This window comes from Hemiscyllium ocellatum, chromosome 2, assembly GCF_020745735.1.
Source record: "Hemiscyllium ocellatum isolate sHemOce1 chromosome 2, sHemOce1.pat.X.cur, whole genome shotgun sequence".
Lineage (NCBI taxonomy): Eukaryota > Metazoa > Chordata > Chondrichthyes > Orectolobiformes > Hemiscylliidae > Hemiscyllium > Hemiscyllium ocellatum.
Window position 1 is genome coordinate 10,408,730 of NC_083402.1, and position 268,228 is coordinate 10,676,957.

A 268,228-nucleotide genomic window follows, 5' to 3' on the forward strand; every position below is an offset into this window, starting at 1 on the left:
AAGAAGAGCAGAAGGGGGTACCTCAACAAATAGCCGGAAAATAGATTTGCCTTGTTGGTAACTCATTGCTGTTTGTGGGAGCTGACTGTGTGCAAACTGACAGCCACATTCCCCAGAATTGCAACAGTAACTGCAAAGAGGGTAAACAACTTTGTAAAGTCCCCCTATCGTAGGAGCTGTACAAATGAGAGTTCTTTCTGTATTTAATGAACATGGCAACAACTGTCAGAATTGAGAGAGTCTGTTAGTTGAGACTATTGTGTCTGTTTGTAGCTGCCTCTCCAACCTTCAGTCACCTTACAATCATTCTCCCACCATCAACAGGGACTGTCGTTCCCATTTCTACCACAAGAACCAGGAACAGGAGGAGGCCATTTTGTCAAATCGCTGCCTGTGCACCATACAATACCGGCTGACCACATACTTCAACTCCACTTGTCCCATTCCTTAAATAATTTCAACGATAGAGCACCCACAACCAGAGCAGGTAGCCAATTATATAGATGCGGAACCCTCTGAGGGAAGAAGTGCTTCTTCATCTCAGTCCTCACCCTCAGACCGCATGTCTGTCTTCTAGACTCGCCATCCAGGGGAGTAAGTTCTGTGGCTGCCCTGTCAAATCCATTAATGTACCGAGTGGGAATTGTCACAAAACTGTTCCTTTTCTCAAGGATACTGTGTCCTTGTTTTTTTTTTACAGCAGGTTGTAAACAACTCCCAGCTCCAAGGTGACTAGTTTGGTTATGAGATCAAGGGGTATTTATTTATACATAAACGGATGAAACTTCAGGCCAAAGTGGTCATGTTTTATAAGTGACCTGTATAATGAAAGGGGAGTGGTCAGCTCGCTAGCTGAGCAGTTCAGTCCAGAACTAGCTAGAAGTTCAGCAGTGGACTGTGTGAACAGGCTGCAAAAACTCTCTCTCCTTCTGCCCTTATAACTTCAACCTGTGAGCCTTTGTTCCATTTTTGCTGATTTTAAGAGGGTCTGCTTATTGTTGTGTATATTCAGAACAGCATAATTAAGTCTAGTTTGGGTAGATGGAGTTCTGTAGGAGCTCTTTATTCTGTTCTTTGTGTTTCATTGTGTAATTTTGTTAATAAATATTTGTCTGTTTTAAAACCTGGTAGTCAACCTAACTAATGTACTCTGGGTAATTTTCATTGCAATTTGTTTCAGTAAACGTACAAAGTTATGGTCAGGGTTGCCTGCTTATGAACGTTTTGAGTAGTCCATAACAGAACGCAGATCTATAAAGTAGCAACTAATCCTTTCATGCATAAACATGAACAACTGCCCCTCAACCCAACTGGATGGCACCAGCTAAGAAGAAATTTCTCCAATCTTTGAATCAATATCAGAGATTGAGCAGAGTGGCACTTTTGGACAGCTGGGATTAAGATTGATGCCAACAGTGTGGGTTCAATTCCCACTCCAGCTGAGGTCATCATGATAAATCCAGCCTTCATCACACCTTGGCATTGTGATGACCCTCAGGTTAAATTCAACAACAGTGATCTCTCTTGCCAGGCTGTGGGTGGAGGAGTAGGTCACCACTCCAGCTGTGTTGTTAAGGAGGTATTTAACCATCAATAAAACACCAGATTTTGCATGTGCAGGTATACATTTGGGGTAAAACAGTAGGAAAAGCAAACCGAAATATTGAAAATCTAGTGGTTCCCACTAAACTTGCCTCAAAGAGCAGTGAATGTAGCTTGGACTTCTAAACAAGCCATTGCAGAAAAAGCATTGGCTTAATGTTGACGGGAGATATCTCCAACACATTGCACTTAGAATTCAGGGGTTTTCTTATCCCATTCTGCTTGACTATGTTTTACACTAAACTGAATGCCTGCGCTGTAACTGTAATATGTTTGTGTACTGTAATCAGGATAGGTTTTTGCACTGTAATTTGTTGACAGTGTTAGGTGTGACGGGGCGCTGTGTCTGAGTCTAGACCTATAGTTTATTTTCTTAGTCAATGGGATTTGAGAAATGAGGATGATGGTGCAATTTAATCTTTTTTTCTGGGCTGGGAGTGAATGTATGTGGATGTGGTGCCAATAGAGTGTTGGCTTAGAGCTGGGTGCTTCAGAGTGTTGTTGGAGCTGCACTCATCCAGGCAAGGAACCAGGTGAGTTTTTACAGCAATAGACATTGGCAGACATGGTCGGTCTTAAATTACTTCATATTACAGAAATTAAATTCCATCAATAAAAATCTACCAGTGTTCTCCTGGGCCTTGAGATAATTTGCCCAGCAGCATTACCAATATGCCACCATCTCCCCCAACAAAATTCAGGAGTAACAGTGTGTACCATCTATAAAATGTACTGCAAAGTTCCAAGCCAACAACTTCCAAACCCACCAAGGAGGGAATGGGCATCAGAACATAGGAACATCAGTCGCTGCACGTACCTCTCACACAAACACTAAAGGAGTGCACTTCCTCAGCCTCAGTCATAATAACACACAAACAGTGAGCATCTCCAGAATGACTGGCATTCACAGAATTGTATCCTGACAAGGGGGATGAGAAGATTGGTTTTAAAAAAACAAATCATCTTAACAGGTTAAGAGAGCTAGCACCATCAGGCAAGGCCTAAAGGTTGAACAAGCGCAGCAGGTCAGGCAGCATCCAAGGAACAGGAAATTCGACGTTTCGGGCATAAGCCCTTCATCAGGAATGAAGGGCTTATGCCCGAAACGTCGAATTTCCTGTTCCTTGGATGCTGCCTGACCTGCTGCGCTTTTCCAGCAACACATTTTCAGCTCTGACCTCCAGCATCTGCAGACCTCACTTTTCCCTAAAGGTTGAACAGTATACATCCAGGTTCTCTTCCATCTCTAGAGTTTGCTCTGAGACAAACAATAAATGAAGTGGGTAGCTTATCCAACAGAAGCAATATGACACATCTGTGAACAATCCAAGGGTAACAGCTCCTGCTACAGTCAGCTCCTGATGGCACCCGGTCTCCCACCAACCCCTGGATAACGACAGAGGTGAGGGTGGACATCCTATAATAGCTTAAGACAGGTTAGAGGGAGCAGCAGGACTCAGTCTGTGGTTCCATTAAATTCCTGTGAACATGACCCTGAGGACAGTGTGGGGTGGAGTGAGGTGGGGTTGGGGACATGAATTCAAGATTACAGGTAAGCTACAATATCTTTACAAAAATGAAGTACAACAATCCATATAATGGAAGCTGCAGAACCAGATTCAATTATGTTAATGGCTACACTTTAGAGAGAAAAAAAAATACTGAAGGAGAGGCAAAATATGGGAAAAAGGCAGGAAAGTGGAATTAAAGACGCAGATCAGCCATGATGTCACTGAATGGTGAAGCAGATTCGATGGGTTGAATGGCCAACTCCTAAAGCTTTTGGCCTTGTGTTCAGGGTAGCAAACAGCCCCGACCGAACTTGATTCCCAATTTATTCTCGTTCATTCCGTCTGACAGCAACAATGTTTGAAGAGTACTGAATACAGACTGGCTCTATATAAACGCAAGTTCTTTAAGCTGGATTGCTTTCATATGAAAATGTTAGTGATTTGCATTTAAGCACAGGACTATTCATCCTCTCATCCATTATTAATCCTCACTGAAAGAAAATCCAAACAGACAGGAACAGGACATCTCAGATACCCCTGCCCTCAGACAAGAATCCCCTGTTGCACCAGGTGACAGTTCCTTTTCGCTTTGGCAAGCTTTCTAATTGAAGCTATAATCGCACCATGAACTGATGCTCGCTGGGGACCATGTTTAGATTATATGGATGGCTTTCCTTTTCCATCAACAGCCATTTCAGAGATGTGACCTTTTATTCACTACTTCCAGAGCAGAGTTCGAACACAGGTCATAGAGCACGGAAACAGACCCTTTGGTCCAACTCGTCCATGCCAACCAGATATCCTAACCTAATATCGTCCCATTTGCCAGCACTCAGCCCATACCTCTTTATACCCTTCCTATTCATATACCCATCCAGATGCCTTTTAAATGTTGTAATTGTACCAGATTCCATCACTTCCTCTGGCAACTCATTCCATACACGCACCACCCTCTGTGTGAGAAGGTTGTCCCTTAGATCTCTTTTATATGTTTCCCCTCTAGCCCAAAATCTATGCCCTCTAGTTCTGGACTCCCCACTCTAGGGAAAATATTTTGTCTATTTACCCTATCAATACCCCTCCCCCATGATTTTATAAACCTCTGTAAGGTCACATCTCAGCCTATGACACTACAGGGAAAACAGCCCCAGCCTGTTCAGCCTCTCCCTATAAGATTAAATTCTCCAACCCTGGCAACATCCTTGTAAATCTTTTCTGAACCCGTTCAAGTTTCACAACATCCTTTCGATAGAAAGGAGACCAGAATTGCATGTAATATTCCAACAGTGGCCTAACCAATATCCTGTACAGCCGCAACACGACTTCCCAACTCCCCTGCTCAATGCTCTGACCAATAAAGGAAAACATACCAAAACGCCTTGTTCACTATCCTATCTACCTGTGACTCCACTTTCAAGGAACTACGAACCTGCACTCCAAGGTCTCTTTGTTCTGCAACACTCCCCTGGACCTTATCATTAAGCGTATAAGTTCTGCCCTGATCTGCTTTTCCAAAATGCAGCACCTCGCATTTATCTAAATTAAACTCCATCTGCCACTCCTCAGCCCATTGGCCCATCTGGTCAAGATCCTGTTGTGCTCAGAGGTAACCTTCGTTGCTAGAAGCTTCTCTTCTGCCTCCTTGATACATGCTTGTTTGAACTCAGATCTGTGTCATTGTGTAGATGTGTCGTGCAATTTCATCAGCCCTTTCAATTCAAAAGCAGCCAGGAGTCCACTTCACTTCACTTGTTGAAAAGGGCTCAATGAGGATCTTGAACGTCTCAATCCCACCTGAAATCTACATGCATTTGAAATTATCCATATAAAATATCAACCATTTTATTTGAACACTGAAGGTAAAGTCAGTAAGTGTAGCTCTTACAATCCATTAAACAGCAATAATTCATTAAAACTGTACAATTTATTGTGCTTTTCATCAAAGTCCTTTAGATTTTATTAATTTATATCATATATGAAACTACTGTATTTAAGATCTCAGTTAAGTGTCATACAGCATTATAATTAAGTGAATTTCGGTATTAGCATTTACAAAATAAGATCAGAGAAAGCTTTGAATAAATAGTTTACAATCCATTAAATACAATTCAAGTTATACAGAGAAAAATCAAACTTTGTGCATTTTATAATCAAAGTTATTGTACTCTTTTAAAAAAGCTTGTTTCAGTTTTTTTTCTCTAAAAGTAAAAATGCATTGCAATGTATTCAAGTGAAGCCTGAGATTTGAAGCTCAATTCACATAACATCACTGTGTGGTCAGTGGCTTTTCTGAAGCATTCAATAAGCCATTAGCCTGAACTGCAGCTGACCCATCTAATCCGCCATTGTCTATATAACAGGTAGATGAGCATTGCTGGTCATTAAGCAAGAATGGTTCATATAGCATTCAAGAGAGTGGACAGCTTGCTAAATGTTCACTGCTTGCTTCATTCTGTTTGGAGACAGGGAAGATGCACAACAAAAAATCCCGAGCACTCAATCTGCCCACAACATATTTGAACCATATCTCTAAAAATTGAGATATCTTTTATTTCATTATCTGGCAGCACATATTGCTTGCTGCAACATTATTAAGAGTCTAAACAATGACCATGAAACTGTTGCTGATTGTCAGAAAAAACAATCTTGTTCACTAATGTTCTTTAGGGAAAGAGAAACTACTGTCATTACCTGGAAGGCCTACGTGTGACTGCAGACCCACAGAAATAAGGTTGGCTTATGGGCAATTAGGGATGGCCAATAAATGCTGGCCTAGTCACCAGTGCCTACATCCTTTAAATGAGAATAAATATAAAAATATTTTTCAAAAGCCCTTGCTACTATGAAGGTCTTTCAACGGGAATTAGAATGTTTGCAACAGACTGTAGTTAGGGAGAACAACTATGCTTGGTAGATAACTCCTGGATGACATTGGCAAGTATTCCATCCAAGTTGCAACAGAAAGCAGTACACATCCCAGTGGATAGCCAACTCAGAAAAAGGGACAGAATTGATTCATTCACACACATCCAAATCCTCTGGTACTTTTTACAATAAGGTCGGTTAAGTGTGTTTGTCACAAACCTTTCTAGTCTGTTGTTAGCATACAGTTTCTTTTAGTGACATTTAGAATGAGCATTTAGTCAATTAGACTCTGCAGTATTATCGAATTTGGGATCGAGAACTCTGTGTGTGTAACTTCAAGCCTTTTACTCTGCAGCAAATAATTATGGCAAAGCCGACATGTTTTTGATCTCTCCAAGTTGGAAGAAATTGAGGTGACATAATACCTTTTCATTGCAGAAGGGTACTAGAGTGATGGAAAGGGATACAGCACAGGCTTACTGGGTTCATACCAGCAGTGAGAAGCCATTAAGCAGAAAACCTTGGAAACCTGCTACCTTTCACAGTGGGAGAGGTGGTGGTCAATGAAAGGTTTTACAGCTTACCAAAATATTGTTAAGAGGCTCAAGAGTGGGAACAGTTCCATTGCTGGCAAACTAGTGGCACCACTTGAGGATTATCACCGAAAGTTAACAGAATGGGGCAATCAGAATATAGAATGTTTTTTCTCTCTTAAACCAGAAGACTCACCCTTAAGGGAATCAAGTCAATCAACAACATGATAGACTGGAGGTACATCTCCCATTTCAGTTATAATATCTCTACTGGTCAATACAGAGAAACTTAAAAAGATAACAGCAGTAGAATTAATGGTTCAAACGAGGACTGTTTTGGAGAATTATTTTTCAGAAAACTCAATGCAAACAAAACAGGTGATAGCTTACCAAGAGGATCACAAGCGAGGCCTTCCTGCTTCCCTCGTCCCACTATGGAAAAGCTTTCAAATAAAACCTTCCAACACCAATAATAAGAGCGTATTTGAGTAAGTTCAATTAGCCAGCAGACACAGAAACTAAACTACTAATGAGGCCAAGACAAAGAAGTTCAAAATGTTGGTTAAACGTTTGGAAATAGAGTGAACTGTACTTTGACTTTGGTTTGAAATACAAGCTTGAGTTGTTCCCAAAACACAGATAAACTGTAGTATGGCAGATATTCAACTTGAACTCAGTTTGGAAAACTTTTAACAGGGAATAACAACAAAAAGATACAAGATACATTTTTCTGCTCTCAAGAGGATTTTTTAAAAAATTGAAGGTTTTAAGACAATTGGAATGTGAGTGAAAATCAGAGAAAGCACAATCAATTTTAATAAGGTCAGTTTGAAAGTCAGGAAATTTCAGTTTCTTAAAAACAAAATAAAACCATATGACATTACCTGGTGCCTTGGGCTACTCCTCTTCCTCAGGTAACTTTCTTTTAATTTCACCATACACCTTCCATATTGCTACGTGTGGGGTTTTGGAATTTAGCGATATCCAATTGAGATTAAAGACTTTGCCTTCTAGAGATTTGGCCTTGACCAGTCAGACCACGTTACTTTCTGAAACAAAGTGCTCAAGATTGGGAGAATCCTCGCTGACTCCGATCACTGGCATTTCTGATTTAAAAAGAACTGTATAAGACAACCATGCCTGGACATAATTGTGTCTCAAGTGGTGACTGATAAAGAATTTGGTAGAAACTGCGATTCCAAACACTCAAAACATTTCAACATCAAACGAGCAGCCAAAAGCAAAGATGATTACACAGACTAGTTGTTTCTTGGGAAGCATCAAGTCCTTAAGAAACTAAATACGAATGGGAACTGGTCAGTTTCAATCTGGAATATTTTGAGACATGCAATATCTAACGGAATTTAGTAAGTTGTTTTTGAAAACCTGAGATACCTAATTGTAGAACATGAACACGAGAAAACTTTTAATGCCTGGAATCTGAGAGGAATGATTGATTTTGGTTAACAATGTTCTGAAGAAGATAGAAACAGTGAATGTGGTTTGTTTCATCATTATTAGGAATGTTAAGAAATAACGAGAAATATTGGATACTGGTTACAGTTTAAGGAAAAAAGAGCGATAGAATCTATTGAGGCTATGTTGGGGAGGATGGACAAATACTGGCAGTGATTGCAAAGAGATGCCACTAAACATCAGCAACGTCTGATAATGTGCACAGTACAATCCAGGAAGACCTATTAAAATCTGTATGTCATACCAACCTCAACTGAAGGGACCACAGGAGCAGACACATTCCGTGAAATGGCGGGGAGGGAAAAGAGTAATGTTGTCTGGTCATTACAGATCAATTTACAAGGTGGGTGGAAGAATCCAAACTTTTGTTGTCTGGTGGTAAAGTTTGTTCAGAAATCCATTTATTTGTATTGATGATAAAGATATATCTTACTAAAATTAACTAACTTCTAAAATAGAATTTTGGCAGAGTCAGAAAAGCTCTATGGACCTTTTAAAATGGCAGGGGGGACGTGGATATGGAAGTCCCTCTCCAATTTCCAAAAGATTCAATTTTTACCAGTACAAGGAAAGTGAGATTCACACGAACAGGAAACCCAAACTTAGCGAACACATTTCAGCCAAGTGTTGAGCTCAAACACATCCTAATTTGGCTGCTGCTGGGTCAGAGTCAAGGCATGGGTGACAAATTGATGTAAATCAAAACGTTTTAAGGGAACTTAACATTTGCACATCTATTGCAGCATGAAGATTTTTAAAAATACCCTGATACTTAATCTTTAAAAAAATAAGCAACCAGCTATAGCTTTGAGAGTTATAAAAGCCCTCTGCTAGACTGTTTTGATCAACAGACAAATTAGAAACAAGCACCAAATCTGCTCCTGCTCTAATTTGATTTTGCTCCACAAGGGGTTTGAGCCACAGGGAGAGCCATTTTCCTGGAAGCCGAGGGGTGACTGCAGAGGTTTAGAAGATCATGAGAGGCGTGGATAGGCAAGGTTTTTTTTTCCCCAAGGTTAGGGGAGTCCAAACTAGGAGGTTGGTTTAAGATGAGAGGAGAAAGTTTTAAAAGAGACCTAAGGGGCAACCTTTTCACACAGAGGGTAGTGTGTGTATGGAATGAGCTGCCAGAACACGTGGTGGAGGCTGGTACAATTACTACATTTAAAAGGCATTTGGATGAGTATATGAATAGGAAGGGTTTACAGGTATTCGGGCCAAATGCTGGCAAATAGGACTAGATTTTAGGGTATCTGATTGGCATGGACAAGTTGACCAAAATAGTGCGTTTCCCTGTTGTACAACTCTTATGATTCTTATGAATATCACGGTGTCTCTGCGTATGCTTGGCTGAGCTTCAAAAGTTAAAATTGCATAAACTTGGTTCGGAGTTCATGGTTTAAATTACAGTTTACAGAGTCTTTTAATAGATTAGGTAACTTTGATGTGGATTCTGAATATACTGTTTCCAAAAGAAATTCAAAACTTGAGTGGTTTAAAAACTTCAAACAGATTTTATGAGTGGGAACTCACGAGCGGAGGGCTGTGTGCCCGTGTCTCTGTGCATGAGTTGCTAAGTGGAAGACACGAGGTGGAATAAAGTGTATGATGTGGGTTGATGATTTAACATCAAGGACATGGGGGTGAGTGAGTGGAAAATGGGAGGAACAAAGGTGGACCTTCTTACCAAGTGGCTTGGGTACATATCTGGCCTTTTGGGAAACTCCGCTTTGCTTCTCAGGGCCCCAACCCTATCCCAAGCTCACTTCCCTGGATTTGGGGAATTTTTTTAAATCAAGAAAGCTCTGTAAAGAAGTTCCTGGCTCAAGCTACTTGCTTCAGTAGTGAATATATAGCTCGATGTTTCTACAGGGTCAGCTTGTCAGTGAGTAATCAGAAAATAACTGAAGAGCTAGGATGATGCAATAATTGAGAATCAATCTAACTGTTTACAGAAAATAAAAAATGTTTACAACAGATGAATTTCGTCTGAAAAATCAAAATGCTATACTGTTTCCTCTGAATTTGTGTCACTTAGAATCATATATAAAATAGGAAAAAACAAGCAACATCAGATTAGGAGCAAATGTACTCTGGAAATTTTATAAACTGCATCGAGGTACTAATACATGAGCTGGAGCTGCATGAAATATTTTACATGAATGGTCAAGAATGCCGTCCCTTTTTTAAAAGAAACAAATTACTGGATTCAAAGATCCAGATTCAGAATGCTCAGACTCAGACACAACAAACTAACATCTCCTTCTATTCAAATTTGCTTAATTAGCAAATGATGCAATGTCTTTGCTCAACAACTTGGCCCTAGCCAGATTTCTTTTTGTTCTTCATGTATTTGAATATGGATGAAATAGAGTGCAGCGGTTTTGAAAATGGCTTTTAACTCTGTCTGTCATTGTCACTAATTAATCCAATGATAGCCTCTTGGATGCTTTGGTTGAGGGGGTGGGGGTGGGGAAATGACTTTTCTGAAAATATCTTTGTTGTCTTGAAGAACCAAGTAATAAGATTATCACTCAAGAGTTAATACTGAAACAACTAATATTGCAACTGGGATGTAACACTAAATATAGGGAGAAGACAACTGGTCCAGCTGAAACCCATGCCCAAAGTCTGCATATGGGGAAGCAGGGGTGGACAAGGATCATCTGCACAATATGCGAGAGCACTAAAAGCTGTCCTAAGTGCAATAAACAGAGCACAAGTAGTCATCAGGTCGCAGCTTCCATTATGACTGTTACCATAATCACTGTGGGACATCCTATTTCTTTGACAACTACTTGTTCAGCTCTGCTCCCAGAGAAACTTCTCCTTATAAAGAAACCCAACTTGCCGAACCTAACAGTAACGTTTGAACAGAATGGCAAGACTCGCAGAAAATGGGCTTACAAATATAATTTTCAATGGGATACGCTTTCAAAATTCAGAAACTGAGCAGTAGTCAGTGATTCTGCTGGGTTGCTGAATATCTTGAATGTGACCATGCTAATGGCATGTTCCACAACTTGCTTTCAGTATTTAACATTTCTTCACTGCCAAAATTCATTTATTCGTCTCTCAAAAGCCAGAAAACAGTTGCAATTACCTGAATACAAAGATTTAAAAGGGATCTGAGGGGCAGCTTTTTCACACAGAGGGTGTGCATGTATAGAATGAGCAGTCAAAGGAAGCAGAGGAGGCTGGTACAATGAAAACATTTAAAAGGCAACAGGATGGGTATATGAATAGGAAGGATTTAGTGTTGGCAAGTGGGACTAGATTAGTTTAGGATATCTGGTCGGCATGGACAAGTTGGGCCGAAGAGTCTCGTTTGACTATGACCGTAAATAGCTGCAGATACTGGAAATCTGAAACAAAAGCAGAGATTTAAAATTTTGAATCCAATTATCCAATCATCAGAACTAAAAAGTGATATTTATGTTGATGATAGGACTTGGGAGGGTTGTTGTGGTGGTGATGATGGTTGAGCAAATTAAAGGGGAGTGAATAAAGAGACAGTGCCTGGATCTGTTCTGTATTGGTTGTCCCCAACACAAAAAGCCTATTTTCATTTGTTCACATTTCCCATCACCATCCAGTCAGCATTTATCTTCATCCCAGCTTACCATGAGCAATCCTGTGTCTCTCCTCTTCTTTCCCCCTCTCTCCAGGCACCACCTCAAATATTCAACTCTCTCCTCTATACCACCACAATATCCAACACTCCCCTCATTAGCACAAGTATTATTTTCCAGCTGCTGAACGGTCGCTTAATCCAAAACATTAACTTTGCTTTTTTTCTCTCTACAGATGCTGCCAGACCTGCTGAGTTTCTTCAGTACTTCGTTTCTGTTTCAGACCTCCAGCATTGGCTGTTGGTTGATTTATAATACGATTATACATTCTTGCACAGTATTTGCCCCTTATCCCTAAGTCACTCAACAGCAGTGACAAGTTGCGACCCCCTCAGACTGTTAGTTTATGTTCATGGTTACCCCATACCCAGTCACAGGACTGGAGAAAGGTGACAGCAACAATAATATGGAATCCTAAGTGTGGCAATGAAGAATGGGTCATAGAGATGTACAGCATGGAAACAGATCCTCCAGTCCAACTCGTCCATGCCAACCAGATATCCCAACCTAATCTAGTCCCACTCACCAGCATCCGGCCCATATCCCTCCAAGCCTTTCCAGATATACCCAACTAGATGTCTCTTAAATGTTGCAATTGTACTAGCCTCCATCACTTCCTCTGAACCAAATTCAGCTAAAGGTTTGGTAGCAACAAAAAGATAACACTTATGAAAAAGTTAGTGTCACACCAAGCTGATACTCTTCAAAACCATATGGAGCGCTTGGTTCATAAAGTTCTCCCAACATGGGACTTCCTCGCCTGATATCTGGATTTGCTGTGGATTAATTGACGAGATTGACTGCTACGATCAGTGGGAGGATGGTGTTCGTTGAACTTTTAACTTACTTACTGCAATGGCTTGGTCTGTTTCTCATGTGGCGTGAGGAAGAAGAAGAGAGAATAAAAAGGTGGGTGTCAATCAAACTCCCGTTGCTAAACAACACAATATTATGCCAGAATATCATTGCCTGTAATCAACAAGTAAATGTAGGTGCTGAATTGGAAATGCATTAAGTTACTTCGGGAGAATGTGTGCCAGGTTTTTGGTTTAAAGGGGAGGGAGGAAGGATTCTAGATTCACTTTCCTCCCAAGGTGATCAGATTGAAACGCAACCAACAATTCTGAAGAAAACAGGTCAGAAAATTCTCCTGCCAACGGCATACTTGCTTCAAACTCAGCCAAATATTTGAGAAGAGAGTAAGGTAATAGTTAGAAATTAAAATCCTCTAATGGATGAGGATTTCTGGATGTACTGACCATATTGTACAAAAAATACAGGTCATTTTCTAGTAGTACCCTGTAACAAAGTCTTTACTTTCCAATGTCACTACAGCCATTGGTCTCCCACTGAAATTATTTTATCCTGCAGATGCTGGATTCCTGTAGTGATTTCCATTACAGCCGAAATTGATCATTGCTTTGCTGTATTACAAAATCAATTTCTGCTAGATTCTTGGGTTTTTCTGAGGCCAAAGCCCATGTTCTGTCAAGCACTTTACTCGTTTGATGGTAGCCTGCCAAAGGTGGTAATTTTTTTACATGTTTTTATCGACCACGTTGCTGGTTGTGCCTCCTTGCTGGCTTTGTTGCAAACAGGGGCAATGATTTTCAACCAAAGAGGAAAAAAACATGAGACATCCATTGATCCACAGGGATCACAATACCAAACAGTGTTAGATGGCAATGCAAAGAGAATTTCAAATGGTGTTTCTGAATACCACTTCAGACCAGTTGGGATAGGTCCTGAGAAAGAAAAAGCCTCCTGCAGTGTTGTTTGTGGCTGTGATCTGTGGAAAAAATACCAACCCCACACAATAAGACCACCAATATCCGTGCAGACTGGGAAGATGGAATCAAAACCCCTGAGACTTTGTGCTGGCTCCTACGTGGATATGAATCTAGGAGTCAGGCCCTGAGGACTCATCTTCTGGTAAGTGTAAACTTTAATGTGATGGAAGGGCACATTGGGGAGGACCAACAAACAGAGCATGAGGCCATATTTGAAGGGTGAACCTTCTAAAAACAACACCTACAAATGTGAGGGCGTGAATAACATAGATGTTGGTGAAGAAACAACAGAGATGGTTTATGGAACCGACATACAACCATACAGATGTGAGGGAGGTTGTAATCCAATACCCCCTTGATGGGTTATTTCATTTGCAATGTGAGTCACTCTTCATCACAATCTTGTGAAAAAACATCAGATTAAGAATATTAGAATTCTATGTGCTTCATGCAGAAAAAGTGGTGATGACCACACAAAGCATGTCATTACACCAAACGTGATGGCAAAGTTCAGTTGTACAGAATGCCCTACAGATGCTCTGGTACTTAAATTTACATACAAGATTGGCCTTGGTAACATGAATGTCACAGACACTCCCAACTACATAGCCAGAAGTGCTTGGAGTCAGCTAAAACCGAATCTGCCAAGCTTATCTCTCCACGCTTCAGTCTCTCTGCCTTTATTCCTGATGAAGGGCTTTTGCCCGAAATGTCGATTTCGCTGTTCGTTGGATGCTGCCTGAACTGCTGTGCTCTTCTAGCACCACAGATCCAGAACTGGGAGAAGAGGTTACCTGTGGATGAAGGAGATCATCCAACTAGTCTAGTTAGAGCGACAATTTGTGGGATGGAAATTTATCAATAAGATCTCAGGCATCCTTACTAGTAAAACACAGATAAAAGCAGGCTGGTACAGAAACCCCACATGACAGCCCAACCACAATAGTTTGACAAAACTTGGAATTTGGAAATGGATCTATATGAGGTTACCATGACCCAGGAAGGGTAGGCCCAAGCTCAGGAAAGTCCACCAGCCAGTATCTTCAAGTGTCAGGACAGAATAAAGGCCAAACTTCTCAGGCTGAGGAACTGCTGAGTAAAAGAGGTGACCCTGAGGTCAGAGTGCTGGGACTAGGGTTTGTAGACTGCATCTCTAACCTGTTATTTATTGGATAAGACTTGAACAGAATGGTTAAAGAATCATGATTTAAAAAGATTGAAGAATGGAGGGAAGGAAGTCAAGAAACGATGATGGACTAAGAAATTAACATAATTCAGAGAAAATCAAACACTCTAGATAAAAAAAAGACTCCAGTTAACCCGTCAAAGTATGGGGACTCCGGCCATTTCTTTGGCACTCTCTCAAAAATAGGAGCTTGAAACCAATCTTTACACTAAAGTTGTCAGTGTCAAATAATAAGGCAAGTATCAATTGATTTTTAAAATATTCAAGGCAGAGAGTGAGGAGGGTGAATTAGTGCACTCCTTAAATGAGGAAGAAGTCAACATGAAATTGGAGGATCCCAAGACATTCACTTGGAAGATGCTACACGCTTGCCTTGTCTTTACTCATTCCTGAGATCATGCAAAATTCCAGACTCTGAAAAAGATAAACGATCTTGATCCCTAAATCTGAAGATCAGGAATGTCTTAAAAATATTGACAATTTGAGGCCCATTTCTAATAGGCCCCATTTTCCTTTGTTTATTTACTAAAATCATGAAGCAGCTTAGTGCTGTCATTAAAATACAGCCTTGACAGAAAGAGTTTCTGTCAGTAGTTCTAGTTTCAAATGAGAACATAGCAATCCTAGACATCATCATCCAGGGAGCACAACGAAATAGGAGGAACCTCACAATTGTCTTTATCAATTTGGCAAAGGCATCTGACAAAATAGTTCATCAATGTTTAAAAATAGCACTTCAATGGATGAATCTATCTAAACCATTTATACAGTTAGTCAATGATCTTTATACTAATAATTCAACTGGAATCACTCGAAAACTAATCTGATTAAAATTAAGAGAATAAAACAAGACACTCACTCTCCTGTATTGTTCTAGCTTTGAATGTGCTATTACGTATCCTGGAAGAAGCTAGGTCAGGAGCGACTTTGCCATTACATGAGGAAAGAATAAATTGCTCTGCCCTAATTTTTGCAGGTGGCATTGCCCTGCTAAGCAATTCACATACCATGATGTGTAAAAACTTTGAAATTATCTAAGACTTCTGAGAGCACACTGGGTTAACTATCAACATCCATTTTGTTCACAAAGGTAAGACTTTTCCACACAACTTTGAAGGTGGCTGGAATTTGAGCCATGAGAAAATCAAATTTATCTCCTTGGACGGTTTGGAGAAATTTCTTAGCGCATGTATTTATCTGTGGAAGGATGTTGCAGAAAGTGATTTGGAAAAGTTGAAAACTGGATCACCAATTTAGAATTGGTTGCTCTCTGCCCAAATTAAGAAACCAAGCTTCAGAGAATGTGTTGCCACCAGATTATATGACAACCTTATTCTCACAGAAGCTTCTCAGAATATCTTACATAATCTTGACTTAGTTATCTTACTACTAAGTAATTTCTCCACCTTCCACCTTAGATAACAGATGGTGGTTTATATGCCTGCAATAGGGTTGGAGGATTTGGTTTCCTGAAGCTAGAAGTACAAATCCCAATTGCTATTAAATGGAAGATGGAATCACTTGAGGCTTCTTGAGATCTGGTAACAAGGGCTTCTTTCCAGTGTTCGAAAAAGATAACTTGCACATCGTTATGAGTTTAAGAGAGCTCAAGATCCTGAAAAATGTTGAGATCTTTACCCTTAAACAGAACACCAGTCCCCCAAGAGTGATCGCCAAACTCCTTAGTGTGGAAATAGGCTTACTGAGTCCACACCTATCCTCCAAACAGCATCCCATTCAAACCCACCCCACTACCCTATAACCCTGCATTTCCCATGGCTCTTCCACTTAGATAGCACATCGCTGGACACTATGGGCAATTTAGCATGGCCAATCCACCTAACCTGCACAGCTCTGGACATTGGGAGATGGCTAAATGAATTGAATTGAAAAGCTAAGGGACAGGGATAAATTATTTTAAAAATGATCCAGTCTCAAGCTCTTAGATGCGACCAGCACATAAGATCAAATCATTGAGACTGATCAATGGATTGATGTTAAGCTGTAATTTGTACCCAAGAAAGACTACATTATTCCAAGGCAGCCCACATGCCCGGGAAAAGTGCAGGAGATGAGACCCTAGTTAGAAACATGAGCACACATTTCAGGTCTTTGCCCATTTGTCAAGTATGCATGTTGTAATTGTTGCCAAATTACAACACAGTATACAGGGGAATATATTTGGACAACTTAAGGACAACAAAGGCCAACTCTGCAAACTGGATTTTATTTTAATGAAGAAACAACAGCTTGCAGTGGTCAATGTGATAGTGACTTTTGAGAATGACGGTAAATATTTGGAGTCAAGAGTATGGTGCTGGAAAAGTACAGCAGGTCTGGCAACATCGGAGGAGCAGGAAAATCGATACTTGACCCTCATTCCTGATGAAGGGCTTTTGCTCCTCAGATGCTGCCTGACCTGCTATGCTTTTCCAGCACCACACCCTCGACTCTAATCTTCAGCATCTGCAGTCCTCACTTGTGCTGAATAAATATTTGGAAACAGCATGAACAGAATAGGTGTTGAAATACCGCAATTTAAAATCGAGAAATCAAGGAACTTACAGGAGGAGTGTAATGTTTTGTTTTCATAAGTAGAATACCAGAGAATCCCTATAGTGTGGAAACAGGCCATTTGGCCTAACAAGTCCACACCAACCCTCCGAAGAGTATCCCACCCAGATCCTATCCCTATAACTCTATCATAAGAGCGAGAGGAAAATGGCTTGAACAGAACAACAGTTTTCTGGAATTTTTAGGGATTAAATAGTTCAAGTCGTCTGCACAAGGTCTCTTGCTTGATCATAGACATGATGCTGGAGATTCCTCAGATCTTCAACGACAGGCGAGATAGTAAATCTTCATTTTCATTGATAAATCTTTAGCAGAGAGCTTTAACTTGTAAAAGTAGAGAACCTATATATAGGTAATGGGTGGTTATACCTGATTAGATTAGACTTACAGTGTGGAAACAGGCCCTTCGGCCCAACAAGTCCACACCGACCCGCCGAAGCGCAACCCACCCATACCCCTACATTTACCCCTTACCTAACACTACGGGCAATTTAGCTTGGCCAATTCACCTGACCCGCACATCTTTGTGACTGTGGGAGGAAACCGGAGCACCCGGAGGAAACCCACGCAGACACGGGGAGAATGTGCAAACTCCACACAGTCAGTCGCCTGAGTCGGGAATTGAAACCGGGTCTACAGGCGCTGTGAGGCAGCAGTGCTAACCACTGTGCCACCGTGCCGCCCATTATGGTGGAATTATATTTTGTATAAATATAGAACATAGTTGTAGGAGCATTTAATTGGTGAAGGGTTTTGTTTTACAACATATCAAATATCTTTATGGTATTTTAATCAAACTGGCTTCCATCCGGTCTTCGTTTCCGATGGGTTATCCCTTTGCTTGGTGAGGTAGTTCCCTAGCCCCTGGCATGTCCATAATCCTGTTCTTTTGAACATCAGTGGTTTTCCCACTGGCGATACTTGTACGTTGATGGACAATGACAAAATCTGGACCAGATAGTTATCGGAGAATCCTTCAAATAGTTAGGAGTTAAGGAGCTTAATTTGTTGTTGATTATGTGGAACAGAATTGAATGAACACCCAGATTATGGACACCTGAAATACTTACTAGGCAAGGGCACTGGCTAGTGTACTCCTGAGACAAGGAGGCAGGAATTCCAGGGATTATATACTAACATAGCTGTAGGAGCTAATGTAGGGACATAACAATTGTTCTCTCACTCTAGAGCTTGGGACGAGGAGGAGTGAACAGTTGGCATCTCTTTACAAAGGAAGAGTGAATACTTGGGTGAGAGTTACTGAAACAACCACCACAGACTGTATCTGGTTGAGAAAAAAAAACACTTTCAGGGTGAAATGTGAAGCTTACTCTGGGTATTTGAGAAGGAATTTGAACCTCAGCATGTTCTCATGTGGTCACCACAGATTTGATTATTAAGTTTATCAGCTGTTTGGTTCAGTTCAATGTGTGTCTCATAAATAGTCTTGTTACCTTAAAGAAAGAATATATTAGGGAAGAAGTCTGCCCAAGGCTTCCCATAACAGCCACACCACCTTATTTAGGTACAATTTCAAACTCTGGAATGCTTCTCTCCTTTTCTAAATGTGCATGCAGCAGCATCGAACAAATTATCCAAGATCCAGATGCCCTCTGATCCCTCCACAAGTATGTTGGTGTCATTTTGCCTAATATTAACCACAACAGCACAGCTGGGATTAAGAAATTTGCAGTATGGACATCTGTTCGTCACCATGCCACCTCAATGTACCACATCAATACATTGGAGGCAACATCGTCACTTGCTCCTCAACAATAAGAGATCTAAATGGACTGTAAGAACATAAGATAAATGTCAAAAGAAAATTGTGCAAATCTTTTGTCACAATGTACAAAGCGGGTGACGTCTGCTCAAAACAATTTTAACAGTAGCGTTGATGTTGCATGACAGACAATGACTGACTTTGATTAACCAATACATTAGAATTTCAAAAGAATTTTTCCATCTCAAATAAATATCTGAAAAATTTCTTTTTCTGATCAGATGAACTTTAGCCAACATTTAAACCATAAGGAGTGTATGGCACAGGAACAGAAGGTCATCAAGTATTGCAAACCCTTCAGACAGCGCTCCTCTGCCAACCCTCACCGTCCCTGCAGTGCCTTCCTTCAGTTTAGGATAGTTTTATAATTTCAATATAAATTTGTGGAAGACCATACTACAGTGGAACAACAATAGAAGCTCAGCGCTTCCTTTTAGCAGCTCATTATCAAAATGCATTTAAAAAGGTCAGTACAAAAATTTCTACTTGGAGTTGCAGCTTCTCTCAGAACTACCTCTAAGGAAAGCTTATCCAAATTTCCATTCTAAACTAAAAATAAACAATGCCAAAATAAACATCCCACTGCTGGCATCCAGCATCAGTTGCAACCTTATTGAGCTAGTTCATCCATGCCAGAACCAGGCAGTCCACTCAGCAGTTATCAGATGCTTGGTTTGTCACTGTAGAAGGGCGTCACATGGAATATGTAGCAGTGTGTGCAGACCCGGACTGGTTTCATCTGGCCGTATCGAGGTAAGGGAGCAGAATGAGAAGAGCAACGTGAGCAGAAGATCTGTTAAATGAAAAGGCATTTAAACTTCATGTAGGGATAGGAAATTGGTTAACAGTCAAGTTTTGGAGACTCCCACAACAATTTTGACTTGAAACAGACATATATGAATGGCTCACATAGAACTTACAGTACAGAATCGAGCAGTTCATTCTAAGTGATCTGTAGCAATTTGTGAGCAAAAAGCAGGAACAATGTATAGATTTAGATGATTAGCCATTTACCAACATTGATATTCTATGAGTCATCCATAGTCCACCCAACACATTCTTGTAGTCTCTGCTAAAATATTAACTATTTCTCTTTGATTAAATTCTCTTTGATTAGCTCATAACTGTCAAAATCATTTGGCCCATCTTAGATCAGATTAACTTTCTCAAAGTTGAAATTAAACTTAAACGTTTGTAGTTTTCTGTTATATCATCCTTTTGCAATTTCCTAATCCAAAAAGCTACAATTCTATAAAGCTTATGATGAACGCACTGCAATTTCTTGATCTGTTCCCTTTAGCATGCAGGTATGGAAACCAGCAGCTCCTATGGATTTGCCTAGTTTACCAGATTATTTTCTGTATTGTCATTTGATTTTAATGTCTGAAGTTGACTAAATTCATCACGCCATATTTAAAATGTTTATACTGACCAGAGTAGTTAGACTCCCTACTTCTATAACATCTAAACTACACAATCTCTTCTGATTTATAACTAATAATTAGAATGCAGGTGTCAGTTGCGAAGCTATATTTATGGCCAAATTTGATTACTTTGAGGACATCAAGAACCAACCAGTGAGAGACTGGAGTTAAATGGAGACTAGACAGGGCAGCATTGCTGGAAACCTTGCTTGAAGGGCACCAGTTGAGCTTTTACAACAACTGGGGATTGCTAATGGTCTAATGTCTGGTGATTAGCCCAGAATTTACCAGATTGATTGAATTCAATTTTGCACCATATATTACAATTAAAATTTAACTCAAGACCTCGGAGTTGCAAGTCAAGTATCATAGTCTATAGTACTCTTGTGCTTTGTAATTTGTCGACACAAAGGTAAATAGGGAAATTAGTTGAAGAGGACAGAAGAGAGTTACAATTCATATTTCACAGATTATAAGAATAGGCAAAGATGTGGCAAGCAGAATATAATGTGCAAAAACAGAAAATGTCTATTTGGGCAGGAGGAATATAAAGAGAGTATACTGTCTAAGTGGTCAGAGATTGCAGAGCTTTGAAATGCAGAGATATCTTGGAGTCCTCATGCATGAGTTACAAAAGGATTGTATGTAGGTACAGCAAGTAATTAGGAAAACTAGCAAAGCATTTTCATTTATCTAGAGGGGATTCAAATACAAAGGGTATGATTATGCTGCAGATACAGAGTGCTGGTGAGACTGCATGTGGAGTGCTGTGCAGTGCAGTCACCTTATTTACAGAGGGATATAGATCCATTTGAGGCAGTTCAGTTCAGGTTTATTGGATTAATACCTGGAATGAGAGGGTTGCCTCTGAGAAAAGACTGAACAGGCTGGTCTTGTACCCTCTGGAGTTTTATGAGTGTAAAAATAACTTGACTGAAGTATATAGAAAGCTAATAGACTTTGACAGGTTGAGGATGTTGACTGTTAGGGGAGAAGGTAGAAGAAGGGCTCTGTGTTTTAAAATCCCATTTAAAACAGTGATCAGTCAGATTTGCTTCCTCCATGGGTCATGTCTCTTTTAAACTGTCCCTGAAAAGGTGGGTGGAGTCCAGTCCTTGAATATTAAGACAAAAGTAAACAATGAGGTGAAAGGATATCAGGGGAAGATGGGAATGTAGATTTGAGGTTACAGTTACATCAGCCGTTATCATACTGATTAGAGCAGCTCAAGAGGCTGAATGGCTCTCCTGCTGCTGATTCATACATTCTTCAGTCATGACACACAAAGTTAACATCTTCCTCTCAATTCCAATCAGCGCACCAGCCAGGGAGAAAAACTCAAACATTAGTCAAGTGAAACTGGTTGTTTTTTTTTATGAACTCCATAACAAAGGCATTGAGGCTGGAAACCCATTTCGTTCAAAATTCTCCATCAAGCCCAGTGCTTGACCAATTACCTTTCCACAGCTTCTGCAATGATGCTTCCTTCGAATCACAGTGAATGGTGCCTTGCATGCAGTACAGTAACTGCAGACTTCATCTGGTACCCATTCTGGAGGATCTGTCAGAAACAGGAAAAGAAACTCCATCAGTAACTGGAAATCACGCAGCAAATCATTTCACCAAAGTCTGTAATTTCCACCACCCCACCCCATTCATAATACTATTCAATGATTTTAAAAAATATATAAATATGGCACATTTTCATTTCACACTATTTTAGAATTCAGAAATAGATGTTTCCCCTGGAGATTTGGAGATTGAGGGGTGACCGTATAGAGGTTTATAAAATTATGAGGGGCACGGATAGGGTAAATAGACAAAGGCTTTTCCCTGGGGTAGGGGACTCCAGAACTAGAGGGCATAGGCTTAAGGAGAGAGGGGAAAGATATAAAAGGGACCTGAGGGGCAACTTTTTCATGCAGAGGGTGTGTGTATATGGAATGAGCTGCCAGAGAAAGTGGAGGCAACTGGTACAATTACAACATTTAAAAGGCATCTGGATGGGTATATGAATAGGAAGGTGTTAGAGGGATATGGGCTAAGTGCTGGCAGATGCGACTAATTAATTTAGGATAGCTGGTTGGCATTGACGAGTTGGACTGAAGGGTCTGTTTCCGTGCTGGACATCTCTATGGCTCTAATATAAAAATTTCAGGTGAAATAACTCCGTATTCAAAATTTACATGATGGTGCACTCATAATTAGAGTAGGAATGCACAGAGCAAACTTTCATGAAGCTCTGATTTGATCAGTGATAGCATTGTGCCCAATTTTGGTTGACACCATTTAGAAAATATGGAAGAGGGTGCAGAAAAGATTCATCAGAATGGTTCAGGGATGGTGATTCATCTACAAAGGTTAGGCTGGAAAAGCTGGGTTTGTTCTCCTTGGAACGAAGAAGATGGAGGTGATATCTGATGGAGGTGTAAATTTGTGATAGTTTTAAATCTAAGGTAGACGAGGACAAACTGTTTCTATTAGCTGGTACAAGGACTCAGACACCGATGATATATATTTTTGATGACGAGATGTCAAGAGAAGTCTATTAAGTGGAATATGCACCCACAACAGTGTTTGAAGCAGGGATTATGAATTATTTTAAAGGAAATTAGATTATCACTTGAGGGAGATAAACTGAGATCTTGGGAGATAAACTGAGATCTTGGGAGATACCATGGGAAATGAGACTGACTGGTTTCCACAACACAGGCCTGAATAGACTCAGTCAGCAGAATGGCTTCCTTCCTTGCGATAGACGATAATGAGCGTGCGTACTAAATGGACGTGTGTGAGGGAGGTGAAGAAAAGTTTCAACTGAGCAAGATCCTTCCTGTACTTTCTCTCTCATTTGACAGTCACTTTACTGCCGCTTCCTCAATAGAAACCTGCAAAGTTTGAAAAGAAAACCAGTTATCAAGAACTGGGTCAACTCTTAATGGCACCCGTGACTATCTGTGGTGAGATTATTCTCTTTTAAAAAAAACTATGCCCGGTGTACTTGGAATGCAATTACCTCACAACCTCAACTGCATTCATTTCAATTCCTTTTAAGATACTTATTATGTATTCTTCACTTTGAGAAGGTCTTGATCAACACTTGATTTCGATTTGAAATAATTTCAAATGGTAATATTCCAGTTTTCTCAGTGAAAAGGAGAGCTAGCAGACAAAGGAGCTGCTGAACAGAAGCATTAAACCACAAAAAAAATCCACATTCACAAAAACAGGTTAGTGCACACGCTTTCTGCCAGGAACAGCCTGTGCTGTGCACATATTTTTCCAGTTACAGTGAACAAAGCCAAATTATTTGAGGAAGCTGCTGCCAAGCATAAAGAAAGTGCTACAGTGGCATATTTTAGATAAAATCTGCAGATCAAAATAAACAAACAAACAGTCTCACAGTACCACAAGTGTAACATGCACAACTTTAACAAACAAAAGTAGTTTGAAATTAAAATTAACTTTGAGTCCTTGGATAGATTATGGAGTTGGTATCGGTGACCACTGGTTTGAGGCTGGATACAGTCACAAGTAGAACACCAACATTTTTTTTGTCTGATGGGAAGGTGGATATCACTGAAAATGTGTTGCTGGTTAAAGCACAGCAGGTCAGGCAGCATCCAAGGAACAGGAAATTCGACGTTTCGGGCCAGAGCCCTTCATCAGGATGAAGGGCCCTGGCCCGAAACGTCGAATTTCCTGTTCCTTGGATGCTGCCTGACCTGCTGTGCTTTAACCAGCAACGCATTTTCAGCTGTGATCTCCAGCATCTACAGACCTCACTTTTCACCAGGTGGATATCACTGGCAATATACACAGCCATTTCAGCTGACAGTTAATTGTCAACCTGATTCTATGGACCTCGAGTCACAGGTAGGCCAGACCAGGCAGGGAGGGCAGATATTCTTGCCTAAAAACAATATATAAAAAAAATCAACCAGGAATATATGTGGCCTATTGACTGGAGAACAACCATTAAATTCAAACTCCACAAGAATCCTTTAAAAGAACTTTAAGACAAAAGCAACGTGTGGACACAAATCAATACATGGCTTTTTAGTTTGGACAAGTGTCAAAATGAATAATGGTATGTGGAAAACAATTTCAGGAGACTTCAGCCAATATTACAAATTGGTAGCTGTCAAGTGAAATACAGCAATACATGAAAATTGTGCACTCAGGAGGAAAATGCACACTTTTGGAAGAGCAGTTACATTTAAGTTTGCCTGAATGATTATTGAGGACACGATGGGAAAAGGACCTCCACACAATCAGAATCTCTACAACGTGAAGGAGGCCATTCAGCCCATTGAATCCACACCGATCCTCCGAAGAGCATTCCACCCAGGCCCATCTCCCACCCTATCCCCGTAACCCTCATTCCCCATGGTTAATCCGCCTACTCTGCACATCCCTGGACAGTGGGTAATTTGGCATGACCAATCCACCTACCCTGCACATCTTTGGACTGTCGGAGGAAACCAGAGCATTTGGAGGGAATCCACGCAGACACGGGGAGAATGTGCAAACAAAGGTGGAATCTAATCCAGGTCCCTGGCACTGTGAGGCAGCAGGGTTAACCAATGAACCACTGTGTCACCCCAAATATTGAGCATATTTGCACAAGTTTTAAAAATTATACTGCCCAGATTTATCTGGATAAAAGGTTTTATATTTGTCAAACTCTTTACTGAGAGTTCTAAACTGCTTAGTATTCTAGTTATCAAATACTTTTTCAATAACTAAAGCAAATGCTGAATCTTTGATATCTTGCTGTAACAGCAAGTTGGCTTCCTGTCTTTTGGCATGATCCTAATTAAATTTGGGTTAAATAATTTGAATGTTAATCATTAAAGCAATAAGGTCACAGTAGCGTTTGAAGATTTTGCTGCCTCTATCAAATGAGAGTGTAATAAATAATTGGACTAATTATTTATGCTGGTCATGTTAGTTTTAATAGGTATTGAACTTGCACATGAAACCAAAGATGGGATGCACAGGCCTTGCAGCAAGTATAGCAGCCATTCACCACAATAGCTGGCACAAAGGGAATTGATTACAGGCAGAGACAGGATGAGATCCGCTGGATTTGAGCGGAGGAAATAAAGATCTGACTGTTCTGAAGAAGGGTCACTGGACTCGAAACATGAACTGCTTCTTTTTTCCCCACAGATGCTGCCAGACCTCTTTTCCTCCAGTAATTGCTGCTTTTGTGCATCAGAGATTTCATTCAATTGTACGCAGTTGTGAAAATTTCCCTGCAGGAAGCAATCCTTTCCGTCATGTTTGACATGGAGGTGAACTTTCAACACCATTTTATACCATCACTAAGACCAGCTATTTCCACCTCTGTAACACTGCCTGATTCAACTGTCTAATTTCACCTCTTCCATTCACCAATAAATTTGTAAGGCTACTAATCTGCCCAAGCATTTGCCCATCCTAGAAGTTACCTCCAGACTGGACTACTTGAACAGATTGCTGAACAGGCTGGTCATCCTTGAACATTTTACTCTTTGCAAACCAAGGTTATTTCAAAGTCTGTTGTCTGATCCCCAAGTCACACCAAATGCCAGTCACCCACTATCCATGTTCACTGACTCCATAAGATCCTGGCTATATGATGCTTCAATTTAAAAAGTCTTTATATCCCTCCATGTCTGACCCCTCCTTATTTCCTATTTTCTGTAGCTGTACAAGTTTTCAAAGTATTGTAATTCTGAATTGGGTGCCTTTAGCTGCTTAGATTTTGATCTCTGAATGCCCTTCCTGCTTCTCATTTTCTTCCTTTAAGGCATGGTCCAAAACCCATCTTTTTGACTAAGCTTTTGATCACTGCACCAAAATATTTGTGTCAAATTTCACTTGACATTACTTCTGTCAAGTGCCTTGGGATGCTTTATTACGTTAAATAGTGATAAATACAAATAGTTGTTATTGAAATCTAAAACAAAACAGATAATTTTAAAATTGAAATTAAGTTCATTAAAAAGGAAATCAATAAGAAGGACCTTACATAGATCTGAGAAAACCTGCAATGCACAGTCCCAGGAAACCAAACATATAGAATTAATTGGCATCATTATGGATGGTGCATTTGGCAGGCAGCTCTTTAATAAGTGCCACTTGATCATGATTTATACCTGGCAATTTTTATTCAGTTGAAGAGCCAAAAAGGAATTGACGCATAGAAGCACATACAAACAGGAAACAACAATGAGGACCTTAGGAGAGCACTCAAAAGAAAAATGATACACAATCGTAGACATAAAGGAAGCAAGAGATGAGAGGGAAAGAGCATCTTTACAAGAAAAAAAATGAATGCATAAGGAGAGCTGCGTCAGACAGAGTGCATACATCAAGAGGCAAAGCCCCCACCCCCCCCACCATCCCTCCCCACACACACACACACACACACGATGGTCAAAGGCTAACAGTTTTAGCTTGTCTTTCTACCTTATGTGAGTTATGTGAGAAAACAACAAAAAACAAGTGCGTTTGCTTGTATCACCTGCATGGAAATTCTCTTACGTAATTTTTATCAGTTGAGCTGTTTGTCAATTTAAGTACAATCTTCCTCTTTTATTCATTTATCCAAGCACAGGAGATTAAGGACACATCATCAGCTAGGCATAAGAGACACACCACACTCTCAATAATTTTCTCCAGCTCTTGTAACTTTCCAAGAACCTGGCTACAACTACCAACCCAACAGCACAATGTGCCAGCTAGCTTCTCAAAGCTTGCTAAGCTGAAGTCATCGGCTTACCTGGAGCTACAATTTAAATAAGAGTTCTACCGCTCCATATTCAATGAATAAGTCAGATTGCTGCTTAATCATCAAAACAACCTTGAAAAACAGCAGGGATTTGTGGCAGACCAACAAGTTAGATACTTGAGCAGAGATTTGACTTTTCTACGAATGTCAACTATGAACTTAAATTCCCAAGCAGTTCCTGACTGATTCTGCAAAGGTTTCAGGTTGAAGATACCCTTCTATAGCAAATTCTGAATTTAGGTTGTTACGACATGGTGGTGAACCCTTCTGCTAATTAAACCAAACACCCAGAAAAGCACACCTCACCTCGTAATCTGTTAAAGTATGAGTGACAGAACTCCCAAATTCCACTATTTAAAGGAAAAATATGAATTTATTCTTTAACTCTAAAGTGAACATTAAAAACAACTATTTACAAGTCTAAGCCTCCTTTCTCTGAACTGCTTGTTACCTGCCTTCAACTCTATAACAATATATTGTTCCAAAAAACACCCCTATTAAAATTACATCAATTTAATTTTCAAAATCCTACAGCAGCTGCCATCTCCGGTGTCTGCCTTCCTCTGGCTGTAGATCTCCCTGGATTGTCTTTGGTCTTTTGTTGCAAAGATGTACCATATGAAAAGGTACCTTTGATAGGGAGTGTTTTGCTCGCAGTTGGTCGTTCTCTCTCTGGCTAACTCTCACAATGCCTGCTTCTTTATACCCCAAACATCGAATTGTCTCATTGGTTCAATGTTTTCAAAACATTAAATTCATATTTGATTGGCTTTGAGTATCTTGTGGCATAATTAAAATTGATTGGTTAAATCCGAACTATTGTGAAAACACAGCAACCAAAACTCAGGTATTTGCTTCACAGCCAAATGTTACATATTTTCAATTTTCCAGTACACACTGAGACTGCTAGTCAGACACATGACAGGTGCCTGCAAGCTCTCAGTGCAAAACAGCTTTCACTCTCTCTTAAAAGGTACAGCACACGCCTTCAACTCCATAACAAGATACAAACTGACATGATATAGAGTCAACAGGTTAATTTGCTTTTATAAACATAATGAGCCATTTCTCACAGCCCAGGAAATCCAGGAGTGCTCTTCAGAGAAGCTGAAGAGTTGTAATAAAAACAAAGTCAGCTTCACATCAGCTCTGATGAACACCTAGACCCAAAACGTTAGCTTGCTTTCTCTCCATGGATATGGCCTGACCCCGTGATGTCCAACATTTTTGGTTTTCAATACAGATTCCAGTACCTGTAGTAATTTGCTCTTGCAACAGTAAAATGCCACTGCGTGCTCTGCTGCGAAGTCCTCAGATAAGATGTGATACACAGACACAAACAATACTGCATAGTGTCCCAGCTACAGACTAAATGGCAGGATAATCACTTCAAACTCAGCAAATGAGGTTATCCCTTATTCATGGGGATTTGCAGTGACTAAACAAACAAAAAAAAATTGGAGGATACAAAGCCAGAAGCTATTCTTCGGGTAAAACTGGGCAGTCCAATTAGTTCTCGAATACTTTATACATAGCTGTTCAAGGTGTCCCATATAGTGAGGAAGGACCAAGATCAATTTCCTGTGAGGAATCTTCTGAAGCTAACTGAGCAGAAGTCACTCATCCTGCTCAAGGGAGTTTATACATTTCAAATACTGAATTTTACATAGGGCGTAAACTGAAAAAGGAAATAAATTAGTCAAAGTCAGTAAAAATTAAAGTTTCAGTAAATATTATGAAGACCTTGGTTCAATGAGATGATTTGCTTTATATTGTCAAAGGTGCTATTGAATAGTGCCAAGTCAACATAAACCCCTCCCTCAACAACACTTGCAATTTTATTTCAAAACACTGAAACACAGTCAAGCAAATCAACAGAAAATCAATTCACACAACATTTAATGTTTTAAGGCAGCTATCTATCCACTTCCAAATGTTATTACTATATTAAGAAGTGCTCAATACATCACCTTCAAGGTCCTCATCTCTTGCCTTGTCAGCAAGTTCAGAGGCAGACCCACTTTCTCGACATAAAGCACAGTCTTCAAGTGCAGGACTTCTCAATGTCTGGTCACCTGAAACAAAGAAGCCGACGGTATTGGAGCAAACTCAGTCAAACTTGTAAACTCAACGAATAGTTTTTATATTTATATACTCAGTTATAAAACAGGGCTTCACTGTTGCCCTTATTTGGTTAGCTCTTAGATGGATGGTTGGTCTGCGATATAGAGTGATGCCAACAGCATGGATTCAACTCCCGCACTGGCTGAGGTTATCACGAAGGACTCTCCTTTTCAACCTTGTCTCTCACTTGAGGCATGGTGACCTTGAGGTGAAACCATCACCAGTCATCTCTTTCTAGTGAGACAGACTAGTAAGACAATGATGAGTTAACTGTCACCACTTTTACCTAGCAACTCAGGTTTTCCTATAGGTAAGCCTGCAAGCTTTTCACACTGTAGTGTCAGCTGTAGCTCAGTTGAACTCTTGCCCTCGACTCTGAAGGGTCTGGGTTCAGGTCCTACTTCAGGACTTGAGCAGAGACATTCAGGCAGACAGTCAAATGCAACTGGAGTGCTGCTCTGTCTGAGATTTCATCTTTCTGGTGAAATGTCAAACTGAGGCCCAGTCTTCGATGGATGCAAAAGATACTATTTCAAAAAAAAAGTCAAGAGCACTCTTCCTACTGTCTTGTCAAATATTTATTACTCAGACATCACAGAAACAGATTTTCTGGCTATCTCATAGGAGGCAATGGACAAGTGGTATTAATGCTGGACGATTAATCCAGTGACCTAGGTAGTGTTATGTAGGCCTGAATTAAAATTCAACTATGATAAATTAATTTGAATTCAATAAATATCTGGAATAAGAGTCCAATAAGAGTCTAATCATGAAAACAATGTCGGTTGTCAGAAAAATCTATCTATCTGGTTCACTAATGTTCTTTAGGAAAGGAAACTGCCACCTTTACCTGGTCTAGCATACACGTGTGATTCCAGACCCACAGCAATGTAGTTGACTCATAACTGTCTTCTGATCAATTAGGGTTGGGCAATAAATGTTCGCCAAGCCAGCAAAGCTCACATCCCATGAATGAATTTTTTAAGAAAGTTCTTCCATGCTTCCAATATTCCAATAATGACGACACATAAGAATCAGCTCATTGTGTTCGAAGTGCTTTAGCACATTCCCCAGTTACAACAGAAATATAGCAATTCCTATTTCTTCTTTTTGGTAAAAGAAACTTTATGCAATTAATCACCATCACATTTTTTTGTTTGTAGTTACCTATTTAATTATAGTTTGTGTTTGGAGATCAGAAAGAGCCAAAAAGAGCACTCTCCACTCTTTTGTTTTCTTGCAATTGCTGTCCATTACCTGGATCACATGTGGGAAACTAGATGAAGTTCTCAAGAATAAAAACTTCTAGGCAATCTCCTTACAGTGACTGAAGTAACTCAATAATGTGCATTCAGCAATGGTGAAGTCTTTTACTATCGAGATTTGCAGAAAAAAATGAACGCCATTGTATCGTGCTCAAACTTTCCTCAGCATCCTCTGGGCCATTGGAAAAGAGAGGTTTCTCACATTGCAACACCCTAACTATAACAAAATGCTTTTTTTCTGCAGGAATTCAAATCATTATTAGTGCTCTCTCTCACATGGACTCCACTGGCTTAATGAACCTAGCCACACAAATGGGTTTTTTTTCCAGACTGAAACCATAGGACTTTTGCAATAATCCACCATCTGCTGTTGGAGTGCTCGACCCCAATCACTTATGACTCTAACAGAAACCTTTGTGCAGATTAGAAAAGATATTTTAATTGAAATTTAAAATTTGTTTTAGGATGTAGATTGCTTACAATCCAAAAATAAAGTCGATTAGAGATTTAAAAAATCTCTTCCTATAATAGTCACAAATGGATTACAAAGAAAATAGATTTAATAACATACTATGCAGGTAAACATCTGAACTGACGAACATTTTGTGGTTTAATAAGCTCCTATGTAAGAAGAGATGAGTTAATGTTACAGCCATAAATCTGTTCCCAAAGTTACCTGATTACCTTTTTTCTCTGTCCTGCTGCCCTCATATTGTAACTTAGTCGCCATGACTTCAAACAGGGTTTTAAGAATGCTTCGCAGGTCACTTGCATAGTTAGTCTGTAGTTGATCAGCAACACCTATAATGTTGACAGAGAGATTTTGTTTTTAAAATCTAAGCATACATAATTTTCTACTCACGGACTTGTAAACGATGAAGTCACTGGATTTGGTTGTGATGATGACAAAGACACCGCATGGGGTTATAGAGAAGTAGTGATTAAAATCTGGCTGATGGCCATTAATGTTGAATTGTAAGGTCATGCATTTTGGCAGGAAGATTCAAAAGGCAGATTAGTATTTCAATAGAAAGAGACTCCAGAACAGTGCAGCATAGAGGGATCTGGGTGGCTTCTGCATAAAACGTAACAAATATTAGCAATGCAGGTACAGCAAATAATTAAGGCGGCAAATAGAACTTATTTCTTCATTACTCAGGGCTTTTAAAACAGGGAAGTCTTGTTAGAGTTCTACATGTGATTTAGACCCCATAATTTTCAAAATGATATCAATGGAGGCACTTCAAAAGAGGTTAGATTAGTTGGAGCACAGGGATGAAGGAGTTAACTTATCAAGACTGGATAAACAGGAATTAGAATATAGAAGAACGAGGGGTGATCTGATTAAAACATTGATGATTCTGAAGGCTCTTGACAGGTTGTGTGTTGAGTAAACATTTCCATTAGCTGGCAAGTTTTGAATTAGGGAGATATAGGCATAGAATAAGGGTATACTCATTTAAAAATCAGAAGTCACACAACACCAGGTTATAGCCCAACAGGTTAATTTGAAATCACAAGCTTTCAGAGCGCAGTCCCTTCGTCAGGTGACTTCAAGAAACTTGACTAATGAGTTAAAAACTGAAAATGTGTTGCTGGTTAAAGCACAGCAGGTTAGGCAGCATCCAAGGAATAGGAAATTCGACATTTCGGGCATTTTCAGCTCTGATCTCCAGCATCTGCAGACCTCATTTTTTACCCTAATGAGTTAAAAAAAAATCACACAACACCAGGTTATAGCCCAACAGGTTTAATTGGAAGCACTAGCTTTCGGAGCGCTGCTCCTTCATCAGGTGGTTGTGAAGTACACAATCGTAAGACACAGAATTTATAGCAAAAGTTTAGAGTGTGATGTAACTGAAATTATGCATTGAAAAATACCTTGATTATTTGTTAAGTCTCTCATCTGTTAGGATGACAATGTTAGTGTCACTTCTTTCATATGTAAATCACAAAACCTTTCTTAAAAGTTACATTCTCAGGTTAACTTTAACAATTGGTGTCAGCCCAGATAATATGTTAAAGGTGTTAAGCCCCCTGTGTCCTGTTGTCTGTGCCATAATGTTTAGATGGATTCTAATCTAAAAAAAAATGAGTTAACAGTCTTACGTGGATTCATGCAGTTTTTGAGCAAAGTACAATGTAAGTCTGCAAGTACAAATTGTGCGCGCGCGTGTCTGGGGTGAGGGTACCCATAACAAGGGGGGCCTCAACCGGGACCCTGTGTTCATGTCACACAAAGGTGACCACCATTGCACTATACACACATAGACACTCACACTCCCACACTCACATGCACCCTCTCTCAGACTTAGACCCCTTCACACACACATTCACAGACACTCAACCCTGCTCCCCCCCAGACACACAAACAAATGCACATGTAAGTTTGTGGGGTGAATTTGTACTTGCAGAGTTACATTATACTTTGCTCAAGATCTGCATGAATCCATGTAAGATTCTGTTAACTCATTTTTTAAAGATTAGAATCAGTCTAAACATTATGGCACAGACAACAGGACACAGGGGGCTAACACCTTCAACATATTATCTGGGCTGACACCAATTGTTAAAGTTAACCTGAGAATATCACTTTTAAAAAAAGAGTGCTGTGATTTACATATGAAAGAATTGAAACTAACATTGTCATCCTAACAGAGGCGAGATTTAAACAATTGAGATATTTTTCAATGTATAATTTCAGTTACATCACACTCAAACTTCTGCCATAAATTCTGTGTCTTACGATTGTGTACTTCACAACCACCTGATGAAGCAGCAGTGCTTCGAAAGCTAGTGCTTCCAATTAAACCTGTTGTGTGACTTTAAACTTTGTACACCCCAGTCCAACACCGGCATCTTCAAATCACTTCCAGAGACCCTGGATAAAATCATGGTACTATCCCTCGTGGACTGATCAATAGACTACCCATAGATTTGCAGTGCAGTGCTGATATATGCAATTATAGGAATTGCTGAAAATTATTTCCAACTTTCTGTCAGCATTCTGATTGTTAAGAGTACCATTGTCGTCAATCCATTTCATTTAACAAACAGTTTGCTCAATCACATGCTGCTTGATTTCCTTCCATTTCAGCACAATTCCTTTAAATCTCTGCTCCTTCAACTTTGGCAAAGATTTAAATTGCATCCCAAGAATCTCCAAAAGTTTTGGGGCGGCACGGTGGCACAGTGGTTAGCACTGCTGCCTCACAGCGCCTGAGACCCGGGTTCAATTCCCGACTCAGGCGACTGACTATGTGGAGTTTGCACGTTCTCCCCGTGTCTGCGTGGGTTTCCTCCGGGTGCTCCAGTTTCCTCCCACAGTCCAAAGATGTGCAGGTCAGGTGAATTGGCCATGCTAAATTGCCCGTAGTGTTAGGTAAGGGGTAAATGTAGGGGTATGGGTGGGTAGCGCTTCGGCGGGTCGGTGTGGACTTGTTGGGCCGAAGGGCCTGTTTCCACATTGCAAGTAATCTAATCTAAAGTTCTGACCTCTTATTGTGACACCAATCTTTAATTGCCCTGAGCCTTTTGTATTCAACTTGCAAGGACCGCTACGCTGTTATCTACCTGCTCTGCACATCTGTCCAAACTTGAAATTACACTAATACGTGGACTTAGGAAAAAGGGTGTAAATAGCCCACTTTCATCTAAAGCTCTATAAAATCCTTGAATTACCATTTTTGCAGTAGCTGCAGTCACAAAGGAAAGTCTAGGGTATAAGACTCAATTTTGGTAAAACGCGGGTAATTCATGGAGAAATGAGAAAATTGAATAACGTATTATCTATTTTATTTAACAGTCCAATTAAAGCACACAACACAAATACATTTAGGTAGGAAGAGGAGGGCTACAAAGACAGGGTAGGTAGGTCTGACCCTCAGTTCCTTGGATGCTGCATGACCTGCTGCGCTTTAACCAGCAACACATTTTCACCGCAGTAAATTAGGCCTCTATCTCAAAATTCAGATGATCTAGTTAAAAAGGTAAATGAATGGGCTTTACAAGCTAGATGTTAAGTGGATTCTGCTGGGTGGGGAGTCAAAAATTGGGATTGAACCACTTTGGATAGAGATGAGAAAAACTGCTTGACTTAAAAGGATAGTGAATTTTTGCAATTCACCATCCCCAGAAAGCTGTACAAACTCATTGAACATATTCAAAGATAAAAATTTACAAACAGCAGTTTTGCACACCAAGGGAATCAAGGGTATGTGGACAGAGCAGGAAAGTGACATTGAGATAAAAGATCAATGATTCTACTAAATGGTGGTGCAGACACAAAGGATGAATAGTTGACTTTGGCTCCTATTTCTCATTTAATTATAATCAGGTCATATCAACGTTTTCAAGATATTCTTTGCATATTTTCAAAATCTACTGCTCTGGCATAACATGAATGCAAATATAAAAGCACGAAAACAAGTCTGAAAGAAGACCTCTCCAGCTACAGTATGAATTGTAGGGCAGATCAATAAAGTACATTTCCTCTGGAGGTTACTGAACAGCTGTGTTAAGTGCGTCACGTTGGATAATTTTATGAACCCATTTGATTCAATGATGTAGAGAAGGTAAGCACAAGTAAATACAACTGGTATAAAAAGAAGAATGGGACAATGGACTTCAACAAAATAAATACCAAGAAGGAAATATTTCAAACGGATAATATAAAGGTAGTCTGTCAGCACAAAACAGAGATTTGTGAGAAGTTATAAAGAACAAAGAAAATTTACAACCTGGGAACAGACCCTTCAGCCCTCCAAGCCTGAGCCGATCCAAATAAACCTATCGCCCAATTCCTAAACATATGTATCCCTCTACTCCCCACCTACTCATGCATCTGTCCAGATGCACCTTAATGAATCTACCATGCCTGCATCTACTACTTCTGCTGGCAACACGTTCCAGGCACCTATTACCCTGTGTGTGAAGTACTTGCCGTGTGTATCCCTCTTAAATTTTTCACTTCTCACCTTGAAAGCATGACCTCTTGTTATTGAATCCCTCACCCTGGGAAAAAGCTTATCTCTATCTACCCAGTCTACACCCTTCACGATTTTGCAGACCTCAAACAGGTCCCCCCTCGATCTCCTTTTTTCTAATGAAAACAAACCTAACCTACTCAACCTCTCTTCATAGCTAGCAGATTCCCTTCCAGGCAACATCCTCGTAAACCTTCTCTGCACCCTCTCCATAGCATCCACATCCTTTTGGTAATGTGGTGACCAGAATTGTACACAGTATTCTAAACACGGCTGATCCAAAGTCTTGTACAATTTTAACACGACCTGCCAGCTCTTACACTCAATAGTCCGCCCAATGAAGATATACATACCATATGCCTTCTTGACCACTCTATCCACTTGTACCTTCAGGGTACAATGGACCTGAACTCCTAGATCTCTCTGCTCATCAACTTTTCCCAAGGCTCTTCCATTTATAGTTTGCTCTAGAATTAGACCTACCAAAATGCATCACCTCACATTTGCCTGAATTGAATTCCATCTGCCACTTCTCAGCCCAACTCTCGAGTCTATCTATACTCTCTTATATTCTTTGACCGTCCCCTATGCTTTCTGCTACTTCACCAATCTTCATGCCATCTGCAAACTTACTGATCAGACCAACAATGCCCTCTTCCAGATCATTTACGTATATTACAAACACCAGTGGCCCCAGCACTGATGCCTGTGGGACACACTGGTCACCTTTCTCCATTTTGAGAAACTCCCTTCAACTACTACTCTCTGTCTCCTATTGCTCAATGAGTTAACTGTGCATCAGCAACACACCAGAGTGAGAGGGAAATTCCATCAGCAAAGCCCAAGTATCATTCTTGAGATTCAGTGGAGGAACTAATCAACAATCATTCATGCCCTTGAAACGAGTTCTGGAGATATTCAGGCAAAGCTCTTTTAAAATCAACTATAATGGACTGGATCTCTGAATGGCTGAGAAGGGTTTGTCCCTACTGGATCCTGTTTTCTAAACTCTCAAATGGTCAACATTCCAGGAGAGGACAAATAAAAATTAAAGACATTCTGGACCTGAACCCCTGAGGTATGATAGCACTGACATTAATGTGTGGAAGGAGCTTGCTGCTGATCGTTAATACTGGGGCAACTTATCTATGAAGCTGTACAGCAGAGTGGTGATAGAAGAGGAATAAAAAAAGGAAGCTAATCCTGCAATCCAGATCCTTTTACCTCAGAGATATCCTTCCGCCAGTGCCGAAGGTCTCTGTGTCAAAAAGGAAATGGCCACTAGAATCATGAGCATCCACAACAGGAACGTATAACCCAGACAAGACATCACCCTTGAAATCAGGGACTGTCAATGACAACAACATCGCTGAATATTTACCAGTTTAAACAGCTACTTGTTGTTCCTTAGGCCACTCACACTAAAATATTAGAAATTTGACAGACTGTTCCACCAAAGCAATTAAACAACAATAATACGACCACAAGAGATTACAGCAAAGAAGGAGGCAAAGCAGGCAATTTTTGCAACTTGAACTATAAAAATAAAGATACCTGCAATACACACAAAAAGCCTGTGAATAAGATCATTGCTGTTATGGAAACGGGCTCGGATCTTTTCTCTCGTAGCAACTTTGGCAGCCAGAAGTGCGAGTTGGATTTCCTCTTGATCTACATCCTCGGAAGTGTACGAGCTTGAGAGACTGCCAACAGGGCTGTAAAAACACAGCATTTGTTAACACTGGCTGAGCTGAAAAGACCAGATATTAAAAACTGCAACGCAAATTATTAGCTTATGTCTGCAACAAAAAGAAATGTTGACCATGTCTCCTGGTCCATTCACTTTTGGAAATGTTTCAAACCTGTGACCAAAAGGCAGGAGACCAAAACAGCTTGAAGAAAAAGGACATCAAATAAAAATTTAAGTAATACATTTATTCCAAAGAACATTCAAATCAAACTGAATAGCTGGCTTTCTTCACCAATTCCTGTTCACTCATCACAACAATGCTCACCAACTTGCAATCCAGCAACACCACAATGTTTAACAATTCTCAATGGTGCTTTCAAGTTTAAAGCCTCTCTCTGTTTCATCTGTGACCTTCCCAAAGCCAAAAAATGTTCCTAGATCTCTGCACTCCAATGTGGCCTTTGGGATGCAGATGTCACTCATTAGGCCAATATTTATTTCCCATCCCTAACTGCCTTCAAAATCGCAGTTCATGTAATGCAAAGATACCCACTGTCCTTTTTGTTTACAAGGACGGAACTCCAGAATTTTGACCTAGCTACACGGTAATGGTAACAAGTAAGGATGGTGTACAGCTAGGAGGGGAGCTGGTAGGTGGAGGTATTCTCATGTGTCTGCTGTCCTAGCCTATGTAGGAGGCAGGGTTTGTGGGTTTGGAAGGCATTGTTGAAACAGCCTTGCAGAGTTGCTGCAGTGCATGTTGTAGATGGTACATGGTACTGTCACTGTGCTTTAGTGTTGGAGAGAGAGAATATTAAAAGGTGTTAAATGGAGTCTAAAGAGACAGGGGAATTGAAGAAAATCAGTATTACTAAAATACAACGCCGCGAGAGAAATAAATGGAGTCAACTATTAACTCAGACACAGGTTCAAATCTCACGTCGGATGGTGAAAGGACCTGCATTATCAGCTTCACTTTGCATTCCTAACCAGATCTCCAGTTAATAAATGCTGGGTTAGTTAGCAGCATGATGAATAAAAAAAAATCCCCAGGGACTGATGATGTGCATCCCATACTAAGTGAAGTGAGTTGGAAATACTGGATGCATTGGTGGTCATCTTCCAAAATTCTACAGACTCTGGAACAGTTTGCCAGATTGGAAAGTAGTAAATGTAACCCCACTATTTAAAAATGGTGGGGGAAAGAAAAGGGAAAAAAAAAAGAGGATTACAGGCCAGTTAGCCTAAATCAGTAGAGGAGGATATGTTAGCATCTGTTATAACAGATGTGATAACAGAACACTTGGAAAGCAGCAACAGAATTTGATAAAATCAGCATGGATTCATGAACAGCAAATCATGCAAACATATAGAACATAGAACAGTACAGCACAGAACAGGCCCTTCAGCCCACGATGTTTTGCCGACCACATATAGATGTAGAAATTACAGAAAAGATCAGGCCCATTTCCATTACAGCATATGGTACACTGGCCTTCAATGCAAGGGGATTTGGGTTCAGAAGAAATAATACCTTACTGCACTTACACAGGAAACCTGGAATATTCTGTGAAATTTTGCACTCCCTGATTCCAAGGAGAGATTGATTGAATTGGGCTTGCATTCATGGAAGTCTAGAAGAATGAGAAAGGAACTGATTGAAACATATAAAATTCTAACAGGGCTGGACAGATTAGATTCAGGGAGATGTGTTTTGCCTTACTTGGGGAGCCTTGAATGAAGGGTCACTGTCTCAGCACATGGAGTAAGCTATTTAGGATGAGATGGGGAAACATTTCTTCATTCAGAGGGTAGCCAACTTCTGAACACAGAGGTTCTGGAAGTCAGGTCACAGTTTATTCACAAAAGAAACTGATAAATCTTTAGATCCTAAAGGCATCAATGTGTATGGAGAGAAAAAGTGGGAATACGGTGTTGAGATAGAGGATTAGCCATAGAGTCATCCAGCACAGAAACAAACCCTTCGGTTCAACCAATCATATTGAATAGCGCAGCAAGCTCAAAGGGCCAAATGCCCTAATTTGCTCCTAGTTTATATGAGAAGAGGTCAAACCATGTTGCCCAGCATGGTGTTCAGCCTCTTTAGGGGCTGTTCCTCGGTGCGAACTTTGTCTGATTAAGCTGTTATGAGTTTTGGGTATTTAATTACATGAAAAGCACTTGAATGCAAATGGCCCTTCTTGGGGGCATCAGGTAAAAGTAATCCAACAGCTAACTTAGAGTCACAGAGATGTACAGCATGGAAACAGGCCCTTTGGTCCAACTTGTCCGTGCCGACCAGATATCCCAACCCAATCTAGTCCCACCTGCCAGCACCCGGCCCATATCCCTCCAAACCCTTCCTATTCATTGACCCATCCAGATGACTTTTAAATATTACAATTGTACCAGCCTCCACCACTTCCTCTGGCAGCTCATTCCATACATGTATCACTCTCTGAGTGAAAAAGGTCTCTTTTATATCTTTCCCCGCTCACCCTAAACCTATGCCCACAAGTTCTGGACTCCCGCATCCCAGGGAAAAGACTTTGTCTATTTATCCTATCCATGTCCCTCATGATTTTATAAACCTCTAGAAGGTCACCCCTCAGCCTCTGACGCTCCAGGGAAAACAGCTTTGGCCTTTTCAACCTCTCCCTATAGCTCAAATCCTCCAACCCTGGCAAAATCCTTGTAAACCTCACTTAAATTTATCATCCGCCAGGTAAGGTGGACAGAACCTTAACTAAACATTCACAGCTTGAAGAGCTCTGGAGCTGAGTAGATGAGCTGGACTCCAATCCTCAGATACTGCAGTGCAAAGAGAAGGGGAAGATACATTGACACTTTCCTTTGAGAGGCAGTCACACCCATTAGATGAGGTGAAAACTTCCCAATCAATGGGTCATGTCCCCACTAGGGTCTGAGACACAAAACTTTGGTTTTCCTATTGTGATGATTCATTATATGAATGGAAGGAAAATGGGTTTTAGTCTTAGTTCTCCAAAGATTTGAGTTTTTTTAAAAACAATAAAGATCAAAGTCATTTTGAACACTGAATTAAAAACAGCAAGTTACAATAAGTCTCGTAGTTTCAGCTAATTGAACAACAAGCCACCTGGGTAGCTCTGTGCTAAGTTTTTTGCTAACGTGAGTTTATAACCAGAGTAGAGAGACAGAAAATTCCTGCAGACCGAAAGAGGTCCATTACAGGAATATTGCTGTTATTAATAGACTACAAGTTACCCCCTACACCAACTGCTTTCCTTTCACACCCACCACTTGAATAATTTATATTGTGGTCAAATTATACTTGCTCATACTTATGGTAGTCCCTATCAAATCTGCTGGACAAGTGAAAGGGATGAAAATCTTCCCGGTGACCTCCTGAATCCCCATACCTGCCTGACAGTCGCACCCTTCTGTTCCTGACCACAGCCCTAATGTAACACTTGAGAAGAGGTCTTAGAATGCTGAGGCATCAGTGAGAAGTCAGCTTCAGAAGTAGCCGTGGAGTGGTCAGAAACAAAGTCATCCTACAAGGCTGTTGAAGACATGAGTTTAGTGAAACTATGATAGGGCCAATCAAAGACAGTAGTGGAAAGTTGCGTGTGAAATCTGAGGACATAGGGGAAGTGCTTAATGAATACTTAGCGTCAGTATTTACATTTGAAAAGACAATGTCAGTGAGAACACGGAGATACAGGCTACAAGATTAGATGGGATTGAGATTGACAAAGAAGAGGTTTTAGCAATTTTGGAAGGTGTGAAAATAGATAAGACGCTGGGGCCAGATGGCATTTATCCTCGGATTCTCTGGGAAGCCAGGGAGGAGACTGCAAAGCCTTTAGCTTTGATCTTTATGTCATCATTGTCGACAGGAGTAGTGCCAGAAGACTGGAGAATAGCAAAGGACAACCCTGGTAATTATAGGCCAGTGAGCCTTACTTCTGTTGTGGGTAAAATATTAGAAAGGGTTATAAGAGATAGGATTTATAATCATCTGGAAAAGAATAATTTGATTAGGGATAGTCAACACTGTTTTGTGAAGAGTACGTCATGCCTCACTAACCTTTTTGAGTTCTTTGAGAAGTGACAAAACAGGTGGATGAAGGTAAGGCAACTGATGTGGTATATATGGATTTCAGGTGATTTAGTGGTTTGGATCAGAAATTGGTTGGCTGAAAGAAGACAGAGGGTGGTGGTTGATGGGCAATGTTCATCCTGGAGCTCAGTTACCAGTTGTGTGCCACAAGGATCTGTTTTGGGGCCATTGCTGTTTGTCATTTTTATAAACGATCTGGAGGTAGGCATAGAAGGATGGGTTAGTAAATTTGCAGATGACACTAAGATTGGCACTATCCACAACTCTGCCTAACGAGGTTGTGGATTACAGATGGACATAGATAAAATGCAGAGCTGGGCTGAGAAGTGGCAAATGGAGTTTAATGAGGAAAAGTGTGAGGTAACAGGAATGCAGAGTACTGGGCTAATGGTAAAATTCTTGGCAGTGTAGATGAACAGAGAGATCTCTGTGTCCAGGTGCATAAGTCACAACCCAGGGAGGAATTATTTTTAAATCCCTACCAGTACCTACACTGTAGGACAAAGTATAACTCAAGAAATAATGGGCTCGTAATAAATGCACTGGAATAATAGTGAACAATTGCAATCTTCATATAGACTGATGAATTAAATTGGCAAACAGCCTGGAGGATGAGTTCGGAGTGCATTCAGCAGTTTCTTTGAACAAAATGTTGTGGAGAAAACCAAGGAGCAGGCTATTTCAGACTTGGCAATGCAAAAATCAATGATGCAGGATTAATTGATGACCTTACAGTAAAGAATCCTCCAGGTTGTGACTAGGGTTGTGAAGAAGGCATATGGTGTACTGGTGTTTATTAGTAAGGGGATTGAGTTTCGGAGCCACGAGGTCACGCTTCAGCTGTACAAGACGACTGGTAAGGCAGCACCTGGAGTATTGTGCACAGTTCAGGTTATTACATGATAGGAAGGATGTGGAAGCTTTGGAAATGGTTCAGAGGAGATTTACTAGGATGTTGCCTGGTATGGAAGGAAGGTCTTACGAGGAAAGGCTGAGGGAATTGAGGCTGTTTTCATTGGAGAGAAGGAGGTTGAGAGGTGACTTAATTGAGATGTATAAGATAATCAGAGGGTTAGATAGGGTGGACAGTGAGAGCCTCTTTCCTCAGGTGGTGAAGACTAACACAAGGGGATATGGCTTTAAATTGAGGGGTGATAGATTTAGGACAGATATTGGGGTAGTTTCTTTACTCAGAGGGTAGTAGGGGCATGGAGTGGCTTGCCTGAAACAGTAGTAGACGCACCAATGTTAAGGGCATTTAAATGGTCATTGGACATAAATATGGATAATAATAGAACGGTACAGGTTCGATGGGCATCAGATTAATTTTGCAAGTTTGCGCAACATCGATGGCTGAAGGGCCTGTACTGTGCTATAACGTTCTATGTTAAGTAGTAGTGAGCTCAGTTAACTTGCTTGCAAGTATTAGGGAGACACATGAGCTGAAGAAACAGCATCTTGCAAATGTGCAGAGATTCACCCAAAGGAAACCGATTGCAGTTATGTAGCTGAGCAAGAAATCTCAGCCAGAAGGTAGGAATGACGCTTCACTGAGGTTTCAATGCTGTTTTCCCATTTGTATTGCTAGGATAAAAGTGATTGATCTTTCTTTTCAATGTCTGTAATGTGTTTGTTTCAAAGTGAAGGGCTTATGCCTGAAATGTTGATTCTCCTGCTCCTCAGATGCTGCCTGACCTGCTGTGCTTTTCCAGCACCACACTCTTGTTTTGTCTCAAAATGTGCCTTGTTTAATATTGTTTGTTTTCTCTTTGGTGTAATAAACATTGATGTTCTTTTGTTAAAAGTGCATTGGCAAACTCTTTTGAATACATTCAGGAATTGACCTCCACAGTAAACAAAAAGCAAAAACTTTTTGGTCTATTAAGTCAGGTTTCACTCTTAGGATGAGAATTGTCCATTAACTGCAATCATAACAGTAACAAGCTCTGAGGCAGCAATGGACCCGTGAATCCTCACATGAAGGATACGGTGGGCATGGTCTAAGACTTCTGCAATCCAATTCCTGTGCAAAAGTACAAAGCGTGGCTCTGTTAATAAAGGATGAGATCAGCATGGTAGTGAGGAATGGTTTTGGTTGGTGGATCAAAATGTGGAAATCAGTGGGGATGAGATAAGAAGGAGCAAATGAAGCAGGGAGGAATTATTTTTAAATCCCTACCAGTACCTACACTGTAGGACAAAGTATAACTCAAGAAATAATGGGCTCGTAATAAATGCACTGGAATAATAGTGAACAATTGCAATCTTCACATAGACTGATGAATTAAATTGGCAAACAGCCTGGAGGATGAGTTCGGAGTGCATTCAGCAGTTTCTTTGAACAAAATGTTGTGGAGAAAACCAAGGAGCAGGCTATTTCAGACTTGGCAATGCAAAAATCAATGATGCAGGATTAATTGATGACCTTACAGTAAAGTATCCTCTAGGTAGGACTTGGCAAAATTTCACATCCAGCTGGACAATGAAAGATGCATCAAAACTAGTGTCTCAAACATAAGAATACATAACAGTTGGTTTGAAAAAATATTAAAAGGTAAGACAGTAACGTCGATTCTCCTGCTCCTCGGATGCTGCCTGACCTGTTGTGCTTTTCCAGCGCCACTCTTTTCGACACAGTTGCAAATCAATGACAGACGTTTAATGAGATATTTCATAAGTCAAAGATAGGAATATAAATTGAGAATAAAGACTCTACAAGGGCTAGGGTTAGAAAATATCAAGGGAGAAATTTGAGTATAAGAGAAAACAACCAAGAAACATAAAATGACAGTAAAAGTTTCTATAAGTATATAAAAACAAAGTGAAAATATCTTTGCGTGCAGCACTCTTGAACCACTGCAGTCCTTGGGATACACTCCGTGCTGTTAGGAAGGAAGTTCATAGATTTTGATCAAGCGACACTGAGGAAGTGCAACACATTTCCAAATGAGGATGGTGTGGGGCTTGGAACAGAAACTGCAGGTTCCCATACATCTGCTGCTCTTGTTTTTCTAAGCAGAAGAAATTGAAGTTTTTTTGGGAATGAGCAAAGAATGTTTAACAACTAAAAAAGGAGAAAGTAAACTACATGAGAGAAAGCTAGCTAGTAATTAAATAGAACAGGAAGAGTTTTGGAGGCATTTGAACAGAATAAGTGTTGGTCCTCCAGAAAGCATGCCTGGGAATTGTTTGTGGAGAATAATGAAATTGCATAGGCTTTAAACAGGTATTTTGCATCTGTCTTCACTGTGGAAGATTTGGGAAGATTCCAGAGGATATTCAAAATCAATAAGGTGAAAAAGAAATGGAAGAACTTAAAACCACCACTAACGTAAGGGACAAGGTATTGGGAAAACTGACTCCCCTAATAAACAGGAATTGCTGAAAAACTCAGCAAGTCTGACATCTGCAGAGAGAAAGCAGAGTTAATGTTCTGTGTCCAGTGACCCTTCTTCACTTAAAAAACTGACGTCTCTCAGACCAGAGAGCCTATATCAGAGGGTCTTAGGAAAGCATCAGGAAGTGGTGCAGGAGTTGGTAATTTTGCCTGCTTTTTCATTTAATGTGATCATGATTGATCTTATCTCAGCCTCATCTACTTTTCTGCCTGCTCTCAATAACCCTTTAATCTGTTGTGAATTAAAATTCTGTCCATCTTCTCCTTACTCAGTGTCCCAGTATTCACCACAGTCTAGGATAGTAAACTTTAGAGGCTCCTTTTGACAAAAGTAATCTGCCATTCCTTCGCCTAAAACTATGATGTCACGTTCTAAATTGCTCTACAGAGGGAAATACCCACTCTACATCTGCTTTGTCAATCTAGCATGTCTAGCAGGGGCAGTCAAAGACAGAAGTGGGAAGTTGAGTGTGGACCCTGTAGAGATTGGAGAGATGCTAAATGAACATATCTCATCGGTGTTCACTCAGGAAAAGGAGAATAATGTAGAGCAGAGGAATGAGATATGAGATATTAGAATAGAAAGGATCGAGGTTAGTTATGCACAGGTGTTATCAATTCAAGAAGGAGTGAAAGTAGACAAGTCCCCTGGGCCAGATGGGATTTATCCAAGGATTCTCTGGGAAGCTAGGGAAGAGATAATAGAGCCTTTGGCTTTGATATTTGAGTTGTCATTGTCTACAGGTTTAGTACCTGAGGACTGGAGGATTGTAAATGTTGTGCCCTTGTTCCAGAAGGGCAGCAGAGAAGACCCAGGTAATTATAGACCAGTGAGCCATACTTCTATTGTAGGAAAGGTTCTGGAAAGAATTATAAGAGATAAGATCTATAATCATCTAGCAATCAACAATTCGATTTCAGATAGTCAACATGATTTCATCAAGGGCAGGTCGTGTCTTACAAAACTCATTGAGTTTTTTGAGAAGGTGACCAAGCACGTAGATGAGGGTAGGGCAGTTGACATGGTATACATGGACTTCAGTATAGCCTTTGATAAGATTCCACATGGTAGGCTGTTAGTGAAAATGCAGAGGCATGGAATTGAGGGTGATTTAGCAGTTTGGATTAGAAACTGGCAGCAGTGAGTGGTGGTTGATGGAAGATATTCAGTCTGGAGTCCAGTTACTAGTGGTGTGGCACAAGGATCTGTTTTGGGAGCACTGCTGTTTGTCATTTTTATAAATGACTTAGACGTAGGCACAGCTGGATGGATTAGTAAATTTGCAGACGACACTAAAGTCGGTGGAGTTGTCAACAGTTTGGAAGAATGTTACAGGTTGCAGAGGGACTTGGATAAACTGCAGAATTGGGCTGAGAGGTGGCAAATGGAGTTCAATGCAGCTAAATGTGAGGTGATGCACTTTTGGAAGAATAACAGGAAGGCAGAGTACTGGGTCAATGGAAAGAGTCTTGGTAGTGTGGATGTGCAGAGGGATCTTGGAGTCCATGTACATAGATCCCTGAAAGTTGCCACCCAGGTGGATATCGAGCATAAGCCCTGATGAAGGGCTTATGCTCGAAACGTCGAATTCTCTATTCCTGAGATGCTGCCTAACCTGCTGTGCTTTGACCAGCAACACATTTGCAGCTGTGATCTCCAGCATCTGCAGACCTCATTTTTTACCCAGGTGGATAGTACTATTAAGGCGGCATATGGTGTGTTAGGTTTCATTGGTAGAGGGATTGAGTTCCGGAACCACACTATCATGCTGCAACGATACAAAATGCTGCTGTGGCTACATTTGGAATATTGTGTACAGTTCTGGTCACCACATTACAGGAAGGATGTGGAATCATTAGAAAAGGTGCAGAGGAGATTTACCAGGATGTTGCCTGGTCTGGAGGGAAGGTCTTACGAGGAAAGGCTGAGACACTTGGGAGTGTTCTCATTGGAGAGAAGGCGGCTAAGGGGGGGATTTGATAGATATACAAGATGATCAGAGGATTAGATAGGGTAGACAGTGCAAGACTTTTTCCTAGGATGCTGACGTCAGCTTGTACGAGAGGGTATAACTACAAATTGAGGGGTGATAGATTTAAGACAGATGTCAGAGACAGGTTCTTTACGCAGAGAGTGGTAAGGGAGTGGAATGCCCTACCTGCTAAATGTAGTCAATTCAGCCACATTAGGGAGGTTTAAACAATCCTTCGATAAGCACATGGATGATTTTAGGATAGTGTAGGGGGACGAGCTGAGAATAGTTCACAGGTCGGTGCAACATCGAGGGCCGAAGGGCCTGTCCTGCTCTTGTATTGTTCTATGTTCTATATGTCAATTACATCGCCTCTCATGTTTCTAACCTTCTAACTAGTGAGAACAGGGTTAAACTGCTCATTCTTTCTTCATAAGACTTAATCTGGTGAACCTTCTCTGAACTGCTTCCAATGTCATTTATCTATTTTCCTTATGTGTCAGTCTGATTATATGTGCACATGCATGCACAGGCACAAAGGGGAGGATTTTAAAAAAGGATTAGAGTTCTTGTTCATAGCTCCATATGCCAATAATTTCCACAAGTCTGTCTGTAGCTTTAGTCTAATCACAAATAATGATTTTTTTTAAAGTACAGAAACCTGGTCCATGACTTCAATCAATCTTGGTTTGAAAGGTATACACTGCATACCTTTAAAAAAAAAAATTAACATTTGGTAAGACTTCAGGGATAGCAGGGTTTAACTTAAAACTCTCTGACCCAGTGGGTCGTAATGTAGTACAGAAGACCCTGAGTGGACATGATAGGGCAGATCCAGCAGGAACATTCACCTAATGGGGGAAGACAAGAACTGGACAGTACATATTAAGAAAGTAACAAAAATAAGGGACACTTGTTTCTCTTGGAAGGTGATTAGTGTGAGGAGTTCTCATCCCCAGAAAGTTGTGGATTGTTTGACAATTGAATTGATTCAAGGTAAAGTTAAATAGAGCTTTGAGAGACAGGGGAGCCCAGAATTATGGAGAACAGACAAGAATGTGGAGTTGAAACTACAACCGGATCAGATGTTATCCGGTTGAATGGTAAAACAAGACAGAGTGATCTTTTCCTAAATCTAATTTTATTAACAATGTACATTGACTTAATCAAAGAGTTCTGTATTTTTTACACTTCTTCATTAGTCAGTTAAAATATTTGGGCAGCCAAATTAAATATTGTATATTTGATATCAATCATTTTGCAGACATGTGTAAATGGGCAAATGACACATTACAGTACAATGGCAACTGACCCCTTCACCCCATTTTCTCTGGTCACTATAATAGGAATCTAATGCCCAAAGTGCTTTATCAAGATGGTTACATTTATGGATCACATTCATTAAACTAATGGAAGAATTCATTTGGAAGGTGATACACCAGTATTGCATGAAAGGTTTCATCTTTAGCTTGCTGTTTTACTTTTACACCAGATAGCTGCCACAAATTCAATACCATTGAAATCACGTTTGCTCTGACTGGTATTAAATCTTTTTGACTCTCATTACAACAATCCAGTCAAGAACTACGTTAACTAAATTCCAAATCACTGGAAGTTTTAAAAATTTAATGTATTATGACAAGTGGCTAAGTGTACAAAAATAGCCTAGAGACTTAGAAAATTATAATACAACAAATTGCAAGTAAATTTATTCTGCAGATTGGACACATTTCAATGAATGAAAATTAAATGTTTGGTTGCAGAAGGAAATAATTAATGAAAGCTCAGTGTGACAGAATTCTGAGTTGGCAATATAGTGAAAATTGGCTGAATATACTGTTCCAAAAAATTGCAGATGTGCATATTTATTTTAAAACTGCACAGGGTTTTGTAATTAAACGGTGCATAGGTTTAGACAAAAATTATAATATACAATTGGGGAAGATCCAGAAGTAAAAGCAACAAAAACAGAATGATGGAGAAACTCACCAAGTCTGACAGCATCTGTGGAGAGAGAAGGTGTTATCATTTTGCGTACAGTATGACTCTTCTACATAACAGAAAGAGATTGGAGTATGCATTTGTGACAGAAGAGGTGTGTGCATGCCTGCATGTGTGTCTAAGACAATAGACAGCGTAGCAACCCACTGCAAAACACATAGGGGCTGTTAATGGCAGTGAGGAGAAACAAGATGTAAAATAGATGTAAATTAAGGTGTGAAAGAAGAGAATGAGTTCTTTTAAGTGTTATAACTGTGACTGTTTTTTAAATGTTATAACTGTGACTGCTTCTTTCACTTCATTCCACAGACAAACCACCCTCTGTGTAAAAAAACATTGCCCCTCTAGTCCCTTTCAAATCTTTCTCGTCTCAACTCAAAAATATGCCTCTCCGACATTTTAACTCACCCACTCTAGGGAAAAGATCTTTTGCTATTCACCTTATCTATGGCCCTCATGATTTTATGAATGTCCATAAGGTCAGCCCTCAACTTCCCATGTTCCAGTGAAAAACTCCCAGCCTTTTCTTACAGCTCAAACCATCCAGTCCAGAAGGTAGTGCCTCAGACTAAGAGCAGATAAGAAGCCATTGCCTGACTTATTAAATGAACTGTAAAATTTAACACTCCCCCAGTTTTCATCAGATAACAATAGTCAGAAAAAAACATGAAAAATTATTCATCAACTTGCAGTGGTCTATATTCCTTAGAGAGCACTGTTTGTAGGATTGGGGAAAATTAATTGCTTTCCCTGCCAAAGTTAATATAATGAAATAATTGCTGAAAACTTACTGTCAAGACAAATGGGAAGAAGAAAAAAGATTACACTAGGAACTCCAGATCAGCTGGCAATATTAATTTGAGGGATCAAGTAAGGGGACAGAATATCTATTTAGGCACAAAGTTAGTTTTCCCACAGATTAAAACTTCCTTTGTGTGATTCAGTGCTAGTTAATTTTGATTCTTCCATGTATGGATCTTTCCCATTGCCTTCACCACTTAACATCATGCCTTAGGATCTTTTGGATAATCTGTGCTGATTCCGAGACAACTTGTAAAAGGAATTATCGGTAGTTATATGCTATATACCATGAACTGGGAACCAAACTAAAAATTAATTTGTAGGGCCCTTGAATTATTCACCAAGTCTGAGCCTTACTCTTAACACTAAACACTGGAGCCCCCCAGGGGTGCGTACTCAGCCCTCTACTGTACTCGCTGTATACCCATGACTGCATCGCCAAATACCATTCTAATGCCATTTACAAGTTCGCTGATGACACCACCATAGTCAGTGGAATCACAGATGGTGATGAAACAGACTACAGATGGGAGGTGGAAGACCTGTAAAATGGTGCACTGAGAACAACCTAGCTCTCAATGCTGGCAAAACCAAGGAATTCATTATTGACTTTCGGTGGAATGCTACTCATGCTCCCCTACATGTTAACAGCACAAAGGTGGAAAGAGTGGAGTGTGTCAAGCTCCTGGGAATGGTCATCCACAACAAGCTTTCTTGGACTCTTCATGTGGACACACTGGTTACAAAGACCCAGCAACGTCTCTTCTTCCTCAGGCAGCTGAGAAAGTTTTGCATGACGGCAAAAGTCCTTGCCAATTTTTATAGGTGTGCCATCGAGAGCATTCTGTCTGGATGTATCACTACCTGGTATAGCAACTGTACCATTCAAGATCAGAGACGGTTACAGAGAGTGGTGAACTCGGCCCTGACAATCATAAAGGCCAACCGCCCAACAACAAATTCATCTACCAGGCCCGCTGTCAAGGAAAGGCTGCCAGCATTCTCAAAGATCCATCCCACCCTGGCAATGCTTTTCTACAAACCCTACCACTGGGGAGAAGATACAGAAGCCTGAACATATGCACCAGCCGGTTTTGAAACAGTTTCTATCCTACTGTTGTTAGAATACTGAATGGACTCTAAAACTCCTAACATTTGCCAGTACTTGGGTTTTTGTTCTTGCCGCTGTTTACCTATTATTTACTTATCTATGCTATTTAACTCTATGCTATCTGCCTGTATTGCTCACAAGACAAAAGCTTTTCACTGTGCCTCGGTACACGTGACAGTAAATTCAATTCAAGTGATTGGCACAGCTGCCATAACACTGCCATATAATAATACAAGTATAAGGAGGCCAGGTGCAAATAGCAGAATGAGCTTGCAAAACTTCAAGCATCCCACCACCAACCTCAATGAATCACACCTGTGGCAGTAACATGCAGATCTCGAACTGCAGGGTTTAGTTACCCACTACTCCAGGTGGAATAACATCTTCACTCAGATTAGGCACTTAAAGAAGCAGTTAAATCACTTCATTGGAGACAGAAGGATCAACAACTCTATATCTAAAGTTACATTGAAATATGGAGCATTTAATAATAATATCAAAACCCAAGCATAGAAATAATGATCCAAAATCTTACCAAGATTGGGTAAAAAATTCAATGGTTAGAAGAAAAAGAATGCATAAAATCATTTCTGGGAATTGCCATGATATTAATTCTTTGATATCTAGTGTCAAGAAAACAGAAAAAACTGACAAAGGCAAAAAAAATCATAGTTTTAATCAATGGTCTTAGTTGGCATCAGATTCACAGCAAATCAATTATGTTCACTCAATTCCAAAGAAAAGTGAAACTGAAATGAATAAATCATTTTCCCCTTTCCTGATTGATTAGTCTATTTTATGCACTGTAGATAGAAAAATCCAAAATGCATGATCAGACAAAACTTAAAGAATGTACGCTTATCGGAAGTATTATCATCTCAAAGTAGGTTTAAGTGCAAAAAACTTTGTATAGTCAACGCAAAAATAATTCTAGCAGAGTAAGCAATCTTACTGAACAATGCCAAAAAGTATTTCTGAAGCTCAATAGTGCCATTTAAATAAAATTAGGAAATATTCTAGTCAAAGCAAAGTACTGCAGCTTTTGGAATTCTGAAATGAAAATAAATTAGTGGAAAACTTCAGCAAGTCTGACAGGATCTATGAGGAGAGAAAATGCCAGATCTACTGAGTTTCTCCAGCACTTTGTTTTTAATACAGGAAATGCTCTTTGTTGCCATTGTCTCTCATTTTATGGAAGATCATGGAAGAGGTGGCAGGTTCCATCTGGGGAAATACGGTGAATTTCAGAATTAAAATTGATTTTTGACTATACTCAATACAAAACAAAATTTAAAAAGGACGGCACGAACAATGTAACAGATAAATTGAACAAAATAATATAATAATATTAATAGTTTGTCTTAAAGAAAGAAAACCAGCCCAAATTTGATTAAAGACTTAGAGGTAATTGTGAAACTGCAAACTGGTATCAATTACACATATTACAGACGTAAACGCATGCATGAAAATACTGAATCAAGAAGGATTCCAATGGAAGAAATATACAGATCAATGTGCAAGCCCAAATGTACCGAAGATTTTTCTAGTAGTATCTAATTAAGACGAGAAGGCAAATATACAGATTTCAACCTACTTATAGCCACATAGATTTTTCGCAAATTTTATTACCTCGGAGTATACGTGCTGGAAAGACTACAAGTTGTGACAGAAACACTTTCACAATCACTGCTGGATACGGAGCTGATGGGTGAATCTGGGATGGGATCTTGAGAACTGGAATCACATTAATGAAAACACAAGTAGTAAATTTAGGGAGCAACATTTTAAAACCTCAGCAAGACCTGAACTAAAAAACTAACACATGCATTGTGCAAGCAACACATTTAAAAAATCTCAAGTTAAGAAATAAAATAGAACCTCAAACTATAAGATGAACAGTACAAGTGCAAAGAAGGACAATTTCACTGGTCTGCTGCAGTGGGAGTAAATGGTACAAAATCTATTTTCCAGAAGGCAAGTAGTAGAAAACCATTAACTCTATAATGGAGGGACTGTGCCCCAAATTAGAAGTCTATGAGCACAACAAAAAGTTCTTAAAGTTTTCTTGCCTCCTTTGTGTAGGGTAGAGCATTTCACTAAGTAAGCTTTCCTCAAGTATCCATAATTGCACATGACACCTACTGAAGAAACATTATGGTTAAAAAATCATATCTTTTTGCAAGCCAAAAGTGGGAGTTTATAAACAATGGTAAAAGTCAAACAAAAACATCTTGGCAAGGAAATGCTGTTTCCATCAAATCTTTCCCATGTCATGGCAATCAGAAATGCACGTTTGAACATTTTCTCCATCCATTCCTGCAGCCGCCCACACCCCGCCCCCCCCACCCCACCCCACCCCCTCCCAAACCCGCAATGAACATGCAATCTCCTGGATTAACAAAGGAGAAGTACTCTGGGGAGAAAAAAGATCCACTCTGAGCCCCTCCGTGCTCAAAACAACATTTATCTCACAAATGGTAATGCATTCACATATTTAGTGCATACAAAGCAAATAATTCATCACTAGTCCCCCTCTGAAATCGCACTGACATGTGAAATCATGTTAATTATTAATTCAATTCCAAAGCCCCACTGACAATTTATCCAAACCAGGGAATAACCCTTAGATACGTTCAGTCTGCAAAAACTAAAATCGCATCATTATGCAATAAATGACTCACTGGAAGAGCCCGAGAATGCAGATGTTTCGATACCATATCAGATATTCACAGCTTCCCAACGGGTCCATAGCACATCACTGATTTGGTTCACCATACAGCAGGAAAATCAGTTTTTTCGAAGGGATGTGGCAAGATAATTGGCAAAAGTCACAGAGGTGAGGAGAACTACTTAAATACAGTAAATTGCTGGGCTTTGCAATGCACTGCCTGAAATAGTAACAAACCAGGTTCAATAGTAACTTTCAAAAAGGAATTACATAAATATTTGAAAGCGTAAAATTGACTGCCCTGCACTGTTACATTCTCAACTTATAAAAATAAAATAAAATTCAATGATAACAGAAAGTTTAATATTGGCATTAAATCTTACTCAGAACTTCAAAGACTGGCTATTCTGGTGTGCAGTTCAGTAACATGAAGAGCGTCAACCATTTCTCTCTCCATGGATTCTGTGTTTCCAGTATTTTCTGTTTTCATTTTAAATTCTCAGCAAGCATGTGATCTAATCTAATTCTAGGCTATTGCAACATATCTCCTGGCAAGTAGTTACGAGTTGCAATTGGTAGATGTCTGGAATTACTCAGCAGTAAGGCAAATATAGGGATAACAGAGCTAGACGTCACAGGTCTATGACTGCACTGTGGAGTGCTGCTTGGGTAAATGAGTGCATTCTGGAGTTGGGTGAAAACAGGGCGTTAGGTGGGACAGGGAGCAGGTAAGGCTCAAAGACTGAGTGTGGTGCTCCTTTTAGTCCAGGGAGTCCAGAAAGAGAGAGTCTCACCCGAAGCAGCCAATTAGTTAAACGATATCTGCAAAATAAATTCTTACAGTAGAATATATTAGCTTAAATAAAGATGAGGATAATAGAAGTGTTTGAAACGAGGAAGGTCCTAGTTTAATTAAGTTTTCTGGAAAGGGGAATAGATAGCTTAATTTAGAGAGAGAAGTTAGACCTGAAGTGTGCTCCTCTTGTGCAATGTGGGAAATCAAGCATGTTTCCATTGAGTTTGACGACTATGTGTACAAGAACGGTGTCCAGCTGTAGCTGTGGCTCACTGCTTTTAGGAGCTGGAGCTGCAGGTGGACTCACTGTGGAGCATGTGTGATGCTGAGAATGCTGTGGATAGCACATTTAGCAAGGTGGTTACACTGCAAGTGAGGATTACACAGACAGAAAGGGAATAGTGAACATCAGATAAAGTAAAACACTTAGGAAGGAAAGGCAAGAGTCCCCTGTGGTCAGCCTCCTCTCAAACAGGCATATCATTTGGATAAGATTTCAGGTGATGGCCTCTCAGGGTAAAGCAGTATCAGCCAGGTTTATTGAAAATATGGTTCCGTTGTTTAAAAGGTACAAAAGAAATGCCCAAGAATTGTAGGCCAGTTAGTCTCACTTCAACGTGGGTTAGAATCAATCCTGAGTGAGTGGAACAACTGTTACTTAGAAAGGCATGGGTTAGTCAGCATGGCTTTGTTGAACATAAGAAAAATAAGAAATTGGAGGAGTAGACCATCCGACCCATCTAGCCTACTCCTCCATTTAATAAGATCATGGCTATCCTTTCGTGGATTCAGCTCCACTTACCTGCCTAGTTACAATCACCCTTAATTCCTTTTCTGTTCAAAAATCCATCTATCTTTGCCTTTAAAAACATTCAACAAGCCTCAACTGCTTCACTGGGCAGGGAGTTCCACAGATTCACAATTCTTTGGGTGTAGAAATTCTTCCTCAACTTAGTCCTGAAGCTGGCTCCCCCTTATTTTAGGGCTTTGCCCCCTAGTCCTAGTTTTACCTGCTGTGGATAACTCTCTGCTTCTATCTTGCAATTTCAAATAAACTTGTTGGACTATGACCTGGTGTCATTTCATTTTTGACCCTGTTCAGCCCAGTCCAACTATATCATCTCCACATCGCTTCTATCTTATCTATTCCCTTCAAGATTATATATGCTTCTATGAGATTCTCCCATCATTCTTAGAAATTCCAATGAGGATCACCCAAATCTACTCAATCTCTCCTTAAACCAATTGTCTCAATTCTGGAATCAACATAATGAACCTCCTCTGTACCACCTCCAATGCAAGTATCTGCCTTCTCAAGTAGGGAGACTGAGTGCACGCAATACTCCAGGCGTGGCTTCACCGACACCCTGTGCAGTTGCAAAATCATGTCAGTTTTAAAAAATTCCATCCCTCTAAGCAATGAAGGGCAATATGCCATTTACCTTCTTAATTACCTGCTGCATCTACAAACCAACTTTGTGATTCATGTACAATCACTCTCGGGTCCCTCTGCCCATCAGCATGCTGTAATTGTTCAACATTTAATAGCCCATTTTGCTGTTATTCCTAACAGAGTGGATGACCTCACATCTATTGTACTTCATGCACCAGACCCTCACTCACTCGCTCACCCTATCTACATTCCTCTGTGGACTTGCAGTGTCCTCTAAACACTTTGCTCTATCATTCAACTTGGTGTCATCTGCAAACATTGACACACTACAGTTGGTCCCCAACTCCAAATCATCAATGTAAATTGTAAATAATTGCAGTCCAAACACAGATTTCTGAGGCACCTCACTCGCTACTGATCCCCAACCAGAAAAACACTGATTTACCCTCAATCTTTGCTTTCTGTTTGGTTAACCAATCTTCTATCCATGTTAATAAATTACCCGTGATACTGTGCACCATGACCTTACACAGAGGCCTTTTGTGTAGCACCTGTCGAATGCCTTCTGGAAATTGACATACACCAACCACCGGTTCCCCGTTGTCCACTGCACTCCATATCCTCAAAGAATTTCAGTAAGTTAGGCAAACATGACTTTCATGAACCCATGCTGCATCTACCCCATCAGACAATTTCTACCCAAATGTCTCGCTGTTTCTTCCTCAAATGATAAATTCAAGCATTTTCCCCACTACAAATGTGAAGCTAATGGGTCTATAGTTACCTGCTTTTAGTTTACCTCCTCTTTTAAACAGTGACATCACATTTGCTATTTTCTAATCTGTCAGAACTACCCGAGTCCACTGAAGTTTGGTACATTACCACGAGAGCTAGGGAAGGGTCATGCCTTCCTAATCTGATTGAATTCTCTGAGGAAGTGACAAGGAGGATTGATGAGGGCATTGCAGTAGATGTTGTTGACATGAATTGAATAAGGTATTTGAGGAGGTTCCACATGACAGACTGGTCAAGAAAAAAGCCCATGGGATTCAGGAGAGACAGGAAACAGTGTAACAGACGATGGCTGCCCTTGTGAATGGAAAGCTATTTCAATTGGTGTTCTACAGGGCTGGGTGTTGGGCCCCCTGATATTTGTTTTGTACATTAATGATTTGAACTTGAACGTGGGGGGTGGGGGGGGGATCCAATTGGGAACTTTGCAGATGACAAAAATTAGCCCTACAGTGCATAGTGTACAAAATAGCTGTTGGCTCAAAAATGGTAGAGATGGGTTGGTAGAGTGGGCAAAGTGACAGATGGAGTTCAACTCTGAGGTGATGCATTTGGGAGGAAGTAACAAAACAAGAGAGTCCTCAATGAATGACAGAACACTAGAAAGTTCAGAAGAGCAAAGGGATCTTGGGATGCTGTCCACACATCCTTGAATAGCAGCAGAATAAGTTAATTGGTTAGTAAAGGCAGCATACAGCACACTTGCCTTCATCAGTCAAGGCACAAATTCTCAGAGCTGGAAGGTTGTGTGTGGCTTACAAAATTGCAACCGTAGGAAGGATGTGATTGCACTGAAGGAGGTTCAGAGGAGATTCATTAGGTGTTGCCTGCGATGAAGCACTTTAGCCGTAAAGAGAGGTTAGATAAGCTCAGATTGTTTTCTTTAGAGCAGAGAAGGTTGACACAGACTTGACTGAGATACAAGACTATGAGGGGCATGGACGGGTTAGATAGAAAACTGTTGTTTCCCTTAGTTAAGGGTATATTGCAAGGGGGCATAATTTTATGGTGAAAGGGAGAGAGAGAATTTGGAGAAATACTTTTTCACCCAGACTATGATGGATATCTGAAATGCACTGCCGTTATGTTACAATCATACAACTACTACAATAAGCATTATGGGGGGTACAGTTTGCAGACTACATTATCCTTTGTAACACATAACTGGATATATGCTGATTGAGATTTTTTGTGGCACTCCAGCATTAATGATTTATTTGCAACTACACTTGTTGAGAGTTATCCACCCTGAGGCATAACAGGAAAATAAATTTCACTGCTCCTATATGATCGGATTACTATATTGTACAAGTTATTTATTAGTGAATATGCATTGTTTCCATCCACTCTATCACAAACTTATTAAATGAGTCACATTAGTTGCTAATTGACCTCCTTACAACATAATTTGCATATAAAGGCAAATCTAAAGTTGCAAACACCATGCAATTTCACATTAAATAAACCACCTATTGAGACAGTGCTCATGACAACAACTCTAGGCGGCAGAAAGGAGAAGGCAATTCAGAGATTCAGTATAATCTTGAAGGTCAATTTAAAAAGACAGGAAACCTCTGATATGCAGCAAACCTGATTGTGAAGTTACCCATACAAAGTGTGAAGTGTCAAGGTTTCATAGATAGACAATTTTGATTATTATTTTGAATACACAAGAAACAGCCCCTCAATTCTGCTCTACCATTCAGTTAGATCATGGCTAACTCTCCATTTCAATGTCAGAACGTCCTATCTGCTTATCCCTTGAGGTCATTAGTTCTCAGAAATGTATTGATCTCGGTCTTAAGTTCACAGCCCACTGGGGTAGGCAATTCTAAAGACTCAGATCATAAGTTTGCTCGCTGAGCTGGTAGGTTTGTTCTCAGACATTTTCAACCTCGGAGAAAGAACAGGAAATGGTATCTCCCACCGCAACAGACCAAGACACACAAACAGAAAGCAGGACAGAACAGCAGTGCTTCGCCAGAGGCTTAGTGATGATGTTATCTTGCATGGTAACAAAATGTCTGAGAATAAACTTTCCAGCTCAGCAAACAAACTTACAACCTGAATCTCAACCTGAACTACAAATCTCAAAAAAAAAACAAATTCAAAAGATTCATTACCCTCAGTGAAGAAATTCCTCATCTCTCTCCTAAATGGCTTGCCTTTCATTCTGAAATGGTATCATCTAACAATTCTAAACAAACAGCAGGGGGAAACATACTTCCTTCATCTGGTGATTTCGTCCATTCTTGGACCAAGTGAATACTTCATACCAGAGAAAATATGCTACTAATACATTTTTCATCAGCTTCATTCGAAGCTAAATAATTGGCTTGAGAACCAGACAGAGCCAACAGAAAAAGTGATGCATTTCCTACTGAGTAGCAACTGTGGTATAATACACAAATATAACGAATAACACCTAAGTTTCAGCTGTCAAATTGGGTCTCTGTTCAGGACATTCTGTACTTTCACATACGTGTGTATTACCAATCCTGCTGTGCTTTCTCACAAGGCTCTCAGAGTAAGCTAGAATCAACCCATTCCACAAGAAAAAGCCGAAATGATCTGAGAATTGCCAAGTATGAAGTTTTAACCCTGACAGAGAGATAGGTCCATGCTACAAGAGCAATATTAGGTGCCAACTATAAAAATCTAGGTGCCATTCATTGCTCAGTTCATAGCACACAATTTTAAATAGAATGTTGTTGCTCAAGTGCTATTGAGCATAATCTAGACAAAACTCAAATGCAGTGGCACAATACAATCAACTACATTTCAGGTGAGGCATTCAAAAGTGGTTCCACCTGTTCTGATGAAAACTGGGATCTTCAAAGAAAAGCAGGGGGCAGTTGGCCAATATTTCCTTTTCCACTAATATTATTAAGAATTAGATTACACGATAATATTGCTTTGCTCAGGTCTTGTTGCATTCTAACTGGGCATTATTTTTCAACGTGCCTTTGCTTAACTGACTGTAAAGCTTGGGATGCACCAAGGTAATAAAAACAACTACATGAACTAATATTTCAACTTCTTTTGAATGATTTAGCAGCAAACAACATACCATGGCAGAGCTAACAGAGTCTGAGTTCCAAACGTCTGAATCAGATTGCCATTGGTTATCCCAATGGCTTACTGCTCAAAGTTAGATTACTCTCAGGAAATCGTTTTGGGCAAATAGGGAGACTACTTCACAATCAGCTTTATTAACATTTGAGTAGTCACTAAGTGTCAAGCATAAATGGAGTAAAAGTGTGTATAGGCCATGCTGGATATATATTTTTAATCATTCTGCTTAGACATGTTACATCACACACAGGCGTCAACTGGAACTTGAACCCAGATCTTCTACCCCAAAAGATAGGGACACCACCACTGCAGCACAGAGCACTCATTGTGCTGGAAAGTTAATCAGTTAATCGGTGGCGTTTAACAGGCAATATGGCAACTCTGTACGTATTCAATTTCTAATCCAGTACACAAGGCAATCAGTATACAGTTGGCTGTTTGAAATGTCCTTGCTGTAATCAGAAAAAGCAGAGCTGCTAGAACAATCTGATTGTGTTTGTCTAATAAAAACTATTATTGATGAGTACTTTCTGTAGATACTTTATTAATTTATTTACAACCTCCCAATTAACATGAAATTTTAGGCAAGTTTTCTCATGGTGGACCTTATCATGTTCCAAAAAAAAATCAAAAAAAAATTATAGGAACCAAGTTATTGAGTATGCAACACAAGTAATACAACAAATGCAGAAGATACCATACTCTATCGTCATCCCCGAGAATCATGGTCTTTCCTCTCAGATAACATGTCAAAGTCTTCTAAGAATAGAGGGTGAACTTTGACATGTATAAAAGGATAAGCTCCAGAAAATAACATAATTAATAAGCGTGTATATAATCATAAATTTCACCTACGTTTGTATCTGGCCCAGTGACAAGATCTTAAGAACAAGGAGCAGGAGAATTCAGCCACTTGAACCTGCTCCACCATTCAATACTACCATAGCTGATCTCATTTCTGCTTCAGCCCCACTTTCTGCCTCCTCTCCATAATCCTTCAGTCAATTACTAATTAAATATCTGTCTTATTCCATGCCTCGGGTATTGCACCATTGCACTTGGGTAGCAAATTCCACACTTATGACCCTTGAGAAGTAATTTCTCCTTATGTTACCCCTTGCCCTAAAACTATGACCTCTTGTTCTACATTGTCCTACAAGAGGAAAGATCCTGTCCACATATACTTTGTCAATCCCTTTTAGCATTGATAGATCTCAATTAGATCTCCTCTCATTTTTTCTAAATTCCAGAGAGTAAAGAACTAAACTCCTCACTCAATCTCTCTTCAGAAGACAAATCCCTAGTCAGAACTGCCTTCAATGTCTCAAATCAAGGGACAAGAACAGTATGCAACACTCCAGCCACAATCTCACTAATGCCTTATTTAGCTGAAGCAATACTTTCCTATAAATTCCATTTGCCTTCCTTATTACCTGTTCTACCTGCATATCAGTTTTCAGGACAACCAGACCTTTCTGCATCAAAGCATTTTGAAGTTTCTCTATATTTAAGTAATAAGTTGCCTTTTATTCTTTTGACCAAAATGGATAACCTCATTCATTCACGTCAAACTCTATATGCCATATTTTAGCTGACTTATAACCTATCCATATCTATTTATAACTTTCTTGATTCTTTATTGCAACTTATTCTTCCAACTATTTTAGGTGTAGTCTACAAATTTGCAGTAGTACTTTCTATCCTTGAATCCAAGTCATTAGTATAGATTGTAAATAGTTTGGGGTCCCAACGACTCAACCCTGTGTCACCCCACTGTTACATCTTGCCAACCAGAAGAGACTCATTTATCTCAACTCTCTGCTTTCTGTTGATTATCCACTCCTCTGTCCAATCTAAAGATTGCCCCTAATTTCTTGTGATTTTACCATGTATATTAATCCTTCGTGTGGTCCCACATCAAATATCTTCTGGAAGTCCAGATGGACTACATCTACAGGACACCCATAATCCACTTGACTTGTTACATCCTCAAAGAACTGAAGCAAATTAGTCAAACACAATTTACTTTTCATAAAACCATAACAAAGCTGATGGACTGGATTTTGATTTTCTACACATCCTGTTATTACTTCCTTAAAGTGGATTCTAACAATTTCCTACCAATAGATGCTAAAATAACTAGTGTGATTTCCTATTTCCTGCCTCCCTCCTTTTTGAATAAGAAGCATGTCAGCATTTTTTCCATCCACTGGAACATTTCTAGAATCCAGGAAATTTGGAATATTACAATCAACGTACCCACGATCTCTGCTGCCACTTCCATTAAGATCTGAGGACGGAGACCATCAGGTCAATCCTGATGGAGTGTTCAGTACTTTTTTGCTAATGATGATGTTCCAAGTTCCTCCCTTTTGATAACCTTTGCATAACTGGTTAGTATTGGGACGGCCCTAATGTCCTCCACCCTTGCTATGAAAACTGATGCAAAATATTGAATTTAGTGCTCCAGCCATTTTAGTTCCATATTATTAACTCCTGACTTTCATCTCTCAAGGGACCAACATTCACTTGTGCCACTCTTGCGCCTTTTATTGAAGCTTTGCTATCCATTTTTATATTAGTTTTTTTTTCATAATTTATTTTTGCTCATTATTTTTTCCTAGAATAATCCTTTCTTATAGAGTCTCAGAGTCATATAGCATGGAAATAGATGGTTCAGTCTAACCAGTCCACGCTGACCAGTTCCTAACCTAAACACTTCCCACCTGCCTGTGTTTGGCCTACATCCCTCCAACTTTCTATTCATGCACTTAACCATGTGTCTTTTAAACATTGTAACTATACCTGCATCCACCACTTCCTCGACTGTTCACTCCACACACAAACCACAGTCAAGAATGTGTTGCTGGAAAAACACAGCAGGTCAGGCAGCATCCGAGGAGGAGAATTGACGTTTTGGGTATAAGTCCTTTATCATCACATAAGCCATTCGCTGTGTGAACAAATTACCCCTCAAGTCTTTTTTTTTAATTTTCTCCTCTCACCTTAAAGATATGCGCCCTAATCTTGAACTCACCCACCTCAGGGAAAAGACCCTTGCTATTCACCTTATCTGTGCCCAAGGTGGTATAAAATTCTATCAAGTCACCCCTCAACCTCCTATGCTCCTGTGAAAAAGTCCCAGCCAAATTTTTATAACTGAATTCTCCCATTCCCAGCAACATTCTAGCAATTCTTTTTTTCTGAATCCTTTCTACTTTAATAATATAAAATATTCATTTAATAATATAATAATTATAATACAAGATGACCAGAATTGGACACAGTATACCAAAGAGACCTTACCAATGTAGTGTACAACCCTGAGCAAGACATACTAACTCCTATACTCGAAGGACTGAGCAATGGTGGTAACCGTGCTTAACACCTTCTTAACCTCTAGTACATAATTCTTTGAAATTTGCACAGGAACCTCTGTTCCACAACACTACCCAAGACCTTGCTTTTAATTAGAATTAGAATTCCTACAGTATGGAAACAGGCCCTTTGGCCCTACAAGTACAAACTGACCCTCCGAACAGTAGCCAACCCAGACCCATTCCCCTACATTTAACCCCTGACCAATGCACCCAACCTACACCTCCCTGAACACTGTGGACAATTTAGCATGGCCAATCCACCTAATCTGCACATTTTTGGATTGTTGGAGTAATCCCACACAGATATTGGGAGAATGTGCAAACTCTACACAGTCGCCTGAGGCTGGAATTGAACCCAGGTTCCTGGTGCTGTGAGGCAGCAGGGCCAATCACTGGGCCACCATGCCATCCCGAATTGTAGGATTGTAGAGGTTGGACAGAATTCTACAGAATTGTATAAGTCCCAATTGTAGAAGTCTCGCCCATGTTTGTTTTACCAAAATCCACAACTCACATTTATCTTAAGTCCATCTGTCACTCTTCAGCTCATTGCCCGAATTGATCAAGATATCTTTGTAATCTTAGATAACCTTCTTCACTGTCCATTATACCACCAATTTTGGTGACATGCAAAACTGACTAACTATGCCTCCTATATTATCATCCAAAATCATTAAATAAATGACAGAACCTCAATGCTTATTCATCAATTGTTCCCTAATCTTACCAGCCACGACCTTCACTCTCATAGGAAGAGAATTAGTCTGAACTCTAAGCGTTATCACACTTCTGACAGCACCTCACATATCAATCGCCCCTTTACCTGCAAACAATATACTCCAATCAACTTTTAAAAGTTCTTGTCTCATATCATTAGTATTTGCCTGAGCCCCATTTTTTAAATGGAAGGTTTTATTCTTTTCCATAACTATTTAAAAACTAATAGAATAATGAGCACTTGTCCCACGTGTTTCCCTACTAACACTTCAAGTCACTTGCCCTGCCTTATTATCCAAGGGAGGGTCAACTTTTGCTCCATCTCTGGTAGAAGCATCCACATATTGACATAGAAAATTTTCTTGAAAACAGTTAACAAATTCCTCATCAAACCTTTAACACTTTGGCAGACCTGGTCAACTTATTGAAAATCAAAATCAGTATTACTATCCGATTATTCTTACATATTCTGACATCTAGTCTGCTCCGTCATTCAATCATGGCTGATAAGTTTCTCAACTCTCAAACCCAATTTGCTCCTCAACTTCCCTCTGACTATTGGGGGTACCTATAGTACAATCCCATCAAAGTGATCATCCCTTTCTGGCTTCGAATTTCAACCTGTGAATTTTCCTGAAAAGTTTCCTTATCTTCCAATCCGCCACTGGCATTTATAATCTGGTACACCTAGTTTTTGTTTTCATGTTATCTTTAACTTTCTTACTTATCCATGGATGTTTTTCCACTTGCACACCTGCCCCGCCCTTAACAATCTTTGTCTTCTGGAATGTATTTTAGTTGGAATTCAAATCACTTTTTAAATATCTGCCACTATTCATCAACTATCTTACCACTTAGGCTTCCTGCCCAACTCACAAGTGCCAAATCTGTTCTCATTCCTATGTAATTACTTACGTTCAACTCCAAAAATCCACGCAGGAGTTTAAGTTTTCACCCTCCAACTGTATTTGAACTTCTAGTATCCTATGATCACTCTTTCCTGCAGGATCCTCTTCTAGGAGATCATTAATGGTCACTAAATTACACCACATTAAATCCAGAATGAGATGCAACTTGGTTAGTTCCCCAACAATGCTCCAAAACAAAAGTAACACTACCCTGCACTATCTCCACTATCCGGCTGCAAGGATGCCCTGAGGCATTGTACATTGGTGAGACCAAACAGAGGCTACGGCAATGGATAAATGAACATCACAGAACAATCAACAGACGAGTGTTCTCTCCCTGGATAGCTAAAAAGGCAATTTTTTAAAAAGGCAATACTTGGAGTAAAAAAAATAAGGTATGAAGGCAAACTGGCCAAAAATATAAAAGGAGGATAGTAAAAATGTTTTTTTTTAGGTATGTGGAAAGAAATAAAAAGGTTAAGACTAAAATTGGGCCCTTGAACACAGAAATGGGTGAATTTATTATGGGGAACAAGGAAATGGCAGAAGAGTTGAATAGGTACTTTGGATCTGTCTTCACTGGGGAAGACACGAGCAATCTCCCAGATATAACAGTGGCTGAATGACCGAATGTAATGGATGAACTGAAGGGAATTCATATTAGGCAGGAAATGGTGTTGGATAGACTGTTAGGTCTGAAGGCTGATAAAGTCCCCAGGACCTGATAGTCTGCATCCCAGGGTACTTAAGGAGGTGGCTCTTGAAATCTTGAACGCATTGGTAATCACTTTCCAATGTTCTATCGATTCAGGATCAGTTCCTGCGGATTGGAGGGTGGCTAATGTTGTCCTACTTTTGAAGAAGTGAGGGAGAGAGAAAACAGGGAATTATAGATTGGTTAGCCTAACGTCAGTGGTGGGAATGATGCTGGAGTCAATTATAAAAGATGAAATTACGACTCATTTGAATAGCAGTAACAGGATAGGTCAGAGTAAGCACGGATTTATGAAGGGGAAATCGTGCTTGACTAATCTTCCGGAATTTTTTTGAGGATGTAACTATGAAGATGGACAAGGGAGAGCTAGTGGATATAGTGTATCTAGACTTTCAGAAAACCTTTGATAAGGTCCCACATAGGAGATTAGAGAGCAAAATTAGGGCACATGGTATTGGGGGCAAAATACTGACTTGGATTGATAATGGGCTGATTGACAAGAAGCAAACAGTAGTGATAAATGGGTGCTTTTCGGAATGACAGGCGGTGACCAGTGGGAACCACAAGGTTCGGTGCTGACCCACAGCTGATTACAATATACATCAATGACAGATGAAGGCATTAAAAGTAAGATTGGCAAATTTGCTGATGACACAAAGCTAGGTGGCAGGGTGAAATGTGAGGAGGATGCTATGAGAATACAGGGTGACTTGGACAGGATAGGTGAGTGGACGGATGCATGGCAGATGCAGTTTAATGTGGATAATGTGTAGTGGTGGCAAGAACAGGAAGGCAGATTACTATCTAAATGGAGTCAAGTTGGGTAAATGAGAAGTACAATGAGATCTAGGTGTTCTTGTACATCAGTCAATGAAAGCAAGCATGCAGGTACAGCAGGCAGGGAAGAAAGCTAAAGGCATGCTGGCCTTCATAACACGAGGAATTGAGCATAGGAGCAAAGAGGTCCTTCTGCAACTGTACAGGGCCCTGGTAAGACCGTACCTGGATTACTGTGTGCAGTTTTGGTCTCCACATTTGAGGAAGCACATTCTGGCTATTGAGGGAGTGCAGGGTAGGTTCACGAGGTCAATTTCCAGAATGCGGGATTATCATATGTTAAAGATTAAAGCAATAGGGCTTGTATACACTTGAGTTTAGAAGGATGAGATGGATCTGATTGAGACATATAAAATTATTAATGGATTGGACACTCTGGAGGCAGGAAGCATGTTTCTGCTGATGGGTGAATCCAGAACCAGAGGACACAGTTTAAAAATAAATGGGTAGGCCATTTACAACTGAGTTGAGCAGAAACTTCTTCACCCAGAGAGTGGTGGATATATGGAATGCTCTGCCCCAGAAGGCAGTGGAGGCCAAGTCTCTGGATACTTTCAAGAAAGAGATGGATAGAGCTCTTATAGATAGTGGAATCAAGGGTTATGGGGATAATGCAGGAACAGGATACTAGGTAAAAACAATGACTGCAGATGCTGGAAACCAGATTCTGGATCAGTGGTGTTGGAAGAGCACAGCAGTTCAGGCAGCAACCAAAGTGCAGGAAAATCGATGTTTCGGGCAAAAGCCCTTCATCAGGAATAAAGGCAGAGAGCCTGAAGCGTGGAGAGATAAGCGAGAGGAGGGTGGGGGTGGGGAGAAAGTAGCAAAGAGTAAATGGGTGAGTGGGGGAGGGGATGAAGGTGTTAGGTCAGGGAGGAGAGGGTGGAGTGGATAGGTGGAAAAGGAGGTAGGCAGGTAGGACAAGTCCGGACAAGTCATGGGGACAATGCTGAGCTGGAAGTTTGGGATTACGGTGAGGTGGGAGAAGGGGAAATGAGGAAACTGTTGAAGTCCACATTGATGCCCTGAGGTTGAAGTGTTCCGAGGCTGAAGATGTGGCGTTCTTCCTCCAGGTGTCTGGTGGTGAGGGAGTGGCGGTGAAGGAGACACAGGACCTCCATGTCCTCGGCAGAGTGGGAGGGGCACTTGAAATGTTGGGCCACGGGGCGATGTGGTTGATTGGTGCGGGTGTCTCGGAGATGTTCCCTAAAAGTGATCTGTGAGAAGGCGCCCAGTCTCCCCAATTTGAAGGAGACCGCATCGGGAACAACGGATACAATAAATGATATTGGTGGATGTGCAGGTAAAACTTTGATGGATGTGGAAGGCTCCTTTAGGGCCTTGGATAGAGGTGAGGGAGGAGGTGTGGGCACAGGCTTTACAGTTCCTGCTATGGCAGGGGAAAGTGCCAGGATGGGAGGGTGGGTTGTAGGGGGGCGTGGACCTGACCAGGTAGTCACGGAGGGAACGGTCTTTGTGGAAGGCGGAAAGGGGTGGGGAAGGAAATATATCCCTGGTGGTGGGGTCTTTTTGGAGGTGGCGGAAATGTTGGCGGATGATTTGGTTTATGCGAAGGTTTGTATGGTGGAAGGTGAGCACCAGGGGCGTTCTGTCCTTGTTACGGTTGGAGGGGTGGGGTCTGAGGGCAGAGGTGAGGGATGTGGACGAGATGCGTTGGAGGGCATCCTTAACCACGTGGAAAGGGAAATTGCGGTCTCTAAAGAAGGAGGCCTTCTGGTGTGTTCTGTGGTTGAACTGGTCCTCCTGGGAGCAGATACAGCGGAGGCGGAGGAATTGGGAATATGGGATGGCATTTTTGCAAGAGTTAGGGTGGGAAGAGGTGTAATCCAGTTACCTGTGGGAGTCGGTGGGTTTGTAAAAAATGTCAGTGTCAAGTCGGTCGTCATTAATGGAGATGGACAGGTCCAGGAAGGGGAAGGAAGTGTCAGAGATGGTCCAGGTAAATTTAAGGTCAGGATGGAATGTGTTGGTGAAGTTGATGAATTGCTCAACCTCCTCGTGGGAGCACAAGGTGGCGCCAATGCAGTCATCAATGTAGCGGAGGAAGAGGTGGGGAGTGGTGCCGGTGTAATTACGGAAGATCAACTGATCTACGTAGACAACAAAGAGACAGGCATAGCAGAGGCCCATATATGTGCCCATGGCTACCCCTTTGGTCTGGAGGAAGTGGGAGGATTCAAAGGAGAAATTGTTAAGGGTGAGGACCAGTTCGGCCAAATGAATGAGTGTGTCGGTGGAAGGGTACAGTTGGGGACGTCTGGAGAGGAAAAAACGGAGGGCTTGGAGGCCCTGGTCATGGCGGATGGAGGTGTAGAGGGATTGGATGTCCATGGTGAAGATGAGGCGTTGGGGGCCGGGGAAACGGAAATCTTGGAGGAGGTGGAGGGAGTGGGTGGTGTCTCGAACATATGTGGGGAGTTCCTGGACTGGGGGGCAGGGCAATGTCGAGGTAGGTAGAGAGGAATTCAGTGGGGCAGGAGCATGCTGAGACAATGGGTCGGCCAGGGTGGTCAGGCTTGTGGATCTTGGGAAGGAGGTAGAACCGGGCAGTGCGGGGTTCCCGGACTCAGAGGTTGGAAGCTGTGGGTGGGAGATTTCCTGAGGTGATGAGGTACTGTATGGTCTGGGAGATGATGGTTTGGTGATGGGGGGTGGGGTCATGGTCGAGGGGGCAGTAGGAAGAGGTGTCCTTGAGTTGGCGTTTGGCTTCAGCGGTGTAGAGGTCAGTGCGCCAGACTACCACTGCACCCCCTTTATCCACTGGCTTAATGGTGAGGTTGGGATTGGAGCAGAGGGATTGGAGGGCTGCGCGTTGTGAGGGTGAGAGGTTGGAGTGGGGGAGGGGGGTAGACAGGTTGAGGTGGTTAATGTCCCGGCAGCAGTTGGAAATGAAGAGGTTGAGGGCAGGTAATAGGCCAGCGCGGGGTGTCGAAGTGGATGCAGTGTGTTGGTGGTGGGCGGGAATCCTGATTGTGAAAGTAAGCTCGGAGGCGGAGGCGACGGAACAGGATACTGTTTGTGGATGATCAGCCATGATCACAATGAATGGTGGTGCTAGCTCGAAGGCCCGAATGGCCTAACAGAGTTTGGTTATCACGGGGATGGCCTCAACTGGGACCTTGCGTTCATGTCACACTACAGGTGACCCCATACACCCTCTTACTGACACTTATAACCCCCCTCCCCACCACCTCCAAACACACACACCCATATGCACATACTCATATATAAGTCTGTGGGATGAATTTGTACTGCAGAATTACATTTTACTTTGCTCAAAAACTGCATGAATCCACGTAAGATTCTGCAAATCTGTTTTTCAGACAGCCTCACAGGGAGTTAACACCTTCAATCTCTTATCTGGGCCAACAGGACACCAATTGTTAAATTCACTCGAGAATGTAACTTTTAAAAAAAGCTTTGCGATTTACATAAGAAAGAACTGATACCAATATGGTCATTCTAAAAGATGAGAGACTTAACAAACAATCCGGGTCTTTTTCAATATATAATTTCAGTTCCATCACACTGTAAACTTTTGCTATAAATTTTGTTTTTACAATCTTATTCTCCACAATCACCTGATGAAGGAGCAGCGCTCCGAAAGCTAGTGCTTCCAAATAAACCTGTTGGACTATAACCTGGTATCGTGTGATTTTTAACTTTTGTTGGGATCCATTATTAAGGTTAGGTAGTGTAAGAAACTTTATTTAAGTGTAAAACATGAGGTCTGCAGATGCTGGAGATCACAGCTGAAAATGTGTTGCTGGTCAAAGCACAGCAGGCCAGGCAGCATCTCAGGAATAGAGAATTCGACGTTTCGAGCAGAAGCCCTTCATCAGGAATGAGAGAGAGTAGCCAAGCAGGCTAAGATAAAAAGGTAGGGAGGAGGGACTTGGGGGAGGGGCGATGGAGGTGGGATAGGTGGAAGGAGGTCAAGGTGAGGGTGATAGGCCGGAGTGGGGTGGGGGCGGAGAGGTCAGGAAGAAGATTGCAGGTTAGGAGGGCGGTGCTGAGTTGTGGGAACCGACTGAGACAAGGTGGGGGGAGGGGAAATGAGGAAACTGGAGAAATCTGAATTCATACCTTGTGGTTGGAGGCTTCCCAGGCGGAAGACGAGGCGCTCCTCCTCCAGCCGTCGTGTTGTTATGTTCTGCCGGTGGAGGAGTCCAAGGACCTGCATGTCCTCGGTGGAGTGGCAGGGAGAGTTAAAGTGTTGAGCCACGGGGTGGTTGGGTTGGTTGGTCCGGGCGTCCCTGAGGTGTTCTCTGAAGCGTTCCGCAAGTAAGCTGCGGAACGCTTCAATATAGAGGAGGCCACATCGGGTGCAGCGGATGCAATAGATGATGTGTGTGGACGTGCAGGTGAACTTGTGGCGGATATGGAAGGATCCCTTGGGGCCTTGGAGGGAAGTGAGTGTGGAGGTGTGGGCGCAAGTTTTACATTTCCTGCGGTTGCAGGGGAAGGTGCCGGGGGTGGAGGTTGGGTTGGTGGGGGGTGTGGATCTGACGAGGGAGTCACGAAGGGAGTGGTCCTTGCGGAACGCTGATAGGGGAGGGGAGGAAAATATATCCCTGGTGGTGGGGTCCGTTTGGAGGTGGCGGAAATGACGGCGGATGATACGTTGTATGCGGAGGTTGGTGGGGTGGTAGGTAAGAACCAGTGGGGTTCTGTCTTGGTGGCGGTTGGAGGAGCGGGGCTCAAGGGCGGAGGAGCGGGAAGTGGAGGAGATGCGGTGGAGGGCATCGTCGATCACGTCTGGGGGGAATCTGCGGTACTTGAAGAAGGAGGCCATCTGGGCTGTGCGGTGTTGGAACTGGTCCTCCTGGGAGCAGATGCGGCGGAGACGAAGAAATTGGGAATATGGGATGGCGTTTTTGCAGGGGGCAGGGTGGGAGGAGGTGTAGTCCAGGTAGCTGTGGGAGTCAGTCGGTTTATAATAGATGTCTGTGTTGAGTCGGTCGCCCGAGATAGAGATGGAAAGGTCTAGGAAGGGGAGGGAGGAGTCTGAGACAGTCCAGGTGAATTTCAGGTCGGGATGGAAGGTGTTAGTAAAGTTGATGAACTGTTCAACCTCCTCGTGGGAGCACGAGGCAGCGCCGATACAGTCATCGATGTAGCGGAGGAAAAGGTGGGGGGTGGTGCCAGTGTAGTTGCGGAAGATGGACTGTTCCACATATCCTACGAAGAGGCAGGCATAGCTGGGGCCCATGCGGGTGCCCATGGCAACTCCTTTAGTTTAGAGGAAGTGGGAGGATTGAAAAGAGAAGTTATTCAGGGTGAGGACCAGTTCAGTCAGTCGAAGGAGGGTATCAGTGGAAGGGTACTGGTTGGTGCGGCGGGAAAGGAAGAAGCGGAGGGCTTTGAGTCCTTCGTGATGGGGGATGGAGGTGTACAGGGACTGGATGTCCATAGTGAAAATAAGGCGTTGGGGACCAGGGAAGCGAAAATCCTGGAGGAGGTGGAGGGCGTGGGTGGTGTCCCGAACGTAGGTGGGGAGTTCTTGGACTAAAGGGGACAGGACCGTGTCGAGGTATTGGGAGATGAGTTCGGTGGGGCAGGAGCAGGCTGAGACAATGGGTCGGCCGGGGCAGGCAGGTTTGTGGATTTTGGGCAGGAGGTAGAAACGGGCGGTGCGGGGTTGTGGGTCTATGAGGTTGGAGGCGGTGGATCGGAGATCCCCTGAGGTGATGAGGTCATGGATGGTCTGGGAGATGATGGTTTGGTGGTGGGAGGTGGGGTCGTGGTCAAGGGGGCGATAAGAGGAGGCTTCCGCGAGCTGGCGTTTGGCTTAAGCTGTATAAATGTCAGTGCGCCAAACTACCACCGCGCCTCCCTTGTCTGCCGGTTTGATGGTGAGTTGGGATTGGAGCGGAGGGAGTGGAGGGCTGCACGTTCTGAGGGAGAGAGGTTGGAGTGGGTGAGAGGGGTGGACAGGTTGAGTCGGTTAATGTCACGGCGGCAGTTGGCTATCAAGAGGTCGAGGGCGGGTAGGAGGCCAGCACGGGGTGTCCAGGTGGATGGGGTGTGTTGGAGGCGGGAGAAGGGGTCGTCAGAGGGTGGGCGGGAGTCTTGGTTGTGAAAGTAGGCACGGAGGCGAAGGCGGCGGAAGAATTGTTCAATATCTCGGTGCGTGTTGAACTCATTAATCCGAGGGCGTAGGGGAATGAAGGTGAGGCCCCTGCTGAGGACTGATCTTTCATCCTCAGAGAGGGGGAGATCTGGAGGGATGGTGAAAATCCGGCATGGTTGGGAGCTCGGACCTGGTGTGGGGGCTGGGGGCGGGGTTAGGGGCGGGGACAGAGATCGAAGTAGGGGCGGAGTTAGACGTGGTGACGTTGCTCGATGTGGGGGCGGGGTCAAGCGTGGGGGCGTGGTCATGCGTGGTGACGAAGGTTTGCGTGGGGGCGGGGTTATGTGAAGTGACGAAAGACGGCGTGGGGGCGGGGAAACCTGAGGATTTGTGCTCCTGCAGGTTAGTGATGTCAGTGGGGGCGGAAGTGGCTGCGCCGATGGCAACCGGAGGGGCGGAAATGGTTGCGGCGACGGAGGAATGGTGGTCATTCCCGGTGGCCGCGTGGGTCGCGTGTCCGTCGGCGATCGTGGAAGCGGTTGTGTGCGCGGTGGTCACCGGGGCAGTTGTTGGGGCGGCGATCGCGGGGGCTCCAAGGTCGGTGGGGGCGGAAGTGACGTCACGGTCGGCGGCGGCCTTTGGTGCCGCGGGCGCTGTGGAGGCCACATGTGTAATGGCGTCCGACAGGCCTGTGGAAGGTTCTGGAATAGTTGAGGGGCCACAAGTGTGGGGGTAAGTACATGAAAGTTTTTGGTACTTACTGTCTTTAATCTCTGATATGGCTAGGAAGAACTGTTTGTTTAGTTTGTGGAATTGTTAGGTAGTGCTCACGTAAGGTAGTATTAGCAAGTCTGGAACTTGTTAGCTTCACTAGACAACAGTAAGCCATTATGTTACACTAAGAACAGACTGAAAAGCTGATGGCATAGCCTGAAGAGGCCCCAGGGAGGGTGAGAGATAACAGGACATTGGAGCCGTGTCTAAATGCACGTAGCTCAAACTGAGGTAATAGAATGTTATCAGGCGAGAACCAATGACATACCAAAATTCTGCATTTTACCAAATAAGGATGTAACTCTGGAATGTGAGAGAACAAAAGGATAGACAAATTAAAAATATAGTCAGAACGCGTCTTCTCCAGTGAGCTAGACACCTCACTGTACTGTGTACGATTCTCTCTCATTAAACCTATTTATACTTTTAATCAGACCCGGTGTCTCTCTCCTCCAAACGAACACGGGGACAGAAGTCCTGTCCCAACAGAGATGGTGACCCCGCCGCGGGAGGGAGTAGAGACACGCCTGTTGGCAGGGATTGAGAGCTCGCCGGACGGCCGGCCACTCCTAATCGGGCTCGGAGACGCCCTTTATACAAAAGATCTCCAGTAGGGGTTTGAATACACTAAATTCTTATTTTGTTTGGCGTCTCACAACTCTTTGCCAACCGAAATTCTGGGCTTGTCAGCCCGAGAGAGAATCGAACCATTTTGTTTTATAGTAACGAAAGTCTCTGGGTCAAGGATTGAAAGTCCTAGAGATGAGTAAGTAGAGTGAACCGGTGATCAAGAGTGGGGAGTCATTTTTGGATGCAGCGCTGCGAAGTTTTGGTGAAGAGATAGTTTCGGGGTAAAGCGGATACTTCCCCTGCGCTTTGGACTGGGTTGGGGTAAAGCGGATACTTCCCCTGTGCTGACAAGTTTGGGTAAAGCGTATGCTTCCCCTTGCGCTGACGAATTTGGGTAAAGCGTATACTTCCCCCTGCGCTGACGAATTTGGGTAAAGCGTATACTTCCCCTGACCAGAGGACAGTGTTGACTGGAACAGGCTTGGTCAGGAGTCGAATTACAAGGATTTGAGAACCCGATTCCTGGACCGTATTTCAGTAGCCGGCCCGTCCCGCAATATAATGGAAGTATTTAATAGGGGCTCATGAACCCCGACGCACATAAGTTGAATTCCTAGAGTAGGGGGGCCTTGGGCAAGGAGAGAGAGACAAAGACAGAGGACAGGGGACAGAGACAGACACAGAGTTACGGACAGAGCGACTGTGTGTGTGTGTGTGTGTGTGTGTGTGTGTGTGTGTGTGTGTGTGTGTGCGCGCGTGAGAGAGGGAGTCTGTTTATGAGAAAGATAGAGTCTCTGTGTGTGTAAAAATCTGTGTGTGTATAAGTATTTCTGTGTTTGTAAAAGTCTGTGTGAGAAAGAGACTTTCTGTGTGTGGAAATCTGTGTGTGAGTCTGTAAAAAAAAGTCTGTATTGTTGCCCAAAGAGAGAGAGAAAGCTATTGCTGTGTGCGTCAGCGGTGTGTCTGTGTAAAAGAGAGAGACTGGCTGAAAGCTTCTCTGCTAACACACAGTTTAACACTTTGTGCTCTGGCTTGAATTCATCTGTTTGATAGTGATTGAATGTTTAAGTCTTGTCACCTAGGGCGTAAGTCCCGGGACTGTTTTGGATGTGATTGTTATGGTTGTTTAACATGATTTAGATGCATCTGTTTGTTTGGTGATTGAATTCTTGTTTTTGTTTCTAGAGCTTGAGTTCCGGGACTGCTGTTTCAAGTGATTTCTTTTTAGGTGAACTTAACATGATTTTTTAAGGCTAATAACTCCTGTTCTTTTATGAGTCATGACTCCCTAACTACTTTTCTTACTAACCTCTTTTATTTTTACATAAAAGCAATATATGAAGGACAGTCGAAGTTTCGTTCGACAGTGGGTAGTTGTAAAAACGAAAATTTCCATGGTTATTATCTGTGACCTTGGATTCGACCATTGTGCATGCGTTAGAAGTTTTTAACTTGAATTGACAAATTGTTGTAAGACAGCTCTGATTATTTTTACGACCTAAAGTATTGTAATTGAGAAATGATTGGTCAGGAGTACATAAGAAAACTAATTTTGGATCTAAATTAGGGTACTAAATCTGGACGATTACAGTGGATTTCAAAATTGGGAACTGTATGCATTTTACATTTTAAATATTAAACACTGAATAAATGGACGTAAATATATAAATATGTTTACAAGTTAGGAACAGGCCTTAAAGTTAGTCAAGCATGAATTGATAAATTGGTGTTTGAGCATATGGGAAGATAGGAACATTGGAAAATTTCTTAAAAGAAAGAAACAGGGAAGAACATAACGACTTGTCCCCTTTGGAAGTGTTGATAGGGGACAAGGAGATTGGGTTTGTGTGTGACCCCCTCACCAGTGGGGAGGTCGGAACATTTAAAAGGAAATGACGGTCCTGGTTGAGAGTCCGATAGGATTGTCAGAACAAGTTAATTTATTTTTGAGGCCCAGTCTGTATTTGTGGGCTGAGTTAATGTCTATTTTGAAAATACTATTTACTGTGGGAGAAAGGAGACTTATATGGGGATGTTGGATAGGGAAAGATACGGAAGATAGAAGGGTGAAGTGGGATAAAACCATTAAATGAATTGTTAGGAGGGGCACAGAAAGTGTTTGTAAAGAGAGAAAGGACGAGTGACAGGAGCAGAACGCGTAAATGATGGTAGCTGCGGTTGATGAGGTAATTAGGAGAAGTATGCAACCAAAAGTGAGCAACCGGAGCAGCGAGTGATAGCATGTAGGGCAGAGAAGAAAGGGGATAGGGAGAGACAAGGAGGAGCATTTGATAGAGAGATTGAGCGACAGGGGCAGAGACAAAGGTCTCCACAGGCAGGATGCCATTATTGTGGAAGGACATTTGATACTGAAACAAGATTGGTGGCTCAGGATTTTGAAGGGAGGCGCACACAGGGAGACAGTGTTAGAGGGGCCACGAAAGAAGGGATAACGGATGGACAGGGGACACCACATGGGAATGAACGCGATGTGGGCAACTCGGTCAACCGGGAGGATGCCATTATGCATCTTATTGAGTTACAGGACCGCGCAAGTGCGGCCGAGAAAGGTGAGTGGGAGAGCAAGGGGGCGGTGGCCCAGACGATTTGTGTGGGGACGTCGCAGCATCGACTATGGAGGTCGGCAGGCGGAGAGGTAGTGGCGCCCCGGTCCCTGCTCCCTACACTATTTGCTGAACTCCATGGGCCGACGCATGTGGCACTGTCTAAGGTCCTCCTGGCAGTGTGGGTTCATTGGTGGGCTCCCAAGCTACGGGAACAATTGGAAAATCTGAGAGCAAAGTGTAAGATTTGCAATGAGCATAACGCTCGCAAAGCTCTCCCTCACCCACTACTTACTTTCCCAACGCCCCCTCGGCCCGTGGCAGGAAATCTGCATGGACTTCACTGACATGGGGGCCAAGTGGCGCACGCCAGACCACTACAGGTTCCTCCCGGTGATTGTGGACCGTTTTTTCCCAGGGGGTGGAGGCGACGCCAACAAAGGAGGAGGATGGGGAGGTAGTGGCCAACTGGCTGCGAAATGAGTTGATCCCCAGACATGGGGTGCCCGGGCTCGTTTGTACCGATAACGGCACCCACTTTAAGAACGAACACCTAGCCTGTGTGGAGGCGGCGCTGGGAATAAGCCATAGATTTGGCAGTGTATGCCATCCAGAAAGCCAGGGGTTAGTTGAGCGGGCGAATAGGACCCTGAAGGACAAGATAGCGAAGGTCCTGGCGGGTACCTCCATGACTTGGGTACAAGCACTGCCCCTGGCTCTTATGTCCATGTGCCAGGAGAAGTGCGGAGACACCTTCCTTTCCCCTCATGAGATTCTGACCGGTAGACCCATGTCCGGACCTCGCTTATCACCCCGGTGGGAGGACACCTGGGACTTCATGAACCAGGGCATGACCCAGTACATGCAGGTCTTGCGCGAGATGGTTAGGCTAGTCAGGCAACAGGTGATCGATGCTCGGGAAAAGGAGACTGGTTCGACGGCACCGCTCTCGGTGGGGGAGGAAGTTTACCTCCAACACCCAGGCAGGACGTCCTGGAGTGAGCAGAGGTGACAAGGGCCATTCCGAGTCACCGAAGTGGCTAACAACACCCTGAGGGTGGACACTGAGGGGGACAATAACTGGCACCACTTTTCACACTGTTCCAGATCTCCAAAAGGACAATCACTGGCGGAGGGCGCTCCCGGAGGGGAGACGGAGAGTGGTGGTGATGATGTCTGAACCAAGGCGGACTGGTCATCTTCTCATAGGGCTGGGTCTGTGCTTTGCGGTACGACTCTCCGTGCAGGACCCTTGTAACTCGAACTATCGACCGAGCCCTTACAGGCAAGGATGACCACCTTTCTTCGCCCCCACCTTATCAAGCTGTACAGCAGGAGTGCGCAGGCGCTCCCTGTGCAACAGTTGGCATGACCGAATTTGAGATGGAGGGGGACCTCCCACCCCCATGTTACGACTTTTGAGTGCTTATGTCTGTTATGTATTATTTCACTGCTTCTCGTGCCTTAACGATTGTATGCGAACTGGAGAGGCGCCTAGAGTAGGGATTTTTTGCGACGCGGATTGCTTTGTGAAGTTGTATGCTGCTTAGGGACTCCTATCCCCTATAACTATGTCTCCCTAGAGTCAGACAAGCCGGGTTAAGTTAATTGGTCGGTCTTGCAAAGGAGCGAACAAGGGGCGCTCACCGACCATCCGGGTCCTGACTGCTGCGCGCGAACTGCTGTATTTTGTGTGGCCTCTTTCGAGGGAGGGAGTGTTGGGATCCATTATTAAGGTTAGGTAGTGTAAGAAACTTTATTGTTGGGTAGTGCTCACGTAAGGTAGTATTAGCAAGTCTGGAACTTGTTAGCTTCACTAGACAACAGTAAGCCATTATGTTACACTAAGAACAGACTTAAAAGCTGATGGCATAGCCTGAAGAGGCCCCAGGGAGGGTGAGAGATAACAGGACATTGGAGCCGTGTCTAAATGCACGTAGCTCAAACTGAGGTAATAGAATGTTATCAGGCAAGAACCAATGACATATCAAAATTCTGCATTTTACCAAATAAGGATGTAACTCTGGAATGTGAGAGAACAAAAGGATAGACAAATTAAAAATATAGTCAGAACGCGTCTTCTCCAGTGAGCTAGACACCTCACTGTACTGTGTACGATTCTCTCTCATTAAACCTGTTTATACTTTTAATCAGACCCGGTGTCTCTCTCCTCCAAACGAACACGGGGACAGAAGTCCTGTCCCAACACTTTGTACACCTCAAGCCAACACATGCATCTCCAAACCAAAACAAAAACACTCATACATTCAACTGAACACTAAGGCTACCCTTAGCAATTTGATTAATCCAATTTATATGCATATTAAAATCACTCATGATTATTGCTGCACTTTTCTTATAAGCCCCACTGCGGAACTAGTTTGGGGACCAACAGATTACTGACACTTTTTTCTCAACCAAAACTGATTCTACACCTTCAGTCCCAATGCTTCATCATTTCCCACTGTCATAGATGCTACTCAGAGGTCTAGTATTATCGCAGTTGCTTCATTCAGAATGACTTGCAAAACCTAAAAGCAGGAAGACTAAGACCATAAGAAACAGGAGCAGAAATTAGGCCATTCAGCCCACTGAGTCTCCTCCATCATTCAATCATGGCTGATAAGTTTCTCAGCCCCATTTTCTGGCTTACCCAAGAACCTATCTCTGTCTTCAATACACTCATGACCTGGCGTCCACAGCTTTCTGTGGAAATGAATTCCACAGATTCATCACTCTCTGGCTGAAGAAGTTTCTCCTTATTTCCATTCTAAAAGGCCTTCCCTTTACTCTAAGGCTATGCCCTAGTCTCTCCTACCAATGGAAACATCTTCCTAACATCTACTCTCTCCAAGCCATTCAGTATTTTGTAAGTTTAAATTAGATCCCCCCTCATCCTTCTAAACTCAATCAAGTATAGACTCAAACTCTTCAAATGTTCCTCATATGGGTGGCACGGTGGCACAGTGGTTAGCACTGCTGCCTCACAGCGCCTGTAGACCCGGGTTCAATTCCCGACTCAGGCGACTGACTGTGTGGAGTTTGCACGTTCTCCCAGTGTCTGCGTGGGTTTCCTCCGGGTGCTCCGGTTTCCTCCCACAGTCCAAAGATGTGCGGGTCAGGTGAATTGGCCAAGCTAAATTGCCCGTAGTGTTAGGTAAAGGGTAAATGTATGGGTGGGTTGCACTTCGGCGGGTCGGTGTGGACTTGTTGGGCCGAAGGGCCTGTTTCCACACTATAAGTCTAATCTAATATGTAAAGCTTTTCCTTCTTGGGACAATTCTTGTGAACCTCCTCTAAACACGCTCCAGGGCCAGTACATCCTTTGAGATATTTGGCCCAAAACTCGGCACAATACTTCAAATGGGGTCTGACCAGAACATTATAGAGCCTCAGACATACATCCCTCCTTTTATATTCACGTGCTCTGAAGATAAATGCCATCATTGCATTTGGCTTCCTCACTACTGACTCAACCTTGACAGAATCCTGGACTGGAACTCTCAAGTCTCTTTGTACTTCAGACTTCTGAAATTTCTCCCCATTGAGAAAATAGTCCATACCTCTATTCTTCTTACTAAATTGCATGACCTCACATTTTTGCACATTGTACTCCATCTGCCACTTTCTTTGCCTACTCTCCTCAACTGTCCAAACCCTTCTGCAGCCTTCCCATTTCCTCAATGCTACCTGCCCTCCTACATATCTTTGTATAGTCTGCAAACATTGCCAGAATGCCCTCAGTTCCTTCATCTAGATTGCTAATATATAAGTGTAAAGAAAGTTGTGGCCCCAACACTGTGCCTTGTGGAACATCACTTGTCACCAACTGCCATCCTGAGAAGGAAGCACCAATCAGCCATTTGCTTCCAAAGGATATCTGACAGAGGAATTAAAGCCAAATACATGGAATTTATTTTGGCAAATGCCACACAGATCAACAGTTCAAGTATAATCTAATTCAATTAGATGTTTCTTTTCCATATTGTACAGTCCAATTTGTTTTCACCATTTCTTTGGACACTTCACAAATGTGTTGGTTTCAAATGAGGGGAGCAGCCCCAGTGTAAACACAGACAAACTTACCTACAGACAGAACACAATGAAAAACTATTTAGCAATTTGCTATAAACATCAAATGTTTTGTCCAACTCTTTTCTGAAGAAAACAGAAAGGAGAAATATCTCACACTTCAGAGTTAACAAGCAATCATCTTGTTGGGGTACTAATTCTGTTACTAGCATCTCAAATGTAGGAATTTTCCAAAAACAAAAGCATGAAGCACAAATGTACAAGAAAAGAAAAAGGTTGCACTAATATTGCAGCTTGTCTCACCAAACTTCCATATACTGTACACTGCAAACAGATTACCGTGAAGCAATAACTATTGTACTTCAATCAGAGACTCTCGCAACACAGGTCAGGACTTCCTAAGATGGGGGTCAGGACTGTAATTGGAACCCAAAGTTAGGTTTTGAGGCAGTGAGCTCCAAGACAGCAAAGAACACGACAGAGCTCAGTTCCTTCACTATTGGAGTCGGGTCTTTTCTTGCCAATCCTCTGCTCTCAAAGACCTTCTCTCCTTTCCTTCAATTTAAATAGTTTAAGTGAATGGTGACACAGTGGCTGGCACTGCTGCCTCACAGTGCCAGGGACCCAGGTTAGATCCCAGCCTCGGGCAACTGTTTGCGTGGAATTTGCACATTTTCTCCGTGTCTGCATGGGTTTCCTCCAGGTGTTCTGGTTTCCTCCCACAATCCAAAAATATGCACGTTAGGTGAACTGGCCATGCTAAATTGCCCATAGTGTTCAGGGATGTGTAAGTTAGGTGCATGAGGTGAATGTAGAGTCATAGGATAGAGCAATGGGTCTGGTTGGGTTACTCTTTGGAGGATCGGTGTGGACTCGTTGAGCCTAATGGCCTGTTTCCACACTGTTGGGATTCTATGGTTGGGTCACAGAAATTTCAAACATTGAAATTGGATCATCTTGGAAAATGTTGAGAATGCAGTGATATAGGTCACCAAGCCTTGGCTTAATATTTTGAAAAGATTACCCACTTCATTCCATGCACCTGATCTTTCCAAAATGATCTGCATAATTTCCCTCCGGTTTTTAGATAGTCTATTCTATATTATAAAAACTCAACATGTATAAGAAATTCTCATTTTTTTTAATCCTTTACCTCACTTGAATCTGCCCCCATCCTGGCTAACCACTCATCTTCAATGTAAATACTTAGTTTGGCTGAACATCTTGTGCACAATGAGATATACACAAAAATCAGGTTTTTTTTTTTGGGGGGGGGGTCATTGAGGAAGAAATGATGACAAAAACACTGGAAAAATTCCCACTCTTCATTCACTAAAATCCTTAACTACAAAATCTAACAATATGCCTCCCTCCCCTTATTACAAGTGGACAGTCTGGATTACGTGCTCAAAACTTCTGCATTTATTAAAATTGCTCTAATTCCTCTGCCCTCTTTCAAGAAGGGTTCTATCATAAACTTTTGACAACTAAGGATGGATTGCATGGCACCTGAATAAATCAAATGTAGATATCAAGAATTCCTGGTTGAAGCTTGGGGATATTGACAAAATGAGACACTTTGGGCGGCACGGTGGCACAGTGTTTAGCACTGCTGCCTCACAGCACCAGACACCTGGGTTCAATTCCCACCTCAGGCGACTGACTGTGTGGAGTTTGCACGTTCTCCCCGTGTCTGCGTGGGTTTCCTCCGGGTGCTCCAGTTTCCTCCCACAGTCCAAAGATGTGCGGGTCAGGTGAATTAGCCATGCTAAATTGCCCGTAGTGTTAGGTAAGGGGTAAATGTAGGGGTATGGGTGGGTTGCGCTTCGGTGGGTCAGTGTGGACTTGTTGGGCCGAAGGGCCTGTTTCCACACTGTAAGTAATCTAATCTAATCTTTTCAATGCAGGAGGATGACACTTCACACATTCTCAGCTCAACCAAACTTAAGGTTTATCTAAAACTATATTATGTACCAGGCCAGACCTCTCCAAAATATTTTAAGATAGCCCAGACACTAACTTTACCTCATTTTAAGGAATGATGCAGCTGGTCAATCCACTCAGCTTTAAGCAAACACAGTTTATTTAAACACTAACAAAAGAAAACAGGCATGATTTGGAGATGTTGGTGTTGGACTGGGACGTACAAAGTTAAAAATCATGCAACACCAGATTAAAGTCCAACAGGTTTAATTGGAAGCGCTAGCTTTTGGAGCGCTGCTCCTTCATCAGTTAGTTGCCACCTGCCTGATGAAGGAGCAGCGGTCCAAAAGTTCGTGCTTCCAATTAAACCTGTTGGACTATAACTTGGTGTTGTGTGATTTTTAACAAAAGAAAATAGAATTTAGAATAACTTAACTATTTGAAAACACAACCAACTTGATACATCAACTTAACGAAGGAGCTGTTCCCATTCCCGTAAAATCCCATAAAACAGATCCCCTTGGCAAAAAGTAAATTTAAACACAGGTCTGACAGGCAGGAGAGATTTCAGAGAGAAAAGTCAGCCAGGGATCATCGGCTGAAGCATGGAAACATTTCGGATTGCAGTAGTTTTTCACTGCTTGCTAAAAATAAACCAAAATAGGAAAAACAACCTAACTGGGAGAACTGGTCACTCCACAGCCATTGTTAAAGTAGACATTTCCAGACATTTTGGCACCTCTGCATTTATGACCTCTCTTGATAAAAACCAAGGACAAAACAATCTTTTTGAAGTGACAGCATCATCACAAGCTTCAAATGAGAGGTGAGAGTTCCAGCATGTATGGCAAATGCCACAAGAACAAATTGACTGGGCTAATATTCTTCACTGTCACAGTATTGCTTCTGGAAGTTTAATACAAATAAGGTACAACTTTAAATTTTGAGCACATAGATCACAGCCCACTTGACAGCTTGGAACTTCAATGCAGATTCTTTTTTTCTTCAAAAAGTGGGTTAACTTTGTAGCAATTTCTATTTTAGCCTGACACATAAAAATTACTGTTACTGCAATGCCTTTAGAACCTGTAATGTGCACATCCTGGATTGGTGACGTGACTTTTTATTAAATCATACTTGACTCATACTGAGTTTCTCACATCAGTCAGAAGGTAGCACACCCCAAATATCAGATCACAACACCTATGGACTGGACAGATGTTTAAAAGCATAAAATACTTAAGATATTTTTTAAAATCTTCTTATCTTCAAGGGATAGAGCTTGATGGATGGTCTCACATAAAAGAGACCAGTAGGTGGAGAACATATGTCAAACAATTTATTGAGCATTTCTCAAAGAAGAGGGGCATACTATTGAAGCTTTTCATCTTTCATTCATCAGGACAGATGCAAGAATACAAGTTCTAAAGGGAACAGTAATTTCTACAACATGAAAAATGGGTGCTAATAAGTTCGTGAGTAGGCGGAGGCGTGGCATGGGAAATGCACAAGTGCTCCCTAAATTTTGTTTATTTTGAAAGTCACAATGCCTACAGAGAATGAAGAAGATTTTAAATAGCTGTCCAGTCCATAAGTGTTGCAAGCATAGGTAAACTACGTTGCAAGCCTGACACAATTTTAGGTTAAGCAGGAAGTTTAAGAGGACATTTGAAGCAGGAACCATTGAGACATTTAAGCAGTAGTACTCAGTTGTTAGCTATCATTTTTCAAAAGCACAGGTCTTTAGGCTGTGTTGGAAAACGGGATGAGAATAGATAGGTGCAATAATTGGATGACATAGTCATATTATGATTTGGAGATGCCGGTGTTGGACTGGGGTGTATGAAGTTAAAAATCACAACATCAGGTTATAGTCCAACAGGTTTACATAGAACATAGAACATAGAAGGATACAGCGCAGTACAGGCCCTTCGGCCCTCGATGTTGCGCCGACCGAATCCTACCTAACCTATACTAGCCCAATAACTTCCAAATGCCTATCCAATGCCCGCTTAAATGACCATAAAGAAGGAGAGTTCACCACTGATACGGGCAGGGCATTCCATGAACTCACAACCCGCTGTGTGAAGAATCTACCCCTAACATCTGTCCTATACCTACCACCCCTTAATTTAAAGCTATGTCCCCTAGTAACACCTGACTCCATTAGCGGTAAAAGGTTCTTAGTATCTACCCTATCTAAACCCCTAATCATCTTATACACTTCTATCAGATCTCCCCTAAACCTTCTCTTCTCCAATGAGAACAGCCCCAAGTGCCTCAGCCGTTCCTCATAAGATTTTCCTACCATTCCAGGCAACATCCTGGTAAACCTCCTCTGCACTCGTTCTAAAGCTTCCACATCCTTCCTATAGTATGGCGACCAAAACTGCACACAATACTCCAGATGAGGCCGCACCAGAGTCTTATACAACTGCAACATGACCTCAGGACTCCGGAACTCAATTCCTCTGCCAATAAAGCCCAGTACACCATATGCCTTCCTCACAGCACTATTTACCTGGGTGGCAACTTTCAGAGATCTGTGTACATGGACACCAAGATCCCTCTGCTCATCCACACTACCAAGTAGCCTACCATTAGCCCAGTAATCCATCATCTTGTTATTCCTACCAAAGTGAACGACTTCGCACTTAGCTACATTGAATTCCATTTGCCACATTTCCGCCCAGCTCTGCAACTTATCTATATCCCGCTGTAACCTACCACTTCCTTCCTCACTATCCACAACTCCACCGACTTTTGTGTCATCCGCAAACTTGCTTACCCAGCTTTCAAGTCCTTCCTCTAGATCATTTATAAAGATAACAAAAAGCAATGGTCCCAAAACAGATCCTTGTGGTACACCGCTAGTAACTGCGCTCCAAGATGAACATAATCCATCAACTACTACCCTCTGTCTCCTTCCAGCCAGCCAATTCCTAATCCAAACCTCTAATGTATCCTCAATGCCATACCTCCGAAGTTTTAGCATTAGCCTACCATGGGGAACCTTATCGAACGCCTTACTAAAATCCATATACACAACATCTACTGCTTTACCCTCATCCACTTCCTTGGTCACCTTCTCAAAGAACTCAATAAGGTTTGTGAGGCACGACCTGCCCTTCACAAAACCATGCTGGCTATCCCTGATCACGTTATTCCTACCCAGATGTTCATAAATCTTATCCCTTACCATTCTCTCTAAGACTTTGCCCACCACTGAAGTCAGACTCACTGGCCTATAGTTGCTAGGGCTATCCCTACTCCCTTTCTTGAACAATGGGACCACATTCGCTATCCTCCAGTCCTCTGGTACTATTCCTGTTGACAACGACTAATTGGTTTAATTGGATGCACTAGCTTTTGGAGCGCCGCTCCTTCATCATCTTCGAAAACTAGTGCTTCCAATTAAACTTGTTGGACAATAACCTGGTGTAATGTGATTTTTAACTTTGTATAGCCATATTAAGGGGCTTTTTCCCTGCTGTAAAAACTCTATGACTGATAACTTTAAACTGGTGTTTGGCATCATTTTGGCACATTTGGGATTGTTACCAAATGCTGTATAATTTCGAACCACATTTGTTACACAGAATATAGGGTTAAGGAGCAAGTGCAGGCCACTCATCCTTATGACCTTGCTCTGTCATGATATTTCATGCTCCTTGGATGCTGCCTGACCTGCTGTGCTTTTCCAGCAATACATTTTTCAGCTCTGATCTCCAGCATCTGCAGTCCTCACTTTCTCCTACATGATATTTCATGGTTAATCTTATTGCAGTCTCAACTCTACTTTTCCTATCTGCCCACACATAACACATGATTTCCTTACCTATCAAAAATATGTCTAACTCAGTGCTGAATAAATTCAATGACTTACTTTCTGGAGAAAATAATTCTACAAAACAATCCCCAAAAAAATCTTAGTCCCAATTTTTTTAAAAAAGGGGGCTGATTAGTTAGGCAGCACTTACCTTTTAGGCTGCTTCAGAACATTATATAGGTTTCAAAACCATCACTCATTCATAAAGATTCGAATTAACATAGGCCTAACTTTTAATCTTTCCTGACAAGACAACTCTTCATCCCAGGAATTACCCAGTAAACTTTCCCCGAATTGGCTCCCACGTGTATTTGCCTCCTTAAGTAGGTCGTAACTATACGCAGTAATTTAGATGCATTCCAATGCTGTGCACAGTTGCAGCAATGCTTGTATATCAATTGATGACCTGATGGTGAAGGATGCATAAAGACAATAAGCCACTGCACTTAGCTGGTGATATTTTGACCTTGCATTGACAAAGAAACCATTATGGGCAATATCAAAAATTCTAGATTTCAGCCTGCCACCAACAGCTAATAATCATGATTCAAGAGGTCAAAATCTGATGAAAGGATGATATATAAAACATGTACAGAACACACTTTTGAACACCATGTCCTGAGTTTTGCAAACAAGGAGTGGTTGAGGATTGTCAGTACTCTGCCTAGCTGGAAGTACTTGCTGCTTGGGTTGATCCACCAGGCGTTGAGACCTACATGTCTGACACCTCACCACTACACCGATACTCACAGTCATAGTCATAGAGATATACAGCATGGAAACACTTTTTCACTCAAAGCGTGGCATGTGTATGGAATGAGGTGCCAGAGGAAGTGGTGGAGGCTGGTACAATTGCAACACTTAAAAGGCATCTGGATGGGTACATGGATAGGAAGGGTTTGGAGGGATATGGGCCAGGTGCTGGAAGGTGGGACTAGATTGGGTGGGGATATCTGGTCAGCATGGACAGGTTGGACTGTAGGGTCTGTTTCCATGCTGTATATCTCTATGACTATGACTGTGAATTCATATATCACATCATTTGTTTGTGTGGTAAAGAGAATGTGTTTTGGGCTAGTTTTAGCATCCTGTTAGTGGAGAACAGTACTTGTGCATTTTTCTCAAATTTGCTGATGCAAGTTTACCTTCAATGATCAGAATATATATTGGGATTTCATATGCTGATCAGCAATTAATCCCACAAATTAATCAGCAACCTTATAAATAGGACCCAAACCATTTGCTAATTGCGTAAGCTTAATGCTGTACATGAAAGCTATCCTGCTGGATAATGGCTACCGTATATGTAATGCAAATTCACAAATGAATCGAAAGAACTTCTTTCAGACCTGAAAAGTGAGTAGTCTTCTTTGAATTATCCTACAGTTAGTTGTCCCAAACATTTGAGTAATAGATGTTGAACAGCTATTTGATGCTGCTATTATACAGTAGCAATATGAGTAGACTTCTCTAAATGGTTGCTGCTGTGAAGCCAAGTTTTGCCGATCACACAAACAAGTCCTATAATGTGTTAGCTGAGTCTCAGGGCCACATGATGCCAGGTACATTGGATTCATGCCCAATTAGTGATGCATTGTCTCAAACAGCACTTCACCATTTGCAATAAGCACGCTACTGAACACAGTAGCCTATGTTTATAAAATGCAAAACAGAGTATCCCCACATCAGACATGATTCCATGATTAGGAAGCTCTTTCCAGACAATCCTAAAGCTGACATGATTACACAAACGACTAATTTAAGATAGCAGCTGCATGTATTTATAACCAAGGCCTGGACCTCTGCAGACGAGAGGAATTTGTACATAAGTTGGTAATTTTTAATTAAACAAAAGCTTGGGACATGGTACCCTGGGCACTCACATGGCATATCGCTACCATGTGTTTTAGTTTTTAAAAATTTGAGGACAACTATTCCCCGGTGTATGCTCCATGATTATGTCATGACCAATGGACATTTGCCAATCAATCTGTATCCTGTTCCTCACTTAATATAAATTGTTGCAGGAGTTCCGTTGCGGCTGTACAGGACATCGATGAGGCCACTTTTAGAAAACTCCATACAATTCTGGCTGCCTTTCTCTAGGGATGATGTTGTTAAACTTGAGAGGGTGCATAAGAGATTTACCAAAATATTACTAGGACTGAAAAGTTTGAATTATAGGGAGAGACCGAATAGGCTGTGTTTTTTTTAACCTCTGGAGAGTCAGAGGCTGAGGGGGGACCTTAGAGAGATTTATAAAATCATGGGGGGCATGGATAAGATCAATAGACAATACCTTTCTTTACCAGGATTGGGGCGGGGGGGGGGGGGTCCAAAACTAGACAGCATAAGTTTAAGGTGAGACAGGAAAGATTTAAAAAGGAACAGGAGGGGTAACATTTTCATGCAGAAGGTGGTTTGTGTATGGAACTAACTGCCAGAGGAAGTAGTGGAGGTGGATACAATTACAACATTTAACAGGCATCTGAATGAGTACATGAATAGCAAGGATTTAGAAGGATATGGGCCAAGTGCTGGCAAATGGGACTAGGTCAGATTGGGATGCTTGGTCAGCGCAGATGAGTTGGACTGAAGACTGCATGACTTCATGCTGTATGACTCTGTGATCCACCCCCTTTATCTACTTCATCAATACCTTTCCCTCCACCATACAAGATCAGAAGTGGAGATATTTGCTGATGAAAGCACAATGTTCAGCACCGTTCACAAATCCACACATAATGATGCAGTCCATGCCTATATAAAGCAAGATGTGGACATCCTGCATGCTTGGGCTGACAAGTGGTAACATTCATGCCACGAGTGGCAAGAGAAGTGGCAAGTCACCTCCAATGACTGAGAATCTAAATCAACACCACTTGCAATATCCTTGCTAAATCGCTTGCTATTAACATTCCAGAGATTATTGTTAACCAGAAACTCAACTAGACTAGCCATATCAAACTGTGGCCACAGCAGCAGGTCAGAGGTTAGGAATTCTGCTGTGAATAACTCATCAATTGACTCTCCAAAACCTGTCTGCTATTTGCAAACCACATTCTGGAGTGTGATGGAAAACTGCACTTGCTCACCATCTTCTCCAGGAAATTAGGAATGGGCAATTAATGTTGGCCTAGCCAGCAAAACCCATATCCCATGAATGAGCTAAAGCAAATGACAGATGAAAGTAAATGATGACTTGTCCCTTTTTGATAGTGCTGAAGTCATGTTCTACAAAATAAAGATGACTGAGTTTGTGTAAAATAAACCTTACATTTTATCACCAGAAACATTTCTACACCATACAGCATTTCAACCTTTTTAAACGTTTGTTTACCTTGATGCCTGCAAATGACTGACTTGAGCAAGTTTGCACATCCCCTCCACCTCGCCCTATTGGTATGACCACATTATAAAATATGGTTTCAAAGACTTCCAACTGTGCACAAATAATCAACCATAAAACATTTATGGGAGAGGTCACAGTCTGCTGAATGGAATTTCAATTGTTTTTAATTACTTGAGATTATGACATTAGACACATTGCAAATGATGATTATTCATGAGGCTTAACGGGAAAAAATGGGAGAATACAACAAGTAAAGCTAACAGAAAGGGACGCAAACCTGGGCTACGAGATAATGAAATGATAGAACATTTAATTCAAGAAAATTACGTGAGAAATCCATTGTGCAACTTGGGCAGGTGAGGGTTGTCTTTTCCAATTGTTGATAAATAGATACAATCGATAGACAAAAAAGTTTGTGTCACAATAATAGATTATTTCCTTAAACAAAATTTAGAGAGGTGTGACAAAGGGAATGTCATACGTTATTTGTGTGGATTTTAAAGTAGTGTTTAACAAAAAAGGATCACTGTCAGCTTGGATTAGCTTCAGAGCCGAAGCAGTGAGTTGTGAAGAATGGTCGTTTTTCCAGAGGGGAGGATGATAGATGGCGGTTTCACCCCGAGTCATTGCTGGAAACATTGCTTTTCTCCTTCTATATATAAATACCTTGGATGGTGATGTAACATTTAATCTAGCAACTAGCAGTGGCTGAGTTGCTCTGAGACAAAAATAAATTTGAATTTGGCCAATCAATCAGTTTAAATTACACCTCAAAATACCAACTTTCAATCAAGTTTGAATTTAGTATATTGACAACATTAAAACCAATCTGCTGCTTTGGGGTCTAAGATCAGGAAAAATTGAACAGTTGAGGGGGAGAACTGCCAAGCCACCAGCACGTACAGACTGCCCGAAACACAGCTCTCTAAAAGGTACCATTATCTATCAATGACCAGTGAAACAGAAAACCTTAAGAGGAAGATACAAAGGGAAATTCAGCAGCTGCCTGGTTTTAAAATTTGAATTTTTGGTAAATCTTACTCAGGGGTTTTATTAGACAAGTATTATAGAAGGGAAAGTAAAAGATAGGTTAGAGGAAGGAGTTATAGAGTCATAGATGTACAACATGGAAACAGACCCTTCAGTCCAACCCACCCATGCCGACCAGATATCCCAACCCAAACTAGTCCCAAAGTTGTTAATTTATAAATAGTTCTTGGCCTCTTGAATTCTCACAGATTACTGCACAGGATAAATCTTTTCTGTGTTGCTGATGTAAATTCAGCAGGGGTGTTTACCCATGTGGTAACACAAGAAAGGCAATAGAATTATCTGATGCATATAAAAGCAAAGGTAATGGGAAGCCTCTCAAACTTCAAGGTCTCTGAGTACTGAGTGCAACACTGGATTCCACATTCAGATAACTCAATTTTGACATTTCACTTCTTATGAAGTGTCAAAGGACTCAAAACTTTAAGTCTGTTTTTCTGTCTACAAATGACACCAGACCTGCTGAATTTCTCCAGCATCCAGCATTTTGTTTCAGATTTCCAGAATCCATAATCTTTGTTTATTTTCATTAGGATGTGGACTAAGAAAACGCATACCTTAAGAAAATTTTGAAAGTTTTTTTAATGCTAGAATAGAATACAGGCAATATAGTAGAAGTATTTAGGATTATCAAAGGATGTACGTAAACAGACTAAATTTCCACTGGGTGCGCAACGCATTAGAAACCATATACACATGGTTAAAAGGCAAAGTATCCAATATAGAGATGCGAAACTCCCCATCAATGGTTGACACAGAAAACATGTCAATAGTTAAGCTTAAATTGGATTGGTGAATGAAGTAAAGAGGATAAAGGGATATGGAAACAGTGGATAAGTATGATTAGGACAAGGCTTAGGATTAATGTCAACATAGACTGTGAGCTAAATTACTTGGTTGCATTATAACGTCCAATGTTTTAAACGGATAACGCAAACTAGGAACAGGAGTAGGCCATTCATACGATCATTTATCTCTCCACTCTGCAGGCACCCTGCCGCTACTCCTGATGAAGGGCTTTTGCCCGAAACATCGATTTTCCTGCTCCTCGGATGCTGCCTGGCCTGCTGTGCTTTTCCAGCACCACTCTAATCTAGACTCTGGTTTCTAGCATCTGCAGTCCTTGTTTTTACCATTCATACGTTCATGGCTGTTCCTCTATTTCAACATCACATTCCCTTTACCTCCATAGTTGATGCCTTTAAAATCAAAATAATATATCCACCTTTCTTAAAGACATTCAATTTTTTGGCCTCCACAGTATTCATCAGGTTTATTATCCTTAGGAGAAACGTTTTCCTCATCTCAGTCCTAAATGGCCTACCCCATTATCAGAGACTGTGGTCCCTCGTTCTAGACTTCCCAAACAGAATAAACATTGTTTCTGTAGTCTGTCCAGCCCTGCTAGAATTTTATTCATTTCAATCAGATCCCTTTTTATCCTTCTAAACTCTATTGAATATAGTCAAACTAATTTTTCTTCACAGGATAGTCTTTCCATCCCAGTTTCAGCCTTAGTAAACCTTTGCTGCACTCCCTCTATGGCAAGTATACCCTCTCTTAGGCAGGGAGACCAAAACTGCATACAAGACATGCTTGAGTCACCTGCACAGACATCTTCCAAATTTCTCACCCACTCTGAAGACAACTTTCATTCGTTATGTCTCGAAGTGTTTTTAGCTGAGGTAATGGTAACAGATAAGAAATCATGCAGACAAAAACTAAAATGAACATTCTACTGAGGCTAGAGATTCTTAAAACAGTAATATTTCTTGTTCATTTTCTGCCCTGACCTTGAGTTAGAGTCATAGAGTTGTACAGCACAGAAAGAGATGTTTTGGTCTAACCTGTCCATGCTGACTAGATATCCTCAATTAATTTAGCTCCATTTACCAGTATTTACCCCATATTCCTTTAATCCCTCCTATTCACATAACCATCCAGATCCCTATCAAATGTTATTGTTCCAGCCTGCACCACTTCCTCTGACAACTCACTCCATAAATGCATCACCCTCTACATGAAAATGTTGCTCGTTAAGTCTCTTTTCAATCTTTCCCCCTCACCTTAAACCTATGCCGTTTTTTTAGACTCTCCTACCCTAGGGAAAAGACCTTGTCTATTTCCCTATCCATGCCCCTCATGATTTTTACAAACCTCTACAAGGTCACCCCTCATCCTCTGATGTTCCAAGGAAAATAGTCCCAGCCTGTTCAACCTCTCCCTATAGCTCAAACTCTGCAACATCCTTGTAAATCGAACTTTTTCTGAAACCATTCAAGTTTAAACAACATTCTTCAGCTATCAGGGAGAACAGAATTGAATGCAGTGTTCCAAAAAATGGCCCAACCAATGTCCTGTACAGCCACAGATACCTCCCAACTTCTACACCCAATGCATTGACCAATTAAGGCAAGCATGCCAAACGCTTTCTTCACTATCTATCTAGTTGCAACTCCATTTTCAAGGTACTATGAACCTTCACCCCAGGTCTCTGTTTGGTAACACTCCCCAGGATGCTGTCATTAAGTGTGTAAGTCCTAAACCAAATTTACTTTATCAAAATGCAACACCTCACATTTATCTAAAACTCCATTTACCACTCCTCGGTCCAATTCTGGGCCAAGTCTGCATATGTCTGGATTGAATAAGCAAATCCAGTTAACGATTTTGGTGGCTGTAACTATTCTCCCACCAATTAAAGTCTTCATAATTAACACCACAAATTAATCAAGATAAAAGCTTCAAAGTTGAGTTCTGTTTTCATTGATCATATCAGTGACCATCGTCAATTTAAGAAGTTAGACAGTCAATCTGCTTCCTCAATTTTTTCCAGCAATCATTCACGGGTAGCTCATAAATAAACAAGAACATTTGAATGACAGCAGAAAAAAAATATTATCACAAATCCAATCTAAAAGAAAAGGAATGATTGCCAATTAACGATTCATATATAAAAAAGCATAGGTATTTAAAGTAGCTGATAGACATTGTGCGCGCTGCACATAACAAGGTTAGAGGCTTTAGTTTTCAATGCTAATTGCCAATTATCAAATCTTGAACAAGCATATGATTTCACAGTTTCCAATGTTGAATTGCAGGTTTGCGTACTCCATCTGCTGTACTGCATGCTAAACATCAATCCTCAGTCATGCTAAGCAAAAATATAATTAGCACCTGTATGGTCACCGATAAAGAAGCCAACTGAAGTAACATTAGCACCACAATGAAAAGGAATTTTCGATCCTGCGGAAAGACTTTTGATCCTCAGCAGGTGTGCTTTACAAGTCAATAATATTCCATAACATTATTTTTAAAGAACCATATGGAGAAGCAATATTCATTAATTTTAAAAATAGAAAATGCTTTGTTCAACATTATAAACTTTATCAGAACATGCAGTCTTAGAGATAATATAACAATGACTACAACAAATTCTGCTGAAAATTACATATAATTCATAGCAACTGTATTTGTAATTTTTCCAAAAATCATGAAAATATCTAACAAATTCTTTTCCACCTCATCCCAAACAAACAAAAATGCAACCTATCAATGGAGGTCTTTTAGGCAGCAATTTAAAATTACCTCTGCTTAGTACTGTGGTTCTCCGACAGGTGAGAAACAGTCTGTACTTTCCCATCTTCCTCGGATTCGTCTTTTACCATACCGCCTTTAACTTGTGGTTCTTCTCTACTTGCCTTCACTCCAATTGGCAGCTTCCTCTTTTCCATCTTTCGTTGCTGGCAACATACTTCTATTTTTGTTTGTTGCCCTCCTCCTTCTGTCTGTTTTCCAGAGGACTGTGCCAGGCACTTGCATTTGGAGGTTTTGTGCTCCCGTCTGCTGATAGCTCTTTCTGTCCATGATTCACCTGGACTCTCACTTTCTATCCTCTCCTGTGAAGGTGATCCACAGTTATTTTTACATGGCTGATCCTCTCCTTTACGAAAACTAGAATCTGCAATGTCTACAGTATCGTCCAATGAACTGATCCCCACTGGCTCAGAGATGTTGTCAACTCTATCGTCCGGAGTCACAGCAAGGTGGACACAATGATTTACACCATTTTTCATTTCAGCAGGGCACAGCTTTGGGGAATCATCTGGAGAAACATGACTACAGACTGAATCACAATTTATTATACTCTCCGCTTCAGAGGAGCAAGTGATGGACTGAGATTTGGGGTTAAAGATAACAGTTGCAGAAATTTTCATTCCACCAGTCCTATGTGCTATTTTTTCTGCAGTTTCACTAGGTTGTACATCATCAGTACCTACAGTCCAACCATTGAGGTAAGAACCGGATTCTGATATATCCAAACAGTTACAATAGATTTCTGCGGTGTTATTTTTCTTTTGATTGGCTTGTCCTTGCAGAGGTAGTGAATCATTATTGCTTGGTTTGTGTAGTACTTCTTTTGTTTCTAAATTTTGCTCATTGCAACTATCCCTCCCCATGTTTTCATCATCATGTGAAAGAGGCAACATATCGGCTTGATCAGGTGGACAAGAATCAGGAGCCAAAGTGAGCGATTCCTTCAAAGTGTCCATTCCCACAAAAGCCTCACCTGCACCATCCAAATCATCCATGAAAAATACCCGTTCCTCTTCTTCAGCTTCATGCCTCACACCAGAGAGCTCGGGGTTTGTAGAGGCCTCTGGGTTACAATTATTATTCAACACAGTCTTATGAGCTGGTGACTGGCATGCACTTGGAGGAGAGAGCAGGCAGGACATTTCATCCCCCACCCTGTGTACCATTAAGTTGAGCTGCTCCAGCTCCTCCTCATCATACTGCATTGAACATGCAAGTTCAGCGTCTGTATTTTCAGCTTTTACACACAATTTATCTTGAACGAGTTTATCAGGAACTACAGGTGGAGGAATGGGAGAGGGTACCTCTGGATCAACAGCAAATTCACCATCCTGAGATATACACAGGTTACGTTCAAGTGTGTGCAACTCATCTTCTGTCAATGTCTGTAGTAGGTCCCTAATTAGAGAGGTGAGAGAAAACAAGACTGAGGAAGAGTGGGATGCCATTAAATAAAACAGAGCAATTTCCAAGTTTTTGCTCCAATACTTTGTTAATTATAAGCAAAAATAAATCATCATCTGATATTGTGGAACTTGAACTTTGCTGAAAAATAAAGACATTTTGTTGAAGCTTTTCATCTTGTACCCATCACTATGATTCCCATTACCATCAATGCAATGGGAAAAAAAACAACAGTTGTATTGTCTGAAGGAGACAATGGATTGGCAAGTGGACTCCTGGCCAACACTTCTGCCTCAGGCTTGCTGTAGTGCTCCAGTGAAGCTCAGTACAAGCTGAAAGAACAGCATCTTATTTTCCGCTTGTGAACTCTGCAACCTTCTGGACTTAGTATCACATTTTAGGGCTGGAGGCACTTTCTCCCATGTCCTGATCCAAACTCCTACACACGAAGCCTTGTCATCATCATCGGCTGCTATTACATACAACCCATTGACAGCTACTCATAGTCCCCATTCGTAACTATTCATTCCTCCAGACTGGCCTTTATCCATTCCTTCGTCTGGCAAAGTATTTTTCTCTCTCTTTTTGTGCTTTATTTCCACCTATCATTTGCATAAATACTAACCTTTTCCTAGGTACCATCAGTTCTGAAGGGTCTGAACTTCAAGTCTGAGACTTGAAGCTTTAACTCTATTTTCTCTCCAAATGTTGCCGGACCCGCTGAGTTTTTCCAACAATTTCAGTTTTTGTTTTTGATTTCAAACATCCACAGTTCTTTGTTGAAATAACTTTTTGAACTGTGATGATAACTATGTCTACATGTTCACTTGGTCCTCTGTATTAACAAGCAGTTGCCTAAAATGGGCTCAAGTGACTATCCTAAATTGGCTGTCAGTGCAATCCTTCACATACTCAAAGAGGATCACAGTAATTCTTCATTGTACATGCTTGATACTCAAATAAGATGCATTAAAGCTATCCTGTAGTGTAATAGACACCATGGTCAGACAATTTCTTGCTATGGATCATGCAAACTCAATGAGACTACTGTCATCACTTTGGTCCTGAACATTTGTGCCAGATCATGAACATCTCCAACAAGTGAGAATCTAAACATCATTCCTTCACATTCTATGGCATTACCATTATTATATTCCATACTACCAAATCCCAAGATCTTGACAATTATTAGAACTAATCACATACGCACCATAGCAGGTCAGAAGCTACGAATCTTGCAGTAATTAACTCACCTCATGATACCCCATGCCTGTCCACCACCTACAAGGCACAAATTAGGAGTGTGATGGAATACCCCCCACTTGCCTGGATAGGTCAGCTACACCAATACTCAAGAAGCTTGACATGATCCAGAACAAAGCAGCTCACTTGATTGGCAGAACATCCACAAACATCCACTTCCTCCACCATTGATGCTCAGTACATACACTACTGCTATGTACAAGATGCACTGCAGAAATTCTCCAAAGATCATGAAACAGCATCGTCCAAACTCTCAATCACTACCATCTAGAAGGACAGGACAGTAGTTATAAGGGAGCACCAACACCTGCAAGTTCTCCTCCAAGTTACTCACCATTCAGACTCAAATATCTCTAGAGCATTGGAGGCTGAGGGATGACCATATAGAGGGGCATGGATAGGATAAATAAACAAGATCTTTTCCAGGAGTTGGGGGAATCCAGAACTAGAAAGCTTAGTTTAGGGTGAGAGGGAAAGGATTTGAAATGGATCTAAGGGGCAAATTTTTTCATGCAAAGGATGGTGCGTGTATGGAATGAGCTGACAGAGGAAGTGGTGAAGGCTGATTCAATGACAACATTCAAAAGGCACCTGGGTGGGTATATGAATAGGAAGAGTTTGGAGGGATATGGGTCAAGTGCTAGCAAATGGGACTAGATTAATTTCAGCTATCTGACTGGTATGGATGAGTTGGACTGAAGGGTCTGTTTCCGTGCTGTACCTCTCTACGACTCTAGACCATTCCTTCAATGCCAAAATTTTGGGTCTACCTACAGCAAATAGACTGCTTGGTTGAAGGACAACTAAAGACAGGCAGTAAATCCTGGCTCAGCCAGCAAAACACACATCTAATGATTGAATAAATTTGTTAAATATCCCGGTTGACCTCAGACTGCTCTCGAAGCAGAAGCTATCTCAAACATTTGAACAACATATGAAGCTAGTTGTTTCATGTTCCAGGTGCTGGCAGGTGGGACTAGATTGGGTTGGGATATCTGGTCGGCATGGACAGGTTGGATCGAAGGGTCTGTTTCCATGCTGTACATCTCTATGACACTATGTAGTATCAATACAAATGCATGTTGCCATCACATCAAAAAACTGCTAACCTATCCTACAAATGAGTAACTTTTAGTATGAGAGAGATACAAGGTTGTTTGCACGAAGCCTGCCACTGACTGACTGAAGCCAAACAGCTTGCACTTGCAAAGCTCAATACTCATAACATTAGATTTGATTATCCAAGTGGACATCATATGCTAAATAATCCTGGGTGTGCAAATAATTATGCAATCAACTAATACAAGATCTCAGTCAAGCTTGCAATATGGTGTATTTGGACGTACTAGAAACTACATACATTATTAATACATAGATGCTGGTCTTTGTAGATTAAAAAAAAATCATATACACACTCTACACATTCTCAGTACAACTAAATGGGTGGCAGTCACTTTCTACTTCATTTATGGTGGCAATTCTTTGAACAGAGTTAGGCTGCCTGCAGAATAAAGCTTGACAGTTTAATTTCAGTCATTATTTAATCAGTGTATTCTCCACTGCAACATTTCAATCAGAGTCTACTTGCAACCAATCAGTACTCTCCTCTCATACATATTTCTTCCCCACTTTGGTACAATTCACAAGAAATACCAATGAAAATATTCAACAAAATGTCTTTCTTTCCTGCAATGCAAAAAAGAAATCAGAGGTTAAACAGTTTTAATGTGCTTAGCCTATTTTTAATGGAGTTCTGCCTCAGAATATATTTCCGATCTGTCGATGAAAGATGTTGCATCATCTGAGGCCATGCCATACTGAGCAATAAACATTATACATTCGGGATACATTCACTGGGACATGGGACAAAAGATAAAACATCATCTTTTGCACTAGGAAGTAGCTACACAAGGCAATTACGAATATAATGGGAGAAAGTGAGGACTGCAGATGCTGGAGTACCAGAGTTGAAAAACGTGGTGCTGGAAAACACAGCAGGCCAGGCAGCATCCGAGGAGCAGGAGAATCAAAGGGCTTATGCCCGAAACATCGATTCTCCTGCTCCTCGGATGCTGCCTGGCCTGCTGTGTTTTTCCAGCACCACATTTATCAATTACAAACGTAATGCCCACTCCATACAGCAACACCAGGCTCTGCAAAGTGATGTTTTACCATTGTACCATCAATTCAACAATAGGAACGAATTTGCATGTGGCAAACATCCATTAGCATCTTCCAGTAACATTTGTTAACATTTGTGTATCTGAAGTATAAACCATGCAACAAATCAAACATATGGTCTGTTACAATAATTGTTGTCATTATTCAAGTGTTGCAGATACCTGAAAACACTGCAGCTCCAAAATTAGTTTTCTGACAGAATTATCAGCAAAACGTCAAGATGCAATGAATTAAAATGTCCAGCAAGTATAAATTTGCAGAATTTTGGACAAGGAATGAGAAAACTACTATGATGTGAAACTTGGGGTGGGGCGTGCAAAATCAAGTAATTGCACTTCACTGTCACTTAAACATACCACCCAGTGGGAAATGAAGGATTGGATATAATTCATGATAGAGTTTTAGATTGGAGGTGTGGGAGGTAGTTAAATAGACTCAATCATAATCTTTTGATCGAGTTAAAATTATAGAAAATCTACCACCTCCATGTACAGTTCACTTGTGTTATAAAATTCCGAAGCACTATAGTTTTCATTACCAAGTAAACCTTACCAGTTCAATCTGTTCCTCTCGGCTTCTTAATTTCTGAAAATTACTTTCTATTTTTACAGCATCTGTTAGTTTAAAGAAATCTCAAAGCATTTCCTGGGGCAGTGGAGAACAAATTAGGACTCAAAAAAAGAGCAGAATGGGTTGAAAAAAAGGTTTTAAAAGACAGACAGGGAGATGGTGTTACAACAAAGGAATAGCAAGCCAAACCGAATCAGCCATACTATCACTGGTTTGCAATGCAGTGAAACCAGAATAATGAGCCTCAAAATTGTGCAATTGTTCCTAACTCAACATTACAAACCATAGAGCCTAGGCACCCAAGTTAATAACAAACAAAATGTAACAATTTATTATTAATAATGTAACTTCAGCAAAACACAGGGCAATTTAATTAATATCTAAGCCTAATCTTCTTTGATCATAAACCCCACTATCACATCGATTAGACAGTTGGACACAATTAAGGAATATTAAAAAATGAAGTAGTGCAATTTGCTACTTTGATAGCCATTTTAACAATGAATACCAGGCCTTCTTGAAATTCTTAGAAGATGGATTGATTTATAGACATAAAGAACTGTGTATTTTGCTTCAATTCTGACTTCTAATGGTCAGTACAAACAATTGCTGCAAACGTCTGGAGACTCTTACATATTTGTTACAGACTGGGATTCTTTTGTCAGAATTTTCAATTTTCATCAAGTCAATAACAAGAGAGTAATCAAACAGCAAAAACCAAAAATATCCCCAGTGTGGAAGTTTCCAAAGCAAAACTGCCTCCTGCCTAAACCTAGTCAAAATTAATTCACTTTAGTTTCTCGTTTCCTTTCAACATTCTCTGTGCTTGGCTAGCCAGCATTGGTTCTTCCTCGATTGACCTATCCCAAAGTGTAGCAACATTGTGGAGCCAAAATTAATCTGTATTATCTTTCCAAGCCAGATCCCAACAGCAAACATCTACCTTTTGTCTTTTTCTTTTAAAATAAACAGGCTGTGACTCAAATGCAATTCTCAGTTTTAACTCGCAGTTCAAAGTCAACAGTGAGAAAAACAAGGGGAAGCTGAAACAACTAAGTGTGGATGAAAAAAAAGCAGAAAATGACTTTAAACTAACAAAGAGAGAGTCTGGGCTCAATTAGAAATACTTATTTGACTCACATTTATTGACTAATCCCAGTTCTCCTTGAAAAGGTCCAGTGAACCACCTTCTTGAATTGTTACTGCATAGAGTTGATAAAATGTGGGGCTGGAGAAAGTACAAGGAGAAATGAGGTGTGCAGATGCTGGAGTATCAGAACAGAAAATGCGTTGCTGGAAAAGCGCAGGTCAGGCAGCATCCAAGGAACAGGAAATTCGTTGTTTTGGGCATAAGCCCTTCATCAGGAATGAGGAAAGTGTGTCCAGCAGGCTAAGATAAAAGGTAGGGAGGAGGGATGGAGATGTGATAGGTGGAAGGAGGTCAAGGTGAGGGTGATAGGCCGGAGTGAGGTGGGGATGGAGAAGTCAGGAAGAAGATTGCAGGTTAGGAAGGCGGTGCTGAGTTCGATTCAGCAGCTAAGATAAAAGATAGGGAGGAGGGACTTGGGGGAGGGGCGATTCAGCAGGCTAAGATAAAAGGTAGGGAGGAGGGACTTCCTAACCTGCAATCCTCTTCCTGACCTCTCCGCCCCCACCCCACTTCGGCCTATCACCCTCACCTTGACCGTCTTCCACCTATCACACCTCCATTGCCCCTCCCCCAAGTCCCACCTCCCTACCTTTTATCTTAGCCTGCTGGACACACTTTCCTCATTCCTGATGAAGGGCTTATGCCCGAAACGTCGAATTTCCTGTTCTTTGGATGCTGCCTGACCTACTGCACTTTTCCAGCAACACATTTTCAGCTCTGGAGAAAGTACAGTCAAGCAACATCAGAGAAGCACGAAAGCCGACGTTTAGAGCAGGACCCTTTATCAAGGCTTCTCCTGCCCAAAACATTGACTCTCCTACTTGACCTGCTGTGCTTTTTCCAGCTCCACATTTGAATCAACTCTGACTTTGCAGCATCTGCAGTCCTCACTATCTCCACTTCCACTGTTCAGAAGGGAGTTCCAGGATATTAATCCAGTGACAGTGAAGGAAGTGATAAGGTTTCAAAATAGGGTGGTCAATGTCTTGTAAGTGGACTTCCATGTGGTGGTATTCCCATACATTTGCTTCCCTTGTCGTTCTCATTGGCATGCAGTCACAGGATTGCAAGGTAATGTTAAAGGAGCCTTGGTAAGTTACTGCAGTGCATCCTGTAGATTGTATCCATTGTTGCCTTGTAGATGGACAGGAGGAATCAGATGGTGAGTTACTTGCCGCAGAATTCCCAGCTTCTGATCTCTGTGTTGCAGAACACTATTTACATACCAGTCCCAGTTCTAGTCAATGGTGAACCTTAAAATGTTGAAAAATAGAAGATTTAACAATGGTAGTACCATTGAATGCTTTGGGAAAAATGGCTTGATCTTCTTATTGGTGATAGTCATTGCTTGGCACTTGAGGCTGGAATGTGACTTAAGATAAAAGTGCAAAGACATCAAACTTGAAAAACATGCACAAACATGTAAAGAGATAGACACTATCAAAAGGAAAACAAACAGAGCATCAAAATTAATATGAGAAAATAACATGAGGAAATTATACGAAGAATGAATTAGAATCTCCGCAGATGGACAAGAAAAACCTAAATATTGCCCAATTTATTTTAAACTTGTGTTACATCAGATTTTGGGGAGGTAATGGCCTAGCGGTATTATCACTGGACTATTAATCCAGAAACTCAGTTAATGTTCTAGGGTCGTGGTTTCAAATCCTGCCATGGCTGATAGTGGAATTTGAATTCAATAAAAATCTGGAATTAAGAGTTTAACGATGACTATAAAAATCATTGTCAATTGTCAGGAAAAAATAATCTGCTTCACTGATATCCTTAAAGGAAGGAAATTGCCACCCTTCCCTGGTCTGGCCAACATGTGACTCCAAATTTACACCAATATGGCTGACTCTTAGCTGCCCTCTGTGCAATCAGGGACGGGCAATAATGTTGACCCAGACAGTGACACCGTCATCCCATGAATGAATTTAAAAAAATCAACTTTATAGTTACGTTACTGACAAAGTACATCAGAAAAGTCCATGTGACCACTCCACAAATTTCTGCCTACTAATCATACCTGGTGATTTCCTGATGGGTGCTTCCAGGAGGTGGAGGAATGCACTGATAGCCAAGTGTCCTTTCATACAAAGGAAAGCTATCAGTACACTCAAAACTGACAAGAACCAAGACCAGCAAAAGTACCTGTTTTGACTTGGCCTACTCCTTAAAAAGAGTTGAAAAACTGATACAGTCAAATGTCAATATTACATTAAACTGGGAAATGAGTGTGTAATGGAAATGGAACTCAGCATGAGAATAAAGCATTTAGCAAGTTAATGTTAAAAGCTCATTTTGATTGACAGCATGGAAACTGACTAAAGGCAAATCATAAAGTCATTTAAATTGTTCATGCAAGTATAGCTATCCAATTTACAGGAAAGGACGCTGATTGGTGAAGATTACATATGCAGCTGTTTGGAATACTAATGTAGAAATAATTTACTTTGAAGAACAGTGTGCACTCTTTTGGTGCAACATTTAGATTAGATCTCTATATTAAACTGCTGCCAAGATTCTGCCTTCAGTTGACACTCAAAACGTCGATTAAACTACCAGTGGCACAATGGCTCAGTGGACAGCATTGCTGCCTCACAGCAGTGGGGACCTGGGTCTGATTCCACTCTTGGGCAACTGTCAGGGTGAAGTTTGCATATTCTTCCAGTATCTGCATGTGTTTCCGCTGGGTGCTCCAGTTTCCGGATTAGTGGTGCTGGAAGAGCACAGCAGTTCAGGCAGCATCCGAGGAGCAGTAAAATTGACGTTTCGGGCAAAAGGACCCATAGTCCAAAGATGAGCAGGTTAGGCGGATTAGCCATGGGAAATGCAGAATTACAAGGACAGGATAGGGGGTTGGTCTGGGTGGATCCTCTTTGGATGGTCATTATGGACTCAAGGGGCAGAATGGCCTGCTTCCACATTGTAGGGATTCTATGATTAGACAAGCAAATGCCCCATAATGGCGCAGCAATTAGGCAGTTGATAAGTGCAGGAAGGTTGTAGATCAGATTCAACTATGCACTTGGTTAGTTGAGTGCAACATATGGCAAATGATAGAGTACAGGTATTATCAAATCTGTATTCCCAGCCCTCGCCTGTAATGCACCCACCAAACTGCAGATTTCAAGCACTGGAGAAAGTGAGGACTGCAGATGCTGGAGATCAGAGTCAAAAAGCATGGCACTGGAAAAGCACAGCAGGTCAGGCAGGATCCGAGGAGTGGGTGGGGTGGGGGAGGTGGAGCCAAGGAAGCTGAGAGATAAATGGGAGTGGGTGAGGCTGGGGGGGAAGGTAGCTGGAAATGAGACAGGAAGATGAAGGTGGGGCTGATGGTGATAGGTCAAAAAGGAGGGTGGAGCATAGAGGCAAGTGCCCATGGCCTCCCCTTTTGTCTGATGTAAGTGGGAGGGTTCGAAGGAGAAATTGTTGTGGGTGAGGACCAGTTCAGCCAATCAAATGAGTTTTTGATGGTGAGAATGGTGTTAGAGCGGAGGGCTGTGCATTGCAAGGGTGAGAGGATAGAGTGGGTGAGGGAAGAGGACAGGCTGAGGTGGTCAGTGTTGCTGCAGCAGTTGGAGATGAAGAGATAGAGGGTGGGTGACAGACCAGCACTGGATAGAGTATGTTGGAGGGAGGATACGGGGTCCTCGGAGGATTGGTGGGAGTCCTGATGTAAAAAGTAAGTATGGAGGCGCAGGAAGAAAAATTCAATGTTGTGATGTCTTGAATTCGTTGCTCTAGGAGTGTAGCAGAATGAAGGACTGATCGTTCATCCTCAGTGAGGGGGAGGTCTCAGGGGGATGGCAAATATACAGCAGGACTAGGGGCAAGGACCTGTGTAGAGTTGGAGTTGGGAGTGGGGGTAGAGACGGGGGGGTGGGTATGATCATGGTCTAGTGGGTGATGTCACCAAAGGAAGTGATGCACACAGTGGAGGGTCAAGGGGATTGGAAGCGCTACATTCAGTGGCGGAAGCGACGTTCCATGTGATATCTTCGGAGGTGGCTGAGTGTGCAGTGACTGTGGTCTGGTGAATGACGTCGATGGGGGCAGAAGTGCTGAGGCAGCAGCAACGTCAGGGGTGGAAAGAACGTGACGGGTAGTCTTTGCGATGGTTTCTGCAGCGATTGTACTTGTGGTGATTGTGGAGGCGGCAGTCCTGGCAGCGATTGCAGAGGCGATATATTCAACTTCTGAAGGACAGTTTGGGGGGTGGGGGGGTGCAGAAGTGACGTCACCATTTGCTTAGGTGGTGGCGGCTGTAGGGGCTGCGTGATTAATGGCATCTGACCAGTTCTGGAAGCTGGGAGAAGGTTCTGGAATGATCAAGGAACCACGAGTTTGGAGGTACGTACGTGAGAGCTGTGTGTACAGGGCAACCACTGTATCCGTGGGTCCGGTTACCGTGATTTCTGTTACCTGTGGTTTACCGCGGTCCAAACATATTGCATGGAACATTTCAGAACCATGGACCGGGGGCTGCTGGGGAGGGTAAATTTCCCATTTAAATAAATGGGTTTGCTACTATTCGTGGTTTTGAGCATCCGCAGTAAGTCTTGGAACATATCCCCAACAGGTATGGGGGTCTACCGTACCTATGTTCCTTGATATGCCGTAAGCTGGAGAAAAATCATTTGTTGAGTGTGTGGACTCCTCTTAGAGTGTAAAGCAGCAGAAGTCCTTCGCAGGTCTGGGAGTGTGTGGACCGCAGCTGGGGAAGGGCTGACTGCAGGGAGAGTAGGGGGCGGTGCATGGCTATGGGCGTGGAGGAGAGGATGTGGACGGAGAACAGTTTTTGGAGGCTTTTGATTTGGGAAGTCAGGGTGCCAACTTGTGGAACGTTTCAAGAACAATTCTGGGACACACGCACCCATCAACCCCAACGCCCTGTGTTAAATACTTCAACTCCCCGCTCCCACTCCCACTCCACCAAGGACATGCAAGCCCTGGCCACTTCCCACTGCCAAACAGGAGGAGGAACACCTCATCTGCCGCCTTGGGACCCTCTAACCACATGGAATCAATGCTGATTTCACCAGTTTCCTCATTTCCTCTCTTCCCACCTTATTCCAGATCCAAACTTCCAACTTGGCACCAACCTCGAACTGTCCTACCTGTCCATCCTTCTTCCCAACTATCCGCTCCACCCTCCTCTCCAACCACCATCAGCCCTACCTTCACCTACATATCGCATTCCCAGCTGCCCCCACCACCCCCCACACCCCCCTTCCCATTTATCTGTCAGCCCCCTTGCAACCACCTCCAACACCCCTCCCCCCAAACAGTTGTAGAAGAAAAAGGAGAGAGAAAAGTGGGAGAAAATACTAAAGTGAAAATAACTGTCAATCATCTAAGACCTACTTTGTTGCTACAAAACGTACAATCCATGTTTCTTCAAAATTGTTAGTTTACAAAGGTCCATTATTTTTACATTCTGATGTGTCAGAAAAAATGAAGAAATATTTTTCAAGGAAGCACTTGACCACTTTAAAAACCAACTTTGAAAGTTGCCTATTGTATTATGAATGTAAAATTTACAAACATAAGAGGATAGAGGAAAACAGCACAGAAAATAAGTACAGCAGAGCATCTGGTTAAGCAATTTAAAATATCCTGCCTGCTTTCTGCTACATTAAAAAGAGAAAGAATTTTTCTATTGTCTTGTTGTCAATGTCAAGCCACTAGTTTGAGAGATGCTGAGGGACTGATGATCTACACTTTTGATCAAGGACAAAAATTCATAACAGGGGCAAAAAAAAGTAGAAAGTTAATCTTCAAGTAATTTTTTAAAAACAAAAGTTGATTCAGACTACATACAATGCAAAACAGATCACTGTTACAATCTGAAACATGATGCAAACAAAGACTTTTGTTAATCTTACCTGATTTTTCGCAACAGTGTGCGAAATGGTCTAAACAGGTCAGACATATCTTCTAGCTTGCGTTCCAAGTTCAATGGCCCCTCAGGGAAGACCAATAAACCACTTTATAAAAGATTTTGGGAGAAACTCGATTAGAAATTATCAAAAGTATGCTTCAAAAATGTTAGATGACACTTAAACATGCAACTTGTGAGAACTCTTCTAAAGCTAAATATCCAGCACAACTTTCATGCGATGTCTCAGGGCAACAGACAGACATGAAGGCAGATTAAATTGTGAGTAATTGGTAGCGAGTTTTGAGAAGATTTGTAGCTCAGGTTGAGGTTCTAGATGTAGGTTTGCTCACTGAGCGAGAAGGTTGGGTTTCAGATATTTCGTCACCAAAAAGGTAACATCATCAGTGAGCCTCTGTGTGAAGTACTGGTGGTATGGCCCACTTTTTATTTAGGAGTTTAGGTGTCCTTGCATTGGTGACATCCTTTCCTGTGATGTCATTTCATGTTCTTTTTCCTCAGGGTGGGTAAAAGGGATCCAAGTCAATGTGTTTGTTGATAGAGTTCCAGTTGAAATGCCATGCTTTTAGGAATTCTCGTACATGTCTGCTTGGCTTGTCAGAGGATGGATGTGTTGTCCCAATCGAAGTGGTGTCCTTCCTCATCTATATGTATGGATACCAGTGAGAGAGGGTCATGTCTTTTTGTGGCTTGTTGATGTTGGACAAACAGGCAGAAAACTAGCCACCAGGATACATGAACATCAACTAGCCACGAAAAGACATGACCCACTCTCACTAGTATCCTTACGCACAGATAAGGAAGGATACCACTCCGACTGGGGCAACACATCCATCCTAGGACAAGCCAAACAGAGACACGCATGAGAATTCCAAGAAGCATGGCATTCTAACTGGAACTCTATCAACAAACACATTGACTTGGATCCCATACCACTCCCTGGAAAAAAAAAGAACAGGAAGTGACATCACTGCATGAAATGACATCACCAACCCAAGGAAACCTAAACACATAAAAAGCGGGCTATACCACGAGTGCTTTGTCCAGAGGTTCACTGATGTTACCTAGTATGGTGATGAAACGTCTGAAACTAAATCTTCCAGCTCAGCAAGCAAACCTACATGCTGAGTAATTGGTGTATAATTTGGTGGCAATAAATGCTGGCCTAGCCAGCGATGCCCACATCCTAAGACTAAAATAATTTGGTTAAGTCGGAGATTTTAAACAGAAAAAAATGCCGGAGTTGGTTATCAGGTGTTCACACGGTAGGAAAATTTCAAATAGTATTTCAAAAAGAGCACTAACACAATTTTGCTCTGATTTATCAGGCATGCTGACTTAAAATACTAAGACCATATTTCATCTTTTTTTCATTAATATAATTATACTCCTAAGCAGCATTTGTCTCACCTTAAACAATATTACAAACATGCATTTACAGGTCAGATTCAAACAGCTTACATCATCTGTCTTTGGTGTGTGGATACCTTTACAATTTTACACGGAGGTAAGTTAGCAACGCTCCAGTGAATTGGGCATCTAACATCTTAAGCATCCTCCCCACATTGCTCTTTCTTCACCCCCAAAAACCTTGAAACCAGTTCTCTAAGTCTCAAGGCTGGGATATAGTGTTGTACTGATCCATTTATGATGCTATTATCTAATTGTATCACATGGGAAATCCTTTAACCCTTCTGCAACAGTTTTCTTTATATCATAGCACATGAATTCAGCTGATTATTAAGATACTGGACCAGACTACCTAACTCTTTTTGTTCTGACTGGAATCAATCAGTTTTATCTTTGAAGTCAGGCAAGTGTAGAATCCAGGGGACTTACTAACAGAATAAAGTCATAACGGTTTTCAGCAAATATTAGAACAGTCATGCAGTCTATAATTTCCAACATCCAAACCAACACCTGACAAATACGGATGAACAGTGGTTGAACAAGCTACAGCATGACAAGTAGCAAATGCAATTAAGACTGATCCCACAGATTTCTCAACAATTCCCCAAAGACATTAATGCCACAGTGGGTCATCTAATCTCAGAGTTATTACGGAGTAGATGGTAGCCATTCAGCCTATCATGCCTGCATCAGCTCTGTGCAGTTTGACTTATTGCCAAACTGCTGCCATTTCCCCATAAAGATACATGGGACAGAATGCCATCAAGAAAACCAGTGTTGGCAGATTTAGCCTAGCTAAGCCTTCTTCTGCTTAATGGCCACAAAAATATACTCCCAGCAGGGGTTAATAAATATCCACTAGAAGCGGACATTCTCTCAAAATTTAAATGATCACACTGAAGCAGCAGGGTTTCTTCTATAATGCATATCAGTCAGAATATCAACCTGTGCCATCAATCAAAAACATTGACCCTATTTTGATGTCATCACATATTCTACCTGACCAGTAAGCTATTTTAATTTTCTATTGATCGCAAAGCATCAACATCTCACATTTTGCTATTCTGTGTGTGTCTTGTTGCACCCAACTCAAGAATGCTTCATGCTAATGCCAGAGACCCAGAATGGCCAGCAATATTCCATGTTCAGCACCAACATCCTTGATGAGTTTATTAGGAGGACATGTGGAAGGCTAGATAGAGGTCATAACATGCGTAAGTTGAACCATGGCAGCCTTGGGCTGGTCTCAATAGACTAAATGTAAAAAATGAGGTCTGCAGATGCTGGAGATCACAGCTGCAAATGTGTTGCTGGTCAAAGCACAGCAGGTTAGGCAGCATCTCAGGAATAGAGAATTCTCTATTCCTGAGATGCTGCCTAACCTGCTGTGCTTTGACCAGCAACACATCAATAGACTAAATGGCCTACTTTCATGCATCATTTTCATATGCTCAATAACGGCTGCACAAGCTGGTTTCACAAGCATGAAACTGAAGATAAACCAATTAATTTGATCGATTTTCATCTCGTTTTGGTTTTGTTGCCAAATAAGTTGAATTCTGATCCTTCAAGCATAGGCTCTTACTTTTCTTGCATTCTTTTAAGCTCGACAGCGTGAAGCAAAGTGTACATTTTGTTCTCGCTCTCCTCTTATGCTCAGTTTGTTCGCTGGTGCCAAAACTCTCATGGATTTCTTTGAGCAAGTATTATGTAGTTCTAAACCAGTTATGTTTCCCAAAACACATGGTAAATATCAGGAATAGTAGCAATCTATTTACAGCAAACTTAAATTTAAAGAACCCCAAAATTAAACTGCAGAATAATAGGGTGAACACAGCTTGCTTGCATAAAATTCCGTTGGCTATCACAATAGAATAGATTGAACTGTTTTGGTCCCATTATCTCAGGAAAAATAAATGGTATTGGAGGCAGACCTTGATTAAATTCCAACTTTAGAGAGACCTTGTGACAAGGAGTGGTTGAGTAGGTTAGACCCGTAGTCATTGGAGTTTAGAAAAATGAGAGAACACCTTACTCAAACATGACAGATTCTGAAGGGCAAAAACAGAAATTACTGCTGAAACTCATCAGGTCTGAAAGCATCTGTGGGAAGAACATAGTGTTAATGTTTCGAGTCCTGTGACTCTTCATCAGAACCCTGAGAATTTTAGGGGGTTTGACAGATGTAGGGAGGCTGTTGCTCCTTGTGGGAGAGTATATAACTAGAGGGCTTAATCTCAAAGTGACAACACACCTATAAGTCATGATGAGAAGATGTTCTGCTGTCAAAAGGAAAGTGAATCAGAGGGTTGCAGAGGCTGAGTTATTAAACAGATTCAAGGCCAAGATAGACATATTTGAATCAGTAAAAGAATCAAGGGGTATAGGGAAAAGGCAAGAAAGTGGAGTGAGGATGATTAGATCAATCATGATCCCACTGGATGACAGAGAAGATTTAATGGGCTGAATGGTCTACTTCTGCTCCTACATATTATGGTCTAAAGTAAGCATCTCTGTAACAAGAATAAAATTTCAGATCACAACACTGGTATTGCAATATCCCATATAATTTCCAGGCCTAAGTAACCTTGCTACACTTATTGGTCACTAAATTTTGTCCTACACTTGCTGTCTCTATCTACCACAAGGTGTACTCAACATACACTGCTCTTCAAACCAAGAGGCATGCAAGCAACCAGATTCAAATTTGCCTCTTCTTGTCTCGCATCTAAGTGGTGCACTGGAACAACAAAAGGCACTTGACTTCAGATTTTTCTCATCTGCAAGAGCACAGTCTGACTGTTGGTTGGCTGGTTGACCCACAGGACTTGACAGGAAGGTGCTAGATAAAGTAAAATTGTTTTTGCTGAATGAGAAGATCAAGGAAAGCCTGATCTCAATATAATCAAATGCAGATGGTAGCTTGACTATTTTGTGAGCCCACTAAATTAGAACTTCACACATAGATTTGGATTATGTAATTGTAATACACTTGAAAAAATGTCTTTATACATACCAGACAATTGCCAGTCTAGGAATTGTAAACATTAATGCTGGCTCGTAGTCATCAATCAAATCTTGTGTGAGATATCCAAGCTTTAAGGCCCTAAAGATAATTGAAGAATTAGATTTTTGTAATAAATTATCAGCTTCTAAAACAAATGGAACAATTTCCCTCTAACGTACAACAGAAACATCAACTCGAAACTTATTCTTCACACAAAGATTTAAATTAAATGCTGTTATTTGACCATCCCTTAGTCCTTAACTGAATCTCAATCCATGGCAATGCTTGTAAACCAATTCTGGGAAATCTTCAAAAGCCCATGATAGGACCCATGTGGAGTCTTGATCAACATTTATCCATAATCCTCAAATTACGATCAGCACAATTACTACACTCCTCAAGTTATGATGAATGGTGGTGGCTCAAGTCAGCAGCTCATCTGCACTTTCTCAAAGTTAATTAGGAAGGACAAGAAATGCTGCTCAAGCCAGTGATGAAAATGTGTTGCTGGAAAAGCACAGCAGGTCAGGCAGCATCCAAGGAGCAGAAGAATCGACATTTCGGGCATGAGCCCTTCTTCAGGAATTCTTCATCCCTTCTTAAAGCCAGTGATACCTAGTTGAAATGGTGTCTGTCTCTTATAGTAAAAAATGAGGTCTGCAGATGCTGGAGATCACAGCTGCAAATGTGTTGCTGGTCAAAGCACAGCAGGTTAGGCAGCATCTCAGGAATACTCCACTCCAAGGTTTAGAAAAATGTTTAAATTATTTGATCATGGCTCTAAAATGAAAATAATACTTTCTTAAGATGGAAATCAACTTTGTTACACAGCACCAACTCACCACCAAACATCTCAATTTCACCTGCAAATAAAAGTCATCAGTAGCTTTAAAAAAAACCCAAATTCAGTTAACTTTGGATTTTTACAAATCGTTATTAAATACAAATACAGTTTATAATCTGGATAAAACATTTATTTTGCTGAACAGCTGTACACTAACAAGTCATTATCTTGCTCCATTCCAATGCCTCGAAAATATCTTTTGAGGTTCATCATATACCAAAGGATTTAGAAAAGAGTATTGTAAACACCTATTTAATACCATCATTATCAGATGGTCTGCTTTCATGTCTCAGTGCATTCCTGGATCCAACTGGTCATTGCTTAAAAACAATTTTCTTCACATAACCTCTGGCTTTCAAAAGGAAATGAAATAATTATCCGCTGACAAAGAATTAGCAGGACTCTGGATAAAGGAATGGAGTGGGATGAGTTGACTTGTTGAAGACAGCAGACAGGTGACAGGCTGAATAGCTTCCTCTGCTTTATTGCTATTCTATGATTCTATACAGTGCAAACTCCACATTCCACTCTGACTGGCAGCGTTCCCAAATGAACAAAGGAATTCCTTTCTACAGTCTGGTGCACGCAATCTGAAAAATCAGGGTGATCACTTGAACTCAAGTTCACTTATTTCAAAAAGTAAACAGATGGTGATGAGTCATTTTAACTTATTAAAAAAGGGGCGTGACATTCTGGTCAACCTCCTCTCGTCAACCCATTTCGTCAAAAACAAGACAAACAGTCATTCATTTAATTCTCTATTATTGGCACTGTGCTTGATACAAAGATGCAGCTTGCTGGTAACTGTGTCACTTGTGTCTACTGCCTTTACACTTTCCCCAACAAGAGCAGATACTCCCTTTTCCCTGTATGTCTTTCCTAAAACATTACACCACGCAATGTTTAATTTCCACGCCCAATTTTGTTGTAGTCATGTCTCTATTTCTTGCATGTCTGGTTCTTCAACACATTATTGTTTCTAGTTCTCCTAGTTCATTATGGATACTGCATTGCTATGCAGTGAATTCAACGTCTATAGCAGCCCTTCTTACTTGACTTTTCACTGTTAAGAGTGGTGCAGCTAGACTAAATTTTCTGATGACTACTGTGAGCATCATTTAGACATCAGCTAGCTGAAGTTTTGGTTGTTGTAAGGTACACTTGCTGCCTCCATTTTTTTTGTTAAGGTTAGGCTTTTGGCAATATGGCAGAGGAAAACCACTAGGGAGTCTAAAAGTTTCTTGTCTTACACAAGATGCAATATATTTCATAATAGCAATCAGGTACAAGTTACATTAGCATAACAGATATTGTTACGGATACTGCGAGGATACCTAGACAGTTAGTTTGTCACTCCGCAATCAAGAGGTCCCTAACCCTCTACCCAATACGATCAAGTCCCAATGTGTTATCTGCAACCCTACATTATCTGCCAGTGCCCTGAAGTCTGGGTTACGGTTTCAGACCATGAATTATATACAGTCCATTGAAACTGTATCTCCGGAGGTGGGTGTGATACTTGGACAGATTACCTTTATTTGGGTGAACACTATCTTATTGAAGTATCTGGAGTCAAAGCAATCTTTTACTTTATAAAAACGCAGGATGAGAGGAGTGAGTATTTTTCTCTATTAACCAAAGTCTCAAGCCTCAAAGACTGCTATTCCTTAATCAGACTTTCAGTTCAATATCATTTTGCATAACAATTAGCTCCATTTCAACTCCAATGCTTTGTAAACCAAAAACCTGATGAAATTTGGTAGCAAACTCACAAATGCTTACTTGAAAGAATGGGTTTAAGTCAAACACAGTTTGCACCATCATATCTAATTCCTGAAAAACCACCTCAACCCTCTCTCCAACACCCCCACCCAGACTTGGGAAGTGTTGCATCGTTATTTTTCTTTAAAATTGGAAGGACTACAGATCCAGTTTCAATTTGAATGCAACCACAGCATTGACCATGTATGTTAAGTCTCTTTCCCAGCAGTTCTTGGTTCAGCCGATTCTGTCTTGATATTACGTCTGCAAGAAGTCCGAACTCAAGCAACCATGCATTGTCTGACAGGTCATTGTACAATTTATTCCTTGATAGCTGAAACGCAATGGTTTCAGGCATTATATCTAAAAGTCGTCTTTAAAGGACCAATCTGACTGAATAACTTCACACCAGAATGGAGGTTTAATTCACCAGAGAAAGCATAGACTTTGTCAACTACCGAATTAAACAAGTGGTGCTGAAGTTCTCTGGCTGAATCAGGTTTACAATCTTACTTTATAACTTACACACACACTTGGTGGGTAACAGCAATAATTGACAGAAGGGGAATCAAGATAATTTCTGCACCATAAGTTCACATTTGCACCAAAGGTAAGGACTTTTCCATTTTGCTTTCTTAAAAAAGCTGATAACTGAAATGAGAAAGAGTGATTTAAAATTAGTATTTGAAAGGGTGGCTGCATGTTTTAAAAGGCAGTTAGGTGAAACTCTGCCAAGCACTGTGTGAACAACTGAAAATGGAGTAACTGAAAGCTGAGTTGCAGACAATTTGGAACCAAAGGGTGTAGACATGCAGCTCATCTTGGCAACAAGTAGTTGACTGATAACTAGTCTATAGACCAATGAGACCTTTTGTCTGCCAACAACTGAGATTGGTTGGCAGGTAACTGAGACAGAAAGAGATAGAGACAGAGACACAGAGAGATAAGTGAAAAATGTATTCAGTTCTTCCCCAGCTCAGGAGTAGTCTGTGTTTGCTGCAGTGAAAACCAACTTTACACCTCGAGTAATCCCATTTATCTTTCCTGCCTCAGTTGTTGTAAATTGGGACTTTTAGCTGATATGTCAGTCTTTTTAAATAAGTAGGCCACTTTGTGTCTCTTAACATGTTTTATCATAACGATCATCTTCATCTGCCAGTTTCTCCCCACTGTCCAATAACCTGCTTTGTGTTCTGTAAGTAATTAAAAAGGGAGGGGCTTAAGGGTATTAGAATTTTTATTAGTAGCGTCATTGGCCAACACTTTTCAAACTAATTATCTGTAGCTGGAGCACTTCTGTGCAGAAACCTTATGTTAGCAGGGCTATTTTTCCAGCACACCACTCCACTGAGAGTTGTAACACAAACAAACATTCTTATTGGAAATGTTTTTCTCAAACACGTTCCATTTGAATATGTTGGAGGTATTCTCAGCCCATTGTTTGTTTCTTTAAGGAGCAAAATGCTGAGGAGATTCTCCTTGTTTTTGCATGAACAATTTAAGGACTTAATTAACTTCGTGAGAAACATTCACAGTCATGGAAACATAGAATCTCTATAATGCAGATAGAGGCCATTCGGTGCATTGGATCTCTGAAGAGCATCTAACTCCGACCAGTCTCACCTCTGTAACCCCACATTTATCTTGGCTAACCTACCTAACCTGCACACTATGGGACAACCTAGCATAGCCAACTCATCTAACCTGCACATTTATGGTCCTTCAGGTCCTTTGGACACATATTCCATGCAGGCTTCTAATCAGGGAGCACCAAGCGACAAGGTGTGGCTTGCTGTTTTTTTTTCTTTTTTGCTCTTAAATTCTTTGAATAAAGAGTCAGTGACCACTTCATCACCTGAAACGATATATGGCATGAAATGATGTTTCAGTAAGAGCTTTACATTCTGGTGCGGCTCGAGAGAAAACAGAACTACTGAGATTTCGAACAGCTTTCAGCTGGTCAACTATCTTCATGTGGAGTGAGTGTTTAAGGAAGAATGATCCTTGAATTTACTGTCCACTACTACATATTTTTCCAAATTCCCTTTTATGATTTACTCTGATGATATTTTATATTTATGAACTGAAATAAATTTTCCAATGGAGTCATATTTTTGGTTTCTTATTGTCACCTATACCAAGATACAACAAAAAATAATTTGTATATTATTCAGACAAATCATAGCTTACATAAGTGTATCAGGGAAATAGAACAGTGTTACAGCTACAGAGAGAGAGAGAGAGAGAGAGAGAGAGAGAGAGAGAGAGAGAGAGAGAGAGAGACACATCAACTTGAAGATTGAGAGGTCTGTTTATGAGTCTGATAACAGTGGGGAAGTAGCTGTTCTTGAATGTTGGTAAGGACTTTCAAACTTTTGTATCTTCTGCTTGATGGGAAAATGTACAACTGGGGTGGGAAGGGTCTTTGATTATAGTGGCTACTTTCCCAAGACAGTGGGAAGAAAGTGGAGTGAATGGAAGGAAAGACTGCTTTTGTGATGGACTGGGCAGTGTTGACAACTCTACATTCTTACAGTCTTGGGCAAAATGGTTGCCTTACCAAACTGTGATGCACCTGGATAAAATACTTTCAATGATGCATCTATAAAAATTGATAAGACATACCAAATTTCCTCAGCCTTCTGAGGGGGTAAAGGGATTATTATGCTTTCTTGATTGTAGCATCAATGTGGATGGACTGGGATAGATTGTTGGTAATATCTACTCTTTAGGAGCTTAAAGCTCTTGGCCACCTCCACCCCAGCACCTTTGATACAGACAGGGATGTGTTCTCCATGCCACTTCTGGAAGTCGATGACCAGCTCATTTGTTGTGCTGACATTGAGGGAGAGACTGTGTCTTTACACAATACCACAAACTACCTCTGTCAGGTAGCTGTTTGAGATCCAACCCACTACAGCAGTGTCATGAGCAAATTTGTAAATGGACTTGGAGCTGAATTTGGCCAGACTTGTGAGTGCATGAGGAAGAGTACAGTAAGAGTCTGGTCATGCTGCAGGTAAGCTCTGGAATACCCAGAAGCTGCCGGCGATGACTTCCACAACAGGATAAGACCTCCATGTGGGACAAGCATGCCTGTCCAGGCCAAGATCACCCCACTATAAGACCACCATGCCAGGCCTATACTTCATGCTGGGCGATCGGAAACCACCTCCTCTCTGGGTCTGGACCTGGAGACAACGTCTTTTGCTGAAGTTGTTAGAAGAAGGTGTGGTACCATTAATAAATAGAAACATTTTTTTAAAAAAAACAGTAAATTGGATGGAGTAGACTAACTCTGGACTCCTGAGCTGAGGAGCCTGCACATTGGACTACTACTCCACCACCATCTTGAAAATAAAAAGACTATGGCCTCCACTTTGTGTGTTATATCATGAGATTAGCTAGTAAGATTCTCAATGCTTTTGTTGATTTTAGATCTTGTCACTTCAAGCGAGTGTGGTTTTTCTCCTGGTATTCACCATCTAAAACCACATTTTAATTCCTAATTGAAATGTATTTAACTTGAGGCTTGCATATCTCACTCTCAGCTTGATATTCACACTTTCCCAGGTATGAATCTGACCTAAGCTTATAATTCTGATTAAAATGAACAAGCTTCCTATCTTGCACACCTGAAGTTTTAGTTATTTGAGTTACACTATGAACCTAATTAGAATACAGCCAGCATTTCCTCAGGAGCACACTTTCTTTGTATTTCAGGTTATTGTAGATATGTCTTCACCTGCAGCCGTTTAAATGTGTTATCAAAACAATTTGAGAGCCACCTTTTCATGGGAAAATGTTTGGTTGGGTACTCTGAATGTTTCCCATTCTAATGGGGTATCGTGATTCTTAGTTTTATTTTTTTGCTGCCTGACGTCACATGAATAATTGACACCAGTTACTGTATATATCATGCTTATATTTGTGGAATGTTACATTTTCACTCTCTCCACTTTGTCACTTTGATTACACATAAGCACGCTTCCATCTGTGCAGTGTCTTGATGTCAAAATGCGTTATTTTTAGAATTCATTCTGGCATGAAATAGAATGCTTGTTGACTCTTAATCTCAACAGTTCTTTTCTAACTTAGATGGTAGAACTTATCAAGTTTCACCAAACATGAAGTAAGTTTTTTTATATATATAAAAAAAATCTACAGGTTTAGATTGGGTCTGCATTTTGATCATTTTTGTTCTTATGATTAGTTTTCCAAAATGAATTACCACTAGATGTTTTATTTCTAGTGGCTGCATAAATAAATCTAACAGTTTTCATCCTTTTGAGTTCTGATTGTTATTTCAGTTGTTAAAAATAATCTAATGTAGATGGACAGTGCTGATCTGTTTCTATGCCAGTCACATAGAGGGCTGGTATGGAAACGACCTCTCTTTGACAGGTCACTGACACTAGTGCTGAGACAAGTACTGAACCTAGGGAACAACTTCCATCTGTCAGGACTCGACCTGTGTCCTGATAAAAAGTTGGGATGTAACGAGGCTTTAAACTAGTATGAGAGTGAGAGGATGTACAGGAGATTAATCAGCCTAAATACAAACAAAACAGGAAAGGTTAAAATGAAAGAATATGCAGAATACGTGGATAGCTCAGGGCTCAACAGAATTATGAAATATGAAGTGTAAAATAGTTAATTTTGTATAAAGTAGTGGTCTCCAACATATGGATTGTGATTAACTGATCAATCATAGCCTTTACCGCTTGAACTCACGCGGCTAGCAGTTGTCTTTTCTTTAGCTGCATATCTGTTCAGTCTGTGCAGGGCAAAGAAAAGTGATTGGTAATGCTGCTATGCCCCACATTCAGTGTTCAAACTGGAGTCCCGGAAAACCAATCACTGCTGTAGAAGCAACCTCCTGGGTCTTCTATTTTATAACATTATCCAGGACCTTACGATTCATTACACAAACACTGCCGTACTTATTAGCAAAAAGCAATACCTCACATTTATCCAAATTAAATTGCATCTTCACTCCTCAGCCCATTGACCCAACTGATCAAGATCTCTTTGGAACCTTAAATAACCTTCACTGTCCACTATATCACCAATTTTAGTGTCACCTGCAATCCTACTAACCCATGCCTTCTGCAATCTCATCCAAATCATTTATGTAAATGACAAAAGGGTACCCAGGACTAATCCCTGAGCAGCACTGGTCATCGGCTTCCAGTCCGAAAAACAACCTTCCACCACCACCCAGGCTCTTCCCACAAAGACAATTTTGTATCGAATTGGCAAGCTCACCCGGACTCACACGTGATCTAACCTTTGACAAGGCTTTAATCCTATTTCCTATGGTCTCATGAGTCAGAGACAGATACCATTGAATGTTAAAAAGGGTGGTGGTTTGATTCACTCTTGCTAGAAATAGTAACTGCCAGGTGCAAATATTACTGGCAACATATCAGTCCAAACCTGGATCTTGTCCATCTACATTTGAATATTGACTACTTCAGTATGTGAAAAGTATGAATGGTGCTGAGCATTACAAAATCCTAAGTGAACAGCCCCACGTCTGACTCCATATAGAGGGGTCGTAGACCAAGTAGCCCAAGATGCTATGGTTATGATACTACCCTGACAAACTGCTGCAGAGATAGCCCGGAGTTGAAGTGACTGATCAACCACAACCATATTCCTAGGTGCCAGGTATGATTCCAACCAGTGGAAGGTTTCTGAATCCCATTGACTCCATTTTTGCTAGATGTCACACTTAGTCAAAGGAGACATGATGCCAAGGCAATCACTATTACTTTTGGAATGGAACTCTTTTGTCCATGTTTGATCCAAGGGTGTAATGAGGTCAGAGGGTGATAGGCACTGGCTGATCCCAAACAGAGTCAGTGAGCAGGTTACTGCTAAGCAACTGTTGTTTGGTAGCACTGTTGCTGACACCTTTCTGATGATGCTGATGATCAGGAGTGGACTGATGGGCAGCAATTGATCTTGTTGGATTTATCCTGCTTTTTGCGTGCAGGATATACCTGGGCAACTTTCCTCATTGTCATGTGTTTGCCAGTCTTGTAGCTGGACTGGAACAGCTTGGGTAGGGTTGTGGTAAACTCTGGATCACATCTTCATCTATTGCTGTAAGATTGTCAGGGCTCACAGCCTTGGCAGCACTGTGCAATTTCTTGATATCACATGGTGAATCAATTTGGCTGAAAACTGGTATCTTTGGTGGAGACCTCTAAAAGGAGTTCACTCGGCACTTAGGCCTGAAGACTGTTGGAAATGGTTCAGTTTAGGGATGTGGATATTTGTCAAGCCTCATGTCCACATGAGCACTTTAAATTGATACTTCCCGAAAATGCAGAAGGGCATGCATAAAGGGAGATTCTAACTGGATAAATCTGATGTTGGACTTGACTGTTAAAGGCTGGAAAGCAACAATTTCAGTTCAAAAACATTTACTCAACAGCCTTTTGAACAGCCTAGTGGAAAAGGAAGAAATTTTAGGATGACAGGGAGAAGATCAGAAAATGGAACTGCTCGAGACAAACACTCAGTTCTGAGGAAGGGTCACTTGATCAGAAACGTTAATTGATTTCTCTCCACAAGACCGATTGAGCTTTTCCAGCAATTTCTTTTTTTGTTTGATTAACAGCATCCGCCGCAGCTCTTTTGGGTTTTAAGAGAATTGCTCATTTGGAGAGTCACTGCAGATTTGACGGGCTGAATACTTCTGCAATGTAATTCAGATTCTGGTGTGGGGCTCAAGTTGTATATACAGGTCGTCTGATACAAAGGGCAATTCATCTACTTGAGTTGGCTATAACGCAGTTGATGAATTGTGGACACTGGATAACATGAACTTTCTACCGAATGGGTATAGCAATTTTCTATAGTAGTTTTCCATTTGTATGGTCTTCTAGAGTGAGGTTGCAGAGGAACATAACTGTCGCATTATAACAGAATGACCTGTAGTTCAGAGTTGGAAATTTCAGAAGCTTTTTCTAAAAAGGCAGTTTCACAGTCACTTCACGGTCCTGGACCTAAAACATGATCGCACTTGCTCACTCCAGGTGCTATCAGGCTTGTTTAAAATTTTGACATTTTATGTTTTTACTTTCACTTCATGGTCACCACTTACTCCAACCTGTTATTTCCAGAATTCTTTTAAAAATTGAATTTGAATCGTCTCATTGGGATTATAACTTATTCTTTGCATTACTGGTTCAGTAATATAACCAGTATTGTAATCATACTTTGCACCAAAACAAAATGTGCAACTGGGCATATACAGTATTGTTTTTAACCAGATTTAATGAACATAACCATAGCTGAGTCACTGCCACCACTGACGTTCTATGTGCCACTGCACAAGAACATTACTAAGGCTATTGGTCTTCAACTCTCACTATCAGATGGTGTATCCCCAAGCATGTGGGAATGCTACATGCTCCACATCCAGCTAGCTCAGTAAATTTCATTGTGCTATGCTGCGCAACTCTCCAACCAACACCATGAACATAAACATCTACTCCTATTGTACACTGGTCAAAAGTCCCAGATTTCTGACAAACAAAGCAGGTAACTACTTAGGGTCAGGCTGCAGATAGTCCCAAGATATTTTTGGACACTGGATAACATGAACTTTCTACCGAATGGGTATAGCAATTTTCTATAGTAGTTTTCCATTTGTATGGTCTTCTAGAGTGAGGTTGCAGAGGAACATAACTGTCGCATTATAACAGAATGACCTGTAGTTCAGAGTTGGACTACAGGTCATTCTGTATAGTGCTGACAATGGGGCTGAGAATATCAAATTGTGTCATCAGGTAACAACATTGGCTTTCATGTCCACAACTGGTACCATCTGGGTTTTTGGCAAAAGAATGGGGAGCTGCACAGAAATTTGCTACTGATGAAATACAAGTGAATGGAAGTAAGGCCATCACCTCTCATTAGCAAGATTCAGAACTCATTCCCTAAACATTTATGAGGGGGAAAAAAAAAATCAGGAAATTCTCTTAGATCCAGGAATCTGACCTTTTCATTCCCCTATTTTGTTCAGCATTTGCCCACTGCTCATAATCTAGGAAAATGCCCTCCTGTATTCTCTGAAAACTTAAACATTCAGAACGATTGGGTTCTGAAAGTCACCATAGAAATTTAGTGTTATTTTTATTCATTCTGCAGAGTCTTTCCAGCAAAGCCTGAACTTATGACCCAACCTCCTTGAGCTGCTGCAGTCTATTTGGTGAAGATACACTTACAATTGAAGTATAATGAGGGAAAATATAAAGCTGTTCATTTTGGAAAGGGGAACAAAGGAACAGAGTTATTTAAATGGAGGAAAGCTGCAACACAAAGAGACCTAGGGGTTACTTAGTGCATTAAACACTAAAAGCTAGTACATTGAGGCAGCAAGTAATCAGGTAGGTTAATGGAACATTGGCCTTTATTTCAAGGGAGTTGGAGGAAAAGGATTGGGAAGTCTTAATGCAACTGTACAAGTTGTTGGTGAGACCACATCTGGGAGTACTGAGAGCAATCTTGGTGCATTATTTAAGCAGAGATAATTTAATTGGAGGCAGTTCAGAGAAGGTTTGTTAAGATGGAGGGATTATCTTATGAACAGGGGCTAACTTGGTTGGTTCTCTACTTAACGGAATTTCGAAGAATGAGCTACCTTATTAAGAATGAACAGCCTGACAGGGTAAATACTGAGAGGATGTTTCTCACAGGAAAGTCTAGGACCAGAGCGTACAGTCTCAGAATAAAGGAAAGCCAATTTAAAACTGACATGAGGAAGAATTTCTTGTCAGAGGGTTGAGTGGAACTCCTTGCCATAGCTCTCTGTTGGGGCAGAGTCCTTGTATATATTTAAGGCGGAGACAGATAGATTCTTGATCAGTTGGGTAGAAACAATGACTGCAGATGCTGGAAACCAGATTCTGGATTAGAGGTGCTGGAAAAGGACAGCAGTTCAGGCAGCATCTGAGGAGCAGTACAATCGATATTTCGGGCAAAAGCCCTTCATCAGGAATACAGGCAGAGAGCCTGAAGGGTGGAGAGATAAGCTAAAGGAGTGTGGGGGTGGGCAAAAGTAGCATAGAGTACAATAGGTGAGTGGGGGAGGGGATGAAGGTGATAGATCAGGGAGGAGGGTGGAGTGGATAGGTGGAAAAGGAGATAGGCAGGTAGGACAAGTCATGGGGACAGTGCTGAGCTGGAAGTTTGGAACTGGGATGAGGTGGGGGAAGGGGAAAGGAGGAAACTGTTGAAGTCCACATTGATGCCCTGGGGTTGAAGTGTTCCGAGGCAGAAGATGAGGCGTTCTTCCTCCAGACATCGGGTGGTGAGGGAGCAGCGGTGAAGGAGGCCCAGGACCTTCATGTCCTCGACAGAGTGGGAGGGGGAGTTGAAATGTTGGGCTGGGAGTTGAAATGGTGGGCCACAGGGTGGTATGGCTATCCCAGAGATGTTCCCTAAAGCGCTCTGCGAGGAGGCGTTCAGACTCCCCAACGTAGAGGAAACCGCATCGGGAGCAACTGATACAATAAATGATATTGGTGGATGTGCAGGTAAAACTTTGATGGATGTGGAAGGCTCCTTTTCAGCCTTGGATAGAGATGAAGGTGGTGGTGTGGGCACAGGTTTTGCAACTCCTGCGGTGGCAGAGGAAGGTGCCAGCCCGGGAGGGTGGGTTGTGGGGGGGGGGGGGGGGGGGGCGTGGTCCTGACCAGGTAGTCACAGAGGGATCGGTCTTTGTGGAAGGCAGAAAGGGGTGGGGAGGGAAATATATCCCTGGTGGTGGGGTCTTTTTGGAGGTGGCGGAAATGTCGGCGGATGATTTGGTTTATGCGAAAGTTGGTAGGGTGGAAGGTGAGCACCAGGGGCGTTCTGTCCTTGTTACGGTTGGAGGGGTGGGGTCTGAGGGCGGAGGTGCAGGATGTGGACAAGATGCGTTGGAGGGCATCTTTTACCATGTGGGAAGGGAAATTGCGTCTCTAAAGAAGGAGGCCAGCTGGTGTGTTCTGTGGTGGAACTGGGTCTCCTGGGAGCAGATATAGTGGAGGAATTGGGAATATGGGATGGCATTTTTTGCAAGAGTTAGGTTGGGAAGAGGTGTAATCCAGGTAGCTGTGGGAGTCGGTGGGTTTGTAAAAAATGTCAGTGTCAAGTCAGTCGTCATTAATGGAGATGGAGGGGTCCAGGAAGGGGAAGGAGGTGTCAGAGATGGTTCAGGTAAATTTAAGGTGAGGGTGGAATGTGTTGGTGCAGTTGATGAATTGCTCAAACGCCTCGTGGGAGCACGAGGTGGCGCCAATGCAGTCATCAATGTAGCGGAGGAAGAGGTGGGGAGTGGTGCCGGTGTAATTACGGAAGATGGACGGTTCTACATAACCAACAAAAGAGACATGCATAGCTGGGGCCCATACGTGTGCCCATGGCTACCCCTTTGGTCTGGAGAAAGTGGGAGGATTCGAAGGAGAAATTGTTAAGGGCGAGGACCAGTTCGGCCAAACGAATGAGAGTGTCGGTGGAAGGGTAGTTGGGGACATCGGGAGAGGAAGGAACAGAGGGTTTGGAGGCTCTGGTCATGGCGGTTGGAGGTGTAGAGGGATTGGATATCCATGGTGAAGATGAGGCGTTGGGGGCCGGGGAAACGGAAGTCTTGGAGGAGGTGGAGGGTGTGAGTGATGTCTTGAACCTATGTGGGGAGTTCCTGAACTAGGGGAGATAGGACAGTGTCGAGGTAGGTAGAGATGAGTTCAGTGGAGCAGGAGCATGCTGAGATAATGGGTCAGCCAGGGTTGGTCAGGCATGTGGATCTTGGGAAGGAGGTAGAACCGGGCAGTGCGGGTTCCCGGACTCAGAGGTTGGAAGATGTGGTCGGGAGATCTCCTGAGGTAATGAGGTTCTGTATTGTCTGGAAGATGATGGTTTGGTGAGGAGGGGGTAGGGTCATGGTCGAGGGGGCGGTAGGAAGAGGTGTCCTTGAGTTGGTGTCTGGCTTCAGCAGTATAGAGGTCAGTGCGCCAGACTACCACAGCACCCCCTTTATCTGTTGGTTTGTTGATGAGGTCGGGATTGGAGCAGAGGGATTGGAGGGCTGCACATTGGGAGAGTGAGAGGTTGGAGTGGGGGAGGGGAGTAGACAGGTTGAGGTGGTTGATGTCCCGGTGGCAGTGAAGAGATAGAGGGCGGGTAATAAGCCAACACGGGGTGTCCAGGTGCAGGCAGTGTGTTGGAGACGGGCGAAAGGGTCCTCGGAAGGTGGGTGAACTGCTGTGCTTTTCCAGCACCTCTAATCCAGAATCTTGATCAGTTGGGAAATCAAGGAAGTAAAGGCAAGAAAGTGGATGTGAAGAATGTTGGAACAGCCATGATACGATTGAATGGCAGAGCAGGCTCGAGGGTTCCAACCGCCTACTCCTTTTCTTATTTCTTATGGTCTTATGCTGTTAGTGAGGAAGTTTCAGAGTGCTGACTGAACAACACTAAAGCAATGGCAATAGTCAAGATGGTGTGAGACCTGGAGATGAGGTGTGGAGGATCCTTGCAGGTGGTGTACCATGCAACTGCTGCCTTTGTCTCCTGAAGGCAGTGGATGCCTGGATGATATTATACAAGGAGCCGAGATCTGTTGCTGCTGTACATCTTGTTGATGGCAAACACAGTAAATGGAGAATGGAGTGTGGTGGAAGGAGTGAATGTTGAAAGTGGTAGGTGAAGTATCATGCTTTGCCTTGAATTAAAGAGCTTCATCAGTGTTGTTGGAGCTGAGTCTTTTAGACGTCAGGTAAGTTGCATACTTCAGAATTCCCACCCTCTGATCTGTATTCCTTTAGCAGCTTTCCATCTCATGAAACAATGATTTACATCTTGATGGTTGACTCTGCATTAGAGATCACCTGACAGCTCAGGAATTGCTCTGCTGCATTTGCAGCAAATGGAAGGGTGTGTGATGAGAAGTCACAGGATTTGCTGGACAGGTATTTATGTGCCAGTGTCTTGAACTTTCTGATGAATGGAAATTCATAGCTCATGGGAGATGCAGCAATGGTGCAGTGTCACATCTGCAGTCAATTGACCATAAAACCAGCATAAACACAAGTTGCCCAAAAGTCTATGTTTCATTAAGGTCACCTCTTGTTCTTTTCAACTCCAATGAGTACAGACTCAGTCAACTCAGCCGCTTCTCTTAAAGTTCTGGGATCAACTTTATAAAGCGTTTCTGGACTGTCTTCAATGCCAGGACATCCTTCCTTAGACAAAGGGACCAAAACTTTGTGGTATTCACTGTGGCCACACCTTCAAATATTATCAATAATCATAAAAACAACCAAATAGTTTGGTTCACTAATTTACCAACCTTGCTAGTCTGCTTAAAATAGCCATTCAGCAATGTAGTTGACTCAATTATGTACTGAAGTGGAACACTGAAACACAGCCAAGTTCAAGGATAACAAATGCTGACCTTCCCAGCAATACCCACATCCCAAAAAAGGAAAGAAAACAACCTCTCAATGTTGTTGAGCTTGCACAGAGAGCAAAGCAAGCTTAGGGACAAAGCTGAAAAACGTGTTGCGGGAAAAGCACAGCAGGTCAGGCAGCATCCAAGGAGCAGAAGAAGGGCTTATGCCCGAAACCATCGATTCTCCTGCTTCTTGGATGCTGCCTAGCCTGCTGCGCTTTTCCAGCAACACATTTTTCAGCTCTGATCTCCAGCATCTGCAGTCCTCACTTTCTCCAAGCTTAGGGACAAAGCAAAGGAGTTCAGTTCCAAAGAGTCATGTTGAACTTGAAACATGAACTCAGTTTATCTTTCTCCACAGGTACCACCAGATCTGCTGAGTTTCTCCAGCGCCATCTAAATGTTGCCTTCGAAGGCATACAATGTTGTGGCTTGGAACTGGACTGCTATACATTCACGGTCATTGGATCAAAATTCTGTAGCTTTCTTCCTATCATCACCACCACTTTGACTTGCGGTTCACCGCCAGAACTTCAAGGATAATATGGAGGGGAAAAGAAACAATCAATACCCAGCAAAAAGAATTGAATAACCAACTGACATTATTAGTTACACTTACTTTCTTTGGCAAAATAGTATCCCCATGACACTTCGAAAAAGGTCAGCGTAAAAGACATGAAGCTACATTAACTACACAAAAAAACTTCCAGCTGGTAACATTTATGAACATTTATTTAAAAACAAAACTCATCTTCAAAAAGGCATTAAGTCAGGTCATTCTGAACTTGGCAGCAGTTTTTGCTGGGAACCTGTTCCATACGTTGCCGTATGATCACAGATATAGGCCCTGTGACCCACCATGTCTATACCGATCAACAAACACCAAACTATACTAATCCCATTTACTTGGCCCACAGCCTATGGCTTTTTGAGTACATATCCAGATGCATCTTAAAAAGGCTGCGAGATTGCCTGCCTCCATCGCCTCCTCAAGCAGCACATTCCACCACCACTCTCTGGGGGCGGGGAAGAAAATTTCTTCAGATCTTCTCTGAACCAATTACACCTCACCTTAAACAGATGTCCTCTAGTCTTTGTCATGGGGAATAGATTCTACCGTATGCCTCAATTTTGTATACCTTAATCAGATCTCTACTCAGTCTCTGCTCCAAGAAAACAAATGCAGCCAATCCACACACTCCTTATAATTTAGACTTCTCATTCCAGCAACATCCTGGTGAATCTCCTCTCCCCACAGTCTCCAGTGGGTTATGCCCTTCTGATACAGTGATAACCAGAACTACATAACAGCATTGCATTTATGGCGAACCAACATCTTATAAAAGTTACAAGACTTCCTTCCTCCTGTGTTCCATGTATTATCCATATGCCTTCTTCATCATCCTGTCGGCCTGGGTTGATATCTTCAGAAAGGTCCTTTAGTTCCTAACTTCCTAGGGATCCATCATTAATTGTGGAACCTGTTTTTAGTCCTCTCAAAATGCATCACTTTGCACTTAGCGAGATTAAATTCCATTCGTCACTGCCCTGCCCAATTTATCAGCTCATCAATATCAGAGTGTAGCCTGACATCACACTCTCAACTCCAATTTTCATATCATCTGCAATGTATGATACCTTCTACATTCACACCAAAGTTGCTAATATACACAACAGACAACAAGTGCCCCAGAACTGATCCCTGTGGTACATTGTTGGTCATAGGTTTCCAGTCACAAGAACAACCCTCCCCCATTATTCTTTGGCTCCTACTTGTAAGCCAACTTTAGATTCAGTTCGTCAACTTGCCTTGAATCCCATAGCCTGGTTTCCTTTTAGATTTCCAAATCTTTCACATGGGACCTTGTCAAAGGCCTCACTGACATCTGTTAAAACCACATCAACTGCACTGCTTTCATCAGTATATTTAGCCACCTTTTCAAAAAAGGCCTCAATTAGAGTCATACACAACTTTCCCACATCGACCAAACATCCCAATGTGACCTACTCCTATTTGTCAACATTTGGTCTATATTCTCTCAACACTTCCTATACCAATCCCGATGTTTTCTAAAATGTTGTAATTATACCTACTTTCACTACTTCCTATGGCAGCTCGTTCCACATAAGCACCACACTGCATGAAAAAGTTACCCCTCTGGTACTTCCTAAATCTTTCCCCTTTCTCGCCTTAAACCTATGCCCTCTAATTTTGGACACCCCCACCCTAGGAAAAAGACGATGGCTATTCACCATATCCATACCCCTCATGATTCTATAAACCTCCAGAAAGGTCACCACCTTGGCCTCCAATCCTCCAGCCTATTCAGCCTCTTCCTCTAACTCAAACCAATCCCTGCAACATCCTTACAAATCTTTTCTGTATCCTCTCAGGTTTAACAACATCATTCCGAGAGAAGGGCATCCACAATTGTATACAGCATTCTGAAAGTGGTTTACCAACGTCCTGTACAGCTGCAAAGTGGCTCATATACTCCATGCACTGACCAATAAAGGCCAGGGTACCAAACACATTCTTCACTAGCTGAAAATGTTGCTGGAAAAGCGCAGCAGGTCAGGCAGCATAGAAGGAGCAGGAGAATCGACGTTTCGGGCATGAGCCCTTCTTCAGACTACATTCTTCACTACCCTGTCTATCTGTGACTTACCTTCAAGAAACTATGCACCTGCACCCAAAGGTCTCTTTGTTTGAGAACACTCTCCACAGGCCTGCCAATAACTGTGTAAATCCTGCCCTGATTGGTCTTCAAAATCCTTTCCCACACAATTATCCAAATTAAACATCATCTGCCAGTCCTTGACCCATTGGCCTTTCTGATCTGGGTCCTGTTATACTCTGAGATAACCTTATTCACGGTCTACTACACCACCTGTTTTGGGGTCACCTACAAACTTATTAACCATCCCTCCAATCTTCACATGCAAATCATTTATATAAAATGACAAAATGTGGACCCAGAACTGATTCTAATTTGTCAGACTGGATGTCCCTCTTACACATCTGTGTTGACTAATCCTGATCAATCCTTGCCTTTTCAAGTTTTCATTATTCCTGTCCATCAGAACCTTTTCCAGTAATTTCCCCACCACTGACATCAGACTGACTGGTTTGTAATTTCCTGTCTTTCCCCGCTCCCCTTCTTGAGCAAAGAAACCATATTAGCTCTCCTCCAGTCAAAGATGAGTTGCTGGAACACTGGAGGTTAAAAGGTAAGGAAAAGCCAGGAACTATAGACCAGTGGGACTGACAGGTGGTGGGCAAGTAATTGGAGGGGATTCTGAGGGACAGGATTTCCACGTATTTAGAAAGGCAAGAACTGATTAGGGATAGTCAACATGGCTGTGCGTGTGGAAAATTAGTGTCACACAAACTTAATTGAGTTTTTTAAGTAGTAACAAAGAAGCTAGATGTGGGCAGAGTGGTGGATGTGATCTACATGGACTGCAGCAAGGCATTCGACAAGGTTCCTCATGATAGACTGGTTAGATCATATCGAATACAGGGAGCATGAGCCATTTGGATACAGCACTGGCGTGAATGTAGAAATGAGGGGATAGTGGTGGAGGGCTGCTTTTCAGACTGGTGGCTATGAGTAGCAGTGTGCCACAGGACTGGTGCTCGGTCCACTACTTTTTGTCATTTATATAGATGATTTGCAAGTGAACATAGGAGGCATGGTTAGTAAGTTTGCAGATGACACCAAAATTGGAGGTGTAGTGGACAGCAAAGGTGGTTACCTCAGAGTACAATGGGATCGTGATCAGATGGGCCAGTGGGCTGAGGAGTGGAAGCTGGAGGTGCAGCATTTTGGGAAGGCAAATCACTACAGGACTTATACACTTAATGGTAAGATCCTGGAGGATGTTTCTGAACAAAGAAACCTTGGAGTGCTTGTTCATTGCTCCTTGAAATTGGAGTTCCAGTTGGACAGGACAGTGAGGGCGGCGTTTGGTATGCTTTCCTTTATTGGTCAGAGTATTGAGTACAGGAGTTGGGAGGTCATGTTGCAGATGTACAGGACATTGGTTGGGCCAAATTCGGAGTACTGTGCTCAATTGTGGTCTCCCTGCTACAGGAAGGATGTTGTGAAACTTGAAAGGGTTTCAAAAAAGATTTACAACAATGTTGCCAGGATTGGACGCTTTGAGCAGTAGGGAGAGGGTGAATAGGTTGGGGCTGTTTTCCCTGGAGCCTTGGAGACAGAGGGAAAATCTTGTGGAGGTTTTACAATCATGAGAAGCTTGGATAGGGTGAATAGCAAAGGTATTTTCCCCAAGATGGGGAGTCCCAAACTAGAAGGCATAGTTTGAAGGGAGAGAGGAAAGATTTAAAAGGGACCTAAGGGGCAACATTTCCACTCAGAGTGGTATGTGAATGTTGCCAGAGGAAATGGTGGAGGCTGGTACAATGACAACATTTAAAACACATTTGAATGGGTATATGAATAGGAAGGGTTTAAGAGGGATATGGGCCAAGTGCTGGCAAATAGGACTAGATTAATTCAGGGTATCTGGTTGGCATGGATGAGTTGGACTAAAGGATCCGTTTCCATGCTGTACATCTCTAATGACTCTATGACTCATTATGGCCAAAGTTTTAAATATCTCCGCCAGACTTCCAGTAGCCTCTTCCCTCGCCTCCTCTTGCAGCTTGGGAGCTATCTTATCAGGCCCTGGGGCTTAATACACTTGTGTGCCTTTTAAAACATCTAACACAACCTCCTTCTTACTAATCTTAAGGTGTTCTAGAGCCTCACCAGCCCAAATGAAATCAGCTAAACAGCTTTCTCCTCAATATAGATGAGAAATAAAGGCCTCATCCATATTCACTGACTCTTTGCACAGGTTGTCCCTTTGGTCTCTAATAAACCTCACTATTTCCCTAGTAATCCTCTTACTCTTGATATGCTTAAAAAACAAGAAGATTTTCCTTGCTCACATCTGCCAGATTTTTGTGGTTCTTCTTTGCCCTCAATTTCATTTTTAAGTAACCCCTACACACAGTATACTTTTTAAAAGTCTGCCTTGCTTTTAAAAGCACTCTGTATGATGTATATTTGTTTCTTTTGATCAAAGTCTTGATATTCCTTGACAGCCAAGGTTCCCTGGACTTGCTGCCTTTCCCCTTCACTTTAGGAACATGTCAGCCCTGAATTATCACTGTACTACTTATAAAAGTTTCCCACTTTCCAAGTGTAGACTTACGAGCAAGTAGCTGCTTCAAATCCGGAAGCCAGGTTTGCCTGATCCTGTTGAATGATATCGAAAATCGGCCTTGCTCCAATTTAGACATTTAGCTCCTGCACTATCCTTATCCCTTTGCAAATGATTTTGAAACTTAGAATAACGGTCAAGATCCCTGAAATGCTCGCCACCGACACTTCAACCACTTGAGCAGCTTCATTCCCTCAGATTAGGTCCAGCATTGTCCTACCTCTAGTAGGACTGTCTACATACTGGCACAAAAAGCTCTCCTGGATGCACTTCCACAATTCCACCATATCTAATTCTTTCACACCAAGTGATTCCAGTTAATCTTAGCCAAGTTGAGGACAGCAAGAACAATGAAAAATAATCTACTGCATTCATTTGATATTCTGATACTCATTTATACTTACACTTTCTAGTTTTTGATATGTTAAGTAACTCGCTTATCTATTATCTAGTCCTTTATGCCGAAGCTCAAATCATGATCCCGCAAATGGTTTCAACAAGAAACCCAATAACCATTATTTCAAACACAATGAATTCACCAGAACGTCCTGTTATTTTACCAACAGCTAAAGTTCAAAATAACACCAGTTAAGTGCTCCTTTTAAATACCTGACAAGGAAATTTCAGAATGGTGTGTTAAATTATTGAACACAATTGTCATACACAAGTCCACAGTTGGTCAAGTATCCACTTAATCTCGAGCAACAAGAATCGTGAACATGCCTGCAAAGTATTTGAACCTTTGCTAATGCACTTTTTTTAAAAAAAGGTAGTATGTCTAAAAATACACACTGCAGCTCTTCAATGCAGTTTTAAAAGTCAATTGTTTTAATGTAGCCTAATTGCAGGGATACAGCAACATAGTAGTAATGTCACTCAGCTAACAAACCAGACACTTGGCTAATGCTCTGGGGACACAAATTCAGGTCCCACCACAGCAGTTGGCAGAACATGAGAAATATGTGCAGGAGTAGGCCATTCGGCCCATCAAACCTGCCATGATCATGACTGACCTGCCCCAGGCCTCGAATGCTCTTTTGTGACTGCTTAGCATAGCCATCAACTCCCTGATATTTCACAAAATCTACTTACCTCCTCTAAATTCTTTCAACAGGCAAGCTTTCACAAGTCTCTGGGACACAGAATTCCAGACATTCAATACCCTCAAAGAATCAATCCCTTCACATTATAGTTTAAGTGCCCCCATATTCTTGTAACTACATCCTCTAGTTAGATTCCACCATTTGTGGGAACATCTTCAATTGGCGAACTCATCAAGCTCCTTCAGAATCTTGTATACTCCAATAAGATCATCCCTCATTCTTCTAAACACTTATGAATAAAAGCCTAATCTCTTCAGCTGTTTTTGATACAGAATCAGCCCAGTGAATCCAGTTTAAATTGAATTGCAGTTGGGAATTGAAAGTTTAGTGAATATAAAATGATCAATTGTCAATCTTCAGTAATGACTTTTAGGGAAGAAAATCTGCCATTCTCACCAACCTTTTCCTACAACGGACTCCAAACCCACTGCAGTGTTGTTGGCTCTGACATGATCGCTACAACGGCTTATGCAGTTCAAGGGCAATTACAATGGGTAACAAATGCTGGCCCTTGCCAGAGACACTCACATCCCATGGAAAAAAAAATGAAGAGAAAATTAAATTCTTTATCAGGTTTAAGCTGAATTCTTTTAACAAGTAATAAATCTCATTCCATTTTTAACCTCAAGTGTGATTATATCAGGTAAAAAAATAAAGTGAAAACTTGAAAGGACTAATTTTCAAATCTCACCTTTCGACAGTTTCACAGAAGAGAACAATGACTTCTTGCTGTACGTAATATTCTTTAGGAGATTTCACAGGTACCATCGCAGAGACATAACTGAAAGACAAGTTAAAATTGGCACAACAGGCTTCATATGAAACAGCTCTGGACAAAAATCAGAAATCATATGGAATATAGGTTATGATATTGCTTTTTCCTCTTATGTGCAGTGGTGATAGGCAAGTGAATTAAAAATCAACTTTGAATCAAAACTAACACCAAAAGTGAGGCAATTTATTGTTGCAGATGCATCAGAAAGAATTAATTGCAAGGATAAGATTTAGGTCAGTGGGCAGTTGAAGGAGCTTTCATAAAACAAAGAAGTGATTTCATGTTGGGTGATTCGTGCACTAGCTTTTCCCCGACAAAGATGAATGGGAAGACACTATGCCAACCATCAATGCTTAGTTTCAACTGGGTTAATGATTTCTGAATAGCTATTTCTATAACATCATTTGGAAGTCACAGACACTAGAAGTATTTGTGTCAGGTATCCATATTTGCAGTGTCTTAACTTTTGAAAGGATTGCATTAAAACATGTCCAGTAGCATTGACATCATAATTTGGGCATGTTTTAATGCAATCCCTTGAAAATTTAAAACACTGCAAATATGGATACCTGACACAAATACTTCTCCGGGACACTCGGCGCCAGAGACCCGGGTTCAATTCCTGACTCAGGCGACTGACTGTGTGGAGTTTGCACATTCTCCCCGTGTCTGGGTTTCTTCCGGGTGCTCCAGTTTCCTCCCACAGTCCAAAGATGTGCAGGCCAGGTGAATTGGCCATGCTAAATTGCCCGTAGTTTTAGGTAAAAGGGGTAAATGTAGGGGAATGGGTGGGTTGCGCTTCGGCAGGCCAGTATGGACTTGTTGGGCCGAAGGGCCTGTTTCCACACTGAGTAATCTAATCTAACCAATATTCCTTTGTAACTGGCAGTTTACAGTTTTTGTGTGATCGAGACATATTACCAGAATCTATGGGAGCAGAGAAATCTCACTAAAGCTGTGAGTGCCGTGAAGTCATTTAATCTCATATTTCCTTCCGGCTGTAGATGCTGGGCTAGTCAATTTTTGTTTAAACCCACTATTATTTAACACTTATCTGCATGGTGTTTTAACAACTTGAAAGCTGCCTACAGGTGGCAATTTGCGTACACTTTGGTTTCAAAGGGTAGTATGCATCTGTTTAAAATGGAAGTTACTGGTGCTGGTCAGTTACACGTGTGTTATTAAGGGATCCATTGTTTAAGCATGTTCAGTTATACTGGTTTCACTCCACTTCTATATACATTTGGTTCAATTTCAAATGACTAGATTGCTGTAAAATCTGACACCATTGAGGATTAAATCCCACGACAAAGTTAAGTAAAGGATCATTTCAATTCTGCCTCTACTAATCCATACTCATGTAACTCAAAACAGGAAAAAAAGAAAAACCACTGCAAATTTATAAATACTGTGTACAGAATATCACCAAAACCAGCCAAGCACGTGAATGAAACTTTGCTGACAAATCAAATTAAACCACAGGTTCTCGACCTTCAAATTTAAGTTGACCTTTTATAAATTATTCGTGGCACTGTAGTTGATTTGGTTAACTTACAAATTAACTGCTGGAATCAAACAACTTATTTCCCCAATAAACTTAAACAGAAATCATTATACCCTTTTTTTGAGGGGGGAGGGGAAAGCAAGGAGTGGAGGAAGAGAAAGGTATAAAGAAACAAAGCAGAGTTTTTGCTTCTGATTCCTTGCAATCTCTCCAATAACAACTCATTCACGTTGTGGCATCAGGCACGTTATACTCATTTATTTTCCAGCATGTCAACATTCATGACAAAAGGTTTGCAAATGGATAACTGTCCTTCCAGGAGTTAGACATTTACAACAGAACAGAAAGCAATTCATCTCAACATGTTTGTGACAGGAAAAGGATAAAACAATATCCCTGCTCAGTTTACTCCCCATTGCCCTTGATCTTTCTCTGCTTCAAATATTCCTGTTTTTCAAATAAAAAAATCTCTTGATGAAGCATTTTAGACTACTCCATTTTATAAACGTTATTCTCTTTTTCATTTTTTTCACTGGATGCAGGTTTACTGGCAAGCCCAATATTTGTCAGCCCCCACAATTGCCATTGAACTGAATGTCACTCTCAGCCACTTCAAAGAGTATTTTAAAGCGAGGACATTGGTGTGGTTCTGGAGTCAAAATGTAAGCCAAGCCAGGTCAGGAAGGCAGTTCAATAAAACCTTCAATAAAAGACACCAGTGAACCAAATAGGTTTTCATAATTGAGGCAGCTTCTGATCTAATTAATAACCTATTTTCATCTTCCATTCACTGTGCTAATTTAAAATTGGTGACCCTAAGTGAGGAAATAGCTTTTTCTCCTGCCCCATAAAATCTTAAAAAACGCAACAATTATCATTTGCTATTCCAACAGAATACCTCCGTTATGACAACTCTCCCATTACAAATATACATTTTCCAAGCACTAGAATTATCCTGATGAATCTAGGCTGCATTTACTCTACGCCTTTGAAGCTCTATCTATAATAGGCTCAAATGCTTCTATAATTTCATCTCTTCGCCATTCTACCTTATGTCTTTCAGATCACAATGTTCTAGCTTTCATGTAACTCCGCTTTAGAGAATTATGCATTTAAACACACAACATTCAATGACAAAAACAGAAATTGCTGGAGAAACTCAGGAGGTCTGGCAACATCTGTGGGGAGAAAGGAGAGCTAATGTTTCGTCTCCACTGACTAGTATTCTGATGAAGAATTACTAGGCTCAAAATGTTAACTCTACTTTCTCCTCAGGAATGCTGCCAAAGCTGAGCTTTCCCAGTAATTTCCGTTTGTTTTTATACTCCATTCCCTTTGAAAGAAAGGTGAAACTTTCATTTGATTTCTATATTACCTGTCTAACTTGGATACCAGCTTTCTCTAAATCATGGACGTGCACTTCCAAATCTTTGTTCCGAAGCTTTCTGCAGTTTTTAACCCATCAGCCAAGTTCCTGGTCATTCTGTTACATTTAGTTTTATTAACAACTCACTTGAAATTTTGTTAATGGACCTTGAGGAACACCTTCTAAAAAACTATATACACAAATACAGCATTCGCTGAACGTCTCAATTCCCTCAAATTGTTCAACCCAAATATAACTTACTTTACATCTTACACTAAAGTTGAATAAAACTTAGAATGAGGGTATGGGAAAACAAATTTCATCAAAAAAATACAGCAGCATACACAGAAACTAGTACATGGAAATTGATAAGGGTGTGTTTATGAAGATTTGTTACCATAGTTCAAATTCTGCAAACAAGCCATCAAATTGTTTGAGGGACTCCTTCATTTTGTCAGTGTAGACACTCAAGTCTCTCAGGCACTGGTCACGGAAAACATTTCGCACTTCTTCTAAACTGCGAGTTAAGTCCTTGGCCAAAGGTCGCATTGCCATGCTCTCTATTTCTCGGTTCATGATAATTGAACCAGCAGCTAAACACTGAAATTAAAAGAAGTCAACAGATTATTTATCATGATAAGCACAAATATTGCACTGATCTTAAAATGAATGTTTACTCCTGTTTCTGTCATTGCCTACTGTGGAAATCCAGAAGTACGTAATGCAAAGTCTAGTTCTCTACTGGACGGAAACCGGAAATATCAGTGCATAATCACATGTCGAGCAAATTAGTCACACTAAAATACATCATCAACTTAATTGTGAAAATGTCATGCAACACATGTTCTGTATTCTAAAACTGGAATCAACTAATTCAAGGCAACATAGTTAGAAGAGTTGAGGGGCGAAGGAGGAGGAGAACTGGAAGGGAAATTTACACCTATCAACTCCATTAAAATCAAATAGTTATTGCCCATCTAGAAACACACTTGGGAACAATATGAAATTCTAGGTCACCAGAGTACAACGTGTTATTTGATTCGTGAGGTTACAACCATATATTCCATTACTGTTAAACCCCAAATTTAGCAATATCTGAGCTTCCATTATATTTAGGTCCTAGTGGCTAAGGGACCCTGCACTCTGACGGTTCATGAATTACATTAAGAGCCAGTTATTTTCGATGGTTATTACTCTAGTTAGACAATGTTTTAATTAAGTGTACTCAGCATTCATTCAGCAGGGTGCAGTATGGGTGGAGAGGTGGTGCTCTTTCCAGGTTATAAAAACTCTGACTCTCTACAAGTCTAAAACGCATCACCTTACATTTCTTTGCTTGAATTTCATCGGGTCGATGACTGCTCCACCAACTTGCCTGCAACTTTTGATGTTCAAGTGGTCTTCCTCACTGTTTACAATACTTCCAAGTTTTGTATCACCTGCAAACCTGGAAAGTAACCTCAGGGATATCAGACACACCAGGGTCCATTTATTTAGTATGCATCAGGAAAAGCAAGGGTGTAAACACTGATCCCTGAGGAACTCCACTACAAACTTCCCTCCAGTCCAAAAAAATTCATGAACTATTGACTCCTATCCCTGAGCCTATTTGCTTTTTTTTTTAAAATCAGGGTTGTTACTGTCTCTTTGTTCCATAGCCAAAAACGTCCCTCAAGTCTGTTGTGTGGCACTGCATCCAGACACCTTTTGGAACAGCATTATCCTGATCAGCGTAATTCTGTTATCACCTTAAAAATATTCCAGCCATTTAGTTAAACACTAGCTTTCTGCCAGAAATGTGTACCATGCTTTCTGAATCATATAACTGGGGCTATGAATCGGCCCTTAAAACAGAGGAGTGTGGAAGTAGCACTCAAATGGAGAGAATTAAAAATCCAAATAGTAAAGTTGAAGCACAGGTCAGTGTAGCAATAGGGGATTAAGTGAACTGACTGTGACAGGAAGAGACAGATTTTTAATAATAATATTTTTTTCATTGTTTTAAAAGCAACAACGAAAAAAATCAATGATAGGCTGTCAATGGGTCATCATTAAGGAGACTAACTTTCAATTCTAGTTTTTTTGGATTAACTTTATATTCCACCAGCTGCTATGGTGGAATTTAAACCCATGATCCAGAGTACTGGCCTAGTCCAGTCATTTTAACGTTATACCACCATCTTCCCACAGTGAAATAGGGTACAAGAAAAGGCAGTTAAAAATGAAAATAATGACAGTTTATCTGAACGCATTAAGCGCCGACAATAAGATAGATAGTGGTGCAAATATAGATAAACAGTTTAGATTGAATTGCCATTCAATGAGTCACTTGGTGATCAATACTTGTAAGTATTCCACGTGGCACAAAATTTTAAAAAATACATAAGGACAAAAGTTGGACAGGTGGGTCTGAGTGGAGTGTGATTAAAGAGGAAAGCAAGTAGGCTTTGATGAGGAAGGATCTTGGCTTAGAAGATCAGGGAGAAGTGTGAACACAGATTTGGAACAGTGAGGGTCAGAAAATGCTGGTGGTAATAAAATTATAGGTAATTTTATTACCTATAATAGTAGTTTCATAGTTGACACAGAATTAGTCAAAAAGTTATTGGAGCGTCCAAAGACAACCTAATAACAGCAAGGGACCTGAACCTTCATGGAGACTGCACCAAATTAGCAAGGGCAGTCTGGCAGTTCAGGTTGTACAATGTCATTGTGACAATTTCCACCAGAGCAATACATTGTGGGGCTGACGAGGGATGAAAACTGCAGATCTAATACTGCACAATGAAACAGTTAGTAAGTAGTTTTATTGATGATTCACTGGTCACTAATGGGCAGCACGGTGGCACAGTGGTTAGCACTGCTGCCTCACAGCGCCTGAGACCCGGGTTCAATTCCTGACTCAGGCGACTGACTGTGTGGAGTTTGCACGTTCTCCCAGTGTCTGCGTGGGTTTCCTCCGGGTGCTCCGGTTTCCTCCCACAGTCCAAAGATGTGCGGGTCAGGTGAATTGGCCATGCTAAATTGCCTGTAGTGTTAGGTAATGGGTAAATGTAGGGGTATGGGTGGGTTGCGCTTCGGAGGGTTGGTGTGGACTTGTTGGGCCGAAGGGCCTGTTTCCACACGAAGTAATCTAATCTAATCTAATCTAATGATCACGATATAACTGAAGTCCATATAAAGTTTGAAATCAACATATTCTAATCACAAAAAGTCTCAAAATAAAATGAAGCCAATTGCACAAATACAAGGCTGTATGACACAGGAGCAGAATACCTTGTGTTTATCCAAATTAAACTCCATCTACCACTCAGCCCATTGACCCAATTGATCAAGATTACAAAGTGACGTTGATCAATTGGGTCAATGGGCTGAGGAGTGGTAGATGGAGTTTAATTTGGATAATTGCAAGATATTGCATTTTGGTAAAACAAACAAGGGCAAGACTTCAATTAATGGTAGGACCGTGGAGAGCATTGTAGAACAGAGTCCTAGGGGTTTAGATTCATAATTCTTTGAAATTTGCATCACAAGTGGACAGGGTGGTTAAAAAAGGCATTTAACATGCTTGCCTTCACTGCTCAGAGCACAGAGTATAGGAGTTGGGTTATCACGTTGAGATTGTGCAGGACTTTGGCGAGGCCAATTCTGGAATACTGTGTCCAGTTCTGGTCGCCCTACTAGAGGAAGGATATTATTGAATTGGAAATGGTTTAGAAAAGATTTACTGTTGCTGAGACTGGAAGGTTTGAGTTATAACATTTTGACTGGAGCGTGGGAGATCGAAGAGTGGCTATAGAGTTTTATAAAATCATAAGGGGCATAGATAAGGTGAATGACAAGTGTTGTTTCCCTAAGGTGGGATAGTACAAAATTATGGCGCACGTTTTTAAAGTGAGAGGAGAAAGTTTTACAAAAGGACACGAGGGACACCATTTTTACAGTGGAATGAACTGCTGGAGGAAGTGGTGGATACAGGTACAGTTACAACATTTAAAAGACATTTGGATATATGCAGGAACAGGAAAGGTTGAGGGATATGTGCTTAACACAGGCAGGTGGGACTAATTTCGGTTGGGAACATGGTCGGCATAGTCTAGTCGGACCAAAGGGTCTGTTTCCATGCTGTATGACTTTGACTAAGCCGTTCAATCTATTAAGTCTGCTCTGCCAATGAATCATGGCTGATATCATAGTCAATGTTCCTGCCTTTTCCCCATAGCGCTCAATTCCCTTCCAAATTAAAAATCTATCTTAGCCTTGAATATACTTAATAACAGCCTCAACAGCCCTATGGTCAAGAAATTCCATGAGAAGAAATTCCTCCTCTGTCTTAAATATGGGTCCCCTTATTGTGAGATTGTATCCAATTGTCCTAGGTTCTGTCGGGATGGTGGACTAAGGTTGAATAGGTAAGTAGACTGAAAAGCACCACCACAAAAATCAATGGGAACCATTTAAAGACAACTGAAAAAGATTCATTAAAAAATCCACCACAAAAAACAACACTCAGGAGAAAAGCCCATCTGTGGCTCACTTCAATAAAAACTGATTTATTACTGCAATGAAACACTGAACGTTTTAGGATTGCTTTTTTTTCAAAACCAACATCAGTGGAGGAATGAGTACTGAAGTAACTCAAGGACTAAAATTGGACAAATGCCTAGGGTATGATGTCTTAATCCTAAGCTTCTACAAAGAAAAGCTGCAGATATAACAAATGTGTGACGACTTTCAACAATGCCTTAGATTCTGACATGCTCCTAAGTAGATTGAAAGTTGGCAAATGTAATACCATTTTTGAGGATGTAACTAGTATGATAGAAAGATACAAACGGGAACTATTAAATGTGGCTTATCTGGGCATCAGAATCATTTGATAAGGTATTACACAACAGTTGGTTAGAAGATTGGCCAATGGATAGGAAACAAATAGTATTGTCTGGAGTTTACAGGGCAGAATAATACAGTGAAAAATACAGATTCTGAAGGGGCTGGATGGGATGATGGTAAGGTTGGCTTCATTGAATCTGTGAAATCTATTATAAGACGCTACCTGAGCTTTAAAGGACCCATCATGCTGGGCTGAAATAAGAAATTTCTTCACTTGAAGGGTTGCAAATCTTGGGAATACTCTACCCCTTCACCGACTAAATTTAAGACTGGGTCAGACAGATTTTTGTCTCAGAAAATTGGCAGCTATCAGAAAACTGTATGTGAAGCCCGAGGCCAGCCATGGTCACAGAATGGTAGACTCAACAAGTTGCATGGTCTATTCCTGCTCCTAGCTCGTGCCTGGACTCCTGTGGTTGGCAGCTGTTGGGTTAGCCATCAAATACTGAACATGTGTATTTTCTAGACAAACTACATTGTTTTGTTTCTGTATATACAAGCCAAACTGTCAGCAAGTGTTTAATTGACTTTTAATGACGAAGAGATAAACTTCTGGAAACAGCTTACCTCAGCTCCAAACCAAAGTTGTCCTCCCAAATTATCATGCCGTATTTCCTCTGGAAATTTGACACAGAAATCTCGATTTGCCCGTTCATTTGGGATGCATTCCTGCATGATCTGGTTGATTATGTTTAACACATTATCCTAATTTTTTGAAAAAGAGAGGGAGAGAGAGCATTCCAAGGTATATTATCTTGCTTTGAAGTTACTCAAATATTAGCTTCCAAAATGGAATAGCATGACATCAAATTTTAATAATCCACATGACACATTTCTATTAATTGTGCCCTTCTGATTTATGTACTACTTGGTGGCATGCAATTCACTGAAGAATGATTTGATCCTAGTGGTAAGAATAATGGGCCAGCCAAATAGGTATTTATAACTTCACTGGTAGACCACAGTAATTTTGAAGAATATGATGCAGAAAAAAAGGGTAAGGGGAAGACAGGATTAAACTGAACAGCAAAAAGAATCTTTATTCAGCAAACATTAACAAAACAAATAAAGGCAATCACAAATAAAAAGACAGACTGAACAAGGAAGAAAGTGATTCTATACAACATAAATTTCTACCCAAGGATATTGGGGCACAGTGGCAATGTCCCTGCCTCGGGACCAGGGCTCATAGTTCAAGTCCCTCTGCTCCAGCGGTGTGTCACAACAGTGTTCCCATTTTCTCCCTATATCCTTTGATCCCTTTAGCCCTTTGGTCTACCGCCAATGTCATTGCAGGTGCAAAGTACTGCAGCAATTATTCAGTAACATTTTGAACAGGTAGAGTCCAATCTTTACATTGCCATATAATGCAAGTGTAAGTAGGGGATTAACTGGATTAATGCTGTTCTTCAAAAAAAAAGGGAGAAAAAAAAAAGGTGGGGCAACAGCGAAAGGGGATGGATTTCTATAGTACCTAATTAGATGTCTCATTTTATGAAGTGTGTATTTGCTAAACTGCAGCAATCTTAGGAGGTGATAAACATCTGGAAAATTGCACATTGTGTACTCAGTAATTGATGTTTTTGTCTGAAATGTAAAGCAGGGAGGTAGTTAATTTTGTCTCAATAAGGTATTCTTAGAAAACACTCCAAAGACAAGTATACAGCATTATTGAAACAGGCTCGGAGTTGTAATATTTTGATTTAAACCTTTAAAAATAAACAAAGATGATTTGTTGAGAAGAGAATGTGTGAGATAACTGATATATTGTGTGCAAAATCATGGTTCATTTATCCAAACATGTAGAGATCACCTTAAAAGTAAGGGGCAAATCAACATGTGGTATGGAAAGAAGATCTTGATATAAATCTCAGGCTCCAGCTGCAATGAACTTAATGAGATGGAAGGGATTTCTTCTGAAACTTATCAGGAGAAAATATGGAAAAACTAGCTTGTGAATGATCAATTTGGTGGATGGGATCAGTATTCCATGCAGCTTACATACTGTACAAATTCTTGGAAGCAAAGGCCATGTACGCAAAATACAACTACAAAAATTGTCTCTAAATATCAGCTCAAATACAAAGTTAATTCCTTTTTCAAAGTTGCCAGGGAGCATGCTTAGACATTACTTTCTGACATTGCAATCTAGATAGCAAAAGATTCCAGCCTTCCAGTACCAGAACAATTTAAAATCACAAATGACATCAAGTAACTGAGAACAACATTAGGTATCCCTCGATAACCATTTCAACCTGTCTTCAGCCTTTGACATGTTATCCACACTATGCTTCTCTCCATCGTAAGCCAGCTGAATAAGGCTGCTCTCAACCAGTTCTAATTTTGTCTCAATTCTAGTCATTACCTTTTCTTCCTCCTTTCATACCATTAGTCTAGCTCTCCTCCCCATCCATCTTGCTGCCAACAGTCTGGGACTGAATTCGCAATCTGGTCTTACATTATCCCCCAGAATGAGCTCCTGGTCTTATCTGTTCCATCACAGATTATCTCCTCCATAATACTACCTGATTTAGGCCATGCAATGACTCAGTTTCTCCTGAAGCTCTCAGTTTTGTCTTTGGTACCTTAAGACACGACTACTCCAACTCAATCCTGGCTTGGTTCTCATACTGAACCTTTTGTAAACTTAAAGCATCTAAAATTCCGCTGCCTTGATCTTAACCTAGGCCAAGTCCTATTTCCCAATTTAATTTGCCTCAGCTCCACAGCAGTTCTTGATCAATATAATTGAACTGGTTTCTAAAATTCTTATTATGGCTTTAAATCCCTCAATGGTATTGCAACTCTGAACCTTTTCCAACTCCTCCAGTCCCACCACCTTGCTAGATGTTTGTGCTCCTCCAATTTTGACTTCGAGCATGCCCAATCTTAATTGCTCTACCACAGGCAGCAGTATCTTTAGTTGCTTTGGACCCAAGTTCTGGTGCACAATCTCTTACATCACTCCACCTCTTGATCTTGCTTTCCTTAACACCAGCCTTTTTTGAGGATGCCCTTACTGTGTGGTTCAACGTCATTTTGCTTTCTAGTGTTATGAAGCACCTTCCATTACAAAGCAGCTATATAAATCCCAACTGTTCTTGTGGATTTAAAAACTCAAAATTCCCTTTTTGACAGCAACCTTAGATCAGAATTCTCCTGTTACTGCTCTTCTTGCCAGTAGAGGCAGTTTTTCTTTAACACTCTACGAAAACCTCCTTAATTATATCAACGTAAAATGCAAACTTGCGGAATTTCTGCTATGTGTGATTAGAAAGTGAATCAGGAAAAGCAGCTGAGACTGTATTTTCATTCTTTGATTCCAGGATGTTACAGCAGCTCAGTGATTAGCACTGCTGCCTCACAGTGCCAGAGACCTGGATGTGATTTCAGCCTTGGGGGTGGAGTTTGCACATTCTCTCTGCAATTATGTGAGTTTTCACCAGGTTATTCCCACAATCCAAAGATGTGCAGGTGAGAAAAGTGGCCATTCCAAATGTTCAGCTGTGTTCAAGGATGAGCAGGTTAATTGGATTAACCATGGTAAATATGGGTATTTGGGGTTACGGGATAGGGATTTTGGCAGGGGGGGGGGGGGGGGGGGAGAAAAAGAGAGAATGCCCTAAGGAGGGCCAGTGTAGACTCTTTGGGCAAAATGGTGTTTTTTCGCACTATAGGAATTCTATGATTCCATGATGAAGTGTAAGTAGAAAAAAATACAGTGCAAATACAACACTTGCATGAAGGTTCTGAGTTGTTCAAATCATTGCTAGAGCCTTGGAGATAGGAACTGTGCAAAATCCGTCAGCACAACGGTTGGAATCCTTCAACAGTTCCACTTGGTTTATAATTTTCCAATTTTCACATCACAGAAAGTTAACTATCCAAAATGCATTTGTTTAGGGTGAGGAGAGATTTCACGAAATATGAAGAAAGGTATTTGAGGGATCAAAACAATGTTCAAAATACACTGGGGCAATGGGTGGATTCACCCTGAAAGTCTCCAAATGACCTACAAAACTCCTTTCATGGGGGTGACAAATTTGAGGTGGTAGGCAGACTTCCCTCAATCAGACTGGGAAACAGAAGTGGCAAAATTTGAGACCAGGGTCAAGATCTGCCATTCAATGTGATCATGGCTGATCATTCATCTCAGTATCCTATTCCCACTTTTTCCCCATACCCATTGATCTATTTAGACCCAAGAACTATATCCAACTCCTTCTGGAAAACGTTTAATACTTTGGCCTCAACAACTGTGTGGCAGAGAATTTCACAGGCTCACCGGTGTCTGGGTGAAGAAATTACTCCTTATCTCCGTCCTAAATGGTGTACACTAGATCCTTAGATTGTGACCCCCTGGCCATTGGAAACATCCTTCCTACACCTACTCTGTTGAGGCCTGTTGGAATGTTATAGGTTTCAATGATAGTCTCCTTGCCATCCCCAACACCACACACCCCCACCCCACCTCATGCCAATTCTTTTAAACTCAAATGAATGTGGTCCTAACTGATGCAGTCTCTTCACAAGTCAGTTCTATCATTCCAGCTATCAGTCTGGTAGCCTTTGCCATGGACCTTTCACTTGTGTCCAATACTCTACCTTCACCTAGACCCCTTCCTATGGTCTCTTACCTGCCTTTGATCTCTTCTTGAAATTGTGGTCACCCTTCGAAAGGGAGGATGTTGTTAAACTTGAGAAGGTACGGGAGCTATAGACAGCGGCTGAACAGACTGGGGGATTTTCCCCTGGAGCATCGAAGGCTGAGGGGTGACCTTCTAGAGGTGTATAAAATCCTGAGGGGCATGGATAGGGTGAAAAGCCAAGATCTTTTTCTACAGTATGGGAGTCTAAAAAGTAAGAGTGGAAAGATTTTAAAAGGAGCTGAGGGGCGGTGCCTGTATAGCAAGAACTGCCAAAGGAAGTGGTGGAGGCAAGTACAGTTACAACATTTAAAAAGGCATCTAGATGGTGATATGAATAGGAAGGGTCGAGGGGGATATGGGCAAGACGTTGGCAAATGGGACTAGGTAAGATTGGGATGTCTCAGAGGTACAGATGAGTTGGACTGAGGCAACTACTCTCAAAAAGCTACAGTGCATTATAAAAAAAGAGTTAATAGCAGAGTATTTGGAAAACTGAGAATTAGATAGATTCAGCATTGGATTCCCTCCACAGCCAAACTATACTTCAGATTGGAGAACAATACTGCACACAATCTACCAGGCCCTGTACAATTTCAGCAACATAGTCCTGTTTCTGTATTCAATCTTGTCACTTTGAAGGCCAACATACCACTTGCCTTCTTTGCCACCTGCTGTAATTGCATGTTATCGCTCATCTGATAATAACCTGCCTTCCCGTTTTTACTACCAAAGTAGATAACTTCAGATTTATTCACATCACACTTGATTTGCTATGCATTTGTCTCGCACTCTCTCCATCTATCAAAGTACACTGAAAGGTCTGTGCAACCTCCACACAGTTCACCCTTCCACCCAGCTTGGGGTGAATACATGGGGTCTAAGCACTGATTCCTGCATTACTCTACTGGCTACTGGTTGCCACTCAGAAAAGGAGATCAAGGACAGATAAGAGAGCAGAGAGAAGAGTCCAGATGAAAGCAGAAGATTGGAGACTGTGAAATGTTTGTGAAAAAAGGAGTGGACTCCTGACCAAAGAGGTAAAGGTAAAAAGAACATTACCATAGTCCTACCAGATTACAGTGCAGCTCTCTCCTTGAAGGGGGAGAGCGCGAGAGGGACAGCACCAGAGTGAGAGGCTGGTGCTAAATTTAACTCGAGAGTCACCATGCTTCTGATGAAGGGAGGTGTTGAAAAGACAGGACCTTCACACTAATGTCAGAAGTGAGCCTATGCTGTCAAAATTAATGTATTGTTCCTACTTGCGGGATTGCTATTACCATGGATAGTACTAATATCAGTATGCCCAAGCTTCAAGAAAATCAAAAGTCACAAACAATTGAAATCAAATCACCATATAATTCTGTAAAAGCAAGACATATTCAAATTGTAAAATAAATTATGCATAGGTTTTTAAGCTAGATCCTAGTTAGCATTCAACAGCATCAGAGCCCACTGTGCAAACATCCAAGTGTCAATGTACAGTTAAAAAAAAATTAATGGCTCACTTCAAAAACAAATTCACACATTGATCGATGAAAAGAAATGGTAATTGCATTAAAGTTTACTGCTCGAGTTGCAGAAACTTGGCAGAAATCCAAACCATGACTTATTAACCAGTTAGCTATGATGGATGTTGGGCTGGTGGAATTTCAAACCATATGGCATTTAAATTAGTTCCCCACCTAGTCTACTTGAGGTTTGTACAGGACAGTCTAAAATAGTGTGGTATTCCTGCACCAATAGGCATAGAACAGAAGCTTTCATCCATGTCAAAGCTGAGCCACACAAATTAATTAAAAAATATATTCATGGGATATGAACATCATATAAGTATTTATGATCCATCTCTATGCAATTCTTTATGAGGCAATTTCAGAGGGGAGTTTAAGTCATTCACAGAGTTATGGGCCTGAATCACATTAGACTTGCTCAGGCAGATATCTTCCAAAAAAAAAATGATCCAAATGGGCTTTTCCAACTACCAATTCATTTTAATTACAGATTTAATTTGATTAATTGTATTTAAATTCTCCAGCTGTCCCAGTTAGATAATTTGAACCCATGTTTCTGCATCATTAATCCTGCTAGATTACTAATCCACTAAATCACTACACCATCATATTTAATGCCAAAAAGAAAGAGTTTTCATTTATGTTGAATAAAAAGACAACACCTTATCTTGAAGCTGACTGGAAGCAGTGTGAAGTATGTCAGCGTCACTGTGAAGTGGACAGGGTGTGCAGACCCAAGTGGGACTCAGGAAAAAAATACGGATAAGATTTTTCAAGTCTACAGATTAGTCGGAGCTGAAGATAACCAGTCTGACCAGCAAACTGAAATTAATGTAAAACAGTGAGGCAATTGGAAGGCAGATTGCTTTTGTTTACTTTAAAGTGAAATAAGGAAAGGGAAAAGTCCCAGCTTCTTTGTAGAAGAAAACTTGAACTTTCTATTCATCTTATTTTTTGGGCTCCAGCTTATTTTTATCTGCAAGTGAGCATGGGAGTTCAGTCTCTTTTGTTGCACAGCCTGCAGTATATACAAAACCTGGATGCCCCTGGCAGTTTCAGTGATGACATCTGCAGGAGGTGCTACAGTATGACTAGTTTGTGGACCAGGTTTTGGCCTTGGAATGTGAGCTGGAGGCAGTGCAGTGCAACTGCAACATTGGGAGTTATCTGGATAGCACATTTTTAGATGTGGTTACCACCCAGTGTAAGCAAAGGCAGTCAGGGAGAGAATGAGTAACCATCAGGTGGAAGAGGGAGAAAGGCAGACAAACCTTGGAATTCATTTCACTTCAAAAGTTTTTGTATTGGAAAATGGTAAGAGCGACAGTCCTTATAGTGAATGCAGTCAAAACACACCTGAACGAGGGAGGGAGGGGGTGGGGGTACAGCAGACAAAGTAGAGGAACTATAATGGTACGGTTTCAATAGTGAGGGATACAAGCATGATTTTCTGTGCATGCAGATGTTATTTCCAGAATGTGTGTTTCCCTCTCGTAGGTCCAGTGTCAACTACGTCACTGAATAGCTACACAGAATTCTGGGGGGGGGGGCGCTGGCGCTGGTGGTAAAGAGTAAACAAGTAGTCATGATTCACATTGGGACCAATGAAACACGTTGAAAGATCACAGTATCCCAACAGTGTGGAAACAGGCCCTTTGGTCAAACAAGCCCACACCGACCCTCTGAGAAGGGTCCCGCCCAAATCCATTCCCCTACGACTCTACATTTACCCCTAACGAACATACCCCTGAACACTATGGGCAATTTAGCTTTGGCCTGCTCGCAGCGAGCTCCGCACCTTCCAACTCCGCCCCTACTTCGATCTGTCCCCGCCCCCAGCCGCAGCTCCAGTCCCACACCAGGTCCTAGCTCCCAGCCTTGCCGGATTTTCACCATCCCTCCAGATCTCCCCCTCTCGGAGGATGAAAGATCAGTCCTCAGCAGGGGCCTCACCTTCATTCCCCTACGCCCTCGGATTAATGAGTTCAACACGCGGCAAGATATTGAACAATTCTTCCGCCGCCTTCGCCTCCGTGCCTACTTTCACAACCAAGACTCCCGCCCACCCTCTGACGACCCCTTCTCCTGCCTCCAACACACCCCATCCACCTGGACACCCCGTGCTGGCCTCCTACCCGCCCTCGACCTCTTTATAGCCAACTGCCGCCGTGACATTAACCGACTCAACCTGTCCACCCCTCTCACCCACTCCAACCTCTCACCCTCGGAACGTGCAGCCCTCCACTCCCTCCGCTCCAATCCCAACCTCACCATCAAACCCGCAGACAAGGGAGGCACGGTGGTAGTTTGGCGCACTGACCTGTATACCGCTGAAGCCAAACGCCAGCTCGCGGACGCCTCCTCTTATCGCCCCCTTGACCACGACCCCACCTCCCACCACCAAACCATCATCTCCCAGACCATCCAGGACCTCATCACCTCAGGGGACATCCCATCCACCGCCTCCAACCTCATAGTCCCACAACCCCGCACCGCCAGTTTCTACCTCCTGCCCAAAATCCACAAACCTGCCTGCCCCGGCCGACCCATTGTCTCAGCCTGCTCCTGCCCCACCGAACTCATCTCCCAATACCTCGACACGGTCCTGTCCCCTTTAGTCCAAGAACTCCCCACCTACGTTCGGGACACCACCCACGCCCTCCACCTCCTCCAGGATTTTTGCTTCGCCGGTCCCCAACGCCTTATTTTCACTGTGGACATCCAGTCCCTGTACACCTCCATCCCCCATCACGAAGGACTCAAAGCCCTCCGCTTCTTCCTTTCCCGCCGCACCAACCAGTACCCTTCCACTGACACCCTCCTTCGACTGACTGAACTGGTCCTCACCCTGAATAACTTCTCTTTTCAATCCTCCCACTTCCTCCAAACTAAAGGAGTTGCCATGGGCACCCGCATGGGCCCCAGCTATGCCTGTCTCTTCGTAGGATATGTGGAACAATCCATCTTCCGCAACTACACTGGCACCACCCCCCACCTTTTCCTCCGCTACATCGATGACTGTATCGGCGCTGCCTCGTGCTCCCACGAGGAGGTTGAACAGTTCATCAACTTTACTAACACCTTCCATCCCGACCTGAAATTCACCTGGACTGTCTCAGACTCCTCCTGCCCCTTCCTAGACTTTTCCATTTCTATCTCGGGCGACCGACTCAACACAGACATCTATTATAAACCGACTGACTCCCACAGCTACCTGGACTACACCTCCTCCCACCCTGCCCCCTGTAAAAACGCCACCCCATATTCCCAATTCCTTCGTCTCCGCCGCATCTGCTCCCAGGAGGACCAATTCCAACACCGCACAGCCCAGATGGCGTCCTTCTTCAAGGACCGCAGATTCCCCCCAGACGTGATCGACGATGCCCTCCACCGCATCTCCTTCACTTCCCGCTCCTCCGCCCTTGAGCCCCGCTCCTCCAACCGCCACCAAGACAGAACCCCACTGGTTCTCACCTACCACCCCGCCAACCTCCGCATACAACGTATCATCCGCCGCCATTTCCGCCACCTCCAAACGGACCCCACCACCAAGGATATATTTCCCTCCCCTCCCCTATCAGCGTTCCGCAAGGACCACTCCCTTCGTGACTCCCTCGTCAGATCCACACCCCCCACCAACCCAACCTCCATCCCCGGCACCTTCCCCTGCAACCGCAGGAAATGTAAAACTTGCGCCCACACCTCCACACTCACTTCCCTCCAAGGCCCCAAGGGATCCTTCCATATCCGCCACAAGTTCACCTGTACCGCCACACACACCATCTATTGCATCCGCTGCACCCGATGTGGCCTCCTCTATATTGGTGAGACAGGCCGCTTACTTGCGGAACGCTTCAGAGAACACCTCCGGGCCGCCCGAACCAACCAACCCAATCACCCCGTGGCTCAACACTTTAACTCTCCCTCCCACTCCACCGAGGACATGCAGGTCCTTGGACTCCTCCACCAGCAGAACATAACACGACGGCTGGAGGAGGAGCGCCTCATCTTCTGCCTGGGAACCCTCCAACCACAAGGGATGAATTCAGATTTCTCCAGTTTCCTCATTTCCCCTCCCCCCACCTTGTCTCAGTCGGTTCCCTCAACTCAGCACCGCCCTCCTAACCTGCAATCCTCTTCCTGACCTCTCCGCCCCCACCCCACTCCGGCCTATCACCCTCACCTTGACCTCCTTCCACCTATCCCACCTCCATCGCCCCTCCCCCAGTCCCTCCTCCCTACCTTTTATCTTAGCCTGCTTGGCTACTCTCTCTTATTCCTGATGAAGGGCTTATGCTCGAAACGTCGAATTCTCTATTCCTGAGACGCTGCCTGGCCTGCTGTGCTTTGACCAGCAACACATTTGCAGCAATCCATCTCACCTACACATCTTTGGACTGTGGGAGGAAACCAGACCGCCTGGAGGAAACCCATGCAGACATGGGAGAATGTGCAAACTCCACACAGACAGTTGTCCAAAGCTGGAATTGAACCCAGGTCACTCGTACTGTGAGGTAGCAGTGTTAACTACTGGGCCACCACGCCACTATCAGAGAAAGTGGAATATTTGGAATCTAATAGGTTGTACCTAATCTACAACGGATGTGGGGGAAATTGTTGAACTCCGATTCTAAGACAGAACTTGTACAATGCCAAGTATAATGAACCGAACTATTTATATTTATCAAATTATACATTTAACATTTAGGAATCTGGGGCTATCAAGTGAACACAGTTAGTTTTCATGATATTTCCACAAATAGTTGCTGTAATGTTTTAGTTTGTACAATTTCAAGCCACTAAACTGTTAAAACTGGACTGTTTGAGAACTCTTTAGAAAAAGCATTACATTTGAAGGCATCACATTAAAGGCTAGCATTTGATGCCATCAATTTTTGTCCTCGAGAAGATAGTGAGATGCCTGACGGATATATGAAGAAATTCCCACAATGCTGCTGGGTGTGCCAGGATTTGATTCAGCACCCAAGTAACCCGATGGGTTTTCAGGTCATGATGGACTGCTGTTTTCAAGTTGCATTTCAACTTATAGGATTATGACTAAACATGGATAATCCCATTAGCAACATACTTTAATGCAAATGCTGGTGCAATTGCCACAGTTACCTGGCAGGAACGAAACTGGTTGACCAGCAGTGTACATCTTTGTGGGTCTTTACGTCCATCTAAGTTATCCAATTCAGCTGCAACCTGATTTAGCTCTTCATCTGCATAGTAGAACTGGGCAAGAAGTTGTGGGTCTGATCTCTAAAATTTCAAAGAAAATTCACAATTAACTGATTTACAATATAGATCCTAATTCCCAAAACCTCATGGCTTCAACTATAACACCATCCAACTGTTGAACATACTTTAATCTGAACAAAGGTGTCATGGTTCACCATATTGTACCTTATGATGCAGAATTCTATGATTACTTTAAAAACTTCTCAGAAAGGATTCTGGGTAATCCAAGATAGAGGACGGGAAAAATTTCTAGCTGCAAGAGCTGCTCCTTTGAGGTATTTTAGGTGTTGGAGGTGATTTCCTCAAATTCCAGGAGCAGCAATTACTGTTTTATATGTTGTTGCATTGTTTTAGAACTTTGGAAAACAAAAAAATCAAAACAACAGCCGTTTAAAAGGGAGAAGAGCAGACAAAGGAAGCTCATGGTGAGGAAAGTGCAGAGCGAGAAAGAGCGAGAAAGAGCGGAAGAGACTGCACACCTTTGCTGTTTGAATTGGTGTATCGCTGGACATCGGAATGCATCTGGGAAAATTAACAAACAGTGAAATTCACAACTAATCTTGGAGGAACTGTTAGGTGAAGTTCACAGCACAGAATCAGATAAGTTAATTGTTGTTTTAAGTCTGTCCAAGAGAAAGGCTGCAGTAGTGAGTATAGTGGATTCTTTCTTGATTATGTTTTTGGAGACAAGTCTCTTGATTAAACTTAAAATATAAGACATAGCTATTAATTTAACCTGGGGCAGTGTTTGTAGAGAAATAAGACGGTGTTATTTTCTGGGTCTGTAGATTGTGAAGGAGCAAAAATGCCCTTTGCAGTGATATGTACTTCTTGTCAGATGTGGGAGTTGAAAGAGTTTAAGGGTTACTGCAGATTATATCTGCCATAAATGCTGTTGGATCTTACCAGATCGAGTGAATCAGTTGGAGAGACAGATAGAAGCGATGAGGAATTTGTAACAGCAACAGTATGTGATAGATGGCAGTCATAGGAAGGGGAAAGTCTCAGACACAGTAACATAGATGGGTTAACTCCAGGAAGGGTGAGAGAGGTCGGCAGCTAGGGCAGGAGTCTTTTGTGGATACACCTATTTCAAACAGGTATGCTGTTCTGGAAAATGTAGGGGGTGATGAATTCTCAGGGGAACGTAGCACGAACAGCCAAGTTTCTGGTGTTGCGACTGGCTCGAATGCAACGAGGGGTAGGTTGGCTTCCAAGAGATCAATTGTGTTCGGGGATTCTGTAGTCCGAGGTACAGACAGACGTTTCTGCGGCCAGCAGAGAAAAAGCAGAATGGTGTGTTGTTTCCCTGGTGCCAGGATCAAGGATGTCTCAGAGAGGGTGCAGAATGTTCTCATGGGGGAGAGGAGCCAGCAGGAGATCATTGTCCACATTGGAAGGGAAAAGGTTGAGACTCTGAAGGGAGACTACAGAGAGTTAGGTAGAAATTTAAAAAGGAGGTACTCAAGGGTAGTAATATCTGGATTACTCCCAGTGCTACGAGCTAGTGAGGGCAGGAATAGGAGGATAGAGCAGATGAATGCATGGCTGAGGAGCTGGGAGAAGGATTCACATTTTTGGATCATTGGAATCTCTTTTGGGGTAGAAGTGACCTGAACAAGAAGGACGGATTGCACCTAAATTGGAAGGGGACTAACATACTGGCAGGGAAATTTGCTAGAACTGCTTGGGAGGATTTAAACTAGTAAGGTGGAGGGGTGGGACCCAGGGAGATAGTGAGGAAAGAGATCGATCTGAGACAGGTACAGCTAAGAACAGAAGTGAGTCAAACAGTCAGGGCAGGCAGACACAAGGTAGGACTAATAAATTGAACTGCATTTATTTCAATGCAAGGGGCCTAACAGGGAAGGCAAATGAACTCAGGGCATAGTTAGGAACATGGGACTGGGATGGGCAGGACTGGCAGCTTAATGTTTCAGGATACAAATGCTACAGGAAGGATAGAAAGGGAGGCAAGAAAGGAGAGGGAGCGGCATTTTTGATAAGGGATAGCATTACAGCTGTGCTGAGGGAGGATATTCCTGGAAGTACATCCAGGGAAGTTATTTGGGTGGAACTGAGAAATAAGACACGGATGATCACCTTATTGGGATTGTATTTATAGACCCCCAAAAGAGTCGGAAGGAAATTGAGAAACAAACATGTAAGGAGATCTCAGCTATCTGTAAGAATAATAGGGTAGTTATGGGTAGGGGATTTTAACTTTCCAAACATCGACTGGGACTGCCATAGTGTTAAAGGTTTAGATGGAGAGGAATTTCAGAAGTGTGTACAAGACAATTTTCTGATTGTACCTACTAGAGAAGGTGCAAAACTTGACCTACTCTTGGGAAATAAGGCAGGGCAGGTGACTGCAGTGTCATTGGGGGAGCACTTTGGGGCCAGTGACCATAATTCTATTAGATTTAAAATAGTGATGGAAAAGGATAGACCAGATCTAAAAGTTGAAGTTCTAAAATTGGAGAAAGGCCAATTTTATGGTATTAGGCAGGCGGCACGGTGGCACAGTGGTTAGCACTGCTGCCTCACAGCGCCTGAGACCTGGGTTCAATTCCCGACTCAGGCGACTGTGTGGAGTTTGCACGTTCTCCCTGTGTCTGCGTGGGTTTCCTCCGGGTGCTCCGGTTTCCTCCCACAGTCCAAAAATGTGCAGGTTAGGTGAATTGGCCATGCTAAATTGCCCATAGTGTTAGGTAGGGGTAAAATGTAGGGGTATGGGTGGGTTGCGCTTCGGCGGGTCGGTGTGGACTTGTTGGGCCGAAGGGCCTGTTTCCACACTAAGTCTAATCTAATCTAAAAAAAAACTTTCGAAAGCTGATTGGAGGCAGTTGTTCGCTGGTAAAGGGACGGCTGGAAAATGGGAAGCCTTCGGAAATGAGATAACAAGAATCCAGAGAAAGTATATTCCGTTCAGGGTGAAAGGGAAGGCTGGTAGGTATAGGGAATGCTGGATGACTAAAGAAATTGAGGGTTCGGTTAAGAAAAAGAAGGAAGCATGTGTCAGGTATAGACAGGATAGATTGAGTGAATTCTTAGAAGAATATAAAGAAAGTAAGAGTATACTTAAGAGGAAAATCAGGAGGGCAAAAAAAGGGACATGAGATAGCTTTGGCAAATAGAATTAAGGGGAATCCAAAGGGTTTTTACAAATATATTAAGGACAAAAGGGTAACTAGGGAGAAAATAGGGCCTCTCAAAGATCAGCAAGGCGGCCTTTGTGTGGAGACACAGAAAATGGGGGAGATACTAAATGAATATTTTGCATCAGTATTTACTGTAGAAAAGGAGATGGAAGATATAGACTGTAGGGAAGTAGATGGTGAGATCTTGCAAAGTGTCCAGATTACAGAGGAGGAAGTGCTGGATATCTTGACACGGGTAAAGGTGGATAAATCCCCAGGACCTAATCAGGTGTATTCTAGAACTTTGAGTAGCTAGAGAAGTGATTGCTGGGCCTCTTGCTGAGATATTTGTATCATCTATACTCACAAGTGAGATGTCGGAAGACTGGAGGTTGGCAAACGTAGTGTCACTGTTTAAGGAGGGTGGTAACGACAAGCCAGGGAACTATAGACTGGTGAGCCTGACCTCGGTGGTGGGCAAGTTGTTGGAGGGAATCCTGAGGGACAGGATGTACATGTATTTGGAAAGGCAAGACTGATTCAGGATAGTCAACATGGCTTTGTGCGTGGGAAATCATGTCTCACAAACTTGATTGAGTTTTTTGAAGAAGTAACAAAAGAAGGTTGATGAGGGCAGAGCAGTAGATGTGATTTACTTGGACTTCAGAAAAGGCATTCAACAAGGTTCCCCATGGGAGACTGATTAGCAAGGTTAGATCTCATGGGATACAGGGAGAACTAGCCATTTGGATACAGAACTGGCTTAAAAGGTAGAGACAGAGGGTGGTGGTGGAGGGTTTTTTTGAGACTGGAGACCTGTGAACAGTGGAGTGCCACAAGGATCAGTGTTGGGCACTCTACTTTTTGTCATTTACATAAATGATTTGGATGCGAGCATAAAGAGGTACAGTTAGTAAGTTTGCAGATGACCCCAAAATTAGCAGTGGACAGCGAAGAGGGTTACCTCAGATTACAACAGGATCTGGACCAGATGGGCCAATGGGCTGAGAAGAGGCAGATGGATAAATGCAAGGTGCTGCGTTTTGAAAAAGCAAATCTTAGCAGGACTTATACACTTAATGGTAAGGTCCTAGGGAGTGTTGCTGAACAAAAAGACCTTGGAGTGAAGGTTCATAGCTCCTTGAAAGTGGAGTCGCAGGTAGATAGCATAATGAAGGCGGCGTTGGTATGCTTTCTTTTATGGATTAGAGTATTGAGTACAGGGAGTTGGGAGGTCAGGTTGCGGCTGTACAGGACATTGGTTAGGCCACTGTTGGAATATTGCATGCAATTCTAGTCTCTTTCCTGTCAGAAAGATGTTGTGAAACTTGAAAGGGTTCAGAAAAGATTTACAAGGATGTTGCCAGGTTTGGAGGACCTGAGCTCCAGGGAGAGGCCGATCAGGCTGGGGCTGTTTTCCCTGGAGCGTTGGAGGCTGAGGGGTGACCTTATAGAGGTTTACAAAATTATGAGGGGCATGGATAGGATAAAAAAATGCAAAGTCTTTTCCCTGGAGATGGGGAGTCCAGAACTAGAGGGCATAGATTTAGGGTGAGAGGGGAAAGATATAAAAGTGACCTAAGGGGCAACTTTTTCACAGAGGGTGGTACGTGTATGGAATGAGCTGCCAGAGGATGTGGTGGAGGCTGGTACAATTGCAACATTTAAGAGGCATTTGGATGGGTATATGAATAGGAAGGGTTTGGAGGGATATGGGCTGTGTGCTGGCAAGTGGACTAGATTGGGTTAGTCTGGTCGTATTGGGTAGGTTGGACCAAAGGGTCTGTTTCCATGCTGTACATCTCTATGACTCTAATATCTTGAATCACTTCAATCAAATCCTAGTTGAAATGCAAGCACTGCTATAATGCAAGTAGCTGAAAATGTGTTGCTGGTTAAAGCACAGCAGGTCAGGCAGCATCCAAGGAACAGGAAATTCGACGTTTCGGGCCAGAGCCCTTCATCAGGAATGAGGCAAGTATCACAGCAGCCAATTTGAACACAGGAAGTTTCCAAAGTATTTTTCATAAAGCAGAGTATTCGTATGTGGAATTAACTTCCTGAGGAAGCAATGGATCCAGATACAGTTACAATGTCTGAATCACATTTGGATGAGTCATAGAGTCATAGACACGTACAGCACAGAATGAATAAGAAATGTTAGGGGGAGGAGGAGATATGGGCCAAGTGCAAGTCGGTGAGACTCGTTTAGTTTGGGATTATCATCAGCATGAATTGGTTGGCCAATGGGTCTGTTTCTGTGTTGAATGACTCTGCGACTTTAGAATGTGATAATGCCCACACCTAATCGGTTTTTGAAATATCAATTAAGCACCAGAGAAGTGGTGTCACAGAATATTTTATATCCACTTCTGTTTAAGATGTACCTGAAAGAACAACCAGACTGTTAGTGAGTCATGCAACTGCAAACCTTTAAACATTCTAATTTTCACGCTGCATTGATAGTCAAAGAAACTATTATGAAATGTAAAATTAATATTTGTCATAAATCAAGCTTCTTGCAGCATGACAGTATGCATTTTCAGCATTTCCTTGGTTATTCTTAACATTTATTTCAAGTCAAAATTAAGTTTAGTTCAGTGAACATAATGATGACAACATGTTCAAAAGAATATTTGTCACTGATCTGTGACAAAAAAAAGCATGACACCTGTTGATTTCCTGAGTAGTAATGATAACTTGAGATTGGTTTTACTTCGCAGGGTGCTGAGCAACTTGGCATACAGCATTCAATCATTAATACACTCAAAAATAAGCATGCTTTGTGCAAAGTTTGAACATGGTTAATTTCAAAGTGACATGTATTCCATTTCACAAAGCAATTGCTAGGCTTTTGATTGTTAGATTAGCTAATTCATTGATGGAACATTACGGACTACTCACACAACTGCCCTAATTTCTCATCCCTGAAGGCTCTTCTAACACCCATAATCTGTTCATTCAAAACCCTACTGCCTGCATCTCGACTCTCATGAAGTCCTGTTCACTTGCCATGCCTATAATCAATGATCTGATTCAAGGAAGCAGCTCACCATCCTTTTCAAGGGTACTTAGGAATGCACAAATTCTGATCTTGCCAGCTATGTTCACATTGCAGAATATAAAACCTCCCACGGCACCTCAAATTTGGAATGGTCATGCTTAAATTGTTCCACGGACTCACTTCTATCTCAATAACTTTGTTCAAACGAACGTTCATCCAACTTTCACTGCTTAACATCCCCCATTTTCCTTCTCCCCTCCCGACAGCCACACTTTCATCTGTCCAGGAGTTCAGTTCAGCAATTCCCTCTTGTATTTCCACCTTTTCCTCCACCTAAGACTTCCTGATGACCAAGATTTTAGACCAATATCTGTTTTAATAGGTCCTCACTAAAAAGTCAATTTTCTGAAATAAAGCGCCAGTGAAATGACTTCAAGTGTTTCGCTACTTTACAGGTAACATATAAATGTAAATTATAGTAGAGTGCTCTTTCTCTTTGCCCAACAACTAGCATTTCTTCCTCTGCATTTGTGACAGTAAAATCACAATCTTCAAATAGCTTTAACAACACTCTAATGTTTCTAAACCAGACTTTTGAATAACTAGACATTGCAAATAATTACTTCTCAACATCAGTTTTGTATCATAAAACATGAAACTTAAAATGTATTAAATATACGATAACTTTAGCAAAGGAAAAATTAAACATGAATCTCATTAATGTCTATGCTTTAAACCCAAAGCGTTTGTTTACAGTCCCCATTCACACAAGACAGACAGACTGAGAAACACACAGTAAAGAGATAAATGTAAGTAACAAACAAAACTAGTCAGATTACTTAAAATGCTTTTCACAGTGCATTGCTCCACAAGACTCCTTGATTACTTTTCCGAAGATACCGATCAGGGTCACCTTTTCAGTTCACTCAGGTAAAAAATAGCAATATTTCCAACTCAGCTTTTTATTCTGGTCTTCCAAAAGCTGTTGAGGGAGGTTAGGCACGGACGGAACTTTCAAAAATTTCTATATTGCGTCATCAGCAGCCAAAACCATTCAAACCAATTCCAACCCTGGTCTCTCACTGACAGACTGACCATTTTTCCAGGGACCTCAATTAGCATTCAACATCTGTAATCTGCTTGAATACGGGGTCTCTCCCAGACTTGCTAAAAACCAATTCCCAGGTTCTGACCTCATTAATAGCCAACCTCTGCTGTTTAAACAAAATGCTTTTCTCAGGGTACTGCCTTTTTAACCAAGAATCAGCCTGCAGCTAATCTCACAAACAAAAGCTCAGTTGGCCGCTTAGTTTTCTTCTACTACAAATTGCTTCCCAAAGTCCAAAGGTCATCTTCAGTTTACAATTCCCCGTTCACAGATCCAAACCAAAAATGATCAAATAAAAATTGTCTTGTATAACCTCACTTATTTTTTCATGTTTTTGTAGAATTCACAGAGTCCCTTCAGTGTGGAAACAGCCACTTTGGCCCAACTAACCACAGTGGCTCAGTGGTTAGCATTGTTGCCTCTCAGCGCCATGGACCCAGATTCAATTCCAGCCTCAGGCAACTGTGTGCAGTTTTCACATTCGCCCTCTGCCTGTTAGAGTTTCCTCTGGGTACTCCAGTTTCCTCCTCACAGTCTGAAGTTGTGCAGGTTACGTGAAACAACTATGTTAAATTGCCCACAGTCTTCAGGGATGTGTAGTTAGGTGTAGTTAGGTGTATTGGGGGAAATGTAAATAATTGATTCAGGGAAAGGGTCTGAGTGAGAGACTCTTTGCATGGCTAGTGTGGTGTTTTCATCATTAAGACAGAAAAATAAAACCAATTAGGTTGCAGTTTGACTGTAAATTAGCAGTTTTAAAAAGAAAAAAATTAAATAACCATGTGAATACTGATATACAAATTAGTTTAGATAAACCAATAAAAGCTCCCCACAATCAAAAATGAATAGTTTCATTTAATTTGACCTCAACTCATAACATACAAGATGTTGAGGAATCTGGACAGGTTTTCTGCCAAGAGCATTTCATCCTGCAGTACAATCTAGAACAAGGAATCACAGTTCAAGAAAACAACTTAACATATGGATGAAGGAAACAATTTTCTCAGTGGGCTGACAATTGTTGAAACTGAATATCTTCAAGGCAGAGGTAGAACTTTTATATTTGAGAGTGTCGATAGGCAGGAATGTCAATTTGACATTACAACTGAACGCTTAAAAATTTCCAAAAACTGATGTGAAGCCGATAGATTTATAGTTACCAGTTCTTTTTGGTCTCCTTCCCTTTTCATGAAAAGGTGCTGCATTAACAATTTTCCCAATCTTCTGGGACTTTCCCAAAATCCAAAAGATCCTTGGAAGGTTACTACCAGGGCATCAATCTTCTCTGTAGCTACTCCTTTTAACATCGTTGGATGCATCCCTTCAGATCCAGAAAACTTATCAGTCTTCGGCCACATTCATAAGACTCATGATAGTTATTACTTTTATTTCCTGTTGTGATTCTGTTCGCCGAGCTGGGAGTTTTTGTTGCAAACGTTTCTTCCCCTTTCTAGGTGACATCCTCAGTGCTTGGGAGCCTCCTGTGAAGCGCTTCTGTGCTGATTCCTCCGACATTTATACTGGTTTGAATCTGCCGCTTCTGGTTGTCAGTTGCTGTCCGCTGCAGTGGCCGGTATATAGGGTCTAGGTCGATGTGTCTGTTGATAGAATTTGTGGATGAGTGCCATGCCTCTAGGAATTCCCTGGCTGTTCTCTGTTTGGCCTGCCCTATAATAGTGGTGTTGTCCCAATCGAATCCGTGTTGTTTGTCATCTGAGTGTATGGCTACTAGGGATAGCTGGTCGTGTCATTTCGTGACTAGTTGGTGTTCATGGATGCAGGTTGTTAGCTGTCTTCCTGTTTGTCCTATGTAGTGTTTTGTGCAGTCCTTGCATGGGATTTTGTACACTACGTTGAGGGTGGGTATCGGGTCCTTTGTCCTGGTGAGTTGTTGTCGGAGGGTGGCTGTTGGTTTGTGTGCTGTTATGAGTCCTAGTGGTCGCAGCAGTCTGGCTGTCAGTTCAGAAATGCTCCTGATGTATGGGAGTGTGGCCAGTCCTTTGGGTTGTGGCATGTCCTCATTTCGTTGTCTTTCCCTAAGGCATCTGTTGATGAAATTGCACGGGTATCCGTTCTTGGTGAATACCTTGTATAGGTGCTCTTCTTCCTCTTTTTGTAGTTCAGGTGTGCTGCAGTGTGTTGTGGCCCTTTTGAATAATGTCCTGATGCAACTTCGTTTGTGTGTGTTGGGGTGGTTGCTTTCATAGTTCAGGACTTGGTCTGTGTGTGTGGCTTTCCTGTATACCTTCGTTGTGAATTCTCCGTTCGGTATTCTTTGTACCATCATGTCTAGGAATGGGAGCTGGTTGCCCTTTTCTTCCTCTCTCGTGCATCGAATTCCTGTGAGTGTGGCATTGATGATCCGGTGTGTGTTCTCTATTTCTGTGTTTTTAATGATTACAAAGGTGTCGTCCACATATCTGACCCAGAGTTTGGGTTGTAATTGCGTTAGAACTGTTTTTTCTAACCTTGGCATTACTGCTTCTGCTAGGAGTCCGGAGATCGGTGAGCCCATGGGTGTTCCGTTGATTTGTTCATATATCTGGTTGTTGAATGTGAAGTGTGTTGTGAGGCATAGGTCCAGTAGTTTAAGTGTGCCGTCTTTGGTAGCTCTGCACTCAGACGACAAACAACACGAATTCGATTGGGACAACACCACTATTATAGGGCAGGCCAAACAGAGAACAGCCAGGGAATTCCTAGAGGCATGGCACTCATCCACAAATTCTATCAACAGTCACATCGACCTAGACCCTATATACCGGCCACTGCAGCGGACAGCAACTGACAACCGGAAGCGGCAGATTCAAACCAGTATAAATGCCGGAGGAATCAGCACAGAAGCGCTTCACAGGAGGCTCCCAAGCACTGAAGATGTCACCTAGAAAGGGGACGAAACGTTTGCAACAAAAACTCCCAGCTCGGCGAACAGAATCACAACAACGAGCACCCGAGCTACAAATCTTCTCACAAACTTTGAACTTTTATTTCCTCTCTTCCTTTTACTCATTTATTACTTTGTAATGTTGCAAGGTTTTGGTATCTTCTCCAATGAAAATTAATGCAAAGTATTTATTCATCTCCGATTCCATTTTCTGGACTCGTTATTCCCCAGCCTTGTTCTCCAAGAGGTTCATGTTCACTTTGGCTTCTCTTTTCATCATTATATATTTAAAGAAGCTCTTACTGTCTGTCTTGATATTACTTGCAAAATTATCTCAAAGTTCAGCTTCTCCTCATTTCTTCTGTCATTTAAAAAAAAACACTTGCCCAATCCTCTGGCTTAGCACTAGTTTTTGCCACGTCGTACATGTTCACTTTCAATCTAATGCTCTCCTTAACTTCCCTGGTTAACCATGACTTGCTTATTCCCTTTCTCGAATCCTTATTTCTCACCGAGCCTTGAACTATTTTCCTTAACATCTGCTAATTGTCCTTAGCCATCCTTGCTGTTAAACTCATTTCCCAGTCCACTCCAACAAGCTCTGCCCTCATTTCTTCGTAATTACCCTTATTTACCCTTAGCACATTTGATTCTGGCCTAAGATCCTCCTTCTCAAACTGAATACTGCATTCGACCATGTCGTGGTCACTATTTCCTAGGTGATCTTCTACTCAAGTTTAATCAATTATGCCATTCTCATGACTCATCACCAGATCAAACATAGCCTGATCCCTGGTTGGTCCGCAATATGTTGTTCTAGGAAACTGTCCCAAATCCAGCATGAATTCTCTCTCGTGGCTACGGTGTGCAAAATTGACAATTACACTTGACACAAAGATTCACCCATGATCAACGTACTGCATTTTTATCATGCCCTCATTATCTCCAAACTTATTCTGTCCCATAGTATAGCCCTTACATGGCCTATAGACTACTCATGCAAGTACCATTTGATTGGAGTAGTAATACAAAGAAAGTGGCTACAGGAGCATTTCAGAAGCAAGGAATCTTGCAGCAGGCAACATCTCCTGACTTGCTAAAGTCCATCCACCATCTACAAGGCCAGCATGGTGACTCAATGGTTAGCATTGCTGCCTCACGGTGCCAGGGACCCGGGCTTGATTCCAACCTCAGGTGACTGTCTGAGTGGAGCTTACAAATTCTCCCAGTGTCTGCGTGGGTTATCTCCGGTTTCTTCCCACAGTCCAAAGATGTGCAGATCAGGTGAACACACCATGGTAAATTGCCCATAGTATTAGGTGCATTAGTCAAGGATAAATGTAGGACAATAGGGTAGGGGAATGGGTCTGCGTGAGAGTTACTCTTCGGAGGGTCAGTGTGGACTTGTTGGGCAAAATGGCCTGTTTCCACACGGTGGGGACTCTATTCTATTCTAAAAAGGCACAAATCAGGAGTGTGACAACATACTTTGGTCTGGCCTAGATAACTGCAACTCCAATAACACAAGCGAGTTGACACCATCCGGGACAAAGCACCCCATCCGATCGGCAACGTATGCACAAACATACAGTCCCTCCAAATCTGATGCTCAGTGTTAACAGTGTGTACTATCTACAAAATGCACTGCAGAACTGCATCAAGGCTTCTGAGACAGCATCTTCCAAATCCATGACTATTACCAAGCAGAAGGACAACAGCAGCAGATACAGCGAGCCCAACTGCTATCAACTACATCTCCATGGCACTCTGTGGCAATGAGTTCTACAGAGTCACCACACACTGGCTAAAGAAATTCCTCATCTCAGATCTAAAGGGGCATCCCTCAAATCAAAGGCTGTGCCCTCGGGCCATTGTCTTTTATTCGTGGAAACATTTTCTCCACGTCTATCCAGACCTCTCAGTACTCTGCAAGTTTCAATCAGATCCTTCTAAACTCCATCAAGTACAAACTCCGTCCTCAACACTCCTCATATATAGGCTTTTCATCCCTGGGATCATTCTTGTAAACCTTCTTTGGACCCTTCCAAGGCCAGCCCATCTTTCCTTAGATACAGGGCCCAAGATTGCTCACAATATTCCAAATGCAATCTGACCAGAGTCTCTTATAGCCCCATCAGTACACCTCTGCTCTTATATTCCAACCCTCAAAATGAATGCTAACATTGCATTTGCCATCCTAACAGTCAACAAACCTGCTTGTTAACCTTCAGAGAATCCTGAACTAGGACTCAAGTCCCTTTGTGCTTCAGATTTCTGAAGCTTTTACCCACTGAGGAAATAGTCGATATCTCTATTCTTCCTACCAAAGTGCTTTACTTCACACCTCCCACATTGTATTCCATCTGCCATCTTTGTCCAGTCTTCTAGCCTGTCCAAGTCCTTCTAGAGTCTCCCTGCTTCAACATCAAACTTAGCAACAGTACCCTTAATTTCTTTGTTCAGATGGTTATACATTAATGTGAATATCTATGGTCGCAATGACCCTGCAGAACACCACACTGCCATCCTGAAAGAGACACCTTTAACCCATCTCTCTGCCTTCTGCCAATCAGTTAATCCTATTTATGCTGGTACCTTGCTCCTAACACCATTGCTCAATAAAGCTAAGGGCCAGTCTCCTGTGCAGCAACTTATCAAAGGCCTAGGAAATCCAAAGATAACACATCCACTGGCTCTACTTAGTCTAAATTTCTCATTACCCAGTCAAAGAATTCCTAGCAGATTTGTCAGATATGACCCCTCTTGATGAAGTTATGCTGACTCAATTCTATTTCACCATGTACTTCCAAGTACTCTGCAATGCCATCCTTAATAAAGGACAGTAAAATCTTACCAACGACAGAGGTCAGGCTAACCAGCCAACAGTTTCCCATCCTCTGTCTCCCTCCTCTGTTATATTAGCTATTTTCCAGTCTGCTGGGACGCTCCCTGACTCTTGATTCTTGAAAGATCACCAATACCTCTACAAATCTTCTCAGCGATTTCCTTCAGAACTCTGGGATGCAATCCATCTCACCTGGGTCAATCATCTATATTCAGACCTTTCAACTTTCCAGAGACCTCTCCTTAGTGATGGCCAATACACTCACCTCCGCCCTGACTCTCAAAATTCTGGTTTACTAAGGTGTCTTCCACCATGAAGACAGAGGCAAAGCACCTATTTAGTTCCTCTGCCATTTCTTTGTTCCCTATTTACTACTTCTCCAGTCTCAAAACCTGTGAAAATCACTCACATTCTTGAGTACACTTTGAAACAATAAATGTGCAAGATAGTTTTCCTCTCCATGCTTTTTTCCCCCAAGATCGTTGTGACTAATCAAATTCTCTCTCGACTCCTTACTCAGATTCACAGCAAAATACAGTTTACATTGACTTTCTACATGTCCTCAGCAGCACAATTGAAACTGCATCATAAATGGAATGAACTTACCAAAGCATTAACAATGATTCTGATTATTAGGTTACAACACAGTTGTATGAATGCTTACCATGCACTCCAGACCTTTACAATTCTGCTAATCCACGCAGTTTGTTTACCTTCCTTTCCCTCAATTACTTCAGGATGTGAATGTCATGTGAAAACCAACATTTACTAACTAACTATCTCTTGATGTACTGAGAAGTTGTTAGATCTAGTCTTGAACCTAGTCTTCTTAAATAGAAGGTAAAGTTGCCATAGTCCTACAAAAGGACACAAAGATAGATGGAGGGACAGGTAGTACCGAGGAAACAGGGAGGTGGCAGAAAGACTTGGTAGAGAGCTCTGACTGGTGGTAGTTTAACTAGTTTTGAGGGTCAACCTCTCTCCTGCTTAAGGCATGGTAAAGAGGGGAGTCCATCAAGGTACCTCAGCTGACGTGGGATTTGAATCTATATTGTTTACATCATCATAAACTAGTTGTCCAGCCAAATGGGCTAACCCCCTGAAATGAAGTACACAGTCATTTGACAATTTACTGCCTTCAGAAATGGCTGGGCAAGTCAGTCATGCATCAGTATGAAATAAGGCTGATTTTCTTTTAACTATGAAGGTGACAAAACTTTACACCTTCCAATTTTTAAATAAAGCCAAAATCGAAAACACAAGATGGCAAGATAATTTTATCAAAAACAAAAAGGAACCAATAATTAAGTTTTCAAAACTTCATATTTACCATATTTTTCTAAAATAAAATCAGCATATTATAATTATATTTGTAAAACATTCATTCCATTTCCATCTGTCAAAGAGATATATAAATTTCCCTGTATACAAGTAAGCATTAAATATGAAAGCAAAATACTGCAATTGCTTTCAATCCAAGACAGCATTCTGCCTGTTACACAAATCAAACAGCACCTCAGAAATATCAGTGCCAATGCAATACCAGGTACATACGTCATATATCTCAAATGATTGACTGACTGAATGAAATAGCATGCTCCTACGGTTTTTATTATAGACTTGGTACAGACTGTTCTCAAGCAGCCTGCACTTAAATTTCACCTTTGATCAGTAGGTTTGCAGACGATACAAAAATTGGTGGGTGGTAAATAATGGAGGAGGTTAGACTACAAGAAGATTTAGACGGGCTTGTCAGATGGGCTGATAAATTTTAAATGGACTTCAACATGGATAAAAGTGAGGCGACGTACTTGAGCAGCACAAACAAGGTAGCGAAATACATGAACAACAGTCTGACTGTGGGAAAGAGTCGAGGATCAGAGTCTACATGTCCCTTAAGGTAGCTGAACAGTTGGACTTAAGGGTCTTAATACAGCACATGGCACACGTGCTTTTATTAGTCATGGCTTTGGGTTTGACAGCATGGGTGTTATGGCACAACTGCACAAAATGTTGATTGGGCCACAGGTAGAGAATTGTGTGTAGTTCTAGAATCCATGTTATAGGAGGAATGAGACTGTAGTGGAGGACGTAAAGGAGATTCATCAGGATGTTACCTGGGTGAGAGAGTTTTAGTGAAGAAGTGATATTGTTCATCTTGAGTTGGTTTCCCTCGGAGCAGAGAAGATGGAGAGGAGACAAGTTCGAGATGTATGAGGGACAGAGATAGGGCAGCAAGGAAGAAAGTTTCCCCTGATGAAAGGATCAATGACTGGAGGCATAGATTTAAGAGATAAATCAGGAGGTTTAGAGGAGATGGGAGAATTTTTTTTCACCCAGATGATAGCGAGACCATGGAACTCAATGCCTGTAAGGGTGCTAAGACAGAAACCTTCAATAACATTTTAGTAGTATCAAGATGTATGCCTTGGCATTGCAATTGGAATAGTTAGGTGGTTGTATTTGACCAGTGTGGATACAATATTGCAAAGGACATTTTCTCTGGGCTGTAGATCGGAGACTCTAAAACCTGTATGGTTTGATGGATTCTGCAATTAGAAAGCACTCCCCAAACAATCCAGAATGTGCTTTGTAGTTACACTAAACAACTAATTTAATATAAACAGTTCAGCTCCTCAAATAACTCATTTACACTTGCTGGAAGCAATAGAAATTCAAATGCAGGGACGAACACTGAAGAGAATAAAAGGAATACTTTTGGACCTTGTACTTTTATTAATAGCGGAATTTGTAGAGCCTATGGTGTCTCAATATTTTCTCAACGGCAATGCCTTGGTCAGAGTTAACTTGCTAGTCGGCACTCTCAAGTGCCATGAGATGACAAGACCAAATAAATGCATAACTGCTCGAAAAGGGCTCACACTAATCATCTGTTCTAACAAGTTAAACTCCTTAACCCTGGAGAGTAATTTGGCCCCATTAAAAACAAAATGCAGGACCAATATTCAACAATTGTCAAGGCCAGGTATTTTAAAACAGCATGCTAAGCTCAAAACCACAGGCAATCTATTATAGCCAAAATGCAAAGCTGCTTAGGAACATCAAATCCATACAGATTTCGGTGTTAACCCTTAACTAAATTAGTCTTCAGGTCTTGTAACAATGAAACAGAATTCAATGGATTTTTTATTTTAAAAAGTTTAATGTATTGCCTGTAGTTGATGAATGACCAAATCATTAATAAAACCAGTTCAATCTTAGTTAATTACATAATGCATTTCAAAGAGAATAAAATGCATTCATGCTTTCAGTCAACAATAAGTCTGTTTCACTTGTGTCCATTCATGCTGCCTTACACAACTTCAACTGGAATGGTTTCTTTGCCACCACCTATGTAACTCATTAGATACAAAAGCATGCATCTAATTTGAGTTGTCAAACCTACAGCTCATAATACAGGGTTGAAGGATAATGGCACTGTATATCACTAAGATGCTGTATTTTATATTATACTATGCTTTTCATTCCGCTCAATTATACACACCCATTGTTTCAGCTGCTCCCAAAACCATGCATTCAGGGTTGCACAGGCAATGTTTTGCTCAGCTTTTGTAAAAACTACAACCCAACATGCATGACCAGCCTTTGCTCTGCTGTTTATTTCGCATCCCGCTTTCCTTCTCCCAGTCCTGATGAAAGGCTCCGACGTGAAACGTTGATTCTCCTTCTGGTCAGATGCTGGCTGAACTGCTGTGAGCTTTCCAGCTCCCATCTTTACCCACTGACTCGCCAGCATCTGTGGTTCTCGCTCTCAGCATTTAGGTCAAGCAAACAAGAAATCTGGACAAATCTACAGATTGACAGGTAGGACCGAATGAGATGTTTCCTCTCAAAAAGGTGATTAAATACATTCCAAAAGATTTGGGGGACACCTCAAAATCTTCACTATTATCTTAAATCCCACAATGTACTAATCTTACCCAAACAGCCCAACTTACTCATGAATACTAAATTTACTATGCAAGCTGTTGACTAGTTCTGCAGATGGAAAACATCTATGTTGCTGGTGCGTGAAGAAGGGCTCATGCCCGAAACGTCGACTCTCCTGCTCCTTGGATGCTGCCTGACCTGCTGCGCTTTTCCAGCAACACATTTTCAGCTCTGATCTCCAACATCTGCAGTCCTCACTTTCTCCTAAGTTGTTGGTGTGCCTTATATTCAAGCTCTTGGCCCTGCCTAATTTGTCTCTAATTCTAAACGTCAATTCCAAGTAAATGTACTCATTAAAATCTCAAATCATATACACACTGAAATAAAAAGTGGTTCACAAAGCGCATCACAGCCATCAAGAATCATTAGCTTAAGGGTCAACCTAGGGGCACACTATTACTTTTAGGCCTCAGTATAGCCCACTAAAATGGAGAACCCAACTGATGACACAAAACTGAAGATACTAACAAAAGTATATTATTTGTATTTTATGCTATTAATCCTGCCATTACATCAGAAATACCCATTGTCTTAATTATAAACTGGTGCTTAATTCTCCTTGCATTGCAAACATTAATTAAAGATCACTCATACACAATTACTATGCTGTAATTGTGGATATTGGGTTGAAGCTACATGATTTGACATGTGTACCTCTGCAAAACAAGCTTTAAGTGTAATGAGACAGCTCCAACATTTTGCCCTTTACTCCCTGAGTTATAACAGTAACCTCAAAGCAAAGGTAGCGAACTAGTCAACATGTATATAGATCTTTCGCTCACCAGCTGCCAAGCTCACTACTCTGCAGAACTGGCTGGTACTCATGCATATGATGTGTACATTAGATGAACCTGTCAGACACACATTCATTATGCCATCACCTGTAAATTCATGTTTCTTCAAATTCAAAACAACTGCATATACAAGGTAAAATTCAAATTTGCAAGTAATATCAGAGTCCCTTATCTACATCACGAAACAACAAATCTGACACTTGTAATAACTGTTATCCTGTTCCTCCCTCTGTCAAAGCAAATCGCTCAGAGACACGGTACAGTTTCAACTCCTTCGTCTTTATTTCAGGCCCTGGAGGGAGAGAGAACAATCGTCCAGATGCACAGAGACATGAGCTGTCGGTCTTCTCTGCCAGTTTCTTAAGAAATTATATCGTCATTTTGCAGGGAGGAGCATCCAGATAAGGCGACATACATATTGATTGGGTGACCGCTACAATCAGTGAGCGTCAATAGCAAAGTCATCTGGTGTTACACAATGAATGTTCTTAACCTTAGTAACTGGCTTCACATAATGAATACTTTTCACTTTGTGAAACTGACCTTAAATACTGAATCTTCCAATATTGCTAAATGGCTCTACATAATGACAGCTCCTCCTTGTTAACCCGTTACAGTTAACAATGTTGAAGGCAAGAGTAAGTTCTTTCCCTGCCTGCTTATACCCTAAACACATTCTCATAACCAGATATGATGCAAAGCTACTGCCATTAACAGTATGACAAGTTGAATAAAGACAGGATAAAAATCACCAAAAACCAGCAGTGTCTCATAAAAGGAGTGTCCAGATGGTATGAACATGGTTAAATGAAGCTCGGTTTTCCTTTATACAGTTGACTTGCAAATACATATTACATTACATTATATTTAGGGCATATTAAATGGTGATTTTCATCTGAAGGGTTAGTTTAGTACTATTTGATTAAAGTAACTTCAATTCTACCCTCGTAATGTATCATTGCCTAAGAAGTCTTCCTACAATAGCAATTTGATCGAAGAAATTGAAAGCAATTAATGTAATAGTATTAGTGACTATGGGTTATTGCACTGAAACTGCTTTTCCCACAATATTTTCACACTATGACCATAGGAGATTAACAATCTGGAACAAAACTAGGCGAGAACTGAATCGCTGATTTTACTACAATCGTGACATTGCCTGGAATAAAATTTTGGCCACAACCTCATAGGGCGGCACGGTGGCACAGTGGTTAGCACTGCTGCCTCACAGCGCCAGAGATCCGGGTTCAATTCCCGCCTCAGGCGACTGACTGTGTGGAGTTTGCACGTTCTCCCCGTGTCTGCGTGGGTTTCCTCCGGGTGCTCCGGTTTCCTCCCACATTCCAAAGATGTGCGGGTCAGGTGAATTGGCCATGCTAAATTGTCCGTAGTGTTAGGCAGGGGTAAATGTAGGGGTATGGGTGGGTTACGCTTCGGCGGGTCGGTGTGGACTTGTTGGGCCGAAGGGCCTGTTTCCACACTAAGTAATCTAAAAAAAAAATGACACCCATTACCAGACCACTAACATTTTTATGCTTATAATAATCTTAAAATTCACAAATAATGTTACAGGCAAAAGTGCACCGAAGGAAATTTGTTAACAATTCCTCAACAAATTTCATTGGCGTGCTTTTGCTAAAAACACTGCCACAAGAATGGGTGGAGAAAAGTAGATAGGGGATTCAAACTTGCAGGGTAGCAGGGACATAGCAACAGAACAGGACTGACTGAATTACTCCCTGGAGAGCCAGCACAAACTCAACAGGCTGAATTAGCTATGTGCTATAAACAACTAAATGCTGCCAGACAGATGAGACTTCCATTTCATCACTGTGGACTGGATGTTTTAAAACTGAGCTCTTCATACTATAGCTGCAAATGTGTTGCTGGTCAAAGCACAGCAGGCCAGGCAGCATCTCAGGAATAGAGAATTCGACGTTTCGAGCATAAGCCCTTCATCAGGAATAAGAGAGAGAGCCAAGCAGGCTAAGATAAAAGGTAGGGAGGAGGGACTAGGGGGAGGGGCGATGGAGGTGGGATTGGTGGAAGGAGGTCAAGGTGAGGGTGATAGGCCGGTGTGGGGTGGGGGCGGAGAGGTCAGGAAGAGGATTGCAGGTTAGGAGGGCGGTGCTGAGTTGAGGGAACCGACTGAGACAAGGTGGGGGGAGGGGAAATGAGGAAACTGGAGAAATCTGAATTCATACCTTGTGGTTGGAGGGTTCCCAGGCGGAAGATGAGGCGCTCCTCCTCCAGCCGTCGTGTTGTTATGTTCTGCCGGTGGAGGAGTCCAAGGACCTGCATGTCCTCGGTGGAGTGGGAGGGAGAGTTAAAGTGTTGAGCCACGGGGTGGTTGGGTTGGTTGGTTCGGGCGGCCCAGAGGTGTTCTCTGAAGCGTTCCGCAAGTAAGCGGCCTGTCTCACCAATATAGAGGAGGCCACATCGGGTGCAGCGGATGCAATAGATGATGTGTGTGGAGGTACAGGTGAACTTGTGGCGGATATCATACTATATGCCAATCACTTTAGTCCCATACAATATCTAACATCAAATGGGATATAATCAGACTTTTGTGTGACACAGCCCATGAGCTAAGCTACTGACAACATTCAGGCTGACACCAAGTTAGTGGAATGGATTGCTGGCAAAATCACAAGTGACATCAGCTAACAAAGATTGGTGTTATAGGATAAAATATTAGGGTTACATAATTTCAATACTATTAAGCAGCACAAATGAAGAACCTAATTAGAAACTAGCACAATCTTTTTTTAGTGGCCTGAACCCCAGCCCTATTATTTCTGAAAGTACTGGAATTTTGCTTCATTAAGCACAACTACAGACTCAAGATGATGGAGTAGTAGTGCTGCGTTCGAACTGATGAGCTCATTCACTGGTCTTGAATGTCTTTTTCTCCTTCCTTTTTGCTTTCGCTTTTTCCACCCTCCCCACCTTTTGTTTGAAATCTTTTGATTTACTGAGATAATGGTGACAGGGCCTACCCAAGCACGTTCTGGGATCCAGCAATTAGAGGCTGGGAGTGGGCCCTGCCCAAGCACGTCCTGGGACCTGATTGCAGCACTGGTAGTTACAGAATTGGAGGCGGTAGCAAGTGACCTGAAGCCACAGTTCCAGCAAGCACACAGCTACTCGACTCTAAGTTGTGGCTTGGCCTGGGTGCCTGCACAGAGATAAGACTTAAGACTTTAATATCTGAATGTTTCTCATTGCTGGTGGCTTTGTTTCCTTAATTACAAAAGCAGAATTTAAAAGGCAGCAACAATAAAGAGTGTAACCAAGATGGCAGCAGTTATGATGGTGGAGGTGAGATAGTGCTGAAGAGTGGTGCCTTTCATCCCAGCCACATTGCGGCGGCGAAGCGGACTCACTGCAACTCATGACTGACCAGGACCATGGCCCAGGCCTGAGCACTTAAGTAGGACTGTAAATTCGACACTTTATTTCTCCATCATTCTGCCTTTATATTCTGTGTTTTGATATATTTTCCTGTTTGAAGCTGGCATTGGAGAGAAACGATACTACACAATACTTGTCATTGTTCTGTAACAAGATACACATGAGAATAAATGAATCAAATAAATCACGACTGTCCCACTTCATGCTGAATCAGTAAGTCATGTAAAATTATACCATCTACTGAACTGAAATAATGACTGAACTATTTAACTAAAAGACTATCAGCTGTTGGAGCTAAACAAGTTATGGAACTCGTTGAACCACAACAATTTTGCTCCCTTTTATTGTATAAGTTCATTCATGGGATATAGGTGGCTGGACATACCTTTATTGCCCATCCCTAATTTTGTATAAACATCCAAAATATGCAGCATGTCAAGCTGCATACCTGACCGGATTATTTGGATTGTCTGCCTATTATGCTTTCAAAACAAACTGAGGACATTTCAGAAGTTCCACACTAGACTGGAAAATAGCAATGAAATCAAACTTAAATGTCCCCACTCAAGGCGGCAAGAAAATGGAAAACTATAGGCCAGTTAATTTGATGTCTATCCTAGGAAAATGTTCACATTGATTGAAGAGGATATATCTATGAATTTAGCAAAACTCTGTCATTGGGATGACTCAGCATGGGTAAATCATGTTTAGCCAATTTATTGAAGTTCTTTTAAGGAGTAACATGCATCATAGATAAAAGGGAACCTGTAGATGTACCACATTTGGATTTCCTGAAGGTATTTGTTTAGACGCCACAAAAGATTATTGCTGAAAATAAGAACTTGTGGAGTCGGGGGTAAGATGATGCATAAATGGGTCTTTGATTGGCAGGATGCAATGAGCAGACTCCTGCTGGGTTCTGTAACGGGGCCACAATATTTTGAAATCATAGCAATGACTGGGATAAGAGAAGCAAAAGCATTGTTGTGAATTCCACAGACAACACCAAGATATGTAGGAAACTGTTTTGAGGAAAACAAAGGAAGCTGCAGATAGATATAGATAAGTTGAGTGAATGAACAAAATTCTGGCAGTTGGAGAACAAACATGTGAAAATGTGAAGTGGTTCACTTTGGCAGGAAGAACAAAAAAGGCAGAATATTCGATAAATGGGGAAAAACTGCAAAGTTCCAAAGGTAGAGAGAGTCATAGTCATATAGTCATAAAGATGAACGCACGGAAACAGACCCTACTCGTCCATTCTGACCAGATATCCCAAAGATCTAGTCCCACCTGCTAGCACCCAACCCATATCCTTCCAAACCCTTTCAAAAATGTTGCAAATGCAATTTTAATAGCCTCCACCACTTCCGGCAGCCCATTTCATACATGCACCACCCTGTGCATGAAAAGTTGCCCCTTCGGTCTCTTTGTATTTTCCCCCCCTCACCCTAAACCTATACCCTCTAGTTCTGGACTCCTCCACCCCAGGAAAAAAACCTTGTCTATTTATCCTATCCATGCCCTTCATGATTTTATAAACCTCTATAAGGTCACCTCTCAGCCTCCGATGCTCCAATGAAAACAGCCCTAGCCTATTCAGCCTCTCCCCATAGCTCAAATCCTCCAACCTGGCAACATCCTCGTAAATCTTTTCTGAACCCTTTCAAGTTTCACATCATCTTTCAGATAGGAAGGAGACCAGAATTGCATCCAATATTCCAACAGTAGCCTAACCAATGTCCTGTACAGCCGCAACATGACCTCCCAACTCCTGTACTCAATACTCTGACCAATAAAAGAAAGCATACCAAATGCTGCCTTCACTATCCTATCTACCTGTGACTTCACTTTCAAGGAACTATGAATCTGCACTCCAAGGTCTCTTTGTTCAGCAACACTCCCTATGACCTCACCATTAAGTGTATGAGTCCTGCTCTGATCTGCTTTTCCAAAATATAGCGCCTCACATTTATCTGAATTAAACTCCATCTGCCACTCCTCAGCCCATTGGCCCCTCTTATCAAGATCCCGTTGTAATCCAAGGTAACCTTCATTGCTGTCCACTACACCTCCAATTTTGGTGTCATCTGCAAACTAACTAACTATACCTCTTATGCTCACATCCAAAATCATCTTTATAAATGACGAGAAGTAGTGGACCCAGCACCAATCCTTGTGGCACTCCACTGGTCACAGGCCTCCAGTCTGAAAAGCAACCTTCCACCTCTGTCTTCTACCTTCAAGCCAGTTCTGTATCCAGGATTTAGGGGTTCTGTTACAGGAGGCATAAAAAAAAGTGTTGTACCTGCACACTAACATAAATCGAGATACCTAATGGGATGCTATCCTTAATTAGATGTTAAGGAGAGGATGTGAACATAAAAAAAGATGGATATTGTACTTAACATTGGAGATAGGATCTTAGAGTGTGTGTCATTTTAGTTTATGTTTAGAAGGAGGAATATAAATGGAGGCAGTCCAGAAGAAATTCACAAGACTGATACTTGGAACGAATGGATTATTTGTGAAAACAGGTAGAGGTCTTTTCCACTGACATTTCGAAGGGTATAAGATCTTGAATGTCCTTCACAAGATGGATATAGAATGGATGTTTCCTCTTGTGGGTCAATCCAGAACAAGGGAGCACTATTTCAAAATTGGGTTTTACCCTTTCAGGACAGAAAGGGCAGGCATTTTACTCTGAGGGTTGTGCCACTTTGGAACACACTACCCAAGAAGGCAATGGAAGTGCAGCATTAAAGTAGGAGATTACCTATGTGCAAAAGACTACGATAAATTTGAAATTGCATCTCAATGTAATTTGGTAAAATCACAGCAGGGAAGTTCATAAAATGTAATAGAGCTTAAAGCTGTTTCAAAGACACCTGCAATATTTGAACATGCAAGAATCTGATGAGCAGTAGAAAGAAATAGTTGACAGTGTAAAACTGACTGTGCAAAATCACCAAGTAACTCAGCTATTAATGTTGCTCATATAGTGTATAATCTTGAATCATCAGAAAAATAAATGTTGCTGGATAATTCCCATATATACTCAAAATAGGAGTCTTTCCTAGAGCTAGAGACAAAGTTTGAATGATTATAAATTACATTTCAGAGCCATTTCACAGCACCAGTTAAACATAGTGAGTTTTGAGAAGATTTGCAGCTCAGGTTGAGGTTCTGGATGTAGGTTTGCTAGCTGAGCTGGAAGGTTCATTTCCAGACGTTTCGTCACCCTACTAGGTAATATCTTCAGTGGGCCTCAGGCGAAGCACTGCTGGTAAGTCCTGCTTTCTACTTATATCTTTAGGTTGGTGATGTCATTTCCTGCTCTTTCTCTCAGGGGGTGGTAGATGGGGTCTAACTCGATGTGTTTGTTGATACTATTCTGGTTGGAATGCCACGCTTCTAGGAATCCTCGTGAGTGTCTCTGTATGGCTTGTCCTAGGATGGATGTGTTGTCCCAGTCGAAGTGCTGTCTTTCCTCATCTGTATGTAAGGATACTAATGAGAGAGGGTCACGTCTTTTTGTGGCTAGTTGGTGTCCATGTATCCTGGTGGCTAGTTTTCTGCCCGTTTGTCCAATGTAGTGCTTGTTACAGTCCTTGCAAGGTATTTTGTAAATGAAGTTAGTTTTGCTCGTCTGTATAGGGTCTGTCAAGTTCATTAGCTGCTGTTTTAGTGAGTTGGTGGGTTTGTGGGCTATCATGATGCCAAGGGGTCTGAGTAGTCTGGCAGTCCTTTCCAAGATGTCTTTGATATAGGGGAGAGTGGCTAGGGTTCTGGACGTGTTTTGTCTGCTTGTTTGAGTTTGTTGCTGAGAAAAAAATTGGTGGACTGTGTTCATTGGGTACCCATTCTTTTTGAACACGGTATAGTGACTTTCATCTGCTCTGCATAGTTCCTCTGTGCTGCAGTGTGTGTTGGCTCATTGAAATAATGTTCTGATGCAGCTTCATTTGTGGATATTGGGGTGATTGCTTCTGTAGTTCAATATTTGGTCAGTATGTGTTGTTTTTCTTTAAATGCTGGTTTGACGTTCCCCATTCCGTGACATCTAGGAATGGCAATTTGTTGTTGTTTTCCTCCTCTCTAGTAAAGTTTATGTCAGTAAGGGTATTATTGATGGTCTTGAAGGTTTCCTCTAATTTGTTTCATTTAGTGATGATAAAAGGTGATAAAAGAGACAGACATCTCGGAAATGACTGCCAGACTACTCAGACCCCTTGGCATCATGGTAGCCCACAAACCCACCAACACACTAAAACAGCAGCTAATGAACTTGAAAGACCCTATACAGACAACAAGCAAAACTAATGTCATATACAAAATACCGTGCAAGGACTGTAACAAACACTACATTGGACAAACAGGCCAAAAACTAGCCACCAGGATACATGAACACCAACTAGCCACAAAACAACATGACCCACTCCCACTAGTATCCTTACATACAGATAAGGAAGGACACCACTTCGACTGGGACAACATATCCATCCTAGGACAAGCCAAACAGAGACATGCACAAGAATTCCTAGAAGCATGGCATTCCAACCAGAACTCTATCAACAAACACATTCACTTGGACCCCATCTACCACCCCTGAGAGAAAGAACAGGAAGTGACTTCACCACAGGAAATGACATCACCACAGGAAACGTAATCACCAATCCAAAGAAACCCAAACATATAAATAGAAACCAGGAATCATCAGCAGTGCCTCGCCAGAGGCCCACTGAAGATGTTACCTAGTAGGGTGATGAAATGTCTGGAAATGAACCTTCCAGCTCAGCCAGCAAACCTACATCCAGAACCAGTTAAACATTTAAGTAATTCATCACCATAAAGCCCACTCGAATCAAGTGCCAAAGTAAAACATAGCAGAGAATCTTTAAGAGCCTAAAGGTTACGTACTTGTACTTGGCAATGGAAGGAATAACTGATCTGAATTTAGTATTTTCGAGTTGGGATGATATTTGAGTTGGGATGATATTTGAGTTACTTCAAGATGGCAATCGAGTGTGGTGACTCTTTGCATGCTATCCGAAGCAGATCATGCCCTCATCTTTTATAATTGTTTCATTCTTTTATCCTTCAGTTGTATCTCTGAATTATTAACCAAGTTCTCTTAATTCTCTTCCTCTGCAATGTATCTGTCACTGCAACACTCTGTTCTACATTCTGTTTTATTATCCTGATGTATGATTTGGCTGGTTAGCATGCAAAACAATACCTTTCACTGTATCTGAGTATATGTGACACTAAGTCAAATCAAAAATGAAGTACATTACATTAGCGCAGAAAGGGGCTATTCAACTACACAGCAGATTGGTAGATGTGTAGCCATGGAAAATGCACCAGTTAACAGCTAAAGTTCAACTATGAACAAAGTCTGATTAGCCCCAAGAAACAAGCAAGTGGTAGTCACTTATTCTGTTGAGTTGAAACAGACATCGTGCACATGTATATTAATTTTTTTAAAGCAAAGAACAGGTTCTTGTGTATTACTGTTTACAGCATGAAACATTATTTTCTTTTACATTGATAGTCTTTAACATGGTCCTGATCAGTGCAAGATGAAAACCTTAAACAAATGCCTTCTTCCAGCAATAAGAAAAATAGGTATGTATGGAAGTGGGGCTGTTATTATAGATCCTATTGCAGCATGAACATGAGGATTAAAAAGCACAGTTGGAACATTAATATGACTGTGTATACATAAGTCAATATTATTTCAAGTGACAAAGAATAATGCATCTGATAAATAGTGTGATTACATAGCGATAAAGAAGCTAGGAGTGTAGAATGGAAATCAAGTCAAGCCAGAGTCATGGGGTCATAGAATGCAGGAAGATGGGGTGCATAATCCAGCTCCTACCACTCTCCCAAACTAGAGACAAAGACATCACAAAAAGCATGAAGGTACACTTGGTCCCAGGAAAAGAAATGGACTCTGCAGCAATCATGGCATCCCTTCAAATTACTAGCTCTTCGCAGCAACAAATTTTGAGAGTCTCCATCTCAATCACTCTGATGCACTACTCTGACTTTCTACTATTAGAAAAGCATTGGTCAAAAGCAAGATTGAAAAATGAAATAACAATCAAATTATATAACCAATGGGCTTGAGCAAACATGGAATCTATTGTATGTGTCAAATGTATGTTCAGCAGAAATGCACAATTGCACAGTACTAACACATCAGAAAAAAGTTGAAATGTTTACCATAGTAACTGCACAGTTCAGGTCAAATTTTAAAACAGTTCATGCTGTGAACTATTATTGCTTTAAGGTGTTCAAAGAGCAACAAACATACCAGAATTTTCACATTCCCAAAAGTATTGTTTATTGCAATAAGTTACAAAACTGGTTTATTAAGATATAAAGTATCTTAAGTATAAAAATGTCACAAAGCATGGAGCATTTCCGATGGGAAATAAAACTACAATGCTCACAACATAGCTCGACTTTATTACTTATTCTGTACGTAAATTGGGATGGAAAAGGAACTAAAAATAGAGAAAGCGCCTAAATTGACATCTTCCACACCATAAAAACTGATCTGATGTATCCAACTAAAAATAATCGACAATATCCTCATTAACTAAGCTAGACAATATCAGAATATTGAATCAACTTACAATACGAACAGAAAATTCAGTCTAATGCTACATGATAGCATAAATGCATCAATTAAAATGTAACCACAAGTGTCTTGTGGAGCTCAACATAATGACAAAGGCACTATGTTTTGAATAAAATTCGAGTTTTTTGTCCTATTAGTTAAACTGCAGTTCAATGTTTAAGCAAGCTGAATGATAGAGTAATTTAAACAATAATTTTGAACTTGTTACAGCAAAACAAAAACTAATTAATAATATTTCGTGATCACCAATCCTTCTGTAGTTTTTGCCCCAGATATTTCCCAGAAGAAAAACATTTTTCAGTTATTTTAGTATTGCAAACTTAATGGGTATGAATTATAAATTCATGACATTCAAGACATACAGAAATGTGTGAATATGCATTCACTTCAAATGATTTTTAACTGGAAATGAGACAAAGTCTTCTAGAATTAACAAATCTTGAGATAGTGGGGATTTCTTGAATCAGAAAGGGCCCTCATCAACTCACTTGAGCCACAGGTTTATCCTTTCAACACACTGCATGGTTTTACATGTAGAACACTGCACGTGTGGGTGCTAAAACCTTCATGCACCAATGATGAGACATATCAATGTGGCTCAAATCAAATGGCCACAGCTGATCCAAATGCACATTCTCCTGGATCTTCCACTAGAACATTGCAGCATGCTGAGGGCAGACATGGGCATGTGAACAGAACACTGTGTTAAAATGAGTGGTGGGAAGGGGCAAGGGCACAAATGGAGCAACGTCCTATCTTCAAACTAGGCACTTTACAGCCTTCTGGACTTAATGTTGAGTTCAACACCTTCAAACAGTGAACCTTTTTTTTTGTTTTTCTTGTAGCTTGTTACATTCTGTTATCATGTCCCCTCTCCCCTCCCCCTGCCCTTTCAAGTCTGACAGGAGACACCATTGTTCTGTCATTCTCATATTCCAATGACTTAACCTGAACTATCAACGTGTTTTCTCCACCGGCACCCTACACCCATTACCTCCACCTCCAAACTATAGCATTTGTTTCATTTCAAAAATATACTTCATTCATAGAAAATAAATCTTTGCTACATGGACATTAATGAACCCACTCAGATTTATACTCTGTTTACTTATAGGCAAATTAAGTCTTTGATGTCCAACATACTCAATATTTAGACGACCTGTTGGCCTATAGCTTAGGCGACAGAAGGTCCTAGTTACTGAATGGGCCTCCCTTATTCTTCATCAGAGGGACCTTACACAATGGTCTTTCCCTACCAATCCTTGGTGGCAGCTGCCCCAAGCTTCAGTGCATCCCTCAGCACGTAGTCTTGGACCTTGGAACGTGCCAGTCTGCAACAGTCAGTTGGGGTTAATGCCTTCAACTGGAGGACCAGCAAGTTTTGGGCAGACCAAAGAGCATCTTTTACCGAGCTGATGATCCTCCAGGCACAGTTGATAAGTCTTGGTTTGTGGCCCAGGGAACAGACCATAGAGCACAGCGTGACCCCCAAACAATAGCATAAATGCTGTCTGTCCACACTTCACCAGCTCTGAAGTCACTTAGACTAGAAATGTTAGCTTGCTCTCTCTCCATGGATGCTGTCTGACTTGTCGTGATCTCCAGCAATTATTGTTTTCAGTACACTTCAACAATGGTTCTGAAATGTTAGCTAATTACGACTGCAATAATATCTGCTTTTTGTCTCATCATCAGTTGACAGTCAATAGTGTCACCAGCTACAGTTCTGTTTGATTAAATGTAAATTGTCTAACTTTGAATCAGACCCGAGGCAGCAGCAAGAGTGCTATACTGAGCCAAGATAGTCAGAGTCAAAAGGAGAAAGTGAGGACTGCAGATGCTAGAGATCAGAGCTGAAAATGTGTTGCTGGAAAAGTGCAGCAGGTCAGGCGGCATCCAAGGAACAGGAGATTCAACATTTCGGGCATAAGCCCTTCTTCAGGAATGCCCGAAACGTCGAATCTCCTGTTCCTTGGATGCTGCCTGACCTGCTGCACTCAGTCACAGTCAAAACAAAAGTACAGGTTCAAACCCCACTTCAAAAACCCAAAAGTAGATACAAATATTTCACATGATCAAACATATAGCCTTTTGGATGAAAAGTTGCATCTAAATCTGATTTAAAAGGCTGCGCATATAAGAACAAGATACAGGAGTAGACTATTCAGCACTCTGAACTGCTTCACCGATGACATCAAAGCTGATCTAACTGTATCCTCAAAATGTGCATGATCAAATGGCAGAGTAGAATCACATTGGCCAAATGCACTAATTCTGCTCCTATATCTTCTTCTGATATTTCACCCCTTTATTAGTCTAGTTTTGGCTTAAAAATCTTCAGGGACACTGCTGCCTGTCAAAAACCCATGACCCCAAGAGAAAAGAAAGTCTCATTTTTTCTATTTTAAGTGGGTGATCCCTGATCTTTTCTTAAGAAAGTAACCTCAGAGAGCAAAAGGAATTGCAGATGCTGGGGATGTGAAACAATAAAAACCAGACATTGCTGGAGAATCTCAGCAGGTCTCACAGCATCTGTGGAGAGAAAGCAGAGTTAAATGTTTTGCATCAAGTGACCCTTGCGTATTCTTTTCCTCTTCGATGCCCTTTGATCAAGAAAAAAGCTTTAAAAGTAAACTTTAAAAGTAAAAGTCAAGTTATTTTGTTTATATATCTGTGCAAGGGTATGCATGGATGAGACCAGATGAGACTCCAGATAGTGGAATTTGCAGCTAGATTGGCAACAGTTTTTGTTCTATTTACTCCGAAGATATGGACAAAAATGAGCAAATTCAACATTGGTTTCCCATTCCTCTACAATTAATTGACTTGTTCAACCATTCCTATGAGCAGTTGAGAGTCAACCACATTATGGATCTGAACTTCCATGCGGGCCTAACCAGGTAAGAACTGCAGAATGCATGTTAAAGTTAGTGAACCCATGTGGCTCACTATCAGCAATGTCTCCATTTAAATTATAACAGTTGTGGTGGTAGGATTATCCAGTCTCCAGATAATAAATCCAACAACATAACCACCATACTATCATATCGTGTAACGTGCAGTTGATTCATTACGTTGTCAGACCAGTTGTGGAGGTGACTGGAACATCAGATGAGCGATTTCTTCTGCACAAAGCCCTAGATGATTCGTACAGTATCATGATGTATCTAGGTTGAAACTCTAAACTTAGTCTCATAGAAACCCAAGATTTTAGTCAGTACTTAAAACTACTGAAAATCATTCAGCCAGAAGGACAGGCTACTAATACAAGGGACACAGCTTGAAAGACAAATTTAATGCTCATTTTAAAGCATAACTTTAAAATTTTAAAAAAATTTGATACCAAATGTTCTGAAACATTCATCAATATGAAGCTATTAAACTCCAGAATTAAGATTCGTGCAGCTTACTGCTCATTGCGTGAACTTGATAATGTACACAAAGTTCTTATGGGACTCAACAAGTAGATAGAGGAAAGAAGTTTTAACTGACCGTAGAGTCTAGAGCTTGGAGACAGAGTCTCAGAATAAGGGGCAAGCCATTCAGGTGGAGGGTAAAGAAGAATTTCTTCGAAGGATGAAGAATCTTTGGAATTCTCTACCCCAGTGGGCTTTACAGCTGCAGTCATTGAGGGGAGATGGATAGAGAAAGTTACAGAGGCTGAAGGTTCACTCATGCTCTTATAAAATTAACTTTCACAATTCAGACAAAACATCAGACATTCTTCACCAGATACAGAGATTTAGACATACTGTAGCGGTTGTGAAATACGGATAAAAGTTTTTTTAATAAATGACTGGATCTAAAATGATACTCTTCAGTGTTTGTGGAATTAATTGACCTCAAATGTTCTTTTGGGAGAACATTCTTTTCATAATGTGCAATACAAGCTGACCTAAAAGAAAACTTACCTACTTAATTACAGGCTAAAAGGCCATATCAAACATCTATCAAAAAAAAAGGCTTCAAAAGAAAGCCAAGTGTTTAACTTCACATAGGACCAAGAATTCAAAGCCTCGTTGACTTTCAAGTTCAAAATACAACAAGTGATTGATAATGGGCTGTACCATTTGTTGATCTTGATTTGCACCACCATGCCAAGCTCGCCATCAGATATAGTGTGCGAATGGGGTGGGGGTGCCTGGGGGGTGGGGGGAAGAGGAAGAGGAAGAGGAAGAGTGGGCAATGGTTGGAATTACGTTTTAATTAGATTTGCATTTGACTCTCAAGTAGAGACGGTGATAGATAGAATACATCTTCAAAATTGTGAAACTCGTAAATATTGTGGTTGAGAGAGACTGGAATTTATTCATACAAAGATTTCAGAAAGCAAGTATGCAGGTACAGCAAGCAATTAGGAGGTTAAATGGCATCTTGGCCTTCAATCTAAGTGGACTACAAAATAATAACAAAAACATCAACCTATAAAATGTGAGGCATTCTGATTTCTACATTTAAAGATGGTACTACTTGCATTAGAAGCATTTTAGTGAAGGCTCACAACATTTGGAACGTTTACCTCCAGGGTGTGGGGTCTTTTGATGACAGCATGAGACAATTGGGCCTATATTCTCTGGAGTTTAGCAGAATGAACGATGATCTCATTGAAATGTACAAGACTGAAAGGGCGTGACAAGGTAGACACAGCGGTTGCTTCTGCTGGCTCAGGATTCTAAGACATGGAGTCACTGTTTAATAATAAAGGGGTTGATCACTTAGAAACGCGATGAAGACAAATATATTCACTCAGGTGAGAGCATGTTTGAAATTGCCTGAGGGTTGTGGATATTTCATCATTGACTAAGATGGAACAAGACAAACTTTTGATCTCTCATCACACTACTCCACTCCCTCAAGATACCCACCAACATGCAGAACCCACCAGAATCCCATTCTGGGGTCCTGTCAATTCAAATGCACTTAAATAATGTCATAGACTGAAATAGTGTTCCAGGTGTACTTGGAAGGTGCAGTAGGAAGTTTGATAATTAGCTGCAGTGCATCTTGTAGATGGTACACAAAGCTGTCACTGAGTCAATGGTGAAGAGAATGAATGTTTAAGGTATCAGATGAGTGCCAATCAGGCAACTCCTGGTTCGCATTCCACATAATCATTGGGTGTACTTGAATTTTGTTGTGTAGAACTCACCTGCTAGGTTTATGGTGAAAATGCTATTTTGTGAAACTAAATCAGATAGCTGTTTTTAGGAACTTTGATCCTATTTACATGCAAGCCCTCCAAAATGAACAATTAAGTTATAAACAAATGTGAAAATCAGCAACAGACCATTCATCCTCTCTCAAATGTCATATTAAATTCTACAAACATTTCACAGAAACACAAATAAGGAATGAGAGTAGGTGGTCATCTGACAATTAAGTCTGCTTTATTCAATTTTATCAGAATTTTGAATATTATATAAAGATTTTAACGTGTGATCTGAAACAGAGGTACCTTGTTGAGGTATAAGCTCAGTACATTAATACAAAAAGATCTTGGATGAAAGATGAAGATGTAGAATCGGTTTGGGCAGAGTCAAGAAACAATACAGGGCAGCAAACACTGATAGTATATAGTTACCAAACTTACTGATTATATTGGGTATGACATAAATCAGGAAAAAAATGCATGGATAACCTTTGTAGTTATTCGGCAGTACTGAAATATAGAGATTAGCAGCAAGGCTAGCTTAATTAGCATTGTTCCATCATTCAAAATGGTCATGGCTGATCATCTAATGTTTCTCCTTTATTCCCAAACTTTTGATCCCTTTAGCCCGAAGAACTATATCTAACGTCTTCTTGAAAATGTTCAACTGCTTTCTGCGGCAGATAAATCTAAAGGCTCATCACTGAGGGAAGAAATCTTTCATCTTCGGAGTCCTAAATGCATCTCCAAAATCCTTAAACTGTGACCCTTATTCTCGACTCTCCGGTCATCAGAAACATCCCTCCTGCATTTAACCTGTACTGTCCTATTAGAAACCTCAAATTCTATGAGATAAGATAGGAGCAGAGAGCCCAGCAAGTCTGCTCTGCTATTCAATGAGATCACGGTTGACCTGATGACCTGCAACTCCACTTCCCTTCCTGATCAAAAATCTAACTCAACCTTCAACATAGTTTATGATCTTCAATAGCTCTCTGCATTAAAGAGTTCCTAGGATTCACAGCACTGACAGAAGAAAGTCCTCTGGTCTCTTAAGTGCTCAAGATCTTATGCCTCAATTCTGCCCTTTGGTCCTGGAAGCCCTTTGGGGAAGCAAAACAAGCTTCCCTCCTACCTCATTTCTTCCAAACTCTAATGATCGTCCTCCTAATCAATCCAACATCTGCTCATAAATCAGCCATGCTAAACCAGGAATTTGTCCAGTAAACCTTTGCTGCACTCCTTCCAAAGCCACAACTTTTTTCCTCAGATGTAGAGATCAAAAGGATATATAATACTCCATATGTAGTCTTATATAAGGTCTGTACAATTGAAGCAAGACATCTCTGCTCCTGTCAGTGATGGTCTAGTGGTATTATTGCTGACTAATAATCCAGAGGCCCATGCAATGTTCTGGGGATCTGGATTTGATTCCTGTCATGGCAGATAGTGGAATTTGAATTCAATAATAATATGGAAATAACAATCTAATGATAACCATGAAACTATTGATTATTAGGAAAACCGATCTGATTCCACTATTGTCCTTTAGAAATCTGCCATCCTTACCTGGTCTAGCCTACATGTGACACCAGACCTAAGCAATGTGGTTGACTTGTGGAGGACTCGTCTCAGCATGGCAAGGTGATCTCAGTCCAGCATGGCTGTCTTGGCCCACTTTTCCAACATCACACAAATCCAGGAGTCATTAACTGACTGTGATGACTTTAACTTTTTTTCTTGGTTATTACTTCTGTCAGGCATCATTGTATGGTGGCTTACAAAGCTTCTCACTATAAATGCTGTAAAAATACACAGGACAATAAATTGTTATTCTATTCTAACTGCCCTCTGGGCAATTAGGGTTAGGTAGTATATGCTGGTCTTGTCAGTGACGTCCACATGCCATGGATGAATTTTTAGTAGTATTGGTCATGCTGTATAAGGCACATTTCATGAACATGAATTCGCTATAACTTGATTGACGAATTGGGGACACAGGCTTATGCCCGAAACGTCGATTCTCCTGCTCCTTGGATGCTGCCTGACCTGCTGCGCTTTTCCAGCAACACATTTTTCAGCTGTGATCTCCAGCATCTGCAGTCCTCACTTTCTCTGAATTAGAGACACAGTTGGCTTTACTGAAACAATGAAAGCATGCATTGATTATAACGTGATTTTGGCTCCATTAGTTTAAAAGGTGCTTAGATTTAACAATTTTCTTATAACTCTGGAATGCACGAGAGCAGGACTACTGAGTTATAGCAGAACTGACTGTACTTGAATCCCCTTAAGACCATCACTTGCAGACTTCACTGCTTATTTCTCCTACATGCTTACTCAAAGCAATTGGTATACAAAGACAAAGCAGAAATTGCTGGAAAAGCTTAGTAGCTCTAAGAGATCACAGGTAACATTTGAAAAGGTCACTGATTTCTCTTCACAGATGCTGCCAGACCCAAGCTTTCCAAGCCATTTCTGCTTTTGTTTCTGATTTAATTCTTTCAGCTTTTATTTGATATACAAGGACACTCAGGTTTTGTTACACCTCCCCACTTTCCCAATCTATCACCATTCAAATGGTCATCCGCCTTGCTATTTTTGTTACCTAAGTGGATAACATCACATTCGTTGCTATTTTCTTCATCTACCATGTATTTGCTTCCACAACTTGTCCAAATCACATGGAAGCATCTCTGCATCTTGCCCAGTTCATCCTCCAGCCAGCTGCAAACTTAAGATATTACATAGAGTTCGCTCATCTAAATCATTAACATATACTGCAAACAATTGGAGTACAAGCACTGATCCCCACTCAATCCCATTAGTCACTGCCTGCCACGAGGAAAAAGACAAGTTTATTCCTCCCGTTTCCTGTCCGTTACTAGTTTTCTATCCACCCATCGGTTTTAACCTTAGATATGAATCTCTTGTTGGAGCTTATCAAAAGTCTCCTGAAAGTCCGAGGAAATCACACCTACTAGTTCACTCTTATCAATGCTACTCATTACCTGAATTTTGTAATGTAGTTTGGGCAAACATTATTTCCTTTGATCCAATCCTACCATCATTTTCCCTGTGCTCTGCTAGTAAGTCGTCTATAATCGACACTCACATTTTCCTTACTACTGATATTGGACTAACTGGTCTATAATTTCCTTTTTTTTAAAAATAGGAGGACCCGCTAATCCATAGAAACTGTTCCAGAGTCTATAGAATCTTGAAAGACGACCAGTGACTCCACCATTTCCAGGGCCACTTCCTTAACTACTCTGCAATGTAGATTAACAGCCTTTAATCCCAAATATTCCTCACATAATTTCCCAATACTTCAGGTTTTTCCTTCTCACTAGTCCTAGTGTTCTCCAGCATGTTTGTATCACTTGGATCCTTTGCGAAAACAGAACCAAAGAATGCATTTAATTGCTCTGCCATCTCTTTGCTCCCCCTAACTACTTTCCCTGGTTCTGAATAACTGAACAATGTCTGAATAAAAACACATTTTGTTAAAGTTTTGTGCCTTGCACTCTGAATTACTATTCTTGCAAATTGTTCAGTGAAAACCCAACATTCATCCTGCATCAGGAGAATGCTGATTGGTTGTCAAGTGGTCTCCGATTGGTAGAGGCATTGCCATGGGCAACAAGGCATCAATTAATTATTGACAGTTCAATGCCAGGCTGTGAGAAATTTTAAACCAGGAAGGTAACCAAGCCAAACAGTCAATCTCAAAAATAAAAAAATTATGATCCATCAAGCCAGAATTCACCCTGGGATACAACTTGTTTCAGCTGATGGCAATATCGGACGTGAACAGAAATTGCTCCGGAACATTTCGATGAAACAAACTCTGCTTTCTTTCCACAGATGCTGTCAGGCCTATTGAAATTTTCCCAGCAATTTGTTTTTGATTCGGATTTCCAGCATCCACAGTGCTTTGTTTTTTTTTGCTTACCATAAACTGAAATTGTGAAAACAGAATTGAGGTCCAAGCATTGATCCCAGTGTTTTGCTACTCATGACACACAACCAGAAAGCGTCGTATTTTATTTCTACTCTATTGCCTGTTAGTCAATTCACACAAGTACCTTGCCTTAATCATAAGCTTTTATTTTCTGTAAAAATCCTGGAAGTGGCACTTTCTCAAATGTCTTCTGGATTTCCATTCGCTATTTTAATGGAATCTACCACTAATCCAGTGAATTTTGGAAAATTAGAATCAACAAAACTATTTCACAAGCCATTTATTTCAAGACACTACCAAGAAGTTCTTTATGACTTGGAGTACTGGATTTACAAGTACTCCAACAATTTTGATATCGACAGAAATTGTTCATCTTTATACTTTTAGAGTTTATAATGCTGCTGCAAACATTCACTGCGGAATAGTTCTATCCTTCAATCCAAGAATTGGCTAAACATTCATCAACTGCAGATATTGTAACAGTAAACAACTCACTTTGGAGTTGTAAATTAAAATGCTTTATGGGTTGAATATTTTAGCACTTAGACACTGGAGAAACTCTTCATAATGCTTCACTTCAACATGACTGCAGTTCCACTTAGCATCACATCAAGAAGGACACTCAGTCCTTTGCACCAACACTGGACCTTGGAAGATTTATCCCAGTTATATTAACCTACTCTATTTCACTACCCAGTACTTACTCCCTAAATATGCAAATGTCTTTTGCCTCAAAATGGATTTCAGTATTTGATTTTATAAATAGCTAGCTGTGAAACAGCATTTAGATCAGAGCACCATCATCAATATAGTTAAAGTAGGAACATGTAATAGCTTTGGTACGAAGCCAACAAAGACTTTTCTTTTTAAACGGATAGTAAACTATAGCCCTCCATGGCAACACATCTGTTCTGTCTGCCATGTACAAACTAGATGTGATGAAAAAAAGAACAGAAATCGCTGGAAAAACTCATGTCTGCAAGCATCTGTGGAGAGAAAACACAATGTTTTGGGTCCAGTGCTGCTAATGGAAATCACAGAGGCTGACAATGCATTGTGTGGAGCGGCAGCCCACGTGACAACAAACTCAGTAGACTAGATTCAATGTCGACTAAACCAGGTGGCACGGTGGCTCAGTGGTTAGCACTGCTACCTCACAGCACCAGGGTCCCAGGTTCGATTCCAGCCTTGGGTGACGGTGTGTGGAGTTTGCACAATCTCCCAGTGTCTGCATGGTTTCCTCCCACAGTCTAAAGATGTGCAGACCAAGTGAATTAGGTTAGGTGTGTAAGTCAGAGGGAAATGGGTCTGGGTGAGCGACTGTTTGGAGGGTTGGTGTGGACTTGTTGGTCCGAAGGGCCTGCTTCCACACTGTAGGGAATCTAAATAAATTAAGTGAATTGCTGCTTCACCTGAAAGGTGTGCCTGGGGTATTGGATTGTGTGGAGGATACAAACAGGCAGGTGTTACAACCTCAGCGTGGAAATATGTTATGGCAAGATACTGGAAGTGGACTAAAGGAATGGGTCCTGTAGAGGATTGACAAGGGAGAGAAGGGAAGTGCATGGTACCCTGCTGGAGATGGCAGAAACAGCAGTTAAATGATGCTTTGGATGTGTACTGGAGGTGTGGAAAGTGAAGCTGTTGGACTGACAGCCTAAGTGTGGGAGATGGGTCAGACATGGCTGAGGCCATGTAAACAATTTTAGGGCCTGCACACCACCTTCCATGTCTTTACCCCAACCTTCACATACCAAACCTTTTGATGACATGGGCTACTATTGTAATTAATCTACTCTCCACAAGACCCTAAGACATAGGAGCAGAAATTAGACCATTTGATTGGAATTGAATTGAATTTATTGTCACGTGTACTGAGGCACAGTGAAAAGCTTTGTCTTGTGAGCAAAACAGGCAGATCACAGAGTTAAGTAGCATAGATAAGTAAATAATAGGTAAACAGCAGCAAAAACAAAAACAAAAACAAAAACACAGGTATCGGCAAATGTTAAGAGTTTGAGAGTCCATTCAGTATTCTAACAGGAGGGTAGAAACCATTTCGAAACCAGCGTGTTCAGGCTTCTGCATCTTCTCCCCAATGGTAGAGGTTGTAGAAAAACATTGCCAGGGTGGGATGGATCTTTGAGAATGCTGGGGCCTTTCCGTGACAACAAGCCTGGTAGATGGATTCCACCTTTGGCCTTTGGTTGGCCTTTGTCATTGTCCAGGCCAAGTTCACCACTCTCTGTAACCGTCTCCAATCTTGAATGATACAGTTGCCAAACCAGGTAGTGATACATCCAGACAGAATGCTCTCGATGGCACACCTATAAAAATTGGCAAGGGTATTTGCGGTCATGCCAAATTTCCTTAGCTGCCCGAGGAAGAGACGACATCATTGGGCCTTTGTAACCAGTGCATCCACATGAAGAGTCCAAGAAAGCTTGTTGTGGATGACCACTCCCAGGAGCTTGACACTCTCCACTCGTTTCACCTCTGTGCTTTTGATGTGTAGGGGAGCATGAGTAACATTCACTGAAAGTCAATAATGAATTATTTTGTTTTGCCAGCATTTGAGCACTAGGTTGTTCTCAGTGCACCATTTTTACAGATCTTCCATCTGTTTCATCGCCATCTGAGATTCAACTAACAATGGTGGTGTTATCAGCGAACTTGTAAATGGCATTAGTCTGGTATTTGGCGACACAGCCATGGGTATACAGTGAGTACAGTAGGAGGCTGAGTACGCACCCCTGGAGGGCTACAGTGTTGAGTGTTAGTGAGGATGAAATATTGTCCCCAATCTTCACCGATTGCGGCCGGTGGGTCACGAAACTGAGCATCCAGTTGCACAGAGTGGGGCTTAGTCTGAGATCCCTAAGTTTAAATGGTCAGTTTTGAAGGGATAATAGCATCGAAGGCTGAACTGTAGGCAATGAGTAAGGTTCTTACGTAGCTGTTCTTGGTGTCAAGAGTGAAGGGCAAGTGATATGGCATCTGACGTGGATCTGTTAATAAGATAGGCAAATTCAAGTGGGTCAAGAGTAGTGAGGAGGCTGGAGTTGATTAATGCCATGACCAGCCTTTCAAAGCACTTCATAACCAAAGTTAGGGCCACTGGCTGTAGTCATCGAGATATGCTGCATGAGCCTTCTTAGGCACAGGGATGATGTTGGCCCTTTTGAAACAGGCTGGTGCACTGGCCTGTTGCAGGGAGAGGTTGAAAAAGATGTCCGAGAAGACCTCTGCCAGTTGATCTGTGCATGCGCCAAGTGCAGGGCCTGGTACTCCATCTGGTCCCATCGCTTTCCTTCAATTCACATGAAGGAAAACTGATCTGATCTCTGATGGGATAGGTTTGTCAGGACTAGTCGGAATAGGTGTTACCTCTCCTTTGGAATTCTACTCGAAGCAAGCTAGAAGGCGTTGAGATCATCTAGGAGGGATAGTCATGGTCTGCTATCTTGCGTTGTTCTCTTTTCCGAACCTGGATGTCATTCAGTCCTTGCCATAGTCGCTGGGTATCTGTCTGGGTCTCTAGTTTGGATCGGTATTGGTCCTTAGCTGTCTTAATGGCTCTGCAAGGATCATACTTGGATTCTTTATTTTTAATTGGTTCTCCTGATCTGAAGGCCTCATGCCCGATTTTTAGCAGATTCTGTATGTCCCGATGTTGGGGAACACCTGGATTGACTTCCTCTGCACACAGTCCTCCACACACTTGCTGATAAAGTCTGTGACAGTGGTGGCATACTTGTCCAAGGTATCTGCGGACTGTTTGAACATGGCCCAATCTGCCAATTCCAGACAGCACGGGAGTTGATCCTCTACCTCCTCCGACCAGCACTGGACCTGTATCCACAAGGGGGTCACCTGCTTGAGCCTTTGCCTGTAAGCCAGGAGAAGAAGCACAGTATTGTGGTTGGAGTTCCTGAAATGAGGATGGGGGATAGAGCAGTAGGCATCCGTCATACTGGTCTAGCAGTGATCTAAAATGTTGGGGCCCCTGGTGGGGCAGGTAATGTTCTGGTAGTACTTGGGCAACACCTTCCTTAGAGTGGCTTGATGGAAATCACCAGTCACAATAAACAGGGCCTTGGGTGTTCCGCCTCCAGGATGTTGGTGGTAGAATACAGCACATCCAGAACTTCCTCAACCTTTGCTTGTGGTGGTATGGACACAGCAGTTAGTATAACAGCGATAAATTCTCATGGTAGATAGAAGGGCGGCAGTTGGTGATGAGGAGTTCAAGGTTTGGGGAACAACAGCTGCTCAGAGTTGTAATGTCCATGCACCACACGTTGTTGATTAAAAAGAAAACCCCTCCACCCATTCACCCCATCAATCATGGCTGATAATTATCTCAACCACATTATTCTGCTTTCTCCCTGTAACCCTCAATATTCAAGAACCTCTCAGTCTTCAATATACTCAATGACCTGGCCTTCACAGACTTCTGTGGAAATGAATTCCATAGATTCACTGCTGTCTAGCTGAAGAATTTTCTCCTCATCTCCATTCTAAAAGGTGTTCCCTTTACTCTAAGGCTCTGCCCTCGCAATCTAGTCTTTCCTACCAATGGAAACATCTTCTCAACATCTATTCTGTCCAGGACAGAGTATTCTGTATGGTCCCAACACTGAGCTTTGCAGAACAGTGGCTGCTGTCCTGAGATGGACCCTTTATCCCCACTTTCTGCTTTCTGTCAGACAGCCAAGCTTCTATCTGTGCTAGCATCTTGCCTCTAACACCATGTGCTCTGATCTCATTCAGTAATCTGGTCAACGGCACCTTGACAAAGGCCTTCTTGAAGTCCAGGTGGATAACATCTATTGGCTTGCCTTGGTCTAACGTGCTTGTTACTTACTCAGAAGAATTCTAGGAGATTTGTCAAGCATGGTCTCACCTGTATGAAACCATGCTGACTTTGCCCTACTTTACCAAGCACTTCCAAGTATGCAGAATTCTCATCCTTCACAATGGATTCCAGGATCTTACCCACTACCAAGGTAGGCTAATTGGTTTTTAATTTGTCATCTTTTGCCTTATTCCCTTTTTAAACAGGGGTGTCACATTAGCAATTTTCCAGTCCTCTGGGACCTTTCCCGATTCTAGTGATTCCTGAAAGATCACCAATAATGCCTCCACTATCTATTAAGCTACTCACATTTGGACTGCACCAGAGTTCTATCTGGTCCAGGTGATTTATCCACCTTCAGGCTATTATTTTTCTAGCACCTTCTCCTTGATGATGGCCACCAGACTCCACTCTGCCCACTCACTCCCAAACTTTTGAGATATTATTTGGGTCCTACACCAAAGACTGATGTGAAGTAATTATTCAGTTACTCAGGCATTTCCTTGCTCCCCACTACTATTTCTCCAGCAGCACATTGTCAACTTCTGCCTCACTTTTACCCTTTAACGTAAAGAAACTGAGTCTTCCTTTATATTACTGGCTAGCTTGCCCTCATTAAATCTTCTCCCTCTTTTTTGGTTGCCCTCTGTTGGTCTTTGTAAGCTTCCCAATCCTCTGGTTTCCTACTGCCCTTCACCACATTAAATGTCTTCTCTTTTGATTTTATGCTATCCCTGCTTTCCCTAGTCAGCCACTGTTGCCTCATACTCAATGTACTAAGCTTCTTTTTCCTCAGGATGAATCTCTGTTGTCTCTTCTAAATTACTCCCAGAAACCCCTGCCATTGCTGTTCTACTCCATCTCAGCTACTAAGTTATTGGTTCACTCAAGCTGACCGTCACCCTTTCCTTTGTCTACCCAATTGACATTTTGTCTCTCTTTGGGCTCCATCGCCACCTTCATTTACTATTCCCTCCATCTTTACTACATAGACAGGAAAATGTTGGTGAACAATCAGTTCTGAAGAGTCACTGGACTCAACATAAACTCTGCTTTCTCTGCAGATGCTGCCAGACCCGTCAAGTTTTCCCCAGCAATTTCTGCTTTTGCTTCTGAATTCCAGCATCTGCAGCACATTCTTTAGTGCATACAGTGTACATTAATTTGAAAAAGGCAATTGATAAGCCATGATCAAATGGGTGAGCTGCTGATGGGCCAAATCGCCTATTTCTGCTCCTGTATCTTATGGTCTTATACAAGTTGCTACACAAGCTAAAAAAGTTACGAAGCAGTTCAAGATGCTTCAGGCCCGCATACAAAGAAGCTCATCTTACAGAAATATTTGGGGCTGTAGAGGGAGAATGTTTCATCTTGAGGGAAAAAAAAGATGAAAATTAAAGCCATGTTTTAGGAATACGAGGTTTTATTTTACCCCAGTTAAGACAGAGGAATTTCTTTTCAGGGTTCTAGAGTATGGCACATTTTCCCCAATACAATAATGGTTTTCGAAGATACTCAAGGCTGAGTTAAGTAGATTTCTGATTAAGTAGATTCCAGGATTAGGACATGCAAGCAGGAAAATAAATCTGAGACCACAAGATCTGTTTGAATGAACAGAATTGGAAAAGCTCAAGGTGCCAAATGGCCTACTTCTGTTGAGGTTGAGTGACCTACATAAATAGGAGGAGAAAGTGAGGTCTGCAGATGCTGGAGATCAGAGCTGAAAATGTGTTGCTGGAAAAGTGCAGCAGGTCAGGCAGCATCCAAGGAATAGGAAATTCGACGTTTCGGGCATAAGCCCTTCTTCAGGGACCTGAAGAAGGTTCCTGATGAAGGGCTTATGCCCAAAACGTCAAATTTCTTGTTCCTTGGATGCTGCCTGACCTGCTGCGCTTTTCCGACCTACATAAATATTCATGTTCACATCTGTTCCCAGCACTTTTTTAATTTACTATTCATAGAATGTTAGCACTGCTGGCGAGGTCCACATTGACTGGTCATCCTAACTGCCATTGAGAACTAGGATTAGGAAGAGGCCACTCTGCCCTTCAAGCCTGCTCTGCCATTCATTGTCAATTATGGCTGGTCATCTATCTCAAGTTCCACTTTACTCATCATACCCCTTGATGCCTTTAATACCAAAAAATCTATCAATCTCCTCCTGGAGCATTACACTCCGTGACCCAGCCTCCAAAGCCTTTCATGGTAAAGGTTCACAATCCTCAGAAGAAATTCCTCCTCACCATGATCTTTAGCATGTGACTCTTTATTCAGAGGTTTTGACCTCTGATCAGAGACTCTCACAATGCAAAAGAACTATTCATTCCTGTTGAAGGATTTTTGTCCGAAATGTAAATTTTCCTGTTCCTCGGATGCTGCCCAACCTGCTATGCTTTTCCAGCACGAGTCTAATCTCCAGTATCTGCAGTCCTTACTCTTGCCTAGAAGAACCTTTCAGTCTCTTCCCTGTCAAATCTTCCAACAGTCACTTATGTTTCCATTAAAACAGTAACCAGATAGAGTCAGAGAGATGTACAGTGTGGAAACAGACCCTTCGGTCCAACCTGTCCACACCGACCATTTATCCCAACCTAATCTAGTCCCACCTGCCAGCACCCGGCCCATATCCCTCCAAACCCTTCCTATTCATATACCCATCCAAATGCCTCTTAAATATTCCAATTGTACCAGCCTCCACCACTTCTTTTGGCAGCTCATTCCATACACGTACCACCCTCTGTGTGAAAAGGTTGCCCTTTAGGTCTCTTTTAGATCTTTCCCCTCTCACCCTAAACCTATGCCCTCCAGTTCTGGACTCTCCGACCCCAGGGAAAAAAACTCATTCATCCTATCCATGCCCCTCAATTTTGTAAACCTCTATAAGGTCACCCCTCAGCCGCCGGCGCTCCAGGGAAAACAGCCCCAGCCTGTTCAGCCCCTCCAAATAGCTCAGATCCTCCAACCCTGGCAACATCCTTGTCAATCTTTTCTGAACCCTTTCCAGTTTCACAACATCTTTCCGATAGGAAGGAGACCAGAATTGCACGCAATATTCCAACAGTGGCCTAACCAATGTCCTGTACAGCTGCAACATGACCTCCCAACTCCTGTACTCAATACTCTGACCAATAAAGGAAAGCATACCAAATGCCTTCTTCACTATCCTATCTACCTGCGACTCCACTTTCAAGGAGCTATGAACCTGCACTCCAAGGTCTCTTTGTTCAGCAACACTCCCTAGGACCTTACCATTAAGTGTATAAGTCCTGCTAAGATTTGCTTTCCCAAAGTGCAGCATCTCGCATTTATCTGAATTAAACTCCATCTGCCACTTCTCAGCCCATTGGTCCAGATCCTGGTGTCATCTGAGGTAACCCTCTTCGCTGTCCACTACACCTCCAATTTTGGTGTCATCTGCAAACTTACTAACTGTACCTCTTATGCTCGCATCCAAATCATTTACGTCAACGACAAAAAGTAGAGAACTCAGCACCGATCCTTGTGGCACTCCACTGGTCACAGGCCTCCTGTGTGAAATACAACCCTCCACCACCAAGTATACTCCTACTTCCTTTATACTCTAAGGATTCACTTAATCTATCCTGTCTATACCTGATTATCTTCCAAAACTGCACTTCTAAAACCTTCCAAATGGCAAGGCCACAGGAGCAGCTAGTCAATATCAAATTGAAAGTGCAAGGTTATACAGGTTTTCCAAATTAGCTTTGAGGTTACACAACTCTACCAGTCATTTTCTCAGGAGACCGAAGGTGGATTCACTCAATGGAAAAAGTTTGAAACAGGTTCATTTTTGTTTATACTTAATTTCCTCCCAAACACTGAATTACATGAAGGACAAAACTTTAAATTTCACACCAGCTATCTACTTTTCAGACATATTTTTCCCAGGTATTTTAACTGTCTATTTATTGATGTTCCAGCAAATTAAGACTAGCTAAGCTACACAGATTAACAAATTCCAGTACAATCTCCACTTGATGATGTCTTGATCATCCTCAGTCAAGGTAGACTGGAACAGAGACTGGCCTCATGCAACTTAGTGATGCACAATAATCCAACTCAAAAATAGAATAAGGGTGAAAACTAATGGAAAGATGCAATATTTGGCCTACACTTAAATTCAAGTGCTTAAAATTTGAAATGGAGACCAGAAACTCAAATTGAGAAACTATTTAAAATTAAATATTTCTGTATAATGATTTTAAGTATGCTCGTAACACTGACTACTTCACATACTTCAACAGCCAAAAATAAAACATCCACATAGCATGTTTATCTTTGCAGCTGTTTGAAAAATACACTGGTAACAACATTGCTCCTCCAAATCCAAAATCCTGCAGTTTTCAACAAACTAATCCACATGGAAAAAGGATGATGTTAACTGTTTACTACCTGGATTAAACATAACTAAATAATTTGGATAATAATTTGAATAGGAAAGGTTTGGAGGGATATGGGCCAGGAGCAGACAAGTGGGACTACTTTAGTTTGGGATTATGTTCGATATGGACTGGTCGGACTGAAGGGTGTGTTTCCGTGCTGTAAGACTCTAAGACATGAAATTTTTTTTAATACAAATCTTAATTATTTTTTGAGAATGTAACCAAAAGTGGGTACCAAAATATTCCACGCAAATAGCCTGAAAAACTGAACTGCGTGTGAAACAATACTTCCGCACCGTAAATTTCCTGCCTATAACACTACAAACTTCAAAAAGACTCTAAAACACCTTTCAGCCCAGGAGAAAAGCACAGACCAAGCTAATTTATGGAATGCGGTTAGTTCTGCCTGACACACAATACTATCTTGAGTCAACATCAGCAGTGACTTGCTGATACGTTAACTAAGTATAGAATTCATTGCACTGCAGTTTCATAATATTCCAAAGTAACTGCTCACGAATTAAAAATTCAGTCAGATTAGATTACATTCCCTACAGTGTGGAAACAGGCACTTTGGCCCAACAAGTCCACACCGACTCTCGGATGAGTAACCCACCCAGACCCATTTCCCTCTGACTAATGCACCTAACACCATGGACAATTTAGCACGGCCATTTCACCTGACCTGCACATCTTTGGACTGTGGAGGAAACCGGAGCACCCAGAGGAAACCCACGCAGACATGGGGAGAATGTGCAAACTCCACACAGATAGTCACCAGAGTCTGGAATCTAACCTGGGACCCTGGTGCTGTGAGGCAGCAGTGCTAACCACTGAGTCACTTTTTCAATTTAATGTATCATAATTAAACTTGAAATTTCTAACAATAAGCACTGACTGCAGATAAACCAGATTTTTTAAATAAAAAGTTATTAACTCATTGGTACGAAAGTTAGTAAAGGAAAAGCTGAAAAAGTGGAATTACAGTGAGCAAGGGGAAGAACTCGAAGGGTGAGTAAGAAATGTACTTTCTTTAAAAAAAGCTGTCCAACTAATCTCATTTCAGATTCTCAATAGTCACCACACATAACGACTACTGCGATTGTTCTATGGGTAAGGTTATGGACAGCAAAATTTTTTTTACTGGTAACTCATACCACCTGAAGGATGGCTCAGCCTCTGGTAACCCTCGCCATTATGCTTAAGTGCACATTCGACACACCAAAACACGTGGGAGGAATTTTCAGATCATTTTCACATACCAGAGGCAACCACAGGTTCGGGAATACAAGGATGTGCATTAGGAAGTCTGGAAGAGAGGACCTAGGATGGAATTGAAAGAGGTGCTGTAGACTTAAAAAGGATGACACCAACAATGCAACTGAGGTAACATAGCTCAGAAGGCTCCTGAGGAAAGATTATACTGGATGGTGGGATTTTATATTGGGGAGTATGTATGCAGCATTGACAGGAGAATAGACCAGAATCGTGATAGTTATTTAGGAATTCCACAATTAAAGGGATAGAAAACATCTTCAGCAATGTTAATTAAGAGTGTTGGGTAGTATCCTGGCTATCTGTTACCAAGTTAAGAGACATCGCTAGGCAGCGACAGGATTATTCATGCCTTGCCTGAATGGGTGTTCTATAACTAATCAAAAATTAAGATCAAGGACAGTTGTCTTCATTACGGGATTCGAAATTCACCCTTTCAAAACACCATAATGCTGCGGCTGCAGTATGCACCAACTGCATTGCAGCAACTCACCAAGGTTACATCGACAGCATATCATTTGCAATCTCTACTTTCAGGAAGGACGAAACCTGAAACCACTGTCTCCACATTCCCCTCCATATCAGGCACATGAAAATTTACATATATTTATTCCTCCGTAGGTACTAGGTCAGCATCCTGGAATTAGCAACTTAACATGGTCACAAGAACATGATCAATCAAACTCGAAGCCTACTGCCACTTTCTCCAGAGAACACAAACATATTATCATAGTTCCTAAGGTAATGAAAGAGACAGCATTTCAAGAGGGGCATGGTCAAACAACTTTTGACATCAAGCTACAGGAGCTACTGGAACAAGGGTACGACATTCACTAACTCTCGTCTGTTCCATCTTGGAATAAAGAGTTTCTAACTTTTTTTTAAAGGTTTTCTTCAAGTGAGTGCTAGTGTATGGTGTGTTAGTATTAGAAATACGAGGTGTCAGATAAATTGGATAGGCATTTTGCTTTGGTCTTCACGATAAAGCACACAACTAACATCCCAGATAAATCAGGAAAGTTACAATCATTAGGGAAATGCCTGCGTCCTGGAGTTCATCTTAAAGAAGTGGCCACTGAGACAGATAATGCATTGGTTTTAATTTTCCAGAATATCTTTGGATAGGATCTCATTACATTGGAAGATCAGAAAGTTTATCTCCATTACTGAAATAAGGAGACAGACAAAAAAGTACAGACCAGATAGCTTAATTTCAGTCACAGGGAAAATGTTAGAAGCCATCATTCCAGAAGTTATAACCGTGTACTTCAATATGTTCAAATTGATGAGGCAGAGACAACAAGATTTTGTGAAAAGGAAATCATGTTTCACTAATCTGAGTTCTTTTCAGGTATAATAATGCACTGGATAAATGGAGGCAGTGGATGTATTATACTTTAATTTCCAGAACTCAAGATAAGTTTCCACTCAAAGGATATGGAAAAAATAAAATTGCCTCGTATAGAGGGTAACATACTGGCATGGATAGAAGACTGACTAACAGGATGCAGAGAGCAGGCAGAAAGGAGTGCCGGACCCTGAACAGTTAACATTTTATATAATGACTTGGATCACAGGATAGAAGGTATGATTGCTGATAACACAGCAAGCTTAGGAAACTAAGTTGTCAAGATGTCATAAGGAGGTTACAGAGGGATAGAGCGTGAGTAGGAAACATGTAAAATCATGTGGGAAAATGGTACATTGTCCATTTTTACCAAGATTAAATTTATAAAAAGCATATTACCCAAACAGTGAGGGACGAGAGAGCTCAGAGATGCAGAGGGATATAGGAGTTCTATTGCATGCATCTGGTGCACATGCATACAGAGGTTGGGGGTTAGAATTCTGCACTATCACTGGGGGCAATTTTCAGAGCCTAATTATCAGTCGTGGAGGACAGACCATAAGAGCACCTTAACAAAGGGCGCATTTGCCTAATAAAAAAATAGGTACAATTCATGCTAATGATCAGAAGTCAGCTAAGTCACATCTGTGCCTGGATTGTGCTGCCAGAGGAAGTGGTTGAAGCAGGTACAATAGCAATGTTTAGGAGGCATCTTGACAGATACATGAACAGACAGCGAATAAAAGGATCTGGACTGCTGAGGGGCAAAAGTTTTTCAGTTTGTAAAGGAGTCATGTGTCAGTGTAATGCTGGCAGGGCATAGGGCCGATTCTTCTGTTGAACTGTTCTTCGCCTCCACTGGCACCACATGCAACATTAACAGATTTTCTGCCCAAAGACTATACAACATCTTCAGGTTGAGTGCAGCTAATGCAACTTCACCATTAACTCCTATGATAATGGAACACAACAAAGAGCAACAAGTCAGCACTAATCTTCATGGAACCACTTGGCACATTTTACTAATCCAAATAATAAACAAACCTTAGTTCCCACAACAACAAAAACAAATTGCTGGAGAAACTCAGCAGGTCTGGCAGTATCTGTGGACACAAAACATAATCGACGCTTCGAGTTTGGCGCGCCTTCTTCAAAATCCAGTGGACTCAAAAAATGTCAGATTTTCAGCAACTGCAGTTCCTTGTTTTACCTTGTTCCCATTATCTGTCTTCAAGCCACTTTGCAATGCACTCAGATTTAACAATACACTTGAATAAGGTCTGTGTTCTTCATTTAGGTATTATTCTTATCAAAGGGCTCATGAAAACTTAGCAAAATTAGTATTGTTTATGGTTACCATTGAGATTTTCCCTTTCGAAATCCATGCAGATTATTCAATATTGCGCATGTCATTTTGAGATGTTAATCATTCCCTCTACCCTTGCAAATAGATGCAAGGGTAGAGGGAGTTTTTCCTACCAATATCAAGCTGACATGTTTAATTCCCTGGGTTTATTCCCACCGCCTACAATTTTACACAGTTACCTATTAGTCTTCTGACATTGAATAATTCATTGCATTTTTTATCCAATTTGTCTAATGTCTATGTTATCACTTCCACGGGTCGTTTTAAAATATGTAGTATAATCCATCTAGATTGGACATTATAGTTTTTAAAATACACCCTATTTATTACAATATGAAATGCATTTATTTCACCGCTCCTTCGTCACTCAATTCCTGTCTCCACAGCAGATAGCAAAATTGACTAATTAATACTACTTCTGTGTCTCCATCATAATCTGTGAATGGTCATACTTTGAGAGACGGGAGAAACACAGAGGAGACACAAAGAAAGAAAAAGAGAAAGAAAGAAATAGAGACATGTGACTGTCTAGTAGTCTCAAAGAGTAACATTCGGCTGTTAAACAAATACCTGAGTTTTAGATGCTGTTTTGACAACCAATTGAATTTAGCCAGTTTAAGTTATGCCCCAGGATAGTACAATCCAAACAGAGCTTTAGTTATTGTTTTGCCAGCCTTGAACCAATGAGAAGTTCCAAAATTAGGGGCATAAAGAAACAGACATTTTGAAAACTAGACTGAGAGACCAACTGCCATCACCAGACTAACTGCCAGCAATACCATCTGGATCAAAAAGTACCTTTTCTACATGAAACATCTTTGGAGCAAAAAGCCAAAGATGACCCAGGGAGATCTGCAGCCAGATGAAGACAGACACCGATGACAACAGCCACTGTGTGGTTTTGAAATTAAGTTGATGTAATTTTAATATATATCTTTATGGACTGGGAGTAGATAAACATTTCAGAGAGACAGCAGGCTTAAAGTTGTATACAGTTGCCATTTAACGTTCATTTTTAGAGTTAAAACATAAATTGATATTTTTTATTTCAAGTCAAATCTGGGACTTCTCCGTCACTCATTACGAGGAGAGGTGAGCTTTTCTGGGTGTTTGGTTTAATTAGCAGAAGGGTTCACCACTGTGTCGTAACAATATGTATAAAGCTAGATTTTAGTGAAGTGTAACACTTGAGCTCTTTTGATGCCTTGTTTGTGCTTTAACTTGTTTGATCTCTTGCTGTCTCCTTTCACACTCACCTTGGTTAAGTACTTAAAGTATACACCTTTCTCAATTCTCATGGTGTTTTACCTTATCATTCATGGAGTTGCAATAATGTTTACATATTATTTAGGCCATTCAGCACCTCACATCTTATCACAGTTCCATAATATTATGGCTGATGTGACTGTAGCTTTGATTTCACTTTCTTGGCTACCCCAATAACCTCGCCTTCTTGACGAATAAAGGGAGTCAATCTTTAAAAATATCCACCAACTTTGCCTCCACTCTTCTGCTCTCTGTGGAACAAAGTCCCAAAAACTTAAGGCAGCAAAGATTTCTTCTTTTAAATAAGCCCCGTATTTTTAAACACTGCATACTAGCCCTCATGTCTCTCACAAGAGAAAATGTCCATTCTGCATCCTATCTGTAAAGATTGCTGAAGTCCTTGTTTGAATAAGATTACCACTTACTGAAACATCAACTGATTCAAGATCAACTTTCCTCAAAATAAATCCCCCACTTCCCAGCCAATCCCATTAAACCTTTACTGAAAATCTGGGTTGATATAGGTGCAGAATAAGGTTAGCCTTTACCCAGAGGGAGGGGAATATAAAAATGGGAAGATCATGCCAAAACTGCATAGGCAATATTCAAACCACACCTATAATACTGTACACAGTTCTGGCTCCCTTATCTAAGGCAAGTTAGTATTGGAGTCAGCCCAGAGAAGATTCATTTAGTGAATTCCAATTCTTATGAGGAGAGGTTCAATAGGTTGGACCTGTTCTCATGGAGTTTAGGAAAATGAGTAGTGATCTTCTTGAAAGTTTGATTCTTCGGGTAGATACTGAAATTCCAAACAAGGCAGCATAATATCAGAATAAGGGGTTGTCCAGTTAGGACAGATGACAAGGAATTTCTCCTCTCAGAGGAGATTCAAGCTGTGGAATCCCTTACCAGAAAAAGCTGCTGAGACGCAGGCATGAAGTATATTCAAGGCCAAGAAAAGATTTTTGATCAGTAAAAGGAATCAAGGATTTGGATTAAAAGCAGGAAAATAGAGGAGAGTCATAGAGTCATAGAGATATACATCATGAAAACAGACCCTTTGGTCTAACCCATCCATGCCGACCAGATATCCCAACCTAATCTAGTCCCACCTGCCAGCACCTTGCCCATTTCCTTCCAAACCCTTCCTATTCATATGCCCATCCAGATGTCTTTTATGTCTCACAAACTTGATTGAGTTTTTGAGGAAGTAACAAAGAGGATTGATGAGGGCAGAGCAGTAGGTGTGATCTATATGGACTTCAGTAAGGCGTTCGACAAGGTTCCCCATGGGAGATTGATTAGCAAGGTTAGATCTCACGGAATACAAGGAGAACTAGCCATTTGGATACAGAACTGGCTCAAAAGGTAGAAGACGGAGGGTGCTGCTAATGGGTTGTTTTTCAGACTGGAAGCCTGTGACCAGTGGAGTGCCACAAGGATCGGTGATGGGCCCTTTACTTTTTGTCATTTACATCAATGATTTGGATGCGAGCATAAGAAATACAAGTTAGTAAGTTTGCAGATGACACCAAAATAGAAGGGGTAGTAGACCGCGAAGAGGGTTACCTCAGATTACAACAGGATCATGACCAGATGGGCCAATGGGCTGAGAAGTGGCAGATGAAGTTTGATTCAAATAAATGCAAGGTGCTGCACTTTGGGAAAGCAAATCTTAGCAGGACTTATGCACTTAATGGTAAGGTCCTAGGGAGTGTTGCTGAATAAAGAGACCTTGGAGTGCAGGTTCATAGCTCCTTGAAAGTGGAGTTGCAGGTAGATAGGATAGTGAAGATGACGTTTGGTATGCAACATTTAACAGGCAGTTGGATGTATATGAATAGGAAGGGTTTGGAGGGATATGGGCCGGGTGCTGGCAGGTGGGACTAGATTGGTAGGGATATCTGGTCAGTATCTAGTGGGATATCTGGTCGGTATGGACGAGTTGGACAGAAAGGTCTGTTTCCATACTGTACATCTCTATGACTCTAAATGTTGCAATTGTACCAGTCTCCACCACTCCCTCTGACAGCTCATTCCATACATGTACCACCCTCTGCGTGAACAAGTTGCCCTTTGGGTCCTTTTTATATCTTTCCCCTCATCATAAACCTATGCCCTCCAGTTCTGGACTTCCCCACCCCAGGGAAGAAGACTTTGTCCATTTATCCTATCCATGACCCTCTCAATTTTGTAAGCCTCTATAAGGTCACCCCTCAGCCTCCGATGCTCCAGGGAAAACAGCCCCAGCCTGTTCAGCCTCTCCCAACAGCTCAAATCCTCCAACCCTGGCAACATCCTTGTAAATCTTTTCTGAACCCTTCCAAGTTTCACAACATGTTTCCGATAGAAAGGAGACCAGGATTACATGCAATATTCCAACAGTGGCCTAACCAATGTTCTGTACAGCCACAACATGACCTCCCAACTCCTATACTCAATACTCTGACCAATAAAGGAAAGCATACCAAATGCCTTCTTCACTATCCAATCTACCTGCGAATCCACTTAAGGAGATATGAACCTGCACTCCAAGGTCTCTGTTCAGCAACACTCCCTAGGACCTTACCATTAAGTCAGATGCTGCCAGACCTGCTGTGCTTTTCCAGCACCACTCTAATCCAGACTTTGGTTTCCAGCATCTGCAGTCCTTGCTTTTATCTTACCATTAAGTGTATAAGTCCTGCTAAGATTTGCTTTCCCAAAATGCAGCACCTTGCATTTATCTGAATTAAACACCATCTGCCATTTCTCAGCCCATTGGCCCATCTGGTCAAAATCATGTCGTAGTCAGAGGTAACTCTCTTCGCTGTCCACTACCCCTCCAATTTTAGTGCCATCAGCAAACTTACTAACTGTACCTCTTATGTTCGCATAAAAATCATTTATGTTAAGTTTATGTGGCCAGCAGTGAAAAAGCAGAAAGGTGTGTTGCTTCCTTGGTGCCAGGATCAAGGATATCTCAGAGAAGGTGCAGAATGTTCTCACGGGGAAGAGCGGCCAGCAATAGGTCATTGTCCACATTGGAACCAATGACATAAGAAGGGAAAAGATTGAGATTCTGAAGGGAGATACAAAGAGTTAGGCAGAAATTTAAAAAGGAGGTCCTCGAGAGTAGTAATATCTGGATTACTCCCGGTGCTACAAGCTAGTGAGGGCAGGAATAGGAGGACAGAGCAGATGAATGCATGGCTGTGGAGCTGGTGTATGGGAGAAGGATTCACATTTTTGGATCATTGGAATCTCTTTTGGGGTGGAAGTGACCTGTACAAGGAGGACAGATTGCACCGAAATTGGAAGGGGACTAATATACTGGCAGGGAAATTTGCTAGAGCTGCTCGGGAGGATTTAAACTTGTGAGGTTTGGGGGGGGGGGGGGGGGGGTGTAGTTGGATGGTGGCTGGGACCCAGGGAGATAGTGAGGAAACAAATTAGAGACCGGTACTGTTGAGAACAGAAGCAAGCCAAAAAACGTCAGGGCAGGCAGGGACAAGATAGGACCAATAAATTAAACTGCATTTATTTCAATGCAAGGGGCCTAACAGGAAAGGCAGATGAACTCAGGGCACGGTGAGGAACACGAGACTGGGATATCATAGCAATTACAGAAACATGGCTCAGGGATGGGCAGAACTGGCAGCTTAAATGTTCCAGGATACAAATGCCTCCCTTTCTATCCTTCCTGTAGCAAGAGAGGAGGGGGAGTAGCATTTTTGATTAGGGATAGCATTACAGCTGTGCTGAAGGAGGATATTCCCACAAATACATTCAGGGAATTTATTTGGGTGGAACTGAGCAATAAGAAAGGGATGATCACCCCTAATAGTCAGATGGAAATTGAGAAATAAGTTGTAAGGAGATCTCAGCTATCTATAAGAATAATAGGGTGGTTATGGTAGGGGATTTTAACTTTCCAAACATAGACTGGGACTGCAATTGTGTTAAGGATATAGATGGAGAAGAATTTGTTAAGTGTGTGCAAGAAAGTTTTCTTATTCAGTATGTGGATATACCTATGAGAGAAGGTGCAAAACTAGACCTACTCTTGGGAAATAAGGCAGGGCAGGTGACTGCGGAGTCAGTGGAGGAGCAGTTTGGGGCCAGCGACCATAATTCTATTAATTTTAAAATAGTGACGGAAAAGGATAGACCAGATCTAAAAGTTGAAGTTCTACATTGGAGAAAGGCCAATTTTGATGGTATTAGGCAAGAACTTTCAAAAGCTGATTGGGGGCAGATGTTCGCAGGTAAAGGGACGGCTGGAAAACAGGAAGCCTTCAGAAGTGAGATAACAAGAATCCAGAGAAAGTATATTCCTGTCAGGGTGAAAGGGAAGGCTGGTAGGTATAGGGAATGCTGGATGACGAAAGAAATTGAGGTTTTGTTTAAGAAAAAGAAGGAAGCATATGTCAGGTATAGACAGGATGGATCGAATGAATCCTTAGAAGCGTATAAAGGAAGTAGGAGTATACTTAAGAGGGAAATCAGGAGGGCAAAACAGGGACATGAGATAGCTTTTGCAAACAGAATTAAGGAGAATCCAAAGAGTTTTTACAACACATAAAAGGACAAAAGGGGAACTAGGGAGAAAATAGGGCCCCTCAAAGATCAACGAGGTGGCCTTTGTGTGGGAACATAGAAAATGGGGGAGATACTAAATTAATATTTTACATCAGTATTTACTGTGGAAAAGGGTATGGAAGATATGGACTGTAGGGAAATAGATGGTGACACCTTACGAAATGTCCAGATTACAGAGGAAGTGCTGGATGTCTTGAAACAGTTAAAAGTGGATAAATCCCCAGGAACTGATCAGGTTTACCCAAGAACTCGGTGGGAAACTAGAGAAGTGATTGCTGGGCCTCTTGCTGAGACATTTGTACCATCAATAGTCACAGGTGAGGTGCCAGAAGACTGGAGGTTGGCTAACGTGGTGCCACTGTTTAAGAAGGGTGGTAAGGACAAGTCAGGGAACGAGAGACCAGTGAGCCTGACATCTGTGGTGGGCAAGTTGTTGGAGGGAATCCTAAGGGACAGGATGTACATGTATTTGGAAAGGCAAGGACTGATTAGGGATAGTCAACATGGCTTTGTGCATGGGAAGTCATGTCTCACAAACTTGATTGAGTTTTTTGAGAAAGTAACAAAGAGGATTGATGAGGGCAGAGCAGTAGATGTGATCTATATGGACTTCAGTAAGGTGCTCGACAAGGTTCCCCATGGGAGACTGATTAGCAAGGTTAGATCTCACAGAATACAGGGAGAACTAGCCATTTGCATACAGAATTGGCTCAAAGGTAGAATACAGAGGGTGATGGTGGTGGAGGGTTGTTTTTCAGACTGGAGGCCTGTGAGCAGTGGAGTGCCACAAAGATGAGTATTATCATAAATTATGATCTCATTGAATGGCACAGTATATTCAATGGGCTGAATGGTGTACTTTAAATCTCAATGTAGAATTATGAATAAGATTTTTGTTGTATATCAAATTACGTTAGCAGATTTTCTTTGGAATGGGACCAAGATTTTTCATTTTGACCGGAGGGTATGGGCTTACAGCGCCAGGTGTCTTCTGCATTCAAATAATATCCTTCATCCATGGTTCCAAACAATGAGCGTTAGCTGATAATTTGTCTTGTGATTGCAGCAGATATCAAACCTTGCTCACACACATTCATACATCAGTGCTTTCCAGAATGTTTCAATATCAAGAGCAGCATTTTTTGTTTTCATGGAGAGAGAGTTCGCTAATGGACAGGGAAGGACAAGAGAGATAAGGGCTTTTTTCAGGTAAATGACCGTAATCCGTGGGGTTCCACAGGGATCAGTGCTGGGACCGTACCAGTTAACCATGTATATGAATGCCTTGGAGGAAGGAAACAGATGTAATGTAGCTAAATTTGCAGATGACACAAAAATATGTGGAATGGCTAGTTTTAAGAGGGATACAAACAGTTTAGAGAGAGAGAGATTGATGGACTAAGCGGGCAAAAAGTTGACAAAGAAAGTATAATGTGACAAAGTGTGAAGTTGTTCTTTATTTTTGGAAGAATGAACGAAATAATGGATTATTAATTAAATGGAAGAAAGCTGCAGCAGAAAGGGAACTGGGGTTACTTGTGTGCGAAACAATATTTGCTACAGCTGTGCAAAAGTTATCAGGAAGGCTAATGGAATGTCAGCCATTATTTCAAGGGAGTTGGTGTACAAGAGTAGGAAAGTCTTACTGCAACTTTACAAGGTGCTGGTGAGACCACATCTGGGAGCCCTGAGCAGTTTTGGTCTCATTATTTAAGGAAGCACATCATTTCATGAGACATAGTTTACAGAAAGGTCACTAAGATGATCCCTGGTATGGAGGGACTATCACATGAGCAAAAGCTAAACAGGTGGAGATTCTACTAACTGGAGTTTAGAAGAATGAGAGGTGATCTCATTGAGACAAAGGATTCTTAAGGGGTACACAGGGTTTGACAGGGTAAACATGGAGATGATGTTTCCCCTTATGAGGGAGTCTACAATCAGAGGGCATTGTCTCCAAATTAAAAGGTGCCAATTTAAGACTGAGATGAGACAGAATTTCTTCTGAGGGTTGAGTGTCTTTGAATGCCTTCTTGCCTTTTGTATTTAAGGCTGAGAGAGTTGATTCCCCTTCTGATCATGGGAAAAGGGCATGAAAGCAGATGTGAAGAGTGAATCAGATTAGCGTATTGATTGGAGCATGCTTGAGGAGTTGAACAGTCTACTCCTGTTCCTACTTCTAATGGTCTTATGCCCTAAAGGACAGTCAGACCAGGCAATAAGAATAAAAGGTGGCAACATATTGGCAAGGAGTCAGGAAGGAACTGACCTGGGAGTTACCAGCAGGACCCCCAACAAGTCTCATGGCGCAAGAATGTCCTGGGTTACAAATTTAACTTACTCCACATTATATAATAAAAAGCTTAAAGGGATTGCATATTGCAAAGTCCATGATCCTTCACAATATTCTAGCAATAGTCTTGCAGACGTGTGCTCCAAAATTAGCCCTTCCCCATGCAAAACTATTCCAAACAAGACTGGCATCCAACCAAAAATGCTGAAAACTGCCCAGGTATGTCCTGTACACAAAAAGCAGGACAGATCCAACCTGTCCAGTGACCAACTAGTCTATTCTCAATCATCACTGAAATGATAGGTGTCATCAACATTGCTACCAAGCAGCACTTGCTGAGCACAATCTACTCATTAACACCCAGTTTGGATTCTGAGTGGCAAGGGCCATTCAACTGACTGGTTTCAAACATGGACATAAAAAAAATCTATTCCAGATGGGAGGGGAGAGTGACTGCCCTTGATAACAAGGGCCACATCTGACTGAACAGGGTATCAAAGAGCCTCAGCATAATTGGAGTCAATGGGAATCAGGCAGACAACTATCTGCTGGTTGGAGTGTACGAAAGAAAATGTCTGTGGTTGGAGTTCAGAATTTAAACTCCAGGACATCTCTGGAAGAGTTCCTCTGTGCCTCAGACGCTACCCTATCATCTTCAGCTACTTCAATAACCTTTTCTCCATCATAAAGGTCAGAAATGGAGATGTTCACCAATGATTGCACAATGTTTATCATTTGATATTTCTCAGATACAGAGAAGCAGTCCATGTTCAAATCTGGACAATATCCAGGCTTGGGCTGACAAGTAATATGCATGCGACATAAATTCTAGGCAATGACCATCTAACCACGATCCCTTGACATTCATTAATGTTACCATTCCCAAATCCTCCATTATATACATCTTTGGGGTTACCACTGGCCAGAAACTCAAGTAGACCTGCTATGTAAACAATGACTACAAGCCAGGTCAGAGGCTTGGACACTGCAGCAAGTAACCCAACCCGACTCCCCAGAGCCTGTCCACCAGTTACAAGAGACAAGTCAGGATTATGATAGATTACGCTCCACTTGCCCCAATAATCGCAGCTCTAACAAAACTCAAAACACTCACCATTCAATGCAAACCAATCTGCTTGACTGGCACCCCATCCACCCCACTAATGCACAGTGGTAGAAACATGTATAAAATTGACAAGAGGCGAAGTAGTTCATCTAGGTTTCCTGGATAACACCTTTGAGATCTTTAAGGGCAAAGAAAACACATGTGGGACACCACAGACTACAAGCACCCTTCAAAACCACTTTCAGGGTTTTGACAACTACATTGTCACCGAGTCAAAATGCTGGTATTCCTTCCCTGAGGTGATGGGTGTACCTACACCACATGAACTGCAGCAGCTCAGAAGGCAACTTACCACTGCTTTCTCCAGGGCAATTAGGCAATAAACTTTTAGCCCACCACATAAATGAGGAAAAAAAAATTGGTTTGAGTCAATGAATGAGAAAATATAGTTCAAATCATTCCTCATATCCATTTGCTCTGCTATACGAATATTACAATCATACTCAAATGTTGAACAGCACAGATGCAAGCCTTCCTCCTCCTTGCTTATGTTTTGTGGCAAAAAACAAAAAGGCCACTTACTATGTGGGATGTTTGGCAGGATTCTGCTGGGTACATAGATATTTGTTAAGCCATTATGCATCCATGTGTTGCCACAAACAGGATTTGATACTGTAGATATTTGCTTTGGACAAGATGCCAGGAATGGCTTTCCTTGGATTTTTTTCTGTTTCTGGTACATGCCAGTCTTCAAACGAGGTTACCACACTTTTTTTTGAAAAGCTTGGTTGCGGCAGGTGTAGTCATTCTGAGTAAGCTTCTGCCAAGCCTCAGTTGACATCAAAAATCCAAACTGAAGTCTTCAGGCCGTTGCCACAACATTTTGCTTTGGTAAATCAACTGAGTGTTCTTCACAGACTTGTGAAACATTTTCCTTAAAGCCTTCAAACAACAGTTTCAACAAGTACTGGATTTTGTTCATGTTATCACTGGAGAGCAGCATCTCATCCAAGAATAAATCCATATAGAATATCTAAACCCAACCTGCTGCCAATATTTACTGACAGCTCTTAACAGAATATCCAAAGTAGAAGAGATGTAGATTCATGAACATGTATCGTACTTGTACACATTGCTCTGTAGATTAAAATCAACTTACTAAATAAAAGATTAATAAAAGGAGGGAAAGTTAGAATGAGGGAAAGTTAGCCAAAACGAAGAACAGATAAATATCTGACAAACGTTTTTTCTAAGAAAAATGAAGCATTAACAAGTGGCAGTGCTATGAAAAATGAGACTGGCAAAGGATAAGTGGACGATAAAGAGGTGGTACATGAAACAGATGATTTACATCAGTCTTCATCGGAGTGGGCACGTCGCATCCCAGAAACAATTTTTTTAAGAAACATTCATTTGCAGAACATGGGTGTCAATTGGCTTGCCAGCATTAATTTTCCATCTCGAGTTGCCATTGTGAAGGTGGTGGCAAACTACCTTTTTGAACAGCTGAATTCCACATGCTGTAGGTTGACCCACAATGCCATTAGGGAGGGGAATTCCAGGATTTTGACCCAGCGACTGTGAAGGAATGGAATATATTTTCAAGTCAGGATGGCAGGTGGCTTGGAGGGGCATTTGCAAGTTGGTAGCTGTTGTCCCCATCTACCTGCTGCCCTGTCTAATATTAACTTGTTTTTCTTTAAGTGTATATTTACCTTATTCAGTATATGGTCTTCATCAGTTTTCCTACCATTTGTTAAGCTGACAGGTCTATAGTTTCGTGAATTACCCTTGGCTCCTTTCTTAAACAGCAGTGTTACATATACAATCCTCCAGTCACCAGGGACTAACCCAGTGTTCACAGAGACCTGGAAAATCCATCTTGTAGCCACTGTGTTTATGTGGCGAGTCCAGTTGAGTTTCTGGTCAATGCTAATCCCAGGCATGTTGATTCATTGATGGTAGCACCATTCATTGTCAAGTAGCAGTGGTTAGATTGGTCATAGCCTGATAGTTGTGAGGAGTGAATGTTACTTGATAACATCCAGGCTTGGGCTGACAAATGGCCAGATTTTGTTGCATTAGAACATGGACTGCTTCAGTATCTGAAGAGTTGCGAATGGTGCTGAACATGGTGCCATTGTCAGTAAACATTCCCACTTCTGATCTTAAGATGGAGGGAAAGTCATTGACGAAGCAGTTGAAACACAACCATGAGGTAATCCTGCAGTGATGCCCTGGAGCTGAGATGACTGACCTCCAACAACTATAACCATCTTCCAGTGTGCAAGGTATGACTTCAATTACTTGAGAGTAATTACCAGTTTTGCTGCGCCCTTCGATGCCACACTGTCAAATACTGCCTTGATGTCAAGGACAGTCACTCTCACCACACCAATATTTATATCAGTTTACAGAAATTCTTCGGAGTAGTAACTTGCGCTGCAGATACTGGGGGAGCCACTTGTTATATTGTGCAGGTTATATTATATTGTAGATTTCTAGAAGGCAGTTGATAAAGGTGCCACAATTACCAGCCATTGGAAAAAAGGCTTATGATGTAGGGGGAAACATTGTATAGACATAAGATTGGCTTGCTAACAGCAAGCCAGAGTGTCAGAATAAATGGGCTTTTTCAGGCTGGCAAGATGTCACAAGCAGTGTACCACTGGGATCAATGCTAGGGCCTTAAACTCCACAAGTTACATACATGATGTGGATGAAAGGATCGAAAGTGTAGTCGCTAAATATGCTGATGACACAAAGATAAATGGGTTTGACAACAAAAGAGCCAAAAAGGGATATAGATAGGTGACCTGAGTGGGCAAAGATCTGGCAAATTGTATATAATGCGGAAAAGTGTAAAATTCTCCATTTTGGCAGAAAGAATAAAAAAAGCAGCACATTAACCAAAATGAGGTGAGAGGATGCAGGGCAGAGAAGTGCACATATCACAGAAGTTCATACGCAGATAGCAAGTAGACTAGGCCTGTATCCTCCACATAAAGATCCTGAAGGGATGGTGTAAGGATTCTCTTGTGGGAGATTCTAGATCAACTCAGTCAGAAAAGTGGCTTTACTGTTACCATGAAGTGCCAAAGGTTTCCTCAATCCTAAGCAATTCTGATCAGGCAAAAAGAACATTTATATTTGAGTGCACTCGGAATTTTAGTTGCTTTGCATACAAGTTTTTTTTTCTTCAACACCTATGATGTGGGAAAATTGTGCAAGAAAATAAATCTGGAAAGCAACAGTAACACCATTACTAATAAAGGACAGGTGTTAAAAATTTGCAGAGAGAAAAAAAGGCAAACCATTGACAGATATTCTCACCAAAATGGTAGCCAAACTGCAGCAATTTTGAAACATTACCCAATGAAGCAGACCTGATAGATTTAAATTTCAGTCATCTGACTGCGATGAATAGGTTATCACAGCCATGCTGACAGTATAGCCACTACGATTGTGCTCAACACTGCTAGGTTACAGAATAGAATGTGACCCAAAAATTTTACTTCTAATCAGCAGCCAGTAACCTCCATCAGGACCATGCACATGCAGGAAGCAGGATTAGATTAGTCATGATGGATCTAAAGAACTGACACCTTCCTGCATTCCATCAAGGTTCAGATGCAAGTCACGCTCGTACAGTTAAGAGTACACCAGTGGGAGCCTGGCACCTGTTGAGCTGTCGACCAGCAGCAAGAATCAACACCTTTGCAAGAACAGAGGCAATAGCTAAGGTTGATAGAATATGGTTCAAACAAAACAAAACAGCGTGCGTCCAGCCATGGAGAAAAAGAATGGAACAAAATAGACAAAAGCAACTGGAAAATTAAACATTTAACTATAAAACCTTGTATATAAATAGTGAGATATAGTGGATGGTGTATTTATTGGTTAAGACCAAAACTGTCATACATGCAGCATTTGAAAATTATTCAGAGTAATATACATTAATAACTTGGATAACAAGTGAAAACACAATTGTCAAGTTTGCAGACTACAAAAATACGCAAGGAGGGAATAGCTGAAGATGACAATCTACAGAGAGATATAGTCAGGTTAAATGAGTAGACAAAAACTTGGCAGATGGAATATAATATGGGAACATTTGAGATTATGCCATTTCGAACCAAGAGGAACTCAATACGGGTTACATGGAGAAAACCTGCAGAAAAGCCACAGAACAGGAGGAGGAAGAGGAGACAATGAGGACAGCACAGGAACAGGCTCTTCAGCCCACCAAGATTGTGCTGACCTATGACACCTTTTGGTCAACTTAATCTTTTGTCTCTATACTCTGCCTATTCTAATATGTGTAAAAATGCCTCTTAAATATTGCTATTGTATCCTCTTCCACCAACATATTGATCACTTTCTAGGTCACCTCGCACCTTCTGCATAGACACTGGCCTCATCTCCTTTAAATTTACCCCTTTTACCTTAAACAAGTGAGTGACATTTCTACTCTAGGATAAAGACTCCAGCTGTCTATTTTAACAATGCCCGTCAATTCTGTAAGCTTCTGTCACCTCATATCCTTCGATATTCAAGTGAAAATCAAACCAAGTTTGTCCAATCTCTCCTCGTAGGTCTTACTCACCAAACCAGACAATATCCTGGCAAACTGTTTCTGTAACCTCTCTAAAGCCTCCACATCCTTCTGGCAATGTGGCAAACAGAACTGTGCGCAATAATCCAAATGTAGACTGAAGTTCCATACAGCTGCACATACTTAGATTAGGTTAGATTCCCTACAGTGCAGAAACAGGTCCTTCAGCCCAACAAGTCCACAGCGACTCTCCGAAGAATAATCCACCCAGTCCCATTCGCCTCTCAATGATGCGCCAAACACTATGGGCAATTTAGCATGGCCAATTCACCTAACCTGCACATCTTTTGACCTACAATTTTATACTCTACACCCTGAACAATGAAAGCAAACAAATCTTATACCTTCTTGACCACCTGATCCATTTGTGTTTCCAATTTCAGGGAATTGTGGACCTGTATGCAGAGATTCCTCTGCATATTGCTGCTATTCATGGTTCAGCTATTTCCTGTGCGCTTCCCTCCTGCATTAGATCTTCCAAAATGCATCAAACCATTGGTTCGGATTAAATTCCATCTGCCATTTCTCCATCCAAGTCTCCAGCATATCAAGATCCTGCTGTATCCTCTGGCAATCCTCATTATCTGCAACTTCTCCAAATCTTTGTGCCATCTGCAATCTTACTAATCAGGCCACTTACATTCTTCTCCAAATTATTTACATAATTACAGACAACAGGGGCTCCAGCACGGATCACAGATCTGTAGTAAAAAAAACCCTCTGACCAAGCTAGTATAGTATCCTTCTTACCAGCTCACTGTGGGCCTATTTTACTTATTTTTTTTTGTCTCTGCCAGGAGGAACCTTGTCAAAGACATCGATTATATACACTTTTATCAATCTGTACTCAAATCATTTTTGTCACTTTCTCAAAAACCTCAAACAAATTTGAGAGACATAACCACCCTCCACAAAAAGCCATGCTGTCTGTCTATCACTGATAAATCAATTTTTTTTTTAAAAAAGAGTAAATTCTATCCCCAAGAATCTTTTCCACTAATTTCCCTACCACTGACGTAAGGCTCACTAACCTGTAATTTCCCCGAATATCCCTTATGATTTCTTAAAAGGAACAAAGCTGGTTCTTCTCCAGTCCTCTAGGACCAGTCCTGTGACTAAAGAGGGTACAGATATTTCATAAAAGGGCCCTGCAATTTCCTTGTCCTTGCCTTGCTCAGCATTCTACAGTAGATCCCATCAGATGCTGTGGAGTTGTCCATCTTAATGCCTTTCCAAACACCCAACACAACCTCCTTTTTATACTGACAGCCCGAGATCAGCAACTTGCCTCTCCCTGGACTCACTAACCACTACATCCTTCTTTGTGAATATTTCAAGGGCTCACCCACTTCCAAGCATAAATTCCTTTTTCATCTTTGAGTGGGCCTAACCTTTCCCTAACTATACATCCATAGGGAGCAAGAGGATAGAATGCCTTGGGATTATCCTTAAACCTGTTTGCCAAATACATTTCACAGCCCTTGTTAGCCCCAATTCCTTGTTTGAGTTCATTCCTATATTTTTCTTCAAGGGCTCTGTCTTCAGTTTCCTGAATCTTACATTTGCATTCTTTTTCCTTTTTGACCAAGTTCTCAATTTCTCTTGTCATCCAAGAATCCTGAATCTTGCCATTTTTATCCTTGATTTTCATAGAAACAGGCTGGTCTTCCACTCTAATCAACTGGCCTTTAAACAACTCCCAGCTGCCAAATGTGGATTCGCCCTCAAACAGCCACTCTTCATCTACATTTCCCAGTTTCTGCCTAACATGTGGTTGTCAACCTGGCCCCTATTTAGTACTTTCACCTGAAGACTGCTCTTATTCTTATCCATAAGTAATTTAAAACTTATTGAATTATGGTCACTATTTCTGAAATGCTCCCCCAATGAAACTTCAAACTCATGGCTGGGCTCATTCCACAATTCCAGGTCTAGTACAACTACTTAGAGTAAAAAATGAGGTCTGCAGATGCTGGAGATCACAGCTGCAAATGTGTTGCTGGTCAAAGCACAGCAGGTTAGGCAGCATCTCAGGAATAGAGAATTCCTGCAAATGTGTTGCAGCAGCTAGTACAACTACTTCCCAACTATTAATATATTGTTTCAAAAAATCATCCTGGACACATGTAACAAATTGACCCCGACCTAAGAATCCCAGTCAAAATAGGGAAAAGTTAAAATCACTCACAACTGTTTTTGTTTTGTTACTTTTCCATAATCTGTTTCTCCATCACCCACTGCTTAGGAGGCCGGTCTTTCCTCAGTACAGCTGTGATCTTCTCCCTTATCAGTAATGCAACTTCCCTACCTCATTCATATCCCTCTATATTATGCCTGTAATATCTAAATCCTAGAACGTTAAGTTGCCAGTCTTGTCCCTCTTTCAGTCAAATGTCTAATAGCTACAACATCATAGCTATAGGTATTAATCCAAGCTCTAAGTTCATCTGCCTCACCTGTCATACATCTCACATTGAAAGAAATACATCTCAGACTGCCAGTCCCAGTGACAGACAGTAACCTCTTCCTATGTTTATCCTCTGACCTCAGTTTCAGATTCATCCTCAGTCCATTTACTTGCTGACCTGCTGTTGTTTTCTGTCCCCTTACAACACAAGTTTATATCTTCCCTGCCAGGAAATTGGTGCCCCTCCACTTTAGTGCAACCAGCTCATCTTGCACAAGTCCCACCTGCCCAAGAAGACATCTCAATGATCTACATACCTGGAGCCTTTCCTCTTGCATCAGCTCTTTAGCCACATTTTTAGAATGTGCAATTATTGTATTCCTACCCCCACCAGCACATGGCACAGGAAGTAACCCCAAGATTACAAACCTCGAGGTTCTACTTTTCAACTTCCTTTCCATCTATTTCATTAGTACCAATTTAGACCACAATCAGTGTCTGCTCACCCGCTCCCTCGAGACATCCTGTGCCTAATCAAAGACATCCTTGAGCCTGGCACTAGGGAGGGAACCTACTGAGTCATGTTCATTGCCTCAGAAACTCCTGTTTGTGCCTTCGACTGTAGAGTACCCTATCACTATTGTATGCATACACTGTCCTGAAGGGAATCGTTCACTACCTTCCATGCTTACACATCTTTTAGTGCTTACCCAATTCTCTGTTGGCGTAGCTCTGATGGAGGAGGTGACCAGCTTGCTAAATGTGCTATCATGACATTCTCAGCCATATGGATGCTTCCACAGCTTCAGGGGCTCCATACAGCTAAACAGGAGCTGCAGCTGAACATACTTCCGGGAAATGTCCCCAATTTCCCACCTATTGCAGGAGCTGCATTCCATGGGGCTGAGTTCACATGCCATTTCCAATCTTTTTAATTAAAATCAACCTTACCCACAGACAATAACCCAGGAACTGAAAACAAAACTTTACCACTAATCACCAAATTCTGGTCTCTCACTCCTGCTCTCCATTTCTAGCAGACCACAACTATGAAAAGTATGTATTGTCCTCTGTCTCTCATTCGGCCTACAAACCTGGTTTTGGAGCAGCCAAACTCACATCACCTTTTGAGTCATGACATCACGGCCAGAGCGCTGTCCCTCAATTCAGCTCCACTTACACTGTGACTGACCCCACTCCTCAGGTATTTATCATGTTGCCATGACCGCTGCTCACCCCCAGGTTTGTCCTCCTTTGCTCTCTTACGGAGACTGTTACTACTCACACTGATATTTTTCATGAACTCATGAACGAGTCACGGGAGGCAAATGCAATATTGGTCTTCGTTTTAATGCTCTATATCCTTTGAAAACAGAGTGATCTGGCTGAAGTTAGACAATTCAGTAGTCAGCACAGTTGGAATAACTTGGACAGTTTTCAGGCCTGATCTAAAGATATTCCTGCATTGCAGGCCGTCCAGAGAAGGCTCACCAAGTTGATCTTACATATGAATGGATTCTTTTTTGTGGAAGTTGAAGAGGCTGGGCCTGTCCTAGAATCATACTGTGCAGAAGAGGTCCTTAGGTCCATTGAGTTTGCACCAATATATAAACAACACCTGACCTTCAACCTAAACCCATTTACCAGCACGTCACCCATTGTCTTTAATGTCATGATGTGACCGTAATTTCCCTTTGCAAGTGGTTGAAGATGCCCTCCAATGCATCTTATCCACGTTCTGCACCTCTGCCCTCAAACCCCACCTCCTTCCAAATGTGACATTTCTGCCACCTACAAACAGACCCCACCACCAGGGTTATATTTCCCTCCCTCCCGCTGTCCGCTTTCCACAAAGACCATTCCCTCCATGATTACCTGGTCAGGTCCACACACGTCCCCAACAACCCACCCTCCCCACCTGGCACCTTCCCCTGCTACTGCAGGAGTTGCAAAACCTGTGTTCACACCTCCCTCCAAGGCCCCAAAGGAGCCTTCCGCATCCATCAACCTTTCACCTGCACTTTCACCATTGGGGAGACTGGATGCCTTCTCGCAGAGTGCTTAAGGGAATATCTCTGGGACACCCGCACCAATCAACCCCACCGTCCCGTGGCCGAACATTTCAACTTCCCCTCCCACTCTGCCTGGACCTCCCTCCACTGCCACTCCCTCACCACCCGGCGCCTGGAGGAAGAACACATCTTCCTCCTCGGGACCCTTCAACCCCAGGGCATCAATGTGGACTTCACCAGTTTCATTGCCCCTCCTGCCAACTTTATCCCAGTTCCAACCTGCCAGCTCAGCACCATCCTCATGACCTGTCCGACTCTCAAATCCTCCTTCCCACCTATCTGCTCCACCCTCCTTTTCAACCTATCACCTTCAACTCCACCTCCATCCACCTATTGTACTCTTAGCTGCCTTCTACCCAGCCCCAACCCCGTCCCATTTCTCTCTCCACACCAGAGGCTCCCGACGTCATTCCTGATGAAGGGCTTTAGCCCGAAACGTTGATTTTCCTCGGATGCTGCCTGACCAGCTTTTCCAGCGACACTCCAACTTTGACTCTGATCTCGAGCATTTGCATTCCTCACTGTCGCCTATGACGTACCAAGTGCTCACCCAAGTACTTTTTAATGGACATGAGTCTTCACAGCATCCCCCCTCCCCTCACCATCCATCCAGGTAGAACATTCCAGACTGTCACCACCTCTGAGTAAAAGTCTTGCCTCAGCATATGATTGACCCTTCAACTAAGGAGAACAGCTGCTCTTATCCACTCTGTACACACTCCTCAATCTTGTACACCTCAAATCAGATTGCCCCTGTCTTTGGTGCTGTAAGGAAAACAACCCAACCTTATTCAGCAAATCCTATTTTCCATCCCGGGCAGCATCATACTGAATCTCCTCTGCATCCCCCCCAATGCAATCACATCCTTCCTATAATTGTGGCTATCAGAACTGCACACAGTACTCTAGCTCTAGTCTCAAAGTGCTATACAACTCCTACATGACTTCCTATGTTTGTAATCTATGCTTCAATTGATAAAGGCAAGTGTCCCATATGCCTTTTTCCATCACTACTAACATGCTCTTCCACTTTCAGAGACCTGTGTTCCCTTTGTTTCAAGCATCACACTGTTCTTGGAGTGGTTTTTTGGCAAATTATCCCTTCCAAACTCTATGACATCACACTTTTCAGGGTTAAATCTATCTGCCACTTGTCCCTCATTTGCCCATCCTTTTTAGATCTACTTGTAGCCCAAAACACTCAACCTCAACATTAACCACTCAACCCATCTTGGTGTCATCCTCACTTACTAATCCAAACCCCAAAAGAATCATCTATGTGACAACTAATCGGGGACCCAGCACTGATCCCCATGCTAATGTAACTGGACACTGGCTTCCAATCACTAAAGCAGCCTTCTATCTCAGTCTCCTCCAACTTAGTCAATTTTGAATCCACTTGATCAAATTGCCCTGTATCCCATGTACATTTGCCTTCTTGATAAGTCTCCTATGGGCACTTGTCAAAGGTTTGCTGAAATCCATATAAACAACATCAACTGCACTACCCTCAACTACACACCTGGTCAAAAAAACTCAAATTTGTTGGGCATGACTTCCCTCTGATGAAGCCATTCTGACTATTGCTGATCAAGCTTTGCTTCTCCAAATAGGGATAGATGCTCTCTTTCAAAATTTTCTTCAATAATTTCCCTACAACTGACACAAGACTCACTGGTCATTGTACTCACTGGATTGTACAAGACTGAAACATACAGCAGTCTAAGAGGGAACAAGACAGCATGGACACACAAAGGTTGCTGCTTCCTTTAGGAGAACTTAGGACCAGAAGACAGACAGTTTATCAGTCAGGGAATCAAGGGTTATGGGGAAAGGCAATGAAGTGAAGGTGAGCATAATCAGATTAGCCATGATCTCATTAAGATAGCAGAGGCGACTTGACAGGCTGAATGGCCTATTTCTGCTATGCTGTATGGTCTCAAGATACAAAATGACAGAATAATCAGACTGCCATACAAAATCCACTTTCCTTTAAAAAAAAAGAAACTGCTTCATGTGCAGCTTTCAGAATGCATTTACAACAAATCATTCTTACTCATCATGAGTGACTTCTATTATTTCCCTCTTGTTGATCACAAGCAAAATTACATATTTAGGCTCAATGAGTAACTTGGTAGAATGCTTTAATACCAGTTATACCGTACATTTGAGAAGAATTTGGAGAACTTGCATTGATGTGTCCAAATACTCGCACTATCAACATTAACATTTAAAGGCTTTAAGGGTAGTCTTTTTGTACAAACCAATACCTTCTCTTCCCCAGTCCTCAAAAGGTAAATTGTACACAGTTCCAGTCACAAATGTCATTTGAGAGGAAAAGACTCACTTCCTAACATTTTTGCAGGTGCAACGATTCATATTCCATCAGTTATACCACTGATATTTCTGTGTGAAGCTATTAAATTGCTTAGTAATGTAGGAAGTGAAATGTTAAAGCTTGATCGTAATCTTGATTCAGTTAGCTGATATGGGGACCAGACTGTGTTGAGACTACATATTTGAGGGAAAAAAATACTAGTACGCAAATTAACATTTAATGCCTTTTTAAATAGTAATCTTCATTTGGATAGCACTACCCCATTTCTAATTTGAAAGCACATATCTTCATACATCTGACAAAAATCAAAATTCACTTGGTTACATGGAGATTATTTTCTCTAAAATTAAAAGGACAAAGCAGTTTTGCAGCACAGCATTACACCAAATCCAGAAGTTCAATTAAAAACAGGAAATTAAAGCTGGATTCCCCTCACATGGCCAATACACTAGTCTTTAAAACCACAACGCAAAATAGCCGTGCTATCAGAGATCGTGCCTTGGACATGTCAAATATCTAAACAACCATACAGGAACTTGTAGGGCTCATTATGCAGCACCACCGTCTCGAAACATTTTCTTGACTCAAAACATCCAATTCGTATAAAATGGGTCATTAATTCACTGTAATAGAGAAATAATTGATTATTTTAAATTTTAAGGCTGCCTTAATCAGTGCTGCTAAGTCAATCATAATCAAATTTAAGATTTCCAACCTGAAAACAGGACAGGCCCAATGAGATCAGCCAATACAATGATGCATACAATACTGAGTTACTGTATACCTCATTAACCGAAGAAATTTCACGATTTGCTCTTAACATATCATTTTCAGGCTTAATTGCCAAATTGCAACTGTTCACAGGGCTGCCACCATGCCAAATTCGAGTCCATTGCGACCCAACAATATTTGCACAGCACACTTACTTACATGCTTCAAAACATCATCTCGCCTGAACTTCAGTATTCCCAAGTCAAGTTTAATTTAAAGAAATTCACAGGTCAGGCACACAGTTTTTACAGCAATATCAATCAATTATGCAACATTACAGATTAATAGGATGACATCCAGTTGTATGCACGCATCTGGTAGACATACAAGAATCTGGAAAGTAACTCGGTACAAATGAATAATAGTTCCAAAAAAATTATATTGGTACAACAAAATGCTAAATTAACAGTTGTATAAAACAATGATGTGCAACTTTACCAGACTACAGTTTGTTGAATGAATCAAAACTAATTACAAGGATTTCAGTGTTGCGATTTCAAGTCCAGTAGATAAATGACATCACAGCATAAAGCAGGTGTGCTCTCTACAAGCAAGCCTTGTTGCAGCAGATGTAGAGGATCATTACAGAAAGCTGGCTTAACAAGCTGTACAAGTAAGTAACAATTCACTAGAGAAAAAAAAGCTTCAAATGCAGCTGATTGGAATGATTAAACCATCAAATCCTGAGATGAGCCCCCTATAAAGTGGTGTAAAATGTACAAAAATATGACCAGAATCACATGCAGCCATACCCTGGATATAACGAGCAACATTCTTCAAGTCTCTGAAAGGCATGTTGTTAAATGCAGTTTGTCAGGAGTTATTCCATTCACTATCTGATGTTTTTCTTCCATGGTGATACCACTGCATTGCACTTTATTGGAGTCATAGCTTCTTTGAACAATGCAAGTGGTATTATGTAATAATTTATGTCAGATGAGTAGCAGAGTTAAAACAATTGAGCCCCACTGTGTTGTGGTGATAGGCAGAGAGGCCACAATCATTGAATTCAAATATTTTAAATCTATCATGATAATAAAAATAAAATTGGATGAAAAGATATATTATTGAGTTCCCAAACAAATTTGGCATCGGCAACAATTCAGATAATTTAGATCATCTGACAGCAATGAAACACAGACTTTTGGACTTTTCTATCTTAAATAAAAGGGGTGAAAAATTAGTATGAATGCTAATAGCAGACTAATTGACATGTCTGCTAAGTAATATTGTTATGAAGATGTTGGTGAACTATACCTTTTCAGAGAGTTAAAAAGCTAGCAGTGACAACACCTAGTGTTCTCAATAAGACACAATGTACTGAGTAGCTGGTTGCCTGGAAACAACAAAAAAACCATTCAGTTTAAATTGAACCCCCCCAAATAATACTAAATTCCAATCAAGTTTGAACTGAGCATATTGATAATCATAAAAGTTAATGATGTAATCCGATGCTCTGGGGTATAAGACCAGGGGAATATTTAACAGTTGGGAGGAGAACTGCCAACAGACTGCCCAAAAAACAGCTCTCTTAAAAAGTACCTTTGTTGATCAGTAACCTATGAAGCAGAAACCCCTAGGAAGAAGAAAAAGATGACACAGGAGGATCCAAATAGAAGAACCAAAAGCTGCCTGACTGTGAGATAAGAAGTTTTGTTTTGTAAATCTTAATGGGGAACTAGTATTATAGAAGGGAGGGTAAAAGATTGGTTAGAGTAAGGATTTGTGAATAGTCATTAGTTAATTGTTCTGTTATACTTGAAGAAATAGAGTTGTTAATTTTTACTTTAAATAGTTCTTGGTGACTTGAATTTTTATAGATTACTACACGGGTAAATCTTTTCTGTGTTGCTGGTTTTAAATTAAGCAGGAAGGTTTACCCCGTGTCATAACAATCTAGGAGGATTAAATAATAAAGAAGGAGAAAACCAGCAAGCAATATAGAGAGGTAATAGAACTTCTTTAAATAAACAAAAAGAAAAAAAAAAAGGAGACTTAAAGTGAACATTTATCACCTAGAAAATGCAGCTGGACAAACTGAACATGGCAGAGAATGAATAACTACTTTATCGTCTTTATTAAGAATGTTTCAAAAATAAGAAATAATCAAGGGGAAAAAGTGGATAGGAAATAAATGACAACCTGTAACTATAAATACTGGTGGTAATAATTATTAATATATTAATATATGTTATTGACCTAGATGAGGATAGTGAATGTCAAATTTGCAGATTACAAAAAAAAAGTTGAGGAGGCAAGTAGTGAGGGTGACACAAAGAATCCATAGAAGGAGAAACACAGGTTGAGAGAGCTGTTGAAAACTTGGCAGGTGTAATATATGGTTGGACCAAATGAGTTTGTCCATTTTGGAAGGAAGAATAGAGGAGCTGAATATTATCTAAATAGAGATAGACTGTAGAAGGCTACACAGAAGGATCTGGGAGTCCTAACGCATGATCAGAAAGCTACCATTAAGTACACACTGCCACAGAAAGCTGTTGAGGTGAAATCATGGAATGTTTGAGCAGGACCTATATATTGTTATCAATGCTAAAAGAGTCAAAGGGCATGGAGAGAAAGGCGGAACAGGGTCGAGTTGTATGATCAGCCATGATCATGCTAAATGATGGCGGAGGCTTAAGAAATTGAATGATCTTCTCCTGATCCTACTTTCTCCTTTCCCTATTAAACAAAATGTAAGAATGTTGGCCTTTATTCCAAAGGAAATGTAGTATAAAAGCAGCAGAGTCTTGCCTTACATTGTTTCAGCAGCGGTTGGACCACATCTGGTTCAGTTACGACATGGGGTAAACCCCTCTGCTAATTTAAACCTGACACACAGAAGCTAACCTTGCGCTTTAACCTGTTAAAGTTTCAGAGACAAAGAACTATCCCAGAAGTCATTATTTAAAGAATAAAATTGTTAATTTTTACTTTAAGTCCAACCGAGAATATAAAAACCAACAATTACTTATAACTCCTTTCTCTTAAACCTACCTTTTGCCTCCCACTCCACAATTCTGGTCTAATTATAAAAAACCCCAAATCAAGATTTACAAAAGGAAGTTCAAATTTTAAGATCAGCCAGCTGTTGAATCTTCTTTCTCTGTTAGATTTTTCATCCATCTTTTCTTCAGAATTCTGCTTCACAGGTCCTTCATATGACCAGGTACCTTTCAGAGAGCTATTTGGCTCACAGTCTATATTTGTTGGCTTTCTTGGCAGCTCTCCCCCTAACTGTTCAAAATGTCTGGATTTTATACTCCAAAACTTTGGATCGTTTCATTGGTTTGATGTCATCAAAATATGAAATTCAAATTTGATTGGAGTTTGGTATCTGGGGCATAATTTAAACCGATTGGCTGAACTTGAATTTGTTTTTGTTCCATGGCAACACAACACCAACTAATTGTTTCAACCAAGTGTTACATTTTTACCTTGTTCAGGACACTGTGCTTTCAGTCAGCCTTTGCTAACTCCCTCTTTCCCAAAGTTACAGTACATCTCTATACCTTCATAACACCACTTATCAAAAGGGAAGATTAGATTAGATTCCCTACAGAGTGAAAACCGGTCATTCAGCCCACTAAGTCCACACCAACCCTCTGAATAGTAACCCACCCAGACCCATTTCCCTCTAACTAATGCACCTAACACTATGGCAATTTAGAATTGTTAATTCACCTGACCTGCACATCTTCAGACTGTGGGAGAAAACCGGGACACCCAGAGCAAACCCACAATGGGGAGATTGTCTGTGTGGAGTTTGCACAGTCACCCAAGGCTGGAATCGAACGTGGGTGTCTGGTGCTGTGAGGCAGCAGTACTAACCACTAAGCCATCGTGCCACCCCTCCACTGCAACTGGTATTCCCAGGCAATGTATTGACATTGGAGGCAGTCCAGAGGAGGTTCATTAGCTTCACGGCCAATAAGCAGCAAAGGTTGAGTAGGTTGGGCCTGTACTCACTTTAGAAGAGTGTCAGCCAAACTTATGCAAAAACGTAGAGCCACCCATTTGAGATAGACATGGAAGGAAATTGTTCTGTCATGATGTAATGTGGAATTTTCATTTCAAACCACAAAAGCTGTCAGGACTAGATTGTTCATTTTATTCAAGGCTGCGCACAGATTCTAAATCAGTCAAGGAATAAAAGGGTTATGAAGAAAAGGCAGATAGTGAGTTTAGGATCAGACTGGATAGGCCAAATGGCCTACTACTTCTTCCATGTCTTATGGTCCTATCAAATAAATTAACACTCAGGACGGCAAAGTGTAACCACCTAATTTATCACCCCTACTACATGTATCTTAAATACAAGTTTTAACTGAAATTCAGTTGCAGCATTAAATAATTAGGGGAAAAAAAGGAACAATTTTCCACAACAGAAGTCAGTAAGCATATCCCTTTTGCTCCAAAAATACTCTCATATCAGAAAGCTGCAATACAACATTAAGGGCGGCACGGTGGCACAGTGGTTAGCACTGCTGCCTCACAGCGCCAGGGACCTGGGTTCAATTCCTGACTCAGGCGACTGACTGTGTGGAGTTTGCACGTTCTCCCTGTGTCTGCGTGGGTTTCCTCCGGGTGCTCCGGTTTCCTCCCACAGTCCAAAGATGTGCTGGTCAGGTGAATTGGCCATGCTAAATTGCCCGTAGTGTTAGGTAAGTGGTAAATATAGAGGGTCTGGGTGGGTTGCGCTTCGGCGGGTCGGTGTGGACTTGTTGGGCCGAAGGGCCTGTTTCCACATTGTAAGTAATCTAATCTAATCTAAACAGGATTTTGAGGTATTTATGCACAAAACACAGTAAGCTAGCAGTAGGTAATCAGGAAAGTTATTAGAATGTTGGAGTACACAAAAGGGAAGTCCTTCTCAACTGTACAAGGTGCTGGTAAGACCACACCTGGAACAATGTAAGCAGCTTTGGTTCATCTTATTTAAAGGGAAATGTTATTTCATTGGAGGTTCACGAGAATGATGCCTGGTATGAGGGATTGTCTTATGAGCAAAGGTTAAACAGGTTGGGACTGTACTCAATAGAGTTCAGGAAAATGAGTGGCAATCTCATTAAGACATATAGGATTCTTTCAGGACTTGATGGGTAAATGTTGAGAGGATGCTTCCCGTCATGGGAGAGTCGAGCACCAGACAGCATATTGTCAGAAAAGTGGAACCAATTTAAAAGTTGACATGTCTTATCCACCACACAGTGTTGCTATTTTTCTGGTTCCTTACTTCAGTCAATACACTTGCACTAGAAGTGTAGTTTCAGAATCAGAATGGTGCAAAAGCATGCCATTCAGCCAATGCATCTCCACCAGCTCCATACACACAAAGTGTGTATCACTGATAATATCTGTCAGTAAAAAGGAAAGGGTCCTAACTAACCTCTGGGAAACTTCACTACAAAATAAAATTTTTCCAGCCCAAAATATTTAAAAAAAAAACGATCACTATCCAACCAATTTCACATCTACATTTATTGTTTTTAAAAAAAAGTCATTCTGGGGATGTACTGATGCCAGTATTTATTGCCCACTCCTAATTGCCTTGGAAAAAGCAGCAACAAGCAGCCTTTTTGAACTTCTGCAGTCCATTTGATGGAGACAGATGCACAATGCTGTTAAGGATGAAAGGAATTACAGGATTTTGACCCGACAACACAGTGAAATATTTCTTAGTCAGAAAGTCAGTAGTTTGAAGGTGAACTTGCAGGTGCTAGCGTTTCTTTGTATCTACGGCCCGAGACTTTCTAGCAAGAACAGTGATAGGTTTGGAAGGTGTTAAGGAGCTTTGGGGAATTTCTGCACAGTGCACAATTTTGGTCCAATGCTGGTTTCAGAAGTGAATCTGGTGCCAATCAAGCAGTTGTCCTGGATGCTGTCAAGTTGGAGTGTTCTTGAATTTGCATTCATTCAGCCAAGTAGAAAGTAGGCCAATCATACTCCTGACTTCATGTGAGCAGGCTTTGGGAGTCAGTTGTTGGATTCCTAGCCTCCGACCTGCTCTTGAGGCCACAGTATTTATATGGCCAGTCCAGTTCAGTTTCTTGTCAATACAGCAAGTATTTTATTAATTTAAACTTATTTGGCAATTGATCAAATATGCCAGTTCATCAAGAGGTCCACAAAATATAAAAACACACTAAGTAATAAAAAATGTAATGCAGGGGATATGCACATCACTATTATACTTTATTTACTGCATAATTCATTAAAATAATAATGCAACTTTGCCTTTACTTAAACTTGTCAGACATCCTTCTCACTCGCACCCTCAAATTGATTATTCAGACATCGCAGAAATCGCGATAATATAGTTAACTTCCAGGATTTCAAAGTTTATCAATAGTGCCAGTTAAAACAAAGTTTCTTGTCATTTTCTGAGGATGTCAACAGCAGTCAATATCGCAATGATAATGTCTCAGTTTAGAACATAGAACATTACAGCGCAGTACAGACCCTTCAGCCCTTGATGGTTCCACAGGTCAGTGCAACAATCCGAAGCCCATCTAACCTACACTATCCCTTTCTCGTCCATATGCCGATCCAATGACCATTTAAATGCCCTTCAAGTTGGTCAATCTACTACTGTTGCAGGCAGTGTATTCCACGCTCCTACTACTCGGAGTAAAGAACCTACCTCTGACATCATTCCATATCTATCACCCCTCAATTTAAAGCTATGCCCCCTCATGTTAGCCATCGCCATCCGAGGAAAAGGGCTCTCACTGTCCACCCTACCTAATCCTTTGATTACCTTCCAAGTCTCAATTAAGTAGCCTATCGACCTTCTAACGAAAACAGCCTCAAGTCCGTCAGCCTTTCCTCATAAGACGTTCCCTCCATACCAGGCCACATCCTAGTAAATCTCCTCTGAATCTTTTACAAAGCTTCCACATCTTTCCTATAATGCAGTGACCAGAACTGTATGCAATACTCCAAATGTGGCCGCACCAAAATTTTGTACAGCTGCAGTATGATCTCATGGTTCGGAAACTCAATCCCTCTACCAACAAAAACAAAAAACCCTATGCCTTCTGAACAACCCTATCAACCTGGGTGGCAACTTTCAAGGATCAAAGTACCTGGACATAGATCTCTCTGCTCATTTACTTTACTGAGAATCTTACCACGAGCCCAGTATATTGCATTCCTGTTCCTCCTTCCAAAGCAGATCACCTCACTTTTCTGGATTAAACTCCATTTGCCATCTCTCAGCCCAGCTCTGCAGGTTATCTATGTCGCGATGCAACCTACAACATCCTTCGTCACTATCCATAACTTGGCTGACCTTAATGTCGTCCGCAAATTTATTAACCCATCCTTCTATGCTCTCATCCAAGTAATTTATGAAAATGACAAACAGTGGAACCAAAACAGATCCTTGCAGTATCCCACTAGGAACTGAACTTAGGGATGAACGTTTCCCATCAACCACCATCCTCCATCTTCTTTCAGCTAGCCAATTTCTGCTCCAAACCGCTAAATCACCCTCAATCCCATGCTCCGTATTTTGTCCAATAGCCATCCGTGGGTAACCTCATCAAACGCCTCACTGAAATCCATATACACCATATCAACTGCTTTACCCTTATCCACCTGTTTGGTCATCTTCTCAAAGAACTCAATAAGGTTTGTGAGGCAGGACCTATCCTTCATAAGAAGGTGTTGACTATTTCTTATAACCCTTTCCAATACTTTAACCTCAACCGAAGTAAGGCTCACTGGTCTATAATTTCTAGGATGGTCTCTATTCCCCTTCTTGAACAGGGGAACAAGATTTACTATCTTCCAGTCTTCTGGCACTATTCCTGTAAACAAAGAGCAAAGCCAAAGGCATGGCAATCTCTACTCTGGTCTCCCAAGAAAACCTAGGATAAATCCCATCTGGCCCATGGGATTTAGAAATTTGTGAAGTCTAAAAATAGATAACACCTTTTCCCTATGCATCTCAATCCTATCTATCTAGTAGCCTGTATCTCAGTATTCTCCTTGACCACATTGTAGGTATTCACACTAGAAAAAAAAACTACTATTCCCCCTATCTCCTGACTCCACACACAACTTCCCACTACTATACTTGATTGGCGCCAATCGTACTCTAGTCATTCTTTTATTCCTGATGTACCTATAAAAAGCCTTGGGGTTTTCCTTGATCCTATCAGCCAACGACTTCTCATGTCGCCTCCTGGCTCTACTTAGCTCTCTCTTTAGGTCTTTCCAGGCTAACCTGTAACTCTCAAGCGCCCTAACTGAACCATCACATCTCATTCTAACATAAGGCTTCCTGCTTTTGAAGGAGTCAACTTCCTTAGTAAACCACAGCTCCCACACTCGACAACTTCTTCCTTGCCTGACCGATACAGATTTATCAGGGATCCACAGTATCTGGTCCTTTCATAAGCTCCACATTCCAACTGTGCCCACCCCCTACAGTTTCCTTTCTCGTCCTATGCACCCTAAATCTTGCCTAATCACATTGTAATGGCCTTTCCCCCCCAACTATAACTTTTGCCCTGCGGTATATCCCTATCCCCTTCTATTACTAACATAAACATAAAGTGAATTGCGGTCATGACAACCAAAGAGTGTTGCACCTCCAAATCTAACACCTGGCCGGGTTCATTACCCAGTACCAAATCTAATCTGACCCTGCCCCTTGTTGGCCTGTCTACATACTGTTTCAGGAAACCCTCCTGCACACACTGGACAAAAACTGACCTAAGTACTTGAACTATAGTATTCCTAGTCAATATTTGGAAAGTTCAAGTCCCCCATAACAACTACCCTGTCACTCTTGCTCCTATCGAGGATCATCTTTGACATCCTATCCTCTACATCTCTGAAACTATTTGGAGGCCTCTGGAAAACTCCGTGTAATCTCTCCTCTCTTGTTTCTAATCTCAGCCCATACTACCTCGGTAGATGAATCCTCAAACGTCCTTTCTGCAACTGTAATACCGTCCTTGACTTACAGCATGACACCACCCCCTCTTTTACCATTTTCTCCGTTCTCACTAAAACATCTAAAACTCTGAACTTGCAACAACCACTCCTGTCCCTGCTCTATCCATGTCTCTGAAATGAGCACAACATTAAAATCCCAGGTACCAACACATGCTGCAATTTCACCCACCTTATTCCTGATATTTCTGACATTGAAGTAGACACACTTCAAACCAACTTCTTGCTGGCTGTTAAAGGATACCAGTTAGATTCCATCTTTTTGGAGATAGTCAATGCTAAACACTTGTCAGGCACCAATGTTACTTGCCACTCTAGTCAGCCCATTTCAAGAGGGCTATAATACAAGAGTTGAGATGCTCAACTGAAGTTGTGCTCACATAAGAGGGGATCCATAGGTAGTTTACATGAATAGTCCCACAGATGAAGGGCTCATCATATGACACAGCCTCAGAATGAAGGACGACCCTTCAGAGCTGAGATGAAGAGGAACTTCTTGGTACAGAAAGCTACAACAGCTAAGTCATTGAGTCTAGTTAAGACAGAGATAGATAAATTCCTGATTAGTAAGGGGATCAGTGGTTACAGGGAGAAGGCAGAAGAATGGGGTTGAGAAATATGATCAAACATGGAGCAGACTCAAATGGGCTGAACAGCATAATTCTATTCCTAGATCATGGTTGTTGAGATCTTGCCGCATTAAAATGAACTGCTTCACTATCTGAGCAGTCACAAATAGTCAAATCAGTAAACATCCCACCTCTAACCTTATAATTACAGAAGAAAAATCATTGATTAAGTAGCTAAAGATGATTAGGCCTAAAATAACTGAGCAACTCTGCAGAGACAGCCTGGAATGGAGACGACTGCCCTCCAACATCAACACGTATCCTCCTTAAGGTTAAACATGTTCTTTTGTTCTATGAGCTCTAACTTCGCTAACTTTTGTGTGCGCAACACGATCAAACATCCTTTCAAAGTCCAATTAACCATTTCAACCGCATTACCCCACCAACCCTCTTACAAAAATACTTCATAAAGTAAACAGGACAGTAGAGAAACTTCTCTTGTGATGGCCATGAGAATTAAACAATAATTCATACTGTGGCAATTAGAAATGAGTAACTTGAAAAGTAAACGACAAATATCAGCTAACAAGTTTTGCCTTTTAATAAGTCATTTATAGCAAGTTCATGCAACAAATGTTATTTCCATATTGCTGATAAAAAAAGCAAAAATGTTACCACCAAAGGGTTTTTATTCCCACTTAATTTGAAGTATAACAGAATAACATATCACATTTTCAGCTCATTAAGTGCAACCCTTTCATATAACATAGGCAGGAAAGATAAAATGCTTCCATGTTAAAGGAGTGCATGGCAATGTCAAATTTTCAAAAATATGTCTCCCAGGAGAAAAAAAAAATAAGCTTGTTCAGTCTATCAAGCCATATGGATTTAAAAGCAAAGTTTTTTTTAAAAATGTCGGTGTCTTTCACCACATTATCTTATCTGGAATGGAAAACACAATAGCTCAAAATAAAGTCACAAACAACTAAGATGAGAACAGGACATTTGAACACTAACATTTTGATAGATTCCAAGATTTCCACTGTGCCACTTAAGGAAATTGAAACAAAACATAAAATGCAACATTTTATAATATCATCTCAAATACTGCAAAACTGTATCTAAAAGGCATTCACAGGAGATTTACATGTACTAACTGTTCCACTGAAGGGAACATTAACAAGCTATTTAAAGGGCTGTCACATGTCGAGAATCCCCAGACACATTGTTACCATTCCTAAAGTTTTCATACAATTTCTGGCCACAGGCTCTAATGTAGAGCAAACAACAGTGACTTTTGTGTTTTTATACCATGTGCAAATGAAATTACTTATGTCCATGTCATGGGGACAAAACACAAACTTTGCAATAAACTTAAAACTTAGAATTTAGAACCCCTATCGTGTGGAAACAGGCCCAACGAGTCCACACTGACTCTCCGAAGAGCAACCCACCCAGACCCATTCACCTACCCTATTATCTTATGTTTACCCCAACTAATGCACCTAACCTACACATCCCTGAACACTATGGGCAATTTAGTTTGGCCAATTCACCTAACCTGCACATCTTTGGATACATTTTCTAATCAGTGGCAATCGTGGGCTCCATCACAGATTATTAAACAGGCATTTGATATTCCTTTCCTTACTTCACAAATGGTGCTTGACATTTTCTCCCCATTTTTGCCAAAACTGCTCAAGTTCCAAGGTCAGTTCCTCGAAAAGATGAGCACTTCCCCTTGAACCACTGCAATCCATGCAAAGCAGGTACACCTGTTATTCAGTGCTTTTTTTTGAGGCAGGAGGGATGTGGAGTTTGCAGGTGTTTGACTGACAATAAAAGAGAGGGATATACTTGAAAGTCAATGCATGGCTTGGAGAAATTGCAGGTGATGGTGTTCTCATACATTCTTATCCTGGTTGGTAGAGATCACAGGTTTAGGAGGTGCTATAGCTGGAGGCTTATTGAGTTGCATGTTGGAGCCTGAAGTGCAGAGACTGAATGACACTTTGTCTGTCATGTTAGACAATCAAATAATCTGCTTTGTCCCTAACGCCCCAAAAGTTTCATTATTAATTTAGTGGTTAGCACTGCTGCCTCACAGCACCAGGGTCCCAGGTTCGATTCCAGCCTCGGGTGTGCAGTTTGCACATTCTCCCTGTGTCTGCGTGGGTTTCCCCCAGGTGCTCTGATTTCCTCCCACAGTCCAAAGATGTGCAGGTCAAGTGAATTGGCCATGCTAAATTGCCCATAGTGCTAGGTGCATTAGTCAGAGGGAAATGGTTCTGGGTGGGTTACTCTTCAGAGGATCAGTCTGGACTGGTTGGGCCTGTTTCCTCACTGCAGGAAATCTAATCTAATCTTAATGGAGCTTTGATGATGGTGGTGCACCTTATAGATAATGGCGAGCTTTGAGGAGTTAGGTGGCACCTTACTTGAAATCAAGTTTCTACCCTGACTTTGCAGTCAGTTCATAGCTGGCCCAATTCTGATTAATAGTAGCACCCAGAGCGTTGATCATGGGAGGTTCAAGGATGATAATGCCACTAAAATGAGAAAGGGAGTTAATATTCTCTCTTATTGGGGATGTCACTGCCTGGCATGAGAGATATTGATGGTACTTTTTATTTTTCAGCCCAAGTTTCAACATCCTGCTGTAGATTGCTTGAGTATTTGAGGACTCAGGCGTAATACCAATACTAAGCCAATATTAGTGAACATACTCACTTCTGACTTCATTGAGAGATGATCATCGTTGAAACAGCTGAAAGTGATTCAACTGAGGATACTACAAAGAATTCTTAGAATGATGGGTCTGGGTCTGGGTCTTAAAAGAACCCTCTTGTGGCATTGTGATAACATCCCTACTCCTGGACCAAGAGACCCTGATTCATGTCCCACCTGCTCCAAAGGATTATAATTACATCTCCAAACAGGTTGATTAGCAAAATAGGTTAGATGATAGAGCTCCAGCACCACAAGCTATATCCCTTCATCCTAGGTATGGCCTCAAATGGAAATTCCCCCAATTCCTATTATCTGTTGTTTTATATCAAATATCACGGCATTTGTACAGATGCATCACACAGGTCTCAACAGAGCTCTTCTGACAACACTAAAATTGCCATCCCTAGTTGGCCTACTCAGCCACTTCAGGAGGCAGTTACAAGTCAACTGCATAGGTGTCAGACCACAGTCAGAGTGCAAACCATGTTTAAGATGACAGGTTTCCTTCATTAGAAGTTCAGTAAATGGTTGGTATTTTACAATAATCCAACAACCTTAGTCTCTTTTGTGAGTCCCTATTTATGTTCAAATCAATTCAAATTCTCAAACTGGGACTTCAATCCACAAATTCTGGATTATCAGTGAAAGGTCAGTCACTTAGGTGACAAGGTATAAATTTGCTTTTTTTAAAAAACACTAAGTAAAAGCAAATTACTGCAGATGTTGAAAGTCTGAAACAAACAGAAAATACTGAAGAATGTCAGCAGGTCTGGCAACATTTGTGGAGACAGAAAAAGTTTACACTGCAAGACCAGTAAGATTCTTCTGCGGAACGGTTTTCAGAAGGTTATTTGAGGGATAAGCAAGAATGAACAAGGTAACTTGGAGAACCCCTTTGAAATTTTTTGTCGGTAATGTCAAAGACTCTGACAATGCGTGAACTCACTTGAGAAAACTAAGCAGGACAAACTCATTTTGGCTGGAACCTGCTGAATTTTGGGAACATTGATATTAACTTGATATTTTCATGACACACCTCTGAAACAGGTGGGACTTGAACCTGGGCCTCCTGGTTCTGTGGTGAGGGACCTGTATGAAGGGGTACAATTCATTTAGAACACTCCAGACGAAGTATAGAAAAGGAATCGAAGAAAGGAATGTCATTGATCTCAATGCCAAGGACAGATTCCACCTCCTGAAAATACCTACTAAATATGCAGTCCAAGATGAGGCACTCAGATTGGGCTCATCAGCCACACAAGAACCCAAAAGCAATGACAGAATTTTCCAAAGTGGACAATCAAATCCGTTAGCAAGCAATTGCAGTGATCCAACTATGTTGAAGAGGATATCCAGTACAAATTTGAACTTGATCAAATGTACCCATGACCTTCAAAATTACAGATGAAAAGGAGAGACTACACAAATTAATTCAAGACTACTGCACCAAAAGAAGTAAAGACTAGGCAACTCATTTTACTTAATTAACAGTAACCATGAAAAGCAAGCAATCAAAATTTGCATAACAGCTGCACAAGTGGTAAATGATTTTCTTTTGAGGACATTATAACCAGTAATAAACCTTCAACAAATCTGTCAAAGAAAAATGTCATGTATCTATCTGCATAATTCTTTCAACACTTCATGAGACACGAGCTACTATATAACACAGCATATGAAAACTACAATAAGAAAATTAAAGTTTTAAATCACTTAAAACAAATTATTCAAACCTTATATTGCAAAATAGTTCAAATATAAACCTTAATTCTAAGGCATCAATCAACTCAAAAAATTGATCTAATGGTTGTAAATTCAGCCAATTTCACTAAAAATATGTTATGAAATGAGAAGTAAGTGAATATACAACTATTTTTAATAATTTATCTTAAAATTGTTTACTAAGCAGCAACTGTTTATTTAGAGAAATAAATCAGATAAGTGATAGAAATTGAACTTTTTTTTAAGTAAGGCATTTCACAAGGCTCCTCATATGAGAATGGTGAGATCTCATGGAACACAGGGAGAACTAGCCATTTGGACATGGAATTGGTTCAAAGATAGAAAACAGAGTGGTCGTGGAGGGTTGCTTTTCAGACTGGAAGCCTGTGACCAGTGGTGTGCCACAAGGATCTGTGTTGGGTTCACTGATTTTTGTCATTTATATCAATGATTTGGATGTGAACGTAGGAGGTACAGTTAGTAAGTTTGCAGATGACACCAAAATTGGATGTACAGTAGACAGCGAAGGAGGTTACCTCAGATTACAACAGAATCTTGATCAGATGGGCCAGTGGGCTAAGCAGTGGCAGATGGACTTAGATTTAGATAAATGTGAGGTGCTGCATTTTAGGAAAGCAAATCTTAGTAGGACTTATACACTTAATGGTAAGGTCCTAGGGAGAGTTGCTGAACAAAGAGACCTTGGAGTGCAGGTTCATAGCTTCTTGAAAGTGGAGTCGCAGGTAGATAGGATAGTGAAGGCAGCAGTGAAGGTATGCTTCCCTTTATTGAACAGAGAATTGAGTACAGGAGTTGGGAGGTCATTGTAGTTGTACAGGACATCGATTATGCCATTGTTTTGGAATGTTGCATGCAATTTTAGTCTCCTTCCTGTTGGAAAGATGTTGTGAAACGATTTACAAGAATGTTGCCAGGGTTAGAAGGTTTGAGCTACAGGGCGAGGCTGAATAGTCTGGGCTGTTTTCCCTGGAGTGTTGGAGGCTAAAGTTTATAAAATCATGAGGGGCATGGATCAGGTAAATAAACATGGTATTGTCCCTGGGGTGGGCTATTCCAGAACTAGAAGGCGTAGGTTTAGGTGAGAAGGAAAAGATATAAAAGGGACCCAAGGTGGAACTTTTTCATGCAGAAGGTGGTGCATGTATGGAATGAGCTGCAAGAGGAAGTGGTGGAGGCTGGTACAATTACAGCATTTAAAAAAAACATCTGAAAGAGTATATGAATAGGAAGGATCTAGAGGGATATGGGTCAAGTGCTGGTAAATGGGACTAGCTTAGGTAAGGATAATTGATCAAAATGGACAAATTGAACCAAAGAATCTGTTTCCATGTTGTACATCTCTATGACTCCATGATTCTAAAACTGTATTGTGTTAACCCTCAGTAAGAACTGACATATCAAACCGCAGAGGCAAAATCACCACCGTGGAAATGAACACCGCAACTTTAAAACAGAGAACATTCCCACATCTACCAGATGAAGGTTGACCAGTCAGAACAAAGACCTAGCTTACAACATAGGAAATAGAACTGAAAAACAAACATGACTTTGCTAATATGATATAAAATAGTTTAAATCAAGCTAATTAAACTCGCATTTTTTTTAAAAAAAACATCGACAATTGTACAACAGTTAATACGTGCATATCCTCCTTCTTTGAAAGGCAGATATTTTTAAAAAGTCAACTATATTTGTATTGAGCAAGTTGATTTTCCTCCAGTTACTGCTTTAACATACTTTCACAACCAGAACCACCAAACACCGAACTGACAAGTGGGATGCCATTAGATAATGCGGTCATTCACACAGTGAGTGCCAGAAATTTCTCTTAATCAGTATCAAAAATACGTCAATATATTTTGAACGTGGTTATCAAAACTAGGAAAAAAATCCTCTCATTTAAGTTACTTGTTTTAAGTCAAAACGTGTCAAAATATCTCAAAGTTCAAGTGCAATGACTGCCACTAAATAGGAAATACCAGGAATCATTCGGCAACCCAGAAACAGCAATGCAATTCAACGCGTTCTAACCGATTCCCTCTGTTCCACGAATGCCCGCGATTTATGAAGCTACGCCGATGCTTTGTGCACTACATTTAAAAAGTTGAATAAATTCTAAAATAGCATTTTATGCATACAGTAAGCAGTGGGGTCTGGCTTCCTTCGCAACACAATGCTTTAAAAACAAAATCACACTACAATAACCCAAAAGCCCGACTGCTGATTCAAAAGCGGGGGGAGAAAGAGATTCAGGATCAGCAAACAGAATTTCGCCAATACGCCTTCTCGCTGCTAGCATAGACTTCAACGGAAAAAGACGTACACAGTACTATTCCATTTTAAAGGAACAGAATCATAGCCTTTTATGCCCCACATCCTAGTGCTGCTGCATTCGTTTCGTTTCTCAACGTAAAAAAAATCTAGGCGCTTGAATTTGCTTCCAGCAGTTGGTGTTCCAAGTTGCAAAATTAAGAAGTACTTTAAACAAAAAAAACTAGATCTTTAACCCGCAGCAACATTTTGGACGCTGGTGATCGACAAGAGAAAGGCATCATTCACAGCCTGGAGCTCACCTTGGGCTTGTAGAGCCACTTTCGGAATCTGTGCATGTTGCCGGCTGCAATCGCTGGAGGTCCCAGTCCACACGCGCGCGCTCCCGGGAGGGGGGTCCAGTTCACGCGCGCGTGCTCCCCGGGGGCGGGGGAAGAGGAGGAGGGGGGGTGGGGGACGGTGGCACCAGTCCACACACACACACGCGCGCGCGCGCAAGCTTCCCCCGGGGGTGGGGAGTAAAGCCCAGTTTTGTCAACAAACGACCACCCCGCCTCCTCCTCTGAAAGCAAGACCGTTCCCGGACGGCGGGCACGATCTGCTATCGCCAACCGTCACGCTGTCATTCGAGTCACGACTTCTTCTGTCTCCTTCCTCCCCGGGAGGAGGGGAGGAGGAGGAGGAGGAGGCAGCATCGCCACGAACCACAACACCATCCCACAGTGCACCGCCCGAACCGGATATAGCTCTCAGCCCGCCAATTATCCCGCCTCCCCAGAGTGATTGGCACTTCGATTTACCAATCAGAGTGCGGGCCCGACAAGAATCTGGACAGCCCACCTCGCTCACCAAAGACCGCGCTGGAAAGTATTTTTCCACAGAAATCGGGACATCAGATGCCAGTTCATTCGGCTTTTATATCTTTTACTTCCTTTGTGTAAACTGGACCAATAAAACCAGCCAGTGCCTTTCGTGCAGCTTGTCAGGTTTATCTGGTCTGATCTCCCGGCGGACCGACGCCGTTGCCTGGAGACCTCCACAAACAACCGCTGAGGGCGTTGCGCCGTCCCCAGCGCAATGGCCGATGGGTGTTGTAGTCATTTCACTTGCGGTGCCCATTCACAGAGGCATGAACGCTCGACTCGGGTACTACAACCCCCATAGTGCCCCGGGAGGCGCGAGGTGGAGGGGGAACCTTTCTCCGAGGGCGGTCGGACCTGTTTGTGACCGTTGAGGTAAGCGCAACGTTTTTATCTTCTCATTTGAATCGGACTCGATCACTCGTTGCTATCAGACTTCTTCCCAGTCGGGATTAATGTTGATATCCGTTTCAAAACGTGGCGTATTTGAGCGAGTGAGTGTTGACAGTTCAGTGCCAAGCTCGGGGTTCAGGAGTTACCAAGGGGCTGAGTGCTTGGGATTTCAGAGTTCAGCTTCAGGTTTAAGTCAACATTATTTGTGCCGTTTGTTTTGCTAAATATTAGGGTCTTGTCGTTCGGGCTATTGGGAGTTTTGATTGAACTCTTTCACGAGGTGATTCTGTCTAGGCCGACGATTCTTGTCCATCTCTGATTTCCTCGGACAGAGTGTGGTGAGCCGAACACAGAAAGTGCGAGAAAAATTCAGCAAACTTTAGCAGCATCTGTGGGAGAGAGTAAAACGATCCATGTGGTATAAATATACCTACAGTGATCTGGGAGGGAAAGAGGTAAAAAAACAGTTTCGGTCGGGAATTAATAAAAGGGTTCTGGCTCACGTTATCGACCGGCATTTCCATCGCGCCTCGTAATGTAATGAAACGTCCCAAAGCAAAGTTAGATGGAGGGAGGGTAAGTGATTTTGGTTAGATGTGTTTTTAGGGGTTCGTGGTGTCGGGTTATTAACAGTTCAGGTTCCAGTTCATAGAATCCCTACAGTCTGGAAATATGCCCAACAAGTTGTGACCGACCCTCCGAAGATTATCTCACCCAGACTCAACATTTCCCCTGACTTATGCACCTTGCCTCGAGGTCCCTGAACACTATAGGGCAATTTAGCTTCGGTCCATCCACCGAACTTGCCACATTTATAGACTGTGGGTGGAAACCGGAGCACCTGTAGAAAAATCAACGTCGATACGGGACGAATGTGCAAACTCCACAGTCGCCTGAGGTTGAAATCGAACCCGGGTCCAAGGTGCTGCGAGGCAGTGGTGCTGACCACTAACTCACCATCCCGCTCTTAGGGTTAGGATCACGGGAATATAGGGAATATAAGAGCAGGAACAGGACATTCAGCCATTAAGCCTGTTCCGCCATTCAGGACGATCATGCTTGATTATCCACCGTATCCCCATATCCCTGTAAGTCATTTATATTTTAAAATCTGGCAGTCTTTACTTAAGACATGCAGTCATTAGAAATTATTGACAGAAGGAGGACTTTCAATCACGTTCCACCATTCAAAATGAATCATTTATTTTACAGTCCTTCAGCCCACTGTGCCTGCGCCAGTTATTAGGCGTCCATCTATTCAGAAGATTTGATAATGGATTCATGGGTGCTATGTTTTTGTTTCAAATTCTATATTTCTAGTTGCTCCCAAATACCTTTTCTTCCTTTGCATACAAAATCTATCTATCTCTGCCTTAAAAAATATTCAAGGACTCCCACCTCCACCACTTCGAGAGGTTCCATCACCCTCTGACTGGGATAACTCTTATTTTGAAATTTATTCCCTGGTTATAGACATTCCAGCCTGGGGACACATCCTACCTGCATCCATCCTGTCTATCTCTAAGTATTTTGTAGGTTCGATGATCTCATATTCTTTGAAACTCTAGAAAATACAGGCACCAATTCCCACATCTCTTTTCATACAGTTCTGGTGTAAGGCCATAAGACATAGGAGCAGAAATAGGCCATTAACCCCATTGTGTCTGTCTGGCCATTCAGTGAGATCTTGGCTGATCTGACAATCGTCAATACCATTTGATTGTGTTTTCCTTGTCACACTTGATTCCCTTCCTGATGAAAAATCTGTATATCAAAGCCATTCGGGACATCACTTTTTCAGTGGCAACAATTTCCTCCCGAAGATGAGGGAACCAAAAGTGCACACAGAACTCCAGTGCAGTCTAACCATGGTTCTGAAGCAAATATTGACTATTACAGTACTCAAATCTTCTTGCAAAAAAGGCTGACATAATCAGAGTCCACTATCCATGCCTCTTTGAACAACCTGAGGTGAAGAATATTGGATCCCATATAACAATTTTGAGCTTAGGACGCTGAGGTTTGGTTTTGGTTAAAGATTGAATTTGGGTTAGAAGTTAACCTTGAGACTATGGTTAGAATGTTTGCATTCAAAGTTGGTGGTTATCGTGACTGGTTAGAAACTATTATTGCCAGTCCATTGTGAGGAGGAGAAAGGTTAATTTATATTTGCCATTTAAATACCTCACCAATTTCTAAAGCTAGAAATCAGACATTGACCCATATTGACCACTCCATTTGAAGTATTTGAATGCTAGTTTAAATTGTTCTATCTGGAAGATCAAATATATCTGTAATGATGAAACTGAAAATTGCTGCAAAATATGCTGTCAGCCCAATCTCAATTGCTTGCTGCAGAATTTTCAACTATTCTTAATAAATTTGAATTAATTTCTAGACTTTATTTATGTAAACATATGTATTAAGTGCAGGTCAGTTCAAATAATTAACCACCTTGAATGTCTCACATTTATAATTAAGCACCATTTCCCTTTCTGCATTCTCAAGTTTAGACAGGATAAGCGAGGCTTGTTTCTGTAGAGTAGTGGTCATCACGTTCGCCTAACACGCAAAAGGTCCCCAGTTCGAAACTGGGCCGAAACTGCTTTGTTTAGGGCGGCACGGTGGCACAGTGGTTAGCACTGCTGCCTCACAGCGCCAGGGACCTGGGTTCAATTCCCGACTCAGGCGACTGACTGTGTGGAGTTTGCACGTTCTCCCTGTGTCTGCGTGGGTTTCCTCCGGGTGCTCCGGTTTCCTCCCACAGTCCAAAGATGTGCGGGTCAGGTGAATTGGCCATGCTAAATTGCCCGTAGTGTTAGGTAAGGGGTATATGTAGGGGTATGGGTGGGTTGTCGCTTCGGCGGGTCGGTGTGGACTTGTTGGGCCGAAGGGCCTGTTTCCACACTGTAAGTAATCTAAAAAAAAAAGATCAATCAAAAGTAATGTATTTAATCAGAATTTCAATTAAAACACACAACTGATCACAGTTAAAGAGTGTGGTGCTGGAAAAGCTCAGCCGGTCAGGCAGCATCCGAGGAGCAGGAGAATCGACTTTTCATGCATATATCCTTCATCAGGAATGAGGCTCATTCTTGATGAAGGGCTTTTGCCTGAAATGCCAATTCTCTTGCTGCTCAGATGCTGCCTGACCGGCTGTGCTTTTCCAGCATCACACTCTTCGACTATAGAATAAACTACAGTTAATGACTAAGAGCAACAATGAATATAGTTATCCAAAGCACAGGGAAGATTACAACACAGAACCAGGAATGGCAAAAGCCTTGAATAGATACTTTGTATCAGTTTTCACAGATGACACAGATTAAGAGGACTCTAACAGCATTCCAATAATTCTGAATAATCAAGTTACTAAAGGGATGTAGGAAATAATCACAATAACTATAACTAGTGAAAAGTAAACAAAGAAAGTAAGAGCAGGAATGGGCCATTCAGCTCTTCAAGTCTGTTCTGACATTCAATACGATCATGGCTGACCCTGTATCTCAATGCCATGTTCCCACTTTCTTCTCACACCCCTAAGTGCCTTTAAAATTTAAAAATGTATCTATCTCTTTCTTTAGTACATTCAGAGCTTGGCCTCCACAGCCTCCTGCGGTAGGGAATTTCACAGATTCATACCCTTTGAGTGAAGACATTTCTCCTTATCTTAACACTAAATGGTCCAACCTGTATCCTGAGACTACAAGCTCTGGTTCAAGACTCCTCATCCCAAGAAGACATTCTCCCTGCATTTAGTTTGTCTAGCTCTGTTAGAATTTTATACATTTCAATCAGATTCTCCCTCATCTTTCTAAACTCTAATTAATCCAGGCTCATTCAAACCAATCTCGAGAACACATGTGCCAGTCCTGGTATCAGCCTGAGTGAACTTTCAGTACTCTCTCTTAAGTTGAAAGACCAACATTGCACACAAGACTCCAGGTTTGGCATCCAGGGCCTGTATAACTTCAGTGATACAGCACCCAGGTCCCCCAGAACATTACTTGGATCTCTCAAATAATAGTCTTGTGATAATGTCACTAAGCCATCACCTCTCCTGCCTGAGTCATCTTAAAGTCTGCTTGCATCCACCTCACAATTACAATCCTGTACAATGTTCTGTCCTCAGAAAAATTGGAAATATTGCATTTGGTTCCCTAATCCAGGTCATGTATATATATTGTGATTAGCTGGGGCCCAAACACTGGTCATTATGGGACACCACTCGTCACTCTGCCTGTCAATCAGAAAAAGACCTATTTATTCACACTCTCTATTTCCTATCTGTAAACCAATTCTCAATCGATGCCTCTATCCCCTATGTTTTAACTTTGCATATTGACCTCTAATTAGGGACCTATTAAAAACTTCCGAAAATTCAAATAAACAATCACTGTTTCTCCCCTGTGTATTCTTCAAGTTACAACCTCAGAAAACTCCAGCAGGTTTGTTAAGCTTGATTTGACTGTTATAAATCTTTCACACTAGCTTTGTCCATTCACATTAATGTTTTCCAAATGGTTTGTTATCGTAACTTTTATAAATGACTTGGTCATTTTCACCACTATAAATGTTAGATTAACTGGTATGTAATTCTATGTTTGTCCTCTCCCTCCCTTATTAAATATTCATATTTGCCATCCTGCTCTTGAGTCAATAGAATTTTGAGAGGTGACAAACAATGCATTGAATATTTCCAGGATCTTTTACTACTCTAGGATGTCGATTATCCAGTGATTTGTCTGCTTTTAATCCTATTAATTTCTCTGGCACTATTTTTTTATCAATTCTGATTTCCTTCAATGCCGCCCTTTCATGAGACCCTTGGTTTCCTAATATCTCTGGGACTTTATTTGTGTCCCCTTTTGTGAAGACAGAGCCAAAGTAAATGTTTGATTCTTTCACCACTTTTTCTTCCATAGGAATTACCCCAGCTATTGACCTATAAGAGATCTACATTTGTCTTTATTAATCTTTTCTCTTCACATATTATTTGATTCCACCATCAGGTGGAGTTTGCACACTCTCCCCATGATATTTATAGAAACTTTTGCAATCAGTTTCAATGTTCCCTACACATTCTCACATTCTATTTTTTACCCTATCTGTTAAAAATATTTGCCTTTTTTTTGTCAATTCTAAAATGTTCCCAGTCCTCAGCACAGATGGACCTGGGAGTCCTTGTGTGTGAATCATAAAAAGCTAGCGCCAAGTTCAGCAGATTAGGGCAATTCGTTTTCGTAGAGTATATAAATAGGGATGTTTTGCTCGAAGTGTACAAGGCACTAGTCAGACCACAGCTGGAATACTATGAACTATTTGGACCCCCCATCCAAGGAAATATATACTGACATTGGAGGCAGTCCGAAGAAGGCTCGCTAGGTTGATGATTCCCGGTATGAAGGGATTTTCTTTTGATGAGAAATTGAGTTGGTTGGGCTTGTCATCATTGGAATGTAGAAGAATGAGAAGAGGTCTTACTTAAACATTAAAAATTCTTCAGGTACTCTACCGGATACATGATGAAAGGTGTGTGGGCAAGTCCAGGACCAGAGGGCAAATCTGTGCCAACCTCAGAGTAAGGGTCCCCTCATAATACAGATACAAAGAGGATTTTTTTTCTCTTGAGTTGTGAATCTATGAAACTATTTCCCACAGAGGCACTGTCACAGCTGGGTCATCTCGTGTATTCAAGGCTGAAATAGATAGATTTAACTTCAGTATGGGAATCCAGGGTTATGGGGAAAAGACAGTAAAGTGAGTTCAGAAATATCAGATTTACCATGATCTCATTTAATGTCAGAGCTGACTTGATGGTCTGAATGGTCCACTTCTGAGTTAAAGAGTGTGGTATTGAAAAAGCACAGCCAGTCAGGCAGCATCCGAGGAGCAGAAGAATTGACGTTTTGGGCATAAGTCCTTCATCAGGAGAGTCAGTAGTGTGCAAACTCCACCTGACGGTGAAATCTATACATATGTGAAGAGAAATGTCGATTCTCCTGCTCCTCGGATGCTGCCAGACCAGCTGTGCTTTTTCAGCACTACACTCTTCAACTCTGATCTCCAGCATCTGTGGTCCTCACTTTGTCCTGCTCTACTCCTGCTCCTACATCTTATGGTCTTCAAACATCTGGGTTTCGAAAATGTACTCTTTCATATATCAAGTAATGGTTTAGGCAGAGCCACTATTACATTCAGATGGTAGGTATAGACAAAGATCAGAATTACTTTATGCTTGCTTCAGAATTTTAAATTTCCATCAAATTCTTTACAAAATGAGTTTACAGCAGGTGTTTATGTTTTAAACTTGCTCTTTTCTCATGCTGCAACATCAAATAAGATCCATTAATCAGCATTCCAGAATCAATGCATCATTGCAAATAATCTCAACCTCTCCATCTCATTAGATTAGATTAAATTAAATTAGATTAGATTTTATTGTCACATGTACACTCGCACAGGGATAGAGGAGTACAATGAAAAGTGTACAACGTCTCCATTCCTGGCACCATCTTAGGTGCGAAGGTACTTAGGTACAAAATCTTAGGTGCAAAGTAAAAAGTAAAGAAACAAAGTTAAAAGTTAAACATTACAGTCCTTCTTGTGCTTAATACTCTCATCACTCTCTGAGTGAAGTTTTTCCTGAATTTCCTGCTGAAGTAATTTATGATTGTCTGATATTTATGACTTTTTATTTTAGACATTTCCAGAAGTGGAAAGATGTTCTTCATGTCTATCCTGCTATATATAATATGAAAGACCTTTCAGCTATCTCTTTTCCCAGAGAACAGAGCTCCATATTTTCTCCCTCCTTTGATCAATGTAATTAGTTCCAGCATTAACCGTGTCAAAATTTCTCCAGAATATCTACATCCTACTTAGAGCACTGTGCATGTTTCCATAATAAGTGTGGTCTAACCAAATTTTGATACAAGTACAATTTTACTTTAAAGAATCTTACACAGAATGATATGGTTTAGTACATTTGCTTAATTCTATTTTTGGATTAATGTTTAGATGTTTACAGTGCTTAATTTTATACATGTTTTGAATAATGTGAGTAATAAATCTTGAGAAATGTTTTTTGAGAGATAGCACAACTAAATGCCATTGAACAACAAAATAATATTTTCTTTCCACAGCATTTAGCAATGATCAGTTTCAAGCTGCTTTAATATTCTATCATAAATGCAAAATATTGAGAATGCTGGAAATCTGATACAAAAACAGAAAATGTTGGAAATACTCAGCAAGTCTGATAGCATATGGTACCAGAGGAAAACAGAATAATGTTTCAAATCTGTCCCCTCTCATACCAATTTTAATTATGGGACACAGAGTGCTGTAGTTCAAATTAGAATTAGAATTAGAAAATAGCAGTAGAGGATTCAAATAGTGCAAGTTGAAAGATCATCATTCAAACATCCAATAGATGATGTTTGGATTAAAATGACTGCAGCACATTCTTTATTTCATAGGAACAATGACATTGAAAAGGGGTAACTTTATTCATTTGGTGCAGGTCTGCCAATATCTTCTATGGGTATCCTATCAAAAATGATTACATTACATAAGTTACAGTAATTACAAAGCTTGTCAACCACTTGGATTTGAAGGTAATAACATATCCCATTTTAATTTGATGTGACAGTGTTGAAGGTGAACACCACTGCATCCACTAGTGATTGAACATCTGCTATTCTCTGTGTGGAATGGTCCGGTTTGAGGCAGTTGTTGCACCTGCTCTGTGGTTTGCTGCTTTCTCAATTTCTGCTCAGGTTGCAGAGGTGTTTCCTTTTCTGCTTCAAAGTAGAAGGAAACTAGCAGATATGGCAGTGCAACTGCCTCCCCATCATCAATGCAGATATTGAAACTATTCAGTCAAAAACAAAATATTCATGTTTCCCAATTATTGCAATAGCCCACCTTTGTCTCATTCTTGAATTAATTTCTCAGAAGGATGTGAGGGCTTTGGTAGAAATTCAAAAAATGTGTATAAAAATAGTTCCAAGAGTGAGAAACCTCAATCAAATAGATGGATCGGTGAAGCCCTGACTGTTTGTCTTAGAGGGAAGAAGATTTGGAAGAAATGTGAACATCAGAAATAGGAACAGCAATTTATACAGGTTGTGAATCCTGCTCCACCTTGCAATACAATCATGGCTGATCTTGGACTTCAGCTCCATCTACACTCTTGATGTCAAGAGCTGTCAAACTGACCTTACCCCTGGACTTCAGCCCCTTTATTTATGCTTGAACCAAGGCTGTAATGAAATCAGCAGCTGAATGCCCCGAGTGAAATACAAACTGAGTGTAAGTGAGCAGTTTGCTGTTGAGCAGGTGCTGATTGATAGCAATGTTGACTATATTGACAACCAGGTAAAAACAATGACTGCAGATGCTGGAAACCAGATTTTGGATTAGTGGTGCTGGAAGAGCACAGCAGTTCAGGCAGCATCCGAGGACCAGTAAAATCAATGTTTCGGGCAAAAGCCCTTCATCCACCTGATGAAGGAGCAGTGCTCCGAAAGCTAGTACTTCCCAATAAACCTGTTGGACTATAACCTGGGTGTTGTGTGATTTTTAACTTTGTGCACCCCAGTCCAACACTGGTATCTCCAAATCATGACGATATTTTCCTTCACTTTCCTGATTAAGAGTAGACCGATGGGCGGGTATTGACTGGATTGGATTGGTGCTGCTTTCTGTGCACAGGACATAGCTGGACAATGTTTCACATTGTGGGGTAGATGCCAGTGTTCAAGTGTGTGAGTAATAGGGTAGATGTTCCAGTAATGTTCTATCTTGTGTGGTATCTTAAAACTGCTCCCTTGTTTTTAATTCCACAGCCCTCACCCTAACAATCCCCTTTATAGTCTTGAACATTTCAATTGGATCACCTCTCATTCTTGTAAACTTCAGACAATATAGACCAAATTAACTCTACCTGTCTTCACAGGATAACCCTCTCACTCCAGGAACCAATGTTCACTGTACTGCCTCCAATAAAACTATATATTTCATGAAGTATGAAGACCAAAATTGCATACAATATTCCTGGTGTTGTCTCACCAAAGGTAAAAGCAAAGTTGCTGCAACACTTCTCTATTCTTTGACTCCAATCCCCTTGTAATTAGGACAAACATGCCATTTACTTTGCTAATTACTTGCAGTACATGCTTGCTGACTTTCTGAGATCATTGTATGACTTGAGCTAGTTCTCTTTGATCAGCAACATTTATAGCTTATGCAACTGTTCATGAAAATGTTCTGCATGTCTATCCTTACGGTTAAAATGAATAACCTCAAGTACCCTTGTTCTACACCACCTGCCAACTTGATGCCTACTCACCTCACCTGTTTATACGTCTTCACATTTCTTTTGGTGTCCTCCTCACAATATGCATTCCAAACTAGTTTTGAATGATCTTAGTATGATCAAGCTATCCCTTTGTCTAATTCTTTAATATAGATTGTAAATAGCTGAAGCCTCAGCACTGATTTTTTTTTGCACCATTCCACTTATCACAGTCTTCCACATAAAAATGCCTCATTTCTCCCTTTTCTCTGCTTTCTGTCCATAAATATATGACCAGACAAACAAGGAGCAGGAGCATCATTCAGTGCTTTGGGCCTGCTTAGCCATTCAGTAAGATCATAGCTGATCTGATTGTGACCTCTAATCCTCTTCCCATTTATGCTTGATAAACTTTAACTCCCTTGCTTGACAAGAATCTGTCCTGTCAAGATGCCTCAGGAACTTAATTAATTAATAATTGCTTGAATTAATTCAACTCTTTCTCTTCTCAACTCCATTGGATATAAGCCTAGCCTATCCATTCTATCTTTGTAAGAGAATAAGACGTAGGAGCAGAATCTGTCCAGCGAATCTGCCCCACCATCCAGTAACGACTGACATTTTCCTGCCTTCTCCTGAAAGCTTGTGATCCCTTTACTGATTAAGAACCTATCTATCTGTCTTAAATACACCCAATGACTTGGCCTCCACAGCCTTCTGTGGCAATGAGTTCCACAGATTCACCATCCTGTGGTGGAAGAAATGTTTCCTCATCCCAGTTCTAAAGGGTTGCCCCTTCACTCTGAGGCTGTGCCCTTGGATCCCAGGCTCTCCTACTAATGGAAACATTTTCTCCACATCAATTCTATCCAATGTCAGTAGTCTGTAAGTTTCAATGAGATCGCCCTCTCTCATACTTCTAAGCTCCATCAAGTACAGACACAGAGTCCTCAACTGCTTCTCATATGACATGCCCTTCATCTCCAGGATCATTCTTGTAAACCTCCTCTGAATCCCCTCCAAGGCCAGCACATCTTTCTTTAAATACAGGGTCCAAAACTGCTCACAATATTCCAAATGCAATCTGATCAGAACTTCATACAGCTTCAGCGGTGCATCCCTGCTTTTCTAGATATTGATTTGGAGATGCCGGTGTTGGACTGGGGTGTACAAAGTTAAAAATCATACAACACCAGGTTATAGTCCAATAGCGAGTGTGCTTCCAATTAAACGTTTTGGACTATAACCTGGTGTTGTGTGATTTTTAACTTTCTAGATATTAGTCTGGTAAATCCTCTCTGAATTGCTTCCAATTCATTGACATCCTTCTTTAAGTGTTCTCCGTACTTCAAACCTCTACCTATCCTAACATAACACTCAACTTATGAATCCTTACATTGTGTGTTCATACTTTTTTTGTGGTGAATGAGTTTGGAAATCAAGATATAGGACAACAATTGTTTCCCCATCATGTACCCAACTAGGTACATCTTCAAAAAGCTCAAAAAGTTAGGCAAACGGTTTCCTTTAGTAAAGTCACGTTAACTTGTTCTTAGGCATGTGATGGTTTTTTAATGTTAACATTTCTTTATTAACAGATCCCAGCACATTCCAGGCTAACTTGCCTGTAGTTTGATGTTTTGTCTCTATCTCTCTATCTCTCTCTCTCTCTCTCTCTCTGTTCAATAGTAATGATGTATTTGTTGACTTCCAATCTGATGGCACTATTCCAGAATCTAAGGAATTTGGGGAAATCATAGTCAGCACATCCACTATATCAATATCCTTCTCTTTTCGAATCATAGAGTAAAGGTCATCACATGCTGAGTGTTTGTCTAATTTTAGTCCCTTGCCATTCTCCAGTACCTCTCCTCAGCTGATATTAATTGCCTTAATTACCTTCCTTTGATAAACTCCTCGGCTACCCTCTGTTTCTGGTATATAACTTGTAACACTGAGCTGTGAAGACAGACACAAAACTTTTGTTCCATCTCTCTGCATTTTTTTCATTCCCCTAAAGAATTTCTCCTGTCTATGTATGTCATAGACGTTTCAAAATCACAGTATCTGGACAAAGTAGATAGAGAAGTTGTTCTCATTAGTTGAATGTTCAACTGTAGGTTAATGATTTCAGATGCTTTGCTAAAGAACCATAGAGGACAGAGTCAGAGAATTTTAGCAGCATGGTTAGAGGCTCTTTGGCCCATGATTTCTGTGACCGTTATCAAGAATCTACCTGCTTTAAGTCCCTTTTTCTGGCTTGTCTGTAGCCTTGTATGTAATGGTATTTTTAGTGATCATCTAAATACTTCTTGAATGTTGTAACTGTTCCCACTTCTATAGTAAATGAATTCAAGAAACCCACCACACTGAGTGAGAAAAACTCTTCCTGAAGTCCCCTCTAAACCTCCTGCCTTTTTACCTCATATCTATTATATCCCAATTATCGATCTGTCCAGTAGGGAATAATTTCTTCCTATTTACCCTGTCTTAGTCTCTCATGATTTTGTACACCTCAGTCAGAAACCTCTGAACCTTCTCTGTTCTGTGGAAAACAGCTCCAGCCTATCTAGTCTCTCTTCATAGCTGAATCGTTTTAGGTCAGGCAGCATTCTGGCGAATGTCCTCTGAACCTGTTCTCCAGCAACTACATCCTTCATATGATGTGGCAAGCAGAACTGCACACAGCTGTTGCCTAATTAACATGATACAGTTTCATCATAATCTCTCTGCTCCTGCACAAAAGAACATCAGGACTAGAACCAGGTATAGCTCCTCCAACCTACCCCACCATTCAGTATAATCGTGGCTGATCTCAATTCCGCTTTCCTGCCCACTCTCCATAACTCTTCAACCAATTATTAATTAACAATCAGTTTATTTCCTCCTTAAATTTACTTAATGTCCTGGCATCTATTGGGGTGATGGATTCCACAGATTCTTGACCTTTTGAGAGATGTAATTTCTCCTCATTTAAATCTTTCACACCTCATTCTAAAATTATGACCTCTTATTCTGCATTACCCACAAAGTATTTTATGTAATGCCTCGACTAAAACATATGTATCCTTTTCTCTTATTCCTGCTGCTTTCAGGCATCTATGAATATGCACACCAAAGTTCCACTGATGTTCTGTTCCTCCTATGGTCCTACCATTTTTGTGTACTCCCTTGCCTTGTTAGTCTTTCCAAAATGCATCATCTCATGCTCTTGAGGATTAAATTTTATTTGACATTGCTTTGCCCATCTGACCAGCCCATCTATGTTATATCGTAGTCAAAGGATTTCCCTTTGCTATTTACTCACCACCAATTTTCATGTTATTTGCAAACTTACTGATGAAAGCTCCTACATTCATGTCTAAAGCATTAATGTACACCAAAAATAACAAGGGACTCAGTACCAAATCTTGTGGAACACCACTGGACACAGGCTACCAGTCACAAAAACAGCTTCTACCACTACCCTCTGCATCCTGCCACGAAGCCAATTTTGAATCCAATACCTGAATTGCTGTAGATCCCATGGGTTCTTTTTTCTTGACCAGTCTCCTATGTGTGACATGTCAAAAGCCAAAGACATATCAAAGTTCATAATGTCTATATCCCTGGATGACCCTCATCCACAGATCTAGTCACCTCTAAGAAAATTCAATCAAATCTGTGAGGTATAATCTCTCCACAACAAAGCCAGGCTGACTATCGTTGATTAATTCTTGCCTCACCAATTTTTTTTAATCAAAGGTTATAACCTTTGAGGTCCTGCTTTTCAATTTGCTACCTAGCTCCCTAAGTTCTTGTTGCAGGACCTCGACACTCTTTCTGCATTGGTCATTGGTACCAATGCAAACTGCGACCTCTTAATGTCATAGAGTCATAGAGATGTTCAGCATGGAAGCAGAGCTTTCGGGCCAACTCATCCATGCCAACCAGATATCCCAACCCAATCTCGTCCCACCTGCCAGCACCCGGCCCATATCCCTCCAAACCCTTCCTATTCATATACACATCCAAATGCCTTTTAAATGTTGCAATTGTACCAGCTTCCACCACTTCCTCCGGCAGCTCATTCCATACACATACCACCCTCTGCATGAAACAGTTGCCCCTTAGGTCTCTTTTATATCTTTCCCCTCTCAATGCTGTTCTTGAGTGAGATGCACTCTGGGGCTTTCTTGACTGCCTTCCGATATCCTTGCTTCTGACTGATGGTCACCCATTTCTTCCCTGACTGTACCTCTTCAAGCTGCAAGGGACCATATCTGAAAACATGCTATCCAAATAACTCTCTGTTGGGGAATACTTTCACAGTCCAAAACATTCAGCTTCCAATCTTCAGATAAGCATTCTCCAATGCGGACTTCGAGATAAGCAACAATGCAAAGTCACTGAGCAGAAGTTGATAGCTAAGTTTTGTACCCAGGAGGATGGACTCAACCGTGATCTTGGGATTCATGTCACACAACAGGTAACCCCACCACACTCACACAATCTGGCACATTTACACAGAAATTCTTCCAGGCACGCTCACAGTCTCATATACACACATACACTGACACTCTCATACTCTCTGAAATGCGTGCGCGCACACACACACACACACACAGAGTCTTTTTCTCTCTCACACATGTGCGCACACACACACAAACACACTCTCTCTCCCTTTCTCTCTTCTCACACAGGCACACACATATGCACACTCTCTTGCACAATCTCTCTCTCTCGCGTACACACACACAAACACACACTCTTTCTCACATAAACACAGGCATGGACACAGATGCACACACCTTCCCTCTCACCCACACTTTCTCTCTGTCTCTGCCCACACTTACAGGGGTGGAATTATTTCATTCAAGATTCTTTTCTGTCAAAAAAATAAAATTGTACTTCAGCTTAAAACATAGATTCAAAGCAGGACTTCACACCTAAAGTACATTGTCTAACCTGGGATATCACCTCTTGTACTTTGTTAAACCTTTAATTATCTGGGGACAAAGACTTGAAAGGAATCTAGATTTTGCATTTTAATCAGCAGTTTACTTCCTAACTGATTAAAGGATTCAGTAAGGGTAGCTAGTTTTAAAGTTGTTAACTTTTTCTTAGAAATATGGTGTCTTATACCTCCCTATCATACCACACTTGAGGAAGGAGCAGAGCTTTGCAAACTTGCAATTTCAAATAAACCTGTTGGACTATAACCTGGTGTCATTTGATTTTTGACCTTGTCCACTCCAGTCCAACTCCGGATCTCCATGTCATTTAACTCTCAACACAACACATACACTGCTCTGCCTCGAGTCGATGGTCTAAATCCAAACCTCACACAAGCTCATGAAACCTGCAAACGTGATCATCCAAACTACCAGCTACATCTGAGATTTCTCATGTACCGCAGGCTGTGGAACACACAGGACTGAGCTCTTCTGCCATACCTTTAGATAAACAGCCCCACCCCTCAATTGAAGACAAGTAGGAAATTAAATAGATTTCCTTTATAAAGAAAAAACTAGGACACTTGACTTTCCTTAATGCAGTTTTAAAGTGGACAAAGCAGGGCATGGTGGCTCTGGGTTCGATTCTAGCTTTGGGCGATTGTCTGTGTGGAGTTTGCGCATTCTCTCTGTGTCTGTGTGGGTTTCCTCCCGGTGCTCCAGTTTCCTCCCACTGTCCAAAGATGTATAGGTTAGGTAGATTGGCCATGCAAAATTGCCCATAGTGTTCTGGGACGTGTAGATTAGGTGCATTAGTCAGGGGGAATTGGTCTGGTTGGGTTACTCTTTGGAGGGTCGGTGTGGACTTGTTGGGCCAAAGGACTTGTTGCCACACTGTAGGGATTCTACAAATTTACCAACTACCTGCTAATCAACTCATCACTTTGTGCTCATGTAACTTTCATCAGCCTTTTCGTCTTCTGGCAGGGTTCCATTTGGGGTCGAACTGCTGCTCCAACCGAGCTCTCCGGGAACAAAGCTTTTTTATGCCACAAGCAGTTAGGCTGTGGAGACCACTGCCCAAGAACCAGCAAAGGCAGATTCAGTTGACAACGAGAAGCAATACTAGCTGAGCTCTTGCAGGTAGCTCCCAGAGACATGACAAGTTGAATGCCTCCTTCCACTCTATTAGCATTCTATGATTTTGATTGCCAGATTCTGTCAGTTAGCACAAGTCACAAGCTTGTGTTGGTACAGGTCTTTGCTGTTCCACAATACCTGATAAACCACCACTTTAATTCACACCAGTACTCTATTGCATACTTTGGAAATCAATTGAGAATGTAATTTGCAAATGAATACAGGGTCCTAATAAAAGCATGTTTTATGACTGTATTCCAGTTTACTGCCATGTTTAACACAAATTGCCAAATTGGATTACTGTCCTATATTCTGTAACTGAAACTGCTCAAAACCTATTTTAAAGATCCTCCAGCTGTGTATTCAGTGAATCATTTTAAATAGGCTGTACATTGAACAGTTAAATAAGCTAAAACAAGAAAATTGCAAGCTGGTCATTTAGAATCATAGAGATGTACAGCATGGAAACAGACCCTTCAGCCCAACCCGTCCGTGCCGACCAGATATCCCAACACAATCTAGTCCCACCTGCCAGTACCTGGCCCATATCCCTCCAAACCCTTCCTATTCATGTACACATCTAAATGCCTCTTAAATGTTGCAATTGTACCAGCCTCCACCACATCCTCTGGCAGCTCATTCCATACACATACCACCATCTGCGTGAAAAAGTTGCCCCTTAGGTCTCTTTTATATCTTCCCACCTCACCCTAAATCTATGCCCTCTAGTTCTGGACTCCCCGACCCCAAAGAAAAGACTTTGTCTATTTACCCTATCCATGCCCCTCATGATTTTGTAAACCTCTATAAGGTCACCATTCAGCCTCCGGTGCTCCAGGGAAAACAGCCCCAGTCTGTTCAGCTTTCCTGTAGCTCAGATCCTCCAATCCTGGCAACACCCTTGTAAATCTTTCCTGAACCCCTTCAAGTTCCACAACATCTTTCCGATAGGAAGGAGACCAGAATTGCATGCAATATTCCAACAGTGGTCTAACCAACGTCATGTACAACCGCAACATGACCTCCCAACTCCTGTACTCAATACTCTGACCAATAAAGGAAAGCATACCAAACACTGCTTTCACTATCCTATCTATCTGCGACTCCACTTTCAAGGAGCTATGAACCTGCACTCCAAGGTTTCTTTGTTCAACAACTTTCTCTCGGACATTACCATTACGTGTAGAAGTCCTGCTAAGATTTGCTTTCCCAAAACGCAGCACCTCGCATTTATCTGAATTAAACTCCATCTGCCACTTCTCAGCCCATTGGCCCATCTGGTCCAGATCCTGGTGTCATCTGAGGTAACCCTCTTTGCTGTCCACTACACCTCCAATTTTGGTGTTATCTGCAAACATACTAACTGTACCTCTTATGCTCGCATCCAAATCATTTATGTAAATGACAAAAAGTAGAGGGCCCAGCACCGATCCTTGTGGCACTCCACTGGTCACAGGCCTCCAGTCTGAAAAACCGTCTGTCTTCTACCTTTGAGCCAGTTCTGTATCCAAATAGCTAATTCTCCCTGTATTCCATGAAATCTAACCTTGCTAATCAGTTTCCCATGGGGAACCTTGTTGAATGCCTTACTGAAGTCCATATAGATCACGTCTACTCTCTGCCCTCATCAATCTTCTTTGTTACTTCGTCAAAAAACTCAATCAAGTTTGTGAGACATGATTTCCCACGCACAAAGCCATGTTGACTATCCCGAATTAGTCCTTGCCTTTTCAAATACATGTACATCCTGTCCCTTAGGATTCCCTCCAACAACTTGCCCACCACCGAGGTCAGGCTCACCGGGTCTATAGTTCCCTGGCTTGTCTTTACCGCCCTTCTTAAACAGTGGCACCACGTTAGCAAACCTCCAGTCTTCCGACATCTCACCTTTGACTATAGATGATACAAATATCTCAGCAAGAGGCCCAGCAATCACTTCTCTAGCTTCCCACAGAGTTCTCAGGTACACCTGATCAGGTCCTGGGGATTTATCCACTTTTAACCATTTCAAGACATCCAGCACTTCCTCCTCTGTAATCTGGACGTTTTGCAAGATCTCACCATCTACTTCCCTCCAGTCTATATGTTCCATATCCTTTTCTACAGTAAATACTGATGCAAAATATTCATTTAGTATCTCCCCCATTTTCTGTGGCTCCACACAAAGACCACCTTTGCTAGTCTTTGAGGGGTCCTATTCTCTCCTTTTGTCCATAGTATATTTGTAAAAACCCTTTGGATTCTCCTTGATTCTATTTGCCAAAGCTATCTCATGTCCCTGTTTTGCCCTCCTGATTTCCCTCTTAAGCATACTCCTACTTTCTTTATATTCTTCTAAGGATTCACTCAATCTATCCTATCTCTACCTGACACACGCTTCCTTCTTTTTCTTAACCAAACCCTCAATTTCTTTAGTCATCCAGCATTCCCTATACCTACTAGCCTTCCCTTTCACCCTGACAGGAATATACTTTCTCTGGATTTTTGTTATCTTATTTCTGAAGACTTCCCATTTTCCAGCCATCCCTTTACCCGTGAACATCTGCCTCCAATCAGCTTTTGAAAGTTCTTGCCTAATACTGTCAAAATTGGCCTTTCTCCAATTTAGAACTTCACCTTTTAGATCTGGTCTATCCTTTTCCATCACTATTTTAAAATGAATAGAATTATGGTCGCTGGCCCCAAAGTGCTCCCCCACTGACACCTCAGTCACCTGCCCTGCCTTATTTCCCAAGAGTAGGTCTAGTTTTGCACCTTCTCTATTAGGTACATCCACATACTGAATCAGAAAATTGTTTTGTATGCACTTAAGAAATTCCTCTCCATCTAAACCTTTAACACTATGGCAGTCCCAGGCTGTTTGGAAAGTTAAAATCCCCTACCATAACCACCCTATTATTCTTACAGATAGCTGAGATCTCCTTGCAAGTTTGTTTCTCAATTTCCCTCTGACTATTGGGGGTCTATAATACAATCCCAATAAGGTGATCATCCCTTTCTTATTTCTCAGTTCCACCCAAATGGATGTATTTTCGGGAATATCCTCCCTCAGCACAGCTGTGTTGCTATCCCTTATCAAAAATGCCACTCCCCCTCCTCTCTTGCCTCCCTTTCTATCCTGCCTGTAGCATATGTATCTTGACATACAGCTAAAATCCCAATTCAAACTCAATCATTATTCAGCCAGAAGATTTCTTGGCAAAACAGTTGTGCCTGGAGTTTGCCGTAATTATAATGCTATATTCCCACTAGTGGCATTGCAGAATAAATTAGAATAAATCACCTGAGGGAAAATGGATTGTACTTCTATCACTTGCCAGCTATAATAAATGGGTAACTTAGTCATTATGGAGCAGCTTTGGTACTCATGTTTATAGAGGAAACTAAAGATCATTATTTCATCTCATGCATGACACACATAAGATGTAGAAGTGGATGCAATCAGGAAGGCTTTAAGTGTTTTAGAGCTCAGTGTTGTGTGTCCTGCTTCAACTATTTAACATTGTTCAAAACCAAAATGAATTAACGTGGTCCTCAGGATTGCATTACTTTTATTTGACATGAGTGGTGCGCAACCAAGATATAGACAAAGGTACACTGGCCATTTATGTATTGATCAAAGTACAGTGGGATCTTGGTCAGATTGGCCAATGAGCTGAGGAGTGGCAGATGGAGTTTAATTTAGATAAATGCGAGGTGCTGCATTTTGGAAAAGCAGATCAGAGCAGGACTTGTACACTTAATGATGAAGTCCTAGGGAGTGTTACTGAACAAAGAGACCTTGGAGTGCAGGTTCATAGCTCTTTGAAAATAGAGTCACAGCTAGATAGGATCATGAACAAGGCATTTGGTATGCTTTCTTTTTAGTGGTCAGAGAATTGAGTATTGGAGTTGGGAGGTTATGTTGCAGTTGTACAGGACATTGGTTATGCCACTTTTGAAATATTGCATGCAATTCTGCTCTTCTTCCTATCGGAAGGATGTTGTGAAACTTGAAAGGGTTTAGAAAAAATTTACAAGGATGTTGCCAGGGTTGGAGGATTTGAGCTACAGGGAGAGGCTGAAAAGGTTGTTTTCCCTGGAGTGTCAGTGGCTGAGGTTATAGAGGTTTATAAAATCATGAGGGGCATGGATTTGATAAACAGAGGAAGTCTTTTCCCTGGGGTGGGGGAGTCCAGAACTAGAGAGCATAAGTTCAGTGTGAGAGGGGAAAGATATAAAAGGGACCTGAGGGCAACTTTTTCACGCAGAGGGTGGTGTGTGTTTAGAATGAGCTGTCAGAGGAAGTGGTAGAGACTTTGCAATTACAGCATTTAAAAAGCATCTGGTTGGGTATACGAATAGGAAGGGTTTAGAGGGATATGGGCCAAGTGTTGGCAAATGGGACTAGATTAGTTTAGGATATCTGATCAGCTTGGACGAGGTGGACCGAAGGGTCTATTTCCGTGCTGTACATCTCTATGACTCCATGACTCTATGATTGTGATTCAACCTTTAAATCTCCCCACCACCTACTTCTTCAGGAAACCATAGGGCTATAAAAGATCCATGGAACTGATGGAATTTGTCAATTTTAAAATTTCAACTTAAAATTTCCAATGAAACCTGTTGGACTATAACCTGGTGTTGTGTGATTTTTAACATGATTCAAGAAGATAGCTCATCATCACCTTCTCAAGGGCCATTAGAGATTGGTGATAAATAATGTTTAAAATCACACAACACTAGGTTATAGTCCAACAGGTTTACTTGGAAGCAGTAGCTTTCAGCCCACTGCTCCTTCATCAGTTGGTTGTGGAGTGCAAGTTTGTAAGACAGAATTTATAGCTATATGGCTATAAATTCTGTGTCTTGCGATCTTATTCTTCACAACTACCTGATGAAGGAAAAGCGCTCCAAAAGCTAGTGCTTCCAAATAAACCTGTTGGACTATAACCTGGTGTTGTGTGATTTTTAACTTTGTACACCCCAGTCCAACACCTGCACCTTCAAATGGTGAGGAATAATGGCCTTGCCAATGATGCTCACATTCTACAAATATATTTTATGAATCTGTTGAACTAGATTTTGAATAAAGGGATTGTTCTAGAAGCAGTTTACTTTTATCCTTGTCACAAATTTGAATATGGATGCTCTTTTTCTAAAGGTTGGTCTAAATTTGAAGGAATAATCCAAGTTCACCTTCTCAATCCATCATTCAGCTTATGTTATTTACTTAAGACTTTGTATTGGTGTATAGGAATAGTTGATGTATAGACTGTTATCTAAGCGCAGTACAATTTCAGATGTTTACCCCGTTTTTGGTACTCAATCCATAAATAAAATCCAATCATACAATGACCTAAATCTTGAATACCTCTGAGGATTCTGACTATGCTGCCAAACCTAAAGTTTTGATTTCATTTAATTTAGGACTGAAATTCCTTCTTCAAACAAAGTTCACATTGTTCAAGTTCAAACTTGTGCCCAAGTTGCTCCTTGAGTTCAGATGGCATTACAATTTCTTGAGATACTAGGTGCCATGTGAATCCAGGATGAGTTCCCTTCTTAAATTACTATTGTTTCATAGAGTTATGATTGGATAAGAAATTAACTAATTAAATATGTGAAGTCAATATTAGGAATCACTGTCTTCATGTTTTAGTCCTTGTTTTATTCAAAGATCTCCTACAAGATGCCAGTTACAATATCAGTAATCCTTCAGTTTACTGTAACACACCAACATTTCAGCGATCTTTAACAGATAGAAACATCAATGATGCACTAATACTGGAAGACCAAAAGATATAGAAGCAGAAGTAGGCCATTTAGCATTGTGTCTGCTTTGTCAATCAATGGGATTATGCTGCTCTGATTGCCTCTCATCTTCACTTTTTCCTTTTCCTTATTAAACTAGATTAAACCAAAAAAAAAAGCTCTCTCGGCCTTCAATACACCTAACACTCCAACCTCTCCAGTCCACTGTGGTAAAAAAAATTACACATTCTACAGCAAATATATGGGAACACTAACTGCAAGTTTCCCTTAAAGCCACTCACCATTCACAGTTGAAAATATATCCTGTTCCTTCAGTGTTGTTTAGTTAAAACCCTGGAACTCCCTCCTGCGTAGCATTGTGTGTGTAACTTGCTGACTGGAATACACCACCATCTTCTCAATAGCAACCAGGAATAAATGCTGACCCAGTCAACACATCCACATGCCACGAGTGAACAAAAATGAATTCACTATCTTCTGAGAGAAGATGTTCCTCCTCAATTATCTTAAATAGTTGAAACCTTATTCTGAGATGATGCCTTCTGGTCCCAGGCTTTCCCACAAGTCCTTGATTCAATTTAAATGGGCACTATTTTACTTCCTGTATCGTTTTCCATCCCCAACTTTCCATTTTCTTCCTCTTCCTTTCCCTTTCCACACCTTATCATTTAAAGTTCCTCCTTTATCATTTCATACCCTCCTTCTACGTACCCTTGTCAACATCATCTCTTCTTTTTTGTACAGCCTCTGTCAAAGGTCTGAGCTTCAACCGTATATTTTTACTTAAATTTTCTTGAAGCCTCCTTGCATCCTTCTTGTAACTCACACTCCTTCCAAATTTTATGTCATAAGTGAAATAATTCTTTGGAGACTGACATCCTATTGCCAATTACCCTTTATTCACCAATCTATAGCCTTTGAACACCAGCAATGTCTCTCGCTGAGTCAGGCATTCAAGATTGCAATATCCCTGACATTCACCCTTTTATGTCAGCCAAGTCTCACTGATTGGGGATATTAATCTAGTCCAATCTGGGAACTCATATTCTATGATGTCCAGCTAACTGATCTCTTGACAATCACTGCAGCTCATTATAATGAAATTTGCATCACCATTCAATATAATCATGGCTGAACATTCAACTCAGTACCCAATTCCTGCTTTCTCCCCAGATCCTTTGATCTTTAGCCCTCAGAAGTATGTCTAACTTCTTCTTGAAAACACTGTTTTGGCATCATCACCTTTCTGTGGCTAGAATTTCGTAGGCTCACTGCTGTCTAGAAGGAGATATTTTGCCTCATCTCAGTCATAAATGGCCTAACTCATATCCTCAGACTGTGTCCCCAATTCTGGACTCTCTGGTAATTGGGAATAGCCTGCCTGCACTAAATTCTAAATTATGTTAGAATTTTATAGGTTTCTCTGAGATCCCTCTTGTTTTTCTATATTCCAGTAAATATAGTCGGTTCTGCCAGTCTTGGAGTCAGTCTGCTTAACCTTAGTTTCACTTCCTCCATGGCCGGAACATCCTTCTTCAGACAACTGCATACAATGCACCATGTGTATCTCATGAAGGTGCTGTACAACTACAGCAAGGCATCCTTGCTCTGACACTTGACTCCTCTTCCTGTGAAAACTAACATACCATTTGCCATCTTCACTGCCTGCTGAACGTGCATGTTTACTTCTGGCAACTGGTGTAAAAAGACACCCAGATCTCCCTGTTTCCCAATCTACTACCATTCAGATAATGATCTGCCTTTCTGTTTTAGCTACCAAAGTGGACCACCTTACCTTTATCCATGTTATATCGAATCTGTCATGCATTTGTCCACTTACTCAACTTTATATTGTTTGTTTCTTAACAACCAACCAATTGTCTATCCATGACTATATATGACCCCAGTCACATGTACTTTAATTTTCAATGTTCGTTCTTATATGGGGCTCTATCAAAGGCCATCTGAAAGTCCAAGTAAACCACGTCCACTGGCTACCCCTCATCAACTCTATTAGTTTCATCCTTGAAAAATTCTGGTGAATTTATTAAGCATTTTCGTAAATCCATGCTGACTCTGTGTGATCCTATCACTGTTTCCCTGCTAATCAATCAATAGTTTGCTGTTTTCTCTCTACCTTATTTTTTTTAAATATTGAGATTACATTAGCTACTATTCAATCCATAGGAATGGTTTCAGAGTTTGTACAATCTTGAATGACGACCAGCAAAGCATCCACTATTTCTGGGGCTTTTGCCAAAACTGATTCTTAAATTATCAGTCCCTGGGGATTTAAGACCTTTAATCCCATCAATTACCTCAACACCATTTTCCTACTAATACTGATTTCCTTCAGTTCCAACTTCTCATTAGACCTTGTGTTCCCAACATTTTTGGGACTACGTTCATGCCCTTCTTTGTGAAATTTAGCAAGGTGACAACTGATGCATTCAATATTTCCAAAGCTACTACATCCCTTAGTATTCTGATATGTAGGCTATGATGATTTGTCAGCCTTTTAAGCCACTAATTTCTCAAGCACTTGTTTTTTTTTTAATTAATACAGATATTATTATTTTGCCATTTCCTTGTTCGCCATTATCGTTTCCTCTATTTCTCACTGTAAGAATTTGATATTTGTTTTCAATAATCTTTTTCTCTTCACATACTTGTAGAAGATTTCACAATCAGTTTTTATGTTCCTTGCATGCTTGTTCTTGAATTCTGTTTTCTCCCTCTTAACCAATCACTTTGTTGTCCTTTGGTGAAATCTAAACTGCTCCCAATCCTCAGGTCTACTTGTTTGGCCAATTTTTGTGCTCCTTCCTTGGATCTAATCCTATTCCAAAGTTCTCTTGTTAGTCATTCCCTTTTTATTTTTGTGACACACAGCCACGAATAATTGTTGCAGTTACTTCATGCACACTTCTACTAGTTACATCCTCAAAAGACTTGCAGTACATTTATTAAGTACGATTTGCCTTTTGTAAACTGATGCTGGCTTTATCTAATCCCAGTTAATGCTGTTCAAGAGTTCTATTATCACATTTTTCAAAATAGATTCATATTATTTTCCCCACCATTAAAGTCAATTCTGATGAAGAGTCACCAGACTTGAAGTTTCTTCTGGTTTCTTCAACAGTTTCTGTTTGTGCTCTGCAACTATCTTTCTTTTCTCTCCCTCCCTTTTTAAATAGTGGGATTTTGCCATCCTCCAATCTGTACAAACGATTCCAGAGTATAGAAAATTTTGCAAGATAACAACTTGCAAATTTCCAGAGCCACTACTTCCCTTAGTACTCTGACATGTAGGTTATGATAATTTGTCAGCCTTTTACTTCATTAATTTCTCAAGGCACTTCAATTTTTACTAAATCTGATATCCTTCAATTCCTCCCTCTCACTGGACTCATGGTTCCATAGGAAGTTATTAGTGCCCTCATTTGTGAAGGCAGACCAAAGTGTGTATTCTGGTTTTCTGTTTTTTTTGTTCCACAGCTTCTGTAAGGGACCTACATTTGCTTTGACTGAAGACTTTTTCTCTTCACATATTCATAGAAGCTTTTAATCATCAGTATTTATCTCAGCAAGTTTACTTTTATACTCTATTTTCTGCCTTTTCATCAAACTTTTTTTCAGTATTCTAAAATACTCTCAATACTCAGGCTTGCTGATTTTTTCTGCAGTTTTATATGTCTCTTTGTATGTCATGCAATCCCTGATTTCTTTTGTAAGTGGTAGTTGAGTACCTTTCTTGATTTATTTTTGCAACCCATTGGAATGAGTTATTGTTGTAATGCACATTCCTAATATATTAGTCATTGACTATCCACCATCAACAATTTTGTAACTTTCCATCCTTACCAATTCCTGCCTCATACCCTTGCAGTTTCTTTTGTTTAGATTCAGGACCCCTGCTTTGGATTCAACTACTTCGTTCTCTGGCTTAATGAAGAGTTCTACTATTTTATAGTCAATCCTTCCCTAAGGGACTCTGCACTACAAGATTATAAATTAATTATTTCTCATTGCACACTGTACCCAGTCTAGAATAGCCTGTTCTCTGGTTGGTTCCTCAATATATTAATATAAAGAACCACCAGGTATACAGTCCAGGAAAACTTCCTCCACAACATCATTGCAAGTCCAGTTTGTCATTTACCTATACTGACATTGTTACTCAAGCCTTATTTTGTGGAAAAAATGGCATGTATGTAGAATAGCTAGTTTGATAGGTACCTTTCTAACAGTCCAAAACACACCATTACAGAAAATCTAGTAATGCTTGTCGGTGACATTGGCTATCTATGCACTGACATACCTTACCTTGATGGATACAAGGTATTGAAGGTACTGCTGACCATAGAATGATAACTCACCAAATTATAAGAGGAGTGAAAAAAATATGGAAAACTAAAAATTATACATTCAAGCTATATCTTTATGAAAATTGCAGCCTGGTTTCAGTCTCTGTGCATTACCATGAATAATGCATTATATTTGCTGCCAATAGCATTCTCACATATACTGTGAAATACTATCTTAAAATGAAAATAATTCTGACAGAGTTGAGAGCAACAGAAACAAAATGGCCTTAAGCTCTGCGTACTGTTAAGAAGTTGTCACTGGATACTGACACATATCCAGAATGTTCTGTGCAGCATGTATCACTTCAAGGTACTCGTAAGAGTGCACCTCGAGCAGTATGACAATGATATCTATTTGTAAATTCTACAGTGTGTGAGTCAGAGTCTATGCATTCAAGTCCCACTCAAGAGACTTGAATACATAATTTAGGCTGACAACTCTGTGCCATACTGAATGAGGGCAGCACTACTTGATGTTCTATCTTCTGGAGAAGATGTTAAAGCAAGGCTTCCCCCCACCCCTGCTGCCACAGGTAGAGATAAAAGATCCAAAAGCACTATTTTGCAGAAGAAAGGTGGAATTAACACCAGCATCTTAATCACTATTTATCTTTAACTAGCATCACTAAAAAATCTAGTTATTTATCTCATTATTGCTTTTATTCTCTTGGTGCATGCAAATCACCTTTCCACTTTGAAGATCAAGTTGCCATTGTCTTACAAGACCATAGGGCTGCTCTCCCGTTATAATTGGTGGTGTTTTAACTTAAGGGTGACCAGGCTTCAGGCAATAGTAGAGGTTAAGAAGGAGTGTTTTTCACAGTAACCTCAGCAACTGTGGGAATTGAACCCATTCACTAACCAGCTGTTCAGCCAACTGAGCTAACCAGCCCCTTCTTCAGAAATATTCCATTGTCTGTAAAGCACTTAAGAACATCCAGGATTTGTGAAAGCTGCTTTGGAAATGCAAATCCTCTTGTTTCTTTTATAAGATAAGCAGGTCTGTACTTCTACGTTTTCTCCTCAGTCCCTTCTTAAACTATGCAATGACATTTGCTGCCTTCCAACCTGCAGGAATCATTCTAGAATCTATAGTATTTTGGAAGATAAATACCAATATATTTGTGAAAACAAACTTAAGGGGTAAACTCAAGACAGACAGCAATAGCTTCTTTAAATATATTAAAAAGAAGAGTCAAGCCATAGTGAACATAGATCCCTTCGTTATGAGGAGTTTTTAAACATCTCAATCTAACTTCTAGTGTGTGCCAGTATAAGATAGTTTAGAATGAGGGTCAGAGAGTTTCATAGTTTATCATCAATATGCTCTTCAAACCTGTCTACAGAATTTATAGGGCAAATGGCCTTTCCATTTGTGTGTCTTGTTATTTTCTAATCATTAATTGTGTTGTGTTGGACGTGTTCAGATACCTGAAGGGAGTTGTTTGAGCAAATTAGAGGAAATGGTTTCTCATGCCGGAAGGGTTAATTATCAAAGGATACAGGTTAATTATCAAAAGATACAGCAAAGGAGCCAAAAGAGAGAAGGGTGATTTGTTTTTATGTTGTGAGTTGCAATAATCTGAAGTAGCAAAGGTATAGTGTACCAAGTATCCTTCTTTGAAGTGAATCATTCTCTGATTGCATTGTATTAGCCTAGCAGTGCAGTACCCACTCAGTTAGTGTTCACTATTGCCTGTGAGTTAAAAATCATTTGTTCAA

General features: G+C 41.4%; 1 protein-coding gene across 1 annotated transcript; it reads right to left on the minus strand.

The window, feature by feature from the left end:
* Positions 1-19,422: 19,422 nt before the first annotated feature.
* Positions 19,423-240,352, minus strand: zfyve28 (zinc finger, FYVE domain containing 28). Its single transcript, XM_060842758.1, has 14 exons — positions 240,057-240,352; positions 151,785-151,925; positions 141,068-141,205; positions 136,005-136,207; positions 132,654-132,743; positions 110,578-110,667; positions 106,138-106,239; positions 93,667-95,073; positions 52,239-52,343; positions 37,086-37,246; positions 31,231-31,347; positions 29,128-29,232; positions 21,834-21,937; positions 19,423-19,745 (listed from the first exon to the last, which is right to left on the minus strand). Exons 1-14 carry the CDS (start codon positions 240,090-240,092, stop codon positions 19,614-19,616), a joined length of 2,931 nt encoding a protein of 976 aa, XP_060698741.1. The 5' UTR covers positions 240,093-240,352; the 3' UTR covers positions 19,423-19,613.
* Positions 240,353-268,228: the final 27,876 nt, after the last annotated feature.

Bases quoted from the DNA above. Each gene is read 5' to 3' on its own strand.
- zfyve28 (XM_060842758.1), bottom strand. From the start codon at position 240,092: ATGCACAGATTCCGAAAGTGGCTCTACAAGCCCAAG. The intron at 52,344-93,666 runs GTAATTTTAAAT...ATGTGATTCCAG, and splicing joins AACCACAGTACTAAGCAGAG to TTCTCAAGATCCCATCCCAG. The intron at 29,233-31,230 runs GTAATCAGGTAA...TCTTTGTTTCAG, and splicing joins CAGCAGGACAGAGAAAAAAG to GTGACCAGACATTGAGAAGT.